The sequence below is a fragment of the Strix aluco genome, chromosome 2, assembly GCF_031877795.1.
Source record: "Strix aluco isolate bStrAlu1 chromosome 2, bStrAlu1.hap1, whole genome shotgun sequence".
Classification (NCBI taxonomy): domain Eukaryota; kingdom Metazoa; phylum Chordata; class Aves; order Strigiformes; family Strigidae; genus Strix; species Strix aluco.
The window spans coordinates 16106676-16395033 of NC_133932.1; the positions used below are offsets into that span (position 1 = coordinate 16106676).

Sequence of the window (288358 nt, forward strand, 5' to 3'; positions counted from 1 at the left end):
GTTATTTAATTCTAGACAGAATATTTGATACTGTTAAGATCATAGAAGATGTTGCCTTGATTATTCCAGAACTCACACGAATCTTTCAGAGTTTTATTAAGGAAAGCTAACGAGTAGGTGCCTCAGCATATATAGATCTGAAATTTGTAGAATGGCATGTTCTTTAGAAATAAGTAATGTTATAATTTGCAATTTTAATTAAAAACAAACAAGAAACCCCCCAAACAACCCAACAATCAGGACCTATACTATAAATGATCTGACCCTATCTGTGAATGAATGTTGTCCCCTCTGGGTCATGGATCTCAGGCTTTTGCATTTCTCTGAAGGCGTTTGCATGGTTCTCCTTGCTTAAGCAGGGACGGAGGTTACAGTCCTCCTTCCACTTTCCGTGATTTATCTCAGCAGCTCTTACTTCTGTATATGCTGCAGTTCTTTGTTTCTTCTGGGCAATGGTAATAAGTCACCCAACTGCTGCCTTAAAGCAAAGTATTATTTAAAACAAAGACACATCAGAGGAAGTATATCTATAAAACCAGCAGAGTACACTGTTTGCATATATTGTGTTTCAATAAAACCTCCCCCTCTGCAGATCTGGCAAGTCCCCTGAATTTTTTTCACAGGCCCTCTGCAGTGTCTCCCTCTTTCATTTTATATAAGGCTCTCATTTTGTCATTTTGATGAGTGTCCTCTTTTCTCTTCTCAAGAAATACTCTTTGATTCTAGTGGGTTTTGGATTTTTAGTTTTGCAGCTTGGCATAATGTTAGTGTCAGTTCAGCTTACAAACTGAATGTGGACTATTTTCTACTAATTGCCCCCAGCTTTTCCAAGATATTTTCTATTCTGGTCCCTTTTCTGTATGTTTTCTACAGCTACCTTTTGAGCTAGAACATTGCATTCATTTAGGAAAATCTTGCAACTATTTGCAATAAATTCCCCCAATCATATTGTCCAAATTATTTAGTTGTCACATCTTTCTATTCATCCTGCTGTTACTTCCCAGTTCCAAAGCTGAATCAGAAGGCATCTGAGTGAAATGAGTGAATACTGGGTGGTTTATTTCTCTCATTAAAGCCTCCAGAGAGACGACTAATTTCAGTGTTGGTATACCTTTTTCTAGCGACTTTTCTTTAGTTTGGTAATACAAACAACTAGGAAATAAACAGAGGCTTTCTTCATTTCTGGTACCATAAAAGTAACATACACATTCTTCCATGTTTTGGTGACAGTTAAAAAAAATGAGAGCAGATATTTATGCAAATGCTTAAGCTAACAGTCCCATTAAGTCCTGGGCTATCTCTATCATGAAAAATAACACTGGTGAATAAAGGTGTTTTAAAGATTGAAAATTTAGTTGAGATAAACCAAATCTCATGTTGCAGTGGGAAATACCAGGTTTTTTGTGTTCAGGAAAACAAGAAATCTTTGTAATACATTTTCCTGACATAGATAGCACAACTCCAGCACAAAATATGAAATGTTTGCATTTACAGCCCTATTTGACGGGCCTTCTGAGTTAGAAAGGTTGAGGAGCTCCATCCTTCACTACGAGGAGCTTTATCCTCCACTACAGAGCTGCAGCTGGCTACAGGAGTGGGGAGGAAAGCATATCAGCAAAATATCCTATTTAATGGATAAGAATTGCTTGACCCAAGGTTGACAGACTGTCTTGCTACGGGTCTTTTATTTCCTCCTGGGCTGGAAGAATACTAATGGCATATAATTATTTATTGCATGTGTTCTATAATAATTATAACAACGATATTATAAAGAATACTATTTAGATAATGTTAGCTTAGTCTTTTGCAGAAACTGCAATTCCTCATTGCCCAAGTGGCTGTAGAGGATTAATAAAAAGCCACCTCATCCATTCTGGCAAAGTGATTAACTCATTATAATCAAGAAGAAAACACTGGAAGACTTAAGAGCTTCCCAGCACACCCAGGGTCAGATGGGATGATGGGGCAGGAGGATGGGGATGTTTCATACCCTGTGGCAGAAGTTGAAGGCGTTCTGCAATGCAGGTGAGACTGCTGACAATTTGTTCTGCACCCAAATGTTGCTGACTACAATTGAGGGGAAGTCTGGTTCAGGTGATTAGGGGTTCCCTACAACTTTTATGGTCTTACTCCTGCTATATTTTGATTGGAGGCTCAGAAATTTGGGTAAAAGCTGTGTTTATACATTTGCTTCTACGAAGGAACTTCTGAAAGACCTGTGTACCCTGACAAGGACTTGTTCTGAACTTACGTAGCTCTTAATCATCGTATATGATGTTGTTCTCAGTTTCCAAATTAATTAACCTCTTCCCAAAGACCTGAACTAAGCATCTTTTGAAGCAAATAGGGACTCTTCATCTCCATGCAGTCATTAGAGTTGGGAACAAGTCTTTTGAAAAAGGTTGCCACCTTTTGAGTTCTGATTTTCTTCTTGGGGGGAGGCATTTAGCTGGGAAGTACTAATTGCATGTATACCATGTAATAAAATATATTCCTTACCATTCTGAGCAAAGGTGTGAAATTATTTCATACTTATGTGCTATATGTAAAGTTGAGGTTTCTACAATAATGCTGCTTTATGGCCTTCTACAATCCTATTCCTTCCCTAGATGCTTCCTTGGGCCATGAATAAAACTCGTGGTGCCAATTCCAAGAGAATAAAGAGGAGAAAACCCCATCTTTGTCTACAAGGGAGGAGGTGAGGAGGTGAAAGGATTTGAGAAAAAATAGCAAATGCACACAAAATATAAATGGACCACATTTATATATGGGATCTCAGGTATTCTTTACAATAGCTAAAAAGTATGCAATAAGATACCAAATCAATTGCCAAATGCAAAAAGTTCACTGTGGAAGTGAAACTATTAAGGAGTTTTTGCATGTTGTGGACACTCTTCAAATTATTTGCATTACGCTATTTAAATTTGCAGTTTACAATAACTATTTCTGCAGTTAGCTTTTTAGTTAGCAAAAATAGGCGACCTATTTTGCCATCAATGTGCAAGCTTGGCTCTGCAAAGGCAAGGGAATACTTCCAATCTGGCTCAGACAGATCACAGAAATATGTCTGTGCATTCTCCAAGTGCATTCCCTAAATTGGATCCTGATCCCCAGTATTAGAAGCACTGCAGCATTTATTTTAAAATGTGTCTGCGTATTTATTGTCTAATACTGCCTGACAGTATCTTCTGAAAGGGGAAGGAAAAAAAAAAAGTCAGTTGAAATACGTGAGAATAAATAATTTCATTTCTTGGTATCTTTTTTTTTTTTTTTTTAACAACAGAATTTTTTGGACATCCGTTACGATCTGCAAGGAAAAAAAATAAACTAATCAAACTTGCCATTATGCACCTTACTGGAGGTCTGCCAGTATCTCCATAACACAGTCTGGTTTTACAGGAGTCATAGATTTCTACTGTAAATGCTCAGTCCAAGCTGAAATTTGGCAAGCTTTTTCATGACATAGTAATACTCCTGCACATAAATGTTGCTTTTCTCTGAAAACTGGCAGTAATGCTGGTGAAGCTTTTCTTTTATGGCTTCTATAGATTTTTGTTTACAGATAGGTAAATTCAGTCTAAGTGCTTGGAATGTCACCTTTTTATTGCATACTTAACAAATGATTCAGCCTTTATGGGGAAAATTTGCAGCTAAACTGCATTTGCATTTTGCATGCTTTTCTACTGTATTCTGTCTCCATAATAAGTCATGCTTTTTGTCATTATGGAATTGGTGTGCAGTCGCTTCATTATTGAAATTGCAGCTCTGCTGCTGCTCAAAGCTGAATTTCTTATGCTGTCTAGTTAATCCGTTTTTCTGGATTTTCACGTAATTATTGTGTAAGTATTGATTAGAAAGAGCTATAGCTTAGCTTTAAACAACTGACTTATTTAAAGTTACTTTTCACACTTCATTTATCACTTGTTTTTATTGCATCCTGTCTTTTATTCCTCTGCATCCTGCATTTTCTCATCTGCTTGCGTTTTCAGGGCAACATTGTACATTAGGAGACGTTCAGGTTATGTTATAAAATCTCTCCTAAAGAATACTTAAAACAAGTAAATCTGCTTACTTGGTGGCTCACAGAGGGTTCTTCCTCCTTGATCACCATTTCCAAGACTGGCCCACTACGGGCTGCTGCCTTATGATGAATTCGAGCAGCAACGCTTCCATTTACGATATTTTGAGCTCAACACTTAAGCAGCTAATCTGAAAAGATATCCAGATACGTACACAGGCGCTTGTTTGGAGGCCTAAATGATCACTGAACGACTTTGAAAAGCTGCCCTGGTATGATTTATGTGGAAATGTTGTGTCAGTCCAGGTCTCCATGAAGCGGGAGGGGATATCAACACCACAAACAAGAACCTTCATAAATAAGTACCAGAAATTGAGGAGGAAGTGTTCTCACGCCTCCAAACAATCCCATCGAGTCGCAGACGAGGCATCTACCGATGGGGAGCATTGTTCTGCTGTGCACGTTGCCTCCTTCCCGCATAAATGGGGGATTGTCCGGCCACCTTTCTTTATGAGTAGTGAACCTATCATTAATTCTTTTTGTTTGTTTTTAAGGAAAATATTTTATCTTTAAATCTCTAAGATTAGAAGCTTCGTGTCATTCAATTAATTAAACAATGCAACTCAAGAACCGTAAACATTAAAAAGCCTTCTTGGAAGCAGACTGTGGCCCAGTCTATTGGATAAATTGATTGATTACTTCTGTGGCTGCTCCTAATAATCTGTAACATTTTTTCATTAGGCAGAAAGTTGTTTTCCTATTTAGTATGCAAACGTGAGATCTGGAGCATTCTGCCCATGTGTTATGATTTCTTTTTTCCATTATGCAATCACAGAATGTGTCACTTCCCTGTTTACAAAAGAAAAATGTAAGAGATAAAATTTGTGTTTAGTAAGGATTTTGATCTTCAATATATTAAAGAAATTAAAGTCCAGGGTTGGCAGAAAATCATAAATCATGGTTATGTGTTTCTCTAGAATGATTTTATGGATGCTAGGGCAAAGATATTACCATGTGCACTCTGGTTATGTAAAAATGCCACTAGAGGCTATTTTCTTTCTTCAAAGGTGCCCTTTAAGCTCACTCAAAATTACTCTTAATAGAGTAAACATGCAATTTGCACAAAACTAACACAATGCGTTCCAGGTTACATGTCGGAGAAAAAAGCATAGTGAAAAATTTGTAATGAATTTTATCTTTCTTTCCTGCTGAGAATTTTTCCCAGAACCTGCAGTTTTCCAAAACACATTTTATATTTCAGATTTTTCCAAATATTTCTGCTATTCATTTTTAGCTTCAGAAGTGTCCTTTGTAAAGGTTTGATACTAAAAATTTGCATTATCTGGATTGTGTTGCCCCTTGTGATGAAACTCTAACGGCTGTCCACAATACGATGTGAAAATCTGATCTTTCATCTGTTTCTAAGAGGTGCATTTCTAACCCTTGTGAGGAGAAAAGAAGGCTGAAAAATACACCTTGAAGCACGGATGGTGAAACTAACCCAAAATACGTGTGTGTGCATGTGTGTGCGCGCTGTCATGAGGCAGACTTGGGAATTCACAGTCTATCGTTTATTGTATGGATCTTAATTTGTTCCTCCCCTTCCTTCTATCTCCCTCACCTTTTTTTTTTTAACAAAAGGCTTTACCTGGTAACCATGTTGTTATCTTGGAAAAAGTTGCATAGGTATTTCTAATACCCACTCTTTGTTCTCTTACAACCGACCAGTGAAGGAGTTAATGGTGACATTAGTACTTTAAGCACAATCCCTTGTAGCGCGAATTATCTTTTCCATCATGTTTTCTTACCAGCTCTTTTCCATCAACCTTGACTGCCACATTTTACTTTTCCTTTTTGTTTTTTTAAGTTTGGATTTGTACCTGTAGAAAATGACATCACAAATTTGTTCCTGTAGAAAATGACACCACAACAGAAGATTGAAGTGGTTTCTCTCAGGCGTGGGCTTCGTGGGTGAGTTGTGAGAACAATCCCGGACCTACACGTGTAGGCTTGGGAGCAGTTCAAAGGCAGCCACCATGCTGAGGTGGTACCGTGCCCAACCTGGAGGGATGCTGGTCAGTCCAGGCTTCGGAGTGTGACACAGGGTGGGGTAATGTGGGGGGATGCTGGGGACGGGCTCAGGCACTGGCTGCCACCCCCGATCCTTTGGAGGAGCTCTTTTCCTCCCTGGCAGGTGATGCTGTGACCCCACAGCTGTATGGCAGCGTTAATACGTGGCTCAGAGGGTCAGGAGGATCGCGTGCACTGGTGGAAGCAGAGGGCTGGGCCCCAGCCTTTGGCAGAGTGCTGTACCCTACTTGTCAGGAGCTGGCTGGAGAATATTCACTTCTCATGGACTCTACGGAGTTGCCTCTCCCACCTCCACTCTATGTGTTGTAAAAGCTCCTCCTTTACAAAGCAATAGCATGGGAAGGGAAATGCCGAACGCTGCATCTCTTTCCAGGAGGAAAGGTTTGGCAGTTGAATGCAGTTGCCTCTCCTTTTTTCTCTTTTCCTTCTTCAGCAAATCACTGTTGTGTGGTAAAACCATGATGGGTGCTCAGCCTCCTGCTCCCAGAGAGGGAGCAAGAGCAGAATCAGGTGCTGCAGCTGGAAGGTGCAGACGTTTTATATACACACAACTTTAAGACTGAATAACAAAAATATCCTCATTTTCTTCTTTGAAAATATTTTTTCACAGTAACTGAAAACAGAAGTTGTTTTTTGTTTGTTGTTCCCCCCCCCCCCCCGAGATTTATTATCTTTCTTCATCCTTTTTCTTCCACCTTAAAAAAATATTTACCTGAAGTCATAAAAGAAAGATGTGGCTCCACATAGACCAAGACCAGTAGTCCTTAGAATTTAGTAGTGTTTTGAATAGCTGACTTGACTCTGCTGTACACAAGGACTCAAGGAAGACAGCTGTGTCTTCCAGAAAAGATTAGGAAATGGTCTGAAAAAAACCCGCCAAACCAAAACAAAACAGTTTTTATTACCAGGGAGAGTAACATTTTGAGGAAAGTAGCAAATATTTCTGGACTTTCTGCTGTGGAAAAGCATCTTTGTCAAACAAACGAAAAGGTATAATGAAATGAGCCTTGAGAAAGACAAAGGAGGACAGGAGATCTCCTTCTCTGGGCTGTACAAAGTAACCGTACACCAGACCCCCCTTTTCTTCTCTCTGTCCCTGGAGGCGCCTGCTCAAGAGCCCTGGGCATCTCTCTTTCCCCTTTTGGAAGTTTGACCAGAGAGGACATAGGTAGGGTAGATGTTAAATGCAAGTATAAGTGAAAGGAAGGCTTGGAGTCATGAAACAACTGATGCTACCAGTAATCTGATTGATTGAATAATCAAGCCTGGAAACAGGAAAGAAGAAGGAAAGTAACACTCATGTCCTCAACTGTACTCCCTTGAAACAGTTACCTGACTGCGAGTGACTTATCTCTCCTTTGGTTTGCCTTAGGTACATTTCCAACCCCTTTAGTGCAACCTGGTGGAGCTAAACCGGGAAGTTTGGGGTCTGCCAGTATTGTGCAGGAGAGATACTGGTGCAGGCCCTGGCTTGCAACCAGCCCAGCACCTCCTTTTCTGCTGCTGGGGGGCAGGCAAGGCATGTCACTGTTGAAGCGAGCTGGCGGTAGGGTGCTGCAGTCGCCCCCCAGGCAGTGTTGCCGCTGATAAACTTGGAGCTCAATGCTGCAGGCAGCAGTTCTCAGCTGTCCTGCTGATATTGGTGGCCCTGAGGACACATAGGACAATTCCTTTGTATTCATGAAGAGGGAGGTTGTTTGGGCGTTTCACATACTGGTGAAACATGGGAGTTTGGTTCTTGAGGTATCAAAGATTTTTAATGTTGCCTCTGCGTTGTTGTTCCACATCTGTTGCGGAAGGCTCCTCTCCTCCCAGCGCCTGTTGCTGTCTGTGCAGACAGCACGCGCATTCAGAGCAAGACCTCGTACTACATGGATGCATAACTTTGGTTTGGAGTTAAATATTTGTTTGACCTCAGTATTATTCAAATATTTTCTCGTTTCCACAGAACCACGCTGGGTGGCTCTGGAGACCTGAGACGAGTCACTTGGGAAGAAAAATGTCCATATTCTGAAGAAATGACCCACAGAAGGGGAAGCTTGGGAAGTGCTGCTCTGCAGTGATTCCCCCGGGGATAGCAATACTGCGTGCCTGCTGCTCTGGCCCCTGCTCTGACCCGTGCTCTGCGGCCTGTGACGGGCTGAGAGGACTGGAGGTAAGGTGCACGCACGTAGAGAATGCTTCGAAAAGACACATTTTACACGGTAAATTCTAAAGTAAAGCTGCACAGCCCTACAGAGAGCAGCGTCTGGGAGGAGGCCCCTACGGCCGCCAAGGCTCCAGTTTGCTTTGGTGAGGTCAAAGTAAGTCTGTTCCCTGGGGCCGAGGTTATGGTCCCGCGTGGAGCGGACTGGGCTGGGGGCACTGGGGGCAGCAAGGGGATGAATGGTGGAACCGGCATTTTTCTAGCAAGCCTGCTATGGCTGCGCGCTGCAACTCTGAGGGCTTTACCGCTGCTTCGCAGCTGTGTCCAGCCGGGAAAGGCGGGTGCTGGGACGTGCCCGGGCCGTAGCGGGCTAAAACACCCCGCCGAGGCTTCCGCGCCTCGTGACTCGTGTCACCCCGTAGCGCGGGGACCCTGTTACCGGTCGCCTGGGTCGGGGCCGCTTTTCGGGCTGAGGGGCCGGTTCTGCCCTTTGCCCCTTGCTTTGCGCCGCCTGCAGCTCGGCACCGGCCCCTCCCGCTGCGACACGGGGGTCCCGCTGCGACACGGGGGTCCCGCTGCGCGGCCGGCGCCCTCCGAGCGCGCAAGTCCCGCGGCAAGCCCGCTCGGGAGCGCCCCCCCGGCCCGCTCCCCTCCCGGCGGGCGGGCGGGCGGGCAGGTGGGCGGGGCGGCGCTAGGGCCCGGGGCGGCGCGGCGGCGGCGGCGGCGGGGCCGGGCCGGGCGGGGGCGGCCCCTCCCGGGCGCAGCGCGAAGGCGGGCGGGCGGGCGCGGGGCATGGTCCCGGTCCCGGCGGCGCGGCGCGGAGCGGAGCGGGCGCGGAGCGGTGGCATGCGGCGCGGAGACATGCGGCTCTGCCTGCGCGCTGCCCCGCCGACATGGACCGCCGCCGCCGCCTGCCGCCGCCGCTGCTGCTACCGCTGCTGCTGCCGCTGCTCTGCGCTGCCCTCGGCGCCGCCGGGCGTCTGAGCGCCCGCCCCGGCAACGAAGGTGAGCCGCGGCTCGGCCGCGTCCCGCCGGGCACGGGTGGGTGGGGGACCCGCTGCGCGCTCTCCCCCTTTTTTGGTTTTACCACCCTCCCTATTTTTATTTTTTTTTTTTCGTCCCGTTTTATTTCTTTCCCCCCGTTAAGGTGGTCCCGGGCGGCAGCGGCTCCTCGCCCCGGGCCCGCAGCTCTCTCTCTGGCGTTGAGCGCGGCCCCGCACGGTGCAGCCGCCGCCCGGAGCGATGCGGGAGCGGCCGCCCCGCCCGCCCCCGAGGAAAGTTGGCGAGGGGAAGAGCAGCCCCTGCCCCCCCCCGGCCCTCCGCCGGCGGGGGGAGCCGCAGCGCCGGGGGGCGAGGTGGGGAGCAAGGGGGTGGGGGGGGGCAGGGGCGTTCGCCGGCGGGAGCGGCCGCGGTCCCGGAGCGCCCCGGCCCCCCCGGGCAGGTGCCCCGCGGCCGAGCCGCCGCCCCGCTCCGAGCCTGGGGGAGCCGGCCGGCAGCGGCGGGGGGGCAGCCGCGCTCGCTCGGTATTTAATAAAAATAAGCGACGAGGGCAAGCGGGGAGCGCCCGTCTCCCTCGCGCCGGTGGTGACTGAGCTGTGAGCCCTTTTGTACGTGCAGTTGGGTTTCATTTAGCCGTCCTGTGCTTCAAAACTTTTAATTAATACGAACAAGAAGTTCTCTCCCCTGTAAAAGCCCCATTTGAGTCCCTAGCGGTTCCACAGCAGTTTTCTTAATGCGTTAAAGTGGGGTGTGTGTGTGCGTGAATGTGTGTGAATTTTCGGAAACAAAGCATGAAGGGTCGGTTCTCCTTTGCTATGGTAATTTTTAAGATGACATTTGATGAAAACGCATGTTAGATTTCAGGGAAAAGTAATGACCACTACACGCTGTCAGAAAAAGTAATTGAAATACTTTTAAAGATAAAATTGTCTCTATGGAGAAAAAAAAAAAAAAAGAAACGCAGCTTTTGCTCACTTGTACAGCGGAGGCAGTCGGCACGACCAGTGTAATCGTCTTTAGGGATAAAATCTAGAGGCCAAAGGTTGTGAAGAACTTCTAGTATCAAGCAACCACGTAAAACTTGCACCTGCTTGGGTTGTAGCTGTGTAGAGAAGCAGATATCAAAGCTGTTAGAGCAATCTTTTTTCCTGTACAAATAATGCTGATGTACTTATTGATATTCTGGGTGCTTGTGGGATAAGGCAGTGAGATAACGACTTTAAATGATTTCTGGAAGGAAAAAGGAATAAAACAAATAAGGAAAGGTTCAAACTTTACAAATCCTGGGTAATCCTAAATCGGTAGGTTTTATTGCTAGGAAGGAAACTATGGTACTATCGTACCAGAAAAGCAATATGTCATCTGTTTGTATGTTTTATGTAAATTTGTTTTGCAAGCACAGTGCTTTATAGGTCATATAAAAGAAGGTGCTTTTAATACTCAGTCACTTTTAAGCCTTCAGATATATGCTATTTTGTAAATATTGTCATCTTTCATAAATTATTTTCAGAAATGAAAACGAGTAGTAGTAGGGGTTACTCTTATTATTAAAAGCGTTTTGGGAATATGTGTAGTTCTGTCAGTCAGCGGAGCAGCTCTGCCTCCATGGCACTGGTAGACAGACACAGTGTGTAAACTGAGACTAATTATGTAAAAAAGATATTAGAGCGTTCCAGTTTGCAAAAAACACTTCTGGTTTCTTTGTTTAAAATCACTGGCACTGAGAATTGAGAAACGAGGAAAAAAATCAGTATCATACAGAATGCGCATTGAGCGTACTTGTCCGAGCCAGCTTTCAGCAGATACTGCTTCCATTCTCTCTTCACCTTCAAGAACTTGTACAATATGGGCAATATTTTCAATTTTCAAGGGAAAAAAACAGTATAGATGCAGTTACCGAACAGTAACTTGCTTTTGTATGCTTACTTTTTTGAAGTATGTATTTTGCTATTCCTTTCAAAAAAAAAACCAAACCAACGCTGACAGTTTGTTTTAAAAATGAGATCAACTTTAAAGGACTTTTTTTTTTTTTTTTTTTTTTGCCCCCCCACTTAGGAAAGCTCAGCAGTTCTTTTATGTATTTACAGCATATTTAGGCTGATCATGTGCGTTTAGAAATCTGAATTACCGTGATTTGCTGACACGCTAATTTGTTTGACAATCAAGTGTTAGCATGCAGCTTTAAATCATGTCAGAAGATTATATTTTCCTCTTTTAAATAATCTTTTTCTCACCACTTCACTTAGTTTCCTACTGTTGCTACCATAAATTTCCTCCCAAAACTAGAGATAGATGTTTCTGCATTTCTGTGGAGTATTTAGAAAAGTTTTCTTTTTCTGCCACTGAGGATGAGAAAGATGTGCTTTGGACAGAGATCGTTAATTGTAGGCATATAGATAAATAAGTGTACTTTTTTTCCTACACTTTACGTTAAAGCTACTGATGAAATTCTCTTCACAAATTGTTTTAACAAAGGATAGAACTAATTTTTGGTGTGTTTATGTAGCTTTGTCTAACTTCTAGGGTATGTGAATGTTGCAGTGAGCACGTTACAAGAGTATGTTCAGAGCTACCAGTAATATCTCATAAATTTATATCTGACTTGAAAGAATTATTTCTATTTTTTAAAAATAACTTAGGTTAACATTTACAATTAACATTAAAACTGATGACTGCGTGAGTACAAATACTGCAATGGAAATGGATGGGATGAAGGGAGAAAAAGATGAAAAAGGGGCTGAAGGCAAGTTGTTGGCTTGCTTCACTTTGTGGTGTTAAGTGCAGTCCTTTTTTTTCCTTTCTCTTGGAGTGCTTGAGTTTTGGTTAATTTGCTTCATCCCAGAGAAGTTTTATTTAGAGTTTTTTCTTGATGAAACGTAAAATTTTCCACTGAGTTTATTTTTTAAATTATCTGCCGTGCTCATCACAAAGCTGCATGTATTTTACCTACGTAATCACAGGAGCACAAGAAGGTTCTCTGAAGTTCAGATTTATCTATATGCAGTGGTAAGGTGTGTGCCGTTTTCTGTGAGGCAGGAAGACGTCAGGAAGATTTAACATCTAACTTTTCCAGTTTGAAGTCGCAAACCGAACCCCGTAGGTGCATAGAAACCACATGTTCCGCTCCTCCATTTCGCTGGCTATTTTCCGCTTAGGGAGGATTGTGGGTTTTTTCTTAGAAGGATGCAATTTCTTTCTGAATAATTCCTACGGTATCGAGAAATCGAATGAGCTATATCATTCTGTAATTTAATAATTTTTCCTTAATCTCTTCTGTAACTATATTGCCTGCCTGAGGGTACCAGCAACCTTAATTTCACTGTTTTATAACCCACAACAGTTAACACTTGACCTAGGTCATTAACAGGATTATCAGCAAATTTGTTTAAGCTTTTACTGACAACCTGAATTGCTTCAATAATATTTTGACTGTTCAGACAGGAAACTTCTTGTAACCTCTCAATCTAGCATAAAATTAATTTCTTGTGAACACAGCTACCAAAAGATCAATACGGTAAATCTGCTTACAGTACTTGGTTTCAAATAGTGTCTGTTTTGGTTTACAGCAAGAAGGTTCCAATCAGCCTCTCTTTTCAGTCTGTACTGGATTTGGAGATGCGGTTTCATCTTTTACTCATTGATTACCATCTTAGAACTTTGCGTAACTGCACAATTAAATGCACCATTTTATCTGGGCTGGTCTCTGTTAACACTTAAAGTTGCTAAAGATGACTTTCTGTGCCTTTGTAGTAATGACAGCTCTTGGCATGGTTTTGAAAAACGCGGTGTCTGCACATGGAGCAAAACGCCTGCCCAACTTTTGCATGTAATTTTGGGAAAGGCTGGCAATACTGGGAACTTTTCAGTAGAATCAAAAGGGATTGCACGGGGAAATGGCATTTTACAAATCTCGCCTCACTGTATGTCAGGTATCATTAGGTCAGGATAAGTCTTCATTTATTGTGACAATTCCTGCTGGTGTCTCTAGCTTGCTCTTGAGTGTTTATCTGCAAAAAAAGTTACAAGTAGGTTCAGAAACCCTGATGTGATACCTTTTTAAAATTTAATTTCAGAAAGCTCAAAGCCATGGGGGTCTAGAGGGCTGTTTTCCATACAGCTGTATCTTACCCAAAGCTTCCGTGCTTAATCCTAAAATGTAAGGTTAGACAAAGAGGGAACATGCTTTAAAATTCAGACAATGATGTTTTTAAAATCCCATGCAACAGGAAAAGTAAGTTGGGTAAATTCCTCATTTTCTGTCAACATTTTTGACAGCAGGCTTTAACAAATGCAATAATTTATTTTCTTTTCTGTCTGTCACTGAATTTTGTCTTGACTTACTGGTGATTTCAATACGGTATATTAAAAAGAAAAATCAGTACGTTGTCTATAGCAAACTTAAAGCAGATGTTTGAAATACAAAGATGTCCAAATTGGACACAGCAATTAATTCTTATTGCAGTTAATTTGGATGCAACATATCTGATACTCAACGAAGCAGTCAGGGCACAGAAACGGATTAGAACTCTTCTGTACTCTCAGCCTCAGGAAATTAGGTTTTGGAGGCACTACCAGAAGGGAAAGCATTAAACAGATAATAGTCACACTGAGTTTAACAGTTGTTTACATGAAATCTTTGCAAATCAGGAGTGCATTCTGATTGAACTTAAATTTTTCCTTCCCATCTGGGAAGAACACAAATTAGTTTCATTTTTGTATTATCTGCTGGAGTTAAGTAAATTGCTATTAGTATACTTACAAGTTCTCAAACAGAATCAAAAGTAAGTTTTCCTCTAGGAGTGTATGTAATAGCTCTTGTTCCTGTAATCCCCACTTGATGAAAGTTTAGAAATACAGATGCAGGTGTTCGTTTTCTTGTTTCAGAGCTCTGGATTTTATCGCCAGTGAGGGTCACTACAGAGCTGTTACCGAATACAACAGTACTGTTGGTAGATTTTTATTCAGAGCCTGAGTTAGTTCCGTAAGGTACCTGTAATTGATATAGGTACCACCGCTTTGTAGCTGCTGTTTGATTTTTCTGTAAAAAAAATATAAATAACTGGAGATATAATCACATCCTTTTGTTAAAGTTCAAAGCTCTACTCAGTGGAGCTGGTATTGAAACACAGATAGGTCAATCTGATACCCTGAGGTGCAAAATTGACTGGGCTTGTCCAGAGGTGTAAGGTAGAACTTCAGAGGTGGGGCAGAGGGCTCTCACTAACCCTCGCCTTTCTAAAAGACAATTGCAGCATCTGAAGAGTTGGTTTTCTGGAGTAAGAAGTAGGGATTTTAATTTTTTTTTTATTAACATTTCCTTTCTTACGAAAATGTGTCATTCAATTTTGTTGAAGCATTGTTGAAAATTTTTGAAAATATATTTATGAGGAGGAAAAGACTTGCAATAAGAAATGATACAGTGAAATGGAAGAATTTTTGTTTACAAATGCACGTGACTACTGTTAAGTGATCCGTTTTGCTAAAAATTCATTGCAGTGGTGGAGCCCTTCTTATTTCCATAACACTTCAAAGCAGTAGCTTTTATTTTTTTATATATTTAAACTGTTCTAAATAAGAACCAAAACTTAAAAGAAAATAATTTAATTTGGAAGATTGTGTATGAACTCCCAGTGGTGTAATTTTGGAAACAGAACGTGGTAGTAATTTGCTGGGTTAGGATTGTGTTCCCCACGGGCAGTTTTGTGCTTTTTAGTTTCTTAGGTGCTTGATAAATCCTAGCACGAGTACTTACTTTGCAGTCTAAGTACTCATTTTGCGGTGTGAAGCTGAGGTAAGATTAAAATTCAGTCCCGTAGACTGAAGATTCCTTTTAAATTTCCTCAGTGAATGAATGAAAAAAAGAAATAAAGATATAGAAATAAAGATAATCCTGCCTGAAAGTAATCTTGGGACGGTGACAAGAAAGTTCTAGTCTGTGAGAGTGACGAGTAGCCTGAATGAAACACCAGCATGTACAGCCTTAAATTTGCAGAGATATTATTAAACCAGACACACTGTAAGCAGAAACGTTAGTGCCACACTCCTTTTTTTTTTTTTATTAAACTGCCATGTCCTGCTGTTTCAGGCAAAATATGGAGGAAAATCCCATTAATCTGCTGGAAAAATATTGATGAAAGAAGAATAGCAGACCAAACGAACAGTGGTTGAAACTTGCTAGCAATTAAGTGAACAATAGGATGAATGTTAAGGTTCAGTCAGGGCAGTTTATGTAATAAGGTGTGGGAATGGTGTTTTTTTTAATTTCCGCTGGTTTCTTACACCATTTATATCTATATTTAGATGGAAAGGTTTGCATTGCATTGATCCCTTTTTTAAAAAATAGTAAGTAAAAAAACCTGCTAAAGTATAGTGGCCTCACATAAGAGGACAGTAATTAAAAACTAGAATTTTTAAATTGGTGCCTAAGAAAGGAGGGGTTTGTAGAAAATCTAGAGTGACGAGGTAGGTGCCATTTAAATAAATAATAATTAAAGCACAAAATTATGTTTTGGCCTGCGGTAGGCTTCCCACAAACTTTGGCTGTAACAAATAGCAACAATTGACATTGGGTTTCTTCATTTAGTCATTGGAAAGGCTGCTAGAGGGTTTTTGCTCTGGTTGATGTTTTGACAGGCAAGGCTTTTTGAGGGATCTTGTTTGGAGGGGGAGAGAAGGATTAAAGGAAGAAGATAGGTAGGCAGAGATGAAATGAAAGTTGGAACTGAATCTTAGAAAAATCAGACCAAAATCCAAACTTTCTCTGACTAATGACAGTGTTGGAAACCCAGAATTCAGTGCTGACAAAGATGTGAACACTGAACAAAGCTCAAATTAAGAAATTCCTTGCCTCCCTGAAAGTCTAAGCTTTGTTTACATTAGTAAGCTTCATGACTATGATTTACCAGTGGTGAATTTCAACAGAGGCTGCAGTTGAGACAGGGTATAGGCAATTTTTACCATTCTGTTTAATCTTTCTGTAACAGTGCTTTCTTTAGAAAAAAATAAAGCAAGTTATGTCTGTCCAACCTTAACGTTCATGGCCAGCCATGGAGAACACCCACTTAAGGCATTTGTGTCAAAACAGGTTCCAAGAAGGCGAGGGCCTTATCCTGCAAAAACTTTTCTCCATGTGTGATTTACGTTGGAGAGCAAATGTCCTAGCAGTGGTCGAGAGTTCAGTTTTCCTGGAGAATGTGGTTACAGCTATGGAAAACGTACAGTGCTCACCCAAACCATCTAAAGATAACCCAATGGTAGGGAAACCTCATCAGTCTCTTCTGTTCCGAGCGTGCCCACCCACACTGCCCCGCAGTCTTTTCTCTCATGCCTGTGCTTTTTCTTCTGTCTCTTCCTTCCCATAAATCAACATTCAGCCTTTCAGTAGAAGGCAAAGATCATCTTTTCTTTTCCTTCCACGTGTCCGTTCCTTCTTACTAAATGCTGTTTACTAGAAGGGGGATGCTTTGATCCTGTAGATGCCCCCAGAAAAAAGACATAGGAAAAGAATTATATGTTTAATAGCATTGCTTTTTCCATAGTTAGTTGGTTGTGTGATCCCAAAATCTGGGTTAAAGCTGGACAGAGGGTGTTCAAGAAATCGGAGCCGTTTGTGGGAAGTTAATGGAAGTAGAGGAATAAGCAGAAGACAGGGATCTGAAAAACTGTCTTGTGGGTAGATGGGAATAGAACAATCATTTAGGCATTTACCTTTGTTATAAATATTTGTATTTCTCACATATGGAAATAGTGAAAAAAGATGTTAGTGGGGTTTTGGTTGCAAAGGCAGCAAATGAAGTCAGGGGCAATTCCATTTTTCATATGGATAGCTCAGCACACATGTTCTGCATTAATTACCTCCATAAATTCTGTTAACCTGGCAAACAATGAAAATATCATGTTGGTGACATCACTATTGGAAAATAAAACTGATTTTAGCATCTTGATTTTCTCAACATGACATTTGAGGAGATTTCTTGTGCTATTGGCATTTTACTCCCCCAATTTGCACCAAGATGTTTAGTCATTTGCTCTGTGGGTTTATTTTATCTGTGGAGTAGCTGTGTAAGGACCCAAGCATTTCATAGTCTGTGCGAGCTGGATCTTGACTCATGGAAGTAGAGAAGAAAAGCTTGACAAAACTCTGTCAGGGCACACCTAGGTGGCTTTCCAAATGCAGTACTTCAGGATTCTCAGAAATTTCTTTACAAGTCTTAACTGTTGTGTTTCAGACTTAAAAAACAAAACCCAAAACCCAACCAAACCCCATACAACTATATTCACTTGCAAGGGTTTTTGTTTTTCTGTGCCCCATGCGAGGAATTTCTTAAAAGCAATTTTTTTTCTGAGTTGTGGCATGCTGCCAGCTGATTCACTTGGGGGGTGTCACAGCCTTTTTAACAAATAAATGGTTGTTTGCTGGACTTATGTTCTGGTCCCTGTCTCGAAAAATTCTGTCCTCAAAGGATTATTGATTACTTACTGTGATTTTTGGTGATTTCAGGGTCTTGAATATGTTTGAACTGCGGTAAAATTTGTGGGAACTTAGGAACTTTTAGTCATGGGTGCTGCCTGTGCCCAGGTATCTTTTCGGTGACAGTTTTTGGTGTTTAGAGTTCTAGAAACTGAGCATGTTGTGCTAGGTTTTGAATTCTCAGTTTACCTTAAGTGAACATGGACACTGTGATGCAACTTTTTTTTTTTTTTTTTTTTTACCCTTTGTTATACCCAAGGGGGATCTTTGTGACACTCTGGTAGACCCCAGATCTATCGGATCTTTGGAGACCTCAATTCTGCAAAACTAGTGAATACTGAATATGATTACTTTTTCCCCAAGAGAGGAGGAATACAGAAGTAAGAAGACTTAGTTGTGCAGTGTGCTTAAGCCCTTTTGAGAAGTGCTTTAGAGCTTATTAAAATTATTTGAGTAACGTTTACTGTCGAGTTTTGGCAAGACGTAGGCTTATGGTGCCATTTTATGTGCTTCAGGATTTGGGCACCCAATGGGACTGGCAAATATGACACATCTTCCGAGAAACCCGCTTCTATTCTGGGCTGGTAAAAGACATGGAGTGGCCTGGTTTAGGTAACTGAATCTCATCCTTAGTTTCTGGTATATATATTTTTTTTTTTCCCTGAGAAAGGCGAACTTGGTTTTGGAAGTTAAACTCCTTTTAACACAGTGGCCCCCATTTTGCATTTACATGTGTAACGCTGCGCTTCACTGATGTCAGATTTAACACTATAGTGATAGAGTAGAAAGAGATTTGGAGGATTTGGATTTGAATCTGAGTTCAGCTGAACTAATTCAGGTATCTAAGGGTTTATGCTTCTTGTAGGAGGTATGGAAAAGGACCGGTTGGAACTGTTTTTTAAAAAAAAAAAAAAGAGTGCAAAGAAGTGAAAGCGACACAGTAATTTGGAACCCATTAGGTTAATCCATTTTTAATTTTTATATCCTTGTCTTAATGAAAAGGACTGGCACAGATCAACTTACAGGAAATAGCCTAATAAAATTGAAACCTTATTAGGCCCCTTTGATAAACATCGCATTCCAGCCCACCAGTCATATGTTTTGCATACTTGGAAATTGAGCTTTACGCCACTTTAATGATATCAAGAGAACTCTCATGTTTCAAACTAATAAAAAAGAAATAAAATCTGTTTTGTCTGTGTTCATCCATGAGAATGGATGGGCGGTTGTCAACGTAACGCGACAGGTACTCCGAGAAAAAGCAGCGTAACGATTTGTCACCTCACTCCTACAAAAAGAGCTGCTGGTTCATATGTCATCATCAGTGGGGAAACAGCTTGTCTTTGATTTCTCCTTCCAGTAGCCAGAATAACTTCTACAAGGTGCTAAGGTGGGAGGTTTGAGTGGCCTGCACACCTGTATAGACTTGATACAGATTGATGAGAGGGTAAGATGAAAGCTTTACATATGCTGCCTTGCCTTTGCTGTTGCTTGGAGTCCCTCCACAGTAGGATGGGGGGAACGGCTTTTGGTGTTATGTGAACACTCTTTTAAGATTTCTAGCAGCAAAATGTTTACTTGTTTTCTGTTCCACTGTGAAATCAGTTCCAGTTTTGTCTGCTAAGGAACAGTATAGTTCTGCAGTTTTGCTCTCTGAAACCTCTCATGTCAGGTTTTTATTTTTGGACCTGACTGCCATTGTCCTGTCTGTTCAGGAGACTTAGGATAACGTTGTCCCTTTCCTGCACGTAGGCTCCGTACTTAGCGAAGGGAGAAAGACTGCTGGAGAGCTTCTACATGGTGTCAAGTGCAGGTGATGAGAGCCGGGCTGGCTGAGCTGAGGCGCACGTAGAGCTGCGGCTGCTGGTTAGCACGGTCTGAGCCGCCGTGAAGGGGGCACGGGAGTGCTGCTGATCCCTAGCAATATCGAAATTCATGCTGTGTGCAGCAAGCGGGGAGAAGGCTGCTATGCAGGTCGTGGAGCCTCCCTGGTCAGCTCTGGCTTTGCAGTTTACAATCTGTGGTTTTATTGATAGGCATTCCTGCACTGCTTATTGCTGTCCTGCTGTCCCTCCTTCGTGGCAGACTTTTGAGAGAAACTCGCAGTAAGGTTCCTGCTTTGGCTACTTTCAGTATTCAGCTCTAGGGAAAACAGAGATATCTAAGTATGGCCTCAGATACGGAGATTGGGGAGTGTGTTTGAGAAGAGTAAAAGCTGGGAGGGAAATGAAACTCTTCAAAAGCTGAGAATAGAATTTACCAAATAATCCAAATTGATGAAGGAACCTTTTATGTTCTATAGAACATAATTCTATAGACGCAATAATTTATTGGGTAACTTGACACATATTGCTAGTCTTTTGTCTTTTCATCTGAGATTTGTAACACAATCTCTTAATTTTGGAAAAAGTTATTTACTGAACACGTAAATGAAAATAATGGAGGCTTGGGCTATCCAGTCTTCTTTTGAGAAGATTCCTGTGTTCAATATTGGAGCAACTGTTCTTTCATTCATTTTGGTTTTCCCTTGTTTGTTCATCTTTTGCCCCCACCCTGGTGGAGTTCTTCAGTCAGCAATTTAACCACAGATTGAACATGACAGTTGCCAAATTTGGAATGTTCTGCACAAAATCATATTTGTATTGTACAGTATAATGGCACAGGCAAGAAGGGTTGAAAGTGCAGACCTCACAGCATTGTGCCTCTCGAAGGACTGTAGTCTGGTTTTGAGCTGTAGCAGAAATCTCACTGAGAAATCTTGCATTTGGAAAAGAGTTGTGTGGTAAATGGGCCAAACTTTGTTGGCACTTGAGTATGTGTAACAAAGCATGTTCTACTGGCTGTTTTTAGGAGACTTTACTCTGTGTAGCTTAGTGTCACTTTGCATCCTAGGGTGTCTCAGGCTGGAGGGAGACAAAGCTGTAAAAGCAGAGCTAGTAGATGGGGACCTAGAAGATCTTTTTTATACTGAGGTCATTTTCTTCCAAACAGTAATAACATCTTCACTACAACATTCGAGGGGAAATGCAGGACCATAAAAATCACAGGATGCTTGACTTTTGTTAACAGACAAGCAGCAAATGAGGCCCCAAGTCTGCTACTTAAAACCAGGCTTCACTGTTGGGACACCCTTCCATGATGAGCATATTACATTGGTTAGCATTGCTTCATGGGGTGCTTTCTTATCTACTGATTTTAATTATTTATTTATTGTCCCTTCCCAAAGATTTCATGGTCTACCTTAACAAATTTTAGCATGGTTTCAGCAACATCAGCACAATAGCTGATCCTAGCTGGCAATTATGGTGAATGCACTGAGGTGCAACTTTGGCTTTGCCTGGGCCCAGCCTGTTTGGCTGTAGATGTTGCTTCTAGGCTCAGAATAAACCAAAACCACAAAGCTGATCTGCTCCCACTCTTATTTCACTTTTGCCACTGCTGGGGAAATGGAGAGTTGAGAAGACTCAGATCTGTCTGATAGGTGGATGAAAATCCAGGTGCAAGTCCCCTTTGCTGGGAAGAGGCCACCATTCTAAAAATGTACGTCAGGGTTTGTGCTGACTCTGCTGTGTCCCACCCCAAAACCAAGTTCTGTCTGACTTCCTGCCACAAAGTATTTTCTTTGCTGCTCAGGATTGTATGACACGTTTCAATTATGGGCATTCACCATTTTTATTTTTTTTTTTTGGTTGCATAGCAAATTTAATTTTCCCCATTTGTTGGCATTTTTTTAATGACTAACTAACGTATTTCTAAACTAACAGTTTGATGCCAAACAGGAAAAGACAAAACAGTGATTGTTTCTTGTTTTTTGGGCTTTTTTTAATTTTTAATTGGAAATATTAATTAGTTGAAAAAATATTTTATGTATTTTACCTCATTGGCCATTGGTCTGTATTTTCTTTGTAAAGAATATGATTTGGAAATGCTTTCCAGTGGTGAAGTTGTTTGTAGGTTCTTTAGATATTGCAAGTTGCCTCCTAGCAGGCTTTTCTCCCCATTTCTTGGGCAGTGAGGGGGATCTCAGAGTGGTTCTACCTGGCACAACATCTGTTGGTTTATTTTTTATTGCGGGAGGTATTTATACTGTGTTCAGTTCGTTGTAGCAGTCATTACTCCATGTGTTTCTGGAAACGCTGCTTCTTTCAGACGCTGTTCAGGTATCTTGTTAGTTTTACAGTTGTTTCTTTTGCTGACGTTACTCCTGATGAAACCTGCTGTTAGCGAGCCTTGGGGCAGGCCCTCTGCCATCGCTCTCAAACTGGAAACAGTTTCTGGTAGCATGAGCGGGCCTGCGTGTCAAATTCCACCTGAGACTTCATTCATCTTCTGTCTGATGCCACGGAAAGGAAAGTGAGCGAGCTTTGCATTTTGCCTCCACACCTCTGCTCCAGTTGCTGGAAAGAGTTTCATCTTTACCCCCTGGGCAGAAGTGCATATTGAGGGAACTAATAGTGCTTTCTCTTGCAGTTGTGAATGGGGAAGGCCAGAAGAGAGCTTCTAACAGGAAAACATGTTCTTAATCGACATTTTGCTGGTATGCTGCCACTTGGCAGAAATAGCTACAGTGTCCAGTACGGTGAGCAAGGCTGTTGAACGGAAGGACAGTCACCGATTTTCAGAGCCAGAAGTGGTGGTTGCTCAATTTGTGTAGCACTGCAGTATTTTAATACCAGTAGATTCTCCCTTGTGTTTATCAGTAGTTTTAAAGCAAGTTAATTACATGATGGGAACCAATGCAGGACACTGAGATTATTAGACAGCACTTTATTTATTTAAAACTTTTTATAAGAACTCCTCTGTGTCTCCTTAGCATAACCAGTGATCCTTTTCAAGGCATTCTGTAGGAAAGAATTGTCAATAGCAACAAACTGTTCAGCTGGTTTAAGAGTTACCCCTAGTAACCAGCTGGTCAACCTCAGAGATTTCTGTAAGAGCTCGCTGAATAATACTCACAGTTTTGCAGGAGGAGGAAATACAAGGAGAGCAAATGAGTTGTGTGAGAAACACATAAGCTTCAGAAAGAGCCTGGAAATCCTGAGTCTCTTTCATGTGGCCTGACTTGTAAAACTACCTCTTCCCTCTCTTCTGGAAAGCAGTAACAGGAAAGAAGAGGAGTTATTAGCTTTATTTTTGGGACATAGTATGTCAACCCTTCCTCTTCTTCTGTTCCCCAATACCCCATTTAAGAACAAGAGAGTTGTGGGTAATCAGCCTCCGAAGTTAGGACCATGTCTGACTTAGTTTCAAACTCTTGCACAGCCCTGCTCTTCAGTGGGCCAGTTGCTCTGGCGTACCTGCTTGTTAACTTACAATGAAAGAAGTACTGCCACACGAAGTAGCTTGACCTCTGTCTGAAGTCATACAAGTTCCCTTCATGCTAGCGTGACTAGTGGTACACACCTTGCACAGGACAGTGCCACGAGAGAGGTTAGAACTCGCTCCTCTCCAGATCCCTCTTTCATCTGGTAAATAAGTGACTATAAGCATTTGTAGTACATTTAAACGTCGGCTTGCATTTAACTTTGATTATATGTGGAAAAATGTGAGGGTCGTACTGATACATGCCCACTGATGAAGATCTGACTGGATATATTTTCATGATACACTTCATGAATTGGTCAGTCAGTTTTGTGAACCAATTGTTGCCTTTTGTTACACTAGAGGATACACCAGGGTTGAAAGAAGTTGAAATGAGTCATTGTATGAATAAAGTGCTTGTGTAAAGTTTTACTTTTTTACTTTTTACCTAATCCTACAAATCCATGCAAAAAAAAAAAAAAAATAACACAATGAATATCTAATCCATTCTTTATGTATTTCTTCAGTCTTAGTGACTAAGGGGGACGTAGGGAAATGCTATTTTCCTCTTCAACTTCCAGATAAATATGCAATGTTAGGTCATACAATGACAGAACATAACACTGCTCTTCCCTATCCTTTTTGCCTAGGGACCATGATCATTACAGCCTCTAAGTTCTGTATTAATTGTTTGCTATCTATCAAGGTGTACAACTTTCTCTTGAAGTCACAGGAAAAATGAGTTTCGTAGAAGCTTTTTTCAGGGAGAGGGAGGTGTTTTTTTCAAGTGACAACCTGCAAGGAAATGTTTTGCATTTTAGATACTATTAAACAACAGTACACTTTTGATGAAAAGTTGTTTTTTTCCCAAATTTTTTTAATAGGGAAAAAGTATCGTATGTATTTCAGTTGGATTCTAAACAATTTTAGCAGTCGGGCAGTCTGCTCTGTGTTTCTGCTTGCCTGTAATAATATCCAGACAATATGACAGTTATCTAGGGGATCAGTATAATTTTTTTTTTTTTCCTTTGGGTATTTTTTCCCTCTCCTGGTCTTTCATTTCTTGGCATTTTACAAAAAAAAAAAAAAAGTGGTCTTTATAATTGCTGAAGACTGTGTGGCTAGATAGGTGAAGGAACTTAAGGTTTTCTGATCTTATTCTGCTAGATATTAAATAGTTACTTGACGAGCTTTGTTCCTTCTTGCACAAATGAAAATGGAGAAAGTCGAAGACTGTGCAGTATGAAAGCATCTAAATGTTTAGCACAAAACTACTTTTTAATAAAGTTATAGGCCTGGAACGTAGCTTTGCTTTGGTTTTTTTTGTCAGTAATGGGAGCATTCATACCACTCTTTGTAGGTGCTTACTTGCATTCTCTGACTTCCATCTGAACTAGAAGCCTAACTAGTCAGTGTGAAAACCTCCCTTCTAAGGATTTCTAAAATGTAGTGAAACATATGAGCAGGGAAAAGTAGTTTGCCTAGCAGTGCCAGTTTGCAGGAGATGAGGAAGGACGGTGGAATGAAGGAGAGAGGCTGAAAAAAATATTCTTACTGTTGTAGTTTTGATCCCAGTGTATTGCAACACAAGTTGCTCCATGGCTGAGGCATCTACCTGTCATGGGGCACATGTGGCTTGCACTTAATATTTAGTTACCCCCCATGGCCCTGTTGTAACGCCTGTGATTGCTTCCTGTAGAAGTACCTGGTAAACCTGCTCTGGAGAGAGGCAGGCAGTAGGGAACCGACCATTAAGAAGGTGGCATAGGGAGGTCTCACAGCGATGCTGAACTCTGGTCTTCTGCACCTCGAGGGCATGCTGTAATTTGCTAGGCTGCTTGGCAAGTCTGGAGAGGGAAACTACCACCAGGTTGTGAGTCTGTGGCCTGTTTATTTTTTCCAGATGAAACTGATGAATTTGGACTGAATTCTTAAATTTAAAAGTGGCTGCAATCATGTTTTCAAGAAGCTCATTCTTAAAGAATAAATATATTATTTAAGTTTACTCCTGAGTGATTTGCCTTAGCAATTTACTGCCAAGTAATTTACCTCAGAAGTCATAGTTCCTTCACCACCATGTATTGCAGATGCACAACGAACATATCTGTCTTATCCCAGGAGATCCATAATCTGTGGGAATTTGTAGTCACAAAAGCAAGAAGTGCACTTTTTCCTTTTGAATTTTTATTAGTATTTCCTTTTTATAGATGCAAACCTTGCTTCAGAATAGTTTGCCTCAGGCCATATGCACTCGGTAAAGGACTGACTGATTTTTCTTTGTGTAGGTGATTGAGAATTTAATTATTGATAAATTCAGAGCTAAGAAATATGTAATACTGGATTATGTTCTTTCTGTAAGATTAGTAAGGATATTTTGTTTATTGATACAGGTAAAAATTCAAAGTACTGTTTTCTTTTAAAGGGGTCTATAACTGTAGGGGGAAACATTTTTCCTCACAAAGATGGCAGAGCAGCTCATTTGTGTAGCACTGCATATATACACATACACAACACAAATGCATATGCACACAAATGTGTATGTGGTTGTTTGTAACATGGTCTTATTTCTAATACTGTACAGCTGTTTCTCTCTACTGTGTCTCCTCCTTTACATCCCAATAACAAGAAAAATAATGCCTTCATAGCTCTCTTTTTTTAAGTGATGTCCAAAATTAGACAGCAATTAAAAGGAGAATGATGAAATAATACAAAAAGCTTAACTTAGCAGATTCATAGATAGTTTCCCTCATTTTTTCCCTTCCTAGTCCTATTCTTTTATTTTCTCTGAGTGCCAATACCCAGACCATCTGGTTCTGGGAGCAGTGACAACCCTTCAGGCTTACAAAGAGAAGCTGAAGCTGCTCATATGATTACAGTGGCCACCTCTAATAGATCCATCATTCTCAGGTGTTAAAATTCCCTTGCATGTGATGGAATTTATTTCTTTTCTCACTTTTAGTAATTTCCATATTGAAGAAAAAAAAAATGGGGGCAGGGGGGGATGGACACACAACACAACGAAAGTAAGCCCAAATTGCAGATAATAAATACTGAAGGTGTAGAGATTGGTGCAGTTGTGAAAAATGTTGTCATGTGTACTAATACTTCATTGGTTTGTGTTTATATAGAGGCTGTTGTTTTGTATGGTGCTTTGTATCAATTCACCTGTTCCGCGTCATGTTAATAAAGAGGTGGTTGGTTAGAGAACTGGGTGATTAAGCACATGGAGACTATATGGCCAGGATAAGGAACAGAATTCACTTTTTGCTTGTAAAAAACAAATATGCAAATACCAAAGAAGAATATCCTTTAATTTGTATGTATGTATTTATTTATTTTAAATACCTGTCATGTTTTAAAATGGGTATGAAACACTGTGATTTGACTGAATGGACAATGTCTGTATCAGGCTGTTCATAAATAAAATCTTCTTACTGTGAAAATTGTTGCATGCCTCTAAAAAAAAAACCAACAGCAAAATTAGCAATGAATTGACATCTCTCTTTAAAAGTAAGTTTGTCTGAACTTGTAACACTAAATAATTACTTTTGTATCTAATGTTTTTACACATGACATTTAGAAAACACTACTGCGAGACAATTTGAGAACAAATTAGATCAGAAGAAAGAAAGAACTGGAGAAAAGACTTTAATCAGCATTCATAATTTATTCTTGTATTATGAGAAAATTATATATGCCAAATACAGGCCTTTAATCAGATAATGATTAAAATATTCAGATCTTACCTATGTAGTTAGATGCATTGACCCAAATTTCAGGCGTCCAGGGGGAAAACGCTGTAGTTTGTGCAGCTGATAGAAGTGCTCTGTTCTCACCCCCTGCTGTAATTAATTTGGCCAGTGACCCATTGTTTGTTTTTGGTCACTTTATTGTTTTGAAAAGTTTCCCCGTCTGCTGTTCATACCATGTTTTAAGATAAACAAGATGATCCTTTCCATTTGTCTGTCTTTTTCTTCTGTGTAGCTAACTACCAGGCCACCTGAACAAATCAACTGCTCACAAGGTCCCTGAATAAACATGTCTTTTGGTACGGGTAACTGGGGTTAACTGGACAGAGGCAAATGAAACTCATTCCTCTTCATTTTGTCTTCTTTTGTAGTTAATCTGCTGGATTCAAAAACAATTCAAGGGGAGCTGGGCTGGATCTCCTACCCATCACATGGGGTGAGTTCACTAGACTGTGAAATGGAAAAGTGCTGCTACAGACCAATGTGCTATTTAACCATTGTTTCCTCTTCAGAGGACACCGTGCAATAGCGCTGGTTCTCTGGAGCTTCAAAAATAGTCTGCTCTAAACTTGCAATATATAGCTTACGTAGCTATGGTGCCTTCTCTTTAGAACATACATCGCACTGTATGTAATCCCCAGGAAGAGCTCGCTCTTATTGGAGAAAATGACAGCAAGAGGAGCATTGAACCAAAAAAAAAAATAGTCCTCTTTAGGTACTGGTCCTTCTTCTATCGCAATGTATATTTCTGAAAGATACCATGGGACTGTTTCATAGTATTACTTGCTAATTTACTCAGATGGAAGTAGTGAAAGGTGAAAAATGTGTGGACATAAGCGGGTAATGTAAGTACTTATTTGCTAACTCTTGTGCCGAATTGTTCAAGTACTCTTACTTATGAGTTAAAATGTTATTAAAGAAATGTCTAAATAATGTTCTTGAGGGTTGGGTTTTTTTATTTACCTTGTATCCAGATGTAATGAAACTAGAGGTTCTATTAGTGCAGTCTTAGAGCATCTGTGCTTTCAAACATGCTAATTCCATTATTTTTACATAGCGTTTGCCACCAGTCTCTTTTTTAAAAACTTTTGATGACTTAGTACCAGTGCATAGCCATCCAGTGGTGCTGATATCTGGTCACTCCCCAACTTGTTGTCTCTGTGGAATGCGTGTGTGTGTAAGAACAGCCCCTTACTCCCTTTCTACGTTGCATAGCACAGATATGCAAGGAAACTCTTGCATTCCTGTATTCTATCCCCTGAACAAAAAACTGCTTGGCAGGCTGAAGCCCTGGTGTCTGGAGCTTCCCTTGCCCTCAGAGAAGGCTGTACCAGCAAGTCTTTGCTGAAAGAAAGTACTTGGAAACCTGTGGGTCCTTCTCTTGCTGTCCTGTCACTTGTGCCTACCCTTAAGATGCTTTGTTTTCTTCCCCTATGGCAGTCTTACTTTGGTTTTCTACCCTTAGGATGACAACTCCTAGAAGTTTTTGTGTGTCTCTGCCTGTGTCTTCTACCCAATGAGTAAACTTCTGCCAGAGAGTGCTGCCACTTCTAAGTCCTTGGGAAATGTTGTCTCTAGTCTTCTTGATAAGGAGTTGCTGGCTAAGAGTCCAGCCACTGTCCTTTTTCCAGACCAACTGTGGTGTTGGCAGGTATTTGCTCATTGGTTTGTTCATAGGATCATGAACATCTGCTTTTTGATTCTTCTGTGGCTTTGGACAAGCTGTTGCTTCACCTTTATTACTTTTACAGAGATCAGTGGTAACAGTACTTCTGCATCTCTGCCTTATGGGATTCAGTTGTTACTATTCAAGTAGTGCCTTCTTGATATTAAGTATTATGCAGGTGTTTAGCAGTATTTAAGGATTACGGCTTCGTTTACTCTTTGAGTTTATACGTGAATCTCTGTTTCTGAACAATTTGTTCCATTCTCAGGGGGAAGAAGTGGGAAGAGGGTTCATGTTTCTTTCTAGTGGCAGTTCCTGCTGACTTTTCCCAATAAGAAACCTCTATAAACAGGATGTCTAAGAGGGAACTCTCCAGCAATTTCTAGCTCATCAGGTTTTTTTGTGTTCACTTGCATTTTTTTCTGGTTTTTTTTTTTGCAAAGCCTTTTTTTTTTCCTGTCTCTCCCAGCTGCCCTGCCCTCCTCTGCTTTACTCTTCTCTTCTGTTCATCTCCTTGCAGCTGTGCAGATCTGCTGTTCTGCTCCCTGCAGCTGTGCCTCTCTTGCCTTGGATGCCTAAAGCAGTTGGTAGGGAATGATACAGGGTATCTTGGGGGCTATAAGAAAACCAGATGTGCTACATTACCCCACCAAAAAAGGGCCCCCAGATCTCTCAAAGCAATTTTATTAGCTTCTGCAAGTTTTTGTCAGGTAAATCCAGCACATCTTGTTTGTGTGTGTCTGTGCATGCTGTTCTATTTACTGTAATATCCACGGATATTGAAGCCAAAGTAAATCATGGAATTGTACTGATGTTCTTACAAGTTAATGAAATTCCTAGTTAAAAATCACATGATAGTAAATTAATGCAGATCATGTACGGTGACTGTTTTTGTAAGAGAACTGAGTCTCTAAACTGTAGCCTTCAAAATACTGTGAAATTTCAAGCTTACATATTGAAACATGAGTGTAAAGTATAGAAATAGTAGCATTTATCCTATCTGAATTGGCATTTTGCTGTAAAACGATGACAACTTGAACATCATGTGAAAGAGATGCCTTCTTTTTACAGCCCTTTATTTATAGTCAATTAATTAAACCTGGTAAATATGTCTGCATCTGTCTCTGAGCTAACTAAAATATGAACTTAAACTTTAGTGGAAAAACATTATAATAAAGATGTCACATCACACTGAAAGATTGCTAATAGCATAGTGGTGATTTACAAGGTAAAGCTAATAGAGCTACACTTGAGGCTGTGATTCACAAATGAGAATATTGGTGTTGTGCCAATTCTTCTCCAGCATGCAGCAGTGTTCTCATCTGAAGCCATAAATGTCAGTATACTGAGGCCAGTGACTTACAGAATTTTAAAAAATAATTTAGCCAAAGTGTTTAATAAACCTCTTACTAGGTTAATAATTTTATCTTATCGATACATGATATTGATTGATTTCTGGCAAAACGGCTCAAATTGATTGGTTGTCATGTTCAGTGGTTCTTTATTCTTTTAAGTCTGCCTTGACTTGGACATATATAATAACAGCTTTCCAGAAATTCCTGAATATTCATGTTAAGATTTATAGGTCATCTGTATTCAAAGATTTCCGTGTTCCACATAAGAACACTCTAATGGCAGTGTTTTAGACCATGGTTAATAATATCACCCTGTAAGAATGTGATCTCTCCTTGAACCATCCCACACAGCCACAGTCTTGGCGTCAGTAACACTGATCTGGTCAAGCTCATTAAATCCCTTAAGTACAAAACATCGGCCCCTCAAGATAGCAAGGCAACGGAATTAAAAAATATAATAGCGGGCTTTGCTGATGCTTGAGCATGATTGGCAGCAGCCACAAGGCCTGTATCCTGTACTACCATCTCCAGCACCTGCCTCGGCAACCTTTTTGTAATGCCAATCAGTCAAATACCAGTTCCATTTCTATAGGTTTCATTAAAGGGGAAAGAAAGAAGAGCTACTTAGTCTGTGCAGAGTATATTATTGATATGCTGATTAAGCATAACGCAAGTGATCATTAACTGCAATTCACGTAAATTACAGCAGCACAGATGTGGGGGTTGGGAGGATAAAAAAGCAAGTCACTTTAATAATATACAATAGAAATGTGATGGATAATTCATACAGGACAAAAAGACTACAGTCTAAATCCTGTTCTGCATATTCATGTGAGTAGTTGTATTGGTTTCAGCATCATTTTTTTAGTAAGAAAGATGTATCTAATTTGACCCTAGCTCTGTGTTCTCTGGGAAGTTTGGAAAAAAAAAAATTAAAAAATTGTGGCATGATCACGGTACATTGTTCTGCAGTCACCCAAACTGTGTCTTGATCTTTACATGTTTATTACTCATATTTATGGACTTCAAATTTTTGGGCACTTCTTTTTTTTATGTAGTTGGTAGAAAAGTAAAAGAGAAATCATGCTTACCTTGTTTTGCTTGTAGCTAGAGAAAATAATGTTCTGGCATTTATAACTGTCATGTAATAGATAATTGTATAAAAACCTAAACCAAGCCAAAAAAACAAACAAAAAAAAACCCCTCAATGTGTTCCGTACATGACCAAAATTAGTAAATTGCAGGCAAAATTTTGAAAGACTGGTTGGGAAATAAAGATACTGGCTTTGATTGTGGCAGTTCTCTAGGTCCCCAAGTTTCTTCAGAAGCATCTGACTTCTTTGAGAGCTGGCCATGCTCAGTACCGTAAACTTTTGGGCATGTACTTGAGCTGCCAACTGTACACTGAAGTGCTTTGAAAAATCTGGTGTGAATAACTTTGCTTTTTCTTAGTGGTCACTCTCATGATCATTTGAACAAAGCAAGCTGATCATCTTAGTAGTGGAAACTGGTTTGTATGTATTAGAGAAGGATAACATTCCCTGCTTCTGTACTATTTTGTGTTGTGCTAGGAAGGCTAGAGCACGCATGACTGAGATTAATGAGAGTTTTTCCATCAACCGAAATTGGGTTAGAATCAAAAAATCCAAGTGAAAATGAGGAAAATGCCTCCTTTCTTATATTTCAAAAGCCTGAAAGTAGTTTGTCACATTAGACTGCATTACTTACTATCCGTGACAGTGGGAGTCTCCCTGGCTGCATTTGTTCTGGTTTCAATAGCCAGCTAATGTGTGGCACTATAAAAACTTTTTGGCCTTTTTTTGTGGGATATCATACAATGGTTTGGGTTGGAAGGGACCTTAAAGACCATCTAGTTCTGCCCCGCCCCCTGCCATGGGCAGGGACACCTTCCACTAGACCAGGTTGCTCAAAGCCCCGTCCAACCTGGCCTTGAACACTGCCAGGGAGGGGGCAGCCACAGCTTCTCTGGGCAACCTGTGCCAGTGTCTCACCACCCTCACAGGAAAGAATTTCTTCCTTACATCTAATCTACATCTACCCTCTTCCATTTTAAAAACCCTCATCCTATCTCCACACTCCCTGATCAAGAGTCCCTCCCCATCTTTCCTGTAGCCCCCTTTAAGTACTGGAAGGCCGCTATAAGGTCTCCCCAGAGCCTTCTCTTCTCCAGGCTGAACAACCCCAACTCTCTCAGCCTGTCCTCACAGGGGAGGTGCTCCAGCCCCCCGATCATCTTCATGGCCTCCTCTGGACCCACTTGAGCAGGCCCATGTCCTCCTTATCCTGGGGGCACCAGAGCTGGACACAGTACTCATGGACAATGACCGCAGAAGAGTCTGACTAAATAAGCATTTGGGTATCCCTTGCGACTAGATGAAGGTGGAGGAGAACTTGTGCAGAGTTATATTTTGCTTGTGATTAAGGTGCACTCAAATAAACTGCATTCAAGAATCAGTTTTCCATGCCAATGTGAATGGAAAGTTTCTCTGTTTATATGGAAGACATTTTCAAGATTAGTAAGTATTTCCATGAGCAGCAGAAATAATGAGGTTTGTTTTCCTGCAGTTTTGTGTCTTGCGGTTAATTGTGTCCTGTGAGTGAATGTTTTTTTGCAGTAGGTCCTTAATGCCAGCGGGTTTCCTGGTGTCACACTTCAGTCTTTCCCTCAGCTGGGCACACAGAAAGCTTCTCTTCCCTACATGTGTCTCTTATTTTCACACCACTGCAGAATTTTAGGACAGCTGAGCCATCACAAAAGCTTGAAACTGGTCAACAAATACAAAAATTTACAAAACAACCCAATTTTAGTTTTCTTTTGATACCAATTGACATCTTAGTCTCTATTAATTTTTTGTCCGAGACACCAAGCTTACAGTATCACTTAGAAGTTGACAAGTATTTGAAGTGGGGAGTATTACCAGAATCACCGTGTGGTTGTGAAAATGAGTTTCAAAGTAAAACAAATGATATCAAACAATTGGTATGAGACAAAAGATTGAAACTGAAAGGTTTCTTTATAAAATAAAAAATCAAGTACCTTTTTTCAAAATGAAAACAGACACATTATGCTGTTACACACTTTTTTCCCTACTCATTAGCAGTGGCATTTCCTTAGTACTTCTTAAAGCAATGCATTGTGTTAAAACCAAGATTTATCTATGTTTTGCCTGAGCTCTGGTCTCCTTACAACTTCATATATTTCCTACTGTCGCCCTGCCTTTCACGACTGGTGTATCAGGTCTGAAATGCAAGCAGACTATTTTGGCGATTGAAAGTCAAAGCAACCACTTGGGATTCTCTTTTTGTGAATCATAGACTTTGTTTTGTCTTACACTGAATGGCTGATTGAGAAAGTAATTTTTTTTTTTCACTAAGATATTTGCTTTTGGGGTGCACTGAAAGTGTATTTCTTTCATTTTATTCTCCTTTTTTAAAATTAATGAAAGAGTGTTAAAAAATAATAGCACTTTTACTATAACTTTCATAAGTTCTTCCCTTCACCTCCAATTTTCTGTAATCGAGCATGTGCCATTTCTCATTTTTAGACTTTTTGTTTTCTTCCTACTAAAATAAAACTGAATTTATTTTTAATTACTGTAAAGTGAACAATTTTGCTTTGGAGAGGGACACTTAAAAATCTGTATCTTTTGAACTAAAATCTCTTCACACTCAGAGCTTGAATCAGAATGCAGTGGTGGTTTCTTCAGCCTGTGGGTGCTGCTTTTGCATGAAATCTGAACATGATGAAAGATAAATGTATTTGTACTGTACTTTTCCCCCTTTCTGATAGGTATTACTTTTAGCAATATAAAGCTCTGAGATATGTCAGGTGATTGTTTTAATTATATGAATATTGTTAAACTGATGACAGCATTGTTTAGTACTGCTTTCTGAATATAATACAGAAGTTTTCTTGCTGTCTTCAGAAGCAGTATGTAAGTAGAATGTACTTTTCGTGTACTTTAGCTGACTTTGACTTGTGTTTCATCAGTGCACTATCTTCAGCTGCTTGCATTAAGCACACATTTAAAACGGAAGTTTAAAAAAAATTAGGTGGAGTTGACAAAAGAAATGGTGGAAATGATTTGAAAGAAAAATTCGTATCATGCATATTACTTCAGAATTATATTTATGCCTGTCTCTTGTTATGAATTGTTACCAGAAAGAAATGCCTTTTTAAAATGTAGAACACTGATATTCTTTAGATGTGTTGTTTTGATAATTGTGGTCTGTGTTGCATTCATTTGAAAAATTCAATATGATCATAACAGTACTGTGTTCTGGTACATTTTAAAAACAGCTTTTAACTTGACCTAAAGTAAAAAGTATGCTAATTTCTATTCCATGTAAGGGAAGGAGAAAGACTTCTTTCCCTTTCTTTTGAAACTAGCGTTTTTACCATGTTACTTCAAATAATGAGATTCCTATTTAAAAAAAAAATTGCAACAACATACATGTAAAATGTACAGTAAGTACAATGTCTTTGTATCATTTTTTATAATGAAAAAATACGGAAACCCCCCCCATATTTCATTAGCCTCATCAGTCATTTTACTTACTCGTAATAGGTTGCTGAAGGTTGGGTATCAGTTTTCTGTGGTTTCAAGTGAAAAAAAAAAAGGGGGGGGGGGCAAGTTTTGGCTTCTGTTCCAACTATTCCAAGAGTTAAGTAAAGATCTTATTTAGAGATGGAATTGCAGATACTTCAGCTTCCATTTTTTTCTTTCTAACTTTCAAAACGTAGAAACGACATCATTCTCCTCATGGGCAGAATTTTATTTCTGTCAGTATAAACGCAGGCCATTTGTGAAAAGTCCTCTCATGGCCCGATGGCCATATTTTTCCCTTTGTAAAGAAACGCTTACTTTATAATTTTATTCATTTTTCTTTTGTGCTGAATTTATTTGCATAAACGAGAATAGAACAAAGTAAATGCAGTAGCTGTCATGAAATGCAACGTTATTTATCACAGGGGCACACTGCAGTCGATTTTGAGGCTGCTTTTATAACATCAAGACCACAAGGAAAGTAACTACTGTCTCCAGATAAAAATGCCCATAAACGCTTTTGCCTGATCGCTTTGCTGCCGTCGTGGGTTGTTTTTTATGGTCTAAATAGTTTTGGTAGGCAACTCATTACGGATATGTCTCTTTTTTTTCTTTTTCCCCAGATTTCTGAAAATATTCAGTGTGAAATGATTACCCGTGTAGAATAGTATTTCCTACAATTTAAAATTTGTTCTTTTACAAGCTGTTGCAAAGTCGGTGTATAAAGCGCACACTGTTGGCTTGCTGCCGCTTAACACAATGCAGTGGTTTCTGGGCAAGACACCCACATGTTGCTTAATTTTCCCCCCAATCTCTGAAGAGTTGTTTGTGAAAACAGCCTGAGGATTCTGTTAATTAACGTCCTAATTTCGCACCCTTCAAACTCCCCGGAGTGCCTTCCCAAGCCTTCCGAAGCGCTGAGGAGAAGCAGCCGCGGGGCGAGCGCCGGCGGGCGGGGCGCGGGTTCCCGCCCGGCGGCCGCTCCCGTCCCTGTGCCGGGGGCAGCTCGGCCCGGCCCGGCCTGGGCGACAGGGCCAGCGCTGCCCCTTCCCTCCGCGGCGGCGGGGCTGCGGGCAGCGCCAGGCTCGGTCCCGCGGCTGGAGGGCAGGTGAGCAGCAGCGGCGGGGGACGGGGACACGCACACACACCACCTCCCCCCCCCCCCCCCGCCCCGGGCGGAGGCCCCGCCGCAGCTCCCTCCTTCCCTCCTCCGCCCGGGCGCAGGGCTGCCCGTTACGGCGGGGACCCCGGCGGGGCTGCGGGGCCTTTCCCCAGCCGCGGGCAGAGGCGCGGGCAGGGTCCCCCGCGGCTGAGGGCGCCCGCCGGGGAGGAAGCGCGGCGGCTGCCGAGCGGGAGGCGCGTTAGGAGGAGGAGCATCGCGGGGCGTCTGACCCGCCCCGCCGCTCCGCTCAGCTCCCGGCCCGGCCGGGCGGCGGTGGGTTCCGCTGGGTTTCCTCCCTTGCCGGGCGGCCACGGGCTGCCCCGGGGGGGAAGGTTCCAGACCTCAGCGGCGGGGCCAGGACAGCTGTTAGGGCCCTGCCGCGGGCGGTAGCGTGAGCGGTACCGGCAGGCGAAGGAGAGGCGCGGGTCGGGCGGTCACGGCCGGCTCCCGGCGAGGCGGCCCAGCGGCCCCGGCCTCCCCGCTCCCTCCTGGCCCGGCCCGGCCCGGCTCGGCAGGTGGCGCTGTGCCTTCAGCGCGGCCCCCGCCGGCCGGGCCGGGCCGGGCCTGCCCAGTCTCGCCCCACAAGCCCGGCCCCGGGTCGCGGCGGGGCTGATGGCCGGCACCTCCCGGCACGGTTGGGCTTGTCACGTCCTCTTAGGCAGGTGCTGTGGTTCCCTTTAGGTATGCTGTGCAGCTCCGGAACGCAGCAAGCGGCCGAAATTTCAGCTCTTCGTGCACTGGATTTGGCTTGGAGGGGAAGGTGTTATGGTGAAATGCGTGTTTCATACTCGTGTTCTGCTTTTAATCAGTGGTTGAGCCCTGTGAAGGGTACGTGGGGGCTAAGGGCTCTTTGCACCGTGCGTAGATACTATCTTATACATAATATGGTGATGAAATCTGTGAGTTTTACTCGGTGACATTTGGTCCTTGCATCTGTGTGTTGGTTTTCCCTGCCTAACTGCTATTCCTTGATATCTCTCAGACTAGGACTTTATTTCCAGCTGTTGGATTTTCAGAGGCCCCGAAGGGTAATTAAGACACGCAGAATGATTGCTAGTTGGCTGTTAGCACATGTACATATGGATGAGTGCTGTGCTGCTGTGTGGTTTGTGTGCTGTTGCATTAGACAAGTAGGGGCAGTCAACACCATCCTTCCTCAAGGGCCTGACAATTGATTTTAGTTAGACTCCAGGGAAAAAATTTGAATCACTCTATGTTCTTGTTTTCAAACACAATAAAAACCTAAACCCAAAGCGTATCTGTTACATCTACAGGACAGTTACTGCTTACAGTAGCTGAAGCTTAGTTTCTAAATTGGTTGTCAACATTCACGTACAGTGCTTTCTGTATAGAAAAGCTAGGGAATGGTAGGAATTAGTACCCTTTATCAATTTTTTATCTTAGAACATTACAGGTAGGTTTTGACCACCAATCCTTTAATTAGGCTGTTTAGACTTCATTCATATTGACAAAAAAATAGTGGTGGATTAACTTGTTTCAAGTTCTGATGTTATCCCAAAAATATGACTGATGGGAGAGGTTGGTGATGTTGGTGTTGGTTATGGATCAGGCTGCAGAATGGCATCAATCAGAATCTCCTTTTCACTTGGAATCTTTTTTAAAGTTTGATGCTGAAATGTGTTTCAGTTTCAGAGATGTAGATTATCAGAGAAACGATAAAACATTGTTTGGAAGAGTTGCCAGGAGGCCATCTAGTCCATCCAGTCTCCTGCTCGGTGCAGGACTATTGTTAATGTTATATCAGGTCAACAGGTATGGCTTTGATTGGGGAGTCTCAGAAGCCTCGGAGGATGGAGATACCACCACGGCCCCTCCAGGCAGCCTGTTTCAGTGCTACACGGGCTTCTAGCGGACAGAATTCTGCCTGAATCTCTTAAGACACAGTTTGTGGCTGTTTTCTCTCCTTATACCATCTGCCATGATTGAGGGGAGTTTGACTGTGTTAAGTCCCTTTCAAGTAATTGCAGTCTGTAATTAGATCACTCCTGAACTTTTTCTTTTCACAAGACTGAACAACCTCTGCTTCCTCAGATGGTGTGCTTTTGTCCTCTAACTCTCTTGGTATTGAGCAATCTTACTGGGTACAATGCCATGCTCATTGCCATACTAGCTTCCTTAACTGGGCGAGATGAACATGTGAAAAACCTCTACTAGGATGGCAAAAAAAGTCCAAGAATGGGATGAAGGAAAAACGTAGGTGCCTTATCTGTGTAACTGATCAAGTGTTTCAGTCTAGAAACAGTTCACAAGCAACATTATATTTTATTTTACATTCTTTTCACCACCCAGGGATTTGACAAGTAGAAGCTAAATGGGTTCTGGAAGAGTTGAGATTTCTTGGAAAGAGAAGATAACAGCATAATATGGCTTACTTCTCCACAGCTCCTAAAAATGAGAAGTTGGGCCCTATACTAGCTTGTTATCGAAAAGCTCTTGTAATGGGAGACATGTTTGTCTAGAATCTGAATGTTTTCAAGACCTTTTCCAATCTTGAGAGCTTTTTTCATGATAGCAAAAAAATCTTAAGATTGTGTTTTCTGCCCAGAGGGGAGATTTTATTTGTTTAAGATTTAGTAGCAGGAGTGCTTTTTGGATTTGAGTGTTTTCTTCTTTAAAGGAAAAATAGAAAAGAAGGCAAGCATGTTTCTTCAGGGTGAATAGAGCACAAAAAAAAGAGGGCCATTAAATGACATTAAATAGTCAAAGTCAATGTGGAGAGAGGTGTCAGGTGTGAGGGTAAGTGAAGAATCAAGACTGAAATCTGCAGAAAGCAACCTGGATTTAAACTGCTGCCTTCCATCAGGAAGACTTGGAGCTTCTTTCCTGTGTGACAGTAGGGAATAAAGATGCCACAACAACTTTCATGTTCCAGAGGAAAGCCAGGACCCTTTGGCTTCTGCAGGAGGGAGAGAGCTTGGGTTAACTCCTAGCTTCCCCGTGACTCTGACTCCTTCCTTCATATTGCAGAGATTAATTCAATGACATTTGTGCCTGTCATGTGTCCAAAACTCTGCCTTCATGAACCTCTGTGTAAATATTTACTAGAAGTTCAAACAAACAGGATTCTTGCTTTCCCTCTTTTCACTTAATGTTAATGCAAAATTAACAACCAGAACTTCAGAAGTTAATTTTCTTCCTGGCCATGTAGTTTCATACATAGTGTGCAATGCATTCCGTCAAACTTCGGGGATGTGTAACCTGGCAAAGCAAACATTGCTACTGGAACTTGAGCGTTTATGTTCCGATATCCTTGTTTAGCCATTTAACTTTCACTAATATTTTTGTGACACTTTATTAATAAACATAACGTATCCATGACGGTAATTTAATTTTACTCTGAAACCTGGTAATAAATATTTGAACTGTAGAGCATTTATGTAGAAGTGTGTTAGCCTGAAGAAATGTTTAGAGATGAAGCTGAGCTGCGCTTCTCCTGATGGCCCTGTAATTCAGCAGCGTATATTCAGAAGTAAATGGTTTTCAGGTTAGAACATCCTCTTACAATGAAAACATCCAGAGGGGTGAACGTTAATAAGACTGGTAGAAAAGTACTGTGTGGATGAAGGACAGGCAGGAGTGGTGAAGTCGCGCACAAAATAAATGTGCAGCCCAGATGGAAACTTTCCCTCTACTATGTGACTGATTTGCCAGGACCGTAGGACTCCTGAATCATCATTTTCTTGTAGGCTGGGAACTAACTGTGGAGGTATCTCCAGAGTACGCATGTGACTAAACAGAGGTATTGGCTTTAAAGCACAAGAGGATGGGATTGGATGGGCAGACAACAGACACCAAATCTTGGAACAGACCACTTACTGAATATGGATACTGTCACATTTTTAATTTGCACGATGTTTTAAGAGAAGCCTATGCATTGTCTATCATGCTGTAGCAGAGGGTGGATTGTGGACTACCCCACTTCAGAGTTCCTGAAGGGTTAGTGGCTTGATTTTAAAGTATTGATAAATCGAATGTAAGCAGAAACTGAGAGAATGGAGAACATTTTGGAAATAGAAAGTAAATGCTGAGTGTTGGTGTTCTTCAGATTTTTAGGAAAACTAATAGATAGGTGGCATCCTACATCCTGAAAATTCAGTTGTTGCATGTGACTGCACTAGTGCAGTGTCTTGATTTAGAAGGTGGAGGGCAGCATTGAACTCAGAGCTAACTTACTTGGTTAAACCCCTGTTAATAGAGACACAGAGTGAAAGGTCTGCAATTTGTGATATAGAGGTTGAAATGTAGTGACTTTGAGGACTGAGCAAAGAAAATACAGTTTTACTTTATTGGCAGTTGTGTTTTAAGCTGAAAAATGGCAGGTCTTCCTATAGAAGGTGTAAAAGAGTAATACAGTGTTATTAAGTATATAATCTGTGTTTATGTCCTTTTAAAACTAATTCAACAGTGGAGTAAAGAAGTATCTGAACTGAAGGTATGCCCTTGGACTGTTGCAATGACTGATGTACAAAGGTTTGCAGGATTATGTCTGCTACCCTATTTTATATTAAATATAAAATGTATATTTAATTGTTTCTGATGTGTTTGGAAGTGAACTTTTTTAAACCATATGCATTTTAACTGTTGCATATTAGAGGTATTTACAAACATTGGTCAAATGTGATGTAGGTTTGTTTGACCTAGTTTACTAGTTGAGTTAAAGGCAGCGCTGTGACCAAATCTAAACAGGTTTTGGCATGGCCACCTGCAATGTGTTTAATTTAGAAATCAAGTTCATTTAGTAACTAGGACACTGTTTTTTTCTCTTTGGTTAAGCTTTGTTTAGAAAAACTGGGTTAAATATACAGATTCAAATCTTCCTTTTGCATTCTTCTGTAAAACAGAGATTTTGAATTAAAGTCTTACAAATTCTTTTCCTTTTATTTACCTGTCAAATTCAGCAAAAGGTACTCATTCAGGAAAGATTTAGGAAATGGGCAAGAAACAGTCTGCTTATAATTTCTGTTTCTTTTTCTTTTTTTTTTTTAATAAAAATGTTTTTATAAAAAATAAAGGGGAGGGGAAGAGAAGAAACTACAAGTGACAGCATTCTGTTCAGCTTACCTTTTTACTGCTAAATTTCCCTCCTTCACCTCCACAGGAAGAACAGACCAACCTTCCTGTCCGTGTTTCTTGCCAGTGAATGCTTTGGTCTGGTTGTTTCCTCTTGTTGCCTGCAGTGAGATTCTACCGACTGCGTGGGAGGAGTTTGCTCAGTATAGTTGAGTGCCAGGCCTGGAGGCTTCTGAAGCCCCTCTAGGATGGGAATAGTGTAGAGCAGGGATTCTCAACCTTTCCTTCACCACGGACCCCCTTTAAATACCTTTTGTAGCCACGGACCACCAAGACTTAATTCAAGATTTAAAGCACTAGACTGCATCAAATATTTTATTTTAATTTTTTCATGAAGGGTCTTCAAATTTGGAAAGAAAGGGAGATAAATTAATCTGTTAATGCACACAGTCCTATTATAATATCTTTATTGCAATGACTCCATACGAATTTAAAATAATAGCATCAGTACTCTTCTTGCTCAAACGGCCCATTTTATGGTATTTTAACATTCTAATTCTGAATTTGATGCCAATTTTTGCATTAAAAGTCTTCTCACCTCCCCCTTTGTTTGTGTTCAGTCACCATGTATTTTTGTTTATGGGTCCAGGGCCACCACTTGGAGGAACAGACTTCAGCCCCATTGTGGCCCTAAAGAGGGCCATTGGGTTAAGAAAATGTCTTTAAGAGAAGCATCGCCTAGTTAAAGTGGGTCCCACCAACCATACTAACACTGAATGTACTAGTGCTTCAGGGCAAGTGTGGAGGGGGGGGCAGGCTTGAGTATGAGAGGAGCATTGAGGGGAGGGCGTTGTGCGAAAAGGAGGCACAGTGCTTGCTGTGGGCCAGACCAAATGTTTCTGGGCTGGACGTTCCCCACCCCTGCTTTAAGCCTTCATGGACCCCCTCTGATGACATTGTGGCCCCCCAGGGTCCGTGGACCACAGGCTGAGAATCACTGGTGTAGAGGTCTTCTCCAGTGCTCTGCTATGGATTGTGCAGAATTAACTGTGTGTGCTTTCGAAGTTGGGTATTCTGGAAGAATAGAATTTCTGTTGCCTTATACCTCAGCTGTTTTTTTAGCATACAGGCATTCTTGAGTCGATTTGGTGACCTTCTGTCGGAGGTTGGAAGATCGGTAAGGTGTGTTGTTAGTGCAAGGCCATTCTTCAACTGTGGTGTTGGTGTGCATCTCTGGAACGTATGTGCGTACAGATACATGCTTCTGTACACTGTATTACTAAAAATTATGATAATATGTAATTGAAAAAAAATGACCGTTTACACAGTGACAATGTTAGAATTGAATCCTGCCATGTTTAGCTTGATCGATTAAGGAAATAGGTTTTAGTAATTCTCGTGTAAATTCAGTTATTCTTCATCTGTCCCTAATAACATTTGAGTGGAGGGGGTTGGGTAGCATAGGTCTCTAACGTACTTAATTCCTGTGTTTCATGTAAGAAGGACTTAGTCTTCTGTTGAGTAGCTCCACTCAAGGTGTAGTTATTAACCATTGCAGTATCTACATGGAGGACAGCCATTATAAAAGTCCAACTCAGGAAAACCATTTAAATAAAGCGCTACATCCCTAAACCTAAAGTCACATGAGCACCAGATAAAAATCTGTATGAAGCCAATCTTCCTTAGTTCTCACATGCATGGAATTACTTGTTCAAGAAAGTTTCCTTAGGCTTTGGAGGGCTTCTAAACCATGGTACGTGAGGTGCAATGGCAAGTAACAGGTATGACCCCACGCAGGATGTACATCTCTGTTTTACTGCATAAGTATGTGGATAGAATTTAAAAAGCCTTAGAAATACATGTATGTTTGAAACTCAGTGTTTATATTCCTAGCAATTAAGATCCTTTAGAAAATCTCAAGCATGTGATTCTGCATTTGAGAGAAGCTCCTTGGGGATGTATGTTCATGCTCACTGTATTTTCCACTGAAATGTGGTTCTGCATACTAGTAAAAGATTGCACTGAGTATTAACAGTATTTGAAAATTATGCAAGAACAACAACTTCTGCAATATCTGCTGTTAATGATACAGAAGAAACTGATATAGGAATGAAATATTGGAGGTGGGGCAGGAAGTAACCAACTACTTCTTAATATATATACATGGCGCGAACTTTTTTTCTTAGGTATGCCAGATGACAAGATGATGTTAGGTAGCTTCTGCTTTCTAGCAAGGAACATCAGAACCCTTACCATAGCTGACATAGGTACTTTAGGAATGCTTTTAACCACGTGGAGTAGCTGAAAAGGTTTATGTAGAAAAACAGAAGAATAATAATGTAAAGATGTCTAGAAGAGTTACCGTGATAAATTTCCTAAACTTAATTCTTAGCAGGAGACAGAATCACTTTTATCCTATCAAGTCTATCACTCTGGACAGAAGTGAAGGCTGGACAGAGCTTTAGGGTCCATAGTGTATTCAGGTTGTTGTTAACCTACCTGTGAACCCATTTTAGTCAGGAATTGTGTTGGATTTACATTGTAACTAAGAGTAAAGTGTGGCTTCATGCCAGTGATGCTCCTGCACTGAGCATAACAAAGAGACTAGTTAATGCAGTCTTTTTTTTTTTCTTTTTTTACCCACCTCTGCCATTGTAAATGTGAGTAGTGTTTTGTAAATACAATGAACTGAAATGAATATAAACTGTTATATATTGGCACCACATTTTGTGCCAGACATTCAGTGAGATAAAGTCATGGCTGGAAAGGACAGAGGTGAAATAAGCGTCTGAAGAGAAATCATTGGTTCAAAATGGCTATAAATGCCTTGGTTGTGAAGAGAGAATGAATATAGAAGTGCAGTAAGCTGACACTGGTGACTGGTGTGAGCAACGTATGTAGTACACTAGGCAGCTGGAAAGGTTATGGAATGGTTAATGGCAATATTAAAATGATAATAAAGTAAGAACGCCAAAAGGTCAAAATAAATAATAAAGACATATTGTGTTATCTGTGAGAGAATGGACTAATAAGAAAAAGTGAAGAATCTTAGAAATAACCCAGAATAATTTAAATAACATGGAATTTGCATAAAACTAAAATCAGATTAAAGTATTGTTTCAGTGTTCACAAATCTCTAAAAATGTGTAAACCACAAGAAAGGTTGTGCTGGGCTTAGCATGGTGGGAATGGATTATCATTAGCTTCTTTTGGTGACACTTGGCATTTTGTGCACTGAAAGGAAGAGGGATATGGGGGAAAACAGTAGATAATGTAATAGACATCTACAGCAAATGTTGCACAGAAGGAGATGGAACGAAGGAAAATGGGAGCTAAAGAGAGGAAATTCAGAAAGAGGGAGAGAAAAGAAAAGTGAAGGATGCAGTCTTTAAAATACATAGCTACATGTGAGCAAGCTGTAAACTCAGAAGGAGACACATGTGGTTTACAGATCGAATATATTTTTTTCTTGCTGTTTGTTAAACCAGTAGAAGAGAATCCATGTTTGCCTCATGCCCTGTGGTCTGTATGACAGCATGGTCCTTTCTCTCCAAAGGGCTGTCTGCGCTCCCGGGGGGTCCCAAAAGGTAAAGGTGAGCAATGGGCTGCTCACAGAGCAGGACTCCTTCCACAGCAGCCCTCTGTCATCCTGCCAGAAGCTGTAGACATTCTCATGTTGCGTCACTGGGGTGTGACTCTGTCTCGTTGCTGAATCCTTTTACTGGACCTGTAAAGTAGCCGTGGGGTGAGAATGGAATGGTGGGGGGTAGGTGTGGGAGACCAGCAGGTAGACAGGCAGCAGTTGCTGGATCCTGTTGAGTAATGCCTGCCCCAAATAGTAACTGCCCTTGTATCGTGCATGTTAAATCTGATATAGTTGATAAATTAAAAAATTACCATCAGCTCTGAATTTTCATGTTAAGACACAATGCTTTTAGAAGTTTGCCAGTGGCTTTAAAACAGTTGGCATTGCTCTGTATTTACGAGTCTGTTGTTTCTCTGTTGTTCAGTGAAGGGAGTAATTAAAAAACCACCAACAACTATGAGACCTCCTGTGCCATTCCAAAACACTGGTTTTGCTGCCGGGAATTATCTTTTTAAAAAGATAACTGTTTTCCAAGGTTCAGCAAATACCTTAATGATTAGAATGATTCTGTAATGGTGGTCAGAAGTATTACAATATAATAGTTCTTTGCCTCCACTTTTAGGAATATAGTAGAAGCTCTCTGGTCTTTTTTTTCTATGAAGGTCACAGAAATGCAGATAGCTTCATAGCATGCACGTACTGACTCTTCTGCTTGATAAAGTAGTTGAAAAACATGATTGTGCAAAGTTACATAAGTTTAGTACTGTATGCAGCCTTTTTTGTCTGTAAACACCACAGCCCCCACCCCCCCCTTTTTCATAGCCTTACAGTACATACTTGTTATCTATGAGCTACATAAGCCTTGACAGTTTTGGTTTATAATGAGTTTGTTTAATGAATTAATTTTCAGGTTCTTTCAGCCATAGTTTCACAGATAGATTGTTTCTGGAACACTGAAGAGAAAACTCTAAAATAAAGTATTTAATTGTGTCATGTATACATTGTGAAAAGTAAATTTTTGCCCAGATTGCCTCTGACAGAGGCAAAAAGATGATATGGTCACAGTTGTAAAAGAACTGGGATGTCAGAACACGCCACGGAACTTGTATATGCAGTATAACAAATGTTACATCTATTCGTCTAGCCAGGAATTGACTGAATTCAGTTGGCTGTGGAAAATTGCTATTTTGGCTTTCTTTAAGCAGTTTTTAAATTTCTTTCTTGTTTTGTGTATGAGAAGGCTTTTCTGTGGATGCAGGGAAGAAATAGAAAATATTTTTGTTAATGTAAAAGATACCATGTCTCTCTTTTCCACATGGGCGGCATCTTTAATTTGTCAGAAGTAACACCACCTCCCTTTAGGAATGTTCCTAAACCCTAGTGGTACGAAGATGAATTCAGGTCTCAGCAGCAGGTCACAGAGCTTTGTAAATGTGAGGCTAGTTCTCACACTTAAGTCTTCAAATGTCAGCTTGAGTTCTTCTGGATGCAAGTGGTTTTTTGTCTGTCCATTTATCTTTCTGCATGTTTTGCTTTCCTGATTAAGGTATCAAACTTCTATGGACATGACATTTTTGAGTCAGCTTGCATATTTTGTCATGTAAAGATTTCCAGCAGCAAATCTTGAGAAATATTCTTGCTCCATCAATGTGGTTTATATTGCAGGTAGGAAGGATGCTGAGAGCAAAGGACTCCGTGTTTATGTAGGAAGCAATAAACAAGAAGGGGGAGAGTGAGAACTGAATATGCAGGGTAAGTGTGTGTGCAGTGTGATGACATGTGGGCTGCCTTTTCTAGGGAATTTGCAAAAGTGGTGCTAGCGTTTGGGTGCTGTGGGAGTTCCTTCTCTAAAGATACTTACTTTATCGGATGTCTGTGGTATATACACAACATGCAAGAATGATTTACCCCTTCAATTAAAAGTATTAGGATTTGAACATGAATGAAAATGATTGCATCATGGAGACATGAGTTCTGTCTTTCCTTCCCCTCTCTTTACTTCCTTTTTCTGCTTCTTGTACCTAGTCCCCAAGAAATGAAATGGAGGTGAAAGTTCTGCTCTTGAATTTCTGAAGTAATCAGTACCTTGATCTGCAAGGAGCTCTTCTTTCAGTTTTTTTGTGAATACAGTTTACCAATTTAGGACTTCGAATTCAAGCATTTGAGACAAATTTTATAGAAGAGGAGTTTGTTCATATGAATTATTAGTTTCTTCCGTGTTCGGTTTTGAAGTGCTGAACTGTTGAAAGATCTCTCTCAGCTGTAGAATAAAGTCTTACTTTATTGTGAAGGTGGGAGCACCAGCAGATATCACAGTTACCATTCAGCAGGAGTCTCAGGTGCCAGCGCTTTCAGAATCTGTGAATTTCTTTTGAAAACAGTTTTTTTGCCTCTCATTTGTGTTTTGACAGTGGTCCATGTCAGAAGATACAGTCCTTGTGTGCAGTTTGTAAATATCCTTGTTCTAGTGGTGTAAGTGTGAAATAAAAAGCTGTTCTTCAAGCTGCTGGTTCCCGTGACTGGCCGCCGGTACAAAAAGCCCTGACATTTGCTAGCAGTTGGCAAAGGGCGGCTCTACATACGTATTTTAATTTCCAGCTCTGGGAATGCAGGTAAGCTTTAGGGAGACCGTACTACTTGTTTCAGTAATTGGATGAAATCAATAACAGCGAAATAGAGTATTTGAGTAGTTTTCATGACAGAAAGTCAGTGTTAGGAAGTATTTTCTGCTGATCAGCTGACCTTTTGGTGCTTGGTGCCATATGCCAACATGTTAGCTCTACTTTCCTATTAGGAATTTCCCATTGGAAAATGAGCTGTTACTGGTAATTTTAAAACAACAATAACATACCACCCGCCAGCTCTGGGAGCATAGTTATAGGTTATGGCATTCAATTAAAAATTATGTACTGAATTGTCTGGATTATGTGGTACTAAACACAAAAGCATCTCACAGATCAAGGGTTTTTATCATTGCAGTCTGCCGTAAAAATCGTGTCTTTTCGTCATCTAAACATGTCCATGTTTTGGTTTTTTTAGTATATACAAACTAATTTTAAAAAGAATTTCCTAAAAGAACATGAAGTATGTGTACTTTTTCATAAACTAGTATTTATTACACTAGAACCTCTAATATTAAGTGGTTTGCTAGTATATCAGAGTAGCCAAATGCAGTGAATGTGAACTGAGGAAAACACTGTCAAGTCTTGGAAATCAGGTTTTCACTTTACTGGAAATTAAAGAAACCCAACCACAAACAAAAAAAGTCATAATTCCCAAAGAAAGCAGTAAGTATTAAAAGAATTCAGTCAAATTCAAATGAGAGCTATATACCAGATCATTGTATGGATATCAAGTTCTTTATGATTTATGGTACAAGAGTGACTATGAAATTAACTTGATAGTCATTGATCTTGTCCTGCGGTGTATTGACAACATGCAGTGTGATATCTGTCTTCCAGAGTTTGACTGCTTTCTTACTGCTCTCAAAGTAAAGGTTATTCCTTATTACTCTACTTCTTACTTTGTTATTAATATGAAGGAGAAGCAAGCATTCTGACCTTGCTCTCCTACTGTTTTGAGCAACTTGTTTGGTTTTGCTGGCATTATATAATTTGACTTAGACTACTTTCCTCCAAATTTACATTTGAGAAATTTAGTCTTCATTAAATGCCTTGCTTCTGAAGTCTTCGTAACGAAGTAAGACTTGCTGGGTGATTGGTGTGTGTGAAAGTTTCACCAGGTATGCAGAGTTAAAGTCTAGGTGATAAATTCCTTTACTTTGTGCTTTGGACCAGTTTACTTGCTCTATATTCTCTAATCCATCTCCCTTAGGTCTATTGCCTTCTTTCCACAGCTCTGAATAGTTTCAGATGGCTTATTTGAAATTCATCAAACCACATAAATATGATTTATTTTATAAGCTTTGGAATTTAAGTTGCCATATAGACAGCATTTAGACGTGAATACAGTGTTTAGTTCAATGCAGTTTTTCAGGATATTACCTCTGATTATTTGATGCTTGTAGGCATAGGAAAACTGTTGCGGATCCTCTTCAGAGCTTTTGGGTATTCCTCTGATCCATTCAGATCTGCTTTAAGGGCTGCCTGCAAGGAGGAGCCATATAAATATCTCTCAAATATCACTTTCATAGAGAAATAGAAAAACTCAATAGTATCTATCAGAAGTGTAAAGGGAAGTAGTCATGTGTTATACAAAATCCTTTAATGGTTGGACTTGCTTACTAGAAATGATGGGCATTTCAGACTATGTAACAGTTTCAGGTGAGATGTAGGAATACAGTGTGCAGTGGGGAAAAAAAAAAACAATTTTGGCAAGCTGAGAGTCATAGTATTTCTGATTGTGGCAACTTAATTTTAATAGACAGTGAGTGGTGTTCTGTATCACAAGCCTGGTCAGATCCTGATTTCTAGTGGTAAGATGAAGTGATACATCTCAATATTTCTTGAGGGAAAAGAAGAAACTATTACTGTTGTGCTCTAGTAAACTTGTAGTGACAGGACATCAGCTGAATTGATTCAATATAGTGAAAATATACATAAGAATGGTTCTTATTTAGATTCTGGTCTTACTAAAGGTTGGTATATGGAGCTAGTTTCACTGACCATTCTGTGAACTCACAGCATTGAGTCTTCCAGGGGTGTTAAAGTAAATCCATTTATGGTATGAAAGTCGTGAGAACAGAATGTGCCTGTGACTGACAGGTAATCTGCCATGAGCATTTCTAGGGCTGCAGCATAATTTCAATAGCAGCTATAATCATAGTGTCTGAAGAGTTTTGAATATGTGTGAGTGCTTTACTGATTTTTTTTTTTCTTCTTTGTTGATTTAAATATTAATAGGAAATTCTTTAGGTACAAATATGATCTCAATTTTACTACGTTGTACTGTAGCATTAGTGTGCTGATTTCAGAGGAATAGCTCTTACCTTCTGTGCAGAACAAATGCTTGGTTTAGAGTATCGTTAATGAAATCACATTTTCTTCCCAGACGATCACTAAATCTAAGTAGGTGAAAGTGTAGTAACAGCTAGAACTCTAACTTAATGAAGTTTTGCTGTTGTTTTGATACTTATTTATGTCAGGCTAATTTTACAGGTTTGATTAGTCTTACAATTAAGAACCTTCTATTCCCCCCCCTTTTTTTAAGGCATAGGCACATAGTTGGTTAAAATGAAGTATTGCTGTTTTCTGAAATGCAATTAGTAGTCTGTGTTATTTAGTGATAAATAACAAAAGAAAATATATTAATTGTATAGCTGCTGTATATCTCACTAGCATGTTTTCTTTGGGGGGAAAAAAAAAAAAAGAAAAGAAAGAAAATGCCGATTAGGGGCTGGCAGAAAAAAATCACATAAAAACATACGTTTTTTTTGGGGGTATGGGAAAGTGAATAAGAAAGTGATTTTTAATGAGAAAGTAGTTTTCTGTTTCGTGACAGTGATTTGTGCCAGTTGCTGCAGTATAAAATAAGAGTTAAAATTAAACAAATGGTACAAGAAGTAAAATTACTGAGGTATGGAGTTTTCATCTGAGCCCTTAAACTTTGAATTGTGGTTTTTACTATATCATTATGCATGTCTCAAATATAAAGAGTCTTGATATTTGTAGAGCAGTAACTTGTGTAACTGTTGTTGCTTTACTACCTGGACTTGATTTGCAGGTTTTCTGTAATGTCATTTTGAGCAGCAGTTCTTTAATCTTCTGTTAATATGGTTTGACACATTCTAACCTATAAGATAATGTTTTATTGAAATGGTGTTTGTAAATAGTAAACTGGGTACCAGTAAAGAGCTTCAGGTAGACATTTTTGTTGTTTAAAATCAACTGGTAAGCCACTGTTCAAGGATGCTTTACTGGGATCATTAACTTAATTTAGTAGGGTATTAAACCTACAGTTGCAGAAACTTCTTGTGTGAGCTATATCCTTAGGCCTCTCCAAAGGTCTGTCAAAAGTGTAACCTTCAGCAAAATCCACATATTTGAGCTTCTGTGAGAAATTGTGATTGTCTACATTATGTAGGGTGTACCATGGGGGTTTACACAGAGTGGAATACTATGGTACCTGGAAGCTGGGGACATAAAAAGTAAGTTACAAAAATTCAAAAGACATTGCACTGCTTTAGTAGGTATAAGCTTAGCTGTAACTGACTCCAGGCAGAGTTTCAGTTCATCAAATACAAGTGTATGAGTTTGGTGGAATTATCCCAGCAAAAAGCCAGCAAAAAGCTGAAAAAAGAAGCAAAAATTAAACATTTCAGTGGTTAAGTGGGATCATTTTAGAAAGAACTGCATTTTATCATGGAGGATTGAGGATTGCTGTCCATTTTTTAAACAGTATTATGTAACACTTTGGGTTCCTCAACAAAACCATATTTAATTTTAGTTTTCATCTGTGGTATGTTATCTGTACGCTGTGCACACATGGTATGTTTATGGCTGATACATTTATCAGCTGTCATAATGGCACATCACGTTTTTGAGTTTTAGCATTTTAATTATATGTATTTGAGTTAAAATGCTTATGCATCTCCTTTCATGGTCAAGTAACTGTATATGTCATCAATCAGAGGAAACCAGAAAAAGCATAATCTTTGGTGTTGTGTCTTTTATGACATGGAGTTTGGGACTAAAATAATTTTCTTGCTGTTTTTAAATTTGCATGACCCAGATGTTACTTAAGTGTAAAGAATGAATGTGAACCTCCATAGAATATTTTTGTAGGAGCAAAATAGTTAACATTGTATTTCAGTCACATCCATAGCTGTTAAAGTTTATATCATTTGAAAAATTTATGGACAATATATTGCAGGGGAGGAATGCAGTGTGATAAGAGAGCACAGGATATTAAAAGACATTATATATCCAAAAAAAGAAAGATTTAATGTACTCAGGAACTGCGGCATGGATGTGGAAAAATGAAAACGGAAAATTAGCTTGCAGATAAAAAAGAAAAAACTCGAAACAATTGAAGGTCAAACACTGACAAATTTTGCCTTTGAATGATAGACGGGGCTTTGTCACTTTCTCCAGTGTGCTCCTGCTCTCTGCGCTGACTGCACAGTGCTTGCAGTGCAGAGGTAAACTTCCTTAGGCCTCTCCTAAGTCTGTAGATACGTTTATGTCTGTGGCCATGGTAATTGCCGTGCAACACAGAATTGGAATACAGTTTTCCAGGCTTTCCCAGAAAACTGAAAAGCAGGCTGTTGTATGATCATGAAATAAAACAGCCATCCAGTTACTTAGTTTTTTCGGGGGTGGGGTGTTAGTGTGTCTTTTTGTTTCTTAACATCAGCCAGTCTTTTTCACCATGAATTATATGTTTCACGATGTGTAACTGACACCATAGTTCACAGCATCTCTGAATTTGTTCCAGAGTTTGTCATAAATACCTGATACTTCATTGTCCTGTTGTTTTTAGCTTGCTTCTGCAAACCCAATGAACAGGATTTTATCTTTTTTCTAGAAATATTGTTTTACTCAAAGCAGATGTTTTGTGACAAATAATTTGAGGGTGTAGCATTGAAGAGACATGAACTAAAGCCTCTTGAGAGCAGCATTTTCTGGAGAAAAAATTGAGGCATGTGGGGAAAAAATAATCCAGCAGTATTGGTGCCACCATAGTTGAAAAAATGAATGTATTTATTTTGGTGAAATTTACTGAGAGAAATTTATTTAAGGTGACTGTGATGTTATAGTGGAGTTCATAGTATAATTTGGTTTATGGTAAGTTTTCATTAGTTCCTAAACATTATCTGGATGCAATAAAACAAGGATAAAATATTTGTAGGTAACTCTAGTACTAAAAATGAGCACTGAGAAGACTGTAAGAAACAGCTTTAGATTGAAAAGGAACAGGTGGATCAGAAACAGAGGAACTTTTTTAGAGACCAGTACAAAGGCTCATTACTTCCCCCCCTTCCCTTTGGGCTTGGAGTTTTCAGAGTGTTATAACTGAGAAATGTGCTTGGTAAGTACAGAAGAGCAGGAAACACTGTGCCTTACTATGGAGTTTCAGCTTGAACGTGCTGCTGCAGGAGTGGTGTGAGACCTTGTAGGTCAGAACACTGTGAGTGTTTGTTCTTGGAGCAACAGCAAGGTATTTCACCTGTCTGTTCCTGAAAAATGTGACAGAGTAGCTAGCACTTCAAGCAGACAGTTGTATTTCAACACTGCTGTAGAAAGTAACAGTATAGAGTATGTCTTCAGCTTATCTTTGGATCTCTCTTCTGTTACTCAGTATATAAAACATAGAAAAGAAAGGTATAGGTAGAAAAGGGTTAAAATGACTGAGGTCATAACTGGATACTGCAGCCTTGTAGAACCTCACTCCAGGAGGAGAGAATGCAAACAGGCATCAAAATCATTCCCCCAAGGACCACTTACTATACAAAGGTTCATTACTTCTTTTTTCACTAGTAGTTCCACCTTATTAGTCATAGAGCTACTGCAGCAATATGTGTAAGATTAGTGGAAATTTTATTAGTATCTACATTTTCAATAGTCCACTTTAACTATTTAAATCTTACTGTATTGGGTTTCTTGGAGAAAAGCTAATAGACCTTTAAGAATTGTGGTTAGGAGGTGTTTTTTATGGTATTAGACTGTTTCCTAGCTTTTTCATAGGGACAGGAATTTGTAGTATGTAGCTGCAAGAAAAAAGGCTGTGCTGTTCTTACTTGTTCTGCAATCAACATATAAATATGCTGGAACAAGCTATTTGTTACAGCCTAACTCAGGCTGTTCTTTGAAGGAATGCGGGTGGTCTTACTGCTTGGCTTCTCAGTACTTTTCTCATTTCAGACCTAACCAGGTATTGCACAAAGCAGCAAAATAAATCCAACTAAACTGGGAAAGCAAACCACTTGAACAGGCATCTTTCTGTCCCCTAGATGAGCAGGTTGGATCCCTGAAGTACATGTCCTTATAGGTTGTTCAGCCTGATTTTAAAATTCCAGCTAATGGGGTTCCTCTGGGAGATCTTTTTGCAGCCTGCTTTATATCTCTCACTGTTATGAATTATTTGCTGATAATCAGTCTCCTGTTTCTTAATGGGATTTTTTTTTTTCAATGAGTGCTTTCTGGATTTTACCCTGGTGAATCGTGTAAAGTAAGTCCTTTTGTATTTCTTTGTTCTTTAAATAGCTGTTACGTGATCACTTCGGTTTTGCTCTGTTTAGCAGAAATACATAGCGCTCGAACTCTACTACTTGCATCAATCTATCCAGTTTCCATTGCTGTTTTTCCTTTGGGTTCTCTGCCATTGTTGATCCCTTTCTGTTGCTAAAGGTAAAAAGCAAGCTCACTGGTCAGTCTCATGGTTTTGAACTGATGGAAGCGTAGGTATCATCTGAAGGAATCTAAAAAGTTTTTCACTCATAAGAAGTGATGATCAGCAATGAAAAGAAGGTCGAATAACTGTAAGAATGGGAATGTGTGAATTAACAGTGATTGCAAAGGGACTGCTCAAATGAATCCAGTGGATCATGTAGTGTTTGAAAAGTGGTAGTTCTCTTTGAAAGTAATAGTTTATTAATTATTTTTTAATTTCCTGCATCTCGTTTGTACACAAAGCTGAACTTACACTAAACTGCGGTAAATTAGAAGTATGGAGACAGTAAAAGAGGGAAAAAACTTTGATTTATAGAGTGAGCAGGAATGCTAGGTGCTATTACTTAAAGGGAAAATAACCCTTTCATATTTTGATATCATTGAAGGAAATCCTCCTTGTACAGGGGGCATAAGAACCCTTCTAAGTTTGGGCTTTGGCATCTTGGTTATCTCTGATTCCAGCATACTTGAATTAGGGAACAATAGGAAATTTAATGAATGTTTTTCATAAACATTTTAAAGTAATATGCACTATAATCTTAACCCTACAGTTTAAAAAATGTGACTCCCTGTAGAAAAGCAGATTAGGCCAGATTAAGATTCAAATAACTGATTTCAACATAAATGCTACTCATTGTCCAGTTGAACTTGTAATTCTTTCATTTTATGAAAATTGTATTTTTTCATTTGCTTTTGCCACTTTAAAATCACAATGTGACAAAGAGAAAACCAAGTTCCTTCTAAACACCTTTCATTTTTTGTATTGGTTAAGTGATTAGCACGAAGACGTTTCTAAATTACATTCCATGACTTTTAAGAATTAATATTTTTTCTGTTGTGTATACAACTTAGACACTAGTTTCTGTGGTATGTATTAATTGTAGATTTCATGTATGGTGGCAGGAAAGAAAAATTGGAATTACTGGTATTTATACTACCTATTGGTTCTAGTTGTTGTGAAAACTTTGCTCATGGCAAAGCTTTCAAGTTCATAATAAAAATAAACCTTCTTTGAGGAGCATTTAGCAGTTTGTGCCTTGCATTGAAGGTGTGTGTGTGACGGATAGAGAGCAGCTGAAAGATGAGTTTATGCCTTTGTTTTCTCCATATGGAAAATAAAAGTGGAAAAAGGTCACTTGAATCCTAAAACTTAGTCCACCGTGATTGCATTAATTCAGTCTTGAAGGACCTGAAGATACCTATTCTACAAATTGTAAGGCACTTCCTAACTCTTTGTAACAAAACCAAGTATACTGGTAAATAACAAACTTCAGTAGTGTAAGATCCATAATAGTAAACCAGCCACAGCTATATTCGACACAGAATTGAGATCAAACATTAGCGTCATCTCTCTCAACAACAGGAAATTCATTATATAAAATTGCAGATGTTCCTAGGAATTGGGCCATGATGTTGACAAGATGGCAAGATACATAAATGGAAGTTCCTGAACATTATTTTGTGATATGAAATGTTTTGTTAATAATCACTTTATACCTGCAATGTCAAAGAAGTTGTATCAACTATACACACAAGAGACTTTTAATGGCATGGCAGCCACAAGCGTACCCTATAGAGGAAGTGAATTTACATTCTTCCCTTTTCTGTATCCGTTCTTCTGCATTCTCACCCTTTTTCAATTTACTTTATCTGAGGGTTAGAAATACACAGTTTGCTCCATACATTTCAGCAGGAGATGCCCTAATACAAAATAATGTGCTGCAAAGACATCCAATGCAGCTATCTTTCTAACTCAGGTGGAGATGTCAAAGCGTCTGATACCTGAAAGAATTGCACTGCAAGCTTTGTTTTTTCTTCTCTTGTTTGGGAAACTTAGTAAGCACCAACTTAAAACACGTTAGCTTGCTTTGTCTCCTGTCAAAAATCTGTTGATGATGCAGGATTGTGTGTCAACTTTAGAATTGATCAGACCATGTAAACTTCATCCATTAATATTTTAGGAATATCTGATTTTCATAGAAGAGCTAGTTGTAACTAATGTTTTAAGTAGCTATCCAGAAGACAGCTTGAATTCATGTTTTTCTGTGTGGGTTTCCTTTTTAATAATACTTTGTTACTGAATGTAACTTTAAAAAAATTGTCTCTGCTTTGATTTTTTTTTTGTTGTCTTGAATCAGGAAGGTACATAAGCATATCCTTAGCTTAAATGACTTCAGAATTTTGCTGGACAGGTTCCTGCATGTCTTACACTGTTTACTGAACAGTGGAGCATTTATCATTCCTGAGAGGTCTGATGTTTGTGTATTCATACCTGAATGGAAGAATTCATAGATGGTTCTCCCTGAGTAAGCAATACTTGTAATTTGTGCATTGATAGCTCTGGCTACTGCTACATATTTTCTGTTATCTCTAAAAGTGAAACATCTGTACTGTGTTCCCAAGCTAGAGCAGTGTTTAGGCATTATCAGTGGTGTGTACACTTAGTTTTTGTTGTAATACATATTTCTTCTAGAAATCTTTTGGGTAGGTTTTCTTTCTTTCAGCTGTTCTTATTTTAAATCTGTAATTTTAATAGCTAAAGCAGCACAACAATGTAGAAGGTACATTCAGTACAATGAATGAAGTAAGGCTCTAATTCTGCAAAACCTTCTACATCTGTATCACTCCCATCTTTGGATCCCATTGAAATTAAGGAGTTTGCTATCTGTAAAGTTAAACAGATACTTCTGAATTTGCAGGAGCAAATGTTTTATCAATTTTTTTGTTGCTGTTTGAAATGTCAGTGTTATGAAAGTTCTTTTCTCCATAAGGAGTTAGAACTATAGTAGGGAAAGTTCTAGGGTTCTAGGGACTGAAACAGCTTTAGTTTGGGAGCATTAGAATTTAGTTTGAGGTTGTGGAAGAGGAACTGTGCTTTTCTAAGAACCTTGTTCCGTGGTCTTACAGTTCGGTTGCATGTGCTGACCTTGTCTCTGAAGTTTTCCTGTTAGCAGACTTGTCAGGCTGTGAAATATAAAGGCAATGCTAAAAAAATGCCAACAACTTTCCTCCTTTATTAGAAATGTTTAAAGCATCAGAAAACTAATAATAGAAAAGTTAAATGTTGGCATTGTATTAAAAAAAAAAAGTAATCTTGAACTAATTTGAAGTCCACAATTAGCCTGGATCACAGGTGGCAAGAAGTTTTAATGATAGACTGGCCCAGGCCTTGAGGTAAATTATGCATAATTATTCATAACTGCTATTTTTGGCTTGCTTGCATTTGTCCTAGACCTCTGCCTGAGGAAACAATTTGAAATAATTAGTGTGCGAGTGCACTGACAATGATGAATGAATCAAATGCATCTGGTGCCAAACATGGATCTTGATAAGAAGCAGATAACTTTGGCAACTGTGGATTTTTTGTTTTTCAGTCTCTGAGATGGGGAACAGTTTGTTCGTTTTATTAGGCTGACATGCTCAAGGTAGAAAATTACCACTCACTGGGCCGTGATCAAAGTGCAGCTAGGAATTCTAGCATTGCAAACACGAAACAGTTCTGCAGACTGTGTGCGCAAATATTAAAGACAAAGAAAATGAAGGGGATATCAAGGTGGAACATTTTGAACACACAGATCAGAAAAGCCAAAAGTTAATGTTCCAACAGCAAAATGCATTGCTTATGTTACATAGGTTGCAGGCACAATTTATGTAAATATTCAGCAGCGTAAATACAGCTGCATGTCATTACTCAGGGCAAAGCAAAAGCAGAAACAAGAAGATTCCGCTCAGATTCATGCATTGTAACTTAGTTAAGAACGTGTCTGGAGTCTTCAGGGGTGTTTCTTTCTCTGGCTTGAGTGCTCAGTGTCTCATGTATGTAATTGACTTTACATGCTTTTAGATCTGGATGATTGTGAGGCTCTTTTTAAATGAAAGTGTTTAATGAAGAGGGGAAACAGCATGTTTCAATTAGTATGCCCAAGGTAGCTCATTTTTTATCTTGTTGGACTAGTGAAAGAACTCTTAATTGTTTTGAGTTTTCTCATAATAAATTGAATAAAACAAGAAGAGGGCACAAGGTAGTGTTCAGGTCAGTGACTCAATAACTTAGCTATGACTGCCAATCTCTCAACGCAGAGATTATGTGGCTTGTAGTTACTACCTTGAAATTGTAACATTGGGAGTAAAGTTGTCTGAAACAAATGTGGCTGTAAAGAAAGATTTTTTTTTTTTTCAGACTGAAGTGCAAGGTATAAATTTGACTGTATAGCTGATAAGTTGGGAGCTGAGCTGTTGACTCGCTTTTTGTCTCTTAAGTGTTTCAGGTAAAGTTGTTACAATGAAGATTTAAGTATTCCCGGATGTCAACTGCTGCTGCATATGCTGTCTTTTAAAGGAGTTTCTTGGTGACACGCGTCTTATGCATTTGATTGGATCTTAAACTGTGTAAACTTCAATAAGAGTTTAGTCTTCTAGCTTCTAGCTCCTCTTCTGGCTTCTGCTTCTATATTTAATTAATGTTTTTCTAGTAATTTCTAGTGATTTTCCTAATGAGAATCATAACATTGCCCCAGAAACCTACGCCTGTGTGATTAGTACTCACTACAGAGCTCTGATATGTTGTGGATATGGCAGAATATGGATATAAAGACATTTTTGGCCTCTATAAGTGAAATCCCTTTTCCTAAGGGAAGTTCTGCTGTGATGATAGGTTTATATGATCAGATATTTTTTGTGTAAACATCTCCCAGGGCCATGTCCAAATTCCTTAAAATCACTGAAGTTTGTTTGGTTGTTCTTTAATCTCAGTGGTCTCTGGATCTGGTGCTTGGTATTAATGTCGGAGCAGACTAGGGAAAGAAAATGTTGTGAATGATTGTAGGTTCAGAGTCTTTATTTAATCAGCTCAGAAACTTAAAAAAAGTGAGCCCACGTGTTAAATGCTGACTCACTGCATAAGCTCCATTCAGCTTGTACACTCAGAGGCAAAATGTCTAACTAGCTTGGGTCATTTTATATTATTTTAACTGCCAAAGATACCAGAAGCAAAACTCCTCACAGTCCTGAGGCTACCAGATGAAATGCCAAATGAATGCCTGAGCAAAGGCTCTGTCGAAGTCAGACTGCTGAGATCTTTTTTCGATTCCTTTGTTCTGGATTCTGCCTCTGGCCATGACTGGTGAGCTGCTGTGTCCAGCTCCTGAGGCTGACCCTGCTCAGGCGTTGTCTCTGCAGCCCAGGCTCTCTGCTGAACAGGCGTCCTAAGATGTATCTAAGTGGACACTCCATATCTACTGTACCAGATCCGGGGGCATCTTGACCTGTGTCCAGAAGTCGGAATACAATTTTTGGTTGCCCTGTAAACTGCCTGTCTCCAGCAGATTCTGAATCCAGAACAGATCTTACGGTTCAGCACGATTTTCCACTCTTGTGGAACACAAAGGTCCTGTGGGGAAAAAAGGATGTATAATCACCTAATTAAGCAGTATCGTAATGCATATGCACAGTGGAGCGGAGTTAGATTTCCATGTCTCAAAGAGCATACAATTGATTGACAGTTCAGTTGCTCTGTGAAGAATGAGAGGAAATAATGCTATTTTGTGCATTCCTGTCTTTTTGAGGATCTGGTGGGATGCTTTCTTTCAGAAGGTGTTACTGGCCTTTTAGTAAGGAGTTTGCAGCTCTGGACTCAGCCTACCATTTGTCTTCTACCCTGTCAGGATCTTTTGACCTGCAGGGCAAACCCAGTATCTTGATTCATTTCTGCTTCCCATTACCACTTGGTGTTCTGTGGGAGATGAGGCAAGGATAGTGTTTCTTGGTAGGCAAAAGTGTTAGCTGATAGAGCAGTGATTTTTAAAAGATGATGATTGGAGCACTGGATGAATGTCTTTTTTCTGACGTGCGGAGTAACGACTTTACAACCAGTAAGGTTATAAAGAAGGTATGTTTATTCAGCGCTGGGTGCACGGGGGATCACTCCTCCACAAACGTGCACATTTTGGAACGAAAAGCAGCTCCTGTCTATAGCGTAAAGTGTTTACATATTCATGATAATCCTGAGAATAGGGAGAGATATTACAATTAGTTTTGAGAAATCATTATCATAAATCCCGCGCCAAGTCCTTCCCCGTTGCGCCTGCGCAATGTCTCCTGGTGGTCTTGGGCGGGGGTCTTCAGGATGAAGATTGAAGATGCCTCCTCTTCCTCTCGTGACTTTTCACCCAATTAGGTCTCTTCAGCATGTCAATTTAGCATTCTTTGAATCCGCCTTCCTTATTTTGGGACTCAGTAGTTGCAGCTCCTCCCTTATCTCAAGAGCCCATCCTGCTGAGAGCCCACCCTGCTGAGAGGCCTGCATCTATTTTGTTAAGGTTTCTCACTTCATTTCAAACTAGCAAGACTAAGATAATAAATAAGTTGTGACCTTTAGTAAATTGTTAAAGCTGTTTATAATCACAAAGTTTATGTAGATTTTTACTTTCTTGAAAACCTTGCCACGTGGCAAAATGCTACTGCCTGCTCCAGTTCACTCAGGTGTGCTTCCTTATGTGCGGTGGCTTAAAATGTCATGAAATTCAGACTTATTTTGTCCGTGTTACTGAAGTATATCTGAACAATTAAATTTAGTAGCTTGTTCCACAAGTGACAAAACAAAGCCATTTTTGTTTTCTCCAGATTGATACCCTAACTCTGGCTTGCCCGCAAATGTCCTGTGGCTTCTCTCCTTCATAGCAGAGCCATTACTCTAGTGTCCATCGTCATTCCTTTTGCAGAGTTTCAAACTGATTCCTGTATACACTGGGTTTTTCACTTTACACTTGTCATCTTCCTTCACTGCCCCCTGAACTCCAGTGGGCAACCAGCAGTCCGTTTTATGTTGAGATTGGCGCCAAAAAGAGCATGTGTGTATGTGCGTGCACTCTGACTGGACGACAGGCCAAGCAGCTGTTAAGTCACATGCTATCCTTGCCCTTCAACAGCAGCATTGTATTTCTCTCCTTTACCTGTCCACTGACTTCTACAAGGCCCACAGAAAACCTTTGAGACCCCAATCTTCTAAAATTTAGTTGAAATTGGCCAATAGATTCCAAAGTTAGTGGGGGCAGTGTGGATGGGAGAGAGGAGAGAAAAATTGGTTGGTGTAATCATGTAAGCCTTGCGTCGTTGAGGAAACCAGACTAAACCACCTTTATGTCTGCCTTTTGCAGAGGAAGTAATGTGTGATTAGCTGAATCTTACTTGTTGGTTTGGGATCCTAAAGTTCTCCAAAGTGTGTTATGTATCTGTCCAATTCCAAAGTGTCAAATTTGCATGCAGATCTGACTAGAACTGAAGGACTGTGTGAAATCACTTGTGGTAGTCAACTTCTTATTCCCTAAAAGCCTGATGAGGTTCAGGTAACGTGTGTATCAAGAGTTACAGGAGTGTATTGTACTAGTAAAATGTCACCTCTCTCTAGACACCCTCATCTTTCTGCTGAGTTTGGATGGCTTGCAAATACCAATGTGAAAAAGGCTAAAAGCCTTTGTTTTGAATGTGTTCTTTGGAGAAATTCTTGAGAGAATATGTGTGTCTTCTAGCGCAAATACCACTGGCCAGCATTTAATCTCTTGGTCAAGCATTCAGTTTGCCTGACAAAAGGGTGGTTTGGGTCTGTGAGAAATTCAAGTTTGTTCACCTTTGTTTGATAACAGTTCAGTTCTGCTGTTCTTTGTCCCAGCTTGTAAACAGAAACATTTGAAAGATTTTTGATTGTAGGTAGGTGTGTTTCTCAGTCAAGTTCCTCTGTGCACATGTTCCTGGCTGGCTCACCTGAAGAGGTGAGCCTTGGTGAATATTTATCTTTAATTTGGGTCAGAATCATGCAAATGTGGATTTCTCAGTTGGTGGTTAGTAAGACCAATTGATACTTCTGGTAATTAAAGCATGAAGACAATGTTGGGAATGCCTGCTGTCCTGAGTAATGTATTTGCAGGTGGAAGCCTGGCAGGTTCAGTTTCATTGTCTTGCAATGTAAGTGCAGACATCTGTGGAAAAAGAATCAACTGCTGAAAAAGAGCAAATGTGAACTAATCAGGATGAATGGTGTTTCTGAGTAAAAGAAGTGAGTACTCTCATGCTGACTAGGAAGAGACAGAATTCTTCTTTGAGGATTTTTTGTGTGTTTTTTGAACTTACCATAATTGATGTTTAATTCTTTTTTTTTTTTTTTTTTTTTCTTATGGAAGGAGTGATACTGCAAGGTTTTGATAGCTTAGAGCTTTATATAGGTCTAGTTTACTATCTGGAGAAAAGGACTGAACCCTGAGTTTGGGTGAAATTACTATTTCTCTTTTGCTGCCATTTAAAAAAAGATGTAGACTTTTCAGTGTAATGAAAATCGGAAGATTAACAGACTTTAAATAAGTAATTTAGCCTTCAAAGGCTGTTCAGTGGTCCTAAAACTAACTAGATTTTTATATGGTCATAGAAACGAGTAATTTACTCTTTACCTATGAAATTACTCTTCTGAACTCACATCTATATACAGTATTTCACATGGGTTTTGTTTTGCTGTGGGCAAATATTTTGGTGTATGTTTTCATGGAATTTGAAGTTACTAGATATTTGTTTTATTTTACAGTGTACTTATTTCCCAAGAAGCAAAATGAAAAGGATAATTTCTCTGAGGCAACAGGATTGGACTGTGTACTGGTTCTTTCCAGAGGGAAGGGTAGTATAAATAAGAAACTTCTTTAAGGAGGAGAATATGAAAAGGTTTTTCTTGTAGTGGATAAACCTATTTTATTGTTAGTGTCTGAAGCTGTCACTGTCAGTCTGTGGAGTGAGTATGGTAATAGCTGGCTTGAAGGTTATTAGCATCATTTTATATATGCTAACAGCTGCACAGACATTGAGGATGGAGGTGTGTGGTTGGGTTTTCTTGGTAGTAGGGTTTTTTGGGGGTTGGTTTTTTTTGTTTTGTTCTGTGTTTTGTTGTTTGCTTGTTTGTTTTGTGATGGTTTTTAATATGAGCCTAAACAGAAAAACTGTGTCATTTATCCTGTATCCCTGCTCTTCATTGCTATGTGAGGAGCCCATCGTGGGGCTAAGCAACCTCAGCTATTACTAGCTGCCTAATCGTGTCGGCTTGCAATGCAGGGCCGAGATGGGGTGCTGGGGAGGAGAGGACGCTGGCAGAGGCAGCCAGGTGCTGCTGACAGCCTGGTAAGATGTGATTTAACCTAACTCAGCTGTGCTGTGCTGCACAGGCAGGCCTGGACAACAAAAGGCACACATGTGTCCTTCGTAAGCTTCATTAACTCTTTTAGAAGAGAGAGTGCTACTTTGACATATTAATTAGTTCCCGTGCTTTCTTTTGCTCCAAGTTAACCTTTGCTTTGGTCAGTTGATTCAAATTACTGATAATTGCAAGGCTGTTAGAGGTCTGTTTATGCAAAGTGTACTTAAAGGGGCTTTGCTGTCTGAGTGAACAGGCAAATGTTTCATATCACTTGAGGGCTGCTGGATTGTGCTTGTCCCACACTCCTCTCTTTGAAAAGAGAAAGAGCAACCAAGAAGAAACAAAGCAAAGATAACAGAATAGCGAAAGAAGTTACTGCTAAGGAAACCAGTTCTTCATTGAAAAATAAATGGAATCGTGGAAGAGTGGTCTGATACAAAGTTGTTAGGCAAAGAAAATATTTCCTGTGTTATTTCCTGCATTGTGTTACAATATACTGTGCTTAGAAGTTACTGACTTTCAGAAAGTTCAGTATGTGTTTTCATTTTTTATATGAGTGCCGAATAATGTATTTTACTCCCACAGAAAAAGAGTAAGATTTTTGGGTTGTTTGAAGCTTTCTGACTAAAGTAAGACCAAAAAAATGTACAGGTTAACTTAAACTTGTATGGTTCTGTGGATCTCTTTTTTTTTTTTTTTTTTGTATAAATTGTTTAACATTGTGCCATGTTTAATATTTTACTGAACAGGTGTAAGACAAAAAACACTGAACATTTTTTGTAATGTACTTTTTTTTTTTTTAAGTAATGAAAGCAAACAATGTTTTTCACAAAATGTTGACACTTTGTTTCAACTTTTCTCTACTATTTCAGTCAAAGCTAGTGCCTAGAATCTCTATGTAGTTTTGCCCCCAAAACAGGATCAGTTTTTTGTTCTTATCAATGTTATTAGAGTGAAAAATTTCACTCCAACTAATTTCTAGGATTATTTGCAACATGTATTTTCTGTTACCTATATTGGTTGATGAGTGCTGGTAGCACAGAAATATGGTTTTAGCCAAACTTCATCCAGTTATGTCTTCTCAGCTAAGGTCTCAGTTTTCAAAGAGTAGTGGCATAAAAGGTGACTCTGTCCAGTTGTATGTACAAACATTGCCATTCAAATGTTAGAGAAATGTCCACTTGAGTTTTCTGATTTGTAGTTACTTCAAACCAGGATATTACAGTTAATGTAAACCGGGACACTTTGATAAAACATGAACTTCTGTTTTGAGATGTGTTGTATTCTTCTTGCTGTGATAATTCACTGAAGAAAAGGAATGGGACCCTCTTTCTCAAATCTATGCTATAAAATAGCATCTACCATTCAGACTGAAAGCTTTTTCTGGGCAGAGATGAGTCATTCTTGCATATTCCTATTATGCCTTGCACAATGGGATTGTTCCCTCTTAGTACTACCTCTTTTCAAGTAATGTAGCAGTAAAAAAACTTTTTCCTGAAGTTATCTCCTACAAAAAAGTACCATTATTGCTGTCAGGAGCATTAAAATTTCTTTTTTTTTCTTTAGGTGACCTACTTTGTAAGGTAGATACTTTTTAAAGTTCTTCCTTTTTCTACAACCAACATGTCTATATTCTTTATTGTGTAAATCTCAGTTTCTTTGTCATTCAGTGCATTGCAAATAACTTCAATTCCAGCTAAATCTTCAATTTTAAGTTAATGCTATATTTTATGATTGTAAAACAGGAATAGTAACATGGATCTTGAGTCGTTTCTGCAAGACAGATTGTTTTTATACAAATAAATATTTAAGTTCATCAATGTAGAGAACAATTGTTTTGAAAATTTAGAAATTAATTTTTAACTAGCATAGTTTCATGCTAGGGTATTTACATTGTTCGTTGTAGGAGATTTGGTTGATTATTATTCCGACTGTTAAAACATGTAAAACACAGGAGCAGGTGTAATATGCCAAAATAAATGCTGTTGGAGTACCTAAAAATAACGTACTGCAGCTTTTAAAAGTGGAAAAACTCTTCCAGTCTCTTTGCAATGTGCTACTCTTCCAGAAGACCTCCAATAAAGGGAAAGTGACCTCCAAATGGTTCAGTAGTGATATGGGAAAGGAAGGGCTCTTTATAGTGACAAGACAGGCTGAACGACAGTGGCATATGCTGCTTTCCTGCTAGCAGTTTTAGCTGCTCATTTTGCACTGTGCTTTCTCCCAAGCTTGGTAGGTAATTCAAACTACTTTTCTGCCATTACACATTTTCAATATTGCAATAACTCGGCAAGACCTTTTTCAATATAGCTGTGTAGTGTTGTGTTCTAAGATTTGATGGAAAGGATAATTTCAGCACAGGTATACCATAGCCTGCCACAGATACATGTGCCACAGATGATGGGGGTTAGTCTTCACTGTAAGGAATATCATCTATCTCCTTATGATTTTTGAAATTATTTGCTTGCTGGATAGTTATTCTGCAGAGCTGAGTTCTGTTGAGTGTTACTTTTCATTTCTCATGCTGTCTGTGAGACGACTAGCCAGACTTTAGAATGAATGCATGTGATGATGGGGTGTGTTAGCATGCAGTTAGCATGTGTTAGCCTATCATTCATATGTTCTGACTCCTTTTCAACTTGTCACAACTCTGTTCTATTGAGGAGAATTCTATCACACTGATATAGTTATCATCTTTCTCTTCCCCCAGTTTAAAAAAAAAAAAAAGGAAAAACATGAAGTATTTAAGTATTTCCCAAATACTGACCTCAGCTACATCATCCCAGAATGAGCAGAAGTCTACCCATTGTTACAGGGCTCTCTCAGTCTTTGTTTCTTACACCTTTCTCTGTCAAAGCAGGTGGGTGTGTATACTGTTGATGACAAAAGTGATTTGGTTTTTTATCTCTGGGGTTATGCAGAGAATATCTTTTTCTATTTGTAAAAGATACGTGATCTTGTCTTTTTTAAAAACCTTTTCTTGCACCTCTTGTACTGCATTTCTTGCATCTCTTGATGATGACTGCAGAAATCTGTTAAGGACCAATTTGTCTTAATTAGGGGAACAGCTGGACATGCTTGTACTGTTCTTTAGAGTCATAAATGCAATCTCATTTCATTCTTCCTTACTTAGAGCACACATGTGTGATCACCCCAGAATTGCTGTCATGACTAAATTAACACTGTTTAAATAAATGACTGCCAAGTATAGCCTGGAAAGAGTTAACAGAAATTGTGTTCCTACTATGAAGTGAGAATACCTTCCCTGCTGATGAGGGGGATGGGGCCCTTAGAGTACAGACTTGTGGAATAGAAAATGTTTTTGATGGGGTCTGAGGGATCATAGAAGAAGGTGTCTGTGAAAGTGCTTTTATGTAAGAACAAAAGACCTTGCACAGGCATTCTGTACAGACTCTTGTTTCTCATCCTTGGTTTAGATCACAGTTCTCTCATAATTTAAAGAAGCAACTTTGTGACCTGTATGCATACAGATTCTATAAAGTGCAGTTACCAAGTTACCGATGTAACCTTAAATCACCTGCAGACTGGGTACTGTGTTACTGAGGGTTTTGCTGTGCTTGCCAGTACTATTGTGGAGGTACTTGCACGGGCAAATGGTTTGTGCCAGACACAGAATGCTCTTCTGAGAATCAGAATGAGGTTGCCCTGTAAATTATGCAGGAAACCATCAGTGCTGGATCCGTTATGAACTCTTTGCTGCACTGTATAGAGTGAAATCAGCGTGGAAGGGGCGGTAATCTAGAAAGCAAGTATGTGGATCTGGTTGTCTTTTTTACCAAAGCTAGCTGCTTGCATTTGGGTCATGGTGACCTGATGATGTGCATATGGGCAGGGGAATCCAATTTTGCTAAGTAACAGTTCCAAGTATGCTGTTCCTACCCAGGCCAGAACTTTGCACTTCCCTTTGTTGAACTTCATGAGGTTCCTGTCGGCCCATTTCTCCAGCCTGTCAATGACCCCCTGAATGGCAACATGAACCTCTGGCACATTGGCCATTCTTCCCAGTTTTGTGTCATCAGCAAACTTGCTGAGGGTGCATTCTGCCTCCTCATCCACATCATTAATGATGATGTTGAACAGGATTGGACCCATTATTGATGCTTGGGGTGCATTGCTAGATACCAGCCTCCAACTAGACTTTGTGCCACTGATCACAACATTCTGAACTTGGCTGTCAGACAGTTTCAGTCCACCTCACTGTCTGCTCATCTAGCCTATACTTCATCAGCTTTCCCTGCGAGCATGTTATGGGAGACAGTGTCAAAAGCCTTACTGAAGTCCAGGCAGACAATGTCCACTGGTCTCCCCTCATCAAGGCCAGTCATTTCATCACAGAAGTCTGTCAAGTTGGTGAAGCATGACTTCCCCTTGGTGGAGCTGTGCTGACTCTTCCTGATGATTTTCTTGTCCTTTGTGTGGAAATGATTCCCAGGATTAGTTGTTCTATCATCATTACAGAGATGGAGTTCTCCAAGTCTTCCCTACTCCCCATACCTCTGTTCCTGCCCCAGCCATGGAACTGGCATTAATACTGTACTCATTGATAATAGTAGCCATTCTTGTGGCTTTATTTAGGGTTTTTTGTTTCGGTTTGGGTTGGTTTTGCCTTTGGTCTGGTTTTGGTGTGTTTTTGCTAGGTTGTCATTCAGGTGGGTTTTTCCCCTGTATCAGCTCCCCACATTGCCACTTCAACAGTAATGCAGGGAGCAGAACAGGAGGTAAGAGTAGGGCAGAGCAGAATCAACAGTTAAGCTGTTGTAGAGCCATGACTTCACTTACTGTGCAAGTTCAATCAGTTTTCCATGTGGTGATTGGAGGTCACACACACATTTCTGTACTCTTCACAGGAAAAGACATCAGAGAGAGAGTATTATGGCATAGTATTTTGTTTGTGATGGTTCAATTTCAGCTTGCTATTTCAGTAGTCAGGCAGTGGTTCTTTCTGAAGGACGGTGCCTTGGCTGTAAATGAATTTTAAATTATGCCTTAGAGCACTGTGTTAGATGGTCTTGAAAAAACAAACTCATGTCCAGAATGTCTTATCTTGAATATTGTAAGATTATCGCTCTTATCTAAATTGCCAAACTCTGTATGTGGAGGTATCCAGTTTGCTGTAGTTAGACTACAGTTTGGCTCCAAAGAACGTGAGTGTATTGTATTCTGTCACCTTCACAGCCTTCTGATTTAATTATGAGTTCCTTCCTAGCTTTTGGAAAGCTGCGTGAATTTGCTTCACTCTCTCTCTCTTTCACTTTGGCCTTCAATATATCTACAGGCTGATCCAGACCTTGGTGTCTCTGCTCCTTCCCCCCACTTCCAAATGGCTGGGAATAGTTTGTATAAAACCTGCCACCTTTATGTTTACAATGCCTGCTTTTTTCCCAACTTTCATTCTTTCTTTGTGTCGAAGTCTCTCACTTGATTCAATTACAGCTCTCTTTCCTCGACTCCTTTGTCCCTAATAGCTTCTGAATCATAACCAATTTTGCATTGGATTTTATATAATTGTTTATTCTTTTCCCTTTTCTGATTGCAGCAGCATTCTTCTTTCCTCATTTCTTGTTACTTACTGTCCTCCTCTCTGTTGCCTAGTCTTGTAAGCCTGACATCCTCTTGTCCACACTTTTTCTCTCCCACCTAGGCTTCTGATACTTCTCTTTTAACTTTTGAAAATATTTCTGTAAAATCTGTATTTTTATTTTCTTTCTGCTTGGAAAAAATATCCTTCCCTTTTGAGATAGAGCAATACAAGCAATTTATAATTTGTTCTTTCCGTTTAGGTTTCTTTTGTAGAAAAAGCTTGTTCAAACTGGGATCATTCATAAATACCATTTGAATGTTTTGTGTGAACAAATTTCAGCTGTGGGAGGCTCACGATGAGACTTTCTGTGTGATTAATCATGTACATTGCTCGCTGATGTTTCTGTTTCTGTGGTAAGATTAGAGAAACTTTGTCAAACATCTGCCTTGAAAACTGTTTTGCTTGATTTTCTTGTCTGTCCCCCCTACGCTTGTAGGAAATAAAGGAAAAACATTGCTAAAACCAATATGTAACACCTGAACAACAGCAGCAGGACTAAACAGAGACTAAGTTTGGGCTTTTGTCTAAGTATTATGTGCCTGCTAGTGCAAAAAGAAAAGAAAAAAACACTCTCAAGAACAAAATTACAGTTTTATACTTGAGTTCAAGAACCTGCATATGTGAAAGATGGTATAAATCATAACTAAATTGTGCTTTTACTCTGGTCACCCTATTTCAGAGAAGGTGGCTTTTGTCGTTCTTGTCAGTCCAGCTTTTTTTGTGGAAACTGAGTTTTCATAGAGTTCAAAACCTGTTTTAATTAAAAGAGCAATTAAAGTACAAAATAGGTATATGTGGGATATATAGCATGTCCTTTATAATGAAAAATGATGCCTCATTATTTAAAAATAAAATTTCTTATATTATTTTTACCTACTTGGGCTCTGTCCACACAATTATATTTAGCAATACTTCTAAGTCTAAGCAATGTCTTCTAAGACTGTTGTGTAAGTAGGCATGTAAATAATATATTTTTATTTTCTTTCCAAAATCTCTGCATTATAGTGAATGAAGTGTTAAATCTGGATAAATTATATTCAGGCTTGAGAAGCATGATTTTTCAGTATTTTCACTGACTTCTTATATTCAATTTAAGTAAATAATTGCTGATTTATCAATAAAAGCAACAGAATAATTTTCCTGTTGGAAGTATTCTTGTTTATGGAGTGCAATAGGTGCAGTGAAATTATAGGAAACATGGTTTTTCATTTAGTATGAGATAATATTATTGCATTTTAAATTAGCAGACCAGAATATTCCAGAATATTTAATGCATAACTTAGAGGACTGCTGGGCATAAAGTGTGTGTTTAGCATCACCTGCATAAAATATTTCCACAGATTCAAAGATATGTTGTGGGTTTTTTTTAGTTATAAATCTTGCTTTTTTTTTTAATATGATTTTTTTTTTTTAATTCCTGACAAAATGAAATGGAGACAAACCATTTTGTATTTTTGAACTGTTTTGGGGGGCAAATTACTATTTTCATGACAGAACTGTTAGCCTTACCACTTGAAATTTTGATATATGAAATATGGGGTTTGATGCCATCAAAGATAATGTGTGTATTTAACACTTTTTTTGCCTAACTCCTTTGGTTTTGGATATTGCACCGTGGAGGTTCATCAGTAATAATTTTGTTCATTATCATTTCAAAAATGGAATTCTGTGTGTTATGGTTATCAGCTTCCTACGTTCTCCATCTTATTTTCTTCTGTCATAAGCTGTAAGTGGCATATGGGGTTCAAGCTGTAGTTCTCATTTCCCTAAACATTGCCAATTAGGATGTTGGCTCTGGGACATGTGAAAATGAAACAACTATTAAATGCACTTTTGAACTTTATTGCATATTGGTAAATCTGTATTACTAGCGGTATTTCATGGGTTATAAATCAGTAGCAATACTGAATTTTTCCTGTTTCCTGTGGCTGGAAACAGATTCCAAGTATTTTCATGCGATGGGTTTCTCACTGGGTCCCATCTATCTTGTAAGAGGGAGTTCTGATTCCAGCAATGGTGGGGATTCTTGACAGCTCAAGTTCTCTGTTAGAAACGCGTGGGCTTTCAATTTCGTTCTCACAACATGTTCAGATGGACCCTGTGAAGCAAGTGATTAAAGCTGAAGATCTGAAAGACGGTTACCTACATATGGTAGCTTTCCCAACCAAGTATTTTAAAATGTAATTTTATCTTCTCGTTTATAGGACTTCAAAGACTTAACTCACAGAGACACTATGTGATGGGTTTATCTCAGAGTCCTGAGATTGAGTCTTCTTTATCAGAAGCATAAATAATTTGACACAGTTCCTGACCTTTGGGCAGGAAAAGTCCAGGGGAATGAGATAGCGTGAAGGTTAGTTTGTCTGTTATCCTCTGGGTAGTGATTCATCCATTACTATTGAGGTCATTGTCAGGATAATATGGAAGACCATGTGGTTACTACTGTGGGGCTACCTTTGGGCAAATAAACGGTCTCATTGTATTCTGGTTCTGCATAAACTTTAACCTCTGGACCCACAATTCATCAAAATAAATAAAACAGTGAAATCCTTGTCTGATTTTTTTTTTTTTTTTTCCCCCTACTACGCAGTCACAAATGCAGAGAATGGAGTCAAACACACTCATGCTTATCGATACATGTTCCAGCAGGCTTTCATTTATGTTTAGTGCTTTGGTTTGTGGAAAAAACCCCTCTCTTCTGTGCAGTTGCTTTCATTTTGGGCTTTTCGCAGTATGTAATCAGTGTCTGAGAACAGTGCAAGGTTAATTTTTTTTTCTTAAACCACAGGACCTAGAAGTGAGGCAATTTGAATGTTGAATACAAAAGCTGCAGTGCTGTACTACTGAGTATGTTTATAGACAAGCTGTTTATAGACAAGCTATTTATGGCAAAGAAGTCAAGCTTGAGTAAATAAAAGTAAACTATAGAAATATTTTCTGCATTACAGCTAATGAGCCCTGCTAAGCTTTAGAGTAATTCTCTGAACCATATTTAATCTTTGCAGTAAGGTATTGATAGTACTGATAACAATTAGTATAGCGTATCTCTTGAAGCACAGTGTGCTCTGCTGTACCATACATAGTAAGCTAGAAAATGAAATGTAGGCCTCATGTTTACATACAAGGTCTTATGGAGGAATTTTCTTAGTAGGATTATAGGTCAGGAGTTTGTGTTTCTGCTAATGTCTGTCAGCCTCCCACATAGTAAGTATACAAATATACCTATATAATGAGATTTGAATTTGAGGTTGTGAGGCTTCTCTAAAATCTGACAATACTTTTAATATTGCATGTATTCTATTCCCAGGAGACCTTTGGGTCCTCCTTGGGCTTGCAATGATTTATGACCTAGGTCTACAGCAAAGATGCTGTGCAAGATACAGGTAACATGGTGTGAACAACAGATTTCTTTCAATGCTTTTTTTTTGGTGTGTTTTTGAGCTATTTTATCTAATGAGTTTCTGTTTACCCAAGACTGAAACTGATTGAACCCAAAAGCTGCCTGATGGCTGTAGGACTATGGTTACCTGTTTTTCTTCCTACATGTAAAACTACTTACTTCCATGACATGCTTACTTTTTTTTTTTTTTCCCCAGTTCCGAATGTGTACGGTTTCTCAAATAATGAACAGAGTTTTTAGAAAATTATGCATCTCCAACTTACTGCTATAGTATAGAACTGTGAAGATTAGCTAATGCTGTTGCTCCTCAAGAGTCTTTGGTTAAAGTCCTGGTTGAGTTACTTCTGTTTATTTATCTCATATTAAATTAGGCATGAGTTCCTCTTTCATCCCTAGCTTGACATATGAAAAGTAATTGTTTAATAATGTTTCAGAGCCTTGAGAAATTAAGAGCAACTTAGCCAGAGGTTGAGAAGATATCTGGACTATATCCAGTATTCCCAGTCTAATTACTTTCTTCTTGTTGAACTGAAGCGAATTTATCTTTAGAAAATATAAAATGTCAAGCTATGAGTTCCTGTATTAAACATATTTTTCAATTAAAATAACTATGGAAATATGTTCATGGAACCAACTTTTCCTAATTGCATGGTGAGAAAATTAATTTCCATAGAATTACAGTAAAAATATGATAATTATCATTACCCTTTTGACCCAGCAGTTGACAAAAGAATAATAACCTTTCTAGAGGTATTTTTAACTTAGCCTTTTAAGCATAATGTCTCCTCTCTGATTTCAACATGCGCTTAATTTCAAGACCCTATGTGATAGTTAGTACAGGTATTTTTAAATCAATTTTTATTTATTGCCATTTTTGCAGTACTTTGCAAGCAAGAGATTGGAGGAAACAATGTTATGCTTTTCAGGTACCTCTCATAAGTATTTCTGGCTTATCACCGTTAAAGGGAAGGTAAGATGGCAGTGACAGGATTTCAGATGTTTCCTTTAAGAAAAGAGTCTGTGTATTGCCTTCTACAGGATTAAAAAGGCAATCTTTGGAGGAAAAATGCTGGGTTTTATTAACTTACTATAGGAGGATCATAGTATTGAGTACTTCACATGCTTTGTTAACAGCAGAGCTGCTAATGCACTTCAGTTAACCTGTTATCACAAGTTCAATTAGTTGATTCTGAGCTGACTTAGAGACCATGTTAGCCCTTAGATGAGATCTTTTGTGTACCAGCCCAAAAGCCATTCTGTGCGGGTAAGGATGCTGGTTCTGAATACAAATGTTCCTCAGTGCCTGAAGAAAGAGGTTGAAAGGTAAAGCTCTTAGTGTACAGCTAGGGTAAGGGGGGCAGTGTAGGCTGTGGTCATTGCTACAGCTGAAATATGTGACAGGGATGTAGGAGAGGCAAGTCTGGACACTGGATGAAGATGTATGAAAGGGAGCATCTAGGCAATGGGTGCCATAGCTGAGTCAAAGCTGATGTTGAAGAAGTGGCAGTTAATGAGTAACATTAGTGTATGCCTGTTTAACATTTTCCGACTGGTAGTCATGACAGTGAACTTTGTAGTTTAAGTAACTATACTTAATGCAGTTTTAAATGGAAGTGCGAAATGATGAATGAAAAGAATGACTCTTCAAGTTGTTATTAAGAAATGATGCTGAAGGTGGGAGCATGGAGAAGCGTGATTGTGGAACTCTGCTTAACTGAGGAATATCCAAACAGAGCATTGCATGTAAAAATAAAACAAAACAACCCAAATGCCTCTAAATGATGGTAATTACACTGAACAGCTTTTCATGGAATTGACTGTGAGCTCCATCTGTCATGAAAGTTGTTTGAGTTTTCAGATTAAATTGTTCTCTCGTATGAAGTTATGAAGCATTAACTACTCTTCACTCATGTAAATTAAACTCTCCCATTTCTAGATTAGTTCTCCCATCTAGGCCGTGCCAGGGAGTTGAAGAAGGTTTCAAGGGAATCAAAGTCTTACAGAAGGGACAGACTCACAGTACTTACCTCTTGCTGTCAGCTGTGCAGGATTACATCCAGTGCTGTGATCTTAAAGGCAGTTATCGTGTTGGAGGCCACAGATCCTGAAACTTTTCTCAGAATCTGTGAAGGTGCTTGTAATGGGGACCAACTCTTCCAATTTGTCAACCCTCTTGAGTTGGAGGGGAGACTACTACATTCAGCAGTAACCTGCAGTACCATTACTTTGGCAATGATGTAGTGACCTTGCCACACTGAGTCTGCCACAAACCTGGAAATAGGGGCACAAGTCTTGGAGCATGTCCATAGGGCAACTCTGTTATGTTTGCATTCTCAGGTGCATCGTACTCACCTTCCACTCAACGAGGAGTTAATCTGCTTGTGAGAGGTAAAGTTAGTTGTCCTGCACATGTGTAGAGTTGTTCATGAGAATAAGTATCGATTCTGGACTGGCTGGTACTGTCTGACTGTTTTCTGGAATGAATAATGAGCTGTCCCCCACCCTGGAAACCTGTGCTGTGTCCTGTCTCTACCTCAGCACAGTGTCCTTGCCAGTTGCTCTTTATTCACAGTCTGTGGAAGACACTGGTTGAAGGCTACGTTGGTCTCGGAACAGCTGGCATAATGATGCTTAGTATTTTTTTCTGTTCAGTTTTGCACTTTGAAAACAAGCAAATATTGTTTGGATTAAAGAAAAAAGACAGCTATGTAAAATTTGCTCAGAACTTTGCATCCATCTTTGGTTTAATAATCTAAGAAGTATATATTTGTGTTACTTGTCCTTGTGCAGTAGTACTGCCAATTATATTTATTAGCCCTAAATATTAAACAGCTGGCAGGATTCCACTGTATATAAATAAGACATTTGAGACCTGGAGGAATGCCATTTCTAATACAGCCAGCTGGTGCTTTTTACAGTTACATTCAGCACAACAGTACTGAATTTCACTGTACATTCAATGTTGTGTTAATGACAATAGGAGAGCGTGGGGTGGTTTGGGATTTCTGTAGGAAATGCCATTGTGTAAAAATACATTGTTTTGAAAGACTGACTGTACCACGGAAATGCTATATTATGCACCTGTTTTATGCATTTTGATGTAAATACTTTTGTGTTTATGGTTTTTGCTGGCAAATACAAAGCAACAAACTGCAGAAGCTTTTCAAATGTGAATTTGTAAGTGTTTTTACTTTCTCTTCTGCGGTGGTGTTTTCTGATGTAAGTAATGGTTTCATGCTTAAAAATTCCTGCTGGCCGCTTCTTCTGAAGCGATTTGCTAATTGTTTGGGGTTTTTTTTAATGAAGCTGTGATCAGGTCTTTGTTAGAGTCCAAGTAATAACTGAAATAATAACTAATATACCTCCTCACTATTAATTTATTCCTATTCTACGTATTAGAAAATTGAGGCATAAATGTGGACAAGGGGTATCTTCAGATTTACCTAACTAGAAAATAGTTTAGAGAATTGGCTTATTCCCATTCTTGAATGACTATGCCATGGTCATTTCTTTGTAAAGGTTTGCCATCAGTGACTTGTCTGGCTATATCCAGAGGTTAGTACTTTAGGTGAAGCACAGGATAATTCTGGAGGACCTGATGCTTTTTATTCATATTATTATTAAATATTAACAGGAGCTTATTGTTATGAGCCATATAGCTAAAATATTATGTCTAACATGAAGTGTGTAATCATCTCTAATTGTAATTACTAAAGATACAGTTTTTCACCAGATTGCCATGTCCACAGCCTTGGGTGAGTTCCATCTTAGATAAAATTCTGCTTACTGAAGTACCTTGTTGTACTAAACAGATGCTTATTTCCATCTCCGAGAGAGCTACATTTAAAGGCTGAATCTTACCTAGTTTGTACAATGCTCATGGATGAAAGGTGCTTTTATATGAGTGGTGGTTTGGCACAGATTTCAACCATGGGGATTGTTGTTACAAAACTTCCCAGAAAATCTGCTTAACCTATGAGATAAATAAGATTGAAACCTGTTTCTCAAGGAGACCTGCAGCCTAGAGAAAAATAAAGCTGTAAATGTTTTGCTTGTCCAAGCTCTGAATGGGCATTTGAATGCTGGATTCAGATGTCTGTTAGAAAGTCAGATGTTTTCCTCATTGTAGTGACCTTTTTACCTCACTGTGATTTAGAGGATTTTGCTTGCAGAAGGGTGAGAATCAGCTGTCCTTACAAATTTGATGATGAGATACTCAGCTGTCTAGCAACTAGAGATAGGGAAAAAAGATGGCTTTGCTTACCTTTCTGCAGTTTGTTAGGTGTGTACTCTCCCTTTCTCAAATTATTGTGTGTTTAAGCTGTGCTTAGTACCTATAACACAGTTGTGCTTATTTCTTTAACCTTATTTGTTGTAATATTTATGTTATTTTACTTCCCAGAGGAAAGTACTTTAAAAAGTAAGAGGCATTAGTGCATCCAACACTTTTGGTGATTTTTTTTCTTTTGAGAGATGATAAGGGTCAACATTTATGTTAAATTATGTATGTATTTGTTATGCCTTGGTGAAATGATGTTTATTTACTTTGAAAGATATTCGGATCACTGTGGCAATGTATATTGTGCTGTAGGTAGCAGAGGGTGATGCAGCTGTAGTAGACAGAGTGAGGAGGTTCTTGTCCTTTCCACCTTTCTCCACATCTGGTCTTATTTTTCTGATCAGGCTATGATTCTATGGTCATCATGGGACACGGTTTCTCTCTAGTCCCCTGTCAGGTCATGTGCCAGGAACCGCATGTTCTTGGGGGGAAGATAAGGAAATTTTTTTTTTCTTTTTTTTCTGAGTTTCACTACAAGCAAAGCCAAAATAGTGAAAGAAGAAAACGTGAAATAACAAAACAGGCAAAAGGTTAGATAAGAATTTTCCATTAGAACTGGTTGTTTTGGATAATTTGGCATAAATTTGGAGCTATGTGTTGTATGGCAAAATGCTACATCTCAGTTTTTGTTGGCCAAATTTAATATCTGGATACTCCTAATGAGTTTCTAATTTCATCTGATCTCTAATCAGACAAGAAATTAAGATTTTTGTCTTGGTTGTAGTTCTGAAACTGTATTGCTTAGTTATGAAAAAACCTCAACTTTCAGGTTGAGTTTATGAACAAAGTTTTCTGAATACAATGATATGCCATCAGGTGTGTTTCGTCTGCTCCCACAAATGTGAAGACTCCAGTGGGTAACTGAACAGAGAGGGAGAAGAACACAGTGGTAATACTAGGTGGATCTTAGACTGAATATTGTTGATGTAGTTTTATACCGATATATCCTCCTTTTAACCTTATATTTTTTCTAATATGCTTATTTTCTGTCACAGTAAAGCTTTTTCATTTACCAGTTACGACTGGTTGTTGTAAAATCATAGACTAGTAAATCAGCATTAGGAGAAAGTGTAACAAAGTCTGTCTTAGAAGGGTTTATGTGATGGTAATGATAATTCCACTGTGTGTGTAACTTCATTGGAAAACTCTTGCAATGCACCTTCCTCTTCTTTCATTTGCAACTTAGAAAAAATTAAAAATGAAAACTGGGGGGCAACCCCGTACCAGCAGGTAATTTATTTGACTTTTGAAAGACAAATGTAGAAGAAAATTTCCATGGTACTTCCACAATTTCTTAAATTGGATCATTTTATGTCCTCTGATCTCAGCTGATTGGTATTTATGGGCCTTGCATCAGCGCCTTTGGTGATGTTATAAGGGAAGTGTTTTCATATTGATGAGCTGGTCTGGAATGCATTCTTCCATGATGCGGTCATTACAGGGTTTTTGTTAATAGCAAGCTTTCAGAGCTCTTGCATCCTGTTACTATTTTGTTAAACTTCTATGTAGTATGTGGGAAGGTTCCACTTTTCCTTTAGATTTGAATTATTTTATTCCTAGTCTCAAGCTGTCCTAAAATGTGTGCTAATTTTTGTTGGCTGTTTGATTTCCTCACTCCTCCTCAGAATTTTGGCTGTTGTTTATAGAAATCTCTCCTTGAATAAATTTTTACTTTCAAGTAACTAAGTTATTTTTTTTCTCTGTGTATTGGCTACGAAGTTGAGTGGGATACATTAGAATCTTGTTCAACATATGTGAAAGCTTGATTCTCCTACTGATCTGAATTTGGACGTATTTAACGTTACAGTAAAAAAGTCAACAGAAGATCCAAGTACTAAAACAAAGGGAGGCATCAAAGTTATTCATCTTGTCTTAAATCCTGCAACCTGTTTCACAAATGTGTGCTTCAGCATGATGGAAACGTTTGAAATATTGGATGGTGTGTGATAGAGAAAGAAAGTGTTAGACTGAAAAAAATTTTTATATGTTTAGTTATAATATAATCCCTATTATCATACTGAAAGATTTTTAGGTCAAATTGTCCTATGCAAAGTTCTTTTTTAAAAAAAAAAAAAAGTTATCTAGATAAGCGGTGAATATTCCCATGCCTGAGGCTTTCAATCTTGGCCTGTTATGTTGCTACGGTGTAAAGTATGTCAGAAGTTTCATACTTAAAATGAATTATATTTTCAGTTAATTAAGGTGACAAGCACAAAATTGTCAGAAGAGGGCTTGTAGATCTTTTGGGTTCTTTTATAAAGATTCAAATGTTTGTGATGATGTCTTTTTTTGTTGTGGTTTTCCTCTGCCCAATATTATTTCTTCAGTTTTTAGTCCTTTCTGAAAGTCTTGCTTATCACAAGGCCTCTTTCTTAGGAAATGGGCGTTTATTTAAACAATTCAACTTGGGCTATTCTCATGCTCTTATTAAAGTTAATGACAAATATCCCTTGAGAGCAAGATCAATGATTCTTCGGCAAGTGTCAGATACACACCAAAAAGCAAATGAAAGTTTTATATCAGTGAGGATTAATTTCCCACACATAGGATGAATAGCAGAGAGCATTGTGTAACACTGAAGGATGCTTAACTATTACAGCAACAAATATACAGAACACTTTGTTGTAATATCAACTTGACAAGAATATAATTGGAACTGAATGTCTTTGGTTAGGAATGTTTGTTGGTAGCACTTCCATTTTCCAAAATAAGAAAATTTACTTAATGTTTATACAATTCTGGCACAAAGAAATATAATTCTGGAAAAACTAGAAAAAAGAAAGTCAAATGCTTCTTTTTTATGTTGATCTCTTATTTTCAATGGATTAAAGTTTTCACCAGGAATGTCTACTTTGTGTTTGTATTCAGGACTTTTACTGAAGTGCCAGCTGTAATTTTTTTCCTTTTATTAAAAAATTATTAATTTCATATAAAATTACTCACTGAGGAAAATACTAATACTGTATAGTATAATATAGAGTAGTATTTTAAATGCCTGCTCATCGGTGATCTCAGTACTGATAGGAATTGAATGTGTGTTATGCAGCTTTGGAGTATTTCAGTTTTCCAGGTGCTGCATGAAACCCTCACATGCCTAACTTTAAGCTCATAATAGAATATTTTGATCATTTTGATTTTCTGCTTGCAGATATAGATTTTTTTTTTTTCTATTAAAACCTTAATAGAAATGCATCATGTCTATACTAATCTTAGTTTTAAATACTATGCTTGGCCTGTATATGAAACGGTTGCCTTCTTTTTAGCATAATCTCTGGAGTAAATGGAAACTACACGGACATGTATGCACTTAAGCATGTGCATGTACAAGGGAAAGGAGGATCCCACTTAACAGTTTTTGAACTCAGAGGTGAACTTTAACACTTTCACAGAGGAGCAGAGGTCTCCAAAGGCTTAAATCCCTACAAGACTTATGAAAATAAGAAACAGGAGGAGAGGAAGAGGGAGACAGACAGAGATAGCATTGATGCTCCCAATGAGGAAGAGACTTCTTTGCACTCACCTTTTATTAGACATCAGAGTCCATGTTGGAGACCAGACATAAGACAGAGTTGTAGGAAACTGGGCTTCATGAATTCTGCTGCTCATGGTATGGCTTGTTTGTTTACCTCTTTTTATTGTAATTGCCCAGCAATCAAGGGAGGGAAAAAAAAAAAGTAAAGATTATTAGCCAGTTTGTATTCTGTCAGTGAAATGTTGAAAAGTTGCATGCACTATCTGCAATGTGAGATTCGTATCATAATGATCTTTTTGTTTGGGAAGGGAATTGCTTGAATAAATAGCAGAAGGCACAAAGTATGCATACACGGGAATGAATTCTTTTCTGTCATTGCTCAGCAAGGCATAATAAAGGTGTTTTGTGGGTTTTTTTTCTGTCTGAAAAACTGTACTGAATACTAAGAGCCAGTAGATGAGAAAAAGGTCAGTTTTCAGAACAAAAAGTGTTTTTCAGGTAGAATTTGAATGGTGGTTCTGTAGAGGGTTATGTGAACACCTCACAGATAGCAAAAAGCAGTTACACTGACAAAAAAAAAAATTTTTAATTAGTTTAGAATTAAGCAATGATTTGACTGCTCTGATCAGCCAAGGGTGGGACATCCTAGCACATGAAGATATTTTTGTGAGGTTTCAAAGTAATTTCATTCCGTTACTATTTTTCTTCTGATTTCTCAGCACTGTGTTCCCAGTCTGTGTTTTAGCATGCACAGTGGTTATATAGTTTGAGGTATGTTCCATCTAGCCACTATTAGATTTATTAATTTGTGTTAAAGGACAGTTGGGCATTACCTGAAATGGTTCTCATACCAAGTACATCATCATACCAAATTTCTTAAAGGAAAATAAGTTTGTAAATAAATATTGTCAGACTGTTGCCTGAGATTGTCAGTGGAGTCTTGGGGAGTTAGTTGCCTGGGTTCCATAGGGGCCTTGAAAAATTATCAAGCTCCTTTTTTAGTAGGAGTTTTATAGTTTAGGAGTTTCATAGCAATGTGACAGTGAAAGATAAAATGTAATTTATTGGAATCATGCAGTTACATATGTGTTGTATTTTAAATTACAAAATAGCCTTCAATTTCTTAATGTACACTTAAGATTTTTGCTATGAAGGATAAAAAGCCACAAAAACTGAAGTATGCCACAGGAAGGATGAAAGAATTGAGGAGATCACTCATGTCCTAGATTCTCACATTGAGAGGGAACTTTTTAGTGAGACTGCTCATGGCATCCTAGGAAATGGCCTACATTCACTTCTGTACATTCCTTTTTGTAAAGAAAGTGGAGGAAAAAAAACCAAAGCCAGAAGTCCAGCACACTCTGCTAGATCTGTTCTGGAAAAGAAAATTCTTTCTGTCCCAACTTTGTCAGCTGGTATAACCAGAGCTATGAGTTAGACCTTCTCACTGGGGATCTCAGAGATTTTTCTATAGCACTAAAAGCACTCTCTTGTTTCCTGCCATTAACAGTATCCAAAAAAGATGTAAAGAGTGAAAAGCAAACAAAAGAACTCTTTCCAAAAGCCAAATTACATTCTGGGGAGGGAGTGGTGCTGTGGCACCTCTCCTGGACATGTTTCAGAAGTGTTGAAGGTGCCTCAAGGCATTAGAGTAATATGATATAAGTACTGTGTAATATGAATTCAGAAATGGTGGTCATACCTCTGCTCCTTCCCTCTTGACAATAGGAACCAATTCAGCACCCAAAGCTTCATATTACAGCCTCGTATTTCCATCTCCCCCATCATGCTGTCATAAAATCCCTGACACAATTTATAAATTTCTTTTGTAAAAAAATTTGGATTTATCATCCCTATTGGACTGCTGGGAAGATAGTCCTGTTGCTTCATTCTTCCAGTATTTAGAACCTGGCTATTAATTTCCAGCCAGAACTGATAAATGCCCATTAGTTCTGTAACTGCACAGTACTGAGGGAAAGAAATGCCCGTTGGGACACCTTTGAAGTGTAATGCCCCATGGACCAGAGTTACCCAAGTAATTGCATGTAATTGAGGTGGGAATTTGGTTTGAGTCCCACCAGTGTCTGATTTACACGGTGTAAGTACAGATCTTTCATACAGTCTTCTGCCAGGATCTCAACAGATTTTCTTAAATTCTCAGCCTAACTCCCACCAATGCCTTTCCTCCTCAACATTACATAGTGCCAGTTCCTTCCTTCCTGGCTCAGGTAACTTTCTCTAGGTTGTTCCTAGCTCCCAGGAAAGTTCCTGTACCCAGATTCTCTGCAGTATTTCTCTGCTGTCACTGCTGTGTAGTCTGTCTGCTGTGACAGCTTCTCCTTCCTCTTTCTGCTTATTCCTCAGATACCTTCACGTTTATCTTTTCCATCTATCTGGAGGATGAAAACAAACTGTTCTTATTTTCTCTTAGAAAAGCTTCAACAAGATGAAATTTTGTATGGGAAATTGCAGTATCCTCAGAAATAGATCTATCTTTTTTTGAGTTCTAGGTGGGTTTCCATGGTAACTAAATTTGGGTGGTCATACTTATTTGCTGGATGCTTTCTTGCCCCTTGCATTACATTCTTGTTCCTGCAGAAATACTGGTGGTTGCAGGGTTGCATGATGTTTAGGGGAGTTGATTCAATAGAAATTAGCCCCACCCTGTGCTAGTTTTTCCTGGGATGGGAATAGTTCTGGGAAGCAGAAGGTGGGAGGAGGAGAGTTGAGTGTGCAGCAGGCCGGACTCAATGCATAAGGTGGAAAGGAGCGTGTGTCCCTTTCTGCCACCTGGTTGCACTATATAGATACCTGCCTTGCATTTGAAGTTTTCTTTCAGTGCGTCTCATATCTCTGTTGCATTATTCTCTTTGCATTTTGTTGTCTCCTTTTCATTTTGGCTGAATTTTTCTTCATGACTTTTCAGTCTCCTATTATTTATTATAGCTACCTGCGTTTTGACTTGTTCAAGCCCTAGCTGTCCAGGTTCCTGCATACTCAGAGTGCTGTGCTTCTCTTTCTGTACCCTAAGATACAAAGGCTCATTTTAATGACAACATAGTAATTCTGGACTCTTCTCTTAGCTGATTTACCCCCCACCTCCCTGCAGATTAGAATTTTCCTCATGTGTTTAAAATGCCATAGATACTTTTTTTTCCTAATGCTTTTTGTTTCTAATTCTTTTTCTCATCTCTGTGCATCTCTTTTGTTCCCTACAGTAAGGGCACTTTTTCTGTAGCTTTCGTTATAAGGAATAGCTATGTCTTTTATAAGGAAGATCTATGTCTTCTATTGTAAGGAGTATCTTAGGTTTCTTTACTCTCTGCTTTTCTCTAAGATTTGAAAATAAACTTTATCCCATACTTATTCATTTATTTATGTCGTCCTTTGTAGCTCCTGCCTTGTTCTGTCATCACAGCTAGCTGTTTGGGGAATATAGGTCAGAATAATGCATGTACAAAGTAAAACTGCACTGAATGCTCTAATACTGAATAGGCGACGTGGCAACGAACAGGAGGTTTGCTTCCTGTTGCCACCTAGCTTCTTAATAGGCAGCACGTTTTCATGACAATACCTCTCTATAAGCCAGAATATACATGCTCAGCTGCTAAAGGTCTGTTTGCTTATTGATTTTCATCCTCTATGTAATGATAATAGATTTTTAGTGCTGAAAAGAAATGCTGTGAGAGGCATAGTCTTGTCTGGATACTATCTGATACTTTGTTCTAGAAGCAGCAGAGCTCAAGGGCAGCGTAAGGGGGAGATGGCTCGACAAGAGCTATAGTGGGAAAAGAACAAGAGGTGCTAAACCAGTGCAACTTTACATTAAAGAGGATATGCATAGTCTCCCCTTGGTCTGAAGTGGGCATGAGTTTAGCATTTTGCAGCAGTTAAACAGTTTGGAACTTTTTGATTATGTGTGTTCAGAACAGGTTTGGGCGGAGAAGTCCTTATAAATGATGCCTCAAAAGACCTGTACTGTAGGCTGCCCCAAGTATTTTGGCCAAGGTAGTACCCAGTGTGAGACTGGTGCTTCCATTCAGCAATGCTTCAGCATTAAATGATAGAGTTAAAATTTTGTTGTTTATATAAATGGACTAACATGAACTACAGTTGTTTCTAAGGAATTGGGTTTTCCTTGCAAATTGATGTAATGTATAAGGATTTACAGCGGAAGACTGCTTGTCTTCATTTGAGCCCCTGAAATCCACAGAGGAGCAATTGACAATAGTGGTTAAATAAGAAAACATTTGATATTTTATTAATCAACATGCAGGGTTTTTTAATGTTTTCCTCTCCTTAATTCCGTCCCTGGAATAAGAATCTGTCTTACTTTATTTTTTTTTAAAGAAAGTAGTTTTGTAACTATTGTAACTTTACAGAGCAAGTTGAACACACGAATTACAAGTACAGAAATAAACATTAAACCAGCTGCAAATGTAGGTGTTTGAGAAACCTCAATTAATAGAAAAAGCTCATGGGTCATGGAAGGGAAATTGTCTTGATGTTCTTGATAACCTGTTTAGAATTAAGATCACTTGGGAATGGCAGTGTGATAGCTTACTGGGAAAAGCTGCAATCCATGAGCAATGCAAATGTACTGCTCGTTTTTTAATTGGATCATAATAATTAATGAAGTCACAAATCTACTTGACTCTGATTTGGACACTCTTCCTGTAGTTTCAGTGACTTACTTCACCTTAACTGTTTCTAATGTGATAGCTGCAATCTCCATAATTTTGTAACAGTTAAAGTATTTTGGTCAAGTTAGCACCCAGTGTGAGACTAGTGCCTCCATTCAGCAATGCTTCAGCATTAAATGATAACGTTAAAATTTTGGTTTTTATGTAAGTGAACTAACATGGACCACAGTTGCTTCCAAGCAAATTAATGTTTTCATTGCAAATTAATGAAGTGATAATTGCACATTGCAACTTCTAGGTGAAGAACACAGTAGTGGTGCTATCTTTATCATGTAATTCATACGCCTACATTCAACTGTCTGTGTAAGCATGTTGCATAAGAAGCTTCTGGAAAAAAAAATGCAATGAGACTTGTTCAGAAAAATAACATCTGGTGCAGAGATGTTTTAAATTCTGCAAGTTCCTGGTTTTGTTTCTATCTCCCACTGGACATGTAAAATATGTTGAACTGATTAGAAATTATATGGAAAAGATAATAAGTGGATCGTTTATGAATCGGTGTGAGGTTCTGTAAATGTCCACAAAATTATGTTTCATGATATAATCTTACCTATTTTCATACAGTTGTTGTCACTGAATTTTTATTTGTCCAGGTAAGACCTGTAGTTAAATAGGTACATCCAGCTTTATGGGAGGCAATTATGACATCTGAATGGCTTCTTGCAACAGTATTAGATTATCAGCTCAAGGTCTGTATTTGTACAAGGACATCTGTCAGAGGAGGGTCCTCCGCTCGGTTTTGGGAACTTGGCAGAGACTGGGAGTCAGGGTCCAGCTGCCTCTTACACAGACAAGAGCTTGTCCTTGTCTGATGGGCTGCCACGTGGCGCCCAGCTCTCCCGTGGCCATGAGCTCTAGCGTGGTAACTTTGACTCAGAAAGTTCCCATACTGCTGGCTCTCTCTGGCAGTGAAGCACTTAGGCTTGCTGCAGCATTTCAGCTGTGTTTTCAGATTGTGTTTTTAACTCTATTGAACTAGTCAGGATGAGATAAAGCTTGTGTGTAGTCAGATCTGTAAAGTGAACTAAAATAAACTTTGTTTCAATTAAAGAAAGAGTATTTATACTGCTTTTATCTACTGATTTAATAACATGATTTAAAATCACATCTTCAGTGGTGCGTGGACAATTTCATTGTGCAGACCAGCTCTTAGTCATATCAAAACTTCCTTAAGTCAGTGGGTTGGGACTGAGAACTCTCAGATGTTACTCTGATGTAGCCTTTTTTTTTTTTCTTTTCTTTCTTTGTGTGTGTGTGTGTGTGATGCATGTATTGTAAAACCAGGAAACTGTAAAGACAGTTAACACTTCTGCACCTCAGTTTCTTTGTTGATATAGTGGAAATAGTACTTTCCTCTCCTAATATTTGCTCTGCAGTAGACTAAGGTCCTGCAGCTAAAGGTGCTTATGTAAAATGAGTAACTGTTAGACTGAGATCTTAAATATAACATTGATGTGACTTGATTTTTGAGGGAAGACTTTTTTCTGATAGAAGTTCTTTGTCTACCTCCCCCAAGGGTGGCAGTGATTTCTCACAGCATACTTAATTCTGTCTACTTAGCATCTCCAGTTTTTGTACCATGCAGCAGCTCTGTTGGAAGCTCTGCTGCTCCCCAGCTGCACAGCATCTGGTTGTGTGGGGCAGCATTTCTGTTTTTTGCAGAGGCTGTGTATGTGGCTGACAGCGAAGCAAGAGTTTCTGTAGGTGCTGTGCTACTGTATGCTCTGTTAGTATGCACTTCATTATCACGATAGGAGTTTACCTTGTTTGTGTAATTAACTTTGAAGCATAGAACAGAAGATGATAAGGCTCAGGGGGATCTTACGAGTGTGCATAAATGCCTGATGGCAGAGTGTAGAGAATACAGAGCCAGACTTCTCTCTGGTGCCCAGTGAAAGGCCAAGAGGTAATGGATACAGCCAAAACCACAGGCAATTCCATTTAATTGTAAGGACCAACCTTTTTACTCTGAATACAATCAAACACTGACACAGGCTGCCCATAGAGGCTGTGAAATCTCTGTCCTTGGAGATATTCAAAAACCTGACTGGACAGGATCCTGAGCAACCTGCTCTGGCTGACCCTGCATGAGCAGGGGGTTGGGTAAGAAGATCTGGAAGAGTTTCTTTCAACTTCAGTGGTGGTGTGATCCTGTAACGGGTATTGTTTGTTGTAATGCATTTTAATTCTAGCACTTTAGTGGTGAGGCTCTTCATTTTGTATTTTAAGACTTGGAATATAGAACAGCTGCAGTTTTTGTGTGGATAAAAGATGAAGAATGATGACCTTAAAAAAAAAAAAAAAATTGGTCTTAGTCATCCATTCAGGGAGAAAGTTACTTAAGTCACTTAGACTAACAGTAAATATTTACTTTACCCCTGTAGATTTTTTTTTTTTTTTTCCGTGATTGGTAAATATGCCTCTCCAGTAAGTGTGACTTCAGATATCAGTAGCACTGGTATGAGAGTAATTCACAAATAGGAAACCCATTCCGTTGCTGTCTGGGTCAAGTTAGTTTGTCAGCAGATGATTGACGTAAATATAAATGATGACTATATATTCTTCCAAAACCATTTTAGCATCATAGCCTGTATAGTCCACAGAAGAATTGAGTAACAAGATACTATGGCAAATGGGCAGTAATTTTTAATAACTCTGGAAACTGGGCTAAGCTTGACCGTTTGTCAAGAGGACGTATATCCCAAGCAAAATCAATTGTCATGCTTTGAATAAATTTTAAACTGTAACATTTTATTATGACTATATAGAATTTCAGTGGGAGACATTGCCTTTTGTTTATAAGATTTTAAATCTCGTTTAATCTTCAAAATACAACTTTATTCTAACAGTGAAAATGTGGTGTTGTCCTAACGAATCTCTTCTGTTTGAGGTGAGTGCAGTTGTAAATACATGTTGGATCACGATTGAAAGGACAACACTGCATATAGTTTAAGAAATCACGGGTTTTTAATAATGCAAAACACCTGTAGCATCTCTTTCATGCCATCTTGAAATAGCTTGATAAAAACTGACTTCTTAATGGTGAATTCTGTGTTCATTGAAGATATTTATATGTTTCAATAGGAAAAAAGTAAGTGCAAGTTTGACCAGACTTTATTGTCCATTTTATAGTGATGTGAAGCAAAGTGATTTTTGCTTTTTCACAGCTTTTGTCTCTAAATATGGTTTTTATTGGTATAATCATTAATCTTAAAACATTTCCTTTTTTCTTTCTTTTTTTTTTTTTTTTTCCAGTGGGAAGAGATTAGTGGTGTCGATGAGCATTATACTCCAATCAGAACTTACCAGGTGTGCAATGTTATGGATCACAGTCAAAATAATTGGCTGCGAACAAACTGGATTCCACGCAATTCGGCTCAGAAGATATATGTGGAGCTCAAGTTTACCTTGAGGGACTGTAATAGTATCCCTCTAGTTCTGGGCACTTGCAAAGAGACCTTCAATCTGTATTATATGGAGTCTGATGATGACCATTTGGTAAAGTTCAGAGAGCATCAGTTTACAAAGATTGACACCATTGCGGCTGATGAGAGCTTCACCCAAATGGATCTTGGGGACCGAATTCTCAAGCTGAATACAGAAGTCCGCGAGGTGGGGCCTGTCAGCAGGAAAGGCTTTTATTTGGCTTTTCAAGATGTAGGTGCGTGTGTTGCCTTAGTCTCAGTGCGAGTGTACTTCAAAAAGTGCCCTTTCACTGTCAAGAACCTCGCCATGTTTCCAGATACAGTACCCATGGACTCCCAGTCACTGGTGGAGGTGCGGGGTTCTTGTGTCAATCATTCCAAGGAGGAAGAGCCACCCAAGATGTATTGCAGTACAGAAGGAGAATGGCTAGTGCCCATAGGGAAGTGCTTATGTAATGCTGGCTATGAAGAAAGAGGCTTTGCGTGCCAAGGTAACAATGCCCTCCATGTTCATAGTTCAATTATTAGCAGGGGCTTCACTTTATGTCCCTACTCTGTGTATTGGGTCATGTTAATTTTCTCCAAATTCTTGAGAGAAATCAATTAGTTGGTAAAGTCACCATGAAAATGGGATTTATTTAATCTGTGTAAATAATGTAAATTGCCAAAAATATTTGATAAGGGTCAACAATTGATTTTTAGTTAATACAGTGTGTAGCAAATCTAGCCTCTCTTGCCACTCTTGGACTTCCTTTTAGTAGATTATCATTTTCTCAAATGCATTGTTTGTGTAAAAATACTTGATTTTTTTGTGCAATTTTTTTTTTTTTAACTTTATGGCTTGATGTATAATAATTGCTACTGAGTTGTGTTGATAAATTGCGATTGGTCAGAAAAAAGCAGGTAGCATTGTTTCAGGTAGCATAGTTCCTAATTGCAGATACATTTGGAAAATAAATATTTGAACTTCAAAATTGCATTTGCATGAATACTTACGTATTTAACTCAAAATAATTTCCTCAAACTTTTGGTTTCTGCAAACTGTGGTTATGTGAATGCTCCCAAGAACAAGACTTCACCAGGGATTCTGAGTTTTTCCACAAATGGTCTTTTAAACATTAGACAAATGCATATTATATTTACCTAATTTTAATATCAACCAAAATGATGGTGGGCTACATTTTGCTTTTTATAAAAGTACATTTTGAAGTTTTGTGCTAATTGAATCTTAAACTTCTTTTCTTTTCACAGAGTGCCTTAAAAGGTGCTGGCTGTGGCAAATAAATAAGTAAAAGTTGAACAATAATATCTAGAAATACCGTGGATGGAAGGAGTAATAGCTGAGATATTTACTGTGGGGTGTGTATGTGTGTTTGTGTATATGTGCATATGCACGTATCCATAAGAACAGAAATTTAAAGCATTCTAAACCTGATTGAGAGAGTGCCTGTTCCTTTCTCATCAGTCCTACAGCAATCTGTGTCAAACAACTAAGTCTTGGGGAGCTACTAGGAGCCCACCAAACCAAAGCCAGATAGTTGTGAAAACTGTTGCTCTAATTAAGGTGACATTTTCCTCAGAAAATGCCAGGGAGGTGTGGAGGAAAGGGGTAAGAATGTGTTTTGTTTGTTTAAGTAGAATTTAAATTGGTTTTGCCCTTAAAATGAATAAATTAGGGAGCTGAGTCTTTTGAGTATACTTTTCTGCAGTTAGATACCAGTATTAAGAAAACCAAGTTAAACTCTTCTGTTAAGAGCTGAATCCAGGAGAAGATACTTTATTATTCAGAAATGCATTACCTAGGGCCTCCTATAGCTACACTTAAAAATGCTAAAATATTAGTGATGCTCTTTTAACCACTGTATATAGTCTTGCTTACTCTAGAGCCTGTGTCCTACTAAATCGTTGAAGGCTGTTGGTTTAGAATTTCAGTTAGACATGAGTACAAAAGGACAGCACTCCAGAAAGTGTCAGACTACAGTTGAGCAAAGGTTGATCTAAATAAAGTAAAATAAAATAAATTCTTTTATTAAAAACAGGTTCTCAAATGCTTGGGGTAGGCCTGGGGTAGGCAAGGCATCTCCGACTGAGTTCTGCAGAGATTAGGAGTGAGTTCACATCCGTGTGCAAGTATATCATATGTGATTTGGAAGGCATAAAATCAGACCGTAGACTACTGTCTTTTTCTTTCTTTTTTTTTTTTTCCCCCCAACTCTTTTTTTTTTTTTTTTTTGACTTCCTCACCAAGTGTTGATCAAGGGAGTGATATATGATGGAACCATTAACAATAGAGACAGGTCCTTCTGGTGTATTCTGATTTAACATATAATGTTCTACCAGCTTTTATTGGAAGTCATATTTATCAAATATTTTCAGTGTGGTGTGATTAAAGTGGCACTCTAAAAGCAGTCAGTAATTCAAAACCTCCCATTTGTCGGCATCGGTAACTCAGCAGGAGTTGGAAAGCTCAGAAGAATTCAGTTTTGACCTTAGGCTCAAGGCTGCTCCTGCATCTTCCCTTTTTTTCTGTCCTTCTCTTGCTCCTTTTTTTTAGGGTGTTGGGGTTTAAGTTTGGGCTTTTTGTTGTTTTGGGTTTTTTTGTCAATAAAAGGGCAGTAGAGTCAGGATTGTAGAATCTGAAGAAGATCCAAAATAATGTTGCAAGCATGGGCTGGAATGAGGGCATAATTTAGTAAAAAAACAGTTTCAGTTGAAGTTTGAAAGAGTAAAAAGTAATAGATGTTATTGTCTTCCCCATAGTTGAAAACATTCAGCAATTTAGTGTCTGTCAGTACTTGATCCTATATTCAGACTGTTTCTGATTTTGTTTGTTTTTTTCTGTAATGCTGTTTTCAGAAACCATGTCATTTTGCATTAGCAGGAGATTATCACTGATGATTAAAATGAAGGACCCTAATGGTATATGATCACCCTATTTAAATTTAATTCAGAATGGCATTTCTTGGTACTTGGAAACATATTAAGGCACAGTCATGCCCCCAAATAACACAAATTGTACCATTTCTCACAACTGCTTCCCTTTCTCTGCATAAGCAGGAAAAGTTGATGTAAGGCTCAAGCTATTTTTTTTTGTTATCGGTGTATATGTACATATAAAAGCATACATGTTTTTATAATGTGTTTGTATCTAAGCTCTGAAAAGCCAAGATTGGACTATTGGTTTTACTCAGCATATTGGTTCTTGTTGGAAAGATTATTGTTCTGTTCTGGGTCCTACCAACTGATAAGCATTTTACATGTTCAGCAGTACAATACCTACGTGTCAGTTAAAGAATCAGGACCATCCTGACCGTCCTTGTCCTCATTATTGTGTTTGTGTGGAGAAATGATTTCTCAAAAGTGAACTATATACCTCACCTTGAGGAATTCTTGTCTTCATTGTATATGTTAGGTTAGCAGTTCAAGATTTTACACCTCCTCTAGCAAAGACCTTTGTACCTGGTCAGTATTTCTGAGAGATTAGGTTTGTATAAGGTAAGGTAAGACGTGTCAGGGAGCATGTCAGAAAAGCCACACTTTCATACTTTTTTTACCCCTTAGCCAATACATATGTTAGTTAACTAAGTATGGTAATGTCATCCACTGTTAATACAGCTTTGTTAGCACTTGCATCCTAGTGATCCTATTTAATCTTATTGTAATATTTCATGGTTGAATAGGACTTCTTCCTCACGATGTCTTTTCTAAATTATGTCTTCATGCCATTTTGGCCAAACAATATCTTTATAGCATCTTCTCTCTTAGAATTAGTGTGTTTTAATTTGTTTTAATTAGGGAAAAAAAACCAACTGGCTGGAACTGCACACTAAGCATAATGCTTTCTGATAGTCTCCATCCTGTTCCCCAGTCAACAAGGATAACTCATCTTTTCCGTTTGTTCCCCATCAAACAGCCATAGTAAATCAGATCAGAGATTTGTCTGCCTTAGTATTCTTTCTCTGACAGTGGCTAACAGCAGATTCCTAAGGAAAAGTATAAGAAACTGTATAAAATGCTGCTTTACTGGGTATACTTTTCAGCTTCTGCTAGTCTGCTGTTGACTTTCTAAGACTTAAGGTTCACCTTATAAGAACGACTATGTATAATAGGAATCTATCACCTGTTAATTTGTCTATTTTTTTGACTCATATTTTTAGTCTCTATAAGTTTTTATAGCAAAGAATGCCATATCTTGTCTTGTGTGTCAAACATATCTTTTTGTTGTGTTTAAGCCTTGTGTTTTAAGTCAGTTGGATAAGGTTTTCCATGTCCTATAGTGAGAAAATAATACCTGCTCCCTTCTCAGCTTCTGTATTAACAGTTTTTAAGGTCTCTTTCATGTCTAATATGTCACCTGTAATACCTATTTTCCCAACTCTCCCTCTCTGCTAGTGCCTTCTTATTTGGAAGACAGGCTAATTGCTCCATACCTCAACTCATGCTTTTTGACTGTCTCTGTACATACTCAAAGTAAACAATGTGATTTTTATGAAAAGGGCAATGAGGCTTGCATGCACTATTTCAGTTGCAAGTACACTAGGAGATTTTACAGTGGCATAGTGTTTGGAACAGCCCAAAGATCAATAAAAAAAGGAGCATTCACATCACCTGCCCAGTGAGTGATTTTTATTTTTTTTTTTTTAATGTGGAGAAACTAGGCTCAGTTTTGTTTCAAACACTACAGAGAGAAGATAGATCTCACAATGTGAAGGTTGGTTAGTTGGGGCAATAGTATCAAAATACATGGGAAAATGTAGGATAAATGTTAGAAAAAATGTTTTTAGTTCTGTAATGATCTAGAAGTCTCTTCGGAGAAATAATGGAAGCCTCATTTCAGGAGCTGTTTTTTAAAAATGCAGTAACCAGATGATAAAGGAAATCCTGCACTGGCAGGCTTGGACTAATAAATCTCTTCCATCCTGAATGTGTCTATTCTGTTGTTGGTTTATTTCATGCACTTCAAAAAGACTAGCTGGACATGGAGAACAATATTTTTCATTATGATATACTTAATTATCAAGCATGCAGTGTGCAATTGTTTATCCATGTGGGTCTACAAGTGAGATTGAATGTTCTTTTGAATGCTTCCAACAGGTGACCCTTTAGACCAAAACCAAACTTTGTGGCTCCATTTATCAAATGGAACATTAAATCGGTGGGCCTGAACAGAATGACTCAAAAAGCACAGAATTAAATTCTCTGCATGCTACCATTTCAAGGTGTAGTTCTAAATTTTAGTTGCTGGAATTGACTAAGTCTGAATTGTAAATTTCCTATGTAATACTATGTAATAAAATTGTAAATTTTAACCACAAGTGACTGACACAATTTTCTATAACAAAGCCAGAAGAAAAAAGAGAATATAATCCAACAGTCCTTCCTTATGTATATGATTTTTAGCTATTAATCAGGTGTATTGAGTGGGAGAAAAGGGAGTAAGGGGTAAGGGAGGAAGAGGTAAAGTTCACCCACTGTGCCTGGTTATTGCAAAAATGACTTCACAAAATTTCCCCTAACACTAAATTATTCAGTGCTTCAAGTTGTATAGTGAGCATATCCTAAATCATATTTCTCTCTCTGAGTTTATGGAGATATGAAAGGAATGCCATCTGTGACTGCTAAATCTGAACCATCTCATATATTGCTTAATTCTTTCACTAGAATGAATGCTGTACTTGAGATAAAAATATGTAAAACATCATTAATACTAAGGATGAAAAACATTTTTCTAGATTTCTTTTTTCCCTATGCTTTAAATAACCATTTTGTCTCTGCATAAGTAAATATACTTTTTGCTTGCTTATATCAGTAGATAAAAGATGACTTTACATATAAAGAAAAAAGGTACTGTGAGGAACTACTCAACTTTGTGCAAGTGAAAACAGACGGAACGCACACATGCTTGCTGGAACTGCAAAGATGGTAACATCTCGGATGTGTTTCTTACACTACAAAAGTGTGTGGTTTTAACTCTCAGGCTCTCCATAGGAACAATTACGTTTAATAAAATGTAGGAACTGATCATATGAAGATCATATCATATATAATAATAGAACTATTAAAGAGTGTTTCCTTTTACATCAACTCTGAAAAAGCTAGGGATTCACATTTTTTAAAGCAGAGGTTTGGGGTGTATGTTTTTTTCCTTTGGTTTGAAGTATTGTTTTGATTTTAAAAAGCAAGAGGGATGATTTTTAAAAGGGACTCAATCTTTCAAGCTAGTAAACTAAAATGGCAACTGCTATAAATTATGAATCACTTTATTTGTAAAATATTCATTGTTTTTATCCACTTTATATTCTATAAGTACATAAACAGAGCACACAATGACGGATTTATGTTCCTGCTTAGAATTTATTTAACTCTTACAAAAGTTATGTCAGAGATATCCAGATGATTTTTCATAAGGCAAGAATTATATTGCACTGAATACTTTGGAAAGATCACAGCCAACTTTTTACATAACATTTTCTGACTGCTAGAAAATTTGAAAATATTTTCCAATTTGTACACCAGAAGCAGTAGATTTAAAATGCAAGTTTTTAAGGCAAAATTTCTTGGGCATGATCTTATGGTTTGTGAGCACATTTGTCGCACGTCCTAAAGAAGCAAAAATTAAAAAGAAATATTCTGAAATTACAGGAAAAGTTTTTTCAATATGACAATATACAGATTATCTAGTCAGAACAGTGCTGTTTCAGTGCTCTGTAGTTACTTGAGAAGAATCTTTACTAAATTTCTTGGAGATTGTGATAGAAATATTTGAACAAAAACATGATTATAAATATTTCTATTAATTAACATTAAAAAGTTTTTAATTTTTAACATTAAAAAGTTCAGTGATTAGGAACCTAGTGTTGGTGTTCTTTAAAGAAGCTTACTAATACATCTCTCCAAGTTGTTCAGTACTACAGTGTCAACATAGGACATGATTAGGTAATTCAGAATAGAATTTTTGTATTTGAAACTAGTTGGGAAATTGAAAGGTTCACTCAGAAAACAGAATATTTGCAAAAGTGTTAATGAGTCGCGAAATGCATCTTAATACAGTTACCCTGTATGTTCAATCCAGATCTTACCAGTTCAGAGGTGGTGCTTGCTATGCCACATTGTGCATCTTTTGGCAATTTCTTCCTTGTCCCCCTCACCTGCTTTTCAAGCAACAAAAAGACACTCCCGCCCTGCCCAGATCCCAACAAGAAAACCCAACAAATCCCCCCTGAATTAGTGGAGTATACTGGGTATTCACCCAGACTCTACAGTTTAACAAGTATGTGTGTGACATTTGCTTCATCTTTTCAACGTAGAAATTTTCGCCTTAGTTCTCTGACACATATGTTCCAGACCACTACTGTTGAACTTTTGTGCAGGATTTTACTGCAAATATCTTCTGGATTTCTATCACAGAGAATCCTAAGGGATCTTGCTGGCATTTCCTTAACCTTTTCATTTTAATGGCTTTGCTTCTTTGGAGGCTTTCAAAAGATTAAAAACTAAATTAATAGTATCATCCTGAGCTTGTTTTGCTTGTACTGTCTTTGGTGACTTTCAATATGAGCTTAGCTCAGAGTTGCACAAAGATTGTATTGTCAGTGTGAATTCATTGAACATGCTTTTTCCATAGGTTTCTCTGCCACTTGCGTCTGTGTGTAGAGCTATTTGACAATCCCTTATTAGTTCCAGAGTGGAACTTACAAAGGCTAACAGGGGTTTGCATTACAACTGACAGCTGGTACTAGACTTTAATAGAGAGCAATTGTAGTGAGAGCTGTAAGTTTTGATAACGTTCAATGAAAATACTCTTAAAGTAAGAAACATCTTGAAAGATGAGTACAAGACGACAAGAATCTTCTACATGTCTGCCGCTTCTCAGCGTGAAGCACAAGATGTTGTCAAAACACGCTGTTGGCAGACATCTAAATAACCAGTAATTGATATCAGACTTTATTGAAACACTTAGACTGCAGGAGAAGTATCAGAATTGACTGTTTCTTTGGATTACAAGCCGAATAACAAGGGTTGCATTTGTAATGTCTCTTTTTCTTTGCATTTGAAATTGCAGTTTTACTCTTGATAGCACAACAGGAACATAACAACTTGGACTTCACACAGTCTTTGCAGGGAGAGAAGATGAGAAGTTCATTGCTTAGTATTTGTTTGTAGCTTCAGCTTTAAGTACCTGCCTGCCTTGGATACCCTGACAATTGGTGTATCTGTTGTGCTAAGGCAGAAATAGACCTAAACAATGACAAATCCTTCAAAGGTCAAGGAGGCGAACTATTTCACTGTCATGAATCTGTGGGTTCAGTGGTTGTCTACTGTAAGGTTAAAATTTGATGTGATAATTTAGAACAGCTGCTCTTTGACAGAAAGATTCACTTTCAACAAGGGAAGAAAAAGCCATATGGTAAAAGTTGACACCGTGCCAAGCCTGAATAACTGCAGAAGTGATACAGGACAGTTCTCTTCAACAACATGGTCAAAGTAAAGCATTTTTACTTGCCTTTGATATTTCCAATCTGTATACTTTTTTGAATCGTACCTTATCCCGTGATACTTACTTTGTAGTTATTTCTTAATAATATTTTTTTATTAAGAATGGTGATTAAGTGACAGAAAAAGGTTGTGGGCTTTAAAAATATGTAGTTTGCTCATAACCCTGTCCAGGCTGCTGTTTGTGCTGTAAAAACACATCAGAGTTTCATAGAATGATTGCTTCAAAATTTTCAACCAAAGTAACATGCACTGTTAGAGGAGATGTTTAATACCTGAGTTCATATGCGTTTAGCAGAGTATTTAAGAATTCACTTAAGTCACACTGCCTTTATACACATACTTAAATTCTGGTAAATTGAGCAGGTGAATAGGATGAAACCTAATGCAAGTAGTCTTCTACTGTGCTCAGCCTAAGCAGTAGTGGTCAGTTTACGTGTAGGAGTAAGGTGGTCATCAGGAGTTCGGAATCCTAGGAAGAATTCATTTGTCCTCCAATTTGGAGGAACCGTTTTTCACAACGATTAGTTCTAGGTAAAAAAAATGGATAGACTCTCTTCTCTTTGTTTTGGCAGAGATGTTTAATGGAAGGAGAATAACAGAAGAAATTACTTAAAAGTACCCAGCCCTTAACTCTAAGAAGTGCCACCAAACAAGTGATCAAAAACCCTCCAGCAATGGTGTACTTACCTCTAAGAATACATCTTTTTTCTTCCCCCCCTCTATATAATGAGATGGGTCCCAAAATTCTTGTTTAAGGAAGAAAAAAATTGTCTTTCATTTTCTTAGAAGAAAGAGATCTCTAAGGTGACTATTATAAAGCAGTAAAATATGTTGAAATGGTCATCTGTTACCCAGCTGAAGTAAGAAAAGACAAAGTTTGGCAAACATATTAAAGTCAAATATTAAGCATGTTCTTTGATGTTTTGCAACCTTATGCAGAGTTCACTCATACAGGATTTGACCTAACCTGAACAGTCCCTTATTCTCTCTAAGTAGTAATTCTGAGATTTAGGTATGCACGTATAGAATTGTTTTATTTATAAATGTATTCTGTAGCATTTTTTTAATGTCACTTTAATAGTAGGAGGCTGTAGAATACAGTGAATAAGAATTGCCCCTTTGCTTTTATAGTGAATGGCATAATGTAGTCATCATTATTATACAAAGAAATACAAGCAAATTATTCAATAGTATGTAGTTCCAGTTTAACAGGGGCATCTCCAGCTGCTGTAATGTGCTTCTTTAAATTACAAAACAACTTGAATTCTCCAAAGGTCTAACAGGATTTTTTTCTTACTTAGGTAATGCGATCCTAATACTGAGATGACAGGTATGGGCAGTTATTTTAACAAGCTCCTCTTCAAATCTGTTCTAGGAATTTCCAGGTTTTGCTCCCAAAAGAATAATATGGAAAACTAAAACAGGGCTGCAGGATTGTGACTTGAAGTGAAGTCAAGGTGTATTAACCATGAACATGAGATCACTGTTCCAGCTGTAAAACTGGTGTTCATCCTGAAAAAAAAAAAGTTGGATTTGGATAGGAAATAGAACATATTAGCAGAAGAAGCTGTTGCTCAGAAATCTCAGTTAACCACAGCTAATGAACCTTCTATTTCATAAATTAATAGACCATTCTTTAAGCTGCCATTTTAATGCAGTGTATAATGTCTCTTACTTCTCTGACTGTGAAGATAGGGTGTCCAGAGCTTTCACCTCAAGGCCATACGAATATGTATTTGTTAACACAAGGGATGGAATTAGAAAGACATATGATTGCTACTTGTGCATGACATTTAATAAGCAATGACAGTCTTGTTTCCCGTACTGTGTGAGGGGATGAACTGGCAGTGAAATTAACAGTAAAAGGGGAATCAGCTTCTGTATCTTTTCTCTACCCACACTAACCACAGCAGATGGTGGAAGAAAGAAACCTAAAGACATTTTTTAAAAAGGGTCAGAACAGGAAAGAGAACAGGAGAAGAGAGAATGGAGGGAAAAATTTATCATGGTAAGTAAAATATACCTATGTATTTGTTTCATTGAAACCTAAATGCTGCAGTTAGTATTATTTAATAAATAAATAAATAAATAATGAAGTTTAGAAGGCACTCTCATGAGAAAGGGAAGGATATTGATTTGAGTTCAGAGAGGAGTATGATTTAATGGTGTGTTTGAAGGAAGATGAGTATTTCTGTGCAAGTTTGCTCTGTGACTAACCGCTAAAAAGATACTCAAGTTTCAGTGGCGAAAAAATGTGGTGACTGTTTGAAGTCTGTGTTTGGGTATACGGTAGGTCTTGCATGGAATTGGCCTGCAAATAATGATAATAAAATTGTAATAATGACTGTGTTACGCAGAGAGATTTAAAGCTGATCTGAACTCCAGTAAATGGGGACACATCTCCTGTGTTTTGGTGAGCACTGTTGAAATGAAGTTGCAGTCTAGAAAAGATTTGTTGTTTTCTCCAGAGCCTTCCCCTCAGAGGAAGGTGGTGTGTAAATGGTCTCTCTGATTCTCTTCTGGCCAGTATTTTAAGAATGTTTCCTTGATGTTTCTTTACATTGCTGAATTTTCACGAGCTCCGAGTACACACCTAGCAGTGTCTCAGAAATTATGGAAACAACTTCAAAGCCAAAGGGCTGCATCTTGTTCTGAACTCAGTGGACTGTTTTTTTCCCAGTACAGTGATCCAAAGAGCCTTCTGTCCAGTGGACTCAGCCTCGCTCTGCAGAGTACTTAGTAGAGGGACATGAGATAAAGCACTTGCCAGTGGTTGTGTATATATATTTATATCTAGTTTCCCTTGTAAGTATGATTCAGAGGGCGCAGTTTATCATCTGCATCCTTTGGGAACAGCTGCTTCATGCCACGTTCGTAGGCCTGGCAGGAGGTGTGTGTGGAGAGGGGCTGTGGCACGGGAGGTCCTGAGCCCTCCCAGTCTCTGCCCTCTCTAGCCACTTGCTTACAGCAGTGAAGAGGAGGCTGTCAGGTGATGAATCCCTGAGAGGGCTGGAGGAACTGGGTAGTAGAGGTTTTCGAGCTGAATAGGAGTTAGTCCTTGTTTGCCCCCACACTGCAGCCATGCTACTGATCCATTCTAATCCACAGCAAATCTGAAATGTGATTGTAATACGGATCACACTAGTTTTCTCTCTGTTGGATTTCTAGTTTTACTTCTGATTCACATCTGCAGTGTGATAACAGCATAACCTTTTAATGCTTAATCTCTTCCCTGAACAAGTAGACTCTGCTGTTCCCTCCCAAAAGTTAAATATTAGTATTTTAGTTATACAACACACAAAACCCCCCAAATTCAGTGATAAAAGCAGGTGTTCAGGCACAAGTCTGTTTAGTAGAGAGTTTATTTAAACATGGATTAAGGGCTTCTTTGGAATTGAGTACACTGTTTTCCTGTGCCATAATTACTTTCCAGAGCCCATGTGTTTAAATTACTCCCTTAAAACCCAGGCATGCTGTCTATCCCAAATTCTCTTATAATTGGGGATTATCTTATAGCCTGTCAGTTATCCATCTGTTGGGAAGCTTCCTTGTCTATCTGGCAATCATAGCAGTCAAGCTTTTACCTCACACTTTCATGTTAGCTTCAGATCCCCAGATGCGCATCCACAGATTGCACGTCCGCCAGGTTGAAACTATCATCCAATTTACAGGTGTTTTCTTCTTTCTGTATGTCAGGAAATATTCTAATATGTTAATTATGAGTACATATGTGGGTAGGTAAGTAGTTTCTCTCTACTAGAGAAAAGAGTCCCAGGTTATAATTCTATCAAGAGGACAGCAGAATAAAAAGCATACTGGTTTGATGATTTTTCATAAATTATTGTCTATTTGTAGTCTATATTGTTTTCATACCATGCTTTAAAATTTCCACTATTGGAAGGACTTTTTTTCCACTCTAATGCAGTAAGTTGACTTTTGAGTTGTTGCGTCTTTCATTTTCCTTTGAAGCATTGGATTGGCCACAGCCTGCAATCATCTTGAGGATACTGATGCTGCTCTAAGTTGACTTTTCTTAGGTACTTTGGATACCTTGTCCTGCTCCTGCCTTCTACATTAATCTTTCTGCTAGATTTGAGGTTTGAGGGCAGGAAGGGGGTTTTTCCCCAGATCAGTTTGGTCAAGTCTATCAGATTCCCAACCCCCTTGTCCAAACACATGAAACATGAGTTTATGCATTCATTGTACTGTGGGATACATCTGATTTTGTAGGATCATCTGGGAGACTCTGAAAAGAATTCTTTGCCAGTGCTGTGAGCTAGGACTTCAGAAATGTTCTTGACATTGTAGAGATGATGTGTTTTGACACGGTTGTGGCTTTTGGTCTTTTATTACGGATTGTAAATCTGATTTGGGGTATTGCAACTTGTTTTGTGGTGCTTGATGATGTGCTTTGTTGACTTTCTGTGGACTGTTTCCATGAGTTGAAAATCTGGCTGTATCTAAAGTTTGATTTAAAAACAAACCAAAGAATAAATACAATGTTGCATACTGTCTCTGCAACCAATTTAGAAATGCTTACTCTTTCTTGGATAACAGTCATGTCCTGCAGTAATCTGAGGAGGTTTCTAGTTGAAGAAAATGTATTATTCTTTCTTTCCTATAATAATTATGAAGAAGTTTGGATCAGATGAACTTGACTGTTACATACTCTTGGATATAAGCAGGATGATTCATACCAGGTCCCATTAGGAGTTTCCTTTATGTCAAGTTGAAAACATGAAGAGGTGTGACAATTGCAATTTTGTATAGATATTGAAAAAAAAATATTTATGAAGACAACTATTGGTAGAGGTATAAAACATTTTTTAGAGTCCCATTGGAGAGTCATCAAGAGCATGCTTGCAAGGCTTTCATAACTTCTAATAAAATGTTTCCTAAAAATAAAGGCTTCTTCATTCTGGAGGAGTTCAACTGAAGAGAAACTAGTAAAAATGACCAATGGCTCTGTGGCTACTTTTCCCTGAGGAGCGGGGGCATGCGTGGAGAAGGCAGGAGGGGTTACGGTGCACGCAGCATGCCTCACCTTCTGCTTCAGCAGCTATTCATAACATCAAAGCATTCATTTTTTTCTTTGTTGTTGTTGACATAACTTTCTACTTCACCTTCTCATGCTGTGATGGACCTGCAGACCTTTGCACAGGCTACTTTTTTTATCCATGTCCACTGTGTTCCTGTTTTGGTAAGAGAGAGAGGGTGGGTAGAGAAAGCCAGCTTTTCCATCTCAAATAGCTGGCAGGCTGTTTGGCTGAGGATTGATGCTTGTTGCTGGCTCTCAGTAGGAGTCGGAGGAACCCATGACAGAGACAGATGATGGCATGCTGGAGTCTGTCAGCCGAAAACGGCAGTGGCCTGAATGAGGACGAATGCTTTCCTCATCAGCAAAGCTTGCTTTCACCTTCTCTAAAGGTGGGACGTGGGGAAATGGTTGCCTGATGGAGTATATGTTTTCTTTTGCCTTTACATTTTACATGCAAAGTCTAACTGCATATAGGGGTTGTTCGTGCCCTCTCTGAAATCAGTTGCAAAGTTCCCATCGATTTGATGGGAGCAAACCAAGCATTTCAAACAATAAGAAATTCTTGGACAGATGAGAACATGTAACTTTTTGATAAAATGCTATTCCTCTTAAATAGTAACATATCACTCTACAAGTAGGGAAAGCAATAGAATAAATCAGTTAATAAATTTCTTTTCATATTTGTGAAGTACCTTATAAATCAGATTATGAAATTGCAAAATTAGGAATGAATCAATTGTTTATCCCACTTACCTAGTGAAGATCTTAGGCTCTGTCAGTCATTCAAAGCCACTTTGTATTATATTGTAATTTAAAATACGAGACAGTTGGTGTGCTAATAATATCAGTCAAGTGATATTCTTTTAGATTCCAGTTGGCTAGCCTCTACAACTAACATCAACATGAACTTATAAACATTTCGATGAAGTACGTAACATTTGTGTAATACTAATTTAAATGCATGTTATCCAGTTAGAAAACCAAAGCAACTGGCCATATGATTTTACTAATAGATAAAGTCCAACTTTCAAATGATCAATTTAATAAACAAATATGTAGTTAAAGCGATTCTTTAGCACATATTTAATCTGAAAATAGTGTCTTACAAAAAAAAAGCAGCAGCTGAGCTTCACCAGCACAAATATTTGCAATAATTGTGTATTTGTGGATGTAATTTGGTCCAGCTGAAAGTTAGGTTAGAATGTAGATAGCTATGTACATAGTGGTGTTTTTACAACTCTCATTATTCAGGGTCCAATTGCTTCAGCTTTATGTGTACTGGGTAATTGTAGGAAACTTAATGGAATGTTTGTACATCAAGGCTTTTTAAATAATAAATATTTGTGATCAGTTACAAAATATCACCAGTTGCCCACATGTGTCTTGTTAACAGAAGAATCATGATAACCTGAAGGCTTTGTTTTTATTGCTTTTGGTTTTGTGTTTTAGAGTCCTCATGATCACAGTTTCATTCTAGCTGTGTGCATGAAAAATGCTTCAATTAGCCATGTATTGAAATGGTTTGCAACTGTCATGCTCCTTCCCTATAATTTGGAAATTTGCATAAATTACTACGTTCACAGGACTGAACTTCCAGCATGCCTGAGGGCTTTGGGTCTGGTCTTCTGGTTCAAGTAAGTCCTTTTAATGCCTTAAAAGATAAACTGTCCTTTTCCTCCTCTTTTTGTCTTGATATATATTTTCTCTATGTCATACCTATACATATATCTCTGTACAGATATCTATAAATACATAAATACATCCCACAAAGAGAAGAACTCAAAGTCTGGCCTTTACTTGCTTTGCATGTCTTGAGAGAGTAATTTATAAAATACAGGACAGGGAGATTTATTTGAAAACATATGGAAACCATGGGAGTGAAGCCTGAAGAGGCTACTCGTCCCAGCGTGGGACACTCCATCCTAACCTGAACAGAAGCTGCTGGATCAGGCCAGATGACCCCATGCTGGGGCTGGCAGTCGGCATGAGCTAAGCTTAGAGTGACCAGGGGACGTATTTGGCTCACAGGCCACTGCTGCCACATAATATATTGCCCTGTGGGTAATGCCAGCTTGCAATAAAGGAATTTCACCTAATGCAAGATACGTTAAAAAGCAACTAATAAACGTTACACGTTTCATCTGAAAGCACATAGTGCTAATGCAAAAAGAAATTGAATTATGTGATTTTAACTGAATTGATGAAGACAGACAAACTTTGGCAAAAATAATAATTAATGCTTTTAAATGTGGGAGGTCTGTTTTAAAACTATGTTAAAGACTTAACTACCAAGGCATATGCAATGAAAAGAATTAAAACTTGATGCAGAAATTAAGTATTAGTGTATTTAAATCCCCCCAGCAGCTCTAATGTCTGTAGCCAAAAAAGTGTTTGTTTACTGGGCTTAATTGGAGCTGTGATTAGGTTACTTTTTAAACAGCTGTTTTAGTCTGGTTTACCCTGAGGAAAGTTCATAATTCATTATAGAGCACTGCTTAAAAATAATTACTCAAATAATGCAGTAAATTATTACGATCCAAATGGGTGGCTTCTGTTAATACTTTATAGTTCATGTCTTTTCAGCTTTGTTCGCAAATGTTATGTATTTGTTATGAGAGCTTTTTAGGTTGCAGTCTCTTGCTCGTTCTCTTTTTTTAAATTGTGCAACACAAGTGATTTCCCTCAGATGCCTGTTTCTGGTGGATTTATTGAGCTGAGGAGCTCGCCCTACAGTTGCTGCCCCTCTGCTCCCCTGGGGGTTTGGGCTGACAGCACCTGTGGAGAGGCCAGCCTGGACAATCACACCCCCAGGACTGCTGGTTGCACGGGTGAAAGGGACTACTTCCCCTATCGCAGTCTTGTGGTGCAGCCAAGTTTTATACAGGATTTCATCCCTTTTTGGAAGGGGGAAAGATGAAGGCTCTTTCTAATACTTTGTATGTGTATAGCCATTGCGGGTCACCACGCAACTGGAGGCTCCAGCCTGCCGCGTGTGCCCAGCTCCCCTGCTGCGCCAGGTGCTTCTCCTGTTCCACACCTGAATTCCCACCTTGCCCTCAGGGTGGATCTTCTGGGCTGTCCTGCAAGCTCCTCCGTGACTTGCTATCATAACCCATTTTTTATTTGCTTCCTGCCTTCTTTCTTGTGTTTATACCCAGTTTGCTTCCCCCCCTCCCCCTTTTCTTTCTTCCGCATCCAGTGGTTGTGTAGCTCACGCACACTGCATGTCTTTTCTTGACTGTTGATATGACCTTTTCTTATCACTTGGTCTCAAACAATGCTCAGGAACTGGCTTAGTGCAGCTCATCCTCTTCACTTAGGAAAATCATTGCTTTTAGCATTTCTGGTAAATACAGCCCCAGGGGCTTTTCTAGAGGAAGATGACTTTCCAAAAATAGTGCTGATTATTACTCTCTGACCTCCTCCAAAGTGCTATTCTTGTTTAAAGTGTGTTTAAAGTGATTACTGTAGCACAACTTCTGTCAGTGTTCAGAGAGCAGGCCCTTCCTGGTATAGAAACAGTCTCAGCTCTTTTTGAGACCTGATTGCAGTTTGCCTGCTTTTGGGTTCACAAGCACACACTAGAGAAGTCGCTTCCCAGTTTTGGGAGCTCTTTTTTGATGTGCTGCCCTCCTGTGCTGTCCTGTGTTGGACTTGCCTTGGTCCCAGGCACACTGGAGCTTTGTGCTGGGGAAAGGGTTGAGGACTGTGATGGTACCAGTGTGACCCACCAGAAGGGGCAGGCAGCAGTCGCACCTTACAGGTGCTGCTAAAGCAAAACCATCTGTAAGCTCATGTACCTGAGGTACATGGCCACTCAAAGAGGAGTGGGTATACTGTGCCCCAAAACGGTCATGAGAGGCTACATCCCTGTAAGGGCTCAAGTTACCTATATACTTATTTTCTTGTCTTTCTCTATTCGGTAAAATTGGCCTTCCATATAAGGGCCACAAAATTGGATGGTTGTAGACAACGTTTTTTTAGTGAAGGTGGACTAAAACACAACTTGATGTTATGGAAATACTTTAACTCTGTTAAATGAGAGATTTCCTGCTTCCCCTGCATCTCATTGAATAGTGTCTCATTCATATTTCATTGTGCTGATGATTATATTTACAAAGTCTCTTTGTTTAATGATCAGTCAGGGAATTTAATTCATTAATCTAAAAGCACTCTGCAGCATAATAAAATACCATCTACAGTTTACAAATAGAGTATTAAAATAGGAAAAGATGCAGTTGCCTGGTCACATAAATCTGTCGCCCAGTGAGAAACAGAACCCAGATTTCTTGAGTCTCATCTCTGCTTGCTTTGTGAACCGTGGCCACCTCATCACTGCTTGAGAATGATAAATGCCTCCCATTTATAAGCGCATATGCATGTTCTGGTAATACAGTAAACAATGAAGCCTTTCAGTATTAAGTGAAAGTATTCGCAAGAGGCCAAGCCTGTGGTCCTTATGCAGACAAAGCTCTTGTGGGCTTGAGTCAGAATTTTGCTTTGAGTGATTACTAGACCAAGCTCATAATGTGTGTTTAAACCTTCTCAGGGGAGGAAAACATCTAGCATGAAACAAATCAGAAGTGAGATTTTTTTTTTTTTTTTTCCTGTGGAATGAAAGAGAATAAATGTAGTATCACTGTGGATGAGAGCATATGAGAAAGCCCCTTGCAACAGAAGTGAACTGACTTTTGCTGTTCCTCAAATGGCTTTCCTTGAGGTCAGTTAATACATTTAATTTTCATAGTTCATCTGCCTAGTGACTTACATAGGAGGCGTTGCTTTTATTTGCTCAGTAAATTATGTATGAATGTAATGGGTGCCATTCCTAAGTAATATTCTACAAAGTAAGGTAAAAGTTTAGTGAAGGGCCTCGCATTTCGCGTTTTTGCAGACGCATTGATTGGACTTTGGTTTTGAAGGTTAAGTTTCAAATCAAAGGTATTATTTCTCACAGGTCTTTTCCAACCTAAACGATTCTATGATGCTATGATGAATTCAGCTACTGTGTTCTCCAGGCCGCCACGCTTTAGACGTATAGAGATGTAAAAATTTATTGTGGACAATTGTTTTAAAAGACAACAACAACCACCCAAAACACTCAGGCTTTACCTGGAAAGCATTCTGGAGGTGGAGGTACCTTAGAGTACTTTGATAATACAAAATATAAGAATAATTGTTTGCATTTCCCATTCTCCCTCACATAGGTGGACATCTGTATTCCGAGATGAAATAATCTCTCTTGTCCTAATGGCAGGTTCATAGCTGGTTGTAGAAAACCATAGTGTTTACATTTCTGTTTTCCTTTGACAATATAGTCTGTCTTTCATTCCCATAGTCTTTGTCTTTAACCTTTCTATGTTTATCTTTAAGTGTTTTGTACAAAGAAGAAAAGTCAGTCATTCAAGAGGAAGGGGAATCAAATAAAAAAAAAGTTGACCATAAAAGTTAGACCACGTAACACAAAGTACTTGCAATGGCAGTATTGAGAAAGGTTAATTCTTACTTTTTTTTTGTTCATTTGTTACTTCTTGTCATAGTGAATTTGCTGAGGAATTGCCAAGTAGCTAAATGTGAGCATTCAGTGCTGGGTTGCAGTGCTTAAATGGGTCCCAGCTCACTGATCTTTTGTAAGCTTGGTCCTCCCAGGAGCTTGTTGGCAGCAGTGAACATTCTTTGAGTGTCTAAATTTTGCCTGTACGTATGCATTTCAGAGCAGAGCTTTTTAACACTTTGTACCTGTCTTGAGTGTCTGTGCCCATATTTACATGCATGCAGCACACACGGACGTAATTGTCACGGCTATGAAATGCACTTGCATGCATTTGCACTGAGCTGTTTATAATGGTGGCAGAGCACAATAATTTTATTGAAATATCACATGAGACTTTCAACTCTCCCCTTTCCTAATCATACAGCAGGATCGTGCCTCATGCGTATACTGTCATAACAGCTCAATGTTTTTTTCCAGCTGACAATGTAGGGCTAGTGTATGTGTGGAATATGAAACAGGTTAGAATATCAGAATACGTGATTTAAACGCACTCAGAAAATGAGTATTTTTTGAAATACCAGATGGTAAGCTTCCAATAACCCTATTTTTTAAGATGACAGTCTTGGATTTGTATGCTTAAGCATAGACTGTTCATTTACTTTCACACAGTCACCCAAATATGTATGCACATGCACACATCTTGTCAGTTTTCAGAAGGGATTTCAATCTTGATGTAACAGTATTTTTGAGCAGAAAATTGTTTGGTGAAGGATTTTCCAATCAGCTATAATCTTATATGTCTGAATAGCTTTGAAGTCATTCTGGTTTTGGAAAAGAAATACATTTCCTGCTTCAAATATTGAATCCTCCTACTGAAACCATCTCTGTCCGAAGATGAAGGGGACCAAAATTCAATCAGGGATAACTTCCCTATTCTTAAAAGTTTTAAATTGGTATAATTGGTACCATTAGTATCATTGATTTTTAAATTTAAAATTAAATACTATTGCCAACAAATCTTGATATAAGAGTTTTATCTCCTGTGATACAGAAAATTCCCACCTTTCCATTGAATCTTCTGTTTCAGTCCTAGGAGGATCAGAATTAAGGTTGTAAAACAGCCACATTTCTTTTATATATATGAAAAAGTCAGATCCTTTCCAAGTATACCTGCTAAAGTGCTGGACAGCCATATAATGACCTTGATTTCTAGAAGTTTTCTTGTTTGGATGTTTTCAAGCTCAGGCAGTATCTGTTCTTAGCAATTAATACTCTTAGTTTTGCAGGTGACGTGATACGGAAAATAATCACAATAAACATTTTATACTCCTCCAACATCCTACACTACCAGCTAGTGTAAATTATGCATATGTTAGGATGTGGGGCAGTGGTTTTATCCTCACATTTGTACAGGATATCTGTAGTTATTTCCTTACTTTAACCTCTTTTATCATTGTCTTATTGTACTTTAAGTTATGGGACTGCTTGCTATGAGACACTGTGGATGCTGAAAACGTACATGGATTCAAAAAGTGACTATATAAAAAATGATGGAAGAAAAATCTGTCAAAGGTTATTAAATACAAAGGCACCTTCTCTGGCACAGGAAGTCCCTTTATCACAAAGAGCTGGAGTCTAGGAAAATATTCTGAGGAAGCATCAAAACATTTGTCTTGTTGCTATACTCTTGTCAGGCATGGGCAGCTAGAGAGGTGGTCTCTAGAAAGGATTGAAGTCTCTGTGGACATCTGGTCTTGCTTGGTAGAGTACTTCTTGTAGTAGTTCTTACATTTTTAACAATATTGGCTATGAAATTTTATCCTTAGGAAGCAAAGTATTTGCAGCAAACTAGCATTCAAAATAAGTAGATGTGAATGAAAAATTCATATTGAGTAGAGAAAGGAATAATATAGAAGGTCTCTAGGCTCAGTCCCATTTTGTCTATCTAAAATTAACTGGTATTTTACATGTACACTGAATGCATTATATTCAGTGCCATATTTCTTAAGCTATCACTTATTCACACATTCAGTGCCCAGTATATGAATATTAAAAGGGTAATATTTGGACCAACTCAGGTTTACGCTCTGAGATCATGAAAATAGTTACTCTTCCATTTACTCCAGTGGGGTCTAACCAAGGTTTGAATTCATCCTTCCAACACAATAGTTATGAACTTCAAAAACTAGAGAGCAAACAACAACCCTGCCACCCCGCCTCACCCCATTTTGTTGATGAGAGGAGATGGTGTATCTTGCATGAGATTTAATTCTGATGGAACTGAAACATGCCTCTGTTGTAGAGATGCGTTTGATAAATAACTGCTTCATGTTAACAAAGCACCGGAAGGCAGGAAGAAGGATATCAAGTGAATCTTCATCAAACCTGTCAATATCTCAAAGTAAGATTATTTCCTTTTCCCTGGAGCTATGGCAGAGAAGTCTGAGGATGTTGGGAAAAACATCTGTGAAGAGCCTAGGTATTACTTTCATGGATACAGGAATGTTAATATTTTAAATTATTTTTCGTTGTTTTTATTGGGTAAAAGGAGTCTTACTCCTTCATTTGAAAAAAAGGTTAAAAAAAAAAAAAAAAAGGATTTCCAGATGATTAAACCATTCAACAGGCTGGAATACCAGACCCAGCCTTGCAAAGCTTAGAACTGGTATAATATTTTTATCTTTTGTGCCCTTTCTGAAACAGCATAATTAATCAAGGCAATATTTTCTAATAATTTCTGTGAAAAGTAATTTGCTTCCTTCTTGTCTCTCAAGTGACAGATTGCTGAAGTTGAACCTGTTACCAGACGCTTCTTTGACAGACACTTTCATATTTCAGTGAATATTTTCCTGGCCTGGTTGGCTTGATTTATAATAGCTGAGGTTAGTGTGAAATTAAAAATTAATTAATGTCAATGAATTTGTAATCAAGCATATTGGCCTGAGCTGTGGAGGTGCTAATAGGTCTCCTGCCTGTCTGCCTGCAGCCAGCTAATCCCTCAGAGTGCAGAACAGCTGCACAGGCAAAACTGACCTCTGAACATGGGCAAAGGGGCAGGGGCCTCTCTGCCAGACCCACGGTGGCCAGACTTCCTCCTGATGCTTCAGGTTAAGGAAGAAAGTGTAACAGCTTGTTAAAATAACACGTTAGTAGCATGGTCATGAGGGAAGCCTCTGTGGGTAGTCATTTGTGTTAATCTTTGGTACCTGCTGTTGTGCCCTAGGATGCAGATGTCAATACACTTAAAACTTGAGGGACAATGTCACTGTTTTGAATACTTATGAGTATTTTGGTCCTTACTGTGGCTTGTGGGTAGTGTATAGCCCTTCAGAAGCCTTTTCAGGAAAGGTATGTTTATGTAGGTCAGGTAAGTCATTTACACAAGCTACAGCAGAGATTTGGATGCTGTGGAGTGCTCACTTCTATCCTGTGCAAGCTACAACCTCTTTCATGGCAAACAAGTCAGTAACAGTCCAGTCAACAATAAAAGGACCCCTAAGTGCTCAGTGATGTGAAGTGTTCTGTAGAGGAATATGTCATAAATCTGACATGACTGAATCCATCCTGTAAAAAAAAAAAATCATCTCCTTCACAGTGATTTTTGTGTTGTAGGGAGGTCATTTTCTGGAAACTGTTCCTGTCAAATGGAAACATGTGAGACTTGATCCACTAGTTCTTCATCAGCTCCTCTATTTTTCCTGTGAGAGAAGAAGGAAATGGTAGAGACAGATACCACAGCACTTTGCTCATCTCAGTTGCTTTCTGAAACACATTTGTGATGTATTTCAATACAAGATGAGTAATTAAACCCCAAAAGTGTAAGATACAAAGTGTTTCCAACCTCCACTGAAACTGTAGGTTAAAAAGGCAAAAAGGTGTGATACTAGCCTGATAAACACCCCTTTCTTCCCCCTGCTGTTTATCATACTTTCACTTTTCTGGTGGTTTGGATTCTGATGATGGATAACTTTAGAACCAAGCCGTCCCACTCTTTCAAGGGAAAAAGCTTCAGGAAGAGATTGTTGTATTTTTTGGATACAAAAAGTTCAGTGAAGTAGTAGGTGAGTTAAGCCATGTGATTCCATGGAATATTTTTAAAAATTTTAATTTTCAAAGAAAAAAACTTTTTAAAAGATATTTTAATTTAGGTACTTAATGAAGTTTTCATTTGAACCCGTCTGAGGATAAAACAGAAGGGATGAATTAATGTGAGACTTAATTTGACCAACTGAAAAGGTACAACTGGATTTGAAACAAACCTATTGTTGTAACATTTGACTAAATATTGACTAATTGTTTGACTAAATGCTTCCCTGACAAAAAAAAATCTGCTGGCATTAGTCTGTATCAGGCTACAGATATCAGGAAATTATGAGTTATGCAGAAATGTTTCACTTATAAATATATCTCTTCATGGATGGATTTCCATTGGCTTTTGCTCCTCCCAGAGGACCATGGTTTGGCTCTCTGTCTAAAATTTAAATCTAAATTTGTCTAAAATTTAAATCAATCTGTTTGGGGACTCAGTTCATACCTGATATCAGAGAGTCATCTAGTGTATTTCTGATCTAAACTGAAGTGGAAAGAGTAGGTCTAAACTAAAGTAGGGATGCTGAACTTTCATTATGATTCTGTAACTAGTAGGAATACAACCATGGGCCTATCTGATCGTCTTTGAAGGTCACTTTAATCCTTTGAAGGCTCGGTACAAATATATGCATCGATAAGTCTCTCTCCAATTTTCTGCATTCGTTTATTTATTTAAGAATCTGGACAGAGCAAGAAAAGCAGAAATAGTCTCATGTAGCATCCCTTTAGAAATACCTTAATTTCCAGAATAGCATCCTGTGTGTGCATGTATGTGTGCGAGTGTACATATGTATGCACATATAACAATTCTCTAAAACTGTTGTGAGATTTTCTTTTCGTCGAAGGAAGGTAAATTAGTTGGAGAAGAACTGGTAATAAAGATGTTTTACCTTTTCTAGAGTTGTTGCATGAAAAACAGAAAGACATTTTAAAATGTCAGTATGAAGTATTTTCTAACGTGTTCCACCATAATGCTGACTCAGCTGTAATGAAGCATGGCAAATATAAATCTGTACATTTGAAATTTTACCTTGAGCTGAATATTCAATCAGCGGCAAATACTCAAATGAGGTATCACTATGTGAGATGGGAGAGAGCTAAAAATAGAGATGAATGGATTCACTTTTTCCCTGTGAGCTTACTCATGACTGACCCAAAACTGTTTGGTGCTTAGTTTGTTTAAATGTTGTATTTTAATTTGTCCAATCAGAACTGATGTATCCTCAGCCACCAGCTCAGCGAACTATAGAATTGTGACCCAGCTGGGCTGGGGGTGTCATTTGGGAAGGACATGGGATGTATGGGAGTTGATCAGTGTTGCTCCTAGAGGGACATTTGGTGGGCAGAACCACAAAGGGTAGCCTTCACAGCTTCCACCTGCTTGTCACAGTTGTAAGGCAAGATGCTTACTGAACCTAAATACAAATGAAAAAGAAGACCAGAAATGCACAAACAGGGCATTCATAAAGCCCCCATATGGATTTATCCTAGTATGTATCTGTCACAGGTTTAATGGAGTGGCTCACAAGTCTGTGGAGATGAGGGTTTGTGCTTGAAATGTCACCATATATTATTATTTAATATATGCCACCATATATTTACGCACATATCTTTGATCTACTTTGAGATACATAGATTATGTTTTTGTCTGGTAGAGTGATATTTTTGCTATTAATGATAATGACAGTTATCATTTTATTAATAATTATTTTGACACTCAGTGTACTTTTAACAGTTAGATACGTTACAAACACAGGGAGACAGACGAGTTGCTTCCCTGAACACCCTGCGTTCTAGAATTTTTTTACCAGCCCAGCATAACACAGAAATCCTGCAACAGCATGAATTAGTGTTTTTCAACACTTTTTTTTTTGATTTTCAGATCCTGATTACTTTTTTTTCCATTGGAAAAGCAGATACCGGTATAGTGAATTTAAGCTTGACTGTGTGTTTCCTTTTCTTAAGTAACTTTTGCAGGTATCTTAGAAGTGGTCCAAGAACTATAGGTTGAAAACAAAATGCATAAAGTACATAAATGTTTTTATTTTAGACCCTTCTTTACAAAAGTTTGATAGCTGACACTGAGATTATGATATCCTTAGATTTTGACTGTATGTTTATCATATATTCCTGAGAACAGAAATTTATTATATTGTGCTAGGTAGTGACAAGAATTTAAATAACCAGGATTTTTGCAAGAGTGAGGAAAACTGCCTGATCTGGTTGTATAAGATTGATATACGGAGACTTCAAATATAATCTCAATAGTACAGGTATATTCTTCCCACAAAGCAAGCCTCAGATGTCACACTGGAAAGAAGATTGAACCATGCCATGAGACTGCTGTTCCTAAATTGTTTAATATCCTAAACGTTAATCCAGTAAACTCTGCAGTAGTACAAGCCCATCTTTAGCAGTTACTGCCTCTACTAAATCACCAGAGTGAACCTGAAGTCTAGTTTTTGAAACCTAATGAGTTTTATCTCATCTTACTTAGAAATAGAGTTAAAATATATTTTGATGTGAGAGCAATGGTTTCTCTATGCGTGGGCTCTCAGTGTCACTAATGAAATATTCAGTCCATATTAATTAAAATACTGTGTTCATTAACTGTAGGGCATGGACTTCTTTATCTCTTATCCCATTTCAAGAATGCTCTGAACATAAAATGAACATATTTAAGATGAGCCTGACCGCAATATTTTGGATAAATCTCCTCTCAAATTCATCTGGTTTAAGGAAACGTGGGAGTCTCTAGGATGTTTTTTCATCCTCCTTCAATACTGGTCCCAGGTGTCATTCAGTTATTCCCAGCGATAATGAAAGATTTATGCATTGACAAGTGTGGAGGTGAAACAGTGGTTAAAGCAGTGCTGCAAGTGATACTCCTGAGCCCAGCAGGAGTTGCTGGCATGCTTGCATTTTTGGAAGATTTTGCAAAGTTTCCCCTTGTGAATAACCATAAATTATTTTCTGGAGACTTTTCTTGTGGAAGCTAATGTCACCTCTTCTGGCCTAGAGATTCCTGAGGTGCATAATAGAAGTTAATCCAGTACATTTGTGCTCAGAGGATCTGAGAGGGTTTTAGTATATGGAAAAAGAGGATTTTCAGGCTTATGAAATAAGAACAATTACCATCACATAATAGTTTGAATACTTCTTATTCCTTTCACCCACCACTTTCTTTAAGAAAGAAAAGAATTAAAAAATCCTATCCAAACAAAGAGAGAGAGGGGGGAAAAAAGAAACCAAAACTTTTAAGGACTCAGATTAAGCCTTAGTTGCTGTGATCGTGCTCTAACTGCAGTTAGTCTCTTGAGAGCTGTAACATGGATTGAATTAATCAAAAAGAGAATGTGTGTCAGAAATGACCCTACGTATAAATGGGGAGAGATCAGGTCCTGGTTTCATGGTGTGTTAAAAATAAAGGCCAGTTTCAGGTCTCACATATAAAGAAAAGAGGGGAGGCTTTTGGGGAGATTATGGAGTCAAGCAGTGAAGTTATAAATAAGCGCTTGCCTTGATTAGTAGAGCACAGACTGCACTTCCAAATATTTGTGGTTTTGAACGAGCATCAAAAGCCCTTGCCGATAGCAGGGAGATTCTCGGGAGGAAAAAAAAGACAAAGTGCAAATCGTAAAAGTTTGGTCTGTCTGTTTAAAGTATGAGGGTATGGTGGATATCTTTAAGAAATAACTGAATTTCAGCTGTTCTTTCCAGTAGCATTTAAAACCCAATAGCTATCATCCTACACTGCATCTCAGTTGTTTCAAAGACAAGACCATCCTCAAAGAGAGCCTGCACATAGTGTATGAATCTTGTTTGTTTTTAACAGTTGGGGAAATTGAATTTATGATAATCTGAACTGCATGGGGCCTTTCATCCACAGATTACATTAAAAAAAGGAGGAAGTCTGGCTCACTGTATACAGTGATAGCATCCCAAACCATGGACTTGGGGTTTAAAAAACCACTGGCGAAGATCACAGGGGCTCATGGATTCCCCCTCCAATCCTCAAACAGGCTGATAGTGGCTCTGTTATCATTGCCACCCCCCCAAACCCTCCAGAAGTGCTTTCCTATTAAGTACATTTACAGTCAAAGGCACACTAATGTTTAGCAGTTTGCAGGTTTAGGACTAGGCAGCTTCAGAGCTGGATTTGAACGTTCTTTAAGGGATTTAAGTGAAACAAGTCTGTGAAGGGAAGTTCAGCTGCGTTGAAGATGCCTTTGAGGTATCAAAGTATTTTGGACACCTGATTAGCAGTAAGACTTTTATGTTTTTTAACCTGTCACTGGCCTGTATGCAAAGCTATATGCATAATGCTTTTTTTGATACAAACTGAAACTAAGACCAAGAGATAGATCAGTCAATGTATATGTGTTCTTCTGTCAGTCTTTTTGGGGAAATTATTGGTCTAAACCTAATTTTCTGTTAGCTGTTTGTCCTTTGGAGGTTTGAAGGGCTCAGCAAAAGACGTGGCTTCTTTTAATAATAAGTAGACCAGCCCCCAGTTCACAAATGGAGATGCTTATTTTGGGAGATGTGACATCCTAAGAGGAGTGTTGAGAACCGACCTTTTCCTAACACGGCAGGAACTGGTCTGTTAACCTACTGTCAGTCAGCCTGCTGTTGTCTTCTCCCTATGTATTATGATTTGTTTCATACAGATTTTATCCTGTGTGGCTGAAAGGAAGAGTTCATAGATGCAGCAGATTTTTGTTTAGTATGGCAAAGAGAATGAAGCATGCCTTCTTGAGAATGCTCTGGTTGTTCTTCAGGTTACTCATCCAGTCTCTCAGGTTGCTGGACTGTGAGAAGCCTCCCCAAAATCTCTGTGCGTCCGTCTGCTTCTTCAGAGGGTTATCTACTTCTCATTTCCTCAGAAAATGAACTGCAAGCTGAAATGTGAGAGAGAATGAGATGGATATTAATTTTTTTGACTTTGTCATATACTTCAGTTTACCTGCTTGCTTACATTCTGCGTTAGATTCAGGACACTGGTGGGGGAAAAAGCAGGAAAGGAGTCAAAGACTGACAGAGGAAATCACGCAAGAGAGTCAAGAAGTAGAATGAGACTTGTGGACAGCTATTAATTGGGAAATTCCCCATTAACTCCAGGCAGAAATAACAGCTACAGGTCACCACTATTGGATTTGTTTCCCCAAGGTTGGAATTAAAATTGCCCCAACCATTAAAAGTGCTTATCTGGGGCCAAAAGCAGGGCCTGGGCACACGTTGCTGGACATGGAAGAATGCATTGGTTCAGTCTGTGTCTTCTGGTGTGACCAGATAATACCTACACTGAACAGAGCTTGCTGAAAATGTAGGACGTAGGTAGGTGTTTACTGTTTTGCCTCATTTTACAATTGTTCTGTGGTATCTTTGAGGGAGAGAGGTGTGTCTCTCTTGAGAAAGCTGTGGGTACCTTTGGGAGCAAACACAGGTGAGTCAAAAATACTGTGGCTTTGGTATTCCTGACCAATATACATGGGGGGGGGGAGAGAGAGAGAGAGGACTATGAGTGAAGCAGCAAAAGAAACGTAAGAAAGCTTGTATATTTTTTGCAATATGGAGCATAAATAGTAAGTGCAAAAATGAAGCAGGTGAAGTATGATGATCACTGACCTTGTAATTTGTCAAACTCCCCATGCATAACATTGTTGCACTGCTTCACTACCTTATGATATATTCTATTTTGCTCAGATACTGAGATCCTCCTACTCAACCTTTAAAGTCCTTCAAAAGTAGTTGACCTTTAAAAAATATTTAAAACAAAATGCCATGTGAGAGTTTTCTTAACTGAAACTTTTTTCCCCACATCCTTTTTGTCAGATATTCATTGCTTAGACACATTTTATGCTGTCTTGCTATTACAACACAGCTAGGCTTGCTGGTAGAAGCTGAGGAGAAGGAGAAAAAAACCCAAAACCCCCAGACCCCGAGACTGGTCTTTTTCTTTGCCAACTAAATTGTAAATGAAACTGAGTAAAACATGTAGCAGAAAATTAGTAGAAATCAAACTGGATCAGTGGGAGAAAGTAACCTTATCCTCAGATAGCCGAATTCTGAAAGTTACAGAAAATGTTTCAAGGCCTTCAGAAGCAATTTAAGGAGCTGGTGAGCAACATTATTGTTTGCTTTGTAAATGAATTCAGTCAGCTGTCTGCTGGTGTGGGAGCTTGAGTTCTGGTTAGGCAGTTTGCCGTATATTCGCTGAAAGCATGTAATTAATTATCTGTGGTTATTTTATGCAGTGGTTAAATCAGACATTACTGAGCCAGCAAACAGGAAAGAAATACGTTGTAGGAAACAATCACATATTGGTCAAACAGGGAAGGAGGGGAGAGGAAGCGAAGGCTTGGGCTGTATGACCTAGGTCTTTCTATCTCCGGCTTCTCTGAATCTATGAAATAGGCTTACTGGGGCCTTGGGATATTCTCATTAAAAAAAAAGAGAAGTCAGCAAATACTCTTGAGACTCACGGCATGAGCAACCACACTGCAATTCCTGCTGGAAATCGGAGAGGGGAATGATAGAAGAGGAAATAAGTGTCAGGAACTGCTGGGCTCAGGCCTTGGTGCACCGGTCACAGGGAGGGTGTCAGGGAGGGTAGGCAGTGTTGCTTAACCTGTATTGGTTAAATTCAAAATGCTCTCTAAAGTTTCTATGGCAAATAACAGGAAAATACACTGCACTTGTAATGTGGTGTCACAAACTGAAGATTTGCTTTGTGATTGACGCTTGCATTTAGCAAACATATCCTGTTCTGTTTGGCTCTGCCTGTTTTTACAGGCTTTGTTTCATCTTTTTTGCAGCTTTGGTGAAACTTTCCTTGCTGTTATCTTGGGCCTTACATGAGGTCTGTGTACTTTTTTAAACTTCTTAGATCTGATCTGTGATGTGGGTCTGTACCCATTTCTGATTAGAGAATGGTCTAAATAGGTCACCCTGGGTGGGAAAGCAAAGGAGGTACCGTGCCGTGCCGGGATACTGTCCTTTCTCCTTCTCTTACCTCAGCCTCGCCTTCTGTCAGTCTGCCTTCCCGCTCTGGGACATGGAGCCCCAGCTGTCCCCCTCCTTCTGTCCCTCTGGGGGCCAAATGGCTGCAGGGAGAGGGAGGTGTCCTGCCTGTGGCCGGGAGACAGCTTCTGGGCTGCCTGTTGGGCTGTGGCACCTGCAGGTAAGGAGAAGGGCCGGTTTCTGGGACTCTCCTGTTCATCAGTGCTCAATGTTTGCCAACTAAGTGCAGAACCTAGAGGCTTTCTGGACTCCAGCTGCTTTCTTTTTACAGATAAACCAAATTGCCCAAAGCCTCATCAGTCAGGAATGTGAAAAACCAAAGTGTTCAGGTTTCACTGCTTGTGCACATCGATTCTGCACCTCTGTTGCGCTTCTCCATCTTCATTGGTTATGCAGAAGCATTGGTATGAAAGTAGGGCATAATTTTGATATGAAGTCATTTATTATACTAGGTTCAAGATCTTTCATAAAACTGGTCCAAATCCTTGAATAAAACCAGAAACCAGGTTGGAGAAAATCTCTCATGGTATGAGAGTTATGTGGTCTGCATTTCGACAGAAGCATTTCACACAGCCTTATTTCCAACAGTTACTCAGGGCTGAACACAGATCCTCCAAAGATCAGCTTTCTTCTTTGTTAAAACAGGTGAGGAATGTTTTCCGGAGGGTTTTATTTATTTTACCACGCTAAGAATTTTCTGAAGAAGCATTGTCAAGATTTTATTTTGGTAATATACATTCATAGAGATTATGTTTAGACGTTTTAGTATTTTCCTAAATTAAATGACTGTTCAAAAACAGGCCAGCATGCTTATAGCATTAAGGATTTCACTTTCAATTGCTTCATAGTCATTCTAACAATGAAAAAAAAAAAAAAAAAAAAAGGAAATCCATAGCAAAAATTTCTAATGACAAATTTAGAAATGTCTAAGCGAAAGATGAAAGAAGACCTACTGGTTCTGTCTTTCTCTTTCAGTGTTGATTGCTCCCTGCAGTACAGGGGGTTTTTGTGCTTTGCTTCATTCTACCTTAAATAGATCCGAAGTGGTGGATTCCATTGTTTCTTTTGAGAAGTTATTCCGGGGTCTAAGAGATGTCAGACTCATGTACGTATTTCTTTCTCCTGGAACTCATTAAATCTTTTCCCTGTAGTTTCAACTCCTTTTGCTGCCAGTTGGTACAACCTTTTTGGTTTCCCTTCATTTTCTTGGTTTCTGATATTCTTTAGATACATTAGATATATACTGAGTCTCTCCCACTGTAATAAAGTAGAGTGGGAGGAAAATGTGAGATTGCAAAACTTTTACATGACATGGATGGTCAGATTATGGCATGATCAATGCTTTTGTCTCACAGTAGTGTTTCTGTGTGTTGCGAGTAGTGTGTTTGCTGGCTCTATCATTCCTCTTCTTCCTTTGTACTTATCTTGTTATGACTGCTCCTTTTGTTTTAGCTTTCAGGGCCTAGGGGAGTCAGTGTCATAGTATGGAAGACTAGAGGAAGGCCATAGAAATGCGATGCTTATAACTGTAAGAAGGTGTTTGAGTGTCATGTGTAATACAGCGGGGCACTTGTTCAGAGTATGAGATGCTGAATCAAACACATTTTCATTGTACTGTAGGCAAGCCCTCATTTTCTAATTAGACCTGCCATTAATTGGCTGATTTTCCAGTATAACTGTGGCTAAGGAGAGTTCTGCTGTTGTCTGTCCTAACAAAGCTGTTTGGAGGATTCAGGAAAGAAATGGTTTTAATAAACTATTGTTAAGGGCCGTTCTTCTCTAAGGTTGATATATCTTTGTTGTTGTCCGTGTTGTTTCCTTCCCTGTTTCTTGTCCAGTCGATGTTGGTCTCTGTGTTCTGTGGCCTTTCCGACCATTGGCCACCTTGCTGATGTTTCGTTGAACCGTCCTTTAGCATTGTATCTTGATGACTGTTGCTCCTCAGACTGATTGTCTTTACCAGTTGAGTGCATTCCTAGCTCTTCCAGTGTGTGCACTGTGTTCATGCATAATTCATACGGCTGAGGTTGGAACGGGGCAGGTTTCTAGATGCTTTCACTGCATCTAGAGCTTTGCAAAAATGCCAACATTTCTGCCAACAGAATCACTGTAGTTCTGGAAGGAAAACACTTGAATCCCTTCCCACTCCTGGTGTTTACTAGGCTGAGTCAGAAAAACCACTGCCAAAACCTGCTGCCTCTCAGTCCAGGAATGGCACGGAATTATGCGTTTTTGCTTGTGCTGAAGTGCTAATAGCCAAGCTGCTGTTGTTTCAGAAGAAAAGGGCTTTATTATCAAGGGTTTGAGCAACTCTACCAAATTCCCTTCCCATAATCTCCAGATGGTTTTGGTGACATTTTTTTGGCCTCAGTATTCCATCCCTAAAATGAGCTAATGTTTCCTGTTCCGGTGAGTGCATTGAGATAATAGGTTAGTTTCTCTTTGTGATATCCAGATAACACGATTGGCTCATGTAAGTGTAGGAAACAGAAGGAACTCCATCAGACCTCCTAGGTGAGAACGCTGTGTCTTGCATCATAGCTTTTGCTGGTTACTCTTGCATCATGGTCTGAGCTGCTTTCTTCCTACTTAGTAGAACGTCTGTCTGCTGCTCCTTTTTCCTTTTTTATTTTTCTTCCTGTACAAGTATTTAGAGGTTAGGCATAACCCTCAGTTATACCTGAGATAACAAAGGAAATCTGAGCAATGTTCCTGGGTCTTGAATTAAAGAGAAGAAACCTATTTTAATGTTTTAACAGGTGACCTCTTTAATTTTAACAAGTAATGTTCCCCTGGAAGAAAATCTATCTTCTAACCTGATGTTTTCCAAAAGAATCGACAAAGCTTATGAATAGGCTGCTACTGTGGCTATCTATGTGTAGTAACTTACTGATGTTTTCTTTGTTCACATGGCCGTGTCTTCTGTTACTGAAAATACTGACTCTGATCTGTCTTGTGGCAGGGGGAGTGTGGAATAAATTTTATAGGCCCTTCTTTGGGAACATAATGTTCTAAAGTAAAAATTGTACAATCATTTGTACTAAATAATGAAAGCTTAGGCTTCCTCCAACGTTTTAGGAAGACCTTTTTTGGAGTGAGAAGAAAGAATGTTTTCTATCATAAACAAGTGAAATGCAGTTTCTTTACCGGTTTTGTCAATAGTGTTCATAGAGCAATACTTGCTATTGCTAAGTGAAGCTAAGTGAAATAAGAATATGACAATTGTTCTGGATAACGTTAGCCTTTGCACAGCGGTGCTTGCATGTAACCACAAAGTCTGCTGTTTGAAGTCTTCCAAAGGGCTAGTAGGATACTTTCACTTTTAAAACTAGGGCTATTGTAAATGGGTTATCATCTTACATGTAGTCACATGAAAATTCCTTTGAGAATCACTGAACATGGGGATGAAATGTCTCTTTTTTTCTTTTTTCCCCTTTTTTTGGTATTGTTTATAATGAGTTGTAGATTATCTTTTTGTTTAAGGGATTTGAGAAGCACTGCAAGCCTACAAGCTCTGTTTCGTGCCTCAATTTAAAGAGGATTAAATGTAGCATTAGAAATTTCTTCTTGTACATCTCTCACAGCACTGAACCGTATTTAGGCAACTACTGTTGGCAATAGACTCATTGTTTTGAGCAAAATCAATTTGAATCGCTTGAAAAGGTTTTCTGATGCTCTCACATGATTTATATACTTGCTTGGTGCAGTATATATTTGAAGTGTTTAAACCTATTTTTTAAATATGTTTGTTTATTTAACCTACATTTAAGTTTTCTTATGCAGTGTTGATTTCAGTGCAGGTTCAGTTTGTACCTCACAAAACAGGGCAGAATAATCTTCATCCTTTACAAATTTTAATGGAGGGCTGAATGGACTCAAGAGACTGACCCTCTCATTTCTTAATGCTAAGAGTCTTATTCCAGGTTACAGAGCTTTGCTGAAATAGTGCTGGAAAATTTGTATCTGGAAGAAAGCTCTGCTGCTTTGTCAAGAGTGCTGAGATGACTGTTGTAAACTTCTTACGTAGTCCAGCTTCAATTCTGAGAATCAAAAGTTACTTCTGCGATCTGTTCACCTTTGTCTAAGTTACAAATTACGAAGAACATACAACCTGACCTATAGCAATGAAAATACTGTGCTATTTGAAAGGATTTTTAATAAGTTTCAACTGAGTTCTCAGTGTAAGGAAAGCCACGTGCCATGCTGAGACTTCACATCTAGCCTTCATGGATTATTGATCATTCTACCTGCCACAAGCTGATACTTATGGGCAGGGCAAAAGGTGACTGAATGGAAGATAATTTTTAAATGGTTGCCTGCCTGTGAGGAGAATGGTATTGTGTATCCTTTATACCGTGTGCCTATTTAAAGCCTGAATAATAATATATGTGAAGGTAACTGGCACTACTCTATTTTTGATACAGCAATTTCACATGGGCGTATAAATTAAAAAACACAGGAGCCAAAAGCAGCAGTGAACAGTAGAGAGCTAGTTTAACTACTTAGATGTTGTTTGAAAAAAGCCTTGTAAAATATGTTTGATTAAGTAAGAGAGTGAGTTTTACTGAGCATTCTGCATTTGGTAGGAAGATTTATGAGAGTAAGCTAAATGGTGCTCTCAGGAAGCCAGAGTTCCCACAGAACGCAGGAAATCACATATTTTTTTTTTTCTGTAACACTGAAGAAGGCGTTCTGCATTAAAAGGCGTATCTGTGAGTCACTGATGTTCTGAGGGAGTGCAGCTGTGATACTAATCCAGACCACTGTAATTTTACTCCCATTTAAAAAAATAAAATAACCAAAGATGGATTTACATATGTCTGGCAAATATCTTAAACTGAAGATTCAAACAAGACAATTAGTTTCAATCTGTAATCTTGAAATATTTTTCCCCCCTGCCTCCCCACATCACATTGTTTCCAAATAAGTGTTAGTATGAATATTTCAAAAGCCGCCTTGTTCTTTTCAGCCAGATGACAGCTCTTTGTTTCTTTATTTTTTACTAAAGTACAGTATTTGGTGTGAGAAATTTATTTCTTTTCTCAAACAATTGCTGTATGAGTTTTTACTGGGTCAGCTTGTGATATTGTTGCAGTCAATAGCCACGTTCTGTCCCTGATGTCTTACAAAATGTGAGCACTCCAAGTGAAATGGAAACTCTGATTTAAGGTCTGTTATTTCAAGCTTGCTTTCATGGTTACCGTTTAATTTACAAAATGTGAACGTAGATTGTTACAGAAGTTCCAGAAGATCATGTTTTGGCTAAAATTGTAGTAACTTTTTTTCTCTATGTGCTCTCTCTGCTTACATTGAGTGAGCATCACACTGAAGGATTAAACTCGTAGCTTTTAGTGCAGTAACATTTTTTAACTAATTGTCCTATGAAATGACCTTTCTTCCCTTAAAATTTTATAGATTGGAATTTGTTGCACAGCTTGATATCAACAGGCTTGGCAGCTGAGGGTTATCTCTTCCTGGGAAGGCCAGGCCCTTGTGTTTAAAGGCAAGTCCCACTGAGGCTTTTCTAGCTGAGGTATTTTTGTCGTTGAATGGAAGGCTCAAAATTGAAATTATCTCTTAAGAAAGTGGGTAGAAAAAATTAGGGATGAGTTCTTGAGCTACAATCCTGGGCTATGTATAATTCCAGAGAATTCTGAAAAGAATGTTTTTACACAAAAAAAATCAAATTTTTCAAAGTTTCAGGCATTCAAGCACTTTTTTTTTAACAGATAAACAACACTTGTTTTATTTACAAAGATGCAGAATTGAACATCTTAAAAGTGAGCAGACACACCATAAGTAGCACAGACATAGATGAGTATCCATTGCTTTAGCAGAAAGGACAGGATGAACTGTTTAGAGTGGCACTCAACCCACATTGGAGAAGCCAAGCATTTGTCTGGATTGTTGTATTATCCTTTGTAGTAAGGTTCTGATTAGGTGATGAGATAAGAGTAGTTGATGAAATAAGAATATGAGCCAACAATTTGTTAAAATAAGTGTTTTCGTTAATGTGCTTGTCAGGGTAATGGTACCAAGACTGTGATTGCATCTCAGAAAATGTTAATATTGACAGCACATAGTTGTGTTTAAAATTATCACCTTTTCTGAACTCTGCTTAAATTATAGAAGTATTTCCACATAGCTTTTAGATTTTCAAACAGAACTTTGTACTGTCTTGCAGTAATGAATTGGCAGCTTTTTGAAATTTCTTACCACTTCACATTTCATTATGGATCTTTATTTTCCCAGTTTCTAGGGACCTAGGATCAAAAAGGCCTTCCTTTTTAATTTTCTTCCTTTAACAACAAAAGTTCAGTGCTGTTTACCTTTATTTCCAACTGTGAAAGACCAGAAGTTGAATACATTTAGTTCATCTACATTAATACTAATTTCCAGTAACAAAATGATAGAAGACACGATGTATTTAAACAGTGAGGGGTTTAAAGTTGTCTTGATCCATTCTGAATAAACCCTAAATTAGTGGGATTAACACAATTGGATCTGTGTTTTACCTTGTAAAGACCCTCTAGGGGATAAAAAATGGCAGAGAGGAGGGAAAAAGGCATTCATCTAGAATAGCACTTAAGTATATGCCTCACTCCATAGGATGTAGGTACGTGCTTAAATTAAAGTATACTTTAAACATACTTCCTGAATCAGAGCTATAGAGAGCAAGAGCTCCTGGAGTACATACAATAAAGATTGAAAAATAAGGAGACAATGAAGTCAGACAAGGAAAGGGAACAGAATTCAGAGGTTTTTTAAAGTATGAATAGTATCTGTTATAGAAAGAACAGCCGGTCATGCCAGTTCATATTTTCAAAGCTTTGATCTAACTTCAGGACATGGCATTTCCGTCTGTCTTTTTCTAATGGGGAAGAAAGTAACTTGTCATTGAAAAATAGTTTGGAGTTGAGGAGAAGGTTACAAACCTGAACTTTTGATAAATCTTAACACAAATTGGAGAAATTCACAGCATCTTGATTTTCACTAGCTAAATACAATTGATATTCAAACAATGCTGTTTCTGGAAATTTTGTGTGAGGTGTCAGCTCAGCTCACATAGTTCTTAATCTTTATAAGACGACTGGCAACATCTTATTTTACTAGGTAGCTGGTCATGCTTCACTGTAAAAAAAAAAAAAAGATGCACAGATGGTATTTGTCTTTGCTTTTAGAAGCTTCACAATGGGTTTCTACTTTTTACAATATGTCTTTAAAATAGCACCTTTTAAATTCCTCTGAAATCTTTTAAAATTGACTTTGGTAGCTTTGTTGCTGAATGAAGATTACCCTGAAGACAGATTTGTGATGAGTTTTCTTGATCACCTTTCCCTTTTTGAAGATGTATTTCTAATCCCAAGCACACTGGAGCATGATTCAAGGCATATTACTTGATTTTATTCCAGTGCTCTGCTGGTTCCCTATCAGTATCCAAGTATGTCATATCCCTTGAATAAAGGCAGCAGTGAGCATGTGGTTAGCTCTGTAGGTGGTTTCAGGTCGAAGACGCTGCCTTCTTTCAGGTGGGAAATCAACCTGTCAGACTGAGTTATGGAAACATGATTAGTTTACCGAGTTCATTAAATGAAAACTTTTGCAGCTTTGGGTTCCCATTGCTTACTGTGTTTGTTACAATGAAACAATCCAGTTTTTCATTCACTGAGTAGAATACCATGTGTAGACCCAGCAGGAGGACATTCCAGATTCCCCGTTGATTTCCTCTACCAGAAGGTTGCTTTCTGATCTAGTTGGTGTCACGTATAGTATCAGTATTGTCAGTTCTCTTTTGTTTTGCTCTCTTGCTGTTATGTATATGCACAAACAAGTGTTTAGATAAAATGTGGAAGACCAGCATGTAACAGAATATCTGCATCAGACTATTACAATTGTCCTGAAAATATTTTGCTCAGTACAGAAAAGGTGTATTAATACCCACTTAGATATGGGACAGTTGCAATCCAAAAGGGTTGTGACCCCAAGGAATCTTTAACACAAAATATGGTGCAAAACTGGATAAAGAAGGGTGTCGCTAGCTCCAGATGTTGCCATCCTTTGCTATTTTGAGCAGCTAAGGAGCTCCCCAGGTTGGACACAGTGATAAATTTCACTTACTGTCAGCAAGGACCTGAAATGTGGTACCTGTTTACTTTTATCATAGGTTCACTGCTATTTGCTGCCCTCATTCATGAACTACTCCTTCCTCAGTGAATGGGATAGAAAGGGCTGCAGGATCTGGCATCAACCTGCCGTGGTGTAGCCCTTGTGGGGCTCTGTAATGCTGAGAACATGGCTGGGGAAGTCATTCCTATCAGAAGTGCTGTCACATGTAGTTTTCATATTTTCCGGTTTGTTATCAGCAGTATTCTTGAAAATAAACACACAAACTGAAACTATTTATGGAAGCTTTCAAGGGCACTTTCAAGATGTTTATCTGACATCGACATTCGTTAGGAGTGAGTTGTCTTCATTCCATTTTGTGCCTCTTAAAAATCATCCCTTAAAAGGTTTTTAAAGAGGGGCAGGGTGTTATTTATTTATCTGTTTGTAACCAGAAAGAGTGGCCGTCTTCCTAACGAAGCGTGTCGTGTTCTGTTAAGCTAAGAGTGGCCATTTCTGATTTAAAAGCAAATTGTTATCAGTCAGGTATAGATTCTTCTCTGAGCAGTAAGCAATGTGCTTAAAAGGTTGTGTAGTCCTGGCTAATACAATAGCTGCACTCTGCTTGTCTTTCAGGGAGATGATAGAAAAGGTCAATGAGGTAAAATTGCTGTACTGTAATATTTACAGATAAAGTACCAGATAAGACCTAATTTATAAAAGAAACATCATGAGCTATCCGTCATTAATTAATTTTATACTTTCCTTTTAAGCAGCTCTCTATAGATAATTGGTTAAGGGCTTAAAGATTTGTTTAATAAATGCCTAGGGTAAATGGAGCTGAAAATTCAGAGAAATGGCTCAATTTGCTCGGTATTCAGTGAAATAAGCTGGTGCGTCAGCCAGTTGTACACATAGGGTTTTGACTAATTGATCACAAGTGACATCCCACTGTTTCTTAAATGAGGGCATTCATCTTCAGTAGTGTCCTATAAAAGTGCACAGTTGGTACATCATCTCCAGTATACTTAAGTTGAACATGCATTATGCCTTTTAGGTGCTGTACCCTGTCCTCATTAATTTTTAGCTTAAGCTAGGGTTAAAGCCTTTTAAAACTAGATAAGATGCCGCCGTGTGAGTACTGAGTATAGAGACCATCAGGAGTATGGTTTAGCATCTCCAGCATAATTACATGTAAAACTGAAAAATATCCACTTTTCACTCTATTTTGGAATGTTTTAAAAGGAGAAGAATGTATTGCTTGAGAACAATAAATATGCCTAATCTCTTTTAAATCAACACAAGTGCTGTTTCTTGATGATAACACTGTTTTGCAGATGTAAGTTACCTTCTAGCTTACTTTATTTTTTCTATACTACTCTTACATTTGAGAATTAAAAATTAATAACCACTGTTTTTCTCAAATTCCCACAGAAAACTTTTTTCCCTCCTCAGTATATATTATGTGGAGTTAATAAAACCCAAAAAACCCAAATAAGATAAGAACTGCAAACCTAGGTGTCTGGACCTGTAGTGATCAGTTTTTTGGGAAGTACAGGACAAACTAGAAAAATCTGAAGGGTACCCATGATCTGTAAATGCATGGAGTGGCATTAAATGCATCACTTTTACTCATGTTATTCATTATTCAGTCTCTGCAAAACCCTCTGGAATTCTTTCAGTACAACATTATATTTCACAAAAGTCTCAGTAAGGTGTTCCTCAGAAATTGAGAAAAATAAGTCTAGAAAGCTGAGACCTTTCTACGTAGATGAAGGGTAAGTGTTGCATTAGACAGCCCGTCTGCATCTTCATGACAGCAGTGTAGGGAGAGCTTCTCAGATTTAACGCTAGATCAATATGAAGGCTGCCGGGGTCTGGTGAAGCAAACCAGGGGACACATTGTCGTCTTGTCTCTGCTGCCTGTTGTACAGCTCATACAAATCGAAGCACTTCAGCAGTGACAAGTGATGTTTCTATTCCTATTGATCTCAGCTGAGTGAACTATCCTGGAGGGAATTACTGTTTTTCAGAGTGTCAGATGTCCTACGATTGGGTTTCAGACATATTATGAGCCCCATCAGTACAGCTGTTTAGAAATGGTTGGAGTTCGTGTTGATACCTACCTACCTCCGCGTAGTTGCATGTGTGTAACGCACATGTGCTGTGGAAGTGGTGGAATGCTCACTGTATGTTTTTTACCCAGTTGATCAACAACCCGAAAGGAAGAAACCAAGTAAAATTATGTGGGAATTGAAGAAGAAGCCACAGGTGTATTTGTGGTGTTGGTGAGCCTGGCCTCTTGGTTCTTTCAGGTGGCCTGAAGGCAGACATGCCACACACATCTAACAGAAACAAATTTTGAGAAGTTTAAAGGTTCAGCCGCAAAATCAACACATGCAAATTGAAGATGAAAGTTAAAGATGGGAAATGGTGAAGCTGTGTCGGTTTTGGAAGTAGTATGCTGGCTTATATCAACTGGTCATTTCCTCAGACTTTTTCAGGAGAGGTCTTCTGGCCTGTCATGTTCTTCTAGACCAGTTAGTAAACTCTTTCAGATTTTAAGTAGCTAAGTGAGTATGCCTCCTCCAGAACTTCTCCCAGCAGGAGGACGCACAGCAGGAGATCAACCTCCAAAGGTCAGCTGGCATTTAGGCATAATTTATTTTTTTTTTCAGGATGGGAAGGGAAACCAAACCAAACATCACTTCAACTGATTTTTCTCTTTCTCAAACAAAAATTGTATTAAAACAGCTTGAGTCAAAGTTGAAGCTAAACAGTGACTGAATCAAAAACTTACTGGAACAGCTACCTATTTCCAGCACTCTAACAGCTGATTGTATGGGATTCAGATTTTGCTGTTGGAATCCTTTGCAGCGACAGCACAAGATGAAGGCTGTATCCGCTTTGAAGAAGTTTTGCCAGTGGGGAATGAGTTTCAAACTCACTGAACAAAAGAAGTCTGTAATTGAATATTTGCCTGTTATCTTAATCTGTTTTCTGTTTGAAGTACTACCAACAATTTTGATGTTCAGTTTCTGGTGTTTTGACAAGGAAAAGTATTGAGTGTTGTGCTGGTGAGGAAGACAGAAAGGTTTACTCTTCTATTTTCCTGCTTGGTGACAGCCATGAAGAATGAAGTCCTATATTTATGTAAGGTTTTAGCTCTGTAAACAGTATCAGTGAAATTTTCCCATCCTGGTGGGCTTCAAATGGAAATCAGCAGAAAACAAAGAAGATGATACAATTTTATATCTATTTAATTTTTACTGGCATCCACGAGCATTGTTACCTAAAGTGTTGATATGTTCTGCATATGGAAACTCGTCCCCTTGAGGCTGAGAAATTAGCCAAACATTTCTATGGTGGTGTTGGCCCACTGGGGCAACAGTAAGTAATCTGAAAATATCGGATCTGTTGTTCATGATTGTTCTGCTCAGTCATCTGGTGCTTAAGTCATCAGAATTTTCATTCACTGTAAATCCTGCTTTAAGGAAAATGAAAAAAAAAAAAATAAAAAAGCACAGGTGGGACAGTGATATTCACATACCATGCATTTTATGTCATTATTAACTCCAGGAACAGAGTGAAGAGTAGGACAGTGGTAGTATTTTGTAGTGCTTTGTATTCATTTTGCACTGCTACGTGTCATACAGCACAAGAAATCCATCTGAGGTACTAGCAACACTAGGCAGAAATGATCCTGCAGCATACAGTTTTGGAAACTGATATAAAGTAAACTGATAGTCACATGTGAAAGTTTTACAATAGCTGAAATGGAGTGTTTGATTTTCACCATTTCTTCTTCACTCCTTATCATTGGAATTGCATGTAGGAACTGTTGAATTTTGAAGCATATGAGGACATCTGCCACGGTAAATCTATTTTTGAACAAAGCCTCTGTGCCAAAACTATACAAAATTCTGACAAAGTATATTTCTCATAAGTTACATGGTTTGTACCATTAATAATGTCTATTTTGATGGGTGGCAGTGGTAAATGTTGCCTTCAGGGCATAGACATCAAAGCCTTTTCTTCTCTTTCTGCCTTCCAAGATCAGTGTGTTACAGTTCTAGTCAGAATGAAGAGACATTATTTATTTATTTATTTATTTACTGATTTTTATGCAAGCACTTAAATTCTGCTTTGGACTTGAATTGAATGCATATACTGTTTGACTATTTCCTATTTGCAGCAAGCTAATTTTCATAAGATATGCAAACATCTGAAGTTAGGGTGACATCAGTGGTTAGTGTATCCAGCTTTGAGTGCCTCCAGAAATCCAGTTTTAGCTCTAGCACATAGAAGTGATAAAGCGGAGAAGGCGGTGAAAAGCTAAGTTGCAGCTGGCAAGTGGGAATAGAGGCTTCTTGGCTCCCTTGCTCCATCTTTGACTTACTGCATAACCTCAGAAGCATTATTCATCCATGCAGTGTCTCAGCTACCACAGATCCACAGTAAGACCAATACCCCTTTGTATAAATGTCTCTAAGACACATAGATGAAATGTGACAGAAAACGCAAAGGAATATTATTTATACTCTTCCCATTTCCTTATCTGTGTCTTTGTTGCAGGTTTTAATTTTTTCTTTATTTTTTCCTTTTAAAGGTGAGAAGTAATAGTCTCATGGATAGGTTGTGTGGTTGGCTTTCTGACTCTCTTGGATCCTTTTGAGAGCTGAGCCCTCCGTCTCTTCCTCAGTTCCCTGTCTGTGGTACCAAGCTCTTATATCTGATGGATAGCAATGTCTTTGACATTAATTGTAGTGTGACTGAATTCCATTTAATGCAACGTATAATGATGAGCTGTTTCTTTTCTCTATTTTTGCTTTTTCTGTAGATGTGTGAGCATATTCTTAGCACAAGTGGTTTGTATGAGATGCAAATGTGCCAGTACTCCTGGCACTAGCTACCTTACATAACTTCTTAAAATGGCTGTGATTCTGGAAAGAGCTATGACTATGCAGGTGTTATGTGCATTTTCAGAAGCCAAAATGTTAAAGTATTTGTTATGCTGATGAGAAATCATTCTTCTAACTTGGAATTGAGATGAATTATAGATTTTGAAACTACGCTTGTACGATTTACCATAAATCATCTTTCTTCTTTACAGCAAGTTTGGTGTGACTCTGGTATTAGTCAATAAAGGTTAAAAGACTCTACCTGTGGTAGCTGGGCTTTAAACCATAATGGTTTTTGTATGCCTTACAAGATCTCAGTATCTTGAATTGACAGCTTCAATGCTTTAGCTCTGACAGGAGTAGCCAAGCAGTTTGTTTCTCCTAGACCTGATCAATATGAGCAGATAGTGTTAGATTACAGGTTAGGGAGTGACCTCTCGGATGAAGTAATTAGGCATGGACTCAGTTTTAACAAGCTGCTAGTTATGTGGAACAGGGTGGTTGTCTTGCTAGGTAGAGGGCTGGAACAGCATGCTGAAGAGAGATCCAACTGGAACTGCACAGAGCACATGCCCGAACTGTAGCTCTGTGACACCAGAAAAGCAGATCCGTCTCAAGACTTTGGCTGTGCCCAAACCTTGCTCAGAAACCAGAACAGGGTATGCCAGGATCCTTTCCTTTGCTCCCTGAGCTAAGAAATAGCAGAGAATCTCTGCACTTGAAGGGACAAAGGATCCAATATTTGTGTGCTTTTGCAGATTCCCATGCTTCCGAAGGAGATAATGCTTAAGAACTGGTCAAAAATCCCAGAGTTACCCTGTATAATTTACAGTGATACAACAGATTTCTAAACCACTTTAACTACCAATATGATTGTAACTACTACAGCGTGCTTGTGTCTGATATGCTTGCATGAACGCGAAGAGGCTTACAAATACAATATTTAGTAGCAAACTGTAGGACATTATTTCAGGCTTGTGATACTAGAGCATTGTTCAATTACAGATGTAGGTCTTTGCCACTGGAATTGCACTAAGTGCAAATTTTTGTTTGTCTCTCAGTTCCTTGTAGAATAAATGTTACTAGTGCAAACATTCATTAATATAATGGTGCTCATCGTATAAAGACCACTGTGTTTGCCTCCATACAAGAGCTTCAGTACAGCAGACTTCATATTCTCTACAGCCATTTAAAATAGTCTATGAAAAGGTCTGTAAATGCCAACACAGTACAGCACCATAGTACTTCATCTGTGTCAGAAAAGGCATGTTACCAGTTAAATATTTAACCTACCCAGAAATTGTATTTGGCATCTATTTAGGCAGATGTTTAGAATGAAAAGCATATTATGAATGAGATGCCGCTCACTATGTGACTGGGTATGAAAAATGTGTCAGTCATTAATGGAAGAAAAATGCTATTGTTTTATAAATCTGACAAAGTTAGGGTGATATTTTGATGTAGAGTATGTACATGTCAGTGTGTGTGCACGGTATAGTTTAAGACCTGTGGCAGTGCAGTAGTAATAGAGACCTGAGGGAAGAAAAAAAAAAAAAGAAGAAGAAAAATTCAGACTTTTTGTGGGGGTCTCTTTCCTAACAGATATTGTTTAATTCCTTTCAGCATCAAAGCCTTTTTCTTTCCTCAGCATCAAAGGCTGAAATCTGACTACACTGTGTGATTTGTTGAATTGGCAGGCTCACTGCTGTAACAAGTACAGGAGCAGCAGTGCAGTGCATTTTATCTGCTCACTGGACTACCTCGATATAGAATGGATATCTTTAGGTTACAGTTCAGTGGGATTCCCTTTGAGTGGCCTAATTGGGTGAAAGCAATTTTAACAGCTGATAATTAGTTGGAACGTTCACACATTTTCCATGAGGTTGTCATCACATACCTTTTATCAAGAAGACGATGTTGGTTAAAAAAATTAATTTCTGAAAAGTAGCTCGCCATGCAATAGGTTATTTTTAAAGCAATCTCTCTGCAGTCTTCTACGTGAGAGAGGGTTGTTGATCTGGTCTCTCTGTGGACATGCAAACACACACGGGGGTGGTATCACACAGGTATATGTGCAGCAGCAAAACTCAAGATGAAACCTTTGAAATTAAATTGTGATGTTTTAGAAGCCATTGAATGTATGTTTTACATGGCCTTGCTCCAGCTGACTCTTTAGAGAGCCACAGGGGCTTTCTGATGTAAATACTTGATGGACAACTAAGGCCTGAGCTGAAACATCAGAAGAATTGTCATTATGTCAGATGTAAAATACATGGTAGCCAGAGGTCTGTAGTAGTTTCTACCATTGACGGTTGGTATGAACTAGGGAAAAGCTTTTAACCTTTTATTTAAAGCATTTATAAAACTATGGTGGTGGTACCTAGCTACCATCTTAGAAAGGTAACTTAGAAAGTTTGATCTGTTTGGATCTGCTATGAATACATAAAAAAGAAAGGGATGTGCCTGTACTGAACTGTGAGTCTCATTTGGTTTGCTGATAAGGGTTTTTTGTTTCCTGCTGAAAGGCAACCTTGCCTTTACAAGGCCAAGTATATAATAAATTTGTCCTTATTAGAAAGAATATGGGCATAGGGTAGGAATGCAGTGAGAAATGAGGCATGGACTATTAACATCTGTGCAATACATAAACTTTGTTTTCTTCACATGGGACTTGCAAACCTGGGGAAACACATGCAGGGCAATATAGGTATGACTGTGCATGGAGATACGGCTGCTGCTGGTTAGAATTAGTATTCCAGAGCTCAGTTACACCAGAAAAAATATTTTTCTTGGTAGAAACTTTTAATTATTATAAATGTGTGCTCTGAATGGAAATCTTTAACTTTTTAATACCAAACTGAACACTTTAAATTAGAAAAAAATGTTTTTCAATTCATACAGAAGGTCTTGATTAGAAAATATAATTTTGTGACTGTAATATGAATTCCTTTAATTTTATGTGTTGGGATGCCTGTGTAGATAGACTGTATCTCATTAAAGCACTGTGGTGTTGAAGGTATTTTTTGACCCTGAAAGTCCCTCATTAAAGTAGTTTTCTGAACAGTTCTGAATAAAGGAACATGTTTAACCTCACTTCTCTCTTATCTATACCTTTAGTTTCATCCTGGGGGGAGAGGTTAGTTTGTTAAGCTTTACTTTAATCTTTGTCTGGCCGAAATGAGGAGCTTCCCCCTGCCCACACAGAGTCACCTTCTCAGAAATGCCTTGTCTGTTTTGGCTACCAAGTTTGTCAGGGAAATAATACATTTATACACAAAAAAATATTTTATATGGAAGAACTCTTCCTTATTCCCGAGTAAAGCTGGATTTAAATAAACTGGTCCTGTAATTTTTGAAGTCATCTTTCCTGGGGGGAGTGGGGTTAGGTTTTCTTTTCTGCACCTGAGTATAATTTACAACATTTTATCTGCAAATTTTGTAAAATATGTTTCAGCATTTTGGGGCATATGTGTATGATCGAATGGGTTTTGATAAACTTATTTTGTATAAAAGGATAATGTCTTCTCTCAAAGTTCAAATTCTGGCCACATGAAGTTTGTAATGCTTTTGCATTTTAAGGAATATAATGTGAGATAGAATTTAATCTACCAGCACAAGTTTTTGCTTTGGAAGCTAAATTTTTGGAAGCCTGGCTGATTTTCTGTGACCTGGGATGCTACACATTTCTGTAACTTTGCAAAGTGATAAAAAGCAAAAGGAATATATCCTTTTTGCATCATCCATGAGAATATCCAATTTGTGGCATTTGACCATGTAAGTGGATGTAATTCAGTGTATAAAGGTTAGTAGAGTTAAAATAAATCAAACTATTTCTTGTAAAAGTTAATAGCTTAACAAGCAGCTTATGCACAAGAAGGGATTTTCACAGATAAACTCCTTCAATATTAGGAAATAGTAAAGCCTTCTGCTAACAGGACGTGATGTCTCAGAAGCGTCTGAAGGCCTTATTTCAAAGCTGGGGAAATGGGTGAAACCAGGTGGCATGCTCAGAGACTCAGACTTGAGTCAGTGACAGTGATGGACTCACTTTTGTTCTTGTTGGGTTTTTAGTTACTTATTTGGGAGGCAAAATGTTTGGCACAGTGAGCAAATCAAAACCCTAGCTCCCATGATGTGAGTAGATACCTTTAGCAGTTATCTCTAATGTTCAATTATTAGCATGTCTCACCAGGTTACGCAGTTCTGAGAAGACTAATCCTCACCTTTCCCAAAGGAGAAGGCATTTGCAAACATACGAGTTATACAAGAAACTGCTTTCTTTAGCATTCCTGAGGCATGCAAGGGATGACTGACTTGGAGAAAAATCGTGATGTTCTAAACCTGCAGAACCTAATTATGTAGAGCAGCTTGATGTATATGCAGAGATACTTAAGGAAAGTTAATAAATGCACTTTTAGTCCTGAACAAAAGCCCAAGCCTGGAAGAAAGGGGAGGAAACGAGAATTTTTTACAGAATATTTGAATAATGAGATAGCATGTCGAAGATACCTTTTAGGCAATTTAGGTACTTAGGCTGAAGAGTTATTATTAAACCACTAACTGAAGACCTTGAAGTGCAATGTTGCATGAGATTATGTGCAAGGATCATTTCCTGCACTTTATAACTCTGTCGCTTACTGACAACAAACAGAAAGAAACTTTGTTGTGCATGGCCAAAAGTTTGGGCTGATTTATGTGACATGGGTGCCCAGCTGGCATGATATATGAAAACATCTCTTCTCCTGATGAACTTCTTGTTGTTTTGCAAGAGGTTTGATGTATTTTGAGCACGTTTACAATCTGCTCTATGACAGCTTCAGTGCCCAGTCAGCGGAGATAAATTGGAGATGGCTGGCAGTGAAATCTTAACAAATGTGCTGACATCCCAGCTGAACCACAGGCATATGATTGGAGTGATTTTTTTTTTTTTTTCTTTTTTTCATTCCTGGGTGGATGGAGAGACTTGCTGTCACTTGAGTCCCTCTGCTCCATAACCCTCAGGACATGAGCATTTTTAATTGATGTACGCAGAAATAAATCAGAGTGTGCTCTTTTCACTCAGCGCTAATGCTTCTGTTACAAACTCTGCTAGTTTTCTCTCGCTATTGTACACAACAGGCTGGGCAGCCTGTTTGGTGTAGTATGATCTCAGATGTAATATATAGTCAGCACTTTCTCATCTGTTTCCCTCTAGTGTAATTATAAAGCCTTTGCAGCCTGCACCATTGCTTCTTTTCAACTTTGTTTAGTCAGGCTTATTTCTGAAACTAAATAAAGGAGAAGGAACTGAAGAATTAATACTGGCACCTGCCAGTGCTTGAGTTAATGGGCTATATGAAGGAAAGTCTTGTGAAAATTCCCGTTTGGTTTTTTTTTTTCCTGTTTTAATTATCCTGGTTATCTTATAGCACACTTAGAGTCAGCACTCTAAGTAGCGTTAATTTATTTGCCACAAGAAATCCCGTTAAAAAGAACTACTTTTACGTGTAATTTCAACCCTTACATTTTTCCTAACATCTGATATAATTAAGGAGAAAGGTGAAGCCTGGCATTTACAAATGCAGAGCTTCAGCATGAGACGATTCTCCGCTGTACGCTGAGCTGGGGACTGTGAAGGCAATAATTGACCCTTCAGTTTTTAACTGACCCTCTTCACTGCAGCTATCTGACTCTGCTTATACATGTTTCTGACCATCTGACTACAACACTTTATTTGTGCTAGTTGTTGCTTTTGTCTGTTGCATAGAAAGGGATATTTGGACCCCAAATCCTATACAGGGTCCAGCTAAGCTGATTTAGAAGAGACAAGTCCTTCAGTGCTCCTGTGCTGAGAATTCAGCAGCAACTTTGTGAGTTGCAGAGTTTTTCTTTGTTGTTTTTTTTTTTTTTTTCTGTGACTGATATTTGAAATAAAATCATAGTTAAATAACACACAGTAAGGTGAACTGCATTTTTGTCTTGCTGATCACCTACACTGTGTTTTTGTGTGGACTGGACAGTAAGTAATAGGCAGCAAGTCGTTACTGTTTCATGCAAGTTAGTGACTCCCATCAAAATGTCTCTTGCCTGTTAGGTTTAAGCATTCAGTTACTGCAGCTTTTGAAAGTCAAAGCAGCAGCACTGTATCTGTGAAGCCTTTGATCTTAGATTAAAATAATGCTCAGCATGTGAGGGTGAAGCTCAGAATGGTGTGCTGAGTTTTGGAAAGGTGAGACGGGAAACAAGAAATATCTAAAGAGTATTTTTGTCCAGATATTCATCAGATAGTGGCTTCATCAATCCAAAGGCCATGCAGACAGCGAAAGAGCAGTCTCAGGAGGATGCTACTTACTAGCAGGAGGAAACCACCTAATTAAAGGAAGACATCTGTATAGTATGTTAAAGTGTCAAAATGACTGTTTATCTGGATTGCTAGCAGGTCCCTGCTAAATCTTACATAAATATAAAAAAATCTTCCCATGGTAGAGTGTTTGCCTAATTTTCTCTTTATAGAGGCAGAAAGTATAACTCCCAGGTTCTGTGTTTCTAAACGTTTAGTATAACTATGGTGTAAGTACAATAAGAGGTTCCTTTTCTCATGTCTAAAAGGTAAGATGCCTCAATTTTTTTGAAAATTTGTTCATTTTTTAGTACCACAAAAAGCATAATTTCTGAGAAAGCAAGCTGTATACTTGTAATGGGACAGTGAATAAGGGCTTCATTTAACACTTCATTTTTAAAATGGAAATTGCATCTTCAGCTTTCTAATGGCATTTCTCTTTTGCTGGAGATTTCTCTGCTCTCCTTTGGGGGTGGTGGAGTTTTTATCTTATTTTCTGCCCCTGTTTTACTTCTTCCGTTTGTGAGTATTACATCCCATCTGCTTAAACATTATTAGTTCAAACGTAGTCCTGTTTTAGTAGTTGCAACATCACAGCCTCTTCCTAAAGTACAGTGGCAATGTAATAAGGAATTTCTGCATCAATAAGAAAATTGATTTTCTCTGTCTTTACTGAGAATGGTTACTAAATGAAGGAATTTAATTTGAAAAGATCAGATTGTTTGTGATATAGCCCTAAATAAAGGATTTGGGGTTTCTTGTGCTGTACTGTGACACTTTTTTTTAGGATTACCAAAAACACACACACACTAAATAAATAAATTATTAGAGAAAGGGAGAAAATTTCTCCAAACTTCCCACAGCCAGATAAACAAAATATTTCTGGTGCAATTCACATGGCTCTATCACAGTATCTATTTGTTTTCTTCTTATAACTTCTTTTTTTGCTTGTTTTTGTCTGATATTGGTAGTTAAGACTTTGAAGGATCTCACTGTCTTCTCTGAAAATATGAATAGTGGACTGTAGATAATGCTTTGCTCAGTCTGAAATCGACTTTTACAATCTTTCTCTTTTTTTACTATGCATTTAAAGACTTTTTTTTTTTTTTACAAGAGTCCAAAGTGTCTTATTTATGAGAATATTACGATTAAAGGGGATAATTGCAGGATGTTAACTTTCAACACAGTTGCATCACTTGCATTGACTTTCAATGCAGTTGCAATGCAGTTACATCACTGGGCAAAAGGAGGACCCCTCATCTCTCTGAGCATGCATGAATAGCACCAGTTCAGATCTGCCATGACTATTCAAGATAATAATTAATTCTTAGGAAAGCAAAGGATTAACAACATTAGCTCATGCCAGTATTAGAGAAGTGCTGCGATGTTTCTCAACCACTCTGCCAAGACACTTGAGTTTTATCTGGTAAGAACAAGGTTGTTCAAGTCTAATTTAAATTATACTTTGCAAGAGGAGGCTACAAGATCCCACAACACGTGTTCTCAAGATGTGGGCTGTAACCATGTTTCAGTGTTTGGTGCTCACACTTCCTTGTCTAATGGCTGACAGGGAGCAAGGTCATTATGCTTCTTTGTTTATAACAAAATCATGTCATGGCAAAGGTTGAAAGTAAGAGTCAGAGATATTAGGGCTGAAAAAGAGCTTCTGGAGTAATTTTGTACTTAGCATTGGCTTATTACATGATAGTACTGCTAGTTTTCTACAGTAGTTCTTTCACATCCAACCTTGGAACCTCTGTTTGAAGTGATGATCTCAGAATCTCCTTTGCCAAATCATTACACTATTTGTTTTTAGTAGTTTCCTTTTCATCTTTTAAGATGTTAGCTTTAGTTTCTTGACTACAGGCATTTTTCTCTTGCACTTGCCTCACTTTTTATGAATACCTCCTAGGCTTTTATGAATAATGTTAAATTTTAGCAGTTTTTTTCTTTTCCTCTGGTTAACTGTTGAAAACCATTTAAAAAAAAAAAAAATGGACTTTCTAAACGAATACAGCATGTTGTTTCCTGATGTTTTCCGGATGCTTTTCTGGACAGAGTTGGTGAACATTTTTAGTGTAAACACTGTGCACGTGCACTTCACCTCCAGGTAATGGGTAATGGACCAAATTCTCCCAGCATACCAGGTGAAAGATTTGACATGCCTGGGAACGGTACTTTTTCTTCACCTCCAAAACAGAAATTTTGCTGTCCTCTCCTTAATACAATAGTGTTTCTTGAAGTTTTGATAAGACTGTAAGATGCTCTGCTTGTTGCTTCACTCTTACTATTACATGAAGTTCAAAAGTACGATCTTGAAGCAACACACCATCCTACATACCAACTCTGCATTGGCTTTCTTCTGCACGAGTATCCTACTGCACAGCTACTTACGGCCTTGGTTTAGTACTGTCTGCTTTTGGTTAGCTTGCCTTGTCTGTGCAGCCTTGATTTCTCTGAAGTGCCCCATATGGACTGACTGAAGTTTTAAATCCATTTATCTAATCTTGTCAACTGCATTTGCCACATCTGCAATAGCATTAGCCCAGGACGTTTTATGGGGATGGGTAATATCCTTGGAGTTGCCTAGTGGTCCTTGGAGAATTCAGATACTGCCTTGATGATGTTCCAGTATGTCTCTCAATGTGGTTGTGTTTATTTTCACATTAGTTAATGCACGTGCATGTTTTGCCAGCTTACCCATGTATCTCGGGAAATATTTTCTGTGCAGGTTCTTACACTGTATTTTGGCAGTGCTGTTCCAAAGACTATTTTCCTTTTTATTTGATGGCTCACATACATCAAATCCTTTCTATTTGAATAAAATTTCGAGCAGCTTGTTATAACTGATCATCTTTATCTTTGTTGCTCTTTTTTTTTTTCTTTACACATTCATTATGAATACCAAAGTTCACCAGTAAAATAAACCAGAGAATGTTATTACTTTTTTTTTTGTGCTAGTCTTAATCTAGGTAGCAGAAAAATAGTGGGTGGGGTAACAAAGGGACTTTGCATTGCTTGTGCCCAGCTCCAGTCATGTGCAACAGCAACCTGCAGCCTCAGGAGCTGTATAAGGAGGAATTGTAGGTCTTGGAGTTGTATAATGAATGAATATTTCTAAAGAGATGGAACAGGCTGGAACTCAGTAGGCCATTTCGCTGAGTGTAGGATAATAGAAATCTTGAACTCTAACAAAGGATTATTTTGAAATAGGAATATGTTTGGTAGTCTGCTGCTTGAAGCATCTTTATGTGGAAGAGAACCGTGAATTTCTGCACAGTACCACAGGTTGTTCTTAGTAATGTCTGACAACTCTATATCTCAGCTATTCAAACTAAGTTTAGCTTAATTAAACAGCAAATAGCTAAAGGAAATCAACATACTAACACTGAAAAGGATTGTGTTAAGTTTCTAATATTTTATGTTTAGGAACATAAAACGGTAAATAATGGAATATATGCATTGTTCTCCCTAGCAAGAAATTCCCACAACTGATATTACTGCATTTATTTATTGGCGCTTATACATTTCTCCTTATATATATAAAAATAATATATTTATACATATTTTATATATATATATTTGTCTGGCCAAATATCAGTTAACAAGAACCATTTGAATCCATCATAGATCAAGCTAACAGAAATCAATCATTGTCCAAATTGGAAGTTATCCTAGAAACAGCTTCATTCACCAAATTTCATGTTAAAGGAAATAAAGCACTGAATAACACAGCTCCAAAATAAGAATGCTGGATGGCTGACTTGTAATTTAGAGGCAACTCTGAAGATGAAAGTCTTGTTTGTAGGACAACTGGGAAATCCTTCCTAGCCACCACCTCTGAGGCAAATTAAAAATTGTTCTTTGGAAAATTAGGGAAATATTCTGCTGTATCGATGTGATAATGAGCCTTTAGGAAATCACAGAGAATAGTTCTTGTAATATAATTGCACAGGTGAAAGGGAAAGGAGAACATAACAAGAACACAACTGTGATGTTTCGGTGTGGTTTATTTTGCACACTAGGGTGACCAGCTAGGACAGACCAAATGTGTGAGAGCTGTCACAGGTGCTGTTATGGTGGTGTGGCTCTGAGCTGAGGAAGAAGATTCAAGAAATGCTCAACTAAGTAAAGAAAGCAAAGTGAAAAAATGGAGAAGTCCTGGGATACTATTATGGAAAGACAATGAGAATGGAAAAATAGGACGAGAAGGGACTCAGCAGTCCTGTCCTAAAATTTGGGAATTAAATAATATAAACTACTGCTGTAGAATTTGTATGTTTTTGGCTTCTTTCCAGTGTGTGTTGGGATTTTCCCACAGAAATTTTAGAAATGCCAGAATCAGTTACTTTATAATATGTATTTTAGCATGGATTTGTGATCTGTTTACCAGGAAATCCTGTTGGCTCATATCCAGATTTTCTGTTAGATATGCTGATGTCCTGATTAGTGAGAACAGGTTAATTAGATAATTGCAAACACATATGTGGACATTATTCTGATTTAAGAAACTCTTATTTGGATTTAGTGCTTATATACTTGTTTAGTGCATCAGCAAGCTGTGTAGCTTTAGGTGAGGTGGTTGTTTGAAATTGATTTATTTAAGCTAGTGCTGCTCTTGTATAGATCCTGGCTTAATTTCAGGCTAATTTTGTTTTAACTGGAATTGATTAAGAAGCTATTTAAGATAAGCTGATATAAATGGCTGTTAAGCAAAAGATGTGCAGAGAGATTTACAGTCATGGAACTAAAATAGGTTAATACACACATTTAGGTGGTCCATCTTTCTCTAGTAGTTACCTGAAATGTGATTAACATCAGCAAACGAAAATAAAATTGTATTAAATGTTTCCACACAGAGCACAGATGCCTCCTGAATTACTTTGGATCTGCTGAAACCTCTTGCAGTGGTTTAATACAGGTTGCAGTCGTTCTCTTAGAGCTTAGCTGTGCACGTGAGTTACTGCACCTGAATTAAGTCACGGTGTGGAGGAAGGGCAAGGATCTGACATGCCTGTTGTCCACGGTAACCAGTGAAGGAAGCTCACACAAGTGCATTTTGCAGTCTCATATTTACACCAGGTGAGGAACACACACCAGAGCAGTGACTGTTGCTCATAATGACCTCTTACGTTGTGGCTACTCAGTCATGTTTGAACTCTGTTGTCTAGTTCTAAACATAGCCCAAGTCAAAATAAAAACAAACACAAAAAAAAGGTGAGGATTTTGAGATGGTTTTTTGAAAGATTTTTTAACTTTTTTTTTTTTTTTTTTCACAGTCACTTCCTATTATGTATCCTCCTATTAGGAGTATGTTTCAGCTGCTGCAAAGGCAGAGTGGTCTTATTTTATTGCTGGCTATAAAAATGCAAAGCCTCAGATTAAAATATGAAGATATAGCTAAGAAAAATACTGATACACAGAAGTTTCTATGGCAATTTCTGAAAAAGAAAGACATACCTTAGCCAGTTATACTGGTGTAATTCTATGAAATCTAGGCACTATCATGTATAATGGATATGAACAAGTGCTTTTCTAGTCTGATGTCCTCTTTCTGACAGTGATCAATCCTAGGTGCTTGTTGTTTGTTGTCTGTTTTTCTACTTGTGAATATGTGATGATGCAAAAGTATTTATTTCTCGTGGGTTTTAAAGGCCCATCCAAGAAGTTTCTGTCTTGAGGTGGTAGAGAGTAAAGAAAGACCTGCAGGGCCATCGAAGTGGGCATGCAGGGATCCTGTGAAGATTTTTCAGTCTCTCCTCAGAGACAAGATCAATCTTACCTACTTTTCCATGCTGACTGGTTATTTATTATTTATAACGTGATCTTCTTCCCTTTCACTGGTGTCACCTCTGGAAACAGTCTTTTAAATTTTCCAGAGGACAGGGTGTGGGTTTTTTCCCTCCACTTCTTTTTATGTTTTCTGTTTTCTTATCTACCCCTGAACTAAGGCACTGCTTCAGTAGCTGATCAGTCATTTGGGATCTCTTGGACTCAGAGCTGGACCCTGTTTTCCATATGTGGGCAAAAGACTGGCCTGTATAATAACTTTTCCATTATTTCGTATACTCATTTTCCCAGTCTTGAGTATATAATCAGAGAGATGAATTCTATAGACAAAGCCAAGCCCCCACTAATCTGTTTTCGCTGCTCAACATTCCTGCAGTCAAGATCAGGCTAGATAGAAGCAAATGCAATTCCAATTTATTTTAATGAAAATTCAGGATTTTTGGATCGTGGCTGATTACAGGTGCTTCTGATACCAATTTGTTGTAAATTATTCTTGTTTTGCATAACCCCTGAACATGTTAATTTGCTACTTAAAACTGCTGCTGCCTGCTGCTAACAATTAGATAACCAGCTTGTCACTCCAAGTTTTTCACCACTGAACTTGGCAGTGTCTAACTCGCCCTCTTTTGTCTAATCTCTCGGAGTCCATCCGCAAAGAGCCAATGTTAAATTTAGCGAACATGAAGACTGAATAATCACATGGATTCCTAACTACTCATCCAGGCCAACTCTTTTCTTGCTTAAGTTGGAACTGTTTCAAGAGCTCTTATAAAACTGAGTTATTTTAGTAATCTGGAATTCATAGAATATTTGGCTATGAAAATGTCATAGTAACTTTTTCCTGTAAATTAGGAAGGATACTACTTAGATATTGCACACGGCTTCTACTTTTTACTTGGACTATGGTATCTTAGTGCAAATGCGTGTTGAGGTAGTAGGCTTATTTGAAAATAATAAAAATCAGATGGGTAAAATGCTAATTAAAAATATTTAGTCTCTCCTCCTATTGTTGTTTTATGATTATTTTCTACTGTTTTCTCTATGTCCTTAAATATTTCTTTCCCTCTTTTTATGGTCCAGTAGAAAATTTACCTTGACGTTTGCTTACAGGCTTAATTTTGAAATTATTTTGGCTGTACAATGCTTTTCTGGGACAGAAATTACCTAATCAAAAGTGTCCCTAGAAAGGGCCACAGGATTTTTTTTTAAACCTTTTCTCAGAGAAAGCTCTCTTTGTAAGAAAACCTAAACTGGTCAAAGGGTAGAGAAAAATGGAGAGGGAGGTCCACTGTATCCTTTCCCCATGTTTCAGATGAAAGGGGAAAAGATGGTTTTGCTTGGTGATAGTTGCTGTTACAGCTTTCTTAAAATAGCTGAATATTAGCCATACACAATGAAACTGCCATGGAGAAGCATTCCTAATATCTGAGAGTTTTATTTTCCTTCCCCCACCACATTGGAAGTCTTGTTATGCTCTTGCAGAGGCTGGAATCATGTTGCCTTAACCTTGTGAGGTAAGCGTGTTGTAATCTAGGAGAAAGATTCTTTTTATAGAATATTTTCCTTTACTACTAGCTGAGCCATAACTCCTATTCTGACTTTGTTGGGCCATGTTTCTTCTGGTGAATTTTAGATAATTATTTTCCCCTCCTGCACATTCAGAGTGAAAGAATTGTAAGATGTGCAGAACTTGCTACATTAGAAGAGCCGGCTCTAGGAGATGCTGTTCCTTCTTCCCAACAATTATCCATTGAGTTTAATCTTTGCTTCTGAACTTTGGAATTGTCCACCTATTAAATTGGGTGAGAGTCTCATACTAAATTGATCATGATAGTATCAGTCTCTGAGTAACTTCTGAAAAGTTGAGGAGTCAGAGAACCATTGCTACAGATAAAGTAAAGCCACTGAGCAGGCAGGGCAGTAACATTTCCAACTGCTTGCAGAGTAGCAGGGGGATTAATATGATTCAAGACAAATCTACAAGCACTGCATCCCTCTTTTCTAAACTGGGATTGTTGGCAGCTATTAAATCAATTGTAAGTATTACAGCTCTTAACTTACATTATTTATCAAGAATGATAGGGGTAGTTGCTGCTAGCCTATTTCAAGTATTTGCTGTATACACATTTAACCCAGTGTTCGCTGTAACCAAGAGAAGAGGGAATAGAGCAACACATTCCTTAACAGCGAGTCCTAACGTAGAAGCAAAGCTTTCCTTGTTAGGGAAGAGTTAGAAAGTGAACTATAGCTGTATCTGAAAGTGACTGGCTTCCTGGTCAGTGCAAATCAGTGTCCCTGTTCATAGCTGGACCTGAACACAGCAGCTCATAATCCCCGTCCCAAGGGGCTCAGAGCAGAGGAGAAAATTGTGACAGTACTGGAGTAAGCTAACTGCCCTTACATTGCTGGCCATGCGTGGTTCAGACAAGGGCATTTTGTCAGTACTGAAGGCAGTCCAAAGGATGTTCACTGCACAGTTCATTTATAAGGTGAGAACAAGCCAAAACAAAGGGTTGTGTGTGCCATTTTCTTGGCACCAGGTGGGCATGTGAGTGCTTAATCAGCTGCTGTGGCGTGATGTTGGATCTGCGGTGCCGGGTTTATAATTGTGTAAAGCTGTCTTAGTCTTACTGCATGATGTGAGTACAGCAGACCACAGCCTTAGTGATATTCATGTTAGTGGAAGATCATTTCAGATTAGTTATGCTATAATATGGCATTTCACTAATGCATTTTGACAGTACCTTCAACATGCAGTTATACTTGCCTATCACAATCGCTTGTTGTATGCTTCTAATCTGACATGCAGCATAGGCAGCAAGGAGAGGAGCAAGAAAAAAGATGTATAAAAGCTTTACTGACTTACATGGGCACTGAGGTTTATATTGGCTCCAGAGCATGTTTATGAATGTTTTTGCATTTATTGTTATGAGGTTTCTATTATACTTCCACTAACTAGATTCATCTGTCTGAAGAACAGAGCCACTTACATAGGAGAAAAACTGCACATGGGGTGCTTACAACTGACACACACTTATTCTGTGGTTTTGGTGGTGAAATGAGAGTTTGTGATCTGCTGAACCATGGCTTTGCAGAAAGACACAGTTTGAGTAACCTCTTCTAGTTGCCCAGTGTTGTCCAAAGCTGAATCCTTGTGCAAGCTCTGGACAAGCTACACCAAGACAGCAGGTTGCCTCAGGAGCTGTCTTCCACCTGAGGTGCACACAGCATCCCAGCTCCAGCTGTGGCCAGGAAGCTTGTATATGCTCTAACCAACCTGCAAAGCCTTTACCTCAGGTGTAGATTGCGGTCTATCCATCCGGGGTTCTCAGAAATGCCCACAGTTAGTAATGGATGTGAGATGTGTAACCACTTACTGGGTCAGGGAGGAACCTTTTCCCTGTTCTCCTCTCTGTGTCAGCTTGTGAGGACAGCAGGGATTCTTAGGATCTCATTTGTCTCTAGGTTTTATATCATATTTGTTGGGGGAAAAAAATAATTTTCATTGCTTTGTGTACCTCAGGATCTTTCTGTAAAGCAAGGCAATTGTATTACCTTCATTTTATCTATCTCAGTGTGGTTCTGGTTTAAGAATCAGAGTCTGGAAGGGGAGTTTCTAGTCCGATCCCCAGTCTACTGCTGGGTGTTCAATTGGCAGTTTTTTCAAATGTAGTATTTAGGGACAAAAACCTCACAGTGTTGTGTATGCTGAAGACCAGTTGTCCCAATCAAAGTCATATTAATAATCATAAAATTATTTCTGTTATAACTTTATTTTTCAAGAACAGACTTTCTTTACTTGATTGTTTTCACTGGAGAAATTAGCTAGTCTGTTTATGTTCAACAGCATAATCCTTGGTATTGTTAGAAATATGCTGTATACCCCATGTCAAATAATTCTGGGGTCATCTGTCCTTTACTATCTATTGCTATGGGTGAGAATGAGTTCAGAAATGTGCTCTGAGGTGAGGGATACTTTGGTCAGTGAGGCTCTGTGCCTTTCCAACCTCCACCTGTTTTGTCTCGAACCTCTGGACACCCCAGGCTTTGCAAGGAAATTTATGAGAATCAGGCCAGGAGGGGGAGAGTTTCTTGCTGCATGACATACAGGGTGGTGGAAGAAAAAAAAAAAAAGAGGACTTAGGTATGCTTTTCTTATAGCTTTGCCAAAAGCAACTGGGCAAGAATATTTTTCAGTTATCTGAACTGATTTGTTTAACTTGATTTTTCAGTTAACAATAAAAAACCCCAAATATTTTGTGTCCAGTCTCTTGGATGCAACAAACCTGATGTTGTTTGGTTTTATGTGCTATTTTGTACTATTTTGCTGTAAGTTTAAATTGTGCAGAGTGCTTTCTTCTAGGTCCTTTTTTGTTCTTTAAAATAATATAAATAAATAGAAATACTGAGTATGTGACTTAGCCAAGAAAGAAAAAAACACTTTTACCTTGTCTTGAGATTTGCTCTACTCTCTATGTCTATAACTTGTTTTAATTTTTGCACATAATAGAAGATTTAAGAGGCTTTATGAAATGATAAAATATAGGCCTTTCACTACAGTTACAACCAGACCAAAATATGTCTGTGCTTGAATATATTGGATATTCTTCAGAGGGCTGATTAAACTACTATTCTATTAATATGCAACAATTTCCTGTGTTTTATATACATCACCATGATGGTATATCACTTACAATCTAAACAGCAGTGGACTGCCCTGACCCAGTAAGATTCAGTTTTTGTTCAATATCCTACCATATAATTTACTTCATTATCAAATGTACCATCAGGTTTTATGACCTGATTTGATAAGAAGTAGTGAAATAGGTCTTTTAGAAACAAATCTCTGATCAGAGCTTTGCTAAGCAAAGTAACCAGCCATAACTTGACTTCCCTATTTCCAAGATGAAGTGGAAAAATTATTTTGAACTCAAATGCAGAGTGTATGGCTCAAAACTGTTAGCTCCAAAGGGTTCTAGAGGGAGTAGGTGGGAATAGTCCTAGCAGGAAAAAAAAAAAAAAACCCACCACCACCTTTTTCCTGCATCAGTTGGTACTGATAGATGCAGAATTTCCTATCTCATGGTGGATTTGCCTAAAGGCTGTTAGCTTTTGGGAGCTTTGTTATGTCCTTTCAGCCTCTTTGGTTTCTGCTTTTGAATTGTTAAAAGCAAGAAGTGGAAAAAAATGAAAATAAAAACAATGGTGTAGTTAAATCCTTTGTGTTTACAATATTCTTCCTTCAGTCAGAAAATGGGATGATGTCTATACAGTACAAGCTTTTGTATAAAACAATGCAGAGTCATGAAATACATTTTAATGCTGTTCTCCAGTTCTTTTCCCCATAAAATGTAGTGGTGTCAGTTTGCTGCTAGTGCTGAGCTTCAGTGGAATTGAAAACTGTTAATTGAACATGTGGCATTTTATACTAGCACACTGTATCATTTGTTAGAGCAAATATATACAGAATGCAATAGTGGAAACTTAGTTTCCTCTCCTTTCTGATGAATTTTCTGCGTTGCAAAGTGAATGCTGTTGGAGAATATTGAGTTCTTGTTGCTGTTACTGTTTGTAAAGCTTCCTCACTACAAGGAGAGATTTAATTCTGTAGCAAATACCCTGTAAAATGCAATACATCAGATTCTTTGTTTTCTAAACAGCTGAGATTCTACCCCCCTTGAATTCACACAGGTATCAGGCTAGTGAATTAAAATGCTGAACTGTGGGGTTTTTTTTTAATTTACATTTAATTGGGTTTTTGTTCAGTGGATAATTGCTTACCCTGCAAAGCTAGACATTTTTAATACATGCATAGAAAATGCATGTTAAGTAATTAAGAGTTCTCTTAAAAAGGGGGCATACCAAGGAATTCCAGATAAAAGCTAAAGCATACAATGTATAAATACTGCACTTGAGTGGTTAGATAGTTTTGCAAAAGCCTTCGGCTTTTCCTGTCAGCTGTGAGAAGAAGATTGTCAGTGCACAGATGTCCCCAGAGGCCGTAACTGTTTCATTTTCAGCCTTTCCACTGGAAGGATGAAAATACAGTCAGTTAAAAAGGCACATGAAGGAGAGAGGTTGTTATGATGATAATGAAGCTGTAATGTTTTGGTCTTCTGGTTAAAGCCTGTCTTTAATAATAACTGAAACCTCTCTTTGTGCCTGTTCCACGTCCTATTAAACATGGTAAAATACAGATGATAACGTCTGTTTATTTGTGGTTATATGTTTAATGGCTGTACAATAATAAAATTGTCCTCTACTTGCATTACCAGGGCTTTTTGAATCTTTGTCCTTAAGGAAATATGTAACAATTTTCACAGAATCACAGAATCATCTAGGTTGGAAAGGACCTTGAAGGTCATCCAGTCCAACCATTAACCTAACATTAACAGTTCCCAACTACACCATATCCCTCAGTACTATGTCGACCCGACTCTTAAACACCTCCAGGGATGGGGACTCCACCACCTCCCTGGGCAGCCCATTCCAACACCCAACAACCCGTTCTGTAAAGAAATGCTTCCTAATATCCAGTCTAAACCTTCCCTGGCACAACTTGAGGCCATTCCCTCTTGTCCTATCGCTTGTTACTTGGTTAAAGAGGCTCATCCCCAGCTCTCTGCAACCTCCTTTCAGGCAGTTGTAGAGGGCAATGAGGTCTCCCCTCAGCCTCCTCTTCTCCAGACTAAACACCCCCAGTTCCCTCAGCTGCTCCTCGTACGACATGTGCTCCAGACCCTTCACCAGCTTTGTTACCCTTCTCTGGACACGCTTGAGTAATTCAATGTCCTTTTTGTAGTGAGGGGCCCAAAACTGAACACAGTCATTGAGGTGCGGCCTCACCAGTACCGAGTCCAGGGGTAAGATCCCTTCCCTGTCCCTGCTGGCCACGCTATTGCTGATACAAGTCAGGATACCATTGGCCTTTTTGGCCACCTGGGCACACTGCTGGCTCCTGTTCAGCCGGCTGTCAATCAACCCCCCCAGGTCCCTCTCTGACTGGCAGCTCTCCAGCCACTCCTCCCCAAGCCTGTAGCGCTGCTGGGGGTTGTTGTGGCCCAAGTGCAGCACCCGGCATTTGGCCTTATTGAAACTCCTACAGTTGGCCTTAGCCCATCGCTCCAGCCTGTCCAGATCTCTCTGCAGAGCCTCCCTACCCTCGAGCAGATCAACACTCCCACCCAACTTGGTGTCATCTGCAAACTTACTGAGGGTGCACTCGATCCCCTCGTCTAGATCATCAATAAAGATGTTAAACAGGAGTGTCCCCAAAACCGAGCCCTGGGGGACACCACTCATGACCGGCTGCCAACGGGAGTTAACTACATTCACCACAACTCTTTGGGCCCGGCCATCCAGCCAGTGTTTTACCCAGCAAAGCGTGTGCCCATCCAAGCCACGAGCAGCCAGTTTTGCCAGGAGAATGCTGTGGGAAATGGTGTCAAAGGCCTTACTAAAGTCAAGGTAAACCACATCCACAGCCTTTCCCTCATCCAATAAGCAGGTCGCCCTGTCGTAGAAGGAGATCAGGTTTGTCAAGCAGGACCTGCCTTTCATAAACCCATGCTGACTGGGCCTGATCATCTGGTTGCCTGCACGTGTTGTGTGATGGTACTCAGGATGAGCTGCTCCATCAGCTTCCCAGGCATCAAAGTCAAGCTGACAGGCCTGTAATTTCCCGGATCATCCTTCCGACCCTTCTTATAGATGGGCATCACATTGGCCAATTTCCAATCTGTCGGGACCTCCCTGGTCAGCCAGGACTGCTGGTACATGATGGAAAGCGGCTTGGCGAGCACCCCAGCCAGCTCCTTCAGCACCCTTGGGTGTATCCCATCCGGTCCCATAGACTTGTGTGTGTCTATGTGATGCAGTAGGTCACTGACTATCTCCTCCTGGATTGCGGGGGGATCGTTCTCCCAGTCTCTGTCTGACTGAGGAGGCTGGATTCCCTCAATACAACTAGTCTTGTTATTAAAGACTGAGGCAAAGAAGGCATTAAGCACCTAAGCCTTTTCCTCATCACTTGTTACCATGTTTCCTCCTGCATCTAGCAGGGGATGGAGACTCTCTCTGGTGTTTCTTTTGCTGCTCACATACTTATAGAAACATTTCTTGTTGTCCTTGATGGCTGAAGCCAGATTAATTTCCAGCTGGGCTTTAGACCTCCTGATTTCCACCCTACATAGCCTCACAGCCTCTTTGTAATCACTGTGAGTGGCTAGCCCCTTCTTCCAAAGGCTGTAAACTCTCCTTTTCTCCCTGAGTTGCAGCCACAGCTCTCTGTTTAGCCAGGGTGGTCTTCTCTGTCTCCGGCTTCTCTTACAGCACCTGGGGACCACCTGCTCCTGAGCCGTTAAGACTTCCTTCTTAAAGAGTGCCCAGCCTTCCTGGACCCCTATACCCTTCAGGACCGTCTCCCAAGGGATTCTGTCAAGCAGGTGCCCCAACAAGACAAAGTCAGCCCTTTGAAACTCCAGGATGTCAGTTCTGCTTCCCCCTCTCCTGACCTCCCTAAGAATAGAGAACTCTATTATTTCATGATTTCTGTGCCCTAGTCATCCTCCAACCGCCACATCATCCACCAGTCCTTGTCTGTTCACAAAGAGGAGATCCAGCAGGGCACCTTCTCTGGTTGGTTCACTCACCAGCTGCATCAGGAAGTTATCTGCCACACATTTCAGGAATCTCCGGGACTTGTCTCGCTCTGCTGTGTTATATTTCCAGCAGATGTCTGGGAAGTTAAAGGCTCCCACAAGAACAAGGGCAAGCGATCATGAGATTTCTCCTAAATGCCTGTAGAATATTTCATCCACCTCTCTGTCCTGGGTGGGTGGCCTATAGTAGACTCCCACTACAACATCTGCCCTGTTGGCCTTCCCCCTGATTCTAACGCAAAGACACTCCACCCTGTCTTCACTACACTTGTACTCAAAGCAATCATAACAGTCCCTAACATGCAGCACCACCCCACCGTCTCTCCTTCCTTTTCTATCCCTCCTAAAGAGCTTGCAGCCATCAATTGGCTCACTCCAGTCATGGGAGACATCCCACCATGTTTCTGTTATACCCACTACATCATAATTTTCCTGTTTCATCACGGCTTCAAGCTCCTCCTGTTTGTTACCCATGCTGTGTGCATTGGTATACATGCACTTCAGATGGGCTGGTGTTTTGGCCCCTTCCCCCTTCAAATCTAGTTTAAAGCTCTGTCAATGAGCCCAGCTAAGTCCTGCCCCAAGATCCTCTTCCCCCTCTGGGACAGGTGCATCCCATCTAATGCCAAAAGGTCTGGCATCCTGTATACCAACCCATGATTGAAAAATCCAAAGCCCTGACAGTAACACCAGTCTTGGAGCCACAAGTTCATCTGTTGAGTTCTCCGGTATTCTTCTTCATCCATCCCCACAGCTGAAGGGATGGAGGAGAACACAATTTATGCCCCTGACCCCTTAATCACTTTCCCCAAGGACCTGAAATCTCTCTTCGTTGCTTTAGGACTTCTCCTGGTAATGTCATCGCTACCTACCTGAAAAACCAAGAGAGGGTAGTAGTCCTTGGGTCTCACTAGAGCGGGGAATTTTGCCATGAGGTCCTTGACGCGGGCCCCAGGGAGGCAGCAGACTTCCCTATGGAGTGGGTCTGGTCTGCATATTGGGCCTTCGACACCCCTCAGAATGGAGTCACCCACTGCAATGACTCTTCTGGGGTTGTTTTTAGAACTGGTTTTAGCAATGCTGACTTTTAGCATTGCTGACTGCACCGAGGTATTTGAAGGCTGGTAATCATGAGTTAAGCCTACATTAGCAAGTAGAGTGGCCAAGTAGGAGCAGATCAGTAGTGTTAAGCAGCTGGTATGGAGGTCCCTGTGCCAATACTATAGCCATTTCAGCACATTTTACTCAAGAGTATCTCTAGTCAGGTCCAGTAGGCTCCCTGGAGCAGGGAGCGCCTCTTCCAGTGTACCTATTAGTGTGCTCTGAAGACACTTTACGTTGTGAACCGTGTGATGTCAAGAGGGGAGTACTAGGATTTTGCTCTAAAAGTGCTCTCCAGATCTGAACTAAAACACTTGTGTAGATGTACCCATTAAGTTACATTAACAGCATCACTAGCAAAGCAATGCTGTTTCTTGTATGCTGTTACAAATTACAGCTGTGTTCTGATACACTAAATTGCATCCCAGACAAGTAATGGCAGCAGCTTATACCATAGGCATTCTTTCATACAGTTTAAGCTCCTGTGATTGGAGCATCATTTCTCTTCTTAAGAGCTTCCCTTTCCCAACACCACCTCTCAGTGAATTCAAGGAGCAATATGTCAATGGCTGGCAGTGAAGCTAATAGTAAGGGATTCAGTAACCCTCATCCAGTGAGGCATAGACACACGATTTTAGCTTTCTGTCTCCTGTTAATCTCAGTGTTTAAAAATGCCAACTTTTTTTTTTTTTTTTTTTTTTGGTAAGAGAGGACAGTATAGCTTCCTAAACCTTGAGGCTTATATTTGTCTAGCCATGTATTGCCTCAAGTGGTTGCATTCAAAAATATCTTAAAATTGGGGAAACAGTCCACTGTCTTTTGGATACTTCTGAAAATTAGAGACAAACGGAAAGAAATAACTTTGAGATGTGACAAAGTGAGATTTCATGAAAAATGAATGTATAGATATTCTAACCACTGGCCATTAATTGAGCTTTTTTATTTTTATTTTTTTTACCAGCAGATGGAATATTTCAGCGTTATAAAATTGATTGTCTTTTTTATGTTAGTGGGCTGCTCGTGACAGGTACTGGATTGACAGGTACTGGATTAACAGCTCCAGAAACCAAAGTCTTCTCTCTTTATCAACAAAACAGGTTCAGCGAGGGCGTAAGGAACATAAGCTTTCCCCACACTACTCAAGCAGTATGCCTCAACCCTGACCCGAAAGAATATCTCTAAGGGGAAAGGCATTTGTTAAATTTCTTTTCCAATTAATTTGACAGCTCTACTGAGACTACTAACAAAAGTACTAATTCATGCTAATTGCAGTACTGGACCTATGTCATTGGGGAGCTGGGCTGAGCTCTTCATAACATTACACAACCCACCAGGCAGCATTTTGATTAGGAGGTGTCACTGGAAGAAAGAACATTGTATTTGGAGCCTGTTCTGCATTAATTTTTTCACCCACAAGCTGTGGACAGTAACGCTCCCCTGTATGCATTAACAAGGGTAGAAAATTGCAAAAGAACATTCAGCCTCAGTAAATGCAAAATCATCTTCCTTCTCTCCTAGAGAGCAAATGTAGATTTTTTTGTACATCTGAATTAGCTGTTTTGGCTTGGGATATGTGCATTGATACAGGCAACTGGGAGAGGTAAGCCTAGTCAATGGATTGCTGGAAATAAAAAATGAAACAAAGCCCCAAATGTGTTAGAAACAGAGGGTAGGGGATAAAATATAGTCCAATATATAAATCAGTCAGTTTCATCAGAAATGTTATGAAAGGAATAAGAACATTTTCCACCTGATAAATGACACTGTAGACTAGAGATGACTATAATCAAAGGCATAGAAGATATTTCTATAAAAGCTGATTGAAAATTTTCTGTTTGTTCATCACAGAGAAGATGAGTTCAAAATAGATCTTTGTAATGTAAGGAATGGCTTAGAGAGGATACAGCAGGAGCAGCTGGTCTCCCTGTCTCATAATAAAAACTAAGGATACATTGATTTGGCTAAAAAGCTACCAAATCTGAAGGTAAACTGAAGGAAGGATGTATTTTTTCACTTCACATTGACTATCTAGGCTGGAGAGGAATGTTAGAGAAATTCATTGAGACCAATAATTAGCAAAAAAACCATTGGATATTCTACATGAAGAACAGTACAATAGAGGATTATTGTAATTAATCTTTGTTTAAAAAAAATAGCAGATATATATAGAACCTTGCATTCCTAGGTTTTTGAAATAATATCTAGGTTGTAGGGATGAGGGTGAAATAGTGAGGTATGGCAAATGATCATCCCCTGTTGGCCTTTCTCTTGCACTTTCATATGGTGCTACCATTAGATGCAAGATAGGCACATGGGCAAATGCTAGGGCTAGATGTAATCTGTATGACAGTTAATTTGTTGTTCTTTATTATATTGCCTTTCATATTGTTAATCTGGCCTGGCTCAGGCACAGGGAAAATATATAAACATCCCCAGGTTATGAAAGTTGTTTTTCACTTATTAGCTAAATCTAGCCTGGGAGGATTACTGGGCACTATCTTGATTTTTTCCACTGAGATGGAAAGCAAACATCTTCCCAAGAGCTTGTGTCCTGTGGGACAGAGGCTGCCATGTCTACCAGGTCTGTTTGGTTTGCTTTGGAAGCGGGGGGGGGGGGGGGGGGGGAGCGGGGGGGAGGGTTGTTCTTGTTTGTGGTTTGGGATTTTTAAATGTTTTGGCATAGAGAGGGGAGATTGAGAAAAGACTAAACCAGACCAGTACCATGGTTATCCCTTTGTGGCATGCTCGGCCTGATGTTAGAAAACATTTATTGTTTGTAGCTGTTGGGATCCTATATCTAGTTTGCCTTTGAGGCGTCCATAGTGTAATTTTAGTTCAAGGAAAAAGTATCTCTTTACCTTTTATCCTTGACAAGTAGTCATTTCAAACTTCCTTGTGTGTGTGTTTGTACAACTTTTTTTTTCCTGTTTGAAAAAACCAGGATTTTGAGTTGATACTGGTGGGGATTTTTTTCCTGGTATTTCTTTAATTTAGATTTTTTTTTTTACATTGCTTCTTGAATTAGGAAGTTATTTTTCATCTCTGTGTGGATTAAATTAAATTTTAAAAAAACAGAACATGGAATTTCTTTGTTTGACAAAATGATAGCTTAATACAGCGTAGTATGTCCAGGCTTTGCTTCAGGAAAACATCTTGTTTAGGGAGAGTGACAGTGCTTATAAACATGGGTTTATTAAATTCCCTGTTTAAATACTTGTTTAAGTGTTTCACTGAGTATGGGTAGAATGAAGGTAGAACTTTGTTTATTTTGCTTTAACTCTGAATCAAGGCTGTGGTTCGCAATGTTTTCCTATTAATGAAAGATTTCTTTTCCCCAAAAGTGCCTGCAAATAAGCTGAAATGCCTTATGCCTTTTGAAATAAGATATCTGTGTACCCACAAGCAAGAACATCTTTGCTGTAATGCTGTGTTTTAGACCTACGATCATTGACATTGCACTTTCAACAATATTGCTGGTAGCAATCACGGCTGTAATGCACTTCATAAAAAGAGATACAGAAGCCTGCAAGGCATAATGTGGAGCTATTACAGACTGCGGTTGAAAGGTGCAGTGTTAGTCCCTCAGGATAAAGCTATCTCTTATGTACATATAATTAATATGTCTGCCAGTAACAGTTATTAAACAAAGAACAGGAATTGTTTCTGCTGAATGACTTGACCTGGGAGTAAAGCCAATTTTAAAAGCATCTGATTAAAATACGTTAAGGTCACAGATCACTATAAAGTATGAAGTGGGGAGGAAAAAGAGAAAATTTACTCATGAGTAAGATTAAATACTACTGAATGTATTTTTTTATAGCAGCAGCTTTCAGGTGTAAAAACTGAAAAGTTCTCAATCCGAGCAGTATTTTTCTAGAGGCAATTCATTGTCACATTGCACTGAATCCTTGCCCCGTGCATACCGCACGGTCCATCCTGCTAGCACAAAGGCTGGAGGGGTTGGAAAGAGTGGAGATCGTTTTCCGAGCCCTCAGATTTTTGGCCTCTTACTGTTGGAGAAGGTTTAGGGATAGGAAAGAAATTGCATCAGTTTTGTTAACTGTTGATTTCTTCTAGCGGTGGACAGCTGCAGTAGTTCTTCAAACCTGTCAGCGCCTTTGGCTGTGATTACTGTATTTTCCAGTCTAGAGATACAAAAGTATACATGCTGCATGTTTCCTTCAGCAGTAGTTTCCCCCTCAAAGATAAGTTATAGTAATAAATAGTTGCATTTTTCCAGCACTATTGCACAGCTAATAATTAAAGAAGTGGTGGGAATACACTTTAGCATTTAAAATGCAACTTTTAGTTTTATGCCTGCATTTTCAGAGTAAAAAGTACGTCTCGTGAATGGAAAAGATGATTTGAGATTTTATTGGTTTGCTTATAATGCTTAGCAAAAATAGCTAGCTTGCTTCTGCTGCTGGTCCCAGCACTACCTGCTTCGTAATTATTTCAGGTATTTTGTGTAGTGTGCTGAAGACTACAGGGAAGGCAATGTAAGAATACAGAGAACACTAAGAATAATTGTAAGTTTTTATTTCTCCAACAAACAGAATAGAGGCTGTCCCTGCAGCTCCTCCTCTTTTTCCTCCCTAGTACTCACAGGGAGTTGTCAAAGCGTAGCAGTGACATTCAGCCCTGTACCTTTACTTCTACTGTAAGGCAGTACTTAGCTTTGAGACCTACTCCCTTAAGTGGTGTCTTACTGTTTATTCAGATCTGGTGACAAAAATTGTGCCTTAAGTTCAATGGAAATAAGAATCAAAAATACACTGTAATTTTTAGAAGCCTATCTGGGCTAGGTCGGTGCGCAGGAAGGTACCTAGAGACCCAGGAGAGAGAGAGAGGGTGTGCGCATACGTCACGCCATAGATTATGTGGCTTTTCATATCCTAATGGACAGTGGGAGCTGCTGAAGATGCTTTCCCTGCTCTGAGGGATTTTGTAGGAAATGTGCATTATAAAGTAGTGTTTCCTGCTGAGCGGGGTTCTGTAGTGAACAAGGGAGGAAAAAATGAGACAATTTCAGTGTTGTGAATGACATGTGATACAAACTGAGGGCGGGATGACTCAGGACAGAATTCTACCTTCATTCCCTACACTTCATATATCTGAGCCAGAACCATACCGTATCTATCTAACGTTATTTTTATCATAGCAAGAGTAACATGTACGGCTGGGTATAATTTGTGACGGATGTGTGAAATGAATAGTTTTTAAATCTTCGTTTGAAGTTAATCACGATTTTCACCTTTTTGTTGTTTCTCAGAGATATAAAAAAGCACAAGAAGGGAAAGAAATGACTCGCCCAAAGAATATAAAATGGTTTTGAAAGTTTTATAAGGTTAATCTATGCTGCTTGTTATGCCATCCGTTTTCACAAGCTGACAGCTGTGTTACAGTTCATTTTGCATATGCGCGTGTATGTATGGGTGGGTGAACGTGCAATTCTGTTACTGGTGATAAACATAATGCTGTTAGCATCTCTAGAGCATGACTGTAATGTGCGTAGCGAGAAAAAAGAGCCGTGGTAAGTTCTTCTAAAAGGGACTTGAGAACATTGCAAAGATGAAAGGCTCTACATGGGCATCGAGGTGAGCCAGTCTGTAGCATTCACTTCCCAGCACACCTGCACAGCCAAAGGTCGTCCTGTGGCTTCGGGTCCAGCATAAGGACCTCCGCTGCTGCTCACTGGCATTGCCATTTTCACACGTGACAGTGAGAGTGGTTTGCACAGCCTCTCTAACACGGACCACACGCATGGGGGATGCTTCTCTGTCCTCTCTCCAGGGGACAGGGACAGGAGGCTCGTCACAGGGTTGCTGTCATCCCTCTTGCTAACACATGCTATGAGGAAATGTTAAGGTATCCATGAGCTGTACAGGTTTATGATCGAATTCCCTTCTTTTCTAAATGCTGCAGTTTAGTGCCACAATGGCATTTCGCTCCCAGGCTATTTTATTGAACAGCAGAGGAACAACAGAAGAAAACACTCGATTGCTTGGTGGATGCTGCCCATTGCACGCCCAGTTTCATGGCTGCGTATATCTGCTTCCAGTGCATTGCAGTGCTTGAGCCTTGCCTCGGAAGCATCGCACCTCTACTCAGAGCACAAAAAGCAGAGTTCCTGTAGGACCAGGGACTGCAGCTCATTTTCCAAATAAAGAGTTGCTTTGACCTTGTACAGGGAAATGGGTCTTGTCAGGCCTGGAGTACCAAGGCTGGGAAGTGATCCGCTCAGGCAGCGCGGGCTCAGGTCGTTAGCTGGTATTTGCAGCTGGGAATTGGTGGTATTGCTCTGTGTATAGGGGGCTGCAGGGTCTGAATACTAAAATGTTCCTATTGACTAATAGCTTTATATTTTAATTTAAAATTCTTTCAAATTAAAATAAATCATTTAACCCTTATTTAGGACCATGTTTTCATCTCAAACAGGGCAGAGGAAAAATTCACTTTGCTGTTGAAAAGACAGTGACATTTCTTGAAGCAGTAACTACCATAGATTGTTCCATGTATTTGTTTGTTTTTTTTTTTTCACTGAAATAACTTTCCCCACTCTCTGTCTCAGAGACAGGCTCATCAGTTATAGCTCAAGGAAATTCATTTTCATATGGTAACACAGACAACTGCAGTCCTGAAATTCTTACCAGTAGGTGACTTTGATAAAGTCGGTGTGGCTGGCACTCAAATAAAAGAGATTGAAATCAGACTGCATACAATTTTAAAATAATATTGCAGTTTGGACTTATCACAAGAGTCACCAGGGACAACAGGTATTGGGCATCTGACTTGAGGAGACCTGAAAAAGCCTTGCTGTATAGTTTATATTATGTATGTAAAAAGTCTCGAGATTTCTTTTGCTCACTTTTAGTGTACCAAGAGGTTTTTCTTCCTGGCCCATTGCATCTACTTCCTCTCACATCGTTACCCCTCGTGAAGGAAAGGAAAATTTCTTAGCTTTTAGAATAAGATGTTGGAAAAAAGTAACTGCTGTTCACAGCTGGTTCCCATGCTGAAATTACAGATTCTGTGAAGACTTCCTATGTTAGTCCTCCTATTTTCAACATGACTGAAACCAAAGCCATGGTATTCACCTCAGAAAGTCAAACCCTCTTCCATCAGTTCATGTAATCCAATTTTTCTGACACACAAAAAAAGAATGCCTTTTGAAGTAAAGGCTTCACTTTCTTTCTCTTATATATCAGAATTAAAAAATGACTAGGAAAAGAATAATAGTGAGTACATTGACAACATTTTCTATTGGCACCCCTCTTTCCAAGCTTCAATTTCAAGTATAATTGCATTTTTCTTTCTCCTTTGGGCTGCAGTTGTGAATAATTTTAAATTGCTCTGACAGACAAAGACAGAAAGTGTGAGACAGCCTGAGGGGAAGACATGAGATTGGGATGCCCTTGCTAGGGCATACCGAGGCAGCAGGGATGCGACCGGCTCATCCCCCCACCCCAACTGCTCACTCTGTACCGCGATAACAGAAGTGTGACATGATGAAATCCCTGTCCCTCTGGAAAAGAAAAAGGCAGATCTCATGTTATCAGGGTGCTTCCTGCATGCTTCTCTTTTTTATTTCCTTATTCCCTGGCCCCACACCACCACCACCTTTACTTAAATGTGATCTACAAGTTTTCACCTGAGGGACGAGACAGACATTTATTAAAGGAGCAGTTTGATTCCTTCCTTTCTCTTTCTCACCCCACAAAATCTGTCCGTTTCTTACGCAAGCTTGTTTACTTATGCTAAATTCATTGCTCTATTAAAATGTTGGTGGTAGGTGCTTTGAAAGTGTCCAAAATAAATAGTTTTACTGTAGTTCCATCCTGTAAATGAATGCTCATATGTTACGATGCTGTGAATAAATTATGCTTAATAAGCAGTGGAAATTCTGTCTTTTAGGAAGAGCAACCACATGACAAGGGTTCAGTTTTAAGTTACTCATCTTTTTCCATTCTTCACACTAAATCAGTATATAAAATTATTAAAAAAAATTAAATTATATTGTATGTATTCATAAATACATATTTGTCTCGCCTATGCCTGCCCATAAATGTAAAAATGTCCCTTTAAGCTGAGTAAATATGATTAAGCAAAACCATTTGAGTTTAATACCTGGCAGTAAACTTCCACAGGAAGTTTTGCAATTAGCTGGACAGATGTGGTGTGATGTTTATTCCTTAATGTGTTTGGTTAGTTACTAGCACTGGTAAGAGCGGGATTGGCATCTGTTCTTTTCTGCCAGGTTCGTTGTCTTAGGTCCAGGAATAGCTGTGCAGTGGCCAGAGGTGAGTTTGAGCCTCCTCTGTCAGCCAGAGGGAGACCCAGGAGGCTTGCTGTAGGTACTACACATTTGGGAGGGAATGAGATTTGAGTCTTAAAAGGCTGCAACAATAACAACAAAACCAAAAAAGCCAACGCTGTTTCCTGCTGCATTTTCTCCTAGTGGAGGTGTTTAAGAGTAGCTTAGGTTTCCTTTATTTTCTCAAGTTAAACAGAAATCCCCAAACACCTTTGCAGCCTTTGAGGAGGCGGAAACACAAGAAACGCTGTCTGAAGGAGGACAGGCTGTGCCAGATCAGGCAGGTTGGCATTAGGCTCTGTGAACTTTGCCACAAGGTCATTTTTAGCAATCCTGCTTTCACAGATTGCCTGTTGGACCCCCGTCTCAGAGACTCAAACTCGGGATTGTTTCCTCAGGGCTTGCGGGAGAGAACTACAAGTAGGAGGTGTCTTTCCTTTGCTAGTGTGGAAGTCGGAGGTGGCAGCTGCAGCCAGGAGCCTTGAGTTGCAAGGGCTGCGTTTCACGCTTCTCACACTGTGTTTGATGCAGTGTGAAGAGGGTTTCCAGAGTAGGACGAATGACTGTACAGGGGTTTGTTCTTTCTCTCTACTTGCCAGTGCGTTTCACTCAGGTGTGTGGCACCAGAAACTAATCAACAAATTTGTCTAACCCAGACACTCAGTTAGGTTTTGGTTATAGACGATAATGTGGAAGCTGAACATCCAGTTTAATGCTGCAGCTTCCCTCTCTCCTTCATCACTTAACAGAGATGCTGGGATTTTTATTCTGACTTTTTTTCTACCTCAGGCTGCCCATCCAAACACTTTTCTGTTTGGGCAGTGCATGAATGAACACAAAAGACCACATGGTCTTGTATCTTGGATTTTATGCTACGTTTATAAATCTACTGATCTCCATAAGCAAAACCGAAAAGTGTGTCCTTGTTTAGGCTTATGCTAAGACTGGTGAACCCATTCGTTTGCCTTCAAATTAGCATTTAATTCAGTGACAGGTCCTGGGAAATTTTATCTAAGCTTAACTGTCTGGGCCTCAGACACAAAAAGTTGTGTTTTTCTTCGTATTACTCATTTTTCACATTATATTTGTAATGAGAATATACTGGAGTTTTCCTAGTGTGCTTGTGCATCAGGCAGTGTTTACTGTGGAACCAAAGTGTAGCTAAAGGTGAACGCATTTTAAGATGTGCTCCCTTCTGTTACGTTGTCTGTTTGTGTATGGATGTTGTAGGTTTGAGTAGAGACCTCCTGGTGACCAGTGTCAGCCAGAATGCTTTTACTTGGTAAATTTTATTTGGAGAAGGATACATGTCTTGGGGGGAAACAGCAGATGAACAGTACCATCTACTGATTCTTATCTGGTTTTGGTCTCTTTTTTTTTTTTTTTTTCAGCTGGTGATAGCATCTTGGTGGAAAGAAGTCAACAGTGTTATTTCACTGCATGGGTTTTTCCTAAAAAGTTATTTGTGAAATTGTTCATTTCTGTAACTTACTTCAAAGGCTGTTTTTTTTCTGATGCAAACATGGTCCTGAATCAGTCTAAAATGCAGCAGGAGTCAAAACAGAGGGATTGTGCCAGTGTTAATGAAACACCACCACTCAGAGTTTGTCCGAAGAAGCTTTTGTGGGTTCAAGCACTGTCCCTGGAGTACTGGGTTAATGTACAAAACATCCTCCTCGTACAGACCATGAGAGTTCCTGATAGTATCAGAAGCAGTTCATTGAGCCTGATGCGTGGTCCTTGAGAAATGGAATAGATCTTTTGCTGTTCAGGTTATTTTATTGGTTTTGGCTTGCTTAGTCCTGCTGAACTTGAGAGACGTAGTTTACAATTAGTGCGCCCTTGTAAGCAAACCTTGGCAGCAAAGAGAGGATAAAGCTAGCTTCTTATGCAGGATAGGGCCAATGGTTTGGTAAATTAACCAGAAGAGAAGAAAAATAAGTGAAGTCCTCAAAATGCAGCATAGAAAATGTTTCTTAGTGATGCAATACACTGTTTTGTTTTCCAGGCAGAATTAAATGCAAGTCCAAGTTGATGCATGAAGAGCTCCATTCTACCGAGATGTTTTATTTCCATCAGCTTTCTCATTATGAGAAAAATCTGTATTTTTAGACCGTAAATGTCTGCAAAACATGACCTACATATGGATAGATCCCAGGGCAGTAACAAAGTCACATGTTAAAATTGAGGAGATGTCCATGGAATTTAAAACTATACTCCTGTTATTTTGCAGCTTGTCGCCCTGGGTTCTACAAAGCCTCTGCTGGCAATGTGAAGTGTGCCAAATGCCCACCTCACAGCTCTACCTACGAAGATGCGTCTCTGAACTGCAGGTGTGAAAAGAATTACTTTCGCTCTGAGAAAGACCCTCCATCCATGGCTTGCACCAGTGAGTAGCATCATTATGCTCGGGGCTGTCATTTTTGCTCCTCCATCTCTATCTTAGCAGCTTGCTTGCTTCCTCTCATGTCCCACTGCAGTCAGCCATCCACTGCCTCCCATGTCTTCTTACATGTTGGACAGGCTACCAAAAATTGGTGGGCTGGGTTTATGTCTATTTTCATTTTCTCCTTGTTCTCTATCAGAGTTGAGAAGGAGAGCTAGGATTTTCAAATTGCTCCTGATATTTTCAGCCCTCAGTCCTGAACTGCACCCTGAGGGTACTGTCTGTCTATAAGAAAACGTGCTCCTTGATAGTCTATGGCTGTAGGCCAGTGAAATATTTCAGGACTCTCTACAGGAAATAACTAGGAGAGTTTGGTTATTTATGTTTTTGCCTTTTATATTTTTGCACCCTTGTTAGAGCCCATCTTAGAGCACTACAGAAAATCTCATCCCTCTGATTTCCTGTTTCCTTTTATAGGACCACCATCTGCTCCAAGAAACGTTATCTCTAACATCAATGAGACTTCTGTTATCCTGGACTGGAGCTGGCCTCTTGACACTGGAGGTCGGAAAGATGTCACTTTCAACATCATTTGCAAAAAATGTGGAGGAAACATCAAGATGTGTGAGCCATGTAGCGACAATGTCCGATTCTTACCCCGTCAGGCTGGACTCACCAACACCACAGTGACAGTAGTGGACCTTTTGGCGCATACCAATTACACTTTTGAGATTGATGCAGTCAACGGGGTGTCTGACTTGAGTACACTTTCCAGACAGTTTGCTGCTGTCAGCATCACAACTAATCAGGCTGGTGAGTCTCTTTTTGATTACCCTTTCTTTGCTCAAAACTACTGAGGTATATGTACCTTTCTTTCCTTTCCCTGTTTTACAGGAGCTACTCTGACCGCTTGTGTGCTAGGGTAACTAATTGACTGGAATATGCTAGTAAAAGTAAAAGCAGAAACAAACCCAGTGTGTGTTGCTGTCAAAGGGCTTGGCAGCATGATTGTTATGATTAACTCCCAGTTCCCAGTTAATAGTCTCTAATAGCAGACTCATATGATTCCTTAGCCAGAATGTGTTTTATTAATAAAACCAGATTTAATAAAACACTCATTTCAATAATCTCCAACATAAATTACTGTAGTAATCTTAGTGATTAATTTTGATTAAATAGAAGTGAAAAAATGCTTTGATGTTAGACACGTAAAAAGCTAACATTAAATTAGAGAGGTTTAAAACACTGCGCTTTTTTTTTTTCCCCCTTTACAAGTTGTCTCACCAACTCTGAATTATTGCCAACATGATGGGGGTGTGGAGCTGAATACTGAATTAGGTCCTGGTGTCGTAGTTGATAATGTACAAAGGGACTGCTCTGCTTCTGTGGAGACTTATTAAAGTCATTGAGGCCCTGCATGAGCACAGCAGTATGCCCTGACTGTTGGATCAGAGCTTTTGTCACTGCTGCACTATTCTACCATTTGCTTCTCATTTGACAAGGTTCCATTTATCTGAAAGATGTGAAGAATCTAGGCTCTTCTCTAGCATTTGTTTAGGTACCCTTTTTTTAGGAGCAATGTTTTCCAGTGAAGAGAAAGACTAGGTCCTGAAATTTCTGTAGTTCTGCTCCATGCAGTTCACCATCAGGAGGCTTTGTACTGAAGGTATGCCTGTGTGCAGTAAGTCTTCTCCCACCTCCTTCCATCCCACACCCATCCCCAAAATACCTACATTTCTGTCTTCCTCAAAGCACAAACCAAGTTAACATTGTTCTAAGTAGACGTTCTCCTAGTGAGCTACATTATTGCAATGTTTTTCACTAGAGAGGATATATCTCTTCTCCTCAGATCACAGATCAGCTTTAGTGGGAGGCATATAAATGTGAGAACAGACTGTTTCCTGACAGCAGTCACTACATTTCCAAGTGCTCTGGAGGACGGTCTAACTATGCAGTAGGCAGACAGAGGCTAATCTACCCAATTGAAACATCTTCTCGTGATCTCTTTCTCATCTAGGCATTGACTTCAGCTCTGAAACTAGCATTTTATGCCCATTCCAAACAATTTGCTACTGCTATAGTTACATTTTTTTTGGACTGGATGATCTTCAAGGTCTTTTCCAACTTAGACAATTCTGTGATTCTGTGACTTGAACAACCTTTGTTTAGTTGCTCTCTTTTCTTCTGTTATTTTATACGAGCGATATTGCCTTTCAGCCTGTTCTTCACCGTAGCAGTTAGAAGTCACCTGGGGACACTCCTGTCTAGGATCAGTGAAAGGTATTTCTCTGCAGAGGCCTCCTGCTTCGCGGTGTGCTTCCCCAGGGCCCAGAGCTGGCTGCCATTGCACTGTGATGGAAGGTGGATTTTGATTTTGTTTTGAAACACACAGTTCCTGTGACATGGCAGAGTCAGTGCATTTCTGGTAACAGCAACTTTGTTTAATGCAACCCACAGGCTGCTTAAGCAAATTTGTTTGTTTGTTTTCTACTTTTATGCATAGTCCATTTTTGCTTTAAGTACGTTTAGGTGTTGTGGGTTACTACAGGCTTAATTGTGCTCTTGATCATGCCGATTGGTTTACTATATTAGAATTCCCCTAGAAGTTCTGTAAGTTGTTAAAATTAGGTCTTAAATATGTATATAAGTAATCTTTTAAAGCATAATTACAAAAATGCAATTTCTCTTGCATTCCCTTCCTGGTTAGATCACAAAAGGGACACACCAGAAGCATATTTTTAGCTACTGTCATACTTAAACACCTGGGCGGGGGGTGGGAGAAGAAACTCTGAACATCTTAGATTACATAATAATTAAGGGTTTAACTGGGGAGGGGGGGCGTTTTGAAAAAGAATTAAAGCACTGTTGAGCTGAATCTGGAAGAGACCAAAAGGTTCCAAAAGCCAGTCAAGACTCTAGGACATGTGCTGTCTGACTTTAGGTGCATTCCTTCAAGGACAGAGGCATCTGCCAGTTCTATAAAGCTTTGGTTAAATGACTGGGCTCTGCTGGGCTCGAGGAAGTAGGAGAGGTGTATTGCTTTGTGAGGTGGTTCTGTGATGGGGTATCACATGGGGTGATACGGTGCAGTACGGCAAGAGCCCCTGGCCAGCCTGCGGAAGGAATGATGTCAGTAGGCTGCAAGTTTTGGAGAGAGGATTGAAGTATAGAAGGTCCCTACAACCCAGGGACCAACTCCTTAGTCTCTCCTGAATCCAGACTATTTCACTTCTGCCATCTTTGAGTTGAGAGGCCTGTACCCTTGCAATGGGTATGATCAAGTTACAGTTTTAATCCTGGATTTTCAGTATCCATGTGCTTTTTTCAAGCACTGTCATGGCCCATCCCAGCTTAGTGAAAGCTGTTCTGCAGAATGTTCCTCACCCACCCAAAACACTGGCTTTCAAGCATGTGAGCTTCCAAGAGCCTGAGGCAGAATTGCAGAGTGTTTTATATTTTCTAATGACAAAAATGTGATTTTTGTGGCAGTTCTTTTGGTGGTAAAAATCAGACATTGTACATCTTTACTTCAGATGAACTCAGTTCAGGACATGCATCAGTTGGCATTATGTTTGCTGGGTCTCTGAGCTCCAAAGGCCTGCTGAAAATTGAACAAATGTTTCTTTCCATATTTCTCACTGTACACATGGGCATTTCTGCCTATGAATCCATCACCAGCCTAATAGGTCAGAAAGTGCATAGTACTAATTTTCTGTAATGCAGCAATTGGGAGATCTGCCAGAGTGTGTTAAAATAAATCCAGCTGTTATGTTAGGAGTCAGTCAGTTTGCACAGCAATTTCATTTTTGTATGTAAACAGATCATATACACACATGCATACACATATTTGTAATTTACATATACACATAGATATATACACACAAAAAGGGTCACCTTATACGTCTCTGAAAAATTTGTTGATCCCTTTGCAGTGACTCTGAGTTTCAGAGTATGTAACTAACAATTCTAATAAGATTTTCCTGGAGAGTTTTCAAACCTGGTCTAGAAGTAAGGGGAAGGTGCATTTTATTGTCACTTGTAAGGTTTGAAACATCCAGACTCTGATTCTGCTGGTGCTGTGAATGCAAGAAGGATAATACATTTTACAGTACAAAACTGTTGTAAAGCCAAGATCCAGTCCCCTGAATTGAGGGAAATTCATAATCATTTCAGAGAATGGATTGGGTTTTTTCTTCCAACTGTCTGACCTGAGTTTTTCTGTGCTCTTATTGCACTTTGTTTTCCTTCCCTTCAAGTGAAGGTTAATGAGCAGACAACTTTGAAAAAAAAAAAAGGTCTCTTGCAAGATATGGCTAGACAGGTATGACACTGCAATATTTCTAATTCCTGTAAGTCTTTGTCTTTGGTGTGGAAGTAAAAGAGAAAGGGCACACATTTCTATTTAATTTAGTTTGTTGGTCATCCCCTTTGGTTGCACTGTAATGCATGCCTTCAGTTGCCGCCTCCAAATTAGACTGAAGCCTTCTGCTGCTGCCTGAAGAAACCTCTCACCTCACGTCAGTATGTTGCACCACGCAGATGTTATCTCCTAGTAACACCAATCAACCCCATTTAGAAAGGGTCACTGGCTGCTACAGGAGAGGGTGTGGAATTTGGTACCCCTGGAGGTGGTTGTGCTAATTGTGAATGTGCCACGCAGAGAGGCTGACAGCTGTGCCATTGCCTGGCTTGTTGCTACCGTGATCAGGTGTCTGGGCACAGATATTCTAGGTTTGCCAGGTTTTCAGGACACAGTTTATGGGCTTTTTTAAAAATGCATTTATCTGTAAAGACCAGAAAGTTGTCTGTTCCTTGGAGCTTTATAAGCAACCCAAAGGGAAAAGCCATCCAGTCCAGGTCAGGGCGGTTCTGCATTTACTGCCTTTGGGCTGTAGCAAGCAGAGAACTCACACTGGAGCCCAAGGAGGTTTTAAATGGAAGTAGGGTGTGGAATTCACTGAAGAAAGACTAAGATTTGGTAGGGACAGTGCAATCAGGCTACTGGGTAATCAGCTTACATAAAATGAGGGAGGAGGTTTTCCAGTGTGGAACACAGCCGTTGTGTCAGGGACATATATGAGTTGAATATGTTTTGCAGTTGCTGCGTGGGAAAGTACCATTTTTTCTGCCCTATCACTGCTTTTATGGTATCCCACAGTGTCATACAGATTGTAGGTATGACTCTGGAATGCTGAGCAAAAAGATTAATATTTTAACCAAGGACCTAACTCACTTAACAGCACTTTAAGTAGACATATTCTCTGCAGTGATCTTTGCAATCTAGGCAAGACAAGGAGAACTTTCAGAACTTGCAGAAATCTGTACCATTAGCGGATATTGATCTATCAAGTAGGTCTTAGGAAGCCTTGGCCATCCCACTGGTATGCCAGCATCTCAGTGCCATCCCCATCCTTTCCTTCAGGCAGATCTGGTGAGAAGTTTCACCATACAAGAAATGGTTCTGTTTGTTTGATCCAAAATCTATTTGCTTAGTTTTGTTTAGCTTTGTATTCGTTCTAGCAACTATAAACTCATGCAAAAAATATGATAGCGGCATGTCTAATAAATACAGTTCTCACTGTATTTATTGTGTAAAACAGAACAAATCCTGAAAGCATCCTCAGCTTATTGAAACTTGGGGAAGTCCCAAAGTGAACAATAACAAATAAAGCTTGCTACATTCCTGAAGGGAGCTGCAGTTCCTATCTAACAAATAAATGTGGTATCTGTGTAAGTACAATGCATATAAGTCTATTTGATATAAGCACATACCTAATGATAAAAATTTATGTAACTGCTTAAGAGCTAAGTCAGAAGCAACTAGCATTCACTGGCCGTTACCTTTAAATGCTCTAGTTTTACATGGAGAAGGTGTTAGAATTGATTTGTAAAGAATTCTTATTCTAGTTCTGTGTCCCAGAGTTGAATAAGATGATGTGTGAGATTGATACAGAGCATTTCCTCAACACTCAGGTGTTTGGAATTGTGAAGAAGCTTACAGTCTTTGTATTTTCCTGACTTTCCAGAATGTAATTCTGGTGAGCTTCCTCCAGTATGCTATTTTCAATAGCAATATTTTCAATGTTTTAAATTTTCCTCCAGCGTGCTGTTTTAGCATTCCTGTAGTTGAATACATCCTGCACCTGAGGATGACCAACTCCATGTTGAAGTACATGTTGAAGGCTGACTGGTTGGAAAGCAGCTTTGCAGAAAAGGACCTGGAGCTCCTGGTGGCACATCTGGGACTGCAGTAGGAAGAGCAGTACCACCAGCAGGTTGAGGGAGGTGATCCTTCCCCTCCATTCAGCACTGGTGAGGCCACATGTGGTGTGTGGCTCTCTTGTACTGACCCCCGCCCAGTACAAGAGAGACATGGATATATTGAAGCAAGACCAGTGAAGGGTCGCTAAGATAATTAAGGAAGGGGAACATCTGTCATATGAGGAGTGGCTGAGAGAGGTGGGACTGCCCAGCCTGGAGTAGAGGAGGCTTGGATGAATCTTGTCAATGTATGTTTTCATACACTGATGTATGTTTTTACACCCAAGGCCTGATGGAGCCAGGCTCTCCTCAGTGGTGCTTAGTGACAGGGCAAGAATCAATGGTCACAAACTGAAATACAAGAAATTCTGTTTAAATATAGGAAAAAAGCTTCTTTACTCTTAAGTGTGATTGAGCACTGGAGGAGGTAGCCCAAAAGCCCAAAGAGATTGTGTCATCTCCATCTGTGGAGGTATTCAAAACCTGCTCTGACTGACCCTGCTTTCAGCAGAGGGGTGGACTGCAGAGACCCCTTCCCATCTCAATCCATGAGTGATGCTTCTGTGCAAAGAGGATAGTGGCAACTGGAAGGAGACCAGGTAAGGGACTGTTCAGTAATTACTGTCCTCTTAACTCTGGCCTTTTCATCCATGTAGTAACTACTTCTCAATGAAATCTGGGGGAGTAAACTCCCCATACACTTAATGGGATTGGAGAGAGAGAGTAAACCTATGGGTGCAGAGGGGATGTAAACCTCAATATCCCTGCTTCAAAGAAATTAAGAAGAGTATTGTTGTATCTATTTGTTTTGCTATTTAGCAATGATAACCTCAAAACCCTTACCATTTGTCACAGCACATAAAGTTTATGCATACATGAATATGGAAAACTGCAGTAGGATTGGCTTATTTTACAGAATATCTCCATGAGACTAGATGGCTTTAGAGAGAGAGATTTGATTTAGTTAAATTGCCTGTGGGTTACCACCTCCTTCCTAAGCTTTTTCATCAGAGAGACTGCAGGATCCAGTCTTATTCATCTGTGTATTGTACAGCATTATTGTATGCTGTGGTACTATAGGAAACAGCTATGATAATCCCCCTTGGAGTCAGCAATGAGTAAACTGAGACCTACTTTCCACTAACTAGTTTTCCCCATGTGAATATTAGGATACCTCATTATAGGGGGAAGCAGTTTTAAACTGCATGTGAGCATTTCAGTTAAACTGCTGCAAACATCTGCATAGCCACACTTGTGTTACTGTAAGAATTAGGGGTTTTTCTTACTTTTTCATGTTATTGGAACACTCTAAAGGAAGAGTGCCTATTTTGGGATTTGAACTGATCTGAACAAATTAGTTTATAACAAGTTTACGCTACACTAGTACAGGTGTATGGAGACAGATAATTTATGTTTGAAGATGTCTTTGGGCTTCCTAGCTGTAAGAACTGTGTAAGCTCTAGAAAATGAACTGCTGTCCCAAGAGAGCTTGTCTACAGTTTTACCTTTAATTTCCATGTACCATATTCAAATGGGTCTGGGTCACCATGTAGGGTTGCAAATTCAGTTGTCTGGGTTAGACCAGAGGGTCCACAGGGACAGAGCAAAGAGAATGAGCAAATCAAACCCTCGTACAGAATAGGTGGGAACAAGGGGTTGAGTCTGTGACCCTCTTTCTGCAACAGCATTTTCCTGAATAGAGCAGCTTACTCCATGTCAGGCTGAATATTCTGTCTCCAAATCCCAACTTTGTGTGTGCATCTTCCTGAGCTCTTACCCCTTCTATTAGTTCTGATATGATTCAGTGTCCAGGGTTCCAGCAAAATAATTATTAGCAACTAAGTTCAGTGAAAAGAATTACATTTTCTGTATTCCAAATACACCTGTGCTGATGCCCAATTTTTTTGGTTTTTTTGGTTTTTTTGTTTTGTCATACCTCAGGTCTTTACTGCATGCCTGCTTGATAATAAACTGTTTTCTTTTAATTACTAAAAACACAGTGTAACAGCTTTAAGTTTTAGTTTTATGTTTGATTAGTTCTTAAGGACTTAAAGCCTTGTAAACCAAGGTCTCAACAGTGCAGCTGTGAATGGTGGTAGCAACTGAGTTCAGCTACAATAAGCCAGTGTCAGTACTAAATCGACTCCAAAGAGTGCTGTCACATATCCTGGCATCAGGAGAGGAACAAAGGAGACATGTTGTAACAAGAGACCCCCTCAAACTCTGCCCTCAGTTCAACCCAGCTCTTCCATACAATCCATATAGGATTCAGATATTTGCAAAACAGTTAAATAAAATTGGAGTATAAATAGGAATCTCTGCTTACCTGCTGTAGAAAGAAATGCAAAGGAAACACAGGAGGCTTTTTGTGGGTAAATTCTACCTAGAGATCAGTCTTTTCCTAGTAACTGTGGAAAGTGATTATGCTCCTCAATTAAGTGCTTAAAAGTGCCTAAACCTGAGTTTTGGTCCCCACATGATTCAGTTGTGCATTTGTAAAATGTTGATTCCTTTCTCTGTATAGTTCTTTCCATATAGGAAGCTTAAAGAGAATAACCACCCCTGGATCCAAACCGAGGCATCCACACACAGTTATAGTATAAAGAATAACAAAACCCCAGATATACCCTGTATCATCTCAGGCTTCCCTAGAAGAGCAGTAGTCTGATTATCAGCAGTTTCCTCCTTTTCTCTTTTGTACTTCTAAAACCCACAAAGCAGAACAATTCATGTAGCCCATTTAATTGTCTTGCTTAATCATTTAACCCATGCATGAAAAGGTGTAGGAAAAGAGATGATTACAATAGTAGCTGTGCATGTGCACTTCTGTGTGGTAGTGTCAGGTCTGGAAGATGACTCAGTAATCCATTTTTCTCTCTCTCTTTTTTTTTTTTTTTTCTGGATTAATGAATAACAATGTGATAAAAACACATCAACCAGATATTTTCTTCAGGTGTAAACACACAGCCCAGTCTGTTACATACATCAAATCAAATTAATTTTTACACCTCTTTCTGTCTCTTTCTTAAACGTATCAGCTGTCAAATCTAGTAGTTTTGTTTAAGGAGAAGGTAACTGATAAGGCACTACAGAGTTTTTGCAAGGGGCCAGGATGAATATTGTTCAAAAAAGCTTGAGAATGAAACTGACTACTAGGTACAGAAATTGGGATCACTGGGAGGAGAGTCTTAAAGGTTAGACATAGCTGGTTTTTAATAGCTTGATCTACATGTGTCATTTGCAGATTGAAAATTTCAAGCCATCCTTTAGCTTCAGCTTGGGGGATAAACATTTAAAATGGAGCAAGAATCAGTAAATTTTTCAGTGCCATTGTAAGCAAAGACTCACTTTCTCCCAGGAAAAGTTATTAAAACCTCCTCAGAACTAGAATTTTATTTGACTGAAACCTGTGGTTTCAAGGGAATAAATTCAGCACCAAGTTGAGCACCAAGCTTTATTTCAATACGTGTCTTTGATTGCTTGCAGGAATGGGGATGCTATTTATGTGTTCAGCCTTTATTCTGTTAAGCTAGACTTTACTGTCTTCAGCAACTCACAAATGATGTGTGATGCTCCCTGTTTAAATAAAATCCATATTTAGAAACGGTTGTGTGCACTTTACAATCTATATCCCAAGACAGGTCCCTTAAGTAGATCTATCTTCTAAGAGAGACAATTTGAGAAAGCCACAGATGTTTGGTGCATGATATATTTCTTTCTTTCCCTATGGTCCTTATAAAAAGGATGAGAAGATAGACTTATTAAAAGTGAGCTAATGACATGATGTAGGGAGTCTCTGGTTCATTGACTGTTATTACAGCTGTGCCCCATTATGTACTGAATACCTAGGACATGCTTGGTTTTTTGAATGACATTTATCTTTTGAGTTTCAAACATTCCTGGCATAAATAAAAATTTTACGCTTTTCAAATGTGTTTTACAGTTTGGCCCAGAGGCTATTCAAGGATCATTTTAACTCAATAAAACTCCTCCTTTAGGGATATAAAAGGGAAGTGTTTTAACAATGTCACTCCATGCATAGCCTTTTATTAGCTAGAGACGTTCTGCCCGCAAAGCCTTTGATCCCTTTTTCCCTGAACGTCAAGGAAGCTCTGCTGAGGCTTCAAAGTCTGTGACATACACTGGTCTCTTCTGTGCACACACAGTCCTCACGTGAATGCTCATGACCTTAGAGAAAGTTCGCAGGTGAAGTTTGTGGCTCAGCCAGTGTTTCAATTCCAATGCTTTTAGCTACCTTTTCCGGAGGTCATAGTGAAGTTGTATTCAGCAATCAGTGGATAATGGTTTTCTCTACTAATTCTATTTCAGTCTTTAACATGAGGCTACAGGTGGATTCTCTTTTAATATCTTGGTTTGGTAAAATAATAAAAACAAAGAAATGTAGGTAAACAGGATGCTTAGCACTCAGTTAAATAATAGTCCTTAGACTTCTGGCTCACTTTCCCTTATCTGTGCTAGCATCCTCAGTAATCACTGAGGGAAATAGTCTGTGTTCCTCTTCAGCATAAACAAAGCTATCAACTTCACTTGTTTCTTGAAGCTATTTTGTCTAGACAATTCGCAGGCTGGGGACAGCTGGGAAAAAATGTTACTTGTTTCTTTGTGTTTGGGGACAATTCCTGTCAATGGGAATTGCTAATGTAGTAATTATTTTTAGAAGCACTTTAATATAAACCCAAATTATAGTTTCAAAGTTGTGCACCCCTGCATGTCACAGTCTTCACATACATGAACCTTTGGTTTTACTCACTCCAAATACATAAGCTGATCTGAAACTGAGGATGTGTCATCTTCCTCGTGAAGACACGTACCCTCTGAGGCCAGTAGAGCTTGTTCTGAAAATTACAGGCTTTGCTTCTTCTCATTAGTTCCAACTTCCCAGTGTTGTGAAGGGAGTGTCCTCAGAATTTGTAAGCTTGACACCAGAAATCCCTCAAAGAATTTGTATTTCTTTGCTTCTTTTTGCTTTTCTTGCATGTCTAATTCTACAGCAGAATACATATGAAAGAGTTTTCTTTCTAGCATTCCTTCTAGTAAACTATGCTTCTATATATAAAGAAACTCTTTAGAACCAAACAAAAAGTTAAATCACCCCAAAATCCGAAAGAAAATGAAAGGAGATGTGATCAACTTTCAAGTCTGTTCCATCAGACATTCTCTTGTCCTGGTTAACCTTTGAAAAAGCAGTTGGTCCAAAGCCATCTGTGAAACTACCAGAGAATGACAGGACAAGAAGTTTCAGAAGTATTGTTTCCGTTCACAGTGTTTTCTGAGCAGGTTGAAAAGACTGCTGGAACTTACTGATAGACCAGTTCAGGAGTGCTTGGTGATTGCTTAAAAGGAAATACTTTATATCATAAGTTACTTATCTGAGGGCAGTTATGTTCTCCAGTTTTGGATACTAGCATTTCTAGAGATGGTTCTTAAGTATACTTCTTAAATTATGAATGGAATTTCTCTGATTGAGGTAATAACTAAACTTTCACAGAAAGAAAGGCTACTCAGCACCTGACAGTTGACGTTACGGGCATGGCGAATAAATTTTTCTTTCTGAAAACTTCACACCAGGAAGCCTGAGGCTTTAACGTCCTATAAAGTAATGTAACAATGGGGTAGGAAAGGCAAAGCAAAACTGTTTATTTTAAACTGATACGGTCTTAAACACATTCTGTGAAAAATATGAAGTACTGCGAAGCTCCCACCATCACCATCTCAAAAAGAGAACAGAAAGAATAACATTTGTGTTACAAGTACCTTTGGGCTGAATCCTTATGAAAGCATATATGGCATTTGTCTGCTCTCTGAAATAACAGCTGTGAACGCCATGGCACCATAATTTTGTTTCTGAAGCGAGTGCCTTGTGCAGCCTGAGACTTCCCAAATGGACATGGTGTTTCCATGATTTATTACACACGTGTTAAACATATGAGCAAGTCTAACATTTTGTTTGCTCTGTGGAAAGCATTTGCTATCTTTTTTAATAAAAAGAGGGAGAAATGAGAACATGAATGTGCAACACTTAATGAAGTTTGCTTTTAATTTAGAATTTATTTGTAAGAGTGAGAAATGAGCTCTGATAATCACTTGTCCAGTGACAGCTGCTGCCCAGAAGGTTGCCTTTCTCCGCACTTGAGAGAGAAATCAAGCAGCTGCCTTTTAGTGCAATTCCTGCTGAAGCTGCTTGTTTTCCCCTTTCCAGTTCCCTGCCGCCTTTCCTTCACGGCACCTGTGCAATGCCTGCAGCCGTTCTGGAGTCTGTGACCACAGGCTGGAGTCCACCAGCTTCCAGATGCATTTGGGTACTTCTGCCATAACGCAAGCAGTCATCCATTAAAATAGCCGCGAACAAATCAGTCTTTTAAATTGTCCTATTTCTGGGAAAAAACATGCAGAGCTCCCCCCCACAGCTTTGTTTCATCCAAAGTTAGTCTACTTCTATTTGTTCTTTAAGTTTTGTCCTATTTCTTTCCTTCCGCATTTGATGTGTGTAAGTGCCTGGATCTTGATAGCGCTCTCCCAGACACTGGGAACCTTTTCACCCACTTCCTTATGATGACTGGGTTCTACGAGGATCCAGCCTGGATCGCCTGGGAGGCTCCTGTATGCTGACATGGGCCTCTTGCTGTTGGGGTGGCTGGGCTCCCTAATGCCTGGTCCCTGGCGACGGGGAAGGTGCGCTGCCTATGGCTGACAGTCGCCTAATGATGTTACAGAATCAGATGACATTTTACAGCCCAAGTCATAAAAATATATTAAGCCTGCTTCAGCTCAAGGAAAACGTGCAGGAACACAAACACAGGTACTGTGCTAGTTTAACTACGTGTCCTGGAGATTAAAGGGCAAAGGACTGTGTCTGCGTGCACGCTGAAGAGGTGGGTAATTGTATCTGGAAGAGGAGCGTGTAGGGTTTAGCAGGTTTCCAAAGTGTTGTTAAAGTGTAACTGTTTCCTCCTCCTCCTCCTGCCTCCTGGGAGGCACCTGGGGAGCGCTGACTGAGCCTTCTTGGAATGTGCCTGTGGGATCAGCCTCGCTTCAGCACAACTGCACGGAAGGAGGCAGTGACTTTAACTGCACTTAGTGGAGAAAGTAAATAGTAATGCAAGTGGAGAAGGTCTAAAATAGTGCAACTTCTGCTTTCTGTGAGCAGGCTTCTATAATAAACCCCTTCAATGTTCATGCACAGACTAGGTGTTGGAGATGTAAAGGATCCAAGGACAAGCGTAGCAGTTCATACAGGCATCATGTTAATGTGATCATGTCCTGGAGATGTGATGTTGTTATACTGATTTGTGAGTCGTTGCTTAGGTTCACAAAAACCTGGACGTTGGGCTGTTGTTGCGTTGTGAGATGTGTATGTGCAGCATTATGAGCAGTGCCAGACCGAGCTGTGCATGGGCACCTACTGCTTGCTCTGGGGTGAGTTCTCTCATGTGTCCTGACTCTGCGGGTGTGACTCCAGTTTTCTAGAGAAACTCCCTCTAAGCAAGAGATCAGTTTGTTCATTCCGACATTGGTATTTCCACCTTGACTTGTATGATAGTTTTGTGGTTTGAACACTGGTCCTCTAAGACTTCCAGATTTGGGGTTGGGTCCCAGTGGATCCTGCTGTCAAAGGCTGCAGATTTAATTTTCAGATTATGATCTTTATTTACTGTTCTTGTTCCACATTACTCCTAGAGGCATCATAGACATTAAAGAAAATATATACATTATATCAGATGACAGTATTATGATTAAATAATAAAATCATCAGTTTTCTAAAGAAATAAAAAGCAAAAAGCCCTCCATTTATTCAGCAGTGCAGAAGAAATTGCAATTTAGGCAATACAGCCAGTTCTGTTGACTCAGGTATGTTCTTGATCACCATCTTTCAGCAGAGCTTGGAATATTTTACTCTGATGCTGATAGCTGGTTGCAAGAAAAGCTGGAAGTGATCAGGCCATGGTCATTTTAGAATGAAATCCTTCCCTGAAATTTAATTTGTGATCTAGAGACCTAAGCAAGAAACTACAGGACTCTAAATGTTTCAGCAGTTGTACACACATGGCTTCCCAAAGTTAATAGTGAGTTCTCTCTGTCGCAGGACAGGGAATTTTCTTCCAGTATATACATACATCTGTAAGCCAGTCACATATGAAAACAATAACCAAGGAATAAGGAAAAAGTCAATAAGGAGATTTATATACAGCTGCTATTAAACTGGAGGAAAACAAACGATCTGTTGGGGTCAGTTTCACTGGGAAATCAATTTGAGCAGAGTTTTATTGTCGCCTCTGATAGATCCTTCATGTTATTTGCTTGTACCTTTAATAGTCATGACTGAGGAGGTTTTTACACTTGTGAGTCTAAGCTCCCTGGATCATTGCGTTTGTTACCTTTTCAACATCCACATTCCCAGTTGTCACAAAGGCTACCTAACAACATTGAGTGCTCAAAGTACATTTCCCCTTGTAACTCTAGGGAGTTTTGAATGTTCATATTAACTGCTTAAACTAGTCATAAACCAGTTAGACTCTAGTACCAGACAAATAGTAACCATCTGATGCATAAAAATGCCTCTATATGCACTACATGTGACTATTGAGACTAAACCTATGCATGCATGGCCACACAAGCCTAAAGTTAATTATAAAAAAGCCCAACTCTTATTCAGTGAGGAAGTTAAAGAGTACTAATACATTAATCAAAATGCCAATAAAAATGTACATACATAGAAGTATACAAGCCACACCATTTATCCAAAAATCACCTAAACAGCGTTCATTCAACTTCTTAGTCTAAAAAAAGTACTCTCCTTAAGTTTTACCTTGAAATGCATGTTTTCTAAATGATAAATAATTTAACCTAACTTTGTGTTTTTAAAACTTCAATTTATCCTAAAAAGCTTATTATGTGTCATTATTTGCTAATCCATAGTACAAAATTGTTTTTGTCAGTTGGAGCTGAAGACATTTAAAATATCTGTTCTAGCATTTTGTTGTTGCACAATCTATTTTTCTTTTAATTTAGGAAAAGAAAATCCTGGAACTGCAATGAGAAATGGTTGTTCTAAATGCAAAGTATTTCTGTTCCTTTTTGTAGCCTGATTTTGAATTCAGCCTCATCCTATTGTAGTTTAATGGTTTTCAAGAAACAGGAAGCTCTTGGCTTTCTCTTCGTCATACAGAGGACTAAAGACTATATGCATTGCTGCTCGTGGTGATGCCTTCATTGTTTAATGGTTTATAATGTTAACTTCCTTTAACTGTGGTTTCTGTCTTTGCTGGATTTTTGGACTCTTCCAAGTAAATAGTAAAATACAGTAACTGAGCTACTCCGCTGAGAAGGGAGGATTAGTTGTGTTACAAAATGGAAATTAAGGCTGACTTCTGTTTACGCACCATTTAGAACATAGTTTATAAGTTTTTATTTATTACATTGTATTCTAGTGATGCTTAGAAATTAATTCTGTGGTACAAATGTGAAGTTATTCCTCCCAACTGCACCCCAGCCCTGATCTAGGGCCATAGGTCAGGAAGGCACCTCTGTTGTCGTATGACTGTCCCTGTGCAAGGCAATACGTACTTACAGGTTACCTTAATCCTACTGTATCTTAAATCCATTGATTGCAGTAGATTTAAGCATAAATTTAGAAGTCATCTGAACAAGATGTTTACTTAAATTAGGGTTCAAGGACTTCCAACACTTTTCGAACCTACCTAACAGAAATAGCAGAAAACCTAAAAAGATTGCATTAAGATTTAAAATTTTAAGAGTGCAGCTTCTTGCAGACCAACAAAGAAAGGTTACACCATGTGCTGTGCTGGTAATTTTTTCATTTTATCTCATCTTGGTCAAACCATTACCTCATCTTGGTCAACTGTTAATCAGTCGATCCCATGTGTTAGTAGAGGTGTCAATTCTGGACACAGGCAAAGAAACAGTTTAGTAAATAGAGGGAGAGACATCAGTTGTGCAGGGCAGCAGGCACAGCAGAAGAGCCAGGCCACCTCTGTGTCTCGGCGTACAGCGGAGTCTGGTTTGGGGAAAGCCAGGCTGCTGCTGCAGCTGTGAGGGGCTGTGCAGGATGGCAGCCCCTCCAGGCACAGGATCCTGGCTCCTTTCCCTGCCCCCATCTGCAGGGCTTGGGCAAGGCTGGCTGTCAGGATGCTCACTTCAAGACTTATCCTTGCTCCCTTCTACTCCGCGTTTTGCAGAAGGAGGGTGCCGGTGCTGAGATCATCCCAGGAGCAGCACAGTTCAGTTTCACCTGTGCTTCAAAGCTGTAAGCCTGACACAGTGAACACACAGAGATGATGGGAACAGCAGGAAAATTATGTAATCTATACTCAGATATTGAGTCTTTATTTTTAACAGCCTGTGTGCTTCAAAATTAAAATGCTCAGATGATATACAAGGTAGTTTAAAAAGATGAAAAAACTACGCAAGATTAAAAAGTAAAACTAAGTTATAAATACATATCTTCCCCTCTGAACACAGTGTGGTTTATCCTGTAGAAATAAAGAGCTGACCACCCAAATACCTGAAGACACTGTTCCTTTATGCACTGAAGATTAATGCCTTAAAACTAGGTAACTTCTGTAATCCACATAGTTAAAATAAAATGGTGATTTAAACAGCTTTGGAATACGTGATTTCCATCGCTCAGAGCTTCAGTAGCTGTTGGAGTGTCCTGGTGGGCAGCGCTGTGTTGCAGAACTCAGATCTGTTCTGTGACTGGGATTAAAGCACCTGAAACTTTGTGTTCCCTGTGATTAGTCATCTCCCCTCCATTTGCCCATGTGGTGGGATGCTGTCTTTTCCAGACACTTTGGATGTATAATTTCTAAACAGCTTTGGGAACCCTAGGGATTAGAAAAGGTATATGAATGTTTTATGATGTTATTGATAACTGCAGAGCAGACACTTTTCTAATAAACTGCTGTGAGATAAGTTACTGGTAGCATCTGCAGAGATGTGTGTAAATGAGCTCAAAATAATTAATACTGTGTTAGAAAAAAGCTTTTTTTAAAGCACATCTGTATTGGAGCATATAAGATTATTTCAGCCTGCCCTGAGAATGTGTTATAGCACAAATTACCATAATTTATTAGGGGAAAAGCCATTTCTGTTAATCATATATTAATTATTCATAAAATCTGTATTAATGTTACCTTAATGGGAAGTATTACCAGCTGTGGTACTGGGCTTGGCAATCTATTCACATATGAAAAAGATGAACAGCTTGACTTAAAAAGAAGACATAAAAATGACTTACAAGAGCATAAAAGCAGCAAGCATGGGTATATGAGTTAACATAGAGCTGGCTACAGTAGATCAGTCCAGCCAGCTAACTGCTTTGTATTTTGGCTCTAGCACTGGTTTGTGCCTGAGTGGAATTCAAGTGGAATTACTGAAGGATGTTTGTTACAAACCAGTCCTGTATACCTTGCCCAAATTTTTTTCAGCCATTCAGCAAGCATAGATGTGGTGAGTCTGAGTAAAACAGAAAGGCTCTTTCCCATTCTACTTTAAAAAAAAAAAACAAAAAAACAAAAAAAACCAAAAAAAACCCCACCACAAAAAAACCCTCCAAAATCTGATTTCAGTAATTTAAATTCAAAATAAATTCTTCCTGCTGGGAAAAAAAAAAAATAAAGAAAAGAAAAAGGAAAAAAAAAAAAAGGAAGGATTTTTGCAACTTTTTAATCTTCTCAGCAAGCTATTGTGAACCATGTGACATGTGAAAATGCTTCTCAGAGGATGTGTTTCAACGCAGAACAAATGTGGAAGTGTGTATATACATATGTGCTTATGTGGGGGTATGTGGCTTTCTAGATGCTCTACTCAGGATGTCAACATTTAGATTATGACTCAAGACTAGAAGATCTGTTTTGATGAAAGTTTAGCAAAATCAAACACAGAATGAATTTTCAAAAATTTATTTTAATTAAAACTTCCCTTTTCCTGGCTTTTGAACATTCTCTTGCAGGAAGGATAACCCAAACAGAAAGGGCACTGGCTAATGCATGCAAATATGTGATGCCTGTAAAGTGCAACTAGTTTTATATGAACGGTAAAACCTTCATTGGATTCAGCTAAAATTAAATTGTTTAGACCAGCTTGAGCCTTTTTATTAGGACAGCACGATGCTGAACTTATAAACACATTTGGTTTACATGTTAAGATAAAAGATTTTTCTAAAAATGACAGTTAAACCTTTAATGTGTGATCTGTAAGCTATCTGATGAATTTTGACCAAAGCCATGGAAGAGAAGCATTTGGAGTGGGAAGCCAACCCAAAAGAAACAGAAAAATTAATTTAAAAAATTGCATAGCTTTCAATGAGTCCAGGAAACCTAGGCCCAATCTTGGAACAACGGGTAGAGCTGGGTGGTCTAAAGCTGAAATGATGTTCAAGAATCTTAGGTAATTATGATTTTTTTCTGTAACGTTGATAGTACTTCCAAGTTTTGGGTGGTGGGTGTGTCTGTGGCGTGCAATCAATAGTTGTGCCTAACTCTGATTAATACAGATCAGAAATGAGGTAATTTTGCAGTTTTAGATTTTTTTCTTCAAATTTGATTTGTGGTAAAGGGAAAGTGTATATGGGAGCAATTTGTATCTGGAGAGCTTACCAAATAATGTTATGAAAGAAGCCATATTCTGTATCACGGGCCATGGATACCATTAGCTCCTTGTACATAATGCATCCCAGCACCATTTTACACTTGCATATGAAAATGTTATTGGAGTTCTGCAGAATCTGGTAATGATAATACTTCAGCATTATAACAAATAGGTAGTACTGTTATTTTGTTCTCTATTTTAGTATATCAAATGTATTTCATTGCTTACACTGTAGTAGCAGATCGAAACCATCTGCTGTCTTGCCACTAGTCCACCAGTCTAACAAAATCTCAGTTCATTTTCCTTGAGGCCAGTGTGCTTTAAAGCACGTGTACTAGGACTATAATCCAGCTGCTGAATGTTGATACAAGTCCAGACCTATGCTCATGAGTCTCTTAAATGGAAACAATACTCTTTGCCAAGGATTGGAACAGAGATAAACTCAGATTGCTTTTCTCTCTTCCCTCCTCCCCCCATCCCCGTTACAGCTCCATCCCCCATCACAGTCATAAGGAAAGACAGGACATCCAGGAACAGCGTGTCTCTGTCTTGGCAGGAACCCGAACATCCGAATGGGATCATCTTGGACTACGAGGTCAAATACTATGAAAAGGTGGGAAGAAAGCTTGAAGGGGAGGGTTTTATGCTGGTAATACTATAATGAAATTATTGCATCTTGCCGATGTTAAGTATTCAGAGACAGCCCTGTTCACTCACTGCCTCAAAGACACTAAGTGTTGAATCTGTTCAACTTTGATAAGGAGAACAACATGAAAATATCAAGTGAAATTGCTAAGTTGCATTGTCTACCAAGTTCATCCCCAAACACATCAGAACAAATATAGAAAATAATGCAGACAAGCTGTAATAATTTTTTTTTCTTGAGTGCAGTTTACTCACTCAGTTCTGTTATGCTGTCAGTGTTCATACATTTATTTGTCAGCATCCATGTGTTGGTGCTTCCCTGTGGTGCAAGCATCTTTTACACAAAAACGATTTGGAAAAGAGATGAGCAATCCTTTCAGTGACTGGATTGCACTATGACAGTTCCCACTTTTCATGAATAACTGAATTTTTCATAAATTTTATGTAAATAACTACAAAGCAAAGAAAATGTGCCATTAAATAGGTTCTGCTTTATATCGACTTTTTTTTTTGTATTTACAGCTGTTGATTTCTACATTGTATATAGATATGTATTTAGAAAAAAAAAATCTTCGTAGCAGAATGGGGTTTTTTTAGTAAATCTTACTCGTAGAATTGAAAAGACCATAAATTGTTGTAAAGATTGTGAAGAGCAGTATTAGCCATTTGTAGATTTGTCAGAGAGACCTTTTGATGGAATATATTGCTATTGAAGTTGACAAACTTTGAAAAAATGCCAGAAATAATGATTTAATTTAGCATTTACTAATGCTGTTCATATCTAGAAATCAGGCTTGTATTTCATACATAACAGGGGAAGATGTGGTGCCAATATCCACTTAGAAACTGCTGTTAAAAAGACGCCGTGGGTATTCAGCTAATCTTTAGAAAGTTTTCTCATGGAGCTTACTAGTGGGACTAGTGTGATACTGATAGTCTATGCCTGATCTCCAGCCAAAGAATGGGGATCGGAAGGCTGTAATTTGAAAAGTTTTCTCCCAAATTAATATGTTATCTGGCTTTGGGTGGGGTTTTTTTGGTGAGCACTTGAACCTTCAAAGACCTTGGTAAAAATCTGAACATATGTAGTACTACTGATAAAAGGGGAAAAAGAAAGCTTCCTCAACATTTCAGTTCAGTCTCACCTTATAGCACGGTAGCCAATAGACCCTCGCTTTTGTTTTTTTCTTTTATTTCAATGAGGACAGGATCAAGTCCAGATTCTGGGCTTGAGAAGTAAAAGAGAACCGTCTCATACATCAGATTGTCTTTATTTGTACATTCTCAGCACTAAAGGGACACAGGAATTATTTAAGCTCTATTGTTTCCAATTTTTTAAAACAAAAGAAAATAGGTGCTGCGTTTTAGTAAGGCTTGGAAGAGCTATTTACTTCGCAGAGAGCCTATGCCTGAAAGGTCTCAGGACTTCAGCCTGTTTTGCACAGGCCAGGTTATTTATCTGCATTATTAACTTGTGCTTCATTTGAGACCTGTCTGGATGATCTTGCTGCCGTTTGGCCATACCTTTGTTTTCCAAGAGCTGTGGCAGCCCTGGCTTGGGTCCACCTCCAGCCTCCCCAGGTGGAAGCCCTTGCCTGGGCAGCTCTGCACAAGTACCGCGGGCTGCAGCGTGGAACACGCGGGTGTGTTGCACATCGTGGCATTAAAGAGATGTCTCAGGTTTTAGTTGCTCCAAAGGGAGAGAATTTTTTCCCTTGTGTGCATTTAGTTCATTTTAATTGAAAACGACCGAGAAGTTTTATTTGTGTTTTTTTCTGCAGTGTTGTGATCATCGTTCTACACTGAAATTAGCTTACTTTATTCAAGAAAATTGTCACCTTCCCATACTGTTGTATGCACAGACTGAGCATGCAGCTGCTATTCCCAAGTATATCCAGTCTTATGGAGCAACTGGCTGTCATAAGACAGCTTCATAAGAGAACAAGTCTTATGAGGTTGATCTTGCACATGTGTTTCTTTCCTTTGAAGTCTGTGATCGAGAGCTCATATGCACCAGACAGCTTTCTCAAACCAAAGAGCCAACTGCTTGGCAATAGGAACCAGACCATTTAGAGCAAAGGGTTTTTAAAAAGCAACTGACACCAGTGTTTTTAATGTGTGGTCTCCACCCCCCTGGGGAGTCTGAAGCCTATTCCTCAGGGTTTATGAAAGGTAACTAAGAAAAGCAAATCTGTTGTCAGGAGTCTTTAATCCATTGGCCTTTTCAGGTCTGCAAATTGAAAAAGGTTGAAAACTACTACTCTGTACAAGTTAAACGTACCTGAGGTCAGAGTAGCCCATGCTGGACTGTTACTCTTCATTCCTTCTCCAAACACCTTTGGAAGATGCTGCTTTTCAGTCTGAGACCTCTAAGCAGCCCCCCTCCCTTCCTCTTGAAAAGAGAGACTTCTTTTTCAGACTGGTCCAGTCCATTTGATTTTCTGCTTCAGAAATCATCTTGGTTGTGCTCATCAAAAACCCCACTGCTGTTAAGTGGCATCTGCTAGGAAATAAACCCTTCACAGTTAGCAATCTGGGTATTTCTCCTGACAAGTTGTACCTGATTGCTGGTAGATGATTTATGTTGAGCCATTCTTTTCCCTCCTGCTTGTTTTTACTTGTCATATTTTTTGTAACCTCTTAGAAATTAATAAATACAGCATTCATAGAGTAATACAGGTCAGCCCAATTCTGTCATAAATCTTGTCCATGCAAATAGTTTTATTTTTTTGCTTTAAGTTGTTCTTAAATTTCAAAGAACACGTGATATTTATGGGCAAGTGCATGTTACTGATATTCAGCATGTTAGAATAGAATTGGAATAAAAATAGAATGTCCTGTATCTAAATTATGATATCATGTAGTTTTTCCAATGCATTATTGTCATGAAGTATGTGGAAAATATTTATTTTCTGCAAGGGTAATTAATTAACCTATTCAATTTTTTTTCACCAGTGATTTCACTTGTGTAACCAAGAGAGAATAGAGCTTTTGTGATGTTTCTAGGGAAATTAGGAGCTACAGTTTTAGGAAACTTGTTTTAACTTTTTGGAATGAACCTATGGGGTTTTAATGCATAACATTATGAACTCAATGTGAGTTTTTCAGACTCACTGTTTGGAATGGAATTGTATTTTCTGTAAAAATCTGTAGGACCTGATTCTGAGGCCCCAGTTACTATTTATTCCAAACAGTTAAAAGAAATAAAATCCTCTTTCAGAGGTATACTGTATGGAACTTCTGGGCATTTATTTTATGTTAGGGCATAACTTTTTATGTTAAGTTAATGGTACCAAATGACACCCCAGTTTAGTCCATCCATATAATGCTGTACTGGATTTTAACGGTCTCAGCTGTCAAAGTGCAGGTATAACAAGTCAGTTGTTTTCATTACACAAGCAGATACTTTGTTTCCTCCTTGTCCTTTCTCACATAATTATGTTCTCTGGAAGGAGTATCTTGTCATGCAAAAAAAAAAGACATCTCCTAAATACCACACACAAAATATTAATTGCTTCATTTAAATATGTCTTACAATTATGATAACTAAATCCCACACACTTTATTAAGGTGAAATCTGCTGCAAACCATGAGTGAAATTTCATTGCAGCCTCACATTAATAAAATAGATTTGCCTCTGCCATCATTGAAACTGTGTGCTCAGTAGACTGGTTAAAGCCAACAAATAATGATATCTAGTCTGTGCTGTTTCTGAGGCTGAAAAAGTAAATTATATGCAAATGCACTTAGTTGCTTTTTAACTTTTATTATTCTGGCTTTGAGAGTAGGTAGGCCATGTATACTCCACAAGGTTTATAGGAACTGTCATATCGACAAACAGTTCACACCTGGCAGTAAGGGGAAGCCGTATTGTTATCGGGACTCTGGGTTCCTCCCAAAGATGTGTAGTCTGGTTTTGGCTTCTGAAGTGTACATGCAGCTGATGGAGAAAATGTTCTTCCTCATATAATATAAACACTTACTGTGCTTATCTGAAAAAGGACATACCGTTCACTCTCAGTAGTACTGCCACCATAAATTTTAATGTATCCCAAATATGTCTTTCGTAAAACATAATTTAAAATTACAAAATGTCATTTGCAAATGAGACACTAACAGTACTGGGATTTGCTTCCCAGTAAAGACTGTGTCTGGTAAACTATGCAGAAATATTCAGGAAGAATATGCTTTGTGCATCCAAGTTCAAATTTATCATCAAACAACGTGTTTGATTAAATTCTGCTTGGCAAAGACTGACTCTCCTTTTTGTATATTCCTTCTGCTTATGGCAGCTATAGTGTTGTATCTGTGAAATTTTACTTCATCCCTAAGAAAGATAAACTTGGGCTTTTATGTGGTGTTTCACTGATTTGATTACTAGTGTAACATAAAAAATTACTTACAAAATACGTGTGTAAAAAGCTTACCATAAACTAAGATACCATGACATCCTCCATACCATTGTTTAAAACATTTATTTTCAGAGTTCCATTGTGGATTATTAGCAGACAGGGACATGACTATATTTTCACTTGCACATATGTATCTGCACAAGGAGGAAATGTTTGCGTTTCATAAAAGCAGCCTGAAGTGAGATCAAAATGAATGTCCAGTCATAGCATACACAAAAGATTTTATGCTTTAAAGACAAGATTATTATGTCTTTGAAATTAAAATAGTTGCCTACATTCAGCTGAACAATGAGATAAGGAAAGTCTGCAAATTATAATACTAGGCCTTTGTTAGCTCAAAAATAAATAAATTTATGCGAACCTGTTAGCTCCTTAGAATGTCTTCCTGTAAATTTTATCCCCTGAATTTATAACAGAAAACTTTTTCACACAAGTATCTGAAAACTATGAGGTCCAGTGGTGATTTCCTTTTTTTTTTTTTTTTTAGTGCAAAGAAAATGAGCCATGGTAAACATTTTTATAGTCATTCCTTGAAGGCTAGGTCCAGCTCACCCTGTCTGAGGTTTTGGTTCTGGATGGTAACCTTTAGGCGCAGGCTTAGCTGCCTTGCTGCCTTTTCTGGTGGGTTTTTTGGGGTTTTTTTTTCCCCTTTCTTCCTTCACTGTGATTACTCATGTGCATAATGTTGAATATTATCTGGAGATTCTGGCAATTACACAACTGTGGTGTAAATGTTTCTGTTTGTCTCTCTATCAGAGACTGCTAAGAACAGGTTAGTTAGGCTTCTGTAGCACCAAAGTGAACATTTTCTGATGATCACCTACTAATTTAGAATAAACGTAACTTTCTTACTCTAGACAGCACTGTAGAGCAAACACACTAAAACAACTCTAGTCTTTTCACATGAAGGTGAGATGGCTTTGACAGTGGGTGTGTTGAGTATTTTCCAACCTCTGTACTTATGCATCAGCACTCAAGAATTGTCAAATTTAAAATGTCAGTACCTTGTAATCTAATGCAATGCCATGAAAAGTAGTGGGAATTAGGTGAGATTGTTTGCATCCAAGATACGTTAATTTAACTCAGTTTCTGCTTTCAACCAGGCGAAACTCGATGGTTTTAGTGTGTTTCAGAGCGTTCAAAGGGCAGCATATGAAATCCCAGAATAAAAAAGTTCACGGTTGGGAACCTAAACAACTGAGATTCTCACAGTTCCCCACATGTGTGGCTGCTGTCCAAGATTCTTTCTGAGGTAGTTCCAGCTGCCATTTTTAGGAAACCAAAAATGCTCTTTTGGTACAGGATGGCTTTAGTAAAATAAGCAATACCTCGGGCTCCAAATGCATGCTTAAATTTTTAGACTATGTGCTTACAGTGGGACTGAGACATACTTTTATCAGAATTAGCTTTTTACACAGGGTGAAGCGTATCCAAACCTACTAAATTACAAAATGGTCCATTTCTTAGTTTATATAAAAAGTAATTATGTCAGAAATATGTGACTACTAAGCAGAGTGTAGTTGTGAGCGCATCATCTGTACTGGACACACACCTTGCTCTTTAGCAAAAAGCAGTGAGGAGCAAACACACATTTCCTTTCTGGCTACTAAAGCCCAAGACTCGTTCTGAAGCAAGTTCAGTGGGGTTTTGCCCAAATGAGGATGGACACATCAATCTCATAGTTTTTATAGCATAGTAGAACACCAGTTACATTCGCCTGTTCGCAGAGCTGAGGTGCGGAGCCTGAGTGGAGTTTCTCTTCTGACTGTTGTAAAGCTAAACACTGTCTTGTAAAATGCGAGGCAGTAAAAACTGCATCCTGCAATAGCTCTGCAGGGCCCTAAAACGTCTGTTGGCCTGTTACAACTTCCAGTTCAGTGCAGTAGGCAAATCTGTTTTATGCTTTTTCAATAACAGTTTAATCTTAATTTTCATGTTTTATTGCAGACTATGGACAAAATGATGCAAAGCCATTTAATGAAATGTCATATACACAACGTGTCTAGTATTTGCTTTACAGCATAAGGCCATAGAAGCTCTAACGATTTAGATTTCTTGCTAATAAAAAAATTTTTAGCTGATTGAAATGCTGTACAAGCATTCGTCAAAAAATAGGCTGGTGCTCTCCAGGTCATTTGTAGTAATTTTGTACCAACCACCTATTGTTTCTGGTTTTTTAGGGTGTGGTTTTAATCTGATAATTTCTCTTCCCAAAAGCAGGAACAAGAGACAAGCTATACTATTCTGAGAGCCAAAGGCACCAACGTTACCATCAGCGGCCTCAAACCTGATACCACCTATGTCTTCCAAATTCGAGCCCGAACTGCAGCTGGTTATGGGACAAACAGCCGCAAGTTTGAATTTGAAACCAGTCCAGATTGTATGTATTTGTTCAAATGTTTTATACTGACATCCTGCCTGGTTTCTGACCTATTTGAGTGGCTGCTTTCACTCCTTTTCTACTTTAGTAAATGCGACTCATAACTATTTATGACGTGTCTTTCTGGGTAGCATTACTATATAACTTTATATTTTGCCATTAACTTGAAACATGCTATAAAGAGTGTACCATGACTATCACAGGTGATATTTTCTTCCACTCCCTACTCAACCTCTGCCTCGTACCAGAAGCGATACCTTGCTAGAGCATGGCACCTACTAAGGGAAGAAGTTTGACAGAAAAACAGATTTACAACCTCTCTCTTTTCCAAGTTTATGGCCTGAACCCTATGGACTATAAACCCCTGCTCCTAGAGAATTAATATTGTATTGGTCCATTACTTCTGTGGGTCAGTGTGTAATTCTCCACCCTACTACAGAGCATTGCTGATGTCTCCTACGTAGCCTTGAGATGAAACTCATATGCACAGGCCAGGAAGGATGGTCATTCAGTTGAGTAGCTGGTCAGGGAGTCCCTTCTCCTCTCTGTCACTTCATTTCTGGGTGGCCTTGGGGAAGTTATTTACTGGTCCAGCACTCCTTTTTCTTTTCTCTAATGCCTAGATAATACCATTATTTAACTGATGACCTTACAGGTTTTCTTTACAAGTTCTTTTATTATATCAGAAAGACTCTTAATAGAGCTCATAGTCTTACATGTTGCTTTCTCATCACTTAGTACCATGTAGTAAATTGGACCTTCTCTTTGCTAGAAGCTGAAAGTGGCTTAATGCATCAAAAACTCAGCCTTTGCTTAGATACCCAGTTACTGATGTAGATTGATGTTCAATAATCAGACTGTTTGCTTTCTGGAAGACCGGGCTTTCACAGAAGAGTCATATCTGCTGTTCAGAGTTATAACACAACTAAAGACTATAATTCTGATACACTCTCATAAGGCTTGTTCAGGTACTTGTGATAAGGCTTGAGAACCCATGGTGTAGAAGTGCTCTGCTAAAAGCAACAATTTTTTAGCCAAGAAATGTAGCATCAAGCCAAATGGTCTTTCACTTGGCATTCATGTATTTTTGAGATATGTTATGTATTTCATCCCCACTTCTTCTTCTTCCACCTCAGCTCTTCTTCTGAAAAGCAAACAAACTTCTTGTTTGAAAAAAATATTTACACATCACTGTTATGGTGACATGGTGCTTTGGCATACTGAATGAAACTGGAACTCAAGACAAACAAATACAGCAAGGAGAAAACATCAGTTACAGTGATAACAAATTTCATAATTTAGAGGTTAATGAGTTTTCTCTGCAAGGTAGTATTTTAAAAAAAAAAAAAAGGTAGCTGTCCAAAAACGCGGAAGATGACAGGAGGCAGTGGTGCACATCTTAATAATGAGCATGCAAGTTACACAGATAGACAACAAATCACATAAGTTTGTTCCTACTGCCAATTTTTCACAACTACCTGAGTGCAGTTGTAGGTCTGTAATAGGCAGAGGCTTCTTCCCAAGAGGAATGGCATGACTTCAAGCAGTCACGTACACAAACTGCCTAATTTGTTTGGACCAGGAACGCTAGCTTTCAGCTTGCTTTGGACAGCTAACTTGAAGCACTGTGCTGAGGAGCCCAATTCTGCTATGCTCAGTGAAATTCGATAGGTGTCTGCTGAAGATTGTTCATAGCACCTACGATCTAAAGTTGTCCTGTCATCGTATAGCAATCTAGCACACCAAAGCTCTGTGCCTAGGGACCACAGGGAAGCATCCAATATAAGGCAGAAAATAGCCCTTCTTTTTCCTGTAGACATTGATTAACCATGGATGGTCCTTCTATCTGCTTCTGTGTGCCCTGGCTTTTCACAACCTTCACGGGGATACTGTCAAGCTTAACTGGGAAGCTTAATTCATTAAAGCACTTTCCATCATACAGAAGTGAGAAGTAAGGGTGATGTTTATTGACTGGCTGGGATTTCTTGCCAAGGAAAAAATATATGTATGTCATGGTATGTATGTTTGTATTTACATATATGTTTATATATAAGTATCAGTTTAACAGCAGTTACTACAATCAGCAAGGCTAAAAATCAGCAGTAGCAGGAGCAGCTTTGGTAAATTGTCAAAGATGGCCAGAGACTTTTGTCTTCTTCCCTTGTATTTGTTTGTCCAATGAAAAATTACTTAGTAGATTAAGTATTTGACAGGAGACCAAATGCTGTATAGTGATGACTTAATCTGTCTGTTCCCTATATGAGTGTCAATTGTGATGTAATCAATGTTTTGTATGTGGGAGGTTATTTATATATTTTTGTGTTAACTTTCCAGCATTCTCCATTTCCAGTGAGAATAGCCAGGTCGTAATGATTGCCATTTCAGCGGCAGTAGCCATTATTCTCCTCACCGTTGTGGTGTATGTCTTGATTGGAAGGTCAGTTTATCATCTGGTTTGCACATTTACTCCCACTTCCATTTCCCCAAGGGCTCTTGATGAGCATGGCAAATTGGGTGTCGTTGGGCAGTAGCATGGCTGGTTTGCACCTTCTCCTTTGTCCGCTGCCCAGGAGCTCCAAATACCTCTTCATGCTCGGTAATGAGCCCGCTAACGTTAGCAGCCCCAATCATGCAGCAGTTGTTAAAAAATGCTATAAACACATTCTTAGGCAATTGTAAAATTAAACTGTAGGGGTCAAAAATCAACAAATCTTCTCATTAGCCAATTTCCTCAAATTCCCTGAGAACATAACATGCCTCTATAGGGCACAGAGAATGTAAATATCATTAAACTTTCAAACAGGCATTTAATTGTAGAGGGAAAACATTTTATTCTGTTTCCACCTGCAGTTAACATATAAAATTCTCTATATTAATTTTTTTTTTCTCTGTTGCTTGTAGATTCTGTGGATACAAGAAGTCTAAACATGGCACTGATGAGAAAAGACTACATTTTGGGAATGGCCATTGTAAGTTACTGAAGCCTTTTTTGTGCTTCCAGATCTGTTGAATTCATCCCCTAGATAACTGGTATTTTTCAATTTAAAAAAAAAGAAGTCATACCTCACTTAAACCAAGGTGAAATTGGGAAGAGAATTATCTCTTCTCTTGTGGATAAGGAGATTTTCCCCAAACAATTATTCTTTGTTTCAAATTCTTCCATCTGGGTTCAGGTTAGTAATGAGCAAAACATCACTCTCTATGTTCAAACAATGCATGTGGTTGGCAATATGATATTGATTCTGCTGTGTGCTACTGAAATGCAGAGTATAACTTCAGCTTCCCCATTATCAGCTGTATAAAGTCTAAGAAATTACATTTTTTCCCCAAAACAAAATATAAAATCAACGAAACCTGTCTTGATGACTACTGAAGGGACTGTGAAAATTGCTTGCTCGACAAAGTTGACCCACTAATAATTTAGTTTGGAGTTATTCTAAGCATAGGCTGAAGAGTGATTTGGAGTAGTTTCTTAAATTAAGAATAACTACTAAACAGGTGTCTCACAAATTAACGGGATTTTTTGATCCAGCTCTATTTGCAAACAAGTTTTGTTCAAGTCCTGATTCCCCACTTGCAAGAACAAGTGTGTCTGTGCTTTCATTGGGTCTCATCCAGGACTAAGAAGCGAGCCTTCCTATTGACTTATGTTGTCTTCGTATCACAAAAATTGTATATGGTTAAGGATGTGAGATTTTGCTCATCCTGAGGAATCTGGGCTACTTTTGAAACATGTTCAAAAGCCAAACCTGAAGCCTATCTATTTCTGATGTTTGTGTACCTATTTTTAATAAGGATAAATGACACTTTTTCATGGCTACTCTGGGTCGTTCGGCTGTGCCCTGTGAAAGGAACAGCATGGAGCACGGTCCCATCCAGGAGATGCTCAGGGGAAGAAGTGTTGATTTTCTAAGCCCCGGGCATGTGTCCTGGCTACCAGGAAGAAGTAGCTTGCTGTGGCCCATGGCTGGAGGGCAATGTTGACCTACAGTATGTCAGCTCCTCTCTGGTCCTGGATCCTCTCTGCAATGTGCACCCTGCAGCACTTTTCCACATCAGAGGAGCTGTGGATTGTGAAAACTAGATCACAGTCAAAGCTCCATCCATACCCTCTTTAAAATAGAAATAAATTAGTTCTGGAACAGGAGAAGCTGAGGGGAGAGGCAGGTGATAGTTTAACATTCCTGATCAGGAGTAGGCATGGGATTCTTAGTTTTTTATCATTGCATTTTGGATTTTTTTCATTACTACAGAGTGAAGGTAATGCTCTTCATAAATACTAAGACTGGAAATTCCTTTTTTCACCTACAGAATTCTTGGGGTCTAATGAGCATATTTTTGCTAAGAAGCAGTAGTTTGTCTTTGAAACTGTTTCAGATAAATATCCTGCTGCACCATATAAACCATGTTGAACCATGTATTTCTATTGCTTAGCATGTTGTAAGGTTAATGTACATGGTATTTTGCACACAACAGTGGCGCTGTACCATCTGCAAGAAAAGAGCTGTTGGTACCATAATCAGATGCCTCCCCACCAAATATAATTGAATTAACATTTTAATGAGGGATTTACCTGCAGTAGTTGGAAATTAGAACTGCTTCCCAATCCCCATGACAATGGAGTGACTGTTCTCTGACTGTTCATATTATTATTATTTTAAGTTTGGAGCCCCTCCTTATCTCCAGAGAGCCATGAGCATGCATATCTACAACACGTGTGCTCCTTCCCCTGCACTGTCAGGGGATACACAGGCTGAAACAGTGGGTTTGCTTCGTGCAGCCCAACAACCACTAACCAGCTAGTCTTCAAAAAATCTATAGAGTTACATGTGGCCCATAGAATTAATGCTCCATCATCCAAATTTAATGAGGTTATAAAATAAAAGCAGCCAGTAAAAAAAGTGTCACAGACAAATAACAGGTCAGAATTTGCTCTCCTTACTCCCACACAATGGAAAGTTGCAATCACTATTCTTAAACATGTCAGTGCTGTTAAATTCCTGTGGATTAAATTGCTTTTAATTTGGCTTTAGATATTTATGTACTGTTTTCTGAATAGTGCCTTGCTGATTCACTGTGTAGTAAGAACAGAGCTGATCATGGACCTGGTATTTCTGTTAGAAATTCTTGAAATTTATTGATTTTTGCAGGTATTTATCTGTTAGGATTTGTAAGTATGTACGTTTGTGGCTGTGGGAACTTTATTCTACTAAATCATAGTCTTTCTCAAAGAAGAAGAAAATTGTTCCTATGAACTGAAAAAGGATGAAGTAACTTCCATGGCTGTCGTAAACTTTCAGCATCTTAAATACAGCAGCTGGTTTATTTCACTCAGTTTATTCTGAATTACTTTAAAAAAGGCTGCAGCCATGAACTATTCCCTGCAGCCTTATTATAAATCCTATAATATTACTTCAAAGGAACAAAAATGTTTCACCTCTTCAGATCCTCTCCCTTTGCCTTCTTTGGCTAGGCCCTTTTTATTTTTTTGCTACCTTTAGGGCAATTCATGCTGTTAAAATGAAAATGTAAATTATTATGTTTGCACAGAATGAGCTGTAAAGTAGTACAGCTTAACACATGTGCATGTGTTTATTATCTGTTTTTCATGACAGAACCCAGTTACTATACAGGCTGCCCTTAATTATTGGTGTGAAGGGATTATTCTCCTTGCAGTCACCATCACCTGATCTTGGGAACCTCTGGGGTCAGCATTAAAAATCTGCAGCCAAAAACCCCACAGTGCAGAAGCTTTTAATTGTTGTTATTTTTATAGGGGGTATGAGGGAGCCTGTAATGTACATTCAGCATGGACGGAAAGGAGCATTTACAAGATTTTTAACCAACAGCAATATACAGCCAATTACTTTTTGTTTTACTTGCAAGTAATTCTGTAATCATCAAGCTCTTGAAGGAAACACAGTCGGCTTTTAATGCCACGCACACGCAGCCCTTGTATTAAGAGCATGGCTCTTAGTTTGCATTGTTTTCTAGGCAATTAGCTTGGGAACCCAGTTTTATCATTTCTTTGTCAATTCTGAGGCCAATAAATCTCCATAAAATTGATTATTTATTTTTTTTATGTACACTTGGGATTTTTTGACGAAACAATGGTGTGCTCTAACTAATGGTACAAAGGTATTTTTTCCCATCTGTGTAACCCCAACAAAAAAAGGTTTAACTATTTGAGCAGTCAACAAATTGATGCAGTATAATAATGCCAAGCTGGAAAGGATATTCTTGAGTGGGTTCGGGCAGTGTTTGTAGGAGGAGTCAATATCTTTTACAAGACCAACTGGTACAGTTAGGAAAAGCTAGAATACATGTCCAGGAAGGCAGGTTTTGTGTCAGAAGCAGAAAACTTCAAGCTGGATGTAATGGTTATTTCACTTTTTGATAACAAAACATCTTTGTGTTCTAAAATGAATACAGAGGCAGGCAGACAAGGTATTGGGTACAAGCACAAGCAGAGCCTTGAGCAAGGGCGGGGAAATGAGGCTCTGCTTCACCTTCAGTGTCTTGGCTGCAGAGAAATTTTGGGAATGATAATATGTTCTTCCCATCCCCAGTCCTGCTGGAGGACAAGATGTGGAGAACTTAAAAGTACCCTTAAAATCATTCAGTCATTTGAACTAGTGCTTGTCCCAATCAAACAGAACAATCCCTGGCCAGGAAACTGTAGAGGGGGACAATATAATAACATGGGTGTTAGGATAACTGAGCATTAGAACCAGACTTTAATAAGAACAACTGGCTGCCATCCTTGTATGTACTAGCAGAGGGATTGAGGCAGAGGTGCATTTGTTCATGTATAATTTTCTTTTCTTTTGCATCTTGTTGGAGAACTCAGAAGGAAGTCTGAGTTAATGTGCTCTCCTTAATATCTTCCTAAGAACTTTTCCAGTTGACTGTATCATCACATATTTTGTTCCTTGCCTCTTTGTTGTTACCTTGAAAGGGACAATATAAGGCAGCATCTAAACGCAGCAAGCTGGAAGGGGTGGGTAGTTTTTATATTTGAAAAGCAGTTAAATATGGCAAGTGCAGATATATTTAAAATCGATTTTCAGACTTCTGTGCAATAACTACATTAGTGTCTCTGTTTTCACTGTATAGTAAGATTCCTGAAGACCCATCAAAAGCAGTTTGATTTGAAAAAGCAGTATACCTTTTCTTCTGTTGTTTTGATTTCTATTGTCTCATGAGCTTTCCTTTTTTAAGTCTAAGTAACATTTTTTCTCTGAATTTGTTTTTACACAGTAAAACTCCCAGGCCTGAGAACTTATGTAGATCCACATACATATGAGGATCCCAATCAAGCTGTGCATGAATTTGCCAAGGAACTAGATGCTTCTAATATATCCATTGACAAAGTAGTTGGAGCAGGTAATGACCATCAGATATATTGAACTAAAGATAGCTTTTTGCTGTATGTATTGTTTTATATCTTTGGGTTTATACTTGTGACTGGAAAGAGAACATTCTACAGTGTTCAAATTAGTAGGTCATATTTACAGCTGACTTCAGTGCATATGAAAAGTTAAGGGCACGCAGTTGTATTTTTTTTTCCCCCCAAAGAAAGCAGATAGCAAGAAGTCTTTCAAAGGACACCTGTCAGCCCACACTGGGACACAGCACTGTTGGGAGTGAAGAGAGAGTTCAGCCTCACTTATATGTTTCTCTTTAAAATCTGTCAGCACAGTAAATGGTATCAACTGTGAAGATGTTTTCTCTTTTTCCCTTAAAAGGACTGTTAACTATTATGCCTTGAGTGAAACCACAAACTCATTTCATACCAGTCACCACGCATCCATCAGACTGCAATGACCTTTGGTCATTGGATTGATTTTGGTCACTGCTTTGGATTTGAATTATCGATTTAGGAGGAAAGGGTTGTCTGTCTGATAACTGATTGAGCCATACAGACGCCATAGATTGTTGGGTTTACAGAAAACAAACTGTCGAAATGAGCAGATTTTGTAGCAGAGGAGCCAGGTTACATAAAGTCTCGTCACACTGAGTTGTCCATGTTGCAATGCAGCATGTAGTTCCTGCTAGGATGTGTGCTTGCTCCTTCAAGTGGCAGATTTTCTTGTTGAGTCAGAAGATCACAAAGTGTTAGCTTTCTTGCTAAACTAAAGTATTTGTGAGTACTATTGATTTTTAATCCATTTAAAATTACTAGTTCTTTTATTATTGATCTTTTGCTTCTCTCTAAATTTACTATTTGAATTAAAACCATGAGATGTGAGAAGACAGACTCCTAGTGCACAGTGAAATATTTTTATTTGAAAAAAGTGTAGAACCAAGCTACTGTACTCAGTGCATCTCTTTAAGCATCCAGTAGAAAGAAACAGTATTCATTGTCTCTTACTGCAGCTACCCCACTGCCTGTATGAAGTTAGGTTATTTTCTGTAAAGGTAGAATTTTTGTTCCTTGCTGGTTTTAATTTTGCCCCACAAGAGTGCACTGTTCTCCATCATCTTCAGTCAAGGCAGCAAAGCTCTGCTTACTGCACATAATAGAGAATTATTACGGGAATAAAGAAGAGGGTTACTGAAAAGCTAAGTCCAAGACCAGTATGTTTCCTTGTCAGACTTTCAAGAGCCTTCATTCACAAATGTAAGCTTTCTAAACTTGGGCTGTATGCAGTATATGAATCTAGAAAACAAATTCATAAGAATCAATGATATGTCATATTTTATAGCTCATTGTTCTGACGTATTTTTAATCAGAATGCACATGAGAATGAGAGGTTATCCAAAATCTGCCAAATATGGCCCCTGAAAATGGAGGAAGAGTTTTCCGAGAGGTTTCAAAAAATGGATATGTCCTGAAAGAGTCAGATGGTTTAAAAATAAGTGCCTTTGCTCCACTCCACTTCAGTGAAAGTGACAGTATGTTCCTGCAGGTCCTCTACATCGAAGCTTGGACTCAAGATATAATAAAGCCATTTGCTGGAGACCATGACTCAAATTCACGTAGCATATGGCATTACAGTTAGCATTTCCCATTAGCAGTTGCCAGAGATGCCAACAGAAAGATCCAGGAAGGGAAGAACAGATGAAAATCAGGCTGTAGAGTGCTGGGAGCTTCCAAAATGCATTTGTAGCATCACTTTACACTGCTGTCAAGTTCAGCACATGGCAGTTTTTGCATTCAGAGTGCCTCTGAGGCTGCTTCTGCAGGAACACTTCTTCCCTCCCCAAAAGCAGAAAGGCATTTCCTGTCTCTTACTTAGTCAATGACTTACTTGACTGAATGACTTGGTGTTTTCCTGCCCTTCTCCTTTACAAATGCAAGTGTGAATGAAATTATAAAAAGACAGTGATTTGAGAAGAAGGGATTCATTTAACTGCATTGAAGTGTGACGTAAGTAATGAGACCTTCGAGTCAGGCAAGTAATCTTGATATTCTGAGGTACTTTTCCAAGTAGTTTTTCCAAGCTTTAGCCAGAAGTCTCTGAGAGTAGAGGGCAGCTTTCATAGCTTTGAAAACATACCCAAATGCAATAAGGAAATATTCTTGTCCAAAAGAACCTCAAGAAAAACACAAGGGATTTTAGTGGGAAGCTAAGCATAAGAAAATTGAGGTCAGAAGCCACTTTTTCAGATTTTTCTTTACAGTAATTCTTTCTTTTAAAACAACTCACTTGTTTTTATGGATCCAGTTCAGCAAACCACTTAAGAAGTTTAAATGCAATTGGATAGCAAGAGAATACTACAGAAAGAACTTTCTTGCTTTCGGATAGATTTAAGTATGTGCTTTGCTGATCATAAAAGCAAACATTTGCTTTTCTTTCAAAGTTTAAACATATTTGTAGCATAACATCTTGTTGATCAAAGTATTTGTAAAATTTAGGGGCTACCTGTCCATGCATTTACCGTGAAGATTTGCAGTGTCTCAGTGAGGGCTTTAGAACGTTGCTGAGGTTCACAAGGTTTAGGAAACATTCAGCTTAGGTGCCTCTCCAACTCTGAGGGAGTTCTGCGCTCAACAGTACAATCATGATTTAAAACTCAGGAAAGTAAAGCAAGTAGATAATTTCACAGAGTCATCTTTTACTTGTCCCCTGGGCCTAAATGCACAGCAAATGCTGTTCACTGATGCACTAAAGTAGCCTATTTAAAAAGAAATTAAGATCTCCTGAAGAGAGGTCTTTATATCATGAACAGCCCTCCTAATAATACCTATTTGCTTTCCACATGTAAATAGACATATCAGTCTGCAGGGCAGGTTACACAGTGTTTATGTGTGTAGCATAATTAAAAATAAACACTTCAGAAAGGCTTTACGTGAAAAGCCATCAACCTCATCTCTTAAAATCAGTGCCAGGTTTTCTACCTTTCAACTCGAACACAAGTCCTTATTTCCCCTAAACAATATCTGATGAGATCCACTCCATTTCTTACTGAGACCATAAAATAATGATTTGCAGGAAAGAGATACAGTGTAACTGCATGTCACTATGGGCATTGACCTGATGGATTTATGTAGCATCCATGTATATGAAAGAACCAAAAGTTGGGCTGCCCAGCGAGCTTCTTCCAGTGAAATAGTTTTCCAAGAAAGTAAACCCATTTTATATTCACGGACAACAGTAAGCTTCATTGCTATGAAGGGTCCAGCTTTTAGTTTCTTGCAGCATCCACTGGCCTCGAGGCACTTGTGGAATCCCATTAATCATCCAAGTTCTAAATTATGCATCCATGTCTAAGTGGGACTGTGTTGATGGACATTAACTGTAACCTTTTCCTTCCCAAAAGTCAGAAGTCAAATCAGATATACAATTCTGATCAGAAGTGAAGGATTGATTGCTGGTCTGCTTGCTGAAATCATAGCTATAGTCTCCACTGACAGTAACTGAACAATAGTTTTAAGAGCTTAGCTTGTTATAGCTTTTTGGACCATTAAAACATAGAGAAAAGGGAGTATGAAACTGGACATTACAAGATTTATTTCAAGCACTTTTTTCCCTTCCTTCTCTTTTTAGGATGTGCTTTGGTCTTCCTCTTTGTGGTGCTCTGACAGTATTGAGCTGTGTTAGTATTCAAACTGAAGCATGTTTGCTCTTGGTAAAGTATACTAGTCATTTTGGCTTGCAGAGGTTGGATATTTTTAATTAAAAAGTCTGAACAGAACTCGACACTCATTAGTTACTAGTAATGGGTTTTAGAATTCATTTTCTGAGCTGCTGCCTGTCTTGGCAGCCTGAAATACAAATAATGTTAGAAACAGTGGATGTAATGTAAGTGCTATTTTAATTGTATATATGTATAGAAAGATGTAACCTGGTTTTAATTTTTTTTTTTTTTTTTGTTATTACATTAATAGCACAGTACCATGCCTAGAGGATGAAGCAGCTCAGCAGCTAGTGATATATTGTGACATTCACTTCTGTGTTGTTGACTCAAATCTAGCCTGGGTTATCAATAGAGAAAGGTCATTGCCCTGTGACACATTTGTTGTTTTTTTGGTTAAATTGGCTGTCTAACAGGGAAACCTTAGAAATAAATCTGAAAAGTGACCTCAAGAGGTCATTAAGTCCGCACCCTTGCCCAAAACTGGACTTATTAGGTACCAATCTTGACAGATGCTTATTCTTTTACAATCTCCAAGATAAAAGAGTTTATAGCCTCCCTAAAAAATCTTTTGTACTGTCCAGGTGTTCTTACTGTTAGAATTCTTTTCCTGATCTAACTGACCTTTATTGTAATTTGCAACTATTCTTTAGTTTGCCTCTTTGGTATAGAAAAACAAGTTGGTTTCCATCTTATTTATAACCATAATTTTGATAAGCCAGAACTATTGTCATGTGTGTCTCTTCTCATTCTTTGTTGTGTATGAATAACAGCAATTTCTTGGGCTTTGGACATGAACACAAAGCCCTGACTTTTAAGATTCTGGTCATTGTTATTACTCCTTTTATCAATGCTGAACTGCAGTGCCACAAATGGGACATGGACTCTAATGCCAGGCATATTGGTGGCAAGTTGATGAAAGAATAATTTCAATTTGCAGATAAATGGGCTGAATGTATCATCTAAAATATATCCCATGTGGTATCATGTCTGAAGTCAGTGGTGAAGGACTGTCAATCTGTCACACGTTTCTGGGCGTTAAATCTACGAAGAGCAACATGATTTAAATTTGCCTATTAAAAATGTCTTATTTCTGTGGGTTTTGGTCATTTTTAGTTTTCACAGATGTTGCTTAATGTAAACAATCAGATGCAGAGATAAAGAAAGAATCATTGTGGGCAAAAGAGCTCCAAGAGCCTGTGCTCTTCAGAGGCATGGTAATGCTACTGTATTTAGGATTATTACACAGTAAGTTGGGAAAAACTCATATGTAAGCAGTATAATCACCCTTTCCATGATGTTTTACCCACAAATAAAAATGAGAATTCCCAGTTTGAATAAAAATGATGCCAGCTAGATTTAGATTTGTAGGGTTTGTTTATTTCCAAATCAAACTTTCAATAAAAGGCCACTTGACAAAATATGGCATATGAGGGCCTATTTATATTTAGATCTCATGTATTTTGACAAAAGAACGTGAATAGGCATGTATTGTTCAAAAATTAATATTAAAGCCCTCCAGCAACAGCTTCTGGTTTCTTGAAAAAAAACCTGCAAAACACCTTTTCTTTTCTGTTCAGTAAAGTGTTTTTCTTGTCTTTAAATATAAATAATCATATAAGGCAATTCTTGCCATCATATTTCTTTTATATTTTATCCATTCTCTATTTTTATTGTTTCAATTATTTCAATTATTTTGTCATTAAAGCAAGGAGCCAAAAAATTGCTACTGTAATTTAACTAGGATGTTGTATATGCAGTTTATTATATCATATGAAATCTAAGATGGGGAGTTGAGTGATTTGGAATCAAAAGTCAGTTGCTGCTCAAATGTTCTTTAGGATGCTGAAATTTCCTTATATGCTTTATGTAATCATTAGTTAAATACAGAAATTTTCAAGTGAGATATTTTCTTCCAGCATTTTGTCAACATATTTAATACTTGCTCATTTGAATGCTAAGATAATTTTCCCTGTGCACTCTTCTTGGATGTTACACAGCAAAGGATAAACCACGTTGCATAAAATAAACATGCAGTGATATCTGCCATTTTCTAATTAGGGATCTCACACAACATACAGTGGGCACAATATTTACGGTGGACTATCAGGTCCCATAGTCCCATAGTGACAGTATATATTTGCATGATTAGATCCTTCTGAATAATGATAGAACAAAGATAATCTGTATGGATTTCTCTTTTCTTAGCAGCTGTGTAGATAAATTCTTTTGTTATGAATTATCTTGCTACTTTAACTGAAATAAGTAAAATAATTGGAAACTGTACCGTATGTCTTTGGTAGAAATGAAGAGTGTAATGTTCACAAGGATGCAGGACTATTCTGATACTTCTGCATTAATCAGTTAGCCCTCCTACTATTGTCTCACAGTGCATCAACTGAAACAAAAAGGGAGTTTTCTGGTGACATTTATGCATTCCTCTGCTCTGCAGTCATCTGGATATGCAGCGTAAAGAAGTGACATTGTCCAGTTTGTCAGCTGGAGAACACAAGCATGGAAATGTTAAGTAGTTGTCTGAAGGCATGCTTTGGGGCTCTGGTCTGTGACCCACCAGTAAACATCACACTTCAGGGACTTTTGCTGAACACTAAGTCTTCTTTCTTAAATTCCCATGAAATAACTACATTTCATCTTTTGTCATTTTTCCACTTTTTTAGGGGAATTTGGAGAAGTGTGCAGTGGACGCCTAAAGCTGCCTTCTAAAAAGGAAATTTCAGTGGCTATCAAAACCCTGAAAGTTGGCTACACAGAAAAACAGAGAAGGGACTTCCTGGGAGAAGCAAGCATCATGGGACAGTTTGACCACCCTAATATCATTCGATTAGAGGGAGTCGTCACTAAAAGTAAGATATGACAGGGGCATCTGTTTTGCATGGGAAGTGTCGCTGGAGCTCCCTTGCAACTTAAATTATTCTGTGATTCGCTGATCTTTCAAGGAAGAGCAAACGCAAATGAAAAACTGAATCATCCATGTTTATGCTCTGCAAACCCTTCCAGAAATGTTTATAACCCTGTCAGTATGTACCAAATGTACTTCAAAAGAGATAACAGCAGAAACACATAGCTTGGCTTCTGCAAGATATATTGTTTTTTCTCAAAAGCAGGAAAAAAATTACCCATGTGAAAGCACCAGCTAAACCCACACTGATGGATCCGCTGCAGAACAGTGTCAGAGGCAGTTGCCCGCAGCGCAGCTGCAGGACCTTCACGTCTTGCTGCGCTCAGGCTGACGAGAACTTGGAAATGGTAGCCTGGGTTGATGAGCTGCGAAAAATTGGGGAATAAAAATAGTCTGCTTGAAAAAAATACTGAGAACATGGAGGAAAAGGAGCATTTCTGAAGAACGCTGCAGCTCAGTAACAAACTGGCAGGTTAATAAATGCCAGAGCTACAAATTGCTGCAAAGTGGCCAAGAGGCACTTGCTGATAATCTGTTAGGAGTCATGGAGTCCCATGTCCTAAGGTTTCCTAATTGCACTGAAGCAGTATGCTCTGCTTCCAACCTAATCATTAGATTTTATCATTAGTACAAATTAATGAACAACCTACCTGGCTACAGCAACTGATACTAGTAAATTAACAAATGAGTCCAAACTTTTTCCTACATGGTTTTCATGCAGGGAAAATACTCCATGTGTTATTCAGTATGTACCAGTGTGAGGCATTTTAAAGGTCCCCATCCTCCAGAATCTATACCTCTTAGTAAGTATCTCAAAAAAAAATCTTGGAGCTTTAAGATGTCAATAGTAAAATTGATTTTATTTCTTTGATAATATATATATTTTTACTAATAGACATTTTCTAAATCTGCCTTTGGCTGTTTTTTTTATGGGTTTGAGGGGTTTTTTTAGAGCATATTTTTGTCTATGTTTATGATAACAAATCACCTGCTCTTTCTGATACAAAAAAAGTAATTGAAATCTCCATCTGCATGTGGTACCTTCCCAGAAAAGTAACATATTTGACGAACGCTCTCCAGCTCCACTTTCGTTAAGATAACAGCAAGTTGTAACAGGCATTGCTGAATGGTGGGGTTGGTCTTAGAGCTCCTACCCAGCTTTCCCATGGCAACCGTGGTAGCCTCCTTGAAGCTGCCCAGATCCAGCATGCTCTGTTCCTTATGAGCAGCTGGTGAGATTTGGTGCTGGTGATGCTGCTTCATGTAGGCAAGTTCTGGCTCTTGTTGCTTGTGCTGCTGATTGTCCTCTACCTTGAGGGGGAAAGACAGAGACAGTTGGTAGTAGAAGAGAGAGGTTGCATGAAGTACCAAAACCAGCTTGTTCTGTGAGACATAAACTCAGAGACTTCAGCTACACTTTCTAAATTTAAATTGCAGCATAAGGTGATAAATTTAATGATCAAATTTATCTACCTGTGGTAGTTTTTAGGTAGGAGATTGATAAGGTTTTATATAAAGTATTCTTAAAAAAAATGCTCTGAGATTTTTCAGGGAAGTGGAAAATATTGGTAGGATGTTTCCTAGTTCATCCTAGAAGACTCTGCTGGCAAAGCAGCTCCTTGCCATTTCAGTGAATTGCTTGTAATGTGCTGAGCACATTCCCAGTTTAACTGGGTAGAAGTATACCAAATACTTTGTTCTTAAGTAGATGGTTTTCTTGGTTTTAAGGAATCTCTTTTTAAAAATTGTGTGATTCAAGGTTTTACAAACATTGATGGGTATGAAAGAATTTCATAGCTTACTGCAACAAATTATATGATATAAAGAACCCACAAGAATGTGTCTAAAAATAACTAGTGAAAAGTATGTGAAAAGTATGTAAAACCCTATATGTTATGAAGAGACATAATTACAATAATAATGCTTTCTCTAGGTGTGATTCATGAAAGTCTGTTTTCCTGATTTAAATAACAAAGAAGTTATTCTTCAGTTTAGGTCTCACAATCCCATTAGGAAAGGACTGCCAGGTTTGCCTGTATAAATCCAAGTTATCTCCTGCTTTTTAATGACACAGGCTTTGTACAGTCAGAATAAGATTTGCAGTCCCAAAATTGCTTGAAACGCCAGCATCAGTCTGTACACAGCTGAGCTAAAATCTATTTTGTTACATTTTGTATTCCTGTGGCACTTGAGAAAATAATTTAATTGCTGTGCATGCAGGAATTTGTGCATTGCTTTTGAATGTGCATTACTAATTCTGTCTGTATTCTGTATAAGTGACTATTAGTAAGTTTGCTACTCAGCTGTATTCACAGCAGACTGCTGTCTATTTTGGGGGGGGGGGGGGGGGGGGGAGTGCCAGCTGCCTATCACATTTAAGTATGAGAGAGTAAGCCCTGAATATTCCCAGCTGAAGTCAATAAAAGCCTCAGGGATACAACACCCTCCCTAGATAGCTTGAATACAGGAGTTGAGAAAACTGCACTGGAATTATTTATATCAGTTTTACTGGATAAAATTATATGGCATAAACGCAAGTAAAGATAATAATTTATTTTATTTAGCATTCTGTAGGGTGACAGAAGGACATGAAGGTTGTGGGATTTGGGTTTTTTTAAACCAAACCAATATACTCTAATAACAAATTAACAAGTGTTCACATTTTGTAATGATAGCTGTTAAATCACACGCAAAAGCGTTAGTTTATGTACAGTCACTAGAGAGCCTGTGGAGTATTTGCTGGATCACGCTCAGTACAGGTAATGCATGACAAACAGCTGATAGGACCTTTTCTTCGTTAACCAAATTCTTTTTGACAGGTGGCCCTTAGCAATCATCTAGCTTTTCATACTAAGCAGATCTTCTGAAACAGCTCCTAATAACTGTAATTGTTGTGATCCCTGTAACAGGGCTGTTTGGTATGAGGAGTTCTTAAGCTGGGTGGCTCTGGTTTGCCAGTGGGACACCCCACTGGCAGTATGAAGAAGGTGCACCCACCAGATAAGACTTCAGTGCTTTGCTCCAACGCAGAGGTGTCCCCCTGCTTCACACTGGTTTCTGTTCTACATTTTCCTGCCACTACACCAGTCTCCTGGGCACGCTGTAGGCAGTAGTCTTAATAAACAGTGCGCATGTTCTGCTTAGTTTACTAATAATTTACAGCAATTTGTAGACTGTTAGTATAATAAATTTCAACAACCCTGTTGACACAAGTTGTTATCATGTATAAACGGCTGTGCTTTGATAAATGAATGCAGAATGTTCTTTTAAAAGTGCACCGTGTTGCTTCAGAGCATATGCTTCTTATTATGGACACGTTTCCAACTGAATGAGCATGAAGCCCTGCACTTGGGGCTTTCTGAGTATGAGTGAGCAAGGCAAGAAGATGCTGTCTTAATAATTTGAAAGACGTATCTTCTTACTCTAATTTCAGTCTTCTGATGTGTCATAAAATTGACTGAATTTATACAGAAACCAGGAAGCTGTATCCTGGTTTCAAAGTATGTGGATTTAGCACAGAAAGTTTTGGGTAGCCCCATCGGTGTGCTACCTTTTACTTGAAAGATCCAGCAGCATTTCCATGTGTTACCAGAAATGCCTCTGGGTTAATGTTACACACACAGTGTAAGTTAGGTACTTTCCCTTGCATTGCCTATTTCTTGCTTATAAGAGTAATTAAGCAAAAGATTTTTTATTTTTTTTTATTTTTTTTTTAGATTTTACATTGTTAGGTCTTTTGTCTGTACCATATCCTATATAATTCAAGATTAATGTTTTGGATAAAGTGTTTGTTCCTATTAGTTAATGGATGACAGAGTCGATTACCCATTAGTGACTCCCACAGTATAACACATCATTTGCACAGCAGAAAGAAGATATTTTGACCCATTAATCCATGCAAAGAGGACAAAAGATTTTTTTTCTCATTACATTAAGCTCATTCTTTGAAATTAATAATTCTCTTCTAAGAATTTCTGTTTGGTAGAAGTTGTGTTTTCTGTAAAACAAGCAAAAAAGGAGTTGTTACCATTTACTTTGCTTTTTTAATGGCTTTCTTGCTTTTAATTTTACTTGGTAGGTCTTTCAAGCCTCATGCTGTTCAATTTTAAAAGCTAAGATACCACCATGCCTGCTAGACAATATGCAGGCCTTTGTCATTCTGTTATGATCAGATGCCTTCCTGTATTCTATGTGAAATACTAATTCATCTCCTTAAATAACTCCATGCTCCTACCCACCTTTCTCTCTGCCACAAAGAGAAAATAAACAAAGCTTTAGAAAATATTATGAAATAATAAAATCCATACGATGGTAAAATATTAGCAGGGCAATGACCTTTCTCTGGAAACTTTACCGTAATCACATTAATTTTTGCATTCATTCCTCTCCCACATGTCAGAGTCGCATATAAAATCTTGGTTATGTTACAAAATACCTTAGGATAGAAAGAATGATTCCACAAATGGGTCTGAATCTGCACAAGCAAGTTTTGAAAAATATTAGAGGCTTTTGAAGGATGCAGGGCTGTTTCTTGAGAACATGCCTCTGCCCCGTGGCTGTAGGGTGTTTGACCCCCAGCTAGGTTGTGCTTGGCAGGAGGGAGGTTCGTGTTATCGGTGATCCTGCCGCAGAGGGAAGGAGGGCTGACTCCCAGAAGTGGAAGGTGGCTGTGTTACAGCTCTGCTTTTCTTTCCAATGCCCTGTAGTACTTTTATACTGCACTCTCCCATCTCTATCCCCACCCCAACATTTTCCTCGGCTTATGCTAGGAAAATACTGAAGCTCTACAATTTAAATGCTTTGTAAATAACCTCCTGAGGGAGAGGGTTGTTGCTATTGCCTCCATGTGCACTATTTAATCTCTCCGTTATTGTAGTAACTCTAGGGACGTAGTGACTGTGCCCATGCGGTAGAGCCCTGCTCCACAGTCCTTGCACCTCCCTTGTGCAGACCAGGGCACCTCTGGAGAGAAACTGCAACTCCCGCCACAGCAAGTGCCCAGTTGCCTTCCAGAGGGAACCTGAGGGCAAATGCATGGCAGAATACACCTACTTCGTTACATAAATTTAGCAGTTCTGTGAAGGATTGTATTCAATGGTGATGGATAAGACACTGTACACTGAAAATGCAGGATGCTTCTCTTTGTTTCTTGGGAGCTGAGCTGCTAAAAATTGTATCAGCTTATGCTGAAATGACTGTGTTTCTGTTGATGTCAGTGGAATCACAATTATGTTGTGGACAGAGCTGGTTTTGCCCATGCATCTTTGGCTTTTTTTTAAAACGTAAAATTATCCTTGGGATTTGAAAGATTTGGGCACATTTCTGAAATGCCTGTTTTTACTGATCATTATGTATTCATTTTAAATGCCTGACCCCTGTAATATATTTGCAGGTAAACCAGTTATGATTGTTACTGAATATATGGAAAATGGTTCCTTGGACAGCTTCCTACGGGTAAGTGCAATAGAGAACTACATGGTGCAGGACTGGCTCTTGTTCTGAATTTGTTATGAACTTGCTGCCACTGTATTCTGATTCATCATCAGCTCTTGTTGCTTGATATTTCATTATTTCTGTTTGGTTTTGTGTGCATTGTGATGTGCTCAGAAAGCCAGGTAGGGATCTGCTTGTCCATTTTGACTGCTTGCAGTAAGTATTATTCCAAAATGAGAACATTTTTGTTTTATTAGTATGTCACATCAATAAAAAAACCAAACCATAACAACGTTCTGACACACAAAAATGGAAATTGTTTTTCTGAAGGCTGAATTCCTACTGTAATGCAGTTATGCTTATTGGTTGGCAGCCTGTATGTCTTACTAAGCAATTTCCAAAGTGAACAGATTTGTGGGAATTTTATCAGTAAACCAATAGTACTGCGCCAAGAGCCGTTTCCCTAAATGTGAAAAGTTTAGGGAATAACCCCATGCCTGGGGGTGTTTGAAATGTTTTGCTAGCAAACTTTATTGGCCTGTTTTCTTTCCCCAACCTTAGACATACTAATACTGGTTGTTGATTTATCTTTATTTTCTGTCAAAGTTGGCACTGAGCCTAAAAAAATTTGAACGCTCCCTGTGTCACCAAGATTTACTTGTGGCAAAACAAGAAGTGTAGCAGAAATGAAATCCCATCTGAGGGGAAACACTAGTTTAATTTTAATTTGTTAGGGCAAACTCAGCCATGGCTGGGAGACTGCTTTGGTTCTGCCACGGCTGAATGACATTATCCCCCAAATTCATAACACTGAACTAGACGTTTAACCCCAAAAGGGGATATATTGTCAACCTTAGTTTCAGTATGTACTATATATGTTATGATGTTCACTAGAGCATGTAAAATACATATAAATAATGTGTCAGTATATCTGAATGAAATATATCTGTACTGAACTATATATATTTTGTTTAGGCTGAAAATCCTTGAAGAAAGCTCTGAGGAAAGGAGAATAATTTCTGACTGTACAAAACAGTTGTTCAGCTTGTCCATTCATTTGAGTGTGGTTTGGGGTTTTTTTTTTTTCACTACCATTGTGTGGAAACATAGATAAGAACCTTGTGACTCATTAATATCACAGACAACTCAGGCCATATAACCCTTTTCATAAATGCCTTTTAAAACCAGTTAGTTTTCTTTCCCCATTGCCATTGAAAGGCTATCTGAGCATCTCCTTCCTTTCATGGTTAGAAACCTTCTTCTAATTTCTAGCTAAATCTTTTTCAGGGTCTGTATAGATCCTCTTGTGTTGGCTCTAGTTAAAGAAGGCTTCATAACAGGGAACTGCTAAGAGTCTTTTATAATAATTGATTTCTTTGTGAAAGGGAATTCTGAGAGGCTCTTTAACCATCTGTTGTGCCATATATTTGTCTAATGTTTACAGTGCTAATATTGCCCCTAAGAATATTAATCACAACTGAAATGAATGCAGTCAGTCTTGCAGACTGATTTGTGTGAGCTCACACCACATGGCAGAGCCAGCTCCCATGTATTTAATAAAATTCTGGAAGAAGCAGCAGGAAGAGCTGGAGAGCTGCCCATGATGATACATTTACAGCACTGAGGGATTCGGATTCCTTTGAGAGCTGCTCTGGGTTGTACTGTTGTCCTGTCATCTATGTATCCATATATCAATATCAAAGCTAGATGTTAATAAACAGCATTAATAAGAGCTGGGAGATTTAAAACATGTGTCCAGAAGTAGACAATTAGAAATATATGCAGCTATTGGTTTCTAGGCTAAGTCACAGTGTGTTTAAGTGATTTTTTTGATCCTGAAGTTAAAAATTTTGAGGAATGAGTTTATATTTAATAGAATCTGAAAGCCACTGAAACAGATCAGCATTTGCTTTTGTTAAAAAAATGCATGTGTAATAGAAAACTTTCATTAGTCCATTGGGTAAGGCTGGGATTTTCACTAACAATTCCTATGCTCTGTCAGGGAAGTTGGACATCTGTTTCCCTAATGTCCTGACACTCCAGTCTCATGAGCACACACAACTTAAATTTATGTGCCGCTTTCACACAGGTCCCATCTAGGAAATTAAAATTCTGATGACATCAAGAATGGGAAAAAATTTGTATCTGAATTGAAAATCTGTCCCCTTCCCTCAGCTGACTGGGAGATTATCCTCCGCAGAGCAAAGTAGTTCCACGCGTGGCTTTTAAATCATGACCCGACTCAAGAGCTCTTCACTTGAGGAGCTTCCAGGGTCTTTATCAAAAATTATGTGCAAGGAGGAACACGAACAATCTCTGAAATGACATTTCAATCTCTGAAAAAAACATTTCTAATGTTTTCCAGAAACATGATGCCCAGTTCACAGTCATCCAGCTAGTAGGCATGCTTCGAGGGATCGCATCTGGTATGAAATATTTGTCAGATATGGGTTATGTCCATCGAGATCTAGCTGCTCGTAATATCCTCATCAATAGTAACTTGGTATGCAAAGTCTCAGATTTTGGTCTCTCTCGTGTACTGGAAGATGACCCAGAAGCTGCTTACACGACAAGGGTGAGTTTCTCTGTGTGTTTATCCTTTTAAAATTCTTGTTGCTTGTGACAAAGTTAGACTGAAATCTGAGGGAGTCCCTGAGGCTTATACTCTGTTTTGCAGAGGCCATCCAGTCTTGCATGCCCAGAGATGCTCAATAAACCGTAGACTCATCACAGCTGTTTTTTAATTCATGTCTCAGAGAAGTTAGAAGGCAAAAAATATGGTTTCTGTTGGTAGATTATTTTTCTTAAAGTATGCAAAATTCATGGCTCAGTTTCTTTCTGCTGGGTGTGTAAAGGAGTGAATACCACAATAAAGGCCTGAGTTGGTTTGGCACACAATAATGTAAGACTTCATGTGTGCTTTGAGCACGTTTTGTTACGTTGCTGATTTAGCTCCCACCCAGTCAAAAAAATCCTACTCAGCAACAATTTATTTAATTTTTAATCTTTTTTTGGTGTTTTAGTATGATGTGACATATGTCTGATTGGACCACACTGTTCTTCAAGGGTCTATTATACCTGCTGTTGTACCCCTAACTGAGTAAAAACGAGTAAAACAAAAAAAGAAATCTTGCTTAACAGTGTGATAAACCTCCTGTACTTTCTCCTTCTTATATCATATATACAGAGTGGTACCCATCTTTTGGAGATTTAACAATATCAAGGAGGAGATTTACCTCTCACTTTCATCCTGAGATAGAGAAGCTTTTAGGGGATGGGGGACTGCCCATAGTGTAGACTGTTACTTGTTTCTTTTCTGGATTTCATCCTGCCTGGAAGCTATGCTGTTGGCTTAGAGCCTTAGAAAAGCCACAGTACCTTCTAAATACAGCTTTGCTGAACCTCTTGTTCTCACTTGAATAGCACTTCTGTTTTATTGTGGAAACCTTGAAGTCACACATTTAGCTTTGTATATGTAGATACTACACTGGGATGTCTGGTTGTTCACTTTAATCCTATTGCAAGTAGATTTTATTAACTCCAGAAAAAGTGGCATTAATATTCAGTACCTTAGTCAAGTGTAATTTGCAGTGATGCCTCCTCTTCACTGTACAAACCAGATTAGAGGAGAACATATCAGCATATCAGCAAAATCTTAATGTGCGTTTTGTAGGGCTTCCTTCATTCCTGATCACTGACAGGAGCAATCAATTATTGTGGTAGTTTCCATGCTATCTTCTTTATGATTAAAATAAAATAACGTGACAAAATGAGTAAAGAAATCCTAGCTGTTTTCTTACACGTTATATACACTTTATATACACACACATTTATAGATACATATTTATCAATCATACCTTCATAACTTAACAGGCATAAAGACTCTATTCTTTACTTGACCTTTCAGTGCTTTCTTTGACCTCTGATAAGCTTTGGCATGTTGTTAGAAATATGCAATAAATACATCACTTCAGAAAACTGTCTGCAGACATCCCTCATGGTTAATATAAAGAGACATTAGTAGGAGAAAGCAGTTTTAGTGGTCAGTATAGGTGCAGTGTTCATAAGTAAATATTAATATAATGCAAGAGTTCCTCAAGAGAAAATTGTCTGTAGCTCAGCCAGAGGTGTATTGCCTTGTCAGATATGCTTCCCCGCCCTCTTCTTAACTCCTGCGAAAGTAATGGGTGTTACTGTCCCTGAGGTAAACAGTTTTAGATCTAGTATTTATCTAGTCTCATGTTTAACCTCCCTCCCCCAGGATGTACACTTGCAAGCTAAGGCGATTACTCCGTGTCCTACCACCACTGCCCATAGCCAGGTGATCGATCTCCACTTTAAAGCAGCTGCTTAGGTGCATGGAGATTGCTGTCCTCTTCACATGCATACCTCCATTCTTTTATTTTCTAAGCAATTTTTTCCAAACTTACTATTCTTGCTGGTCTCCTTCAGATTCTTTTCAACTTAACTACATTTTCCTTAAATGTGATGCCCAAAATGGGATACTAATCCCCACCACCAAGCATGACATATTTATCTCATGTTTCTTACACATGCCCTTTGTGTTAATATCTCCATGGGTGAGAAGTCTCTATTTCTACTCCCACCCCCAGCACAGCTTTGCCACATGGTTAGCTCATGTTCTGCTCGGACACATACTTCTACCAGGCTTTGAAGTTCCATTCTCTTATTCCAAAATTCATCTGGGCATAAAAACTAATCTGTTATTTAGTAATGGCATTTTGTATACCCACATTAAGAGCTGAAGATACCTTTGAGTCCTAGTTAACTTAGATGAAAAAGTTGTATGAGGAGGAATAATTAGCTCCCCATCAAACTGCATAGCACACAGCTTTATAAGGGAAACAGATTTCCCTGAAAACTAAGCACACGTCAGTGACTTATATCCATGGGTGGCTAAGGCAACCCAGGGTACACAGGGTGTCAGTGTTTCTGTCCAGTGTTACATGTGGATTTCCTATGGCCAAGTACAGAGTTGGATTTTTTTTTTCTTCCTCTCCTCCTGCCACCTATTTTCTAAGACTACCTGCCTATTTATATTTAGGTAGTGAAATCAGATGGAAAGAAACCATTTTGTAAAGTGTAATCATCTGTGTGCAGTAAACTCCATCTGGCCTTTATGGTATATATGCAAACTGCTGCAGGAAGATGCTCAGATAATTAAAACTTTCAAATACAGCCTAGGACAAATCTAATTTCCTTCAAAAGCAGTTGCTGAATATACCTCTGCTACATCTTGACTCTGAGAGAAGGACAAAGCTATTTACTGTTCATCTTTTTGCTGAAGTTTCCTTTGAAGGGAATCTTGTATATGTGTCCAGGTAGTGTGTCCCTGGAGTATGTTTGATTCCCAGCTTAACCAACTGGGGGTCACAAGTGTGAAACAGAGCTCCAGTCCACTGGCAGAAAGCTGGGCAGTTCACGTTCCTGCTGCTTAGTCGTATCACAAAACACAGGACGGTTTCCTAGCCTGCTTCTAGTGCATTTTGCGAGCACTAATTATAGAATCATAGTATTATAGAATAATAGAATAGTTTGGGTTGGAAAGGACCTTTAAAGGTCATCTAGTCCAACCCGCCTGCAATGAGCAGGGACATCTTTGACTAGATCAGGTTGCTCAGAGCCCCGTCCAACCTGACCTTGAATGTTTCCAGGGAGGGGGCAGCCACAGCTTCTCTGGGCAACCTGTGCCAGCGTCTCACCGTCCTCATCATAAATAATTTCTTCCTTATATCTAGTCTGAATCTACCCTCTTTCAGATTAAACTGTTACCCCTCGTCCTATCCCTACACTCCCTCATCAAGAGTCCCTCCCCATCTTTCCTGTAGCCCCCTTGAAGTACTGGAAGGCCGCTATAAGGTCTCCCCGGAGCCTTCTCTTCTCCAGGCTGAACAACCCCAACTCTCTCAGCCTGTCCTCACAGGGGAGGTGCTTCAGCCCCTGATCATCTTCGTGGCCTCCTCTGGACCCACTTGAGCAGGTCCATGTCCTTGTGTTGTCCAGAGCTGGACACAGCACTGCACGGGGGGTCTCACAAGAGCAGAGCAGAGGGGGCGAACCATCTCCCTCGACCTGCTGGTCACACTTCTCCTGATGCAGCCCAGGATACAGTTGGCTTTCTGCTTTGCAAGCGCACATTGCTGGCTCATGTCCAGCTTTTCATCCACTAGTACCCACCATAAGACAAAACAAACACAAAAATAGTGCCACTTTTTAAAATAATGGTGTCATCCCAAACAATTTCATGCCTTTGCAACTAAAGGACGACAACTACTCAGCAAGATCTTTGAAAAAAACAAAACAAAACAAAAAATCCAAATTATAACCGCAATTCCAAACATTCAAACAGTAAAGAATGCATATTATATTAATGGATAGAGACTTTTTCCTCCCCTCCACCTCTTCCCACTCCCAGTTCTCCATTTAGTATCAGTGGTACTAGGGAAATTTATAGAGTTAGATACAAAGATAGACGTTTTAGCTATTTAGCCTCCTCTTCTACCTCTATTTTCTACCTGTAAATGTCAAATCCTGAGAACGATTCTATTGCTTTAATTCATTATTGCAATTCAGGATTTGTATACCCTCCAGAAGCCCAGTCAGCCCTTCAGGCTTTCAATACACACCACTGACTGGGTGAAATTTTATGTTGTTCTGTTCTCAGAAGCTGTGTCTGAAGCTTTGCATAAAGAATAAGAACATGTATCGGTTTATATATCAATAATGTATGTATCCCTTTTTTATATTAATACATAATCTGTGATATTCATGCTATTGTACAAGAGCTCTGAAGGATATGTAAAGATCACAGGTGGACACGTGAAATACAGAGAATCAGGAATTGTAAGAAAACTGCTACCTGACAGGGTCATTTTTTTCCTCCTGAATTATTGTCACTGACTCGATACCACAAAAGGCCTTTGGCAACCTGTGGTCTGCCTGCTTAGAGAAGCAGAAGCCAGCATGTGAATCAGGCTGACTGTTTGGATTATTTTTTTACTGAGCCTTTGTGCTGGAGGGGATGTACTGTAATTATCTATATTCTCTGTACCTATTCGCTTTTAATTGAAAGGCCAAGATTGCATTAAAATTGTCATTGTCAAATTGATCTTTTATTATTCTTATTATTTTTAGATATCTCTATGACAAGTGGGTGGAGTAATGACACAGTATGAACTAGAAGTAAATTTAAGCCATCACACATGTAGAGGGACTGTAATTATGTCTCTCAAATGCATAATATTTGGGTAATCAGTAGCCGAACTTTGACTATTTAAGCACCTAGTCAGATACATCACTGGTGTTCGTGACATTTCAGCATAAAACACTGTCCAGTTATTATATTTGCATGGATAACTTCTCATTAAATCTACATCACTTCAAAAAATGCTGTGCTTTGATGGCAAGTATTCTGGTAGCCTGTGCCCCCACATAGCATGCCAGAGCAGGGAGGGCAGGGCAAGCACGGGGAAGGGCACACAGGTCCTTTCTGTTATGCACACGTTATGGTATTATCTGGTTATGCACACATTATTGTATTATCTGGTGCTTGACAGAAATTTGTTGTGGTTTGTTCGTTCCCTATATATGCAAACCCACCATAATAGTCTGAGTGTATTGAAGGGTGTGGTAAAAAAAGGAAACAAAACCCCACAAACTCTCTTGCCTGATCAGCACAAGGGAGAAAAGCAGTGTTCTGTTGTCATTTACCACTCCAGAAGGAGATAATTTCAAGATAAAATATTCATTAGTAAGGGGTGAACAAGTACCATCAGGTAATTTGCAGGTGCTTAAGAGGGTAAATCAGGATCATCTCACTCACATGAAACCATCTTATTCTGTACCAGTGAGATATCTCCTGAACTAGCCTAAGTCCTCATGTAATGAATTAATGTCAGGCTTTTACCTTCAGGTTTTCCTGCAAAGTTCTTCTAATAATTCTGTTAGAATCCATTTTTCTTGATTCTCCTCTCCCGAGGCCTGTGGCTTAGGTGCCTGTGGCAGTCACCCTGTAACAGATTATAAATCAGAATATTGGAACGGGTTATGAAGGTCTGGAAACAGCTGCCTTGTACTGCAGTGCCAGACATGCTAGAAATAAATTGAGGACTTCATTGACTTTAGATGAATTATGCTGAATGACCAGATACTGTAGGAATCACAGCTCTATCTAGAGCAGATAAAACTTTCAGTTACTGCTGCTCACTAATTTCAAACCCTGAGAGTGGTTCTCTGACCTAGACTGACAGGGATTTTGAGCTGCAGTAACACACTCCTACAATTTGTAATACTAATGCTTTCTTTCTACTCAAATCCAGACAGCTTATTTGGCTACATGATGAGCATGCCCTTAAAGGAAGACCATGACAAAAATACGTAAAACTTGTATTTATCTTCAGAAAATAATCAGTAAATATATTAGCAGTATCTAGTGATGCATGCACATGTAAATTTCTCTTTATAAGCCTCTATCAAATAAATTTGGGCAAACCTTTTCCCTAGGCATATCTATAACAATTTTTCATTTAGCAAGTTTGTCTTACATATTCAGTTCTGATAGTAATAATTTTGAAGGGTAGGAGCCCAGTAATATCAGCCAATAATATTAGAATTTCAGATTTTCCAGTGGAGGATAAGCAACAGAGACAATAGATAAAGATTATATCGCATGAAAGCCTGATGGATATAAAATACGTAATTTAAAAAAAAAGCAAACAAACGACAGGTAAGATTTCTTAGCACATTTGTCATAGCAGTTTACAGAGCAGGTATCATTATACTCATTTTAAATATCTGGGTACTGAGGAAAGGGGGTAAAGACCAAAAGACGAGGAAAGAAACAAGTATGGGAGCTTACTTTTCCCAGCTCCCACTCTATGGTCTAGGAAAAAGTGTTTGGTTTAATTTTTGCAAAAGTAAATGCAGCCCTGCGGAGAAGGACTTGGGGGTATTAGTGAATGGAAAATTGACTTTGAGCCAGCAATGTGCTCTCGCAGCCTGAAAGCCAACCGTGTCCTGGGCTGCATCAGAAGAAGTGTGACCAGCAGGTCGAGGGAGATGGTTCGCCCCCTCTACTCTGCCCTGGAAAGCCCACCGGTGCAGTGCTGTGTCCAGCTCTGGGGGCACCAACATAAGGAGGACATGGACCTGCTCAAGCGGGTCCAGAGGAGGCCACGAAGATGATCAGGGGCTGAAGCACCTCCCCTGTGAGGACAGGCTGAGAGAGTTGGCGTTGTTCAGCCTGGAGAAGAGAAGGCTCCAGGGAGACCTTATAGCGGCCTTCCAGTACTTAAAGGGGGCTACGGGAAAGATGGGGAGGGACTCTTGATCAGGGAGTGTAGGGATAGGACGAGGGGTAATGGTTTTAAACTGCAAGAGGGTAGATTTAGATTAGAGATAAGGAAGAAATTTGTTATAATGAGGACGGTGAGACACTGGCACAGGTTGCCCAGAGAAGCTGTGGCTGCCCCCTCCCTGGCAGTGTTCAAGGCCAGGTTGGACGGGGCTTTGAGCAACCTGGTCTAGTGGAAGGTGTCCCTGCCCATGGCTGGGGGGCTGGAACTAGGTGATCTTTAAGGTCCCTACCAATCCAAACCATTCTATGTATTTTTGCTCAGATCAGTTCTGTGTAAGTTATGTAAGATATCTTTGATCCTGGCAAAGGATATTGACAAGAATATACTGATTTCTCACAAAGCAGAAAATTGAAGAGGTAGTATATGTTCAAACGAGATGTGTATTTCTCAAAAATGATGGAGAGAAGCAAAAAAGGATTTTCTAACGCTGGATGATCATGGCTTTGGAATTTCAAAATAGACTTTTTGAATTACAGCAAGCCTTATAATTTTCAAAGGTAACAGCAATAGAAAACCATGCATTTAGTTTGAAATGACTTTTCAGATTTTTCTGCATATATTGATATTTGGACATCTGCTAAAATGTAAATGTTGCATAATCCTTTGGGGAGAATTGTCTTTTTGTTAAAAAGCTTATTGGTCTAAAAAATATTTTCTAGAACTTTGGGTTTTTTGCTTTTCTTGCTCTTAAACTATTCAGAAAACAAGTCAGCAAAGTCCCCTTTTAAATACAAAGATAAGATTGACTTTTTATGACAAATTGGGGAGAAGAATAGCAAAATTGTAGTTTTACACTGTTCAATGGCAGTTGATTTCTTTTTTAGCTACGTTTTAATGCTCTCCGTATTTTAGTCTCATTTATGGTAATGCCACATATATCTGTATGTTTGTATAAAGTTACAGATGAGACTTAGTAAAGAAATTTGTTTCCTTGCAATAGAAACTAGGGTTGATGGACCTTCATTTTTCACTAAAACAAAGGCAGAATACCTTTGTTTCATTGAGTTTATAATCTTCCTTACCCTGCAATAAAGCAGTCCCAAAATGTTAAGAAACTAATTAATGTCATTTTGTGTAAATGTGTTTCTCCAATTGTATAAATGACTTTTTCCATAAGATTATAAAGGTAAAGACTTTCTGTCAAATATGATATTTACTGCCCTTGCCTAAAGTGCTCATTTCTAGCCACAAGCATATTTTTCCGTGTGACATCTGGCAATTATTTCTCTAGGGTTCCGCAAGAAAGGCTCCATTTTTGTATCTCAACATGAGCCTGAAGCCACCCACAGAAATTCAGATTTTTTAGAGTAATATTCTGAAAACTCCCAAATGATACTTCAGTGTTTCACAAAACCAGCCATTGTGCTGATGCAAGAAAAACAACATAACTCCTCCCTGCCTCGAGGGCTTTCTTGTGTGGCATGTCATAGGTGTATGTTCTGCCATCCCTCTCTATCCCTCTAAATGTAGCCAAAGCAATTGCTGGAAGATGAGGCCCAGCCTGGCTACGTTTTCATGACACCTAGCTCTGTATCTGTTTCTTTCGAATCAGATGGCAAGGCCTCTTTCCCAGCAGCGCTGATGCCCCGGGGCACAAGGGGAGGGGTCAGCAGAGGTGAGAGGAGGCTTGGGCCTTGTCTGAGGTGGCAGTGCTACTAGGGAAGCAGCCAGGATCAACAGTTCCCTCTTTTATGTCTCCAGCTGGCCAGGAGATTGAAACATTTCATCTCAAACCAAACACCAGTGTTGGTCTGGCTTGGTCCCTGCTGACACACTAGCCTGTGGGAGTGCTGGCAGGAGGATGGAGTTCAGAAGCCCCTGCTAGCCATGGGGCATGGTGGTGGCCCCTCGTGCCTGACTCCAGCAGCCCCTTGAGCTGAACATTCCTTTCCAGAGGTGGTCCACAGGGTTGGGTTTGATCTGTAGAAGTCCTTTGCAGTTTACATCTCGGGTAGGATAGAGGCAGTTTTGTCCTGGAAGTTGAGATGCGGTGGGGTAGGTGAGCACCCTGTGGGCAGGTCTGTTGGCATCCTCAGCGTGCAGCTGCACTGTAAGTCCACTCAGTTTTGTGGGTGACTTCTGAGCGTGTGGGATGAGTGGGAAATGTTTGATTAGGCAGCTCTTTCTGTTCATTGTGGGGGGGTTTTGCCTGTGTAAAATGGCTTTCCCCCAGCATTGATGTTCTTTATTGGAAATCAAAGTTCACTCTACTAGTATGTGTAGAAAAAAGGTCGAAAAAGTGGGATTGATTTCTTTATCATCCCCACATCTAAAGTGGATTTGTTGTGAAAACATTAGGACACAGGAGAGCTTTCCTTGTTTCTTGGCTGTGCCTTGGACTCACTGAGGGACCCCAGACATTTGTTAAGGGGGTATGTTATTGCTTATCAATAGGGTATGAGAAAAACAAAATAATTTTTAAGTTCTCAGTACTGTTATGGAGCAGCACTGGGAATTGTGAATAAACTTATAATGAATAGAAGATACGATGTACCTTTTGTGACTAAAGAACATAATCTTATAGATTTCCAAGAGAGAGAGAGAGAGACATCAGGCTCTCCAGTCTGGCTCCTGTGATGAAACAGTGGTTTCAAATAGTGCTATTTATTTTCTGTGTCCTACCTGTTGGTCCACAAGTAATGTCAAAAATCAATGTTTACCTAATTTTAAGGGTTGTGTGTGAAATGAAGGTTTGTCTTTTGGTTAAGGTAGGGAGTCTGCTAAATAGGATGGGATCCATAAAAACTGTATGCCAAGATAGATTCCTTCTCTGACCTTTGCCAAGCCTCTAAGACATATCTAATGACATTTTGGTGGTCTGAATTGCAGCCTGAGTCAGGCTTGCCTGTGTTGCTTATATTTAATCTAATTTATGCAATATTAGCCATGAAATTGCAGATGCTTAGGCTTCAGTGTATTTAGTTTTCTAATTAACGCTAATGTCCCCATATCTATTGTTAACCAAGCTAGTTAATCTAAAGCTGGAAAGTGTATGGCTACCCTCAGTGCAGGTACAGTTTATGGAAGTGTAGGCAAAGCATTAATATCTTTACATTCTATTTCTTGTTGATTATTCAGTGGAAATAAAAGCATTTCCTTCCCACACAGGTTATTGTGAGGACAAGTGTATGACTGTAGTATAATGGGGGTTGCCGAGGTACCTCAAATAGCTAGTCTGGTGTGAAATCTTCAGAATATATCCATATACGTGTTGTGCATCCCTGGAACTGGAAACAACTTTAAACTCTCTCAGTTTTCTGTGTTCAAATATAGTCACTCTAGAATTACCTTAAGTAACAAGTTTTTCACCACTATCTTTTAGAACTTTGTTTTCTCATGCATCACTCGCAAATCAGAGTCTTAAAAACCTCTCTCAAAGCTGGCACCATTGGAAATTCTTCCCTCTAATTCTTATCTTGCAGAAACTCAGCCTGAGGCTGTTTGTGTGCATTTTACTATGGCACCAACTGGTGGCCATAATCAGAGAGATGTTCCCTTAACTGCAATATTAATTGTAATGGTGGCTTTAATTCTTTTCAAGTTTACATCATGTAAGGAGGGCTTGCTTCTCTTGTGACTGTAAAAAATGCTTAAGACCACTTCCCCAGATGACCTTTTTCCATTCTTCCCTCTGCACAGATGACCCCATCCGAATCTGTCTCTGTGACTGTCTCTGACGGCTTTGGAATGGGAAGTTTGTGCATATGGTCACAGTCATTGCCTTGTGCAATTGGAGGCTTGGCGTTAGTGAAATAGAGCAACATCGTGGCCCCTCATTTTCCTTGAATGTCCTAGAAAACATGGGGTGAAACCATAGTGAAACCATGCAGGTTCCACGCCAGCAGGGAATCCACTTGAAATGCCTTACAAATAGCCAAATCCAGCCCTCTCGTGCTGTGCAAAGGGATCTAGGATATAAGCATGAACCTTGTACTAGCTTTTTCATCCTTAATGCTGTAAGACTGTCTTGCCAGTTTCCAAACATTTTATAACTGAAAATCCACCATACTTAGCTTAACATTTATTATCTGTGCATGTTATGCTACACATAAATATATATGTGTACATGCATACAGTATGTATATTATACTATACTATACAACTGTAACGTCCGTAGATTTTGCGGTGTAATGTATTTTACTGTCTATAGTGTACAAGATGCTTTCATGACAAATGGCAATACCATTTTCCATCTTACGCTGTTTTTTACACCAATATAATGATAGTTGAGAATCTCAGAGATAAAACAATCATGCAACATTATATATATGGACTGTTTTATTTTGTTTTGCCCCTAGGGGGGCAAGATTCCTATCCGATGGACATCACCAGAAGCCATCGCGTATCGGAAGTTCACATCAGCCAGTGACGCGTGGAGCTATGGGATTGTTCTCTGGGAGGTGATGTCTTATGGAGAGAGACCATACTGGGAGATGTCCAACCAGGATGTGAGTATATTGTTATCTGAGTTATGTTCTCAAATAAAGGATCAAGCTGTGAAAGGAAGTGAAGCATAATGAAACCAGGTGGCTCTGAGTTTTTGACATTGACATTGAATAAGATGTAGAAATGAATATCTCCAAATCTCCCTGGTCAAGTGAAAGTTCTAATGAACTTCACAAAAAGCCAACATCTTTATAGCAGGGTATTTTGGACTTCTAAAGGAACATCTTAGAGAATTTTAGCACACTGGTGGTTTTCTGTAGGATAATTCACACAATTCCACTGCGGTGAAGTCATTGCCTTTTACATTCCTTAGCTTATTGTTAGAACACCCTCCGAAATTTCTGTTGATCCCCTTTGGTTCCACTTGTATAGTATTCTGTAGAAGTTTTCTGTAAATGTCAAATACACAGAATAAATTGCTCTTGGCGCTTGTGAAAAAGAGAAACAAAGCATTTCTACTAAGAGTTTAATGAAACCAAAATACTTCTGGAAGTAATCAGCGAATAAAATAGAGAAGTAGAGTGATCTGATTAGAAGACTTCCAATACAGGCTTCTTTATAAAATTAGTAAACTACCCAAGCCTGATGTCCAAATGATTAATGGATCTCTCCTAGTATTTTTGTAAGAAGTATAACATTTCCCCAAACAAGATTTTTATTATATCTATATTGGGTTCTTTTTCTGTTATCTTATTAATCCTAGATTTATTCCACAGGAGTTACTTACGAACTGAATTTTCTGAAGCTCAGTCACTAGCACAAATAGATTTTCCAAGGGTTTGGTATATATTGTTACTAGTATTAAAATAAAAAACGTCAGTAACATGGTTGTAGTCAGACATTTTCTATAGTACTTTATGTTAAGCAAGGAAAAAAAATAAAACTTCCTTTCAAATTAGTACCTCTGGAACCCAAGTCTCTTCAGAAAAGTGTATTTCTTTTAATTAGTCATGAATGTTTTTTCTATTATTTGTGGAGATTAATGAATTGTGTTATGTAGGCTGATATAGTAGTGAAATGCCTTTAATAATATCACATTAAAATCAGAAACAGAAGGATTAACCTATTTATGTGCCTCTGCTTCATGTCTACTTAAGCCATGGACTGGTTTCCTATGCCTGTTCTGACTCAGAATAGTTTGTCCTGATTTGAATTAACTGATCCAGATAAAAAGGAAAGATTAACAGAACATGGCTTTATCATTTTCTACTTAGAATGCATTGGGGTTTTTATTCATGGTGCAATAGATACCGTAGGACTGATCAAGAGGTGTTGTACTATAGTGAAGAGGTTGTATCAAAAAGCTTCATAGCAATGTAAATTCTGGGTTAATTCTGTTCTGTCAAACTAGACAAATTATAGACAATCTAGACAAATTTTGTCAATCTAGACAAATGAAAGAATAATTGGGCCTGCACTGCACAGTAGGAAGTGTACGGTTATCCTCGTGGTAAGTTTTAAAGATATTTTCTGGCCCTGTGAGATCCTTTCTAGACTCTCACCTTCCTCAAAGTCACATACTGTGTCTTAACTCCCCTTTCTGTATGCCTAATTTACTGCCTGGTTTACTTTGCAGATAAACCAGAGGCATTGCACGACAAGACAATTAGTGAATAAACACATTTGTTTAAACACAGAATGTCCATGCTAATGTGGTTCGCAGAACTGATAAAACCAAGTTGATTTAAGTGCCTTTAAGTTTTCAAAAACTTTTATCCTTGTGCAGGTGATTAAGGCTGTTGATGAAGGGTACCGCTTGCCACCTCCTATGGACTGCCCAGCTGCCTTGTATCAGCTGATGCTGGACTGTTGGCAGAAAGACAGAAACAACAGACCCAAGTTTGAGCAGATTGTCAGCATCCTGGACAAACTGATCCGTAATCCCAGCAGTCTGAAAATAATCACCAATGCGGCGGCAAGGTGACATATGAGATCTTATATTGCACATAAATAAATGTCTTTGATTTCTTCATCTTCCATAATTAGAATTTCTTTACTTTGTTCACCTGCTTCTTCAACTTTTAACTGTAGCTGTTTGCAATCCTGAAGGCTAGAGAAAGCTTCCTGAGTTTCCCTTTGGGAGAAGAATTTAGCATTACAATGATTTTTATTATTGCAGTCAACTTTATTTATGATTTGCTATTATTTATTCAAATTGTGAGAAGCTGTTATGCTAGGGTTATGAAACCCATTGTAAGATTGAGCAGAGGTTTGGGAGAAAAACACAGATGGCAGATTTGCCCATCATGTGATCTTCATTGTCCTTCTGACCTTATGTGGTGTTTTAAGTGCTTAGTGTTTCATAGGTTACAGCTAGCCATGTTCCTAAGTATCTTTCTGAACTGGGTCCAAACACATATCCTACACTCTTATGCTCTGCTCTGACAAGTCGCATTAACTTTAATCATATGAATAATCGTTTTGCTTTCAGTAGGTCTCACAAAGTTAAAAATGCACTTACATTCCCTGTTAGATCAATGCCTTAACTAGGAATTCATTTCCAACCTGTACAATATTCCTAATTGCATTGAAAACATTCATTTATAATCCTGGTTATTCAATACATTCTAGAACATCACTGTGATGAGATAAGAATTATGTCACTGAGAGAGAGTAACTGAAGAGTGTGTTGACACCTAAGGACATAACGAGGATCTGGTGAAATAAGAGCTTTGGTTAAGTAGGGTTTAAGTGAATTGGTTTATGTAACGCACAAAATGTTGTACTCTTACTGAAGTGATCTGAGAAGATGTAAAATTACTTTTAGCATGAATGCTAGTGCAAATTCTTCTGTCCGCAAAGCAGGCAGAGTCAGGGAGAAATGCACTCCACTGCTTCAGGCCCAGGTCTTGGAGAGAGTTTCAGTGGCCAAGAGACCGGAGTCTAATATGAGGCAAGCTTCAGAAAGAAGCCCAGCAAAACATTCACCTCAGACCTCTACTTCTAACACAGCACACTTCTCGCCATGGAAATCGAATGGGAAGGCACAGAAGGAAAAGGGAGCTAAGGCAGCAGGAATAACCACATTGATACTGCAGCCTGCTGTGCAGGTGGCGTGGCCCTTGCCTCCTTTTTCCTGGCCCCTGGCATCACGTTGCATCCTGAGCTAGAGGCTGGCCACTCTAATTGCCTTCTACTGCCTCTCCAGAGATGTGAAAAAGAAAGCAGAGATGGGAGGAGGAAGGCAGCCATGCTAATGGGCTTTGCTTTTAAAAATATATACTGAGAGAAGACTGCTTGCACAGTAATTACATTTTAATAATTTAATTGGTGAGCATTTAACACATAGTAAACTAACACGTTTATGAAAGCAATTATTTCTGTTACCTGACAGGTAACAGAAAATTAAAAAAAAACACAACATTTTTGGAAAAAAACCCCAAACTCTTTAAACACTATCTTCTCAGTCAAGCACATTTCTTCTAAACATCTTGCACCCCTATTTGGCAAATGGTTGCTATAATTATTTTCTAGGGACATATTACAGCAATCTGGTGAATAGGGAAGTTGGGAGTCATGGCTACTGTGTTTTGGTTTGGGGATTTGATTGCAGAAACCAGTGCTGCATATTTTGCATTCCAAACAGAAGCAAAATGTTCCCTGTTTACTGTCCATCCAGTCAGGGAGCTGAACCACAGCAGAGCTGAAAACAATGTTAAACCATCATTTCGAGTTACCTGTTCATAGCCAGTAAAAGCTGGTATCCTCTAATGGAGACTAAATTCAGTCTGAGTACCATTTGCACCTGCTGGGTTCTGTGCAGGAGCACCACAGTGCAGTTCTGCTCTCTTCCATCTATCTCTTGCTCTCTTTGCTCCTATTGCATTATATGCTTTACTGGCGCGGGCAGCAGAGGCTGCACATCCATACCTTGATGCCCTGCTCTCTGCTCATGGCACAGCATGGGGAAGGAAGGAGGCTGCTTACATGGTGGGGGACTTCTCACAACTGCTTTAGGTGAGGCCTCAGTAAAATGCTACACATGGCAGGTTGCTGCTTTGGCTTCAATATGGAGCACAGTGCTGAGGAGGGGAATGTCGAAGGTGAATTTCCTTCCTTCCTTCCTTCCTTCCTTCCTTCCTTCCTTCCTTCCTTCCTTCCTTCCTTCCTTCCTTCCTTCCTTCCTTCCTTCCTTCCTCCCTCCCTCCCTCCCTCCCTCCCTCCCTCCCTCCCTCCCTCCCTCCCTTCCTCCCTCCCTTGTTACCTTTCTGCTGCTACATCCCTGCACCCCTTGCATTCCCAAGCAGTGCAGTATCTCTCCCTTGCTGCAGCTCTTCACTCCCTTGTGACACAGGGGTCTGTGGGGTCCAGGTGGTGGGCACTCCAGCATGGGTGAGCCCAAGCTCTTCCCCTCTGAGAAGGCATTTGTTGCAGTTCAGGGAGTGTGTGATCTGTGATCTCTCCATCTCACTCTCCCCCCATCGGTGTCTGCAGACCAATCCAGGCTATCTTTAAACTTGAGTACGACCAAGGATTAGGTATGACAACATGAGGGATACTGGGCGGTCCTATGCAGATTTGGAAATCCATGGTCACCCCCATGTAACCATTACCAAAACTGACTTATCTCAAACCCCAGACCTGGCTGAAAAGCTGCAGCCAGCTTCGTGTCCTGCAGAGAGGCACTGCTGGCAGGTAACGTGCTCCTTCGGCAGCGGGAGCCGGTGGGGCTGCTGGCCAGGGACTGAGCCCTGGAGGTCCAGCATCGCTTCTGACAGACTGACAGAGAAAAATGAAAAGCCAGGCTTAAAATGGGCTTGGGTCTTGCTGTAGCCTTATGTGCAGAAATACGTAACTGATACGGAAAGGCAGTGAGTCAGGGCAGCTCCTCAAGATGGAGACACGCAGTCGGATCCCTGCCAGTATCCTTGTACTGTCAGCAGCCAGAGAGGGACAGGCATCCCGGCAGAGGTAGAACTCTGCAACTCAGCCCCAAGGGCTTGGGGGATTACACTGGCTCAAATGGCTGCTCTCAAGTTGTTATTTGAGGCTGTGGTGCTCCCACAGCACCTCTCCTCATACCCGTAATAAGCAATTAATCTAAATTACGGAGGTTCCAGCTCTCTTTTACCCATATCTGTGGTGCTACTGGAAGAATGCTAAAGCTTTATGCCCACCATATGCTCATAGGTGTTCAGAATATACTTGGTCATGAAAAATGTTTAACCTGACGATATCTATTGCAGATGCAAAGCCTGTCTCTTACAGATTTTAGAGCTGATGTTTGTTTAAAATAGTCACAGTGCTGTTGTATCCTATTTAAAAGCACATTGCTGGAGGTGCATAGGATATCCCTGTCCTCTGGTACATTACTGTTAATGCAACTGAAGGATGTGCTTGACTGTACATCTGACTCCGGGCCATAGCCCAGGCATGTTTTACACTAATACCTCATAGGGATACAGGAGAGATATATAGGAATATAGATGCAATATATATAGAATATAGGAATGCAGTCAAAGCTTTCAATTCTGTATTTCCTTTTCAGTTATCTATCCCTTCTGGGCACTCCATGGCATCTAATTTCTTGATACCCAAGGGGATGTTTTTATCCTTATTGATCATCTCTTCGCAGACCGTTCTACGGGCTTGTGAACCTTACATTGACAAAAGGTTTTTGTAACCTCAACGCAGCAAACATTTCAGAATACCTTTCCTGGTGCTGTGTTTCATCTTGAATTCCCATGAAAATTCCTTTCCTATTGCTTGTAAAGTACAGAGTATGGCTGATTTCTTTCTTACCTGTTAAAATTCACTTTTTAATCAGGTGGCCACCTTGAACTCTTGCTAATAAGACCTGCACTTGTTAGGGACACTTGGGTGTTTTGTGTCCTTTAGGCTGCCTGGATTTATCTAGCTCTGTAAAGGGCTCTAGGAACAGAACTCAGTACACAAAAAGTTGTACAAGTCATCCAGTTTTGTAAAGCACAGCCTCGTGATATTTTTATTTGATTCATGTCTTGCTGTTCTTTCCTGTTTTCTGAGCACGATGTTCATTTTTATAACAGAGTCCTTAGGTTGTTTGGATATCTTTAGGGTGGAAGTGAGTTCATAGTTCTCCCAGTTTTGATCAAGTTCATTATTTTTGTTCTTGAGCTTATTATTTTTTAGTCCACTGTGTATTACTTCACATTTGTGAACATTTCACGTAGATACAAAGCAGATGGAAAGTTTTCTCAACTTGAGTAGGAGAGACAGAATCACTTCACCCACCTGCTAGCCAGTTGGTGAGGCTCTAGTCTGAAAGGGCTTATTAGTTGTTTCATTTGTGTGGGAAAAAAATGTTACCCAAGAGTCACGCAACTGGAAATACTTTGTATACACTACAAATCTTAAATGCACTCATAACATTTAATTTTCTTTATCTATTTAATTTTCTTTCACTTATTTATGTTTCTGATTTTTTTTCTTATTTATATTTCTGATTCTGATCTTTTATATATATATATGATGGATCTCTAGAATTACAATGAATATTACCATTTTAAGTATATGAATCTTACTCTTACACAGCCATTTGAAAAAATATATTTAAAACATAGTGTATAATTGGAAATATAATTAAAGCATTTCTGTGTCCCGAAGTGAATTAAGCTGTCAGAGGATAATGTGACCTTGAGGTTATAAGGGTTGTGATATGAGATTCAGGCAACCCAAGTATTATGGCAGCTTTCCTATAGTTGCTGTGTATTTTCCTACCTGTGATGTAGGTATGACTAAAGGCACTTAGTTTTCATGAACCTGCTATAAAACAGGAATAGCTGAATTAATCCACAGCCTCTGCTAAGAAAAAGCATTTGAAAAAAATTGGAAAATATTTCTAATTCCATCACATGATTTTTAGAAATTCTGAATTTCTGCCAGGTTTGTGATTGATTTCAAAACTGACAAGAAATCCACACAAAAAGCCAATCTGCTTCTGTATTTTCTTTTGTTTCTGTATAGTCAAGTATTGCTGCTGTTGTTTCTTTATACTGCAAGCACATATTTAGGAGAGGAGGAAACAATTATATTGCAAACAAGGGGAGAAAACCACCTGAGAGTTCAGGGTATTTCTTCATTAAGTGGTCTGTAACCATTTTTTTGTGTTTCTATTCTAGTTGCATTAATGGCTATATCTAAATGCAAGGATTGCAAGAATTTGTCTTGTATATTGAACACAGAAAATAAACAGCTGATAGTCTTCCTTGTAAAAAAGATCATTATTTTATGAGTTGCTCAGAGTTAACAGCTGATGATTTTGTTAGTTTCTTGGGGTCTTCATAGAAAATACTACTTATTTTGCATTGCAAATTGAGAGGAGGATCTCAGAGGAAGGAGATTTTAATGGGACATTTATCGCTCAGTATCTTTATTCTCAGTTCATATCTAGCCCAAGCATCTAACATGGAAAGTCATGATCACATCTTACTGCTTATGGGGAGCTCTGTAAAATTATCGGGTGATTTTTGCCCACTTATTAATGAGATGCTGGTAGTGTGGATTCAAACACAATTGTGAAACAGTTTTCAATTTGGAAATGTAACTATCAAATGTTTTGCAAAATCTGTTGGTCCTCATTTTATTTTGGAAAATGTCAAAACATCATCTATTTCAAAGGCAGCTGCCTTACTGGGACTTAAAAGTTATTATTTTGTTTAACTAACTTCTCTGTCTCTCTGAAAATTTAAATTACCTTCCTCACAGGAGGATTAATTAACAAGTTTGCCCCAAATCTTTGAAGAGGACAATGTTACTTACAGGCTAACCAGCAGTCATTAAGAGGATTCCGTGTCTGTTTCTTCTGACATGGAGCTACCTTTAGTATGAAATACATGGAAAAGACAGAGCTCGTTCAGCAAAGGCAGTCAGTGTCAGTAAAGCCATTTGATTTCATATATGTACAGGACACAAGGCTGGCTCTGCTGCACTTTGTAGACACTATCCTCTGCTGTCCGAACACTGCTTGTAGCATCAGCCAGCCAAAACTGCTTTCCAGTCCATCCCTGGGTTTAAGATAGTTTCAAAGAATTAAAAGTCTGATTTTGTGTTCTTATGTGTAGAAGCTTCTGAAGCAAAGTTTTATTTTGTAATTACTATTGATTTTAGTCTGCTTAGTCTGCTCTGGATAACATGATAAATGTTCCATGTTGCGAGATGCAGAATTTCTGAATAGACAGATGTACAAAGTGAAAAGCCAATTCAAAATAGGGAAACCAAACCAGATTTTTAAAGAAATAATGCTGCTTGCCAGAATAAAAAGACATTTAAAATTATATTTATGCTAATTTCAAAATGAAGATCATTATGTGTGTTAAATATGCACCTTTTCTGTGCATGGAACTTAAATAAAATTTAACTCCAAATTTATTTTTTCCAGAATGAGGTACCTCATCAAGCTCAGTCAAGTTATTATTGATTTACGATAATGAATATGCAGCTTGAACTTACTCTTTGTGTTTATGAATGACAGTTAAGGTACACGGATAAAACCTCTTGAGATTTTATTGAAGGCTCTGGAACTGAAGTTTACCAAATGTGTAGTTGACTCCTTGAACTCCACTCAAGAGGCCTGAGACTGTATATCCCATACTATTATATAAATTTCACATCTTCCATTAATTTCCAAGTTTCAGATCTGTGATGAGGAGGCAGCATGCCTGACTATGGGAATAAAAAAATTTAGAGAAAAAATTCATCTATGAACAGATATGTGAATTTTTTTAATCCCCAAAATACATCTTTTTTGGTAATTCATGACACTACGTAACTGTGTTGAAAAAAAAAAAAAAAAAAGGCATTTCTGGATTGCACTGCAGCATTGGAGGTAGATTTGATTTCAGATCTCCTTTATGTGTTAGAAGTTCTCCATTTAAAATAGAGTTCTACTGCTATAGTTACAGCTAAGGCTAGAAAAACATGAAAGCCACTTATTTTGAGAAAAAGCATAACTGAAATACTTTTAATATAGTCCAAGAAATTTAGGGGGTCGGGGTCAGTTACTCTTCCTGATGAAAATATGAAAGTGTTCAAAAATATGTATGAATAATTCCTCATACATTCTTTCATGTGTTAGCAAGTTGCTTACAACGCTATCCTGATTTTCTTGAATTTGATGTGGTGTGTGAATTATTCACTGGAGTAATTTCCTTAAGCAGTCTTGGGACAACCCATTATTTGCGAGTAGTTATTGCAAGTGTTCACTAAACATGTGCTTTGTTGTCTGTCATTGTGGCACTCTCACTGATGTCCAGCCTAATGTTTGCTCTCAAACATCCAGAGGCATCATTTGCAATTTAAAATTTGAAGTTTGCTTCTCACAAAGTTGGTTTCCACTTAAAATCTGATGATTCAGTGGAAACTCTCTAGCATGCTTGCTTTGGTAGGGTATTTATGAAAATTAAACTCAATAGGAGCAGTGAACAGGTCAAATAAAAAATTCAGACTGCTCCATTATGCAGCATAATTCAAGCCTTGTTTTTTCAATAATATTTGCAACAAAACGACTATTTGTGTTGGCTGAATGTTTTGTTGAAAAGTTCCTGCTTTATACCATTCAGGTCAGAAGGCTTCAGATGCTTGACATGTAGTGCTGACCTGCCATAATATTGCTTGTTTGCTTCTCCCTGTTAGGAACTTTCAGGCTGGAGGGCTGAAGGAAGATTTCAGTTTTACTTGGAGCATTTCAGAGAGGGCTTACGCTTTGTGGTTGTCCAGGCAGTAATAACAGGGTCCAGGTTTGGCCAAAAGCTGCATAATGCAAGCCTACATGTGAATTTTTAGCCTCATTCAGAAACCAGCATCAATGTAATCCCTGTCCTAAAATGGACTGTTTGCTCTAAAAGTATTCAAGTAATGTAAGCCTACAATGCTGGCCCTCTGTCTGAAGTCTGTTAAACGTAAAATAGTGAATTTATGGAGGGAGGGAAAGTTTAACTACAAATCACAAAGAAAAATGGAAGATTACAGTCAATTAAATTCCTTGGTGTCTAATCATAGTTTGGGTTGTGCAGGGAATGCAGGAGCTAGACTGAGAAGATTTTTAGGGACTTCAATTAGCATGCTAGAGACAGAAAAGACCTATTTTCTCCTGACTTCTCCAGCAGTCATTAATACTATCCCTGAGGCAGACACGAATTGCCATTGTTCCTTCAAAGTTAAAATTTGCTGGGGCTCACTGTTCACAGAGACAGTAAAACATCTATTTGCAGTTTCGCACCTCTAATTTGACTCTGCTGGTGAAACTCAGACAAGAATTCACAGCAGATGGGAGTTGGGTACTGTATAATTTAAATAGTAATGCAGCCAGATCAGCGGGTGGCCTGAGCGTGAGCGTTTGCTGTTTACTGTGATTCCGAGGGATTTTGTTCTGCTGTTCTCAGCTAGATGTGCTGGGTTTACAACGTGAAGCCCTCGTTAGCACTAATGGCAATTCTGCGCTGGAAATGCTGGAAAACAAACCTGCACGGGGCTGTTGCCTGATGCCGCAAATGCTGTGGCCAAAGTCTGTAGAAATTCACAGCGCGGCCAAATGTGAGATATAAGGGCAAGTCATACACAGCAAATGGTAGAAGATGCAAAGAACCAGAAAAGCATTTTAAAAGCTCTCTGAGGCACTTTTCTCTCCCTCTTTTAAAGAGCCTATAGCCTGTCCTAACAATAATGAGTGGTTGCCATTAAGGGTCTGTCTCTGGGCCAACTATGAATCCTAGGAAATGGCCACATGACGTTACTGCTGTGGCTTAAAAGCACAGCTTAAGCTGTATTATGAGAAAAAGAAAACCATTTCAGCAACGTGCCAGTACTTTTTGCCTTCAGTGGTTTGGTGGTGGGAAAAAGTAAATCGAGGAGCATTGATACACCCAGGCATATGATTTATTACTGCACTAGGATGCTGAGAAGATATAAGCCCCTTGAAAACCATGTTCTGAGGAGCAGCTGAAGGAGTGGGGAAGACTGGAGGAATGACCTATGGGGCAATTGAAATTTTATTTGCTAGTTATCCTAGAGGAAGCTGTGGTAAGTTTTTTGCCACAAGCAACATGGACCTAGAAAATGCGAAGGCCAAGATGACATATAGAGAGACGTATCATTTTGCAGTAGGCCGTCAGCCTCACCTGTATTCTTTTCCCCATTGGTTATTTGTATTACCCCTCTTTATTTCTCTCTCTTGACTTCAAAGAATAGTCACAGCCTGCTTATTCTGAGAGTGTGCAAGCATGATATGAAGCCTTTTGGGAAAAGCAAATGTGCCACCTTAAGAGGTGAATTGTATTTTAGGGACTAAGTTACAGATTTTGCTAAGGATACCTTAAAAAATGAGCATGAAGAGGTGGAACTCCAATGATTCTTACCTTTAAGGTCCAGGGGTAATCAAGTAAACACGATGACTACTTCCCCTCGGCATGTCGTTTATTTACTAGTCTCCTGTTGATACACATGTATACTTGTGATTCTGCTTGCTGTAGAAGATAAAACTAAAATTTGCTCTGTATGCCAGCTGCTGTTGTTTGTTTGTTTTCATGATATAGGAGATATCATTTTTGTTAGACTTGAATTCTGTGCTTCAGCTTGCCATAATCATAAGCACATAGGATTTGTGTTCAAACCAGGCCTGTCTCCCTCCTAGGGAGCAATTTCACTTTACAAAATCAGCTTATAATTACCTAAAGCTTGCCACAGGAAATTACTTTATGTTTTTTTAAATGCTTTCCCCTTTAAAAGAAACTGTATATGGAAGGGGAAGTCTAGATTTAAAAACTGAAGGTTGGTTGTGTTGTTTGGAGGAAGGGATGGAAAGAGAGAGGCTACTGCAATACAAAGTCCAGGATCATGTGTACACAACTCCGCTGTGTATTTGCAGAATACCACCCTTCATGCAGAAGAAGTGGCAAGACATTTTCCTTTTACTTGTCTCAGTTCCTGGATTTTACAAGTTAATGTGTCCTTTTCTTGCCAGGCAGCAGCCGACCAGAGATGAGATGTTTCATGCTGTACTGGGAAAGGTTCTAATGATATTTTTGTCATTACTATATGGTGCAGCAGAAGTTTCCCTGTGTTGTGACAAAAAACTGTGCTAATGATAACAAACTATAGTTCTCCTCGCTACTGCAGATGACTCAAAGGTTCCTTCCAACTGTTAACATAGTGGGCACATCCAGAGAAAGCTTTCAGCAACAGGGCATTTTGTAACTGGCATCTCACTGTTAAATTGTCTCTCTAAACTGAGCCTTGCTGATTTTTTTTTCAGGGCACCACATGTCAGTAAATAAAACTCTGTAAAAAGACAGACAGTCAGGATGAACAGGATAGAAAGTCTTCCCATGACTGTCAAAAGATGGCATGATGGGGTATATCATAGTTGGTCAAAGCAACGAAGTAAGAAGAGTTCCAAAAAAAAAAGAGGGGAGGGAAGAAAAGACAGAGGGAAATGTTCTATTTCACTTCCCCTGAGCAAACATGTAATTTCCATGATTTCTTTTTAATGACTCTCTTCTGAAGCTAGTAGGTACTGATTTATGAAAAGCTGTAAAAGATCAGGTGGAACCCTGCAGGATGTCGTTTACAGCTGCACGGATTGCAACCCGTCTAATTTGTCTAGTAAAGTGTGAGCTCATGGCGCACATCACCCAGACCATAAATTTCATGTTCAGACCTTCTGTCTAGGGGCTGGGTCAGGGGGAAAAAAAACTGCCGATGTGTGCAGATGCTCTGAAAGCCCAGCTTTCCCTTAGTGCATGCGAGGAGACATCACAGGCTCTTCACAGAGAGACAAATTCCTGTTCATTGATAAACTGTCCAGATGTCCTCTCTGAGGAGGAAAGTAACTAGTTTTTGTTTGGAATTCTACAAGGAGAAAAATGATACTTTACAGTGCTGGTTATTCTGAGGTCAGTTGCATTAAAATTAGGTCATAATTTTTGTCCTGATGATACTTTGATCCAAGTAATAAACATAAAAGCTCTTTTGGGCCACTCTAATTCCTAATCCTAGGGACCTGTTCTATTTCAACTTGTTTATTTTTTTTTTTTTCATTACTTTTTCTTGAGTCAGGCCTTGTTTTATTAGATCTAAGTTAAAAAGACTTACTAAGCTAAAAAAAAAATAATTCTCCATGCTTTATCACTAAGAACACTTCATAAATACTCTTAATAAATGTCTTGGGATTCCAGACACTATACCCAGAAAACTATAAATAAAAAACATTGGCTCTTCATGGGACAAACAGTAGTTGGGGAGATGCCGTCTGTACAGCTACTGAATAAAAATATCTTGGGCCTGATTATCAAACCTGATCCTTTAACCGGAGGACATTTAAAGCTGTGTTTCACTTAGGTGCCTAAGATCTGGTTTTAACATGAGAACAGTAACCTGAAGTGTGCTGCATCTTGTCCTCAGCTCAGTCTTTGTGTTGGTGTGGCTGTGCTGTGCTTTCCCTTCTTTAGTGTTCTGGGGGCAGAGCAGGTTTCTGGTGTCTTCTGTCACTTTCCTTTCCCTCTATGGCTGTTCCCAGGATGTGAGGTCCGTAGCTGGTGCCGGTGATCATGGTCATTTGCAGCAGCTCTTTGTCTTGGCTGGGCTCCAGCGGGAAGGTAGTCAGGTGAAAGGTGTCCCATCAGGGACGTCACTCCTCTGAGACCTGGTGAAGATTTTCAAGCATCTAATGAGCTCTCTATTGAGGTAACAATACACTTGGTAAATTGGTGATGCTTCAGTGATTTAAACATGGGCATGAGAAGCTGGCGCTCTTAAGCAAGATGATTATGCAGCATTCATCAAAGCTGCCAGCATGAGTAGATGTGGCGGCCTCAGCAGCAGATAACTTCCACAGACAAACAGAAAAGCCACGTCTAGCCTGGAAGCTCCTGCTGATGCCAGTGCTAAGTTTAGACACAAAATAAATCCATACGTACCCTTGCTCCCTAACTTTCATCACATTCTTTTTTTATTTCAGGCCATCAAATCTTCTCCTGGACCAAAGTAACATTGATATTTCAGCCTTCCGCACAACAGGTGATTGGCTCAATGGTTTTCGGACAGGACAATGCAAAGACATTTTCACAGGCGTGGAGTACAGTTCCTGTGATACAATAGCCAAGATTTCTACAGAGTAAGTTTGAATTGACTACAGCTCTTCATCATTGGTTGTGGCTGGAGGTACAGGTTTAAACATAAGCTTATATAAGAGTAGCGGTTTTATATGGAGTTTCTAGTTTTTAGATAAAATATTCTTACATTTAGAGAGACAAATGTAAATTATTGTTGTAGTTACAATACACGTGCAGGAAACCTAGATGCTCTGGTACTGTGTGAAGGCCATGGTCCCATAGCTTTTTCTTGCTGATGACGGAAATTCCCAATTTCTTCCGATACAGTACCACAATGCATCATCTGGTCCACCAGCATCACTTTCTTTCACTCACATTTAGGAATTTCTCTGTTGATTCTTTATATTCTGTCTTTAAATGGGGGTTTCCCCACAGCTGGTACATGTGCCCATCCCATATTCCTCAAACCAGATAAGGCAGAGCAAGCTCTTTGTAGCCACTGTCCTCCTACATGCTAATAATTATTCAGAGGCTGAAGTCCCTCTTGACTCCAGTTTTGTCATTTAAATATGCTAAACTTGGAAGTTTACAACTTGCAAGGTGATTATATTTAAATGCAATCTGGTTTTGTGATAAGGAAGAGTAGGGTAGTGTTCTCCCTGCACCTGAAAAGGCATCAAGTACAGCTATGCACTTACTGCCAGAGGAAATCTTGATTCCCTGTTGGGCTAGCTGGAAACACTACAAGTTATGAAGAAGTAAGCAGCAGCTGTGGTACTGACAATTAAACACATCAATGCCGTTAATTAGTGTATTATTGCAGCTATTAAAAGGCTGCTAATGACTTTTTATAACAATTACCCTTTGGGGACAGTGCAGAAATCCTCTAGGAATGCCCAATTTCCTGTGAGCCACTGGTTAATTAGCCCTTCACAAGTGTTAAACTTCTGCATTGCACAAGGAACAAAGAGACTGGACAGCCTGGAGAAACAGAGGTGAAAAGCAGGGTAGATGCTGGAAGCTTGGCCATGTTGCTGTTAATCTCAATGCTGAGACCAGAGTTAAGACGACCATTCAGAGGACTCAGCACCTAATAGCAAGATGTCAGCACTGCTCAGGAAAAGCGATCAGGCTGATAAGGGGATGGAGATGTTAGAGAGGCTCAAGATCGCAGCTGGCCCAGAAGTGAACCCCTTGCCTCTAAATCCCAGTGCAGGTATTGCTGGAGAACACTGTTTCATTGTCTTTTCTTGCAGGTAAGCAAACACAACAAGGCTAAATGAGTTTTTACTCTTTTTTTGCAGCCTCCTGCTGCTTTCATACAATGGTTCTCAGTATTTTTCGTACGAGGGCTTGTGTTTCAGCAATATCACCATATCTGGAGGCTCCTCCAATGCAGCAATATAAGATGAGCCAGTTGATTGCTGTTTGCTCACATCAGTGCTAGGAAACACAGAGATGGTATGCTCACTCACCCAATGCATCTTCTCTTTTTTCCAGTGACATGAAGAAAGTCGGCGTTACAGTTGTGGGGCCTCAAAAGAAGATTGTTAGCAGTATCAAAGCTCTAGAAACTCATACAAAGAACAGCCCTGTTCCTGTGTAAGGTACCAAAATGATGTTGCTCAGGAGAGAAAAAAAGAGAAAAGTTGCATCACAGGGCAAAAGTGATGGCTGATAAACGGCAGAATTTAAAGGAATTCTTTGAAACAGCTTTGGAAACATAATGGTTGAAATTTCAAACCCACTAAGACACTCAAATGTTGAGTATAAATGCCTTAAAAATAGGAGCGAACTTGTTTTCTATCTGTTAATCCTAAAGGGTGGGTGCTCTTGACTGACTGTTAATGCAGATAGTAAATTTCAAAAGAAAAACATATGTAAAAAATCCTTCCAAGTAAAAAACAGTGATATTAAAACCTAGAGCCATTTGAATATTAAGTGACTGAATAACACAAAAAAAAAAAAAAAAAAAGGACGTAAAAGCCGTGTATTTGATCTATACAGCAAACAAGAAGAAAGAAAGACTTGCAGTATTTTTATACAGAAGAGATCTGTAACAGGTATTTTATTTCTTTAAAAGCAAGGAAAACAGAGGACTATACCTCACAACCTGTCTGGCCATATTTACTATAATGTCATTGTAACATGCTCTTTCAACTTCAGAAAGGAAGACAGAAATAAAGTTTGTAGTGACTGAGTTAGTTGACAAAAGATTTCCACCTTTATGTTAGCTTCCCTAATTGTGTTCATTTAAATAGAAGCAAGTCTTAATTTTTAAAAGACTTATTTATTTCTTTTGTTTTTTCCACTATTGTTTATATTTATGCTTAAATACCTTAACCTGGCTGTATTATTGCCAAGTGCCAAATGTTATCAAAACTTCATTGGTTCAACCTGAGAAAGTGTCTGAGGGTTAATTACTAGACGATTTTATACTCATAACATCATATATGAAATACAGAAGGAAAGAAAGATGGTCTTTTTTCCAGCTCTGACACTAGGCAAAGCATTTGGACTTGTTGAGATTCCTTCCATCTGCCGTGAGTGGCATTTTAACCCAGGCTTGAGTTTTTGCAGAGTTGTGTGCGTGCCGATCTCTACATCGGTATCTGCCCCGGTGAAGCACATGTATCTCATTTCCTTCCCAAAGGCCTGTTTTCCTGTCAAAATAAGGACCCCTGTTCTCAGGAGGTGCTCAGGTGGGATATTTGCCTAGCATAGAAAAAAGTCAGGGTTGCATCCTGCACTAACTGATGATGGTTTTTGAGTTCGCTGAGAAGTGGCCCATTCCTGGCTTCCATCTGGCAGGCTCTGTTCCCGACGCTGGGAACGGCGAGGTGTACTGCCCTGTGGGCAGCCACTGGTAGTCACCCTGAGGTGGTGCCTTGCAGCCAAGGATAAGTAGATTGTTTATAAGGATGACTTAAGCTGTGAAATGGGGCTTTGGTATGTAATTTTACCTAAGTCTGAGCTGGAAGTCCTCTGTCCAAGCACTGCCATCCTGTAAGGGACTTGAGGTTTTGGCAGAGGTTCCTTAGGCACCTGTTCCTTGAAAGAAAGCAGAAAGGAGCCTATCTTGAGGAGAATATTCACATTTCCCAGTGGAAAAATGAGCCTGGAAGGTGAGATTTGAGAGCCGTTCGCCATCTTCAGCATCTTCTCAATAGCGAACTCTGAGCTGTTGCTCTGGAGCATGTCAGTCCCGGTTCTGAGCAGACACATCTCTTTGCTCTGAAAATGAGTGTTTTAAATTGAACTGTGAGGCACTTCTCGTGCTGCTTACAGGCGAGCTCCTTAACGCTCTAGATGTGACATCAGGCATGCAGGTGTCAAGCTTTGGGCACTAGTGGCAACCACTCTGATTCCCAACTGGCCTTGCTGGAATCTAAACCTGATTCTGATGAATAACAGCGAATCCCTAAAAGTCCAAGACTGTGTGGGAGGCAGATGGCTATATGGCACTCCACCTTTCACTGTGCGGGCAAAAGCCAGTAACTAGTTGTGTTTTCTTTCTTGTGTTGGTTTGGTTTTTGAAGCTCCCTTGTAGCATAGGGCACATAAGTAAGGGAAGAGTCAGTTTCTAGGATTTGTGTGGCTGAATCAGCTTTTAAATTGTTCTTCGTGGGTCCAGGACTTATAAAATGTAGAGACACAACGTTTATCACACGTTGTTAAATAGAAGCAGAATTAGAGACTGTCTAATGAGTGCTGGCAGTAAGCATGCTGTAAAGGACTGGATTTAAAAAACACTCAGATGATAATAATTAGTAATATTTTCTGAAAGAAAAATGAATGGGTTTTAAAGTAAGTTGAATGGAAAAATGAAAAATGGAAGAAAATTAAAATAAAGCACTTAAGATGTAAAGAACAGTTCTCCTTGTCTGCCACAATCTATTGTGAAATGCAGCATGCTGAATAGAAAAGCTGTATTTTTCCATTGCTTAGTTCATTCAGAATCTCTCCTTCAGTTTGAGATTGCTCTAAATCAGACATTGTTAGTGAATTTGAGTCACCAAAATCCATTTGCCGACATTGTCTGTGTGGGGGACAGCTTTTTATAACATATTCCTCGTGACATTTCTCTTCAGCTTCATTCTGCCGCTGGAGAGTAGGGGCGAGGGGGCTGGGGTGGGGGGAAGACATCTGTGAAATGCTTCTGAAAACACAGGACCAGTTGTTAGAGTTTTAGATGACGACTGAAAACTTTGCACCAACCCTCCTCAATTTTCTCTTAGTATCATGTCATGTTCCTTGCCCACTGTTTGAGCATGCTCAGCATAAAAGATTAAATTTCACTGATGCTTGGGAAAAAAGAAACTCAATTTTGCTTTTCTTTACTATTAGAAGTAGAGAGTTTTAAAATACATTTAGTTTTCTCTCCCTGTCAAAAGTTGATTTGTACAGTAAGTGGCCTCTGTTGCAAGCATCCTATACTCCCTGTCCCCATGTACATATGTATACATAGCAGTGTACAATTCTTCATTGTGGAGTAGAGATACTAGAATTCGTGTGGCCATCTTCCTGTACAGGACTTGCATCAGTTATTGACACCAAGCAAAATGCAATTACTCATAAAATGACATGCCGTATTATTGGTTTTGTATCTTTAAATATAGTTTCCATTTTATTTATTTCTGTTAACATATCTAGTTTTGTGCTGTTACTTAGCATTCAATAAGCAATGTATAGATGTGATTTGATTGGCAATATGTATTTACTTTAACTTGTATTTCAAAGCATTACTTACTCATTTAGATTATATATTGTGCAATTGTAGATGGCCTCTTACTAATGTAAAATGATTTGTAGTGGAAACATTTATATTTTTATAATAAACATAATGAAAGTATTTTTTACATACTGGAATACTGAGGTGATTGCTTGGAGGACAAAGTAAATTTATTTGATTAGAGAAGTGCGATAAAATTGTTATTAAATATGGATAAATTCTGAGTGTTAAAGCATGGGTTTGGAGTGAAAGCTAGATATTACCTATATTATCTATTAAAAGAAACAAGTAGTGCAGGTTTTAACTAGACAGACCAGAATTTGTGCTAAACTGACTTCCATCAGTCAAAGACTTTCCTTTCTCCATGAATACGGGAAAACATCGTCTACTACAGCCTGCCTATGGGATATTGAAAAAGCTGTCTTTTATTTTAGTTGTGTCAAGTATTTCCAAACTTTTGCTTTTTTTCCTCCCTTGCCAGTGGACCTCTTTTCATCTTATTACTATGTTGAATCCAGTAAAAGATGTACTTTTCAACAAAATAAAAAAAGCCCACCGCTTACTGTAATTTAACCCCATGATCATTTCTTGCCTCTGAGTATCTGTATTAGATAATATTTTGCTCCTGTTTTGTTATGTCCCTACCAAGTTGTTTCTGTATGCTTCACTGAAGTAGAGTGTCTTTGAAAATGCCAACATACAACTCAACTTTGCATCTCAGGAATTCTCTTCCTAGAAAAGTAGGAGTGATTTGAATGTTCACCAGTTACTTGAGGAGTGAAGTTACAGGATCTTTCTGTACCATAAATGATTTTGCATGCTTTTGTATATTACTGTGCTTACTGGTGCAAAATAATGAATGATATACCTGTCCTGGAGTCTGCAAGTTGATAAACTTTATGGACATGGATGTAGCATACTTTTTTTTTTTTGGCATTTTGTCTTGGTACCTTCAATAGAAAGGGGAATCATTGAAAGGAGATACCCAGAATTGAACTTAACTTTAAATGACAACAGCTGCACTGAAATCCACTTTTTCTTCGTAACACCAGTATGCCTCATGCTGTGCTGCAGTGGGTACATATGGTGTCATTTTAACTTCTAATGGGTGGGTTTCAGTGCTATACTTGCACGACAGGAAAGCAGCTCTGTTGGTCTAATCCATGCAGTATGCAAACTACCTTGCAAATAGGTTTCGCTTCAGCAGTTGTGTTACACTGACTTGCATCTATCCCTGTAGCCTTACTGGTACATTGTATTTGCTTTATATCCCCAAGGGCACAGTGGATATTAATGCTTTTATAACTGTTGCATTCATCATAGAACATACTTAATGCTCACAGTCAGTTCTGGAATGGCAGTAGGATGCATTCACACGAAGAGCAGCAGAACAGGCACATGCCTTGCAGCCCACCACCATGTTTCAGCTCAAATCTGGAGGGATAAATTGCTGATAATCGGTTCCACAAATTCAGATATGCTTTTTTTCTTTAGTAACATTACTTTTTCAAAGTGACAGTTTTCCACTTTGCATTCCTTGTTAAGGATGATGCCCAGACCTAGATATCTATACCAGTAAAAGCCTAAGCAGTGTCAAGTGAAATCAGACAATTACTTCTGCTGTCTCACATCTGCCACTCCTGTTAATTCAGACAAATATCCATACTATTGACTTCCCTTCATTTTCTCAACCACTATAATTCCTCAGATCCTTTCCAAACTATCACTGCCTGGTCAGTAATTCCCCATTGTTATATGTGCACTCAGTTCCTTTTTCAGTCCTCAGTCCAATTCTTTGTGTATTTCTTAATGAATTTTATTTTCCTAATTTAAAAATATTTCTTCTAGAAATACTTCTCCCAGCCTTGGTTCATCCACATGTGTAAACATGCACATGCTCATGATCCAGGTTACTAATGCAAATGGTGAACAGCACGAAACACGAAGGACAGACTTCTCTTGGCTTCTTTGTTATGCTTTTCAGATGGCCAGAGAACCTCTGACAAATGAAAAGTACTCAGTATGCAAGGTTTTTCAGCTCACTCTGCTTTCACATTACAATGATTTCATAATAGCCCATATTTCCCCAGTTAGCTCATAAGGATGTCATGTGGGACAGCACCAGAAGTCTTACTAGAGACAAGATAAATCACATCTACTACTTTTTAGATTATCCTGTCACAGAAATAAATTAGATGTGTTTGACGTGATTTGTTTATTCTTGACAAATCTTAGTTGGTTTCTTAAGACCTTGTAATCCTCCAGCTGCTTAGAAATGTACTGTGTGATATATATAATATCTCATTCTGGGTATTTGGGGTTAGCGTACCTAGTCTGTAATTGCCTGGCTCTGCTTTTCTCCCCTTTTTAAAGTTGGGGATGATCTTTGCTCTTCTCCAGTTGCCTGGACTCTGGTGATTTCTCCAAGAGAATACCCAGTGGTTACCCTTGGACTAGTCCCTTAAGTTACTATAGTAAATCTCACAGACTTTGCAAACCCAAACGCATTGATCACTTCTTCTTACTCCTAGGATTCCTAATGGTAAAATACAAATAAAATGAATATGGGCAAATGTTTTTACTGCTGCCCAGGTTTTCAGCTTATGCCTTGAACTTTTGCAAGCAAGCAACTACTAAGATTCACCATTAAAGAAGCATGGAGTAACATCTGTTTGGTTAGCAAATTTAATTATTTGTTTTCAATTAGAATGAACAACTGAGGTTCATCACTACTCTATGATTTTGAAGTTGGATGATAAGGTCAAGCATCCTACAAAGGTAGTTGAGGCCCACTGTCTGGGATCATTACAAATCTTTTAATTCACTCTGCTGCTGTCTGCATGAGGGGGAAAATATCCTTTATCTCCACTCCTCTTCCACCCAGTTTATCCTAATATTATTAGAAAGCTCACTTTTTAAATCTCTTCAGTAAAGTCAGTCACTTGAGTTTACCCACTATGGATTTGTAATTAATACTGAGTTTAGTTTCCAACCCTCTCAAAGGTGTATGTTTGCAAGAGAGTGTGAAATAACCAGAGCTTTATATTCTTAAGGGATTTAGGGTAGCAGAAATTTCAGTTTCAGCAACAGTAAAGCACGTCTGGGCATAAAGCATCAGACATGAGATCTCAGGCACCCATAGATATCATTGTCCTGTGTATGTAAGGTGGGTAGCCTGTGGGTTGCTACTCTAATAAATATCACATATCCTTCCCACAAGAAACTGTGCTGTAGCTATACATTGAGGCTGCTTCTCAACTGGCAAAGTACAAATTGCCTCCACGTTGCTGAGCAGCTGTGCGTGCTGTGAAGGCACTGCCCCTTCAACGCCTCAGCCAAAGCAACACCCGCCTTAGGAGGGCTGTGGTCCTCACCCCAAAATGCTGCGCACGCCCCAGCCCAGCCCTCCCCACGGAGCTTGATTTCTCCTCCTGGCACAAGGCCTGCAAGGATGAAAACTGAGCATTTAGTCTCACTGCGTTCACATGAGCACAGAGTATAACATTTAATTTTAAGGCACTGAGCTGAAATGAAGCCAGAAAAAACATATATATGCTAAAAACGATTTGTCTGAATGAAAAAGAGAATGGAGGTCTGGTAGCTTTGTGCCATAGTCTGACCAGGGATTCAAATAAGCATCTCTGAGGCTAATTTTCCTGTCGTTCCCCACCTTCCCACCAACAGAAACAAGTCCTTGGGTATAGTTTACAGCTTGAAGTGATTTATTTTCACAGGGTGGTTCACTCTTTTCACTTTCATTACTCTCAGAGCTCCCATCTTCCCTCATGCAGTTCAACAGGCCCCAAAATTAGGTTCAAACCACAAAAGTTTTGTGTGTTGCATCACCCATTCCTCCCGCAGGCTTTCCTTGGTACCCGCCATCCCCTGCCATGCTCACAAAGCATCATCCTGACCCCCTCCTCCCCGTGCTGGCGAGAGGGGGCCCCCATCTACTGTGGCTTATAGCCCGACCTACAGGAGAACCCAAAAATCAGGATGGGAGATGACTGAAGTGATACCTTAGAGTCAAAGCAGTATTTCAATAGTTGCATTGTTAGTTGCTTGCCTTGCTGCGCTTTACATTTCTGATCTCTTGCCATATGAATTTAGCTATGTGGGGTCCCACCAGACATTTACATTTGCTTGTGATTTTTTCTCCATGAATCACATTCAGTGTAGATGTTTCCTCCCGCCTAGGATTTAGAGTGATAGAATAATTTTAGCTACAGAATGATATCATTTTAATAAAACCAGATGATGCTTAAAACAAAAGCAAAATGAAATTAAAAAAAAAAACAAAACAAAACAAAAACAAACCCACACACAGAAAACCCCCAACAAACTCCACCAAAAGTCCAGGTTGCTGAGAGGGGTAGTGCCTCTCTAGCTCATAATTTGGACAGTGAATAGGTATCCCACACACAGCCTGGTAATGGAGGGTTTCTGGGTGTTTTCCCCATCTTTTCTGCGGTATCTGGGTGGCTTTTTGCACCGCTAGCTGGATGTTTGCTAGCAAGTTTTGTCACTGCTAAAACATGCAGCTTCCCCTCAGGCTGGTTGTCAGCTAATCAACGGTAATGATTCCCTGCTTTTAGTGTGCCCCTTTAAAGTTGCATCACCTTTTATTATTTTACTATTTTTAATCTCTTTCATTCACTCTCATAAAGGTTTTTGGGGGGCTTTAGTGGAGGACTAATCCACAATTCCCTGTTGTATATACTTTTTTATAAAAAAGTTATGCCTCATTAACTGAGTTAATACTTGCCTAATTGTAATAGCAAAGCAATAAAATTCAATCCCTACAACAATGTGATACTGTAACTTCCTTTCCTCTAACTGATGGAGCACTGGGCTACCTGCCAAGGAAGTCAAATGGAAATGGGAAACAATATTAACAAATAAAATCTCTTTCTGAGGTTTAGATATAGATGTTTTCTTGGGGGGGGGGGAGGGTCGGTTGTTTTTTTTTTTTTTTCTTTTGATCTTCTGTCATTACTTGATTCATTTTTCTTTCTTTCTGTTCCCAACTTTCATTCTGTCATTGTGCATGTGGGTTTTTGGGTACAGGAGGAGCTGGCCCACAGAGGAATTATTTTTCTGCCCCTTTTCACCTCTTCCTCATATGTAAGCTATCCCCTTCATATAAAGTTCCATAATTTTTTTTTGAAAAACCAAGCATATCAAAGACACCAAAAACGTGTATGTGAACACCTCCCCATCATGGACTATATAAAGAATTATAACTAAGCCAAAGAAATAATTAGATTCCTTCAAACAAATATAAAATGAAACAGAGAGATCAAATCAAAGTAAACTTCTGTTGCTGGCACTAGCCAACCACTGCAACTTGTAACACAGCTTTATAAATTTCCTAGTCCTTATGCTGCAAGCAGACCAGATTGCCACTGCTATGCAGAGAAAGACTATATCTTCCAGTACAAAAGAATCTGAAAAAGCTCAGGAGAGTTGTCAGAAATTTCACCTACAGTTTGTGAAGAACTGATTAATTTTCCAATGGGAGGGTAAGAAAAAAAGGGTCTCTGAGTATACCTGAAATACCAAGCTCAGTAAAATCAGAGGCAGAAGTAGTGGACTCGAGGGAAGCATTCCTGTTTCCTTCATTTAGCCTTAGCTGAGTATGGACACAGGGCTGACGTTACCGCTCTCTCCAGAGATGCTATGCAGGGTCTTGCATGTGGAATGGGAACACTGCATTATAAATCTCTTAGCAGAGTGTAGGAGTGTAAGATTCTGGGAAGAAAAATATATCGACTCTTGTGTCATTTAAAGGTTGCGGCATTTCCAACCTTGCAATAATTGCCTAGCACTTTGCATTTGTGAGAAAGTAGAATGAGATGTCCTAAAAGTGGGTTCTGCATATTGTAAAAGTCCAACTGCGACTTGGAGAAACACCCCTGAGACTTATTGCTACCATTATAAGCTTAGACTAATATGCACATATATTTCTTTTTAGACTATGCACACTTTATCCAACCCTCAGAGGTAAAAAAAGAAGGAAAAAAAAAAAAAAAAAAGAGGCCAAAAAAAAGGAAAAAAAAAAATCTGTTAAAGTTGGAGTGTTTTTTCTTTGTTTTGATCTTCCTGGGTCAGACACATGGATGGGTATCAGGATGTTAGCTCTGCCAAAGGCGAGGTGTCCTGCTAGCTGGTGGTGAGTCCCAGCCACCGCATCCATGGCGTTGGGCACTGAGGTGCCATGGCCCCTGGGGGTCTGTCTGAAGGCCATGATTTCACTGTTGGGGCTGGGATTGCCAGGCCTGCTTCCCAGCTGCAGAAGGGTCCAAAGCAGCACCTGCAGAGGATGGCAGCAAGGGAGAGAGCTTTTTTCAGGCTGCAAACTTGGGACCAACGTGTCAGGCTTCCCTGTGGGTTACCAGCATATGGCACAACAACTCCCCAGTCCTTCCTGGGCCACAGTCAGTTTTGGCAAAGCAAAGTCGTGAATGGTGTTAGAATACTTTAATAAGAAAGATGCTCACCATTTGAATCTCCTGAAATTTCATTATCTATGTATATCGGTTGTTGTGCCTCGGCCAACAGAGGACAGCCAGCACGGACTTTGTTAAACACCTCAGTAGCTTTGGTTCTCATTGTTTTTGTCATTGCATTTTGGAAGATCTCAGGCCTACTTTGTAACTTAACAACTGGAAATTTTCTTCCTTCTGTTCAAACGTCTTAACATGCCTTATACAGAGGGTGGCAATGATTAAATCACAGCAAATAGAAAAACAAGTACAATGATGGGTGTAGCTGTTAAATAATTCAGAAGTTTTCACTTGGACACTAGCTATGCTTCTAAACCAGCAGCAAACCAGTTATAAAACCTTTGTCACTGAAGTCTTTTAAGAAAGCGATAGTCTGGGATTTCACAGAAATCATTTGGTGTAGCTGAGGCATGGCCTGAGGCAGAAAACCTCTTGGTCTTTTCCGCTTCAGACTGCATGATTCACCCATAGTCACACAGATCTTCCCAGCCCTCCTCTTCAAAAGTCTTTGGACTAAAACAAATATCATCGTTCCTGTTTCCCTGGTATGCCAGGCACTGGCAGGTGACAAGACTTGCTGGAAGTGTCTCAGGTGGACATTAATATTGCTGATAACCTGAATGAGGGCTGATTCCCACCCAGTATGGTCCCTCTGCCACCAGGCTGCTTGGCCTTGCCTTGGTATTGTTACAAACTGTTAACATACTATGAGAGTCGCAAAGAGGGGGAAAATTAAAATTGCACATTGCTCTCCTGCTGCTCATCAGTCTGTAGCTTTTCTCTCACTTTTCCTCAGCCCTCCACCCTCACCATTTTAGTAACGAGAGAACAACCTGTGCAATCTGTTCAGCGAGAGAACAACTCATCTGAGCACAATTTCCTCTTCTCTGTTGTTGAATATAACTTCCCTTGGGTAGGTGAAAATTTTGGCAGTCTGTACAAAGACTAGCGGAGACTGAAGCAGAAGCTGTAATAGAGCTGTTATGACTTGACAGCCCTGTTTTGTAATGCACTGGGGGATTTTATTACAAGTCAATTGTAGCTTCAAGAAATTTAAGAGTATGGCATCTGCTTGTATGATTTTTTAAAATGTTTAATAAATGAAATTGCAGTACATTTTAACAGGGAGACTATGACTGTAGCAAGCCTGGATGACAATAAAAACTAAAATCAGTCAAACAACTTGATTTTTGTTGGCAAGTTTTTGCAGTTTTTGCTCTGTAAGTGGAAATAAATGTTTTTGCAGCTCTAATAATTTCACACACATTTCTTCAGGTACTGGCAAAACACTGTTTTTATGCTGTTTTTCCGAGTGCATTTTTTTTGCTGACTTTATGTTTAAATCCTGTTAAAGATCATTAAATGTAGCCTTATGAGGACCTGTGTCACTACAGTCTGTATCAATGATGACCAAAACCTTGAAGGAAGAGTCTTGTGGCTTGAGAAAAGATCTTTCCCCTCTCCACTCACTGTAACCTTTCTTCTTCTTGAATTAAGGGAGATGATGATAGCAATTAAAGCTTCAGATCACTGGCTCCATGTAGTTGTAATATCAATTATTTTTGTTATAAGACAATGATTCACAGTGGTGGCAGGAAAAGGGACAACATTTTTAAAAAGAGGCAATAATGGGTTCTTTGCTACCAGCAATTTTCAAATCCTAAATCTCACGATAGGTGAAATGTAGGCTCTGGTACATCTCACTCTGAAACCTGTCTTTGGACAGGACTAGTTTTACTAGTTATTAGTATTGTTGTTATGGTGCATGTGGTATGAGCCAGTTGAAGAACCAGGGCAGAAAACGCAAACCATCGAGGCCCCCAGTACCACCACAGGAGAAGCCAGGCTCACACTGAGCCCCCCTCAGCAGCCTGGCTGTGGGAGCCATGCGGGGGTGAGGACATATGGGCCAGAGCAGGGACTGACCATCCTCTCCCACGTGGGAAACTCGAGGACTGCCGGAGGGTCTGGGACTGGGAGCACAATGATGGGCTCCCAGAGGCTACTGCTCCACCAGCTTTTCTAGGTGTTTGCTTTTTTAGTGTATTTTCAACTGAAGTCCTATGCAAAGGGCATATTAGCATGACTCAGGTTCCTGTGGGAAGTCCCTGTTTGATGTTATTGGGAGCATGATGTTAAATAGAATTATATAAATTGTATAAAACTGTATATTTTGGTGTTTACTCCTTGGCAGAGCAATGGAGGTAATCAATGGCCTATCTCTGGAAGAGTAGTCAGTCTGTATCTACTCTCAGACCTTCACTGGGCTAAAAGCTTCAGAACCAGGTAGTTACAATACCTGTTATAATGTCATTATAGTGCTCTAATGTTGAGCTCCGTACCTTGCTGCCTTCCCCTGGAATTTAGTTCATCCCCTAGCCTGGCTTAATCCACATCTGTTTGTAGGACTAATTCCTCCAGCCTACACTGGAGATACTACCTATTTCTGTGAACTTCTGACATTTGCATGAAAATAAAAAGTTTAGTAAAAAAAAAAAAAAACAAAAAAAAACCAACAGAAAGTGTTTGAGTCAGTCTTGTTGTCCTGTTTTAAAACAAATGCCTCTGCCTGCATCTGAGACCTCAGAGTAGACTTTAATGATATTTAGACATCACAACAGCAACCCAGGGAGTTAAACATACACTATGTGTTTGGGTTTTTTTTAACCCACAGTTAGAAACAGGACCTCTTTAGGGGATACAGCCTTACAAAGTATGTGATACTTTGGCAGTTATGAGCAGAGAAAATCTGATGTGTTCAATACCATCAATATACATCACTCACACCTTAGATACATATTAATTTTCTTAGTATATGATCATTAATCACCATTTTACATAGTTTCTGTTAAAACAGCAGTTCAAAATGTGATAATTAGGTGTGGTGGTATCTCCAAAGCCTGACACTTGCAATCCAGATAAGTTGAAGTGGTTATTACATTGGAAGGAGGCCACGTGTCTCATGGCCAAGGGCAGAGGACAGAAGTTGTCCGTTGGGTAGAGACAAGTGGTGCCCAGTGCATGGCAGGACACGCAACTGGAGGGTGCATCCACCCCAGCAAGGATGCTGCTAAAGCTAAAGGGCAGGACAGCACCCTCAAAGGAGGCAAAAGGCCAGCCTCTATCTTTTTTTTGTTGTTTTTTAAAGAAAAGAGCGCATCTGACTGTGGATTCCACAACATTACCTTTGGAGGATTTTTTGGACAATCCTCATTTTAAAGGCCTTGGGGGATTTCTGGTCCGTGGAGCATAAAACCTTGATGAGGCCAGAAAAACTGGAATTTCCAGCCCTGGTGAAGTATTAAAAATCCCTGTTGGGATGCCTGCCACTGCTCAGGACTCACAGATGCCCAAAGGAGGAGAGTGCGGATATCCGTGCCCACCTGCCAAGAAACTGGAAATTTCCAGGAGCTCAAGCTCAAGCCAGATGTGTAGCTGGAGTTTATATGACTTCCTGTGCTCCCTCAAATCCCTGGATTTCTGCTCTGAGGCAGTCCTCATAGCAAAGAAACTGAGGTGGGGACATCTGTGAACTTATTAGCTGCTTATCATGTTGCTTTGGGGATAAATATTTTTAGAATTTTCACAGAACATTGGAATTTCCACAAATCAGCATTTTCTAATGAGAAGGTGTTTTCTCAGGGGCGTTACCTGCTGAAAACCATGCATCTGCAAGGTGGTGGGACAGGAATATACAGAGAACACAAGCTGTCTTAGATCTATCCAGCACCATATGCTGTGTTTAATCTTCATTCGTACCCGTGTGAACATCTATGCCCTGCACTGTGGGTGCTGGGAAATTGACAAAAATGAGTAGATTTATACCAGATTTATACTGAGTTCCACCATTTTCTTCTTGACTCATGTACTTATTTTTGGAGCAAATTAGGTCATTCATCTAAAACAGATCTTGGGTGTGTTTCTGAAGACAGCTAATCTCAGGGTCTTTGGCAGGATGAGGCCTCACCAAATCCGTCTGTCAGTGTCCCACACCATTCTGTGGGTATTGAAGCCAGCTGAGCACTCCCTCACGCCTGCACACCACCTGTACCCTCCATTTCAAGCTATGAAATCACCTTCTTGATGGACTTCAGCACAGCCCTCCCCTTCCCTCCCTCACCCTGAATACATAAAATAATGATTTTGCTACTGGACCACCAAACAGGCCCCAGAACAAGGCAACGTGCAGCCGGTGCCACCGGAGCGGAGCAGTCCCAGGGCTCAATGCATTGAGCAGTGCAGGTGCAGCCAGTGGAGGACCAACATTTTTAAAGGAGTCATTAACAGGTCAGCTTACAAACACAACAAAACCTATCAGTGTTTTTAGCTGGGCATCCTAGGGAGGCACAGCCAGAAAGCTGAGAATTTTGTTCTCTGCTGGCTACAGTGTACAGCAAAAGATTGGTCTTGTTAAAACCTCTTGCTGGACAGAAGGGCATGAAGAGGTTTGTGTAGCCTGTGCAAACTTTGATGTCATGCCCTGACCCTTTTCTTTTTCTCCATACAAGAAATTTCATGAGCTAGAAGCAGTATAAAACCTATCCAGAGGCAAAACTTTTCCTGTATAGCCTTGAGCTCCTTTGCTCTTCAGGATTTTGCTGACAAAGAGGACACAACTTCTTTACAGCGCAGTGGCTCTGGGGTGGAAAGTGGCCTCTCAAATAAAAAAGCGGGTGAAAGCCCACCAGAAACACTGCTGCATTGTCTGTAGCATGCTCAGATTTGCAGATGTGCCTCCGAAGGTGTTGTGAAATCCTTATTTTGGCTCTCTGCTGTCTTGAACTCCAGTTCTACATTAGCTGCAGTTTCTCAGTGAAAACCAGCATCCTGTTTCTTGTCTGCAAGGAGCTGGTGCACTACACTGCCTTTCAGGACACTGCACAGTGACAGGGATGGTGAAAGCATGAGCTTCTATTTATTAACTGAGTGATACCACATGTAGATTCACTGGATGTTTACAAAACTGCATGGGTGGGTTGATCAAATGCAGGGGGCCTTCCCTTTGGTTTAATTCCTGTTAACTGATGAGAGTGAAAAAAAAAAACAAATCAAAACTAACTGGGCTGCAGCCTAACAAAAACAAAAATGAAAGATGATCAAATTGTATTCTGCTTGTATCTTGTTTTTTGAGGCTTAAATAGAAAGATGCCTGTCCCCTTTCTTGCTATTCCAAGCCTAGAAAGAGTGCTGCCTTCCAGCCTGGCACAGCTGGAGCCCCATGTCCCCTTGAGATGCCTAATGATTTATTCCAAGGCGGTTAAGGGATTTACCTCCTTCCAGAAAATGCTTAGGAAATGATCATCTGATACAGGAGGAGTGGTTTCATGGACTGACATGTAAGAGAGTAATATGTCATATGCCCAGGGGCCCAAACCACATCTCCTAGTCATCTAGATGGATATTCCCTGGTGCATGAAGTGCTCGGGGGTCCCTTGTCATGGACCCCGTGGTCATCAGGGAGCAATGCTGGAGACCCAAGCAACCAGAAATTTGCCCTACTGTCATGGGAACCTCTGTTTCTGTTGTTACGAGCTTAACATTTGACCTGTGTAGCTTCAACCTTTTCATTTTAGCATCTACATATCTTTAGGGGAAGCTTCGTAGCTGAGCTTTTAAACAGTATCAGTAGCCACTACCTACACCTGCATCCATCTGCAGTGAATAATAAAGAGAGCTTGCATTTAGCTATAAAAGTGTATATTTTCCCATGCTGTAACTTGATTGTCTTCCACAGAATTACACAGGGGACAGATTTGGATAAAAGTAAATCCAGTCCAAACTTTTACTCAGGGAAAAACTTATATTGGGATTAATAGGTTACTCTGGCTTTCTATCCTGCAGAATCAATTAAAAACAGTTATAAAGGAAAAAAACCAAAACCACCCCAGGGGTTAATGGGCCCATTTTTTATGGCCTTTTATCATGTGTAGTCCTCAGCACCTGTTTAAAATACTATGTAATCTGAAGGCAGCTTCTTCACATGGGTGTAAGTGGAGGTTCCCCTGTCACAGCTGTGCATACATATGCAAAGTAATGTTGGGCAAGTGTGGCTGGCTCTCACTGATGCCTAAGCACACCATGACTTCCTGAGGGCTGCTCGATGACAAAAGGTAGAATAAGCCCTGATGTTGTCCTAGTTGGTGTTCTTAAATGTGAGGTAAACCTAGAGCTGTCTCTGTGGCAGATGGTATGGGCCAGTTTGTAGGCTATTGTAAGTTAAAATCTGGCTTGAGAGGGCAGGGGGGGTCCTGCCATGGTTACTGTGCTGCAGGCGAGCTGGAAGCCCTTGATATTTTGAGGAGAGGGGAGGGGTGGGGGGAACCCCTCTCCACGGGGAGCCCCTGGGTGTGGGGGTGACTGGCCTTGTGACCTTGGAATACTATGGGCTGTGATCTTTGCTGTGCCTGCCCTTGCCTTGGGGTGATGTAGAGATTGCTTTGTAACTTGAGAGGTGAAAGCTGCTGGACTGAAACCAGGAGTGGTGGCAGCGCTCTTCTGTGCCTCTATTCTTGCATGTCCCTGCCTGCCTGGACAGGCAGCAGGCTTGCTCATGGATCCTCTGGTTCTGATCTGTCCTGCGCTCTGCTTGAGTTAAAAAAAAAAAAAAAAAAAAAGTTATAGCTTATGTTTTACTAACATCTAGTGTTGGAGAGTGAAACGCTTGTTGCTCTGTTTGTCATGCTTGCTCGAAGGAAACAGTGTAGACAGATGCATGTTAATGCTTGGGTTGACTGATCCTCATCGTATGGTTTAATGCACAGTAAGGTCTACGGCTGCTAGAAACTGAGGATTTGGTGGGGATTTAAAATATACTGAGGATTTTCCCCACATTAGCCTTTCCTGGGCTCTGGGCAAGGGACATAGAGATCTTTCCTGCTTCTAGCGTAAGTCTTGTGCCACGCTGTGGGAATGCTGATAAAACCATGTTCTGCATTTGTGGAGGTGACTCTGTGCTAGACTTAAATATGAATGCAGAGAGCAGCCTGTCATACTTTTTTTTGTTTTCCCCCTTTCTTTTGCTGAATGTGGGTTTCCTCTGCCCTTTTTATCCCTCTGTCCCCGGCTGCTTTATGGTTTCTGCTTTGCTGCTCCACTCCCCCTGGCACTAATCCCCTAGCCGTGTCCTGCTGCTGCCTCGGGAGGTGGTGGGCAGCCACATGTGGGTGTAGAGTCTCTAGTTGTGCCATGAGGGGGAGCGGTGGCTCTTGGAAATGGTCTCCCCAGTTGCCCAGAGCTGGTATGGATGTGAAGCACTGAGCTGGGGACCTGCTCACCATCCTTGCATCTCCAGGAGGATAGCCAAGAAATTAGTGCTTTCCTGTTTCTCTTTCCCTCCTGTGTCTTACTGACCCTCTCTTTCTGTCTCAATCCTTGTAGCATTTTGCTTCCTGAATTGCTGGGGGTAGGGAGATTTAAGTTTGTTTTCATTAGACTTGCTGCGACTCTGTGAGCCCTGAGCTAGATATGCCTTAGGATGGATGCTTGGCTCTTTTTAGTGTTAGCTAGACCTGATGGTTTCTGCTTTTATGAAATACATTATAAGGTTTACAGTTATGATGGCTGTATCACTTTATGATGGCTGTATGAGTCCTTTTAAAAAAGTGATAAAATTCCTTGTAATGTATATTATTTGCATGGTGGAAATAGAACTACCTTTCTTTTCTTTCCAGGCTTCCTCTTGCCACCCTTTCCTAAGAGGGTAGGTGCTGGGCTAGCATACTATAAAGATGTTTCCTAAATCAAAGATGTGTATGATGGGAGGGAGGGAAAGATGCTTGGGGACAGGTGGGGGATTAGAGGCATCTTAGATACTATCTTCAGCATGGAGAGTGATGGTCTCAGCCTACTCTGTAGCTTCCTGGTGGCTGAAAACCTTTTGTTGAATGAGAAGCTGTCTTTTGTGAGTTGATACAGGTTGATTACCTGGGGTTGGGGGAAAGAGGCGAGTGCAGTGGAAAAGCAGTGACACACGTTGTTCCTTTAAAGCAATACTTTGCCCAAATCCCTCCTGTAAGCAGGGAGTGTTTTCTGTTTTATTCTGAATACTGTGTATGTGTTGGAACTATGGATGCCAGATACAGTGATAAGTAAAAAGATCACACAATTAATTATCTTGGCAGAAAGAAAGAGCAGTTTTACGGTGCTAAAACACAGAAGGCATTCTTTGTGGAGGATGTGTGGGATAAATGCGTTGCTGGTTTGTTGCAGGCTTTTGGAGTATCGCTTACCCTGTGTGCAGAAGGCACTAATGCTGCCTCTTGTCGGGACACTGAATTGAATTACATTCCAGGCTTGAAACTCAACCTCCCACCTTGACAAATTGTCTGCGAACTGAACATGATGTGAACCACGCCAGTGCAGTTTCGCTCAGCATCACCCCTTGGTACCCTATTAATAGAACATATTAGCATCAGACAGCTTGGCAAAATGGTAAATATTACAGAGCACATGGCCGGATCATCTCCTTGACGGTAAATAGATTGTGAATAATTGAATAATGGTATAATAGTGAAGAGGATCTGCCTAACATAAGGCATGAATTGCGCTTCTCTCTGCTCCAGCTCAAATGTTTCAGGCTCCTTTTTCTTTGCCATAATTGGACATAATTAGTAACATAGTCAGTGACTAAAGACTGTCTGGTATCAATTCCCATATCCAGGAACCACAACATCTAGATTTTGAAAGAGTTAATTCTCTCTATTAGCTGATTAGTTCAGTTAATTTGTTGTGTCCCATGGTGATTGTAAAGTAAATACAAAAGGGTACTCTGTCTAAAATATCTTCCTGCAGCTCTGTGTGTGTTAGATATATATGATCCACACATGTGTATATCTACATTTGCCTGGTAGTTGAAGGTGTTGAAGTTTCCCCGGCTTCAGAGGAAGCTGTTGGCTCAGGGCCTTCTCAAGAAAATTTGTCCAAGAATACTTAGTCTGGTCCAAAGGGAACGACTTGTTCCATAGAGAAATTCAGCAAGAGAAATGTGCATAACTTAAAGAATTTGTCTGAATTTTACTTCTAGATATAGCCTGTATGTCTTCCTTGTTGGCTAATGGAAATGCTTTGGGCAGGACTCATTTTCTACAGGAATGTGGCCTCGCTTACAATTAAGTAATAAGGATAATACACATTTTCCTTTCCCTCCTCCCCAAACAAAGCTTACCCATGAATGTGTTGCAGCTTGCTATACCTAGATTTCAAAACGTATAGCTGCTATTGTGGAGGCAAAGGTAGCATCTTTAAAGTGTAGACCACTGATAGATAATTAGGTACATATTTTCTTGTGACTTAGTTCATAAGTTATGGGCTTCTGAAGTAGCTCTTTTCTCTCTCTCCATCCATGAATGACAGTGTATGTTACTGGGCAAATGCTTTTGCTGCATTTGACTAATTGGGGATGCTGAAAACACCTGAAAGAGTTTATGCAGTTGCTTAACCCCATGGATATGGGAGGTAGAAAGGCATCCTGCTGACAACAGCTCCCTAGAGTCAAAGTTTATTTTAATGTGGACTCTGACTGAGCTTTGTCAGAACTAGAGAGAGAGCCTATTGGCTATGTAATTGGGGTGTATGGAGAAGACTGCCTTTAGCTCCTGAATGCCATCATGGCAATCCCCATGCCAGCAATTCTGCATCTTCAGTGCAAGCTGAAACCCTCTGGTGGGGGGATGTTTGGGTACCTGAGCTCCAGGTCCATTTGCTTCCTCCTCTGTCCTGGTAGGTACCAGCAACTTCCTTTGACTTCTATATTAATCTTTATGCTTGCAAAAAGGCAGAGATGACATTTTTCACTCTGTGACAGCTGCAGGGCAGCTCACGGTGATGGGCCCAAGCGTGGGAGGCGCTTGCAGCCTGGTGGGGAACAGCAGCTTATAACAGTACTATGATTAAAGTGTCAAGTTACTGCTCTTTTGTATTATATGTAGACTGTAAAAGATTAAGGCAGGGTGATTTATCTTCTGTTGGATTCACTTGACAGTGAATGAGACTGTAACCAATTTGCCTGGAGCAGGGGAGCTCAGAATAAACCCTGGAGTTTTAGGGGGATCACTCGCTAGGGAGATGGACAGATGGACAGACTACCTCATCTGAACAGCCCCCTGTGTTCTTCCATTTCACTTCTGAAAATAGTATTGGAGCACTTTGTGGTCACTTTTAACTGTTGAAACTTAAGTGTTTTGAAGCTTCAAATAACCTTTTCCATAAGGTTGTCTCAGACCAGCAAGTCCCATTTCCAGACCAGACTGTAATACTTCAGTTTGCCCACACTTTGTGGAACTGCCCAGTTGCCTGCATTTTTTTTTTTTTTTCACTGAAAGTTTTGTGAATGAAAACTGCCTGCCAAGTTTATTTTGTTTTCTGTTTGTGGGGTTTCTTGTTTTTAGTCTAAAATTTCCCTTTAATCCTGTGAGGTGTGGAGTGTCATGAAATTTTGTTCCTCTTCGGCACTTGCAATAGCAGTCCCTAGCAGTACTAGAGAAACATCCTAAACCCTGATGATGACCAGATTGTGAGCACTGCTGTTTGCCTGCTGTGAGCACTGCGTGTATATTTTGTACTCCTGGTTGTTAAATGGGGATATATAAATGCAGCAGCTGAGTAGGGAAGCACCACTGATTGGCAACCAGCATTAGCTAAAGGTCAGTGCTAATTACTCTGCCTCTTTTGCATGAGAGGCTTTGAAAGATAGAGAAGAAAGTGTCTGTGGCATTTTCTGCCAACAAATTACTTGGCTGACAGGAGGATGTCACTGCTCATCAGTACTGATAGACTGCAAGTTGGTACTTGTGCAATTAAGCAGGATAGAAATATTGCCTCAGAGAGTTAACTTTCTGAGAGTAATTACCGTAGGTGTCAACACACACTGATGAAAAGGAAGAGGATGTATTTACTATATATGTGAATTGAGGTTATGAATGATTAGACAGTTGTTTAAGATGATCACTTCTGTCCCTAGCCCATCCTTTCTTCCTCTTGTTTTTGCATGTTTTACTGGTGATTATGCCAGGGTGAGAGAGAGGGCCACATCTATGCTAATTAGGCTCTGCTGAGCAGAGTTTTGACTGTTTCCTATCTAATTGAACCTTGTGAACTTTAGTGAAAGATTTAGGCTTTCTTTTCTTAGCCTTGCCATACAGACATACCCCTGCAGTTCTGGTAAAGGTGTTGCAGAGCTGAGGTTGAAGCAGCTGAAACAGTAGCACAAGGGAGGTCTGGAGGAGCTAAAGGAAAAACTGACTTTTGGAAGAAATCTGAAGGCAGAAGGCCCTTAATTAATAAGACCAGTGGCTTTGGATATTTCAGATTCTGCATGTCAAATTTCCATTACCAGAACTTCAGTGGGGACTAGGAAACTGGGCTCTGGAAACTAAACCCCATAGGAGTGTCTGTTGATTACCTAAAGGTGGAGTCCATCAAGGCCAATTATTTTTTTGGGGATGTAAAACATGACTTTCAATGAAAGCTTTTGTTCAATAACATTGGTAAGATGAGGGTTGGCTCCAGCAATGAAAATATTGCCAGAGATACATCCTGGAATGTGCCAGGTCTGGTCTATGTCCATGTCACTGTTGTGTACCTGTGACTTAGGAGGAACACTGCTGAGCCTTTGCCACTGAGGAGCTGGAGTTTCCTTTAGTGTGAATTGTGCAAATCCAGTTATTTAAATCTGCATGCTCTTTTTTTTCTTCCCTGAATAAATTAAAGTAGAAAATTGCAGTAGCTTCTTGAATTTGTTAGTTGAGCTGGCAAATATATTTTTTTTCCATCTATGTCCCTAGGTTTTCTCTGATATTGTTATGTATTTAAAATAGGTGCACAGGGTTCCACATAACCTACCTAACTACTTATTAAGTGACAGCTACTTAAGCAGAGCTCTGCAGAAGCCAGGTGTCCAAGCTCTGCTGTTGCTGAATGACAGGTGAGTGCAAGTCCTTTGTGCTCCTTTGAATGTCACCACCTTTGTGCTTGTCCTGTGCACAGGACATGCACACGAAGTTCAAAACACACACCAAAACCCCCCTTGCTAAGCAAAGCAGTGGCTGTAGCATCACATAAATCAGAGCTTTGACTTACCCTTTGCATAACGAAGTAGTGCATGAAATACTTGGAAATCATACTCAGAGACAAAGAGCTGCATGTGGTCCTCTGAGACAGTACAATTTATCATACATTAGGATCATGTGTGTGGCCAAAGGCAATGCTTAGTGAAGCAGGGCAATGAATGCTTCTCCTTCTGTCCTACTGTGGTGTCCATACCCCCATGTATTTGGGATTGCTCTACATTGTTTTCCTCCTCCTTCTGGATGTGACAGGGCAGATGTGGCATCTCCTCAAGCCAGGGATGTTTCGGGGTCCTGCCCTGGCAGCATGTAAGAAGGGCTTGCTGCACCCGAGCCCCTACATGTTTCTTCTGGCACAGCAGCTACTCTGTCCCGTCTCACCAAACCAAAGAGCCCAGCTCTCCCATGGAGAAACAAGGGTGCATCACCTGCTTGTCTGCAGGAACAACTTTGTTTGAATCAGTTGAGCCATCAATAAAATACCACACTGATGCATCAGCATAATCTAATATATGCTCTAGTTTTTGGGGTACCCCAAAATTGCTCCGCTATGAGCAAGTTTCAGTGCTGATTTAAATGATCCTTCAGTGTCTGAAGAATGATATTTTCCAGATGGAAAACCTTTCATTAATTTCTAACTGAACTGTGTGAGACGTATGTGAGGTTTTATTTCAAGTCCCTTCATAAGCTAAAAGGTGCAGCTGATGGCATGCTTATTTTCATATTTGATTAGTAAGCACACTAAAAACTTACTAAAGAGCAAGACTCTGCAGGGGGGCCATTCCTTTGCACCTCATGCTATCATTTGTCACTCAGTGCTGTTAGATTAAAAGCAGCATGGCTGCAGCTCAGCTATTATCTACAGCCACTTAAAGGCTAACAGTTTCAATTTTAAAACCTTTTACGTTTCTGTGGGTTTCAGTAACAGATCTTCATCCATGGCTGCTCAGCTTTTTATTAACTCTGAATGAAGGAGAAATGGAAAACCGTCTTTACTGTGTGCCTTGAAGAGCTCCCAGCAAAAGGGAATGCTTCGATGTGTTGGGCTGGCTATGCTGTTTGGTGTTTGTGGGATTTTTTTTCTTCTTGGAGTAGAATTGGGGCAGTAGCAGTGTGAGTGCCCAGGAAAATGGCCACTGGTGGGAATATTGTGATGGAAGCAGCCTGAAGTGTCTGCTACAACTACTTGTATTATCATGAAACCACTCATTCGTTTGCCTCTGTAAATGTAGTGATACCTTTGATTAGCCAAATTAACAAAATGGGGGGGGGGGGGGGGGGGGGGGGAACGGACACAAAAAGAATTCATTAAAGGGAGATCTTTACTAAGTTGATACCACTGTTTATCCAGCTTTTCTTTATTTGATGTTATGTAGTAAATCTCAGTTAATCCTATGAAGTAATAGCTGATGGGGTCTATGGATGGGGGGTTGTCTGCCCAAAACCTTGAGTGTCTGTATTTAATGGGGGCTGGAGAATGGACTGAAGGATGGCAATCCAGCTGGGTTACCCTTTCCTATACTTCCATATGTCCTTAGACTATCATGGCTCCCACTAAATAACCACACCGACCGACAGACTAATTCTTTATTGAGCAGAAACAATTTCTAAGAATGTGTTGATTCGGATTTGGACTGTCTCTTGGCATAGCCTATTTTAATGTGCCACAATGAAACTTATGAAGAGTTCATTACTCTGGCAGTTGAGAAATATTGTATAGTTATGTATTTGAGGATAGAAAGTGATTTGCAGACACATGCCTTAAAAGATCTCAGATCCTGGACAAGGAAATCTCCTAGAGTTTTACTTATAGAGACTGGGAGACCTGACGAGGTAAACTTGTTGAGTTCAAAACAATTTTCGTAAATGATCAAGTCCTAAAATATTTTAATACTTACAGAGATAAAAATCAGCTAATAGAAGAACGATTGATTTGGCCTTCAGGTGATTGCCCAGTGATGTGTAGCTTTTCTAGCAAAGCCAAATAAGCCTTCAAGGCAAGGGATACTGGCAACATTTTTTTGCTGTCAGCAATGCCCTTAATGCATAGAGCAGGAACTGGATAAAATAGAAAGAAGATAAAATCTCAGAAATACTTTTACAGAAACAGTTGTGCAGCCCAGTGTCCTAATACTAGACTTTTCTTTTTTTTTCCTGAGAACAAGGAAGATGGTCTTGATCTAAAGAAAAAACCCAAAACCGGTAATAAAGCAGTCGTCTGGTGATGGGTATGAATTACTTTATCTAAATAACACTAAAGAAGTGCCTAAGAATTGCTGCTACATTCAGCTTATGGACCTTACATGTTTGCTCTGTGAAGAAAAATCCTTTGCTTTTTCTAGTGCACCTTGCTCTTCTGAGAAATGATCCAGATGATCTAATAGGTGTTTTAAATCTGGCCGTTGGTTGATGCAATGAGAATTGGTCCGGGTGGGGGGAATACCCAAGGACAATAAAGGTTTAGACTTCTGGCTAAGCCTTAAGATTTAGATCTCCCCCTGCCAGGAATTTGTGGTTGGAGAAGTGGAAGAGGTACCCATCTGTTGCCCTGCCTGGAACTCCTCCTCCACACTACTCCACAGATTTTGCTCATTGAAACGTTAGGAGAAATGCATGCATCCTGAGTGGGAGAGCTTAAGGGCAAATTTCATTACATTTCAGCAAATATGAAATGTTCGGAGACTAAAATTAATATGTTTTAAATTATTAGTTGATTATATATTAGAGAAAAGGCCTACCTAGATTGTAGAGCTGTATTCACTGAGAGCAAACACAGAGCAGCTGAACTTACCAGAGATTTATTCTGAAACCCCTTTGATTCATTTGAACTGCGTTGGGGTGGGTTTGCTAGCTGCTGTGCTTCCCAGCCCAGGGGGAAGGAACAGTCGCATCTCCTGGAGTAACCACAGCTCCCAGTGGCCTTGAGTCACTCCTTCAGGTGGAAAGCTGGAAATACAGATTGCAAAAATATTAATTTGTATTTGAATATGGAAGAAAGCTCAATAGAGTTTAGATATGGTTCAGCATAACCTTAGACACCTTGAAACCACTTTACTCTCGCTTAAGAAATAGTTGTGCATGGCAAAACAGTAAAAATCAAAAGCTTTCAATCAAAGGTTGCTTTTTTTTTTGAGAAAGTGGGACGTCATTGAAATGGAAACAAGTTAGTAAAGAAAGCCTGGGACACTGAATTATTTTTTTTTCCTTTCCCCTCCCCTTGTCCTCTGAGGAGAAGAAAGAAAATGACTGTCTGCTGTTATGGCCCTGGTATTATTATACTGAGTAGGTGTACTCAGCTCTGCCAATTCTGTCAGCAAGTGTGGCCAGAGGTGGCTCACAGGAGGTGGTGAGGACATTGCTATGAAACCCTGGAGAGAATAGTTTGCTGCTTGGGCCCTCCTTGCCAGGAAAGAGATGTCGCCACTGTAGGTATAGGGGTTACTCTAACCTGAGAGCAGACTCTCTCGAAGGTGACAAAAGGCACTGAATTTCCCTTAAAATGTCATTCTAGGGTTGCATGATCCAAAGTGTGTGTGTGTGTGTGTGTGTTGGGGGGGCAGGAGAATCCCTGCTTTCAGAGGGGGGTCATCTTGTTTTCATAAACCACTGGGCTGACTACTTTGAAATGCTTGCAGTGACTCCCGAATCGCCTTTAAATTGGAATTTAATGTCGTGTTCAAAACAAACGACCTCCTTTTTTTTTTTTTTTTTTTTTTTTCCAACCTCTGAGTTTGATTTTCTGTATGTTTTTTGTATCAGCTTGAGCTGTTGTGCTTTTGGCTTCATTGCTTCTGAGGCTGCAGTAATCTCTTTCACTGTGGGGAACACAAAGCCCTTAGTACTGTTGTGGGTTATTCTCTGCTTTCATTGTCTCCACTGCCTAAGACTTGGTGATCAAACAGGAAAAGCCATTAAAAAAAACCCAACCCTAAATCCCCCCAAAACCTTCCCCAACATTAAAAAGCAACCTCAATGTAAAACTCTTTTCTTCTGTGAGTAGTGCTATATACAGGCTTTCTGCAAATCAATATGTAAGTAGTTCAGAAGCCAAAGTTAGTTGAGGGTTAATGATGACTCTGGAAGGAACCCACTTAAGTGAGGCAGATACATGCTGCTTGCTCATGTCACCTTTGCCCCAAGGAAACCACCCCAAAACCCTCTTCTTGGCTCTTCCTCCTTTTGCGAGATTTATTTTTGCTGGCATATGCTCTACTGTATCATTCAGGCTAAAACTACAGCAATCACTAAGGTTTTAAAGTACATTCAAGCCTCTAATTATCTGAAATGAAGGAGATATTTAGCTCATTATCCTGTTTTAAAATTCTAATGGAATGGCACTGATGCTGTTGTGATATTTTTTCTTTTTGTGTTGATATAGAGAGTGTAAATTTCTGAGACATTAAAAATGTAAAATCACTTCTCCCTTTGCAGGGCAACAATCTGATGTTAACAGGACTTAAATGTAGCAACCAAAGGAAAATATCCATTCTGCTCTGCAGTGATGCAAGTGCTTTTATGTACTTCCTTTCAGCCTGCTACTATTAAACCCAAAAATATTCAGCCAAAACAAACAAAAAAACCCCTAAACCACATCAGTAAAAATAATTACTAGTGATGTTACAGGAAAGATAGCTTTAGATGTGGCGTTCTTCAGCCTTTTTCTATTTTGTTCAAACTCTTTGCACCTGTGGCCATAGCAAGAATCTCTGCACAGTTTCATGGTGCAGGATGCCAAGAACATCTTGCATGGCACACAACAGGAATATTTGTATTGTTTGTTCTTAGAGGTTCCACTCAAGGAGTCTTCTCCCAAATCCCACTGTACACACAGATAAGGTTATGCAGTCTGTGCTCTAAAGCAGCTAGATCCCAGATAAAAGTGACAAAACTCAGGGCAGGGGGGGAGAAAGAACAATTTGATCTGCTTTTTTTTTGTGTACTCTGATCACTGGGACAGGGAGTCTAAATTTTGTTTACTAGTAGAAACTTGTATGCCCTTGCAACTAGTTTAAAAAAAATGGGAGACAGGTATTTAAACTTCTTACAAAGCCTATTAGGACAATGTCCTTAAAATAAGTGTACCTCAGTGACTTGCTCAAGGTTAAAAAAAAAATTGCTGGCAAGCTTTGGAGCTGAGCCCTGGTGGTACAATGCTGCTGTACTGAGGGGCCTTTGAGACCCTCCTTCCTTCTTAACTGTCTTTTGGTGTAGAAACCTGGAATATTGTGTTCCCATACATAGTGGATGCATAATGTGACTCAACTTGTAACAAACAATAGACTAGCGCTGTTCTAGTCTCCTTTTCATATGATGAGTAGGGGCAAAATTGGAGACAAAGAAGCATAATGCTGCTGTTATGAAAGCAGGTATGGTAGGAATGCATGTGTTTAATCCTAGAGAAGCGCAGGTCTTCTGCGATGCTTTGGCTTTTGGCATTACTTCACTAAAATCCTGCTTCCACATAATGGCAACACTTTGAGTTCTGTGATGAGAATGGTAAGTGAAGATTGAGTAGTGAATGTTTATAATACTGATGTCCCCAGTATAGCTAGGGGCGGTTAATAAACATCAGATCTTATTTCTCAAAGAAAAAATTGGATTTTTTTCATCTGTGTGATAATACTGTAAGTAATGGATTGTTATCCTACATGACTTCAGTGTTTAATGTAACATTTTCATTAAGTTTAATAAAATGTGTTTGTGTACTGTGCGTGATTGACAGCATCTGCAGTGAGATACACAAAGGAATTTCACATTTAGGTGGGTATGTCAGAGGAGCCTTAATAATTAGATCCAACATTCAGAGAGTCCAATTCACCTTGAAAGGATATCGGAGCAACCTATGAATTCTGTGTACTGCTGATATGCAGTCAAACTTCAATTCTTTGTATAAAGAATAGGAAGTGTTTCAATTCTTTGTAAAACAAAACCCAACAAACTTTTATGAAATGATATGATACATCTACAGCGACTTCTTCCAAGCATCATTTTCTATCAGTGTCATTCATCTGGAAAATCCTTTGCTAGTGTTCAATCTTTCCCAAGAACGAGGTCTTGATCCAAATGCTGCAAAGCAGGCAATCCCATTGACCAGGTCAGGCATCTGTTGGTAAACTCTTCCTGATGAATTCGCAGTCACTTATGCATTTTTAGAGGTATGTGTTCAATAAATATGGAACTTCCTAAAATAGATCAGCTTTTCAATCAGATTGCAGATCTGAAAAATTAGAATACAAGCTCTAAAACATCAACTCTTAAACATTTCATTTTTGAAGGATGATAGTGTGTAAGAGCCCTCCCTGAAGATTTCCCCCCCCATGATTAATTTGCTTGCATTTACTTTAATCTGTTGCCATGTGCAGCAAAAAGATAAATTGTGTTTACATTACCCTAGTCCCTCCCTTCATTTCCAAAACAACTGCTTTTATGCACTTCAGGCAGCTTGATTCAGGCCTAATTAACAAAGTCCTACATCTGCTTTCAATCTATGGGCTAGCACACAAGGTTGCTTTTGTATTTAGGCTTACACAGTGGTTTCACTTGTTTGTTTATGTTTTGCTTTAAAAATGTATATGTGTAAACATCCACAAGGACAACAACGCACTGACATCTGACATCCATCATACAACAGCTAAGGATTTCCACTTCCATGCTTTGCTATCTCCTCAAGACACTTGAGCCCTCTCAGGACAGGCACAAAGCTCTAGGCTAACCAAGCTCACTGAAGCTGTATTTGGGCTCATTAGTGTTATTCTCTTTTCGTTTCAATTTGTATCAACTGTCTTTGGCTATCAAGGAGCCCAGCTGCCTAAGAACTTGAATAAAAACTTCCCTATCCATATTTTGGGTTGGTTTCCTCTGTGCTGCAAAAAGGTGATTTGCTGAAATAAAAGATTATAGAATGGGCATAGGGAGGAAAGATGTCAGGCTTCTAAAGTGATGCATTGGTCTCAATTCTCACGGGAAAGGTCATGCATCCTTGAAGTTCTTGTCCATGCTGCAGATAAGAAGACAAAAAGCATCATGGTACAACAAAAGAGCATGCTTCACTGTGAAAGGGATAAACACAAATCTTGGGGAAAGGAAAAAGAAAAACTTTAATTTTTTTCAGCTCTTATTTTATGAAAAGTTTTAACAGAAGATCAAGAGCAAGAACCAAAATACTGAGGCAAGAGTCTCACAGTGGGTTAAAATTCTGGATTTTTATTGCTCCTACCAAGTGCCCAGTAGCCTCTTATTCCTGCTGAGCACCACTTATTTCTGAACACTTGCTGACCGTGGGTCAGCGTTGAGCTCTGCAGGAGCTGCTTGGCCACCTGGCTCCGCTCCTGGTGGTGGAGGAGCGTGAGCCCTGCAGTGGTTTGAGAATTCAACAGAGAGGTGAGGAGGGAGAGAGATTGAGGCAAAACCAAGAACTCCTTCCAAAAGTTGGCCTCTTCTCTTGAAATATGAAGGATAGGCACTCCTGTAATTCAGTGCACAGTTGTACAATACAACTTTCTGGTGGTGTATTACGCTTGTTTAGTCACTTATCAACAACACAGCTGCATTAAACCTGTGCTGAATCTTTATCCCACCCTACCATTCCTTTGTTCTCTTTTTCTTAAACAGAGGGAATATATGGATGAATGAGAGCATGTAAAATACATACAGATTGAAGGGCAGGATTACTTTGTGTTTTATGATAGCTCATAAAACATTTTTTTTTTTTGTTATAATGCTTGACAACAAGGATAACAATTCCTTACAAAGGAACAGAAAACAACAATAATAACTGTTCTTATTGTCTGTTGATGTTCTTCAGGTATCATGGAATAAGGCATGAAACAGTAGAAAACTGTTTCTGAAAACTTCTGTATTAAAAGGTTGCAGTAGATGAATGGCAGAATTAGCCTTAAAGAGAGAAATGATTACTTAGAAGGTCATTCTTACTACAAGCAACATCATGTGGATCCATGATAAGTCAACTTTATGTATGAAGGAAAACCTAAAATTCATTTAGTAGAAAACCAGGATCGTATGATATGCCTTGTATAGCAGGTGGTATTGGTGTTGAGAAAGTCATAGAAAATAGTTTTCTTCCGGGAAAATACCAAAATAAGAACCAACAAAATCTCAAGTTTCATATGTGGTCCAGATCAAGCTATGGAACTCTTGTTTATTTTTGTTAAACTATTTTCTTAGCTGGGACACCAAAAATTAGGCAGGATGAATCTGGGGTGTAATACTTTATCTTGTCTCCTTCTATAGTCAGAGGAGAAAGGGGTAAGCAGTAAACCCAAGATCTCAGCCATAAAATGCTCTGAGTTTTCTGGGTGCTGCCATTATCCGAACTATTTGTATGCCTAATGAAACATGCATACATTGCATACAGATGCAGTATCAAACTCAAAATGAAACACCATTTATTTTTCAGCTGTTCTAATATTTTCTTCATTGTTGAAGGTGTGCAGCATTTTAGGACATTTGAATGATAGTTTTGGTCTTGTCTGATTCCTTGACGTGCTTGTGAACAACAGTGCTAGTATTCTTCCAATTTTTTGAGCCACTTGTGGTTTTTTGGTTTTTTGGGTTTTTTTAATGCATGTACTTATTGCTGTTATTATTACAGAGTACAACTGCTATGGAATAAATGTCTTATATCTGGTTTGTGTTGGGGGGTATCTTTTACTATGTAATAAGACTGTATAAAATTGAGAAGGCTCCTTTGCTCCATTTAAATTACACTCTGTCTTAACATCACATTCTTCATTTCCTTCATTTCCACAGTGACTTAATAAGTACTTAAATTAAACAAGAAAAGCGTTCGAACACAGAGGTGAGGAAATCTAGAGTTAAAGCTGCTACTCTACTCTTAATTCACCCGGTGGTGTATAGGCACTCTATTAAGAAAGCCACAGAACAGCAGGTGAGCTTTTATCTTATGTTTCTGCAATGTACATACCATATGTGCTACACAGTTCACTGCGTATGCTATGTACGATCACCCACTGCTTTGGACCCCTGCTGTACCAGGGTACAACCAGGTGATGTAAGAGGATGGGGAATGACTGCCTGATTAATATATTCCTGGTTTTCCTGATGATCTCTCTGCTCACAGCACATTCTTTTAGTGGAAGGGGACTTAAAACCATCTTCCCCTGCCATGCCCTCAGTCTCCTGTTCTTTCATTCTTTTCCTTCTGTAATGTGTGGAACCTCTTGTTGTGGTCTTCTGCTTATTAGAAACAGAGGCCCTTTCCTCAAGCAGTGAAAACACGCAAGCCTTTCACATTTCCTAAATTATTCTTATGACTGAAGAAATTGGTCCTGGAGTGTGACAGCTTTCCTGTTGCGGAATGCCACTGAAGTGATGAACAGGGAATGTCGATAGCTGCCTCCCTTTGCTTCTCCTCTTACACCAAACACTGTAGCATTTTGCATTATACACTTCTGGGTAAAGCTAATTGTTTTCATGCAGTACTCCTCTGTAAGTTATTACACATCCAATGCTTAGTAGCTGATTTAAGTAGTTCACTCTGAGGTAGCTTTCCAGGATATAGGGTCAGTAATACTTTCCTTATGATATTATTTAGATCACAATAAATGTGTGGGAGCTTGTTTTAGTCTGATTCTCCAGCCTTGGCTCCCCATCAGCCTGGACCCTTCAAAAATAGCTGATCAAGTGCACTTTCTCTCCTGCTGCCCCATCTTGAAGGCTGTAAAATGCTATGAGATACAAAAGTGAAGGTTGCCTCCCTGCTGTGTGCAGGGGACCGGCAAAGCCATTAAGCATCCGCAGCGCTCTGCGTTGCTAATTTCTAAGTCTCTTTGACTCAGTCTTCTGAGACAGCAAAAGGAGAGCAGAGGGTGAAGTCGGAGTAATTCCTCTGACTGTGCACATTGGGAACTGGCTGTGAAATCTGTGTAGACATACTGTAAACTGCAGTTACCCTCGTTTTGAAAACGCATTGATCAAAGGGACTCTGTCAGTATCTGATTAAGGGCCATGTAAGAGTACTGAAGACATTTCCTTCTGGTTAACAGCTCTGATTACAGGGGGCTCCTGGAGTGAATTTCCCTGCTAGCAGACAGGCTTGTCTCCAGGCTCCACCTGACGCTATAGGGTTTCTCAATGGCATGGCTTCCTGTTGTTGAAGGCTACTATTCATTCACAGCTTGTAAATCAGTGGCTTGTAAATCAATGGATGAAAAAACTACTGTTAGAGAAATGTTCCTCAGCAAATTCCTCTCACTCCCCCAGATACTTGTTTTCCCAGGGCGTATAGTCCATGATCATGGAAAAATATTTTAAAATACAACATGTGTAACTAATGATAGAGGTGGAAATGAAGGACCATACCTTCTTCATTACCTGGGTAATTTGTTGTAACTACTTTAATGTGATTTTGATTTTTTTTTTCTGTCATTTTTGTTAGGACTGGGTTTGTTTTATAGTAGAACTAAATTAACATTTTCAATGATAACAAGCAACTGACTTGCATACTTTTACAGCACAGTAACCAGGATGACTGAAGGCTTAACGTAAGCAAGGAGGAGTAGAGGGATTTGGGGTTGCTTAGTGCTGATTTTCCTGCATAAATGATTGAAATAGCATTAAGAAGCTCTGCTCTGATGAATGCATCCAGGTGACTATCAGCAGCTGCTACTACTGCAAAGAACACAATACACCCAGCGAAAATATCTCACAGGGGGTAGAGAACGTCAGGAAGCTATGGTAATTAGAGCACAACATTTGGTAGCCAAACCTCAAGAAACACACACATCTAGAAATATAACAAGCTCAAACTGAATTACTGCCAGACATGCTGCTTATCTCATGTAACACTAAGAAATGTGCTATGCATGTCATTTTTATTATCAACTCTTTTCTGTGTAAGACAGCAGGCAGAGTTGTGTGCTGTCCTGTGTGGTTCATGATGCACTTGCAGAAATCCATTTACTGGGGCAAATTTTAAGTAATCTCGGTAGTTAATACTGCTGACATGAGTGCAGCCCACACCAGCGTGCACAGGCATCTAAAAGGTGAGCTCAGGGCCCCCTGCTCTACTGAAGGAGTCAGCAGGGCACACCGGTGCCTCCCTGCACCTCAGTCCAGATGTGCTTCTACCCTCACCCTGACCAAAGCTGGAGCTGCCTTCTCCCACCAACTAGAGCAGCCCTGCCTCAGGCCAGAGGAACTGAACCTCAGCTGCGTGCCCACTTTAGACAGTGATGAAAAAGCAATCACCTGCAGGTCTTAACAAAATCTGCAGCTTGTGTTTGCTTTGTTTTATGCTTTTATGGCTAGGACAGTACGGTATGGTTAAAAATTGCATTCTCAATATCTAAACTCAATTAACATGCACCAGACAGTTCTTTTTGTACAGAGCCCTGGCATTTGCTCTAGAGAAAGTGAATGACTGGAGACAGGGCCATCAGAGAGGGGTGTGAGATACTGCTACAGCCATAGCTCTGAAAGAATTGATGTGATTTTGTAAGGGGAAGAACAGAGAGAGAAGGCATAGAGAACTAGTGAACAAGCTGAGGCAAGAATTGAGTGAGCAGATGAAAAATAATAAGGACTGGTTAAGTAAGAAAGAAAGGAGAGAAGTTTGAAAAGGAATGTAATTTTTCATTCACTTAAAAGCTAAAATATGTGACTGTTGCTTAACTTCTTAAAGCAGAGTGTGGTGATGGGGTATAAGGTCTACAATTTCTGTTCCCTGATGATTGCCAGGGTTTCTCTTTGAGACATATTTTTCTGCATCAGAGTTTTCAAGTGCATGCTTTAAAAGGAAATAAAATAAAACCTTCAATGGAAAGAACGTTGCTTTTTAAAAATAAGCTCATTCAGTTGAAATTACAGTGTCTGACAGACAACTATTGTTCCAGTATCCCATATATCCTCAGCTGCATTTGAGCTGACAGAGTTGAAAAAGGGTAGTCCAAGACTGATTCCAAGACTGCCTTACTTAAAAAAAAAAACCAACAAACAACAAAAAACCAAAACCCCAAACCCAAACAATAAGAAAAGCTCCCAAAACCTCTTCAAAAAAGCAAACAAAACCAAAACACACCCCCTACTCCCACAATTACTAACCTCAGTGGTGTTTACAAGAAGAAAAGTTGGCCTAAGCATAGGTGGAATTCACATAACTGTCTAATATTTTTGGCACAACTTCACTGCTTGCACGATGCGTAGGAGCACCTTTCCTCCCTCACTCTTCCAGTAAGGATGCTGCTTTCACTTTTTTTGGTAAGCTTTCCAAAAGGAAAGAAAAGCAGTATAATTAATCTTAGGAGTTAGCCTCTTGCTGCATCAAAAGAGGTGATGTTTGCTTTTTTGTAGTAGGTAGGTATGATTGCATTATGGAATAGGAGAGCAAACTCATTTTTCTACAAACTGGGATGATGCTGCAGCCAAAAAAACATATCAAAATGTAAAGAGTTAGAGTAAAATAACTATGGCTAAAAAAAAAAATAAAGGAATCTTTCTGGTTTTTTTTTTTTTTACTATAATCATCAAACCACTAATTTTGAACTTAAAAAACACTTGCTATATTATTACTCTTGATTATCCAGTTAGTTACGCATATTGTGATGTAACTTGTTCCAGTGAGAAAAAATCTGTACTGTACTTTGAAATAAGATATTCTGAGATGCAAGAAAGTGTGCTCCCTAAAATGTATTGACAGTTTTCAACAGAGACTGGGATAGCAAGAAAACCTCAGCTATGGAAAGAAAAATGTGATTAATTTAACAGTTTTTAGAAGTGTTGTCTCCAAAAGCACTTTGTCTGTGCACATGCATAACATATATAGTAAATATATAAATCTCTTTGGATTCATGTTCCTAATAAAAACAAGTCAAAATCCTTTTCTTAAGTGAAATCAGAATTGAACTTGACACCTAAATTAGTTGCATGATGTTTCTCTCTTCTCCATAACTTCTAATTTTTATGCTCATCTCCATTTCTTGGTTTTAATGGAGAATAAATACAAATATGCTGAAATGCCATGATGAAGTGTTGTATTTGCAGTATTTCCATTGATAAAGGCTAGAAATTTAGTGGCATCTCATCCAGTATTGCATACTAAACAAGCCCAAGAGGGTACCTCAGCTTCTGGGTGTTCACGTAAACCAAAATCTCAGACTTTGAGGTTTTCCAACAACTACAAATTGAGAGAGATAACTTGTTGTCTAGCTTTCTCCCCTTAGCCTCTCAGAACTTCTGAAAACAATTATTTTTATTGCTCTTATGTTTAGGAGTAGCATTTCCTGAAGTTAGGCATTTAAAGATGTAGTCTTGCTCTCTTGCAATGAGTTAACCATAAAGTCCGTGCAAGACTACTCAAGCCCTGTGACACTTGTGCAAGACTACTCAAGCCCTGTGACACTTGTGCAAGACTACTCAAGCCCTGTGACACTTGACCCTTCAAAAATCTGCTTATTCACCTGAAAATGCTGACTTGGAGTCATGCACTTTTTTCCTGTATTCTGCTGTGTCCCAGTGGAAGCCAGTGCACTTTGTTCTACTCAGGAATATTGTAACTTGTACCTACTAATTTCTGAAACTTCTATTACTTTTCAAAATTGGATTTCTGGATGTAAATTTGTGTAGAAGTAATTTATTTCTAAGCCATTTTAATAGGCTTAGGTACTAATTAGTTTCAATTTCTTGATTACTGTCTTTAATCATTTTGTGGCTGGTCACTTGACCCTAATGACTCAATCTTTCTAATTTGATTAGGAAGCTATGGGCACTGGTAAGACTAGTTGCCTGGATATAAACTGTTTCTGGAAGAACCTTTAACATAAAAGTCAAAAGAATATTTCCTCATATCCATCATTCCCCTCTTATTCACACTTGGTGCGTTCCCAGTTTAGTAGTTGAGGACTTCTAGGAGAGCTGATGGGTGTTCAGTCCTCTTTGATGCTGTACTAGCCATACACCAAGCTGAGCCTAGGCACAGCTTGTACTTCATCACTGAGAAGGGGAAAGATCTGTATGTAATTACTGGGTCTGTTCTCATGATGAAACTGTTTTTCCTAGAAAGAGTCCTTAAAAAGATAAAACAAGCTTAATATCAGTAAGTGACTCTGGTATGTCCATTCTATTATGAGAACCATGTTACAAACTACATTCCGCTATATGTGATTAAGGAGGAATTTAGTGTTTAATTTCCCCTTAGTTCCTACTGCATCTCTGATTTGTGTAAATAGAAGACTTATGAAAATACAGTACATAATTTTTTTTTGTATCAAGTGAATTGATTTTTGTGTGTGTGTGTGCGCTTTGCTTCAAAATTTTTCAGTTTCTTCTTGTATGTCTGTTTTCTTTTTTCATGCCTCTGCTTTTGGATCTTTTTTCTTTCTATTTGTGTCACACTTCCTTCTCCCTCCTCTGCCTTTCCTGCTCTCTGAAGTCCTCATTGCTTTTAGCTTGAATCTTATTTAATCATTACAGTACTTCCTGCTAAAACTTGCATAGAGATGATCTGTAAGATCATGGGAGTGTATTCCACTTTCACTTTCTTCTACTATTGGAGTTTGTATGTGCAAGGGTTAGAAGGCATTTGGCCAAGAACACCTTATGCTGACCTTGCAGGAATTTGATGGACTTTAATGTATTAAGAAGCGTGTATTCAAGGCAAAGCTGCTGAATCTAAGCACTTGCTATAGACGCAAAGGGCGCTATAGCTTCAAAGCTTTTCAGAATTTGTGTCTTGTTCTTATAATACCTCTGGAATGTGACTGTTTAGAGTCTTAATAATAATTTAATTAGTTGTCTTGCAGTCTTAAGTGGTTGTAGTTGAGGATTTTGTTCAAGGGTACTGAAACTTTGCCGTCATTTTTGCAAAAATCTGTGTTTAAACTGTTACTGAAGAATCTCAAAGCTGCAGCTGGAGAAGACTGATTTTTTTGCTTCTAGCTGGTGTGGAGGCAGTAATCTCTGAAAACAGGGTTGAGGACTTATTTAATGCTACAGCTAAATTTGTTAACATCTCCCCAGCTTTTTAAGGAGAGAAACAGATACAACCATTAGCTGACTAGTGATCTTTATGGTGTGTTAGCCAAGATGAAAAACTGATTATACCTGTGAATTGGTATTGTGAGCCACTGGGAGGTATAAAGCTTATCAGTTGTTTTCCAAGGTGGACAAGGATGTTTGGTCAAGAAATTTTTGTTTGGTTTTTTTTGTTGTTTTTTTTTTTCCTGTCCAGAGCTAAATCAGAAATGGTGATGATAATGTGAAGGAGAAAATGGATCAATATTCATGGAATTGAGTTCAGACCATTGACACTCTAGACACTGACTTTTAGTTTTGGTTATATGCAGCACCAAATGAAATAGATCTTTGGGTCCTGTATGAAGCTTTGGGAAAAGCTATAGTAGATAAATGTTTACAAAGTAATTGGTCTACGATAATGCACATCTCCAAGAATTTCTGCTGCATGTTGAAGGGAAAATGTTTGTGGTATAGAGACACTTTCATACATCTTGAATGTGTGAAATATTAATGCACGGTATATAAGGACACTATAAATGTTGATAAGAATTCATGAAGGCAATATGTTTTCCTTTCCTATCATACTATATCTAGAGAAAGAAAATTATTGTTAGACTGACAACAGCTTTTCCTTCATACTCTTTTCAGTGCATAACACTTATCTCTGCCGTTGCTTGAGCAACAATCTCTTGGATGCATCATGCAGGGTTCTCCACTCTCTGGAGTCTGCAGGTCACTGCAGATAAATATATGTTCTTCACGTGCATCCCTTTCACACCACTTTTTCCTGTCTCCAAAGGCTTCTCGGCCTTTTTTTCTTGACCCCCTCCCCTGTATACTCTCATGAGCTATATGCCTTCCAATAGTTAAGATTGATTTTTTTTTTCTTTTTTAACAAAAGAAAAAAAGTTTTTGAACAAAACTCTTATTCAACATATTTCTAATGATAGCACTAAATTAGATTCTCAGGGTGGAGGGCAGGAATTTTATATAACTGTTTCAGGATTCCAGCTGAAGCATACTAGCTACCTATTCTCAGTTGAAGTCCTTTTTTTTTTTTTTTTAAAAATTTAAATGTTATTTATCTGTAGGGGATTACAAGAAATTTATTATGAGATGGCAGCTCCACCTCTTGGGATTAAAGCAAAGATTTAAAGTATTTTCTATCTATCATTTTGTTTCCTATAACCTATATTTATTCTGCATTTTATTAATAAGTTGAAACCTTTATGAAGAGACAGAGCAGTCCAGTGAAGAAAGCAGTGGAGTTAGGTGGTGGGTATATAAAGTTTACTAGCTTGGCTATGGTCTGTTGTGTGGTTTTTCACAATTTATTTCACTTCCCTGTGCATATTATTATCATCATTTCACAGTCCTTTAAGATTTCTTTCAGAAACTGCTATAGAAAAGCTGCATGCTATTATAAGAGAAAGGGAGGGAATGACAAAGCTGAAAAAGACATTAAAATGTCTATATCTCTTCCCAACACCTTTTGGCAAATGTGCTATTAGAAATCATAAGAGTTTGGAATAATCATTATGGAGTCTGATATCTTTAAAGAGAAATAAAAAATTTAAAAAATTTTAAAAGACCGAACTCCAATCCACCCACCAAAAACTTTCCAGACCAGCCTGTGGAACAGCTTTTTATTGTTGGCTTTATCCTATCTAGGAGGATGCTGTCCACATGAAATTGTTAAAGATCATAAATGGTCCCATACTATTATTTATAACCAGAGTTTATAATTCCTGGCCTGGTCCCCTGGAGGTGAAGGAGAGGTGCTGCAGACAAGAGAGGGTAATATAAACTCTCCTCTCCGGTGGGGATCCTGAGGTGCCTGATAGATAATAGGGCTGTTTTCCTTTGGTGTCTCACTGTTTCCTGTGGGATGCTGCCCCAGGTCTGATGGGTGGACTGGAGGGAGACTGGCAACAGGCACCAGGAGGAGGGGGTTGGAAGAAATTCCATCAGGGTGGGTGCTATGAACCTGCACAGCCTTGCTACTCAGGGATGGCCAAAGTCTGCAGCTAACATGAGATGGGAGGACAGAAAGCAAAGACTTGGGTGGCAAAGGCAGGAAATTCTGTTTCTCCACAGTGTTCAGTGAGAAATTGAATTTTATTTTTCTTTTTAGTTGCAAGATTCCTTCATGATGTTTTACCTGCTCTCCAGCTGGCTTCAGAGTGTTGAAAGCTTGCATGGGGTGTTCCTCTAGTGGCTGCTTTGAAGATGGTGTTTGGGTTCAGTTTCTTAATGGCTACTTTAATGGAAGGTAAAGATCGTGGGGATGTATGAATCCCTGTGGTTAGGGCAACACCTTCAGTGTTGGGGGGAAGGTGGGTCAACATCCTTTTGTCACAGAAGGCCAGGGCAGCTACTTGTGTAATTCTTTTTGTTTTTCTATGTATACATATTGTCCATTATATATTGTTAAATTTAAAATATACCATCAGCTCTGTTTCTGAATGCACCGATAGCAGTGCTTTCTGTTGTGGTTTGTTTGTTTGACTTGTGGGTGAAACAACGGGGAACCCACAGATGGCATCTAATATTTAGGCAGGAAGAAGTCAGCATCAGTATCACAGAGGAAAGTGTTATAAATAGAAAATGTGTCTGTAGAAGAGCTAATTAATTTACTGTGAAAACACTAAGCAAGATAAGTGGTGCCAAATTCTCACAGGAATATTTTAAACTGACATCTTCTCAGTCTTTGGAATAACTTTCATTCTGCTTCAGCATGAGGAAGTGTAAAGAAGCTGTGGGAAGTCTGATAGTGTGTTGCAAGCTTTTCTGAATACCAGTTCTGCCAACTTAAACTCTGTCTTGGTTGTACAGCATGTGCTGGTAAGAAGAAAATGTGATCAGCTATCTCACAACTTTTAGTTGCATAAAGTATTCCCCTTTAACTCTTGGGGAAGCTCAGGGATGCAGTCAGCTCCATCACAGTGAAAAGCTGTGCAGCACACTGGAATTTCTTCCATGTTGAGGTGGGGCTATAATCGAGTTAACCAACAACAACAGATGGGTTTGTTCACTTGTTTCTTTTTTTTCCCTTGGCACACTTTAAGATCTGGATTTAATGTCTATGGTTAAATGATACTTCACCTTACCTCCCACATCTGGCCCTTTCCTTTGAGCCCTGGATGCAAATGAATAGCACGTCTGTTCCATGCGCCTTGCCTTAGACTTGAGATCTGTGGCATAATTCAGCCACAAGTTGATAAGATGCAGACACGAATTCAATCTGCTGTAACTAAACCTCACCATTTATAAATCTCTTGATGATACTGACACTTTAAACTATTTTTTTTCTTTCTGTGATATATGGGGTAGAAGCAGGTCTGGTGCGAATGCCAGCTAAACTGCAGTATGATACCTCAGGTCATGCCCCTGGGGCACTGGCCTGTTCACCCATTAATCCCCAGCTCCTGCAGAGCAGCCCAGTTTGTATCAGACTGCTGGCAAACTGGAGACTATCTGCAGCACTGTTTTGGAGGTACCAGCTGTGAGTGCTGAGCAGCTCACACAGAAATGGGTGATGGAGTCCACAGTGAGAGGAGCTAAAGTCCATTTTCTGTCCATCTTCTATTTATCCTTATCCTTGGCTGACAAGGAACAGCTATTTCTTCCTGAGATATTTTTGCTTACTACCTATAGATTTTTTTTTTTTATATTTAAGTTGAACCAACACAATTTTCTTTCTCATTTGTCAGCACACTTCATTTTTATAGTTTTTTTTATTGTTGACTTTAAATATTCAGCTTTAATATCCAGAACTTTTAAATTCCTTTTTCTGTAGTGGGAGGCTCTCAACACTTGTTCAAGGTATGGACTACATTACTTTGGAATAACTGGGGAAACCTTTCAGGGCAATAAAGCTCTTCCTTCTTGGAATAAATTTACTTAGTGTATTATTCTGGATCTTACAATAGTGCAATATTTAGTAGCTTTTGAAGAATAGCTATGAGAAATATACAAATAATGAGATGAAAATATTTTGAAATTAAAAATTCCCAATTTTGACTTCCAGAATTTTTTATTGTTCAATGTACATGCTCATCTGACTTCTTCAGCCACTCTAGTGAGCATGGTAAATGCAGTACCAGATGTGTTGAGACCCACTCTCTCTTTTTAGCATTTGACAAAGTTGCTGTCTGTTAGACTTATCTCTGGAAATAGCATTCAGGCCTCTTGATGCAGTGCTCTTGTTCAAATATTCAGCAGCTCTCATGGCTTCTGGCCTCAGTGAAATTTCCCCCTTCTTCCCCCTCCTTTGCCTCTACCCCCCTCTACCTCCAGTCTAAAGCCATATGGACTCCTTCACTCTGAGCACTAACCTTTGATGAATATGCCCTTTATAGCTGTTTGCTCCCAGAGTTTGCAAGAAGCAAGACTGATTTTGCAACTGGTTTATTTCATATCATAAAATCATCCTGGGTAAGTAAGGATCACAGAAATTCTGCATCTGAAAGTTGTTTTTTACCCAATGAACAAGTTCACCAAAGTTAATCTCTTCATGGAGCCCAAACCATTCCTTACTAATGAGAACCATGTGCACATCAAATAGCCCAGGTCTTGATGAAAATACTTTGATGCTGCAAATACAGAACATCTTCAGGTTAAATGCGCCAGCTGGCTCCTGGAAGGACTTGCTTGATCAACCCAGCCTGCGACAGGCTGTGGGCTGGATCCTCTGCTGCTTCGGCTGTCCTGCTGGTGTCTGCCTGAGTGCTGCCAGCTTGCAACGGAGGCAGCCAGCCCCCATGGGACACCCACCTTGCACAGTGGTCAGGAATCCCCTGAGCACTGGGGAGAGCTGTGAAGTCCTCCATTGCTTTACACTTAGCAGCTCTCTGAAGGGTGGGACAAAGCGGTGGTGTGGGACAGAAATGGGGTTTTGGAGGTCAGCATTAAAGTTCTGTGTTGGGAGACAGGAGCACATGCCAGCTCAGTTCACAGTGTTTCAGTCCCCTCGTGCAGGGCGTTTACGCTGCATACAGCTCCAAGCTATCACCGGAGCAAAGATCTCCAGAACCCACTTTCTCAAGTGTGCTACGTGAAACATATCTTTTTTGGCTAACTCATTGCAATCGGAGGCCAGGAAAGATACCAATGGTTTAGGGAATTGCTGAAGAGATGTTTTATACATAATCTAAACTTGAGTCTGTATTAAAGCTGATGTCATCACTTGCAATGTCGCTCAGCTTTCCTTCCCATTCAGAGTGTAAAGCAGAAACAAACTTGCTGTCAAGCTGGAATGATTGTTTGAAAGAGTTCAACCATCTCTCCATGTTTTATGGGAACTGGCCAGGGATGGGGGGATGATGGAACAAAATCCACTTGGACCAGGAGCGTTTGGGGGGGGGGGGTGGAAATCACAACTGCGAGGAGACCATATGCTGTGGCTGACGGGTAAATGCACAGGCTTTTTGTGCATTTATAGCCAAGATTAATTACATCTGCTTTATTACTTTCTATAGCATTGCAATGAGCACATAGCTTTACAAGTTTACCATTTGTGCATCTGCATGTTTATATGAAATGTTCCAGCTTTATTTCTTGTATTAATTATTCTTTCACAGCTAAGGACAGTTCTGACACTTATCGCTATGTAAAAAGATGCAGTCCTATTTTCCATCAGTGCTAATAATTAGACATAATAGCTAATTCATGCCAAATATGTCCCTGCAAACTGATCTGCTTTCCAGTTGTTTCCTGAGCATTGCATGGGATGACTTCTGAAGTCATCAGACATGAGATACTAAAATAACTGTGTGGATAAAAATGAAGTATTAGGGCTGAATCCTCAGATGTATTACAGTAGAAGATGCACTGATGATTTTAAAGGTGTTTTTTCTGCTCTTATGGTTATTGAGAACCATTAGACCCCTGCGTAAATTTTACTGATTGTTTTGTTTCTGTGTCCTGTCACCCTGAAGGCTTTTCCCATCAGGCCATTACCAGTACACAGCCTGTTTGGCCCAGCTTGTGCGCTCCATGCTGCAAAGGGAGGGGGGTGTGCACGGGGTGTGTGCAGCACTGGCTTTATCTGGAGTACATTGAATTTAGAGTCACTACTGTTGCTAAAAGGTTGCAAGCTGGAGTTAGCCCAGGGCAGGGCACTGCTGATGGTGTCTCTGCTAGCCCCTCAAACCTCCCCTGCTCCCTCTACCCTCCTCCTTCTCCCCGTCTCCTGCCACTATCAGTCCATCTAAAGGAAAGCAGCCTGTTAGCTACAGGGTCCTAACCAGGATCTGCCCTACTGCCGTGTCACAGCTTTTATTTGTAGTTATACTGTGTGCATCTGTAGCTTTATTTTGGATTTTAAGTCAATAAACGAGGGGTATTGTTCTTCCCTGCTCCCTTGCTGTGTGTCTCCTCCAGGGGCTGGATGCAACTGGGCAGTTCAGGTTCCAGGAGCTGCACCTGGAAGCCATCCTGTACTGCTCCCCCTGCCCACCCCACGGGGAGTAATAGTCTAATAGTTTACACGTGTATTTCAATTATCTCTTCCCTGCTTTCAAGCTGTGTTACCTACCATGCATCTATCATTATGCAATAGCAGATTCCGGGTATAACATCAAGACCATATTAAAGCCCTGCTTGATTGATTTCTTATAAAGATTAAGGTTGCTGACATTTTCCACCCTAACTCAAATAGTGCACGCTGGCTTTGATTATTTTCTATTCCACGCCAGTATAAATCTGAATCGGTGGATTTATGCAGATGCAAGGAGAAAATCAGATGTGCCGGCCAGGCCTTTTGATGTCACCAGCTGCCTGCTCTGATTTGCATGTATTGCTGCAGAAGGAAAACAGGAGTTCTCTTTGTCACTATTCACTCCAATTCAATAATTAATCTAAGACTGCACAGTCTATGTCATAGCTGGAATTATTGTGCCAAGGTTTGTCACTCTACCTTCATTTGTATCTCCGTGGTAACTGGCTGAGACAGGGAAAACAATCAGTGGGTTTGCTTAACCAAAATGTTAAGAGGGAAAACACATCTAGTTTTAGGTGCTAAAAGTTTTTCTAAGGGGGAGAGGAGTAGGGGAGGGGTCATGGAAGCTTTGAACCAGTGATGCTCACTTTGACAACAGTATTTTTATAATGGTTTACCACAAGTAAAGGGCTTCCAAGCTCACTCCAATTTTTATTTTTCTGCCACTGCCCTCTGTTGCAAAAAGGCACGGTCTCTAGTAGTAAGCAAGCAAAGCATGTTTTACTGAGCGCCTTGGTTCAAACCCTCTGCAGTGCTGTGCTGCAAGTCACGCTTCTACCAGACCCCAGGCAGCCCATGGCCGGCTGCTCCAGGGTGGCAGGGCACAGGCACCTTGGCTGCTGCCGTGTTTGACTGCAGGCTGTCCAGTTGCCTTTGTAGCACCAGTTTGTTTTCTCTGTAAATGCTGAGGGGAGGAAAGCGAAGAGCCTGTAGATGTTGCTGTTCACTTGGACACATGCCTTTATGTGAGGTGTAATTACTAAATTAGGGGGGTTTAATGCTCTAATTGTGATAGCTGATGCAGGTAGTGGAACTATTCAATCTATGTGAACCTCTGCTTCTCCTATATGGTTACTAATACTTTAGCAATATACTTCCATTGGTATTTTCCCCTTTCAAGTGAAAGCTGATAAAGGGAGGTCATCTTGCTTTCTTTTCTGGCATGCAGGTCTTACTGAGCCAAAGAAGTCAAGGGTTTGAGCCACTGAGCATCTTGGGCACTGCACCGCTGACACTTCTGGTCTAAGCTCTAGGGTGACTGTGCAACCTATTACAGGTGACAATGATGTCTCCCGGAGATCTGCAGAGCTACATACAGTTTAGGAGGAGTCTAAAATGACCCTGTGATCTAAAGAGGGGCAATACTGTTGAAAGGCTGGGGAGAAGAGGTGAAGCTTAATGCATCAGTACTGACACTTGGTAGGTCCTGGTCTAGGAGTTGGTATTTCTTGTCTGCTTTCTTTTTGTTGATTCAGATGTTTCACCCCAGCCTCTCTGAAGGCTGCTTTGAAGATGGCTCTCCTGGCTGGTTCAGACTGGAGCCTCTTCATGCTTCCCATTGAACTTGAGGCAGAGAATCAAAGAGTCATTAGACCAGAGAAAGTAAATAAGAAAGGTCTTCCAGAGCCTCCTTCACGTAAAGTATAAACCCAGACTGCAGGAAGGCATATGGTATTTGAGCCTCACTGGCTGAAGTCCTGCCTAATGGAGGCATTTCATGTCTTAAACAGAAATAAGAACTGGCAGCACGTGCTGTGTGGAGCTAATTTATAAATGTGTATCAGAGGTTTTCAAAGACTTCCTACTAAACTGCCTGCCCTTTTTTCTTTCCAGGATATTAAATAGAAAAATATCTAATTTCTATGTCATGGTCCTTTTTTTAAAAACCTGTGTCAAGACTGGGACAACTCTGTAAATTCCCAAAGATATAAACGCAAGATTTTGTAGGAATTTTTTACTCTAAAGATAAAACTAGAAAAGGTTAGGGAACTGGAACTCTTGCAGCTTGGGCCACAGATGGCTATGAGCTTTTAGACCCACAAGTTAGATTTGAGTTGTGGGTATTCGGAATAAGACTTATTTTGAAACCTGGGTTCTGAGGGTTGAAGGAGCTTGTGATATTGTGACCTAGACTGCTAGACTGCTAAGTGAGCAGAGGAAGTCTGCCTTCATGCTCAGCTCTCCCCCATCATGTACCTTTCCTGCCTCTCTCTTCTGATTCATATTTCAAACCACAAATCATGCAGGAAGATGCCCTCTATAGGTCATTTTATACAGTGGTGATTTACTCGCAAATGCTACACCAAGTACTTTTCTGTCAGTGTGCTTTAAATCTCATCCCTGTTGGAGCTGCAAGCCTGCAGCCTGTTAGTCCCCTGCAATGGGCAAGTCTGTGGGTTGTGATTATAAACCTAAATTACCATATTCTGTGTAATAGTTATTTTTCATTATCATTTTGCAGTTTTCTTGCCCTCTTCCCACCAAGAGAAAAAATAGGGTCTTCATAAATTGTGAATAAGATCCTGTCATTCGTGATCCATTGGTTTGTAGAGACCATTAATTGTGATTCCTCCTCGTTAAGTCTGACTATGAAGATCAAACAAAGACCAGTGTTGCATTAAGATTTTTTTTGTTGAGAGACAGCCATAAGCCACGACCTTATAAAACAAAGCAGTCAGTATTTTTATTAGTATAGAAGATATGATGCATTATACCTGTCATTTCCGTTATGTTTGTGGATGGTGCAGAGCTCTTAGAAATGTGGTACTCGACATTTAAGATTGATACAGCACCAATTAATTTAAAAATACAACATAGTACAAGATTCCTAGCTATTCTAGTTATTGAATTAGCACAGTATTGTGAATTGCTTGCATTCTGTATGTGAGAATCAATTTGTAAGCAGGTCATCAATGTTAATGCTGTTTTAACCTTTGCTGGTTTGCTTAAGGATATAACATTTGATGAGATGCTTACATTTTCTGGAAAAACTGCTCATTTCAGCCAACTAAATTGACCTGCTTATTGGTATACTGATGGGAAAAATGTACTCAGGATACAGGTTACAACCTAGATATTCTGGTCTTCAAACTTACTTAGAAAAAGCAGGCACCTGGTAACAAGATTGTGGTATCAGTGGTGATGGGAAGACTGGGGTCGAGGTAAGAGTGGCAGCTGGGAGTTAGTATCAACTACTTATTCTTAAGAGAATTATTCTGTTGCTTAGAGAACATCTTTAGAAGTACAAAATCTCTCAGATGAGCTGGCAGAGCCCAGGTTTGCTAGCCCAGCCATCTTCTAGACTTTTTAAAATCACTTTTCCTCCAGTTTTTAGTAACACTCTGTAGGAGTTCCCACTCATGTCTAGACATGCCTGTGCAACAGAGGGAAGCTCTTGATGTTGAATTATGTTTCCCTCAGTGAGGAGAAGCAGCTGTATAAAGTACCAAGCAACCAAGATGTTGTACCTTGAATACTCTGTATATTGTGCAAGAGAAAAAACAGCTTTGATGTACCACAGATAAGAGGTGGTTATTTTAATGCCTCTATTTGTCTGTAAGCCTGTTAGACTGAAGATGATTTTCTAAAGATGAACGTTGTTCTGGCTTTGAAAAGTGCCTTTATCATCAGCCCATGAAAAGTTAGCTCTGTGCTCTCACAGGGAGTCTTGCAGCTGAAGGCTTCATCAATGAAAACTGTTGTAGGTTTTACCTTCTCTGTCTGCTGGTTGTTCTAACTGAACTTCCCTAGAAATGTGTGAAGTTACTGGAGAGGGATCTGGGGCAGTGTTCAACAAACTGGCCTCAGTAGGTATTGTGAGAACTGGGGAGCTGACAGGAATCGGAGGAGGAGTAGGGAAGTTTTCAAGCCCCTATTTTAGTTGCATTTACTCTGTAGGGTCCTTATAAGGAATGAGACCCATCATAGAGAATGCAACTCTTTTATCAACATTTAGGATGAGGTTTTCAGGGTCAGTGATCTGAATACTCAGATGGAGCTGCCATGGAAATTGCCTTAAGTTGATCATGATACAAACCCTGCTAATTTGAAAACTAAATAAAGGTTAATAAAGTGTATGCTAAGCCACCAAGCAGAATAACAATCAGAAAATGGTATTCAAAGAGTTGCTGTACTGGGGAAACTGCTATTTGCATCTTCTGGGTAAACAGGATGGGCTTTAGGCATAGGCAAAAGAAGGCAGATGCTTCAGGCAACAAAATCGCAGCCTTAAGCCAGAGAGAGGAAGACCTAGGTTTCTCAGCAGCTGTTGTAGCTTTGGATTTGGCAGTGGCAAAAGAGTGTCTGTCTCAGGCATCCTCTTCCCCAGCAGGTCAGGGCTGTGCTATCCAGGGTGTTTTGCCAGTCGTGGACTGGCCTGCCCTGAGGTAATGTGCAGGTAGTGAGCCATCCACCTGAGCATGAAAAAGGGAGAAGAGCCAGCCATTTTACTGTGTTTGTCCTCATCACCTTCTTCTTCCCTGTCCCATCCACAGGGGCTGAGTTGGGTAGGGACTGCTGGGAGAGGGACAAGTCTGCTGCACAAGGGAAGTGAATGCGTGTGCCCCAAGGAGAAGCAGTCTAGACACGTCCTCTTGTTAATGGTGCATATGCTCATACCTCAGTACAGACCTGATGTTTTGGAGTTGCCACTCAGAAACTCAGCTGGTAAATATCAGCAAAGGCAGTGTTCAAGACTGAATGGAACAAAATGCTTGCAACTCTTTGGTATGCCCTTTCATTGTTCTCTGCTGGGTATGAAATAACAAAAAACCCAAAACCCCATCCTGGGAGTCAGGCTGGATTCGGAACCAAATACTAGAAGTTTTTTTTCTGAGCCTGGCAGGGTGATGCTGGCTGAATTCCTTTACACTGTGTCTGTGAAAGCCCTGCAACTGTGTGGGTACCCTCTTTGTTCAATAGCTGAAGGGCACAAAGAGCCAACTTCTATGTCCTTAAACTGCAAATAACTTGAGAGATCCTGATCCTTGACAGCGGACTGTTCATGAAAATCATCACATATGTTGAGTTAACTTCATCAAGCTAAAATGTAAGCTTTCTGTCATCTTTCATGTCTTCAAAACCTTTTTCCTTTTAAGTTAAAGCAAGGGAAGAAAAAACTTCTGAGAACTAGCACCATCTGTTGTGTTGAGCAATGTAGACATGTAACCCACTAACACACCTTAATCTTTTTTTTTGCCTGAGTTTGAATGATCTATTATATCAAGACTGTAAACAGTTTGGCCTATTATGTCTCTGCTTACCTTACAATTCAGTCTAATCTGGTGTGATGTATTCCCTAGCTCCCATATGAAAAATGAAGAATTTGCCTCTTTAGAAACTGCATCACTCCTAAGCCAAAATATCCATAAAGCAGTAGCTACTGTGTATTCACTTGCACAGAAACATCTATGAAGTTTTACAACTTTTGGATCCAGTTGCAAAAAAATGTCACCAGTTAAATAACAAACCTTATTCCCAGAGATCTGCTTGCATTATTGATGGTGCCTTTAACAAACAGGAAAACAAGTAAGGGGGTGGTAGTCTAGCCTCCACTTTGATCTCAACATGCAGTGGGGAAAAGCGTCAGCCAAACAGAGAAGGTATGTGTCAAAACAGAGGGATGAAGGAGGACATTGGCAGGACAGTTTCTGACCTTGTGTCCAAAGACTGCCAAAACTTCACAGTTTTCTGTTGATAAATGGAATAGCTTTTAAAGACACTGCGATTCCCATTCATTCCCCCTGGTGTTATCCCACACCAGACTCATGGTAGTTTGCAGGTGATTTCTCTCAAGCACTGAAGGGGAACTATCCACTGACAGGGAAAATCTCTGTGCCAATTCATTCACTGTAATATTCAGTTGCACACCCTTCTGGTCCTCAGTACTTAAAAGAACATAACTATCTCTACTGGCTTTCCTGCAATAGTATATTGTGCTAATTTGTCAATCTAATTAGTTCTTCTGATGTCTGCTGGAGATTAACATTGTTTGGGAGTGAAGAATGGAGCTGGGAGGCGATCTGGGAGTCAGGTGCATTGAGAGCTCTTCCTCTGAGAAAACAAGCTTTGTCTGTCCACATGGTATCATCAAACACCCAAAGCTGTACGCAGGAGACTTGATTCATTACAAACAACTGAGCTGTTCTGCCTTTGAGAGCAGCAGGCACGGTGATTGCTGTTCATGGAAAATATTTCACAGTCTTGAACCTTGATTATATACACAATATAAAATCATAGTAAACTATGTATACAGGTCTTGAGAGAGATGATGGAAGAACAGTGTGGTCTGCTTCCAGGTACTCTACTTCAGGTAGAGACTTAGGACAATGGTAACTCTAACTCTTCTTTATTAAACTTCAGACCTCATGGTGGCCTCTGTTCTTAGGGTGTTATATGATTACACCTAAAGCTGAAAGTCCCATTAACAGTATCTTAAGCAAAAGTTTGTGTCCAAGCTTGGACATGGCCCTTCTACAGTGAGAGAGGACTTGGCTGCTTCTCTGCCCATAGACCACAAAAACCATGAGAGAGTCAAAACTCTAAGTTAGTCTGATTGTATCTGAGAAGTTAATGCCTAAACTTGTGAGGTTTAGTCTGCAGGTCAATGTCTTCCTAAGCAGCTTGTTTGCTGTGAAG

At 39.4% G+C, this 288358-nt stretch overlaps 1 protein-coding gene across 5 annotated transcripts; it reads left to right on the forward strand.

The window, feature by feature from the left end:
* Positions 1-9074: 9074 nt before the first annotated feature.
* On the forward strand, positions 9075-241010 carry EPHA3 (EPH receptor A3). Of its 5 annotated transcripts, none has more exons than XM_074812199.1 (17): positions 9075-9260; positions 27146-27210; positions 87433-88093; positions 163164-163319; positions 163794-164129; positions 182696-182820; positions 189482-189644; positions 191979-192081; positions 192546-192613; positions 196905-197030; positions 203405-203590; positions 209039-209100; positions 211445-211654; positions 222755-222904; positions 224629-224822; positions 236836-236991; positions 238430-241010. In XM_074812199.1, the coding sequence occupies exons 1-17, from the start codon at positions 9149-9151 to the stop codon at positions 238533-238535; spliced, it is 2979 nt and encodes a 992-aa protein (XP_074668300.1). In that variant the 5' UTR covers positions 9075-9148; the 3' UTR covers positions 238536-241010. The 5 variants fall into 5 exon arrangements, 4 of the variants coding, with proteins under 4 accessions (XP_074668300.1, XP_074668311.1, XP_074668321.1 ...); XM_074812210.1 differs by having other exon boundaries at positions 189485-189644; XM_074812220.1 differs by lacking the exon at positions 9075-9260 and adding an exon at positions 45808-45894 and having other exon boundaries at positions 27176-27210.
* Positions 241011-288358: the final 47348 nt, after the last annotated feature.

Bases quoted from the DNA above. Each gene is read 5' to 3' on its own strand.
- EPHA3 (XM_074812199.1), top strand. From the start codon at position 9,149: ATGGACCGCCGCCGCCGCCTGCCGCCGCCGCTGCTGCTACCGCTGCTG. The intron at 192,614-196,904 runs GTAAGTTACTGA...GTTTTTACACAG, and splicing joins ACATTTTGGGAATGGCCATT to TAAAACTCCCAGGCCTGAGA. The intron at 197,031-203,404 runs GTAATGACCATC...CCACTTTTTTAG, and splicing joins TGACAAAGTAGTTGGAGCAG to GGGAATTTGGAGAAGTGTGC.